The 221,675-nt window shown below is 50.8% G+C and overlaps 2 protein-coding genes and 1 pseudogene across 2 annotated transcripts; 2 read left to right on the forward strand and 1 right to left on the reverse strand.

Moving 5' to 3' along the window:
* The first annotated feature begins 21,796 nt into the window (after positions 1-21,796).
* Positions 21,797-152,609, forward strand: LOC137356798 (phospholipase A and acyltransferase 3-like). Its single transcript, XM_068022576.1, has 4 exons — positions 21,797-21,905; positions 24,409-24,508; positions 148,151-148,398; positions 152,299-152,609. The coding sequence occupies exons 1-4, from the start codon at positions 21,891-21,893 to the stop codon at positions 152,395-152,397; spliced, it is 462 nt and encodes a 153-aa protein (XP_067878677.1). The 5' UTR covers positions 21,797-21,890; the 3' UTR covers positions 152,398-152,609.
* A 17,642-nt stretch (positions 152,610-170,251) lies between these two features.
* Positions 170,252-212,651, reverse strand: ubqln4 (ubiquilin 4). Its single transcript, XM_068022701.1, has 12 exons — positions 212,562-212,651; positions 212,147-212,242; positions 211,566-211,717; positions 195,782-195,945; positions 194,921-195,183; positions 193,865-194,023; positions 188,814-189,030; positions 185,976-186,115; positions 183,317-183,400; positions 172,882-172,997; positions 172,041-172,272; positions 170,252-170,817 (listed from the first exon to the last, which is right to left on the reverse strand). Exons 1-12 carry the CDS (start codon positions 212,649-212,651, stop codon positions 170,665-170,667), a joined length of 1,866 nt encoding a protein of 621 aa, XP_067878802.1. The 3' UTR covers positions 170,252-170,664.
* Positions 212,652-220,608: 7,957 nt separating this feature from the next.
* LOC137356862 (zinc finger protein 135-like) overlaps positions 220,609-221,675 on the forward strand; it is an 8,569-nt pseudogene continuing 7,502 nt past the window's right edge.

Here is a 221,675-nt window from a genome sequence, read left to right on the forward strand (position 1 = left end):
TCTCACCCTGACTCCCCCTACCTTCCCCCCTCCCTCCTCTCCCCTCACCTACCCTCAAATCGGCACACTTACCTCCCCTCTTCCCCCTGTCTCATCCTTACCCCCTCACCTCCACCTGCCTCCCCTCTTCCCACTCCCCCCCCTTCTCTGCCCCCTTCTTCCTCCCCTGCCCTCCATCGTCCACTTCCCCCTCCTCGGATTCCTTCCTCCTCCTCCACCCTCTTCCTTCTCCCCTCCCTCCTTCCTTCTCCCCTCCCTCCTTCCTTCTCCGTCTCCCCTCCCCCTTTCCATTCCCCACCCTCCCCTCCTCTCTCTTCCCTCCCCTCCCCACCCCCCTCTCCCCTCCCCAACCCCCTCCCCTCCTCTCCCCCTCCCCAACCCCCTCCCCTCCTCCCCTCCCCAACCCCCCTCCCCTCCTCCTCGTCCCCCCTCCACCCCTCCCTCCACCACCCCTCACCCTTCCCCCCTCCCTTTCTCCTGACCCCTCCTCCTCCTCGTCCAGTGCCTGAATGGCCATCCGTTAGTATTGCCACGGCTGAGAATACGACAGGTTGGAGTCAGGAGGTATAATTTAACTGGGCAAGGCAGGTTTAAAATTGGAAGGGGCATTTCCAATTTTTGCTGTAGCCAAGTAGATTGCACGGTGAACTCCAAACACAGCGCCATCGAGAGTTCAGGATGAGTAATTACTTGCATGCACACACACATAAGGCGAATGGAACGCTGGCCTTTATATCTCTTGGGCTGGAACACAAGCGGGGAGAAGTCATGCTTCAACTATACAAAGCCCTGGTTAGAACACACCTGGAGTTACTGTGGGCAGTTCTGGGCCCCACACCTTAGGAAGGATCTATTGGCTTTGGAGGGAGTGCAGTGTAGATTCACTAGAATGATACCCGGACTCCAAGGGTTAAATTACAAGGAGAGATTACCCAAACTCGGGCTGCATTCCCTGGAATTTCGTAGATTAAGAGATGATTTGATTGAAGTTTCAAAATATAAAGGGGAACTGACAGGGTAGATTGAGAGAAACTATTTTTCACTGGTTGTGGGGAGTCTAGGACTAGGGGGAAGCAGAGTCTAAAAATTAGAGACAGACGTTTCAGGAGTGAAATTAGGAACGTTTCCACACACAAAGAGTGGGAGAAGTTTGGAACGCTCTCCCACAAACGGCAACTGATGCTGGATCAATTGTTAATATTAAATCTGAGATTGATAGATTTTTGTTAACCAAAGGCAAAGGATTATGGGGGCAAAGGTGGGAGAGCATAGGCGTGCAAAGGTGGGTAGATGGGGTAAGGTCACAGGTCAGCCCTGATCTCATTGAATGGTGGGGCAGGCTCGAGGGGCTGAATGGCCTCCATCTATTCTAGACTGGGGCAGTGGTACCTCCCTGCTCAACAGCAGGCTCCCTCTGGGGGCAGTGTTGGGGAGAGCATAGGCGTGCAAGGTTGGGGGAGGGGATGCAAAGTGCCCTCAGCCTCACTGATGACAATTAAACAGCAGAAGGACTGTCAGGAGATGCTGCTGCATTGTGCAAACAGGGAGCATCTCCCCATCATCATCCCTGTTCAGCTGCTGCAATGTGTTTGATGAATGAATGAATGCATGCATGGGAGTCTCCCCCTCCTGGAGCCCCCTCTGAGTCCAGGGGAGCAGGTTACCTGCCATTGTCTTGCAGCAGCTCCAATCCTCAGCCTGCCTCTCTCTGGGTCCCTGCAACCTCTGCCCACAATGCGCCACCTCACTTCCGGACATGCCCAGTGCTTCCCCTCTCACAGTCACTGGCTATAGAGGACTTTCCCCAGCGCTCGGACTTCTGGGTAATACCCGCCGCCATTGCTGATGCCCCCCTACAGGCCGACAGAATTGTTTCCCCTCATCTGAAGTCCAGTAGAAGTCAGCCATGTCGTTCAGGCAGGAGAAATTAATGTAAATAGAGTTAAATATTACTGTAGGCCACAATTTTATTGGCGTACCGTGGCATTGTTCAGATTGGGTCTGAACGGGGTGGGGGTGGGGGTGGGGGAAGGGATGGGGTCGCTTTTTCCCTTTGCGGGATTGTCACTGGGATTTCCCGATCAATGGCATCTGTCCTTACCCAGCCTGCTCCGCGACACAGGCCGTCCCCTAGTCAAGGCACCGAGCATGCGCGTTGAACGCCCCGGGTGTATTGTGCTAAGTCGCCGCTAGGGGCGGAATCTCCAACACTCTCAATTCGAAATCCCCACATTCACCCCAAACTCAACCCGAAATCCCCAAACTCAATCCTAAATCCAAACCTAAATCCCCAAACTCTACCCCAACCTCAACCCCAAATTCCCAAACTCAGACCTAAACTCAAGCCTAAATCCCCAAACTCTACCCCAAACTCATCCCAAAATCCCCAAACTTAGACCTAAACTCAAACCTAAATCCCCAAACACAACCCTAAACCCAACCCTAAATTGCCAAACTCAATGCCAAATTCAAACCTAAATTCACAAACCCAACCCTAACCCTAAATCCCCAAACTCAAACCTAAATCTCCAAACTCAACCCCAAACTCAAACCTAAATCCACAAACCCAACTCTAAACCCAACCCTAAATCCCCAAACACACCGCAAAACCCAAGCCAAAATTCCCAAATTCAACCCGAAATCCCCAAACCAAACCCTAAATCCACAAACTCAACCCAACCTCCAAACTCAACCCCAAGCTCAACTCTAAATCCCTAAACTCAACCCCAAGCCTTACCTCATTCTCAACATCAACGACAAAACCCAAACCTCAACACCCAGTCTCAAGCCCCCAACCTCAACTCAACTCCCAACCCCACATCCAACCCCACCATCCCCAAGCCTCTCACCCTCTTCCTTCCTCCAGGCCACACTGCCGGTGCCAGTACTGAGGGAGTGCTGCACTGTCAGAGGTGCCGTCTTTTGGATGAGATATTAAACTGAAGCCCCGTTTGCCCTCTCAGGTGGATGTAAAAGATGCCACGGCCACTATTGGAATAAGAGCGGGGGTGGGGGGGGGGGGGAGAGTTTTCCCTGGTGTCCTGGGGCAAATATTTATCCCTCAACCAACATCACTAAAAAACAGATGATCTGGTCAATTGCTGTTTGTGGGATCTTGCTGTGTGCAAATTGTCTACTGCATATCCTACAATACAACAGTAGTGACCATACTTCAAAAGTACTTCATTGGCTGTAAAGCATTTGGGTGACCTGAGGTCATGAAAGATGTATAGAAATGCAAATTCTTCCTTTTATCAAGTGCCTTTACGGTCATGCAGACTGTGTAATCACAAACAGGACTAGCTTCCACCCATTCAGTCAAGGAACCAAAAATCACAAAGAGATAGGCCTGACTGTCAATTCTCCAGTGGAGTTGATTTGTAACAACAACAATTTGCATTTTTATGGCACCTTTAATGTAGCAAAATATCCCAAGGTGCCTCACAGGAGCGTTATCAAACAAAATTTGACCCCGAGCCACATAAGGAGATATTAGGGACAGGCGACCAAAAGCTCGGTCAAAGAGGTCAGTTTTAGAGCATCTTAAAGTAGCAGAGAGAGAGAGAGAGAGATGTGGAGAGGTTTAGGGATGGAATTCCAGAGCTTAGGGCCCCAGGCAGCTGAAGACACGGCCGCCAATGGTTGAGCTACTTACCTGGCAGGGAGGAGCCATGATCAGTGCCTTTGATCCTGCCCTGGGTATGCTTTGAGTAAAATGGCTATAACAAATCTTCGAGCTTCAGGCCAGGGAGTGTGTAACACCGTTCGGGTGGTGGTGAAGGACAAGGAAGGAGATGCACCAGTTGATCGGAACTTCTTCATCAAGAAAATCCTCATCGATTGCTATGGATTCCAAGCTACGGACATCTTCTGCCTGCAGGATTTCCCCAGCAGTGGATATTTCGACGTGACGTTCCGGAACGTGGCGGGATGCATCAAGTTCCTGAAGGTGTTCAAGGAGAAAGGGGACCGGGTGCCACTGTCCATCCTCACAGTGGAGCCACTCTTCACGCTGTCGTGACAACGTGACCGGGTGATGACAATCCACCTCTACAACCCCCATGTTCCGGTGGTGGATGTACTCACCTTCCTCGCCAGGTACGTCGAGGTGGCCGGCAGCAGCACTGATGTCAAGGACCCATTTGGGATTTGGACCAGCAAGCGGCAGGTCAAGGTGACCCTGAAGGTCGATGCCAACGGAGCCATCGTCCGTCCTCCCTCCAGCTTCGCTATCGGGGGGGGGGGGGAAGTCGAGGCTTCTTGGTCTATGCGGGGCAGCCCAGAGTGTGTTGCACCTGTGGCAAATCTGGTCTCGTGGCAGCTAACTGCAGCACAGTCGTCCGCAAGAACTGCAAGAAGGAAGGCCATCAGACCAAGGACTGTAAACAGAGTAAGTGCTGCAACCTGTGCGGTGAGGCAGGCCACCTCTACAAAACCTGCCACAAACGCTGCCTCAGTTATGCTCAGGCGGCAAGGTCCAAGGAAAGGCCAGGAGAAGGAACAGTGAATGCGTCTGGTGCTGGGAAGGAGACAAGCAATCCTCTCCACAGCGAGGAAAGTCTACCTGAGAAGGAGAAGGAAGGGGAGGCAGCTGAAACCAGTGACCCAGCACCGACCCTGCGCCCGGAAACCCCTCCTCCACAGACGGAATCAATGGAGGAGGAGGCAGCAGATGGACAAACTGGTCAGTGGCAAGTGGTAAAAAGGAAAACCACAAAGAAAAAAACCTCCAAAAACGGAACAGGCCACCACCCAAACCAATGGCAAGAGGAGGCTACCGTCTGAGACTACAGCAGCTCCTCCTCACTGGACGAGGAAGGGCCGGAACGACGACACCTGCAAAAGAGGCGGCAGAACTCAAAGCAGCTGGAAGATAAAGCCCCCCAGCCCCCGGGCACTGGAAGCTGTGCTCCGAACACAAAGCGCCGAATCTAGCGACATGCCCAGCTCATCCCAGCTCCGGGACACCGAGAGCAACGACACGTCTGGCGCACTCCAGCTCCGGAAGCCGGGAGCAGTGATATTTTCGAGGAGGAGCAGAGGGGAACAGCAGAGGACAGCCCAATCCTTGCTGTCTACAAGACGCCCCCCCACCCCCCCCCGATGTCACGCCAGCAGAACAAACCCTGCATGAAAATCCAGGAGGGGTTTCTGAGCCCAACAAATGTGAAACAGCTTGCTACACTATGGGTATGCAGGAACATACTGAAGGACTGGGACTAGCAAGGACAAATGGTATGGGAAGCAACAACTAACTTAAAAAATGGGTGTAAGAATTGCTTCAATTAATGTGCGTAGCATTAAATCCACTACACGATGTGTTTCAATCTTGGATTATCTCGCCAAGGTCAAAGCTGACCTACTGTTTCTGCAGGAGTGTGGAATACCACACCTCAGCACCTACAGGCAGTGGTCGCGATGGTGGTCCCACGGGCCATCGATCTGGTCGGGGGGTAATGACTGCCGTTCCTCCGGCCTGGGTATTCTGCTGCGGGGAGGTAACTTCACCATCTCCTCGTAGCAGACAGAATGTACAACAACGCTCCGCTCCGGTTGATCAACGTGTACGCCCCGGTACAACGCAGCGAGCGGCTGACCGTCTTCCAGCAGCTCCCACTGCTGCTGGCGACGTCCAGGCCGGTCATCCTAGGCGGTGACTTCAACTGCATCATCGATGCGGCTGGACGATCCGGCAGAGACGACAGCAAACTGGACGCTACGTCCAGATTCCTAATAGAAACAGTTAAAGATGCCAAACTGCACGACGTCTTCAGCAAACCTGCAGACGGAGCGCAGCGAAGATACACATGGTCAAGATCGGACGGGTCTGCCCGTTCCAGGATTGACTTCCTGTTTGTGTCCCGTCCCGTCACGGTCGGATCCACCGACGTCAAGCCGGTGTTCTTCTCCGACCATTGCCTCTTACAGGACGACCAGCGGGTTGGCAGAGGGATGTGGAAGCTCAATGCGACACTGCTGACCCCAGAGAACGTTGAGGAACTCAACAGGGATTACAAAGGTTGGAGGACCGTGAAACCCCTCTTTGAGTCTCCAGTTCACTGGTGGGAGGTGATCAAGGAGAACATCAAGAGGTTCTTTATCTTCAAAGGTGTTCAGAGGGCGAGAGAGAGACAGGGAAATGTCCAGACTCCAGAAAAGTATACGAGAGTATGCTCCTGGCCGGCAACATGTCAGAATCCATGAGGAAAGGCATCATCACCCTCATTTACAAGCGGAAGGGGGAGAGGGCAGAAATCAGAAATTGGCGGCCCATCTCACTGCTTAATGTTGACTACAAGATTCTGTCCAAAGTCATAGCCAGTTGAGTCAAGTCTGATTCACCCTGACCAGACCTGTACTGTACCCGGCAGGAAGATCTCTGATAGTCTCGCGCTACTCAGGGATACGATCACCTATGTACGGGACAGGAGGGTGGACACCTGCCTCATCAGCCTGGACCAGGAGAAGACTTTTGACAGGATATCGCACACCTACATGATGGACGTGCTTTCCAAAATGGGGTTTGGGGAGGGAATCTGCAATTGGATCCAACTGCTCTGCACAAACATCAGTAGCGCAGTCTCAATCAACGGGTGGGAATCGGAAAGTTTCCCGATCCAATCTGGAGTCAGACAGGGCTGTCCTCTCTCCCCAGTCTTGTTTGTTTGCTGTATTGAACCCTTTGCTGAGTCTATTAGGAAGGATGCGAGCATAAGAGGGTTGACAATCCCAGGCAGTGGAGGCACTCAGGTTAAAACCTCCCTGTACATGGATGACGTCGCCGTCTTCTGCTCGGATCCGCTGTCCGTGCGCAGACTGATGAGCATCTGCGACCAGTTCGAACTGGCCTCGGGAGCCAAAGTTAACCACGGCAAGAGCGAGGCCATGTTCTTTGGGAACTGGGCTGACCGATCCTTTGTCCCCTTCACCGTCAGGTCAGATTACCTGAAGGTGCTGGGGATATGGTTCGGAAGGGCCGGGGCATGCACCAAAACGTGGGAGGAGCGAGTAGTCAAGGTACGACAAAAGTTGGGCATGTGGGGGCAGCGATCTCTCTCCATTGTGGGCAAGAACCTGGTCATCAGGTGCGAGGCGCTCACGTTGTTGCTCTACGTGGCGCAGGTCTGGCCCATACCCCACTCCTGCGCTGTGGCGGTCACCCGAGCCATTTTCCGCTTCATCTGGGGATCTAAAATGGACCGGGTCCGGAGGGACACGATGTTCAAATCTCTGGATAAGGGCGGGAAAAATGTACCCAACGTGGCCCTCATCCTGGTGACCACCTTCGTGTGCGGCTGCGTCAAGCTGTGTGTAGACCTCCAGTAGGCAAACTCCAAGTGTCACTACGTGCTGAGGTTCTATCTGTCCCCGGTGTTTATTTAGAGATACAGCACTGAAACAGGCCCTTCGGCCCACCGAGTCTGTGCCGATCAACAACCACCCATTTACTACTAACCCTGCAGTAATCCCATATTCCCTACCACCTACCTACACTAGGGGCAATTTACAATGGCCAATTTACCTATCAACCTGCAAGTCTTTGGCTGTGGGAGGAAACCGGAGCACCCGGCGGAAACCCATGCGGTCACAGGGAGTACTTGCAAATTCCGCACCGGCAGTACCCAGAATTGAACCTGGGTCCCTGGAGCTGTGAGGCTGCGGTGCTAACCACTGCGCCACTGAGCCGCCCCTTGCGAAGGATGGGCCTGGTCACATTGCCGCGGAATGCTCCATCCAGTCGAACCGTGCCGTACCACCTATCCTTCGTGGGAAAGTTTCTGCGGAAAAACACCTTTAACCACCGGTCCATCAGGCAGTGGTCTGCACGGAATGTCCTCAAGGCCCTACGGGAAAAGGAGACGGAGGATCCTGTCGGATGGTTCCCCGAGCAGACCGTCAAAGTCATTTGGCGGAATGCCTCATCACCAGAACTTTCAAACAAGCACCAAGACGTAGCTTGGCTGGTGGTGAGAAGGGCCCTCCCTGTCAGATCCTTCCTGCACCCCTGACGTCTCACCCCCTCCGCACACTGCCCTCGAGGTGACTGTGGTGGGGAAGAGACGGTTGCCCACCTCCTCCTGGAATGTGTCTTTACAAAGCAGGTGTGGAAAGAGATGCAGTGGTTTTTGTCGAGGTTCATCCTGAGCAGCTCTGTAACACAGGACTCTGTGCTCTACGGGCTGTTCCCAGGGACGCACGCCGAGACAAACATCAACTGCTGCTGGAGGACCATCAATTCGGTGAAAGACGCCCTTTGGTCTGCCCGAAACCTGCTGGTCTTCCAGCGCAAAGATGAACCGCGACAAAAACCACTGCATCTCTTTCCACACCTGCTTTGTAAAGATACATTCCAGGAGGAGGTGGGCAACCGTCTCCTCCCCACCACAGCCACCTCGAGGGCATTGTGCGGAGGGGGCGAGACTCCGGGCGTGCAGGAAGGATCTGACAGGGAGGGCTCTTCTCACCACCAGCCAAGCTACATCTTGGTGCTTGTTTGAAAGTTCTGGTGATCAGGCATTCCGCCAAATTACGTTGACCGTCTGCTCGGGGAACCATCCGACAGGATCCACCGTCTCCTTTTCCCGTAGGGCCTTGAGGACATTCCGTGCTTAAGAACCAGACAATGGAAGGAGAAGGGCTCAAGTACTGAGTAAATCTAAGGATTGAAGAGGTGGAAAAGACTGGCCTTCCTGAAATCGATTATCGGCAGGAAATAGGTGTGTCTTTTATAGAGGATTTTCTGTTAAAAAAAAACAGGAATATCAAGAATGAGGACATAAGTTGCCAATCAGAACTAAAGATTTTGAGCATTGCCAAATTTGGAGACGTGATGGCCCAGCCAGCAGTAAGAAATGTCTAAATATAGACGGAGATTGAAGTACGTTATTGTTCCTGCAGGCAGTCAAGAAAGATAGTACAGCTTGGTCAACTCCCTCCCAGTGACCTACAAAAACCATCGGCAGACCAGCCCAGTGATCATCACTCCCTCCCAGTCACCGACACTCTGTCCCAGTGACCGTCACTCACTCCCAGTCACCGTCACTCCCTCCCAGTCACCGACACATCCTCCCAGTGACCGACACTCCCTCCCAGTCACCGACACTCCCTCCCAGTGACCGACACTCTGTCCCAGTGACCGACACTCCCTCCCAGTCACCGACACATCCTCCCAGTGACCGTCACTCACTCCCAGTCACCGACACTTCCTCCCAGTGACCGACACTCCCTCCCAGTCACCGACACTTCCTCCCAGTGACCGACACTCCCTCCCAGTCACCGACACTCTGTCCCAGCGAGCGTCACTCACTCCCAGTCACCGACACTCTGTCCCAGTGACCATCACTCCCTCCCAGTCACCGACACTTCCTCCCAGTGACCGACACTCCCTCCCAGTGACCGACACTCTGTCCCAGCGAGCGTCACTCCCTCCCAGTGACCAACACTTCCTCCCAGTGACCGACACTCCCTCCCAGTGACCGACACTCTGTCCCAGCGAGCGTCACTCCCTCCCAGTGACCGACACTCTGTCCCAGCGAGCGTCACTCCCTCCCAGTCACCGACACTTCCTCCCAGTCACCGACACTTCCTCCCAGTGACCGACACTCCCTCCCAGTGACCGACACTCCCTCCCAGTGACCGACACTCTGTCCCAGCGAGCGTCACTCCCTCCCAGTGACCGACACTCTGTCCCAGCGAGCGTCACTCCCTCCCAGTCACCGACACTTCCTCCCAGTGACCGACACTCCCTCCCAGTCACCGACACTCCCTCCCAGTGACCGACACTCTGTCCCAGAGACCGTCACTCCCTCCCAGTCACCGACACTCCCTCCCAGTGACCGACACTCTGTCCCAGAGACCGTCACTCCCTCCCAGTCACCGACACTTCCTCCCAGTGACCGACACTCCCTCCCAGTGACCGACACTCTGTCCCAGCGAGCGTCACTCCCTCCCAGTCACCGACACTCCCTCCCAGTGACCGACACTCCCTCCCAGTCACCGACACTCCCTCCCAGTGACCGACACTCCCTCCCAGTCACCGACACTTCCTCCCAGTGACCGACACTCCCTCCCAGTGACCGACACTCCCTCCCAGTGACCGTCACTCCCTCCCAGTGACCGACACTCCCTCCCAGTGACTGACACTCTGTCCCGGCGACTGTCACTCCCTCCCAGTGACCGTCACTCCCTCCCAGTGACAGACTCTCCCTCCCAGTCACCAACACACCCTCCCAGTGACCGACACTCTGTCCCAGTGACCGTCACTCCCTCCCAGTGACCGACACTCCCTCCCAGTGACCGACACTCTGTCCCAGTGACAGACACTTCCTCCCAGTGACCGACACTCCCTCCCAGTGACCGACACTCTGTCCCAGTGACCGTCACTCCCTCCCAGTGACCGACACTCCCTCCCAGTGACTGACACTCTGTCCCGGCGACTGTCACTCCCTCCCAGTGACCGTCACTCCCTCCCAGTGACCGACACTCCCTCCCAGTGACAGACTCTCCCTCCCAGTCACCGACACTCCCTCCCAGTGACCGACACTCTGTCCCAGTGACCGTCACTCCCTCCCAGTGACCGACACTCCCTCCCAGTGACTGACACTCTGTCCCGGCGACTGTCACTCCCTCCCAGTGACCGTCACTCCCCCCCAGTGACAGACACTTCCTCCCAGTGACAGACTCTCCCTCCCAGTCACCGTCACTCCCTCCCAGTGACCGACACTCCCTCCCAGTGACCGACACTCTGTCCCAGTGACCGACACTGTGTCCCGGCGACTGTCACTCCCTCCCAGTGACAGACACTCCCTCCCAGTGACAGACTCTCCCTCCCAGTCACCGTCACTCCCTCCCAGTGACCGTCACTCCCTCCCAGTGACAGACACTCCCTCCCAGTGACAGACTCTCCCTCCCAGTCACCGACACACCCTCCCAGTGACCGACACTCTGTCCCAGTGACCGTCACTTCCTCCCAGTGAATGACTCTCCCTCCCAGTCACCGTCACTCCCTCCCAGTGACCGACACTCTGTCCCGGCGACTGTCACTCCCTCCCAGTGAGAGACACTCCCTCACAGTGACCGACACTCCCTCCCAGTGAGAGACACTCCCTCCCAGTGACAGACTCTCCCTCCCAGTGACAGACACTCCCTCCCAGTGAGAGACTCTCCCTCCCAGTGACAGACTCTCCCTCCCAGTCACCAACACTCCCTCCCAGTGACAGACACTCCCTCCCAGTGAGAGACACTCCCTCCCAGTCACCAACACTCCCTCCCAGTGACAGACACTCCCTCCCAGTGACAGACTCTCCCTCCCAGTCACCAACACTCCCTCCCAGTGAGAGACACTCCCTCCCAGTGACAGACTCTCCCTCCCACTGACCGACACTCTGTCCCGGCGACTGTCACTCCCTCCCAGTGACCGTCACTCCCTCCCAGTCACCGACACTCCCTCCCAGTGATCAACACTCCCTCCCAGTGACCGACACTCTGTCCCAGTGACCGTCACTCCCTCCCAGTGACCGACACTCCCTCCCAGTGACTGACACTCCCTCCCAGTGACCGTCACTCCCTCCCAGTGACCGACATTCCCTCCCAGTGACAGACTCTCCCTCCCAGTCACCGACACTCTGTCCCAGTGACCGACACTCCCTCCCAGTGACCGTCACTCCCTCCCAGTGACCGACACTCCCTCCCAGTGACCGACACTCTGTCCCAGTGACAGACTCTCCCTCCTAGTGACCGTCACTCCCTCCCAGTGACAGACTCTCCCTCAGAGCGACCGTCACTCCCTCCCAGTGACCGACACTCCCTCCCAGTGACCGTCATTCCTTCCCAGTGACCGACACTTCCTCCCAGTGACCGTCACTCCCTCCCAGTGACCGACGCTCCCTCCCAGTGACCGACATTCCCTCCCAGTGACCGACACTCTGTCCCAGTGACCGACACGTCCTCCCAGTGACCGTCACTCCCTCCCAGTGACCGACACTCCATCCCAGTGACCGACTCCCTCCCCCACCCCACTTCCCGGGCCATTAGGGAATGCCTAGGCTTGGCCTTGATCCAGACGTCTCTGGCCTCTTGCTCTGCTCTTGGGGTCTGTTCTCCAAACAGAAGAGAGGACTAGGAGGAGATTTGATAGAGGTGATCAAAATCATGATAGAGCAGATAGGGAGAAACTGTTCTCATTGGAGGATTTAAAGTGATTGACAGAAGGAGCGACAGTGACACGGGGGAAAATCTTTTTCACACAGCGAGTGGTTCGGATCTGGAATGCACTGCCTGAGAGTGCGGTGGAGGCACATTCAATCGAGGCCTTCAAAAAGGGAATCGGATAATTATCGGAAGAGAATAAATTTGCAGGACTGCGGGGAAAAGGCGGGGAAGTGGGTCAAAGTGAGTTGTTCTTGCAGAGAGCTGGCACGGATACGATGGGCCGAATGGCCTGCTTCTGCAATTACTGTTCCAATGAACTTGAGGGACGACTGTGCCAAGTTGCGCAACAAGATCTATTCCATGGAACAACACGCCTGTCAACTCGTCAAGTCCTGCCCAAGAAATGAATCTGCAGAAAATACTGAGATATGAAGGTGTTGAACTGATTTTGAAGAGGAGAACAGGGGAAGAAAGTGATGAAATGACTGCACATTCTTTCACAAGAATTAGCTCTATTTAACTCAAACTGTTTTTGAATGAATACATGTATTTTAGTGTCTAACATGCAGGCTGACATCGTTCAATATTCTGTCTATGTGATAAAGTAGGTACATTTCTGCAGTGCCTTTTCACGATCTCAGGAATTCCCTGAGTGCTTTACAGCCAATTAAATACTTTCTTTGAAGCGTGGTCACTGTTGCAATGTCGGAAATTCCCGCACAGCAAGATCCCACAAACAGCAATGTGATTATGATCGGGTAGTGTTGGTTTGAGGGATAAACATTGGCCCAAGGCACCTGGGAGAACCTCCCCCCGATCTCCTGTGCGATGCTATGTTGGGATCTCGTACGTCCATCTGAGACGGTGGGTCCGAGAACCTCCCAGAGGGTTGAGCCCACAATCCATGCCCAGTGCCAGTACAACAACAACTTATAGTTATATAGCGCCTTTAATGTAATAAAATGCCCCAAGGTGCTTTGCAGCAGCACTAGAAAACAAACGGATGACAGCGAGCCACAGGTTAGATAGGAAGAAACATTTTCCCTTAGCGGAGGGGTCAATAACCAGGGGGCATAGATTTAAGGTAAGGGGCAGTTGGTTTAGAGAGGATTTGAGGAAAAACATTTTCACCCAGAGAGTAGTTGGAATCTGGAATGCACTGTCTGAAGAGGTGGTGGAGGCAGGAACCCTCACAACATTTAAGAAGTATTTAGATTAACACTTGAAACACCATAGCATACAAGGCTACGGGCCAAGTGCAGGAATATGGGATTAGAATAGTTGGGTGCTTGATGGCCGGCACAGACACGATGGGCCGAAAGGCCTGCTTCTATGCTGTATAACTCTATGACTCTAAATAGTTTGGAGAAATTGGGGTCTATTCTCCTGAGAGAAGAATTTAAGAGGAAATTTGTTAGAGGTGTTCAAAATCATGATAGAGCAGGTAGGGAGAGACTGTTCTCATTGGAGGATTTATAGAGATTGACAGAAGGAGCGACAGTGACACGGGGGAAAACCTTTTTCACACAGCGAGTGGTTCGGATCTGGAATGCACTGCCTGAGAGTGCGGTGGAGGCAGATTCAATCGAGGCCTTCAAAAAGGGAATCGGATAATTATCGGAAGAGAATAAATTTGCAGAAATGTTTTTCCTCAAATCCTCTCTAAACCTCCTGCCCCTTACCTTAAATCTATGCCCCCTGGTTATTCACCCCTCCGCTAAGGGAAAATGTTTCTTCCTATCTAACCTGTGGCTCGCTGTCATCCCTTTGCAGGACTGCGGGGAAAAGGCGGGGAAGTGGGTCAAAGTGAGTTGTTCTTGCAGAGAGCTGGCACGGATACGATGGGCCGAATGGCCTGCTTCTGCAATTACTGTTCCAATGAACTTGAGGGACGACTGTGCCAAGTTGCGCAACAAGATCTATTCCATGGAACAACACGCCTGCCAACTCGTCAAGTCCTGCCCAAGAAATGAATCTGCAGAAAATACTGAGATATGAAGGTGTTGAACTGATTTTGAAGAGGAGAACAGGGGAAGAAAGTGATGAAATGACTGCCCATTCTTTCACAAGAATTAGCTCTATTTAACTCAAACTGTTTTTGAATGAATACATGTATTTTAGCGTCTAACATGCAGGCTGATATCGTTCAATAGTCTGTCTATGTGATAAAGTAGGTACATTTCTGCAGTGCCTTTTCACGATCTCAGGAATTCCCTGAGTGCTTTACAGCCAATTAAATACTTTCTTTGAAGCGTAGTCACTGTTGCAATGTCGGAAATTCCCGCACAGCAAGATCCCACAAACAGCAATGTGATTATGATCGGGTAGTGTTGGTTTGAGGGATAAACATTGGCCCAAGGCACCTGGGAGAAACTCCCCCCGATCTCCTGTGCGATGCTACGTTGGGATCTCGTACGTCCATCTGAGACGGTGGGTCCAACACTCTCCCAGAGGGTTGAGCCCATAATCCATGCCCAGTGCCAGTGCAACAACAACTTATAGTTATATAGCGCCTTTAATGTAATAAAATGCCCCAAGGTGCTTTGCAGCAGCACTAGAAAACAAAGGGATGACAGCGAGCCACGTAAGGAGATATTCGGGACAGGGGACCAAATGTCTGGTGAACAGGGTAGGTTTTAAAGAGTGTCTTAGTGGAGAAAAGTGAGAGGCAGAGAGGTTTAGGGAGGGTAATCCACAGCTTGGGGCCTGGGCAGCTGAAGGTGCGGCCACCAATGGTGGAGTGATTAAAATCTGGGCTGCTCAAGAGGCCAGATTTAGAGGAGTGCAGACATATCGGAGTGTTCTGGGGGCTAGAGGAGGTTACAGAGATAGGGAGGTATGACCTGAGGGATTTGAAAACAAGATGTTACCGGACCGGGAGCCAGTGTAGGTCAGCGAGCACGGGGGGGTGATGGGTGAACGGGACTCGGTGTGAGTTAGGACACGGGGGCAGCAGAGTTTCAAATGAGCTGAAGTTTACGGAGGGTAGAATGTGGGAGACCAGCCAGGAGTGTGTTGGAATAGTCAAGTCTAGAGGTAATGAAGACATGAATGAGGGTTTCAGCAGCAGATGAGCTGAGACAGGGGTGAAGTCGGACGATGTCACGGAGGTGAAAGTAGGCGGTCTTAGTGATGGTGCAGATATGAGGTCAGAAGCTCATCTCGGGGTCAAATGTGACACCGAGGTTGTGAACAGACTGGTTTAATCTCAGACTGTTGCCAGGGAGAGGGATGGAGTCGGTAGCTCGGGAACGGAGTTTGGAGCGGGGATGGAAAACAATGGCTTCAGTCTTCCCGATGTTTCATGGGAGGGAATTTCTGCTCATCCAGTCCTGGACGTGGGATAAACAGTCTGATAATTTAGAGACAGCGGAGGAGTGGAGAGAGGTGGTGGTGAGGTAGAGCTGGGTGTCGTCAGTGTACATGTGAAAACTAACACTGTGTTTTCGGATGATGTCGCCGAGGGGCAGCGTGTAGATGGGAAATCGGAGGAGGGAGGGGGCCAAGGATAGATCCTTGGGGGGACACCAGAGGTAACAGACCAGGAGCAGGAAGTGAAGCCATTGCAAGTGATTCTCTGTCTATGATTAGATAGATCAGAATGGAAGTGGGGGAGAGCAGTCCCACCCAGCTGGACGACAGTGGAGAGGTGTCGGAGAAAGCCAATCCGAATCTGTCTGGAAGCCAGATTTCCAAGGGCACAGATGTCATGGCCATTCGGCCCACCCAGTCCATGCTAGCATTTATCAACCTGCCCTGCCTCCCTCCCTAGAACCACCTGTCTAAAATATTCTCAAATAGACATGAAATTCCGGCATGTCCATTCCTGGGGGAGGGGGCATGAATTCCCTGTGCCCAAATGGTACAGTCCGAGGTCAATACGGGGTTGGAGGTCAGGGAGATTGTGAATGAGGGAAAAGAGTATTGGATGATCTTGGCCCAGAGGTCATTCTAATTAGGTTGGGATCTTGCTGTGCCTGAGAGGCTGGTCATGGCTGGCTGTCACGGTGCAAACCTGATGGATATTTTCTTTAATAACTTGGCTGCAAATCTGCAATTGATCACATGAGCTTTCGATCCAGTTCAATACTTAACAGCCCACTGCGCCATTTCTCCCCTTTCTCTGGTGTGCGTAACACACGGTGTAAAAGTAAGATCTTACATTTCTACAGCGCCTCGCCCATCCTCGGGACATCCCAAATTGCGTCACAGCCAATGAAGTATTTTGGAAACGTAGTCACTGTTGTAGTGTAGGAAACGGGGCAGCCAGTGTGCGCACAGCAAGATTCCACAAAGAGCCCTGTGTCAGGGTCATGCATTTCCCCCCCCCCCCCTCTCTCCTCCTGAAATATTGTGGTGCGCCTTTAAAACCATAAAAGAGCAGTGCACCTTTAAGATTTCTTCAGAAGCTCAGTGAGCCAGGTTGCATTCTGGTTGCTCGGCTGCAGCTACAGAGAGAGAGAGAGAGAGAGAGAGAACAGGCATTCAATGTATCAGTTTTGACTTTGAAACTAGCTGGCAAAAAGCTGTTTCGCAGAGACAGACGCAGCTGGTTCCAGCAATTGAAGGAAAAAGGAGGGCTCTCCGAGTCAAACTCTCTCTCTCAAAATTCTAAAAATCTTCAAGCCAGATTAATTCCTTAAAGAAATAAATATAAAAGGTTTTTATTCTTTCACAACAAATGTTTGATCTGCTGTGTTCTTCACTGGAAAAAAAGAAGGGTTTAATATTACAACTGCTGAACTGAACTGCTGAATTCCTATCTTTGGAAGGATCTTCAGATTCATCAACCTTGGAAGACTGCAAGTGAATTTTGGCTGTGTTGTATCAGACGACCATTCATCATAATCTACATAAGCATCATCATAAGCATAATCTGAAAAGACTTTATTGATTTTTTTCTATTTTTTCAGGCAGCTAATTAAAAACCAAACTACTGTTAGTTTGAGTATATGTATGCGAATGCAGGAGTTAGTTTTTTTAGATAAGGATTTATAGGGTCTTTAGATATTGGTTTATCTTAGTAGTGTTTAAGATTTTAGATTTTTTTAAATAAATAGTTAATTCGTTGATATCTAAAGATACTTGGTTTGGTTTGCGTCATTCGGTGGTTACTAGGTTATTTCAATTTGGCTGCTGACTTCTTCGATTTGTAAAGCTTAAAGAAATATGAGGTGACCTGTGGAGAGATGGGACTGAATTGACAGTGCCTTTCTCCCACCACAATCAGAATCAGATATTTTGATTGGGGGCCTTGTCCTGAGCAGTCGAAACACGTGACCAGATCATTTTTTTTTTTAGTGATGGGGGTTGAGGGATAAATATTGGACCCACGACACCGAGGAGAACCCCCCCCCCACCACCCCAACCCACTGATCTTCTTCCAATAGCGGCCGTGGGATCTCTTACATCCACCCGAGAGGGGCAGATAAGGGCCTCAGTTTAACATCTCATCCTGAAAGAAGGCACCTCCGACAGTGCAGCACACCCTCAGTACTGGCACTGGGAGTGTCAGCCTGGATTATGGGCTCAAAACTCTGGAGCGGGGACTCGAACCCACAACCTTCTGACTCAGAGTCTAACATTAGAAGATGCATTTCAAACATTTGATTTTGTTACGAGAGCATCCAAATATGGCTCCTGATGAATTTCCCCACTGATTTTGGGCTACACTAGTGAGCTGGCCATTGGCAACAGAACATGAGGAGAAAGCGGTTAATAAAGCATATGGGATCCTGGGCTTTATAAATAGAGGCACAGAGCACAAAAGCACAGAAGTTATGATAAACCTTTATAAACCACTGGTTCAGCCTCAACTGGAGTAGTGTGTCCAATTCTGGGCACCACACTTTGAGAAGAATGTGAAAGCATTAGAGAGGGTGCAGAACAGATTCACTAGAATAATTCCAGGCATGAGCAACTTCAGTTACGTAAATGATTTAGCAGTGAATGAAGGAGGTACAAGTAAGTTCGCAGATGACACGAAAATTGGTGGTGTCGTAAATAGTGAGGAGGAGAGCCTTAGATTACAGGACAATATAGATGGGCTGGTAAAATGGGCAGAGCAGTGACAAATGGAGTTTAATCCTGAGAAGTGTGAGGTGATGCACTTTGGGAGGACGAACAAGGCAAGGGTATATACAATGGATTGTAGGACCCTAGGAAGTACAGAGGGTCAGAGGGACCTTGGTGTACTTATCCAAAGACCACTGAAGGCAGCAGCACAGGTAGATAAGATGGTTAGGAAGGCATATGGGATACTTGCCTTTATGAGCCAAAGCATAGAATATAAGAGCAGGGAGGTTTTGATGGAGCTGCATAAAACACTAGTTAGGCCACAACTAGAGTACGGTGTACAGTTCTGGGCACCACACTATAGGAAGGATGTGATTACACTGGAGAGGGTGCAGAGGAGATTCACCAGGATGTTGCCTGGGCTGGAGCATTTCAGCTATGAAGAGAGACCGGAAAGGCTAGGGTTGTTTTCCTTAGAGCAGAGAAGGCTGAGGGGGGACCTGATTGAGGGAAACAAAATTATGAGGGGCATTGATAGGCTAGATAGAAAGAAACTTTTTCCCTTAGCGGACGGGTCAGTAACCAGGGGGCATAGATTTGAGGTAAGAGACAAGAGGTTTAGAGGGGATTTGAGGAAAACATTTTCACCAGGAGGGTGGTTGGAATGTGGAACGCACTGCCTGAAGGGGTGGTAGAGGCAGGAACCCTCACAACATTTAAGAAGTATTTAGAGGAGCACTTGAAACACCACAGCATACAAGGCTACGGGCCAAGTGCTGGAATATGGGATTAGTATAGTTGGGTGCTGGATGGCCGGCACAGACACGATGGGCCGAAGGGCCTGTTTCTGTGCTGTATAACTCTATGACTCTAAATAGTTTGGAGAAATTGGGGTCTATTCTCCTTAGAGAAGAATTTAAGAGGAAATTTGTTAGAGGTGTTCAAAATCATGATAAAGCAGGTAGGGAGAAACTGTTCTCATTGGAGGATTTATAGAGATTGACAGAAGGAGCGACAGTGACACGGGGGAAAACCTTTTTCACACAGCGAGTGGTTCGGATCTGGAATGCACTGCCTGAGAGTGCGGTGGAGGCAGATTCAATTGAGGCCTTCAAAAAGGGAATTGGATAATTATCGGAAGAGAAAAAATTTGCAGGGCTACCGCAGCATTTAAAGCAGCCAGAAGTACTGCACAAAGAACAGCTAGGCGTTGCGCAAACGACTACTGGCAACACCTATGCAGTCATATTCAGCTGGCCTCAGACACCGGAAACATCAGAGGAATGTATGATGGCATGAAGAGAGCTCTTGGGCCAACCATCAAGAAGATCGCCCCCCTCAAATCTAAATCGGGGGACATAATCACTGACCAACGCAAACAGATGGACCACTGGGTTGAGCACTACCTAGAACTGTACTCCAGGGAGAATGCTGTCACTGAGACCGCCCTCAATGCAGCCCAGCCTCTACCAGTCATGGAAGAGCTGGACATACAGCCAACCAAATCGGAACTCAGTGATGCCATTGATTCTCTAGCCAGTGGAAAAGCCCCTGGGAAGGACAGCATTACCCCTGAAATAATCAAGAATGCCAAGCCTGCTATACTCTCAGCACTACATGAACTGCTATGCCTGTGCTGGGACGAGGGAGCAGTACCACAGGACATGCGCGATGCCAATATCATCACCCAATATAAAAACAAAGGTGACCGCGGTGACTGCAACAACTACCGTGGAATCTCCCTGCTCAGCATAGTGGGGAAAGTCTTTGCTCGAGTCGCTCTGAACAGGCTCCAGAAGCTGGCCGAGCGCGTCTACCCTGAGGCACAGTGTGGCTTTCGTACAGAGAGATCGACCATTGACATGCTGTTCTCCCTTCGTCAGATACAGGAGAAATGCCGTGAACAACAGATGCCCCTCTACATTGCTTTCATTGATCTCACCAAAGCCTTTGACCTCGTCAGCAGACGTGGTCTCTTCAGACTACTAGAAAAGATCGGATGTCCACCAAAGCTACTAAGTATCATCACCTCATTCCATGACAATATGAAAGGCACAATTCAACATGGTGGCTCCTCATCAGAGCCCTTTCCTATCCTGAGTGGCGTGAAACAGGGCTGTGTTCTCGCACCCACACTTTTTGGGATTTTCTTCTCCTTGCTGCTTTCACATGCGTTCAAGTCCTCTGAAGAAGGAATTTTCCTCCACACAAGATCAGGGGACAGGTTGTTCAACCTTGCCCGTCTAAGAGCGAAGTCCAAAGTACGGAAAGTCCTCATCAGAGAACTCCTCTTTGCTGACGATGCTGCTTTAACATCTCACACTGAAGAGTGCCTGCAGAGTCTCATCGACAGGTTTGCGGCTGCCTGCAATGAATTTGGCCTAACCATCAGCCTCAAGAAAACGAACATCATGGGGCAGGACGTCAGAAATGCTCCATCCATCAATATTGGCGACCACGCTCTGGAAGTGGTTCAAGAGTTCACCTACCTAGGCTCAACTATCACCAGTAACCTGTCTCTAGATGCAGAAATCAACAAGCGCATGGGTAAGGCTTCCACTGCTATGTCCAGACTGGCCAAGAGAGTGTGGGAAAATGGCGTACTGACACGGAACACAAAAGTCCGAGTGTATCAGGCCTGTGTCCTCAGTACCTTGCTTTATGGCAGCGAGGCCTGGACAACGTATGCCAGCCAAGAGCGACGTCTCAATTCATTCCATCTTCGCTGCCTTCGGAGAATACTTGGCATCAGGTGGCAGGACTATATCTCCAACACAGAAGTCCTTGAAGCGGCCAACACCCCCAGCTTATACACACTACTGAGTCAGCGGCGCTTGAGATGGCTTGGCCATGTGAGCCGCATGGAAGATGGCAGGATCCCCAAAGACACATTGTACAGCGAGCTCGCCACTGGTATCAGACCCACCGGCCGTCCATGTCTCCGTTATAAAGACGTCTGCAAACGCGACATGAAATCGTGTGACATTGATCACAAGTCGTGGGAGTCAGTTGCCAGCGTTCGCCAGAGCTGGCGGACAGCCATAAAGACAGGGCTAAATTGTGGCGAGTCGAAGAGACTTAGTAGTTGGCAGGAAAAAAGACAGAGGCGCAAGGGGAGAGCCAACTGTGCAACAGCCCCAACAAACAAATTTCTCTGCAGCACCTGTGGAAGAGCCTGTCACTCCAGAATTGGCCTTTATAGCCACTCCAGGCGCTGCTTCACAAACCACTGACCACCTCCAGGCGCGTATCCATTGTCTCTCGAGATAAGGAGGCCCAAAAGAAAAGAAAAGAACAGGGAAAAGGCGGGGAAGTGGGTCAAAGTGAGTTGTTCTTGCGGAGAGCTGGCACGGATACGATGGGCCGAATGGCCTACTTCTGCAATTACTGTTCCAATGAACTTGAGGGATGACTGTGCCAAGTTGCACAACAAGATCTATTCCATGGAACAACACGCCTGTCAACTCATCAAGTCCTGCCCAAGAAATGAATCTGCAGAAAATACTGAGATACGAATGTGCCCAAATGCAGAACTGGTTTTGAAAAAGAGAACAGGGAAAGAAAGTTAGGAAATGACTGCACATTCTTTCACAAGAAATAGCTCTATCTACCTCGAACTCCTGGCCTGTGGGTGGTGGGAGGAGTGAAGCAGCGAGGTCATCTATAAATTACAGAGACTGTGCTGGCTGGTCAAACTCATTGACGTCTGCAACACTGGAAGACAGATGGCTCAAGGGAGTGTAAGTGTGCATATACTCCTAACTCATGCACTTGTGTGTCCATGTGTGTATATATAGAGTGCAGATTTGCTGTATACGCGTGTGTTTTTGTATGAGTACATGTATTTAAGCGTCTGACATGCCGGCTAATGTAGTTCAATAGTCTCTCTCTATATGATAAAGAAGATGCATTTCTCCAGTGCCTTTTCGCGATCTCAGGAATTCCCTACGTGCTTAACAGCCAATTAAATACTTTCTTTGAAGCGTAGTCACTGTTGCAATGTCGGAAATTCCCGCACAGCAAGATCCCACAAACAGCAATGTGATTATGATCAGGTAATATTTCGCAGTGCTGTTGGTTGATGTGCTGAGGGAGTGCTGCACTGTCGGAGGTGCAGTCTTTCTGACGAGATGGGTGTAAAGATCCCACTATTGCTAAGACCATCAAAACAGATACCTAGCAACTATCCAATTCATAAACCAAAAAAAAAATTTTGGAAATACTCAGCATTAATGGAGAGAGAAATAGCATTAAACTAGTGACCTTTGACAGAACTGGAACAAGCTATGGAGATGTAACAGGCTTTAAGCAAGTACAAAGGCAGGGAAAGGGGCAAGGGAAGTATAAGAACAAAAGAGAAGGTCTGTGAATGCTTGGAACACAAGTATGATGAATGAACAGCAATCATTACAAGCATTTACTGTCAGAAAAAAATGGGAGTTCTGTCTTTCATGTGATGTTGTTGAATTCAGTGTTGAATCCAGAAGGCTGTAAAATGCCCAATCGAAGGACGAGGTCTGGTCCCATTGAACACCATTGGATCAGTGTAGGAGACCGAGGGCAGAGTGGGAGTGGGACAGAGAATGAGATAGCTCAGGGTCCCGCTTGCGGACTGAATGGGGGCTGTCGTGGACAGCTGGACGATGGCGCGACTGGTCACTGTTCACCTCCCAACTGACCACAGACAGTGTTCCCCGAAACGTTTGCAACACCACTCATGCATGCATTCACTCTCACATGTTCTCTCAAGGGAAGATAGAGAGAGAGAGAGAGAGGAGTTTGCTGTTTGTGGGATCTTGCTCTGTGCACATTGCTTCCTGCATTACAACAGTGATGACCCTTCAAAAGTAATACATTGGTTCTGAAGCATTTCAGGGGGTCCTGATATTGTGAATAGTATGACGGAATTGAGAGTTCTGTTGGTTTCCATCACAGTTTGGCATTCTGCATCCTATCCTAAGAATTGGTCCCAGACATGATCTGTTTTAAGATGGTCAGCTGCTCCAGACAGTCACCGGGGGAGAGCACAGATAAGTCATTTTGAAGAACTCCCAAGCAATGCCCCCACTGTGGACATCAAGCAGATATCTCACAAAATAGTGTTGGAAAATACCATTGATCTCATCTCGTCTTTGAAGAGAATCTTCCTTAAAACAAAAGTCAATACGAGCCCCCAAAGTCAGTCAAGAAAGCAAGGAGCCATTGAGGGGAGAAACGTCATTTGGCCCAGTTACAAGTTGAGGTAACAGAGAGATGTTACATTACAAGATTCCCTGAAATAGTCTGACGGAATGTGTGTGTTTTTTTTGTATCCATACACAAACAGAAGTTGTACGAATTGTACCAAGTGACTTGCATCATTCTTGGTGTTTGCTAGGAGTGGTCTTATTGTTACAATCTTTAAATAGCATTAGGGTGCGCTCCAGATCGTAAGGGATACAAGTCCATTTACATAAGCAAGGCTGAACCCAAGAGAATATGTAGTACGGTATCTTTATTACCCTTTATGCATGTGTGTGTTGCCTATTAGAAGTGAGAGATCTCCAGCCTCTGCCAGAAGGAAATCAGCCTGATTTGACTCTGTAACCTCATCAGCCGAAGAGAGAGGCACGCCTGATGTGAAAAGGGCCTGTAGGTTACAGCCGCAGAGAGAAGCATAGTTGTGTTATGTGTTGGGAACTGTACACTGTTGAGAGCTTGGTCCCATGAGGGTCGCCAAATTTTGTTGGATGCATTCCCGGAGGATTCATCCCACGACTTCCAGCCTGCAAATGTGCCACCCCCACGCCCCCACAATTGGTCGCCCGACACGTCCATCCTCGCAGAGCCCCTCCTTCCTACAGGCAATTAGAATGCAATGAGAAAAACAGGAGGAGTTGTATAAAACTACTAGATAGAGTGGATCGGAAGGACATATTTCCCTTAGCAGAGAGGCCAAAAACCGAGAACATAGATTTAAATTAATTGGTGGAAGGATTGGAGGGGAGTTGAGGAGTAATTTGTTTTCACCCAGAGGGTGGTGGGAATCTGGAACTCACTGCCTGAAAGAACGATAGCAGCTGAAACCCGCAATGCATTTAAAAGAAAAACACTTTGATATTCACTTGAGGTGCTGTAAGCTACAGGGCTACGGACCAAGAACTGGAAAATGGGATTAGGCCGACACGCACACAATGGCGCGAATGGCCTTCTTCTCTGCTATAAATGGACACGTATCGCTAATCACCAAACCTTTGTTTCCAGGGCACCAGTCTCAAACCAGGAGAGCTCCTCAAGAGATTTGACGGCCTCATTAGCCACTGGGGTGTGTACACAGGAAAAACAGTGGTTCACTTTGTTCCAGGTAAGGGTTAAGATTTCAGTCCTCAACATCTTCAAGCTCCTACGCATTATTCAAAGGGGGGGGCCAATATTTATCCCTCTACCAGTATCACATAATATAAAAAACAAACAGGCTTCTCCACAGGACAGGCTAAGGAGCAGGGAGGTGCCAAAAACAAGTGCTACAGCGTGACATGTTTACATAGGCTGTTGCCATTATAAAAGTTGACATAGGAATTTATAATGGGAAAAATTGTCACAAGTGCATGAGATGTAAGATGTTAAACAGATTATACATAGATATAGGGCAGCATGATGAATCGCATAGATGGAGCACATACATTGCTCTGAGTGTTATATAAACACTGGGGAAAAGTACACTTTAGGATAAATAAATCACAAGGGTCCTGAGAGATATAACCCGCTCAACAGCACAGCACTAAGCTGGTGCTCATTTAACTGAAAGTATAGTTTTTGTGTATGTGAGAATCACAACATAATGTCAATATTTGAATTTCTATTAATTTATGTGCAAGCCTCCCATGGCATTTCTCATCATGCATCAGAAAGAAGATTCCTGAACAAACAGTAAGGTTTGAAGTCACATACAGCACCATGTAAAACAAGGCCCCTGATTTCGAAGGACTGAATATCTCAAAATCTGTTCTGTCCAGGTGACAAAATGTGACAGGAAATGTGTCACAGGAAGTGTCACACTCACTGGAAGTAGACATTACACACGAGATTCTGAATATATGACAAAGAGAATGGCTGAGACACCAGTCGGTGTACAGATATCACCCTGAGAGAGAGGGAGGGACAGAGAGAGAGAGAGACACCAGTCAGTGTACAGATATCACCCTGAGAGAGAGGGAGGGACAGAGAGAGAGAGAGACACCAGTCAGTGTACAGATATCACCCTGAGAGAGAGGGAGGGACAGAGAGAGAGAGAGACACCAGTCAGTGTACAGATATCACCCTGAGAGAGAGGGAGGGACAGAGAGAGAGAGAGACACCAGTCAGTGTACAGATATCACCCTGAGAGAGAGGGAGGGACAGAGAGAGAGAGAGACACCAGTCGGTGTACAGATATCACCCTGAGAGAGAGGGAGGGACAGAGAGAGAGAGAGACACCAGTCAGTGTACAGATATCACCCTGAGAGAGAGGGAGGGACAGAGAGAGAGAGAGACACCAGTCAGTGTACAGATATCACCCTGAGAGAGAGGGAGGGACAGAGAGAGAGAGAGACACCAGTCGGTGTACAGATATCACCCTGAGAGAGAGGGAGGGACAGAGAGAGAGAGACACCAGTCAGTGGACAGATATCACCCTGAGAGAGAGGGAGGGACAGAGAGAGAGAGACACCAGTCAGTGTACAGATATCACCCTGAGAGAGAGGGAGGGACAGAGAGAGAGAGAGAGAGACACCAGTCAGAGTACAGATATCACCCTGAGAGAGAGAGAGGACCGAAAGACACCAGTCAGTGTACAGATATCACCCTGAGAGAGAGGGACTGAGAGACACCAGTCAGTGTACAGATATCACCCTGAGAGAGGGACTGAGAGACACCAGTCAGTGTACAGATATCACCCTGAGAGAGAGGGACTGAGAGACACCAGTCAGTGTACAGATATCACCCTGAGACAGAGAGGGGACTGAGAGACACCAGTCAGTGTACAGATATCACCCTGAGAGAGAGGGGACTGAGAGACACCAGTCTTTGTACAGAAATCACCCTGAGAGAGAGGGACTGAGAGACACCAGTCTTTGTACAGAAATCACCCTGAGAGAGAGGGGACTGAGAGACACCAGTCAGTGTACAGATATCACCCTGAGAGAGAGGGACTGAGAGACACCAGTCAGTGTACAGATATCACCCTGAGAGAGAGGGGACTGAGAGACAGCAGTCAGTGTACAGATATCACCCTGAGAAAGAGGGGAGTGAGAGACACCAGTCAGTGTACAGATATCACCCTGAGAGAGAGGGGACTGAGAGTCACCAGTCAGTGTACAGATATCACCCTGAGAGAGAGGGGACTGAGAGACACCAGTCAGTGTACAGATATCACCCTGAGAGAGAGGGACTGAGAGATACAAGTCAGTGTACAGATATCACCCTGAGAGAGAGGGAACTGAGACACCAGTCAGTGTACAGATATCAACCTGAGAGAGCGGGATTGAGAGACACCAGTGAGTGTACAGGTATCATCCTGAGAGAGAGGGACTGAGAGACACCAGTCAGTGTACAGATATCACTCTGAGAGAGAGTGGGGCTGAGAGACACCAGTCAGTGTACAGATATCACTCTGAGAGAGAGTGGGGCTGAGAGACACCAGTCAGTGTACAGATATCACCCTGAGAGAGAGAGGGACTGAGAGACACCAGTCAGTGGACAGATATCTCCCTGAGAGAGAGGGGACTGAGAGACACCAGTCAGTGTACAGATATCACCCTGAGAGAGAGAGGACTGAGAGACACCAGTCAGCATACAGATATCACCCTGAGAGAGAGGGAACTGAGAGATACCAGTGTACAGATATCACCCTGAGAGAGAGGGACTGAGAGACACCAGTCAGTGTACAGATATCTCCCTCAGAGAGAGGGAACTGAGAGACACCAGTCAGTGTACAGATATCACCGTAAGAGAGAGGGACTGAGAGGCATCAGACAGTGTATAGATATCACCTTGAGAGAGGAACTGAGAGACACCAGTAAGTGTACAGATAACACCCTGAGAGAGGGAGGTAGAGAGAAAGAGAGACACCAAGACACCAGTCAGTGTACAGATATCGCAGAGAGGGACTGAGAGACTCCAGTCAGTGCACAGACACCACCCTGAGAGCGGGATTGAGAGACACCAGTCAGTGCACAGATATCACCCTGAGAGAGAGGGGACGGAGAGACACCAGTCAGCGTACACATATCACCCTGAGAGAGAGGGGACTGAGAGATACCAGTGTACAGATATCACCCTGAGAGAGAGATGGACTGAGAGACACCAGTCAGAGTACGGATATCACCCTGAGAGAGAGGGGACTGAGAGACACCAGTCAGTGTACAGATATCACCCTGAGAGAGAGAGAGGACCGAGAGACACCAGTCAGTGTACAGATATCACCCTGAGAGAGAGGGACTGAGAGACACCAGTCAGTGTACAGAAATCACCCTGAGAGAGAGGGACTGAGAGACACCAGTCAGTGTACAGATATCACCCTGAGAGAGAGGGACTGAGAGACACCAGTCAGTGTACAGATATCACCCTGAGACAGAGAGGGACTGAGAGACACCAGTCAGTGTGCAGATATCACCCTGAGAGACAGGGGACTGAGAGACAGCAGTCAGTGTACAGATATCACCCTGAGAGAGAGGGGACTGAGAGACACCAGTCAGTGTACAGATATCACCCTGAGAGAGAGGGGACTGAGAGACACCAGTCAGTGTACAGATATAACCCTGAGAGAGAGAAGGACTGAGAGACACCAGTCAGTGTACAGATATCACCATGAGAGAGAGGGACTGAGAGACACCAGTCAGTTTACAGATATCACCCTGAGAGAGAGAGGGACTGAGAGACATCAGTCAGTGTACAGATATCACCCTGAGAGAGAGGGGCCTGAGAGACACCAGTCAGTGTACAGATATCTCCCTGAGAGAGGGGGGACTGAGAGACACCAGTCAGTGTACAGATATCTCCCTGAGAGAGAGGGGACTGAGAGACACCAGTCTTAGTCCAGAAATCACCCTGAGAGAGAGGGGACTGAGAGACACCAGTCAGTGTACAGATATCACCCTGAGAGAGAGGGGACTGAGAGACACCAGTCTTTGTACAGAAATCACCCTGAGAGAGAGGGACTGAGAGACACCAGTCTTTGTACAGAAATCACCCTGAGAGAGAGGGGACTGAGAGACACCAGTCAGTGTACAGATATCACCCTGAGAGAGAGGGACTGAGAGACACCAGTCAGTGTACAGATATCACCCTGAGAGAGAGGGACTGAGAGACACCAGTCAGTGTACAGATATCACCCTGAGAGAGAGGGGACTGAGAGACACCAGTCAGTGTACAGATATCACCCTGAGAGAGAGAGACTGAGAGACAGCAGTCAGTGTACAGATATCACCCTGAGAAAGAGGGGAGTGAGAGACACCAGTCAGTGTACAGATATCACCCTGAGAGAGAGGGGACTGAGAGACACCAGTCAGTGTACAGATATCACCCTGAGAGAGAGGGGACTGAGAGACACCAGTCAGTGTACAGATATCACCCTGAGAGAGAGGGACTGAGAGATACAAGTCAGTGTACAGATATCACCCTGAGAGAGTGGAAACTGAGACACCAGTCAGTGTACAGATTTCAACCTGAGAGAGCGGGATTGAGAGACACCAGTGGGTGTACAGGTATCATCCTGAGAGAGAGGGACTGGGAGACACCAGTCAGTGTACAGATATCACTCTGAGAGAGAGTGGGGCTGAGAGACACCAGTCAGTGTACAGATATCACCCTGAGAGAGAGAGGACTGAGAGACACCAGTCAGCATACAGATATCACCCTGAGAGAGAGGGAACTGAGAGATACCAGTGTACAGATATCACCCTGAGAGAGAGGGACTGAGAGACACCAGTCAGTGTACAGATATCACCCTGAGAGAGAGGGGACTGAGAGACACCAGTCAGTGTACAGATATCACCCTGAGAGAGAGGGACTGAGAGGCATCATACAGTGTATAGATATCACCTTGAGAGAGAGGAACTGAGAGACACCAGTCAGTGTACAGATAACACCCTGAGAGAGGGAGGTAGAGAGAAAGAGAGACACCAAGACACCAGTCAGTGTACAGATATCGCAGAGAGGGACTGAGAGACTCCAGTCAGTGCACAGACACCACCCTGAGAGCGGGATTGAGAGACACCAGTCAGTGCACAGATATCACCCTGAGAGAGAGGGGACGGAGAGACACCAGTCAGCGTACACATATCACCCTGAGAGAGAGGGGACTGAGAGATACCAGTGTACAGATATCACCCTGAGAGAGAGATGGACTGAGAGACACCAGTCAGAGTACGGATATCACCCTGAGAGAGAGGGGACTGAGAGACACCAGTCAGTGTACAGATATCACCCTGAGAGAGATGGGACTGAGGGACACCAGTCAGTGTACAGATATCACCCTGAGAGAGAGGGGACTGAGAGATACCAGTGTACAGATATCACCCTGAGAGAGAGAGGGACTGAGAGACACCAGTCAGTGTACAGATATCTCCCTGAGAGAGAGGGCACTGAGAGACACCAGTCAGTGTACAGATATCACCCTGAGAGAGCGGGACTGAGAGACACCAGTCAGGGTATAGATATCTCCCTGAGAGAGAGGGACTGAGAGGCACCAGTCAGTGTACAGATATCACCCTGAGAGAGGGGGGACTGAGAGACACCAGTCAGTGTACAGATATCTCCCTGAGAGAGAGGGGACTGAGAGACACCAGTCAGTGTACAGGTATCACCCTGAGAGAGAGGGACTGAGAGACACCAGTCAGTGTACAGATATCACCCTGAGAGAGAGGGGATTGAGAGACACCAATCAGTGTACAAATATCACCCTGAGAGAGAGAGGACTGAGAGACACCAGTCAATGTACAGATATCACCCTGAGAGAGAGAGAGGACTGAGAGACACCAGTCAGTGTACAGATATCACCCTGAGAGAGATGGGACTGAGGGACACCAGTCAGTGTACAGATATCACCCTGAGAGAGAGAGGACTGAGAGACACCAGTCAGTTTACAGATATCACCCTGAGAGAGAGGGGACTAAGAGACACCAGTCAGTGTACAGATATCACCCTGAGAGAGAGGGAGGGACAGAGAGAGAGAGAGACACCAGTCAGTGTACAGATATCACCCTGAGAGAGAGGGAGGGACAGAGAGAGAGAGACACCAGTCAGTGTACAGATATCACCCTGAGAGAGAGGGAGGGACAGAGAGAGAGAGAGACACCAGTCAGTGTACAGATATCACCCTGAGATAGAGAGAGGACCGAGAGACACCAGTCAGTGTACAGATATCACCCTGAGAGAGAGGGACTGAGAGACACCAGTCAGTGTACAGAAATCACCCTGACAGAGAGGGACTGAGAGACACCAGTCAGTGTACAGATATCACCCTGAGAGAGGGACTGAGAGACACCAGTCAGTGTACAGATATCACCCTGAGAGAGAGAGGGACTGAGAGACACCAGTCAGTGTGCAGATATCACCCTGAGAGACAGGGGACTTAGAGACAGCAGTCAGTGTACAGATATCACCCTGAGAGAGACGGACTGAGAGACACCAGTCAGTTTACAGATATCACCCTGAGAGAGAGAAGGACTGAGAGACACCAGTCAGTGTACAGATATCACCCTGAGAGAGAGAAGGACTGAGAGACACCAGTCAGTGTACAGATATCACCCTGAGAGAGACGGACTGAGAGACACCAGTCAGTTTACAGATATCACCCTGAGAGAGAGAGGGACTGAGAGACATCAGTCAGTGTACAGATATCACCCTGAGAGAGAGGGGCCTGAGAGACAACAGTCTTTGTACAGAAATCACCCTGAGAGAGAGGGGACTGAGAGACACCAGTCAGTGTACAGATATCACCCTGAGAGAGAGGGGACTGAGAGACACCAGTCTTTGTACAGAAATCACCCTGAGAGAGAGGGACTGAGAGACACCAATCTTTGTACAGAAATCACCCTGAGAGAGAGGGGACTGAGAGACACCAGTCAGTGTACAGATATCACCCTGAGAGAGAGGGGACTGAGAGACACCAGTCAGTGTACAGATATCACCCTGAGAGAGATGGGACTGAGGGACACCAGTCAGTGTACAGATATCACCCTGAGAGAGAGGGGACTGAGAGATACCAGTGTACAGATATCACCCTGAGAGAGGGACTGAGGGACACCAGTCAGTGTACAGATATCTCCCTGAGAGAGAGGGGACTGAGAGACACCAGTCAGTGTACAGATATCACCCTGAGAGAGAGGGGACTGAGAGTCACCAGTCAATGTACAGATATAACCCTGAGTGAGAGGGAACTGAGAGACACCAGTCAGTGTACAGATATCACCCTGAGAGAGAGGGGACTGAGAGACACCAGTCAGTGTACTGATATCACCCTGAGAGAGAGGGGACTGAGAGACACCAGTCAGTGTACAGATATCTCCCTGAGAGAGAGGGACTGAGAGACACCAGTCAGTGTACAGATATCACCCTGAGAGAGAGGGGTCTGAGAGACACCAGTCAGTGTACAGATATCACCCTGAGAGAGAGGGACTGAGAGGCACCAGTCAGTGTATAGATATCTCCCTGAGAGAGAGGGACTAAGAGACACCAGTCAGTGTGCAGATATCACCCTGAGAGAGGGGGGACTGAGAGACACCAGTCAGTGTACAGATATCTCCCTGAGAGAGAGGGGACAGAGAGACACCAGTCAGTGTACAGGTATCACCCTGAGAAAGAGGGACTGAGAGACACCAGTCAGTGTACAGATATCACCCTGAGAGAGAGGGGATTGAGAGACACCAGTCAGTGTACAGATATCACCCTGAGAGAGAGGGAACTGAGAGACACCAGTCAGTTTACAAATATCACCCTGAGAGAGAGGGAACTGAGAGACACCAGTCAGTTTACAAATATGACCCTGAGAGAGAGGGGACTGAGAGACACCAGTCAATGTACAGATATCACCCTGAGAGAGAGAGGACTGAGAGACACCAGTCAGTTTACAAATATCACCCTGAGAGAGAGGGGACTAAGGGACACCAGTCAGTGTACAGATATCACCCTGAGAGAGAGGGACTGAGAGACACCAGTCAGTGTACAGATATCACCCTGAGAGAGAGGGAATGAGAGACACCACTCAGTGCACAGATATCACCCTGAGAGAAAGGGGACCGAGAGACACCCGTCAGTGTACAGATATCACCCTGAGAGAAAGGGTACTGAGAGACACCAGTCAGTGTACAGATATCACCCTGAGAGAAAGGGGACTGAGAGACACCAGTCAGTGTACAGATATCACCCTGAGAGAAAGGGGACTGAGAGACACCAGTCAAGGTACAAATATCACCCTGAGAGAGAGGACTGAGGGACACCAGTCAGTGTACAGATATCACCCTGAGAGAGAGAGGACTGAGGGACACCAGTCAGTGTACAGATATCACCCTGAGAGAGAGGGACTGAGAGACACCAGTCAGTGTACAGATATCACCCTGAGAGAGAGGGGATTGAGGGACACCAGTCAGTGTACAAATATCACCCTGAGAGAGAGAGGGACTAAGGGACACCAGTCAGTGTACAGATATCACCCTGAGAGAGAGAGAGGACTGAGAGACACCAGTCAGTGTACAGATATCACCCTGAGAGAGAGGGGACTGAGAGACACCAGTCAGTGTACAGATATCACCCTGAGAGAGAGGGGATTGAGGGACACCAGTCAGTGTACAAATATCACCCTGAGAGAGAGAGGGACTAAGGGACACCAGTCAGTGTACAGATATCACCCTGAGAGAGAGAGGGGACTAAGGGACACCAGTCAGTGTACAGATATCACCCTGAGAGAGAGGGGACTGAGAGACACCAGTCAGTGTACAGATATCACCCTGAGAGAGAGAGAGGACTGAGAGACACCAGTCAGTGTACAGATATCACCCTGAGAGAGATGGGACTGAGGGACACCAGTCAGTGTACAGATATCACCCTGAGAGAGAGAGGACTGAGAGACACCAGTCAGTTTACAGATATCACCCTGAGAGAGAGAGAGGACTGAGAGACACCAGTCAGTGTACAGATATCACCCTGAGAGAGATGGGACTGAGGGACACCAGTCAGTGTACAGATATCACCCTGAGAGAGAGAGGACTGAGAGACACCAGTCAGTGTACAGATATCACCCTGAGAGAGAGAGGACTGAGAGACACCAGTCAGTTTACAGATATCACCCTGAGAGAGAGGGGACTAAGAGACACCAGTCAGTGTACAGATATCACCCTGAGAGAGAGGGAGGGACAGAGAGAGAGAGACACCAGTCAGTGGACAGATATCACCCTGAGAGAGAGGGAGGGACAGAGAGAGAGAGACACCAGTCAGTGGACAGATATCACCCTGAGAGAGAGGGAGGGACAGAGAGAGAGAGAGACACCAGTCAGTGTACAGATATCACCCTGAGAGAGAGGGAGGGACAGAGAGAGAGAGACACCAGTCAGTGTACAGATATCACCCTGAGAGAGAGGGAGGGACAGAGAGAGGGAGGGACAGAGAGAGAGAGACACCAGTCAGTGTACAGATATCACCCTGAGAGAGAGGGAGGGACAGAGAGAGAGAGAGACACCAGTCAGTGTACAGATATCACCCTGAGAGAGAGAGAGGACCGAGAGACACCAGTCAGTGTACAGATATCACCCTGAGAGAGAGGGACTGAGAGACACCAGTCAGTGTACAGAAATCACCCTGAGAGAGAGGGACTGAGAGACACCAGTCAGTGTACAGATATCACCCTGAGAGAGAGGGACTGAGAGACACCAGTCAGTGTACAGATATCACCCTGAGAGAGAGAGGGGACTGAGAGACACCAGTCAGTGTACAGATATCACCCTGAGAAAGAGGGACTGAGAGACACCAGTCAGTGTACAGATATCACCCTGAGAGAGAGAGGGACTGAGAGACACCAGTCAGTGTGCAGATATCACCCTGAGAGACAGGGGACTGAGAGACACCAGTCAGTGGACAGATATCTCCCTGAGAGAGACGGACTGAGAGACACCAGTCAGTTTACAGATATCACCCTGAGAGAGAGAAGGACTGAGAGACACCAGTCAGTGTACAGATATCACCCTGAGAGAGAGAAGGACTGAGAGACACCAGTCAGTGTACAGATATCACCCTGAGAGAGACGGACTGAGAGACACCAGTCAGTTTACAGATATCACCCTGAGAGAGAGAGAGACTGAGAGACATCAGTCAGTGTACAGATATCACCCTGAGAGAGAGGGGCCTGAGAGACACCAGTCAGTGGACAGATATCTCCCTGAGAGAGGGGGGACTGAGAGACACCAGTCAGTGTACAGATATCTCCCTGAGAGAGAGGGGACTGAGAGACACCAGTCTTTGTACAGAAATCACCCTGAGAGAGAGGGGACTGAGAGACACCAGTCAGTGTACAGATATCACCCTGAGAGAGAGGGGACTGAGAGACACCAGTCTTTGTACAGAAATCACCCTGAGAGAGAGGGACTGAGAGACACCAGTCTTTGTACAGAAATCACCCTGAGAGAGAGGGGACTGAGAGACACCAGTCAGTGTACAGATATCACCCTGAGAGAGAGGGGACTGAGAGACACCAGTCAGTGTACAGATATCACCCTGAGAGAGATGGGACTGAGGGACACCAGTCAGTGTACAGATATCACCCTGAGAGAGAGAGGGACTGAGGGACACCAGTCAGTGTACAGATATCTCCCTGAGAGAGAGGGGACTGAGAGACACCAGTCAGTGTACAGATATCACCCTGAGAGAGAGGGGACTGAGAGTCACCAGTCAATGTACAGATATAACCCTGAGTGAGAGGGAACTGAGAGACACCAGTCAGTGTACAGATATCACCCTGAGAGAGAGGGGACTGAGAGACACCAGTCAGTGTACTGATATCACCCTGAGAGAGAGGGGACTGAGAGACACCAGTCAGTGTACAGATATCTCCCTGAGAGAGAGGGACTGAGAGACACCAGTCAGTGTACAGATATCACCCTGAGAGAGAGGGGTCTGAGAGACACCAGTCAGTGTACAGATATCACCCTGAGAGAGAGGGACTGAGAGGCACCAGTCAGTGTATAGATATCTCCCGGAGAGAGAGGGACTAAGAGACACCAGTCAGTGTGCAGATATCACCCTGAGAGAGGGGGGACTGAGAGACACCAGTCAGTGTACAGATATCTCCCTGAGAGAGAGGGGACTGAGAGAGACCAGTCAGTGTACAGGTATCACCCTGAGAAAGAGGGACTGAGAGACACCAGTCAGTGTACAGATATCACCCTGAGAGAGAGGGGATTGAGAGACACCAGTCAGTGTACAAATATGACCCTGAGAGAGAGAGGACTGAGAGACACCAGTCAATGTACAGATATCACCCTGAGAGAGAGAGGACTGAGAGACACCAGTCAGTTTACAAATATCACCCTGAGAGAGAGGGGACTAAGGGACACCAGTCAGTGTACAGATATCACCCTGAGAGAGAGGGACTGAGAGACACCAGTCAGTGTACAGATATCACCCTGAGAGAGAGGGACTGAGAGACACCACTCAGTGTACAGATATCACCCTGAGAGAAAGGGGACCGAGAGACACCCGTCAGTGTACAGATATCACCCTGAGAGAAAGGGGACTGAGAGACACCAGTCAGTGTACAGATATCACCCTGAGAGAAAGGGAACGGAGAGACACCAGTCAGTGTACAGATATCACCCTGAGAGAGAGAGGACTGAGGGACACCAGTCAGTGTACAGATATCACCCTGAGAGAAAGGGGACTGAGAGACACCAGTCAAGGTACAAATATCACCCTGAGAGAGAGGACTGAGGGACACCAGTCAGTGTACAGATATCACCCTGAGAGAGAGAGGACTGAGGGACACCAGTCAGTGTACAGATATCACCCTGAGAGAGAGGGACTGAGAGACACCAGTCAGTGTACAGATATCACCCTGAGAGAGAGGGGACTCAGAGACACCAGTCAGGGTACAGATATCACCCTGAGAAGACGGACTGAGAGACACCAGTCAGTGTACAAATATCACCCTGAGAGAGAGGACTGAGAGACACCAGTCAGTGTGCAGACATCACCCTCAGAGAGAGAACTGAGGGACACCAGTCAGTGTACAGATATCACCTTGAGAGAGTGAGGACTGAGGGACACCAGTCAGTGTACAGATATCACCCTGAGAGAGAGAGGGACTGAGAGACACCAGTCAGTGTACAGATATCACCCTGAGAGAGAGTGGGGCTGAGAGACACCAGTCAGTGTACAGATATCACCCTGAGAGAGAGAGGGACTGAGAGACACCAGTCAGTGTACAGATATCTCCCTGAGAGAGAGGGGACTGAGAGACACCAGTCAGTGTACAGATATCACCCTGAGAGAGAGGGGACTGAGAGACACCAGTCAGCATACAGATATCACCCTGAGAGAGAGGGAACTGAAAGACACCAGTCAGTGTACAGATATCTCCCTCAGAGAGAGGGAACTGAGAGACACCAGTCAGTGTACAGATATCACCCTGAGAGAGAGGGAACTGAGAGATACCAGTGTACAGATATCACCCTGAGAGAGAGGGAACTGAGAGATACCAGTGTACAGATATCACCCTGAGAGAGAGGGGACTGAGAGACACCAGTCAGTGTACAGATATCTCCCTCAGAGACAGGGAACTGAGAGACACCAGTCAGTGTACAGATATCACCCTGAGAGAGAGGGAACTGAGAGATACCAGTGTACAGATATCACCCTGAGAGAGAGGGAACTGAGAGATACCAGTGTACAGATATCACCCTGAGAGAGAGGGGACTGAGAGACACCAGTCAGTGTACAGATATCACCCTGAGAGAGAGGGACTGAGAGGCACCAGTCAGTGCATAGATATCTCCCTGAGAGAGAGGGGATTGAGAGACACCAGTCAGTGTACAGATATCACCCTGAGAGAGAGGGGACTGAGAGACACCAGTCAGTGTACAGATATCACCCAGAGAGAGAGGGGACTGAGAGACACCAGTCAGTCCACAGATATCACCCAGAGAGAGAGGGGAGTGAGAGACACCAGTCAGTGTACAGATATCACCCTGAGAAAGAGGGACTGAAAGACACCAGTCAGTGTACAGATATCACCCTGAGAGAGAGGGACTGAGAGGCACCAGTCAGTGCATAGATATCTCCCTGAGAGAGAGGGACTACGAGACACCAGTCAGTGTACAGATATCACCCTGAGAGGGGGGACTGAGAGACACCAGTCAGTGTACAGATATCTAAATGAGAGAGAGGGGACTGAGAGACACCAGTCAGTGTACAGGTATCACCCTGAGAAAGAGGGACTGAGAGACACCAGTCAGTGTACAGATATCACCCTGAGAGAGAGGGGATTGAGAGACACCAGTCAGTGTACAAATATCACCCTGAGAGAGAGAGGACTGAGAGACACCAGTCAACGTACAGATATCACCCTGAGAGAGAGAGGACAGAGAGACACCAGTCAGTGTACAGATATCACCCTGAGAGAGATGGGACTGAGGGACACCAGTCAGTGTACAGATATCACCCTGAGAGAGAGAGGACTGACAGACACCAGTCAGTTTACAAACATCACCCAGAGAGAGAGGGGACTAAGGGACACCAGTCAGTGTACAGATATCACCCTGAGAGAGAGGGACTGAGAGACACCAGTCAGTGTACAGATATCACCCTGAGAGAGAGGGACTGAGAGACACCAGTCAGTGTACAGATATCACCCTGAGAGAGAGGGACTGAGAGACACCAGTCAGTGTACAGATATCACCCTGAGAGAAAGGGGACTGAGAGACACCAGTCAGTGTCCAGATATCACCCTGAGAGAAAGGGGACTGAGAGACACCAGTCAGTGTACAGATATCACCCTGAGAGAAAGGGGACTGAGAGACACCAGTCAGTGTACAGATATCACCCAGAGAGAGAGAGGACTGAGGGACACCAGTCAGTGTACAGATATCACCCTGAGAGAGAGGGGACTGAGAGTCACCAGTCAGTGTACAGACATCACCCTGAGAGAGAGGGACTGAGGGACACCAGTCAGTGTACAGATATCACCCTGAGAGAGAGGACTGAGGGACATCAGTCAGTGTACAGATATCACCCTGAGAGAGAGAGGACTGAGGGACACCAGTCAGTGTACAGATATCACCCTGCGAGAGAGGGGACTGAGAGATCCCAGTGTACAGATATCACCCTGAGAGAGAGAGGGACTGAGAGACACCAGTCAAAGTACAGATATCACCCTGAGAGAGAGGGACTGAGAGACACCAGTCAGTGTACAGATATCACCCTGAGAGAGAGGGGACTGAGAGACACCAGTCAGTGTACAGATATCTACCTGAGAGGGATTGAGAGACACCAGTCAGTGTACAGATATCACCCTGAGAGAGAGGGGTCTGAGAGACACCAGTCAGTGTACAGATATCACCCTGAGAGAGAGGGACTGAGAGGCACCAGTCAGTGTATAGATATCTCCCTGAGAGAGAGGGACTAAGAGACACCAGTCAGTGTACAGATATCACCCTGAGAGAGAGGGGACTGAGAGACACCAGTCAGTGTACAGATATCTCCCTGAGAGAGAGGGGACTGAGAGACACCAGTCAGTGTACAGGTATCACCCTGAGAAAGAGGGACTGAGAGACACCAGTCAGTGTACAGATATCACCCTGAGAGAGAGGGGATTGAGAGACACCAGTCAGTGTACAAATATGACCCTGAGAGAGAGAGGACTGAGAGACACCAGTCAATGTACAGATATCACCCTGAGAGAGAGAGGACAGAGAGACACCAGTCAGTGTACAGATATCACCCTGAGAGAGATGGGACTGAGAGACACCAGTCAGTGTTCAGATATCACCCTGAGAGAGAGAGGACTGAGAGACACCAGTCAGTTTACAAATATCACCCTGAGAGAGAGGGGACTAAGGGACACCAGTCAGTGTACAGATATCACCCTGAGAGAGAGGGACTGAGAGACACCAGTCAGTGTACAGATATCACCCTGAGAGAGAGGGACTGAGAGACACCAGTCAGTGTACAGATATCACCCTGAGAGAGAGGGACTGAGAGACACCAGTCAGTGTACAGATATCACCCTGAGAGAAAGGGGACTGAGAGACACCAGTCAGTGTACAGATATCACCCTGAGAGAAAGGGGACTGAGAGACACCAGTCAGTGTACAGATATCACCCTGAGAGAGAGGGGACTGAGGGACACCAGTCAGTGTACAGATATCACCCTGAGAGAAAGGGGACTGAGAGACACCAGTCAAGGTACAAATATCACCCTGAGAGAGAGGACTGAGGGACACCAGTCAGTGTACAGATATCACCCTGAGAGAGAGAGGACTGAGGGACACCAGTCAGTGTACAGATATCACCCTGAGAGAGAGAGGAGACTGAGAGACACCAGTCTGTGTACAGATATCACCCTGAGAGAGAGGGGACTGAGAGTCACCAGTCAGTGTACAGATATCACCCTGAGAGAGAGGGACTGAGAGACACCAGTCAGTGTACAGATATCACCCTGAGAGAGAAGGGACTCAGAGACACCAGTCAGGGTACAGATATAACCCTGAGAGAGAGAGGGACTGAGAGACACCAGTCAGGGTACAGATATCACCCTGAGAAGACGGACTGAGAGACACCAGTCAGTGTACAGATATCACCCTGAAAGAGAGGGAACTGAGAGATGCCAGTGTACAGATATCACTCTGAGAGAGAGGGACTGAGAGACACCAGTCAGTGTACAGACACCACCCTGAGAGAGAGGGGACTGAGAGACACCAGTCAGCATACAGATATCACCCTGAGAGAGAGGGAACTGAGAGATACCAGTGTACAGATATCACCCTGAGAGAGAGGGGACTGAGAGACACCAGTCAGTGTACAGATATCACCCTGAGAGAGAGGGGACTGAGAGACACCAGTCAGCATACAGATATCACCCTGAGAGAGAGGGAACTGAGAGGTACCAGTGTACAGATATCACCCTGAGAGAGAGGGACTGAAAGACACCAGTCAGCGTACAGATATCTCCCTGAGAGAGAAGGGACTGAGAGACACCAGTCAGTGTACAGGTATCATCCTGAGAGAAAGGGGACTGAGAGACACCGGTCAGTGTACAGATATCACCCTGAGAGAGAGGGGACTGAGAGACACCAGTCAGTGTACAGATATCACCCTGAGAAAGAGAGACTGAGAGACACCAGTCAGTGTACAGATATCACCCTGAGAGAGAGGGGACTGAGAGATACCAGTGTACAGATATCACCCTGAGAGAGAGAGGGACTGAGAGACACCAGTCAGTGTACAGATATCACCCTGAGAGAGAGAGGGACTGAGAGACACCAGTCAGTGTACAGATATCACCCTGAGAGAGAGGGGACTGAGAGACACCAGTCAGTGTACAGATATCTCCCTGAGAGAGAGGGGTCTGAGAGACACCAGTCAGTGTACAGATATCACCCTGAGAGAGGGGGACTGAGAGACACCAGTGAGTGTATAGATATCTCCCTGAGAGAGAGGGACTGAGAGACACCAGTCAGTGTACAGATATCACCCTGAGAGAGGGGGGACTGAGAGACACCAGTCAATGTACAGATATCACCCTGAGAGAGAGAGCACTGAGAGACACCAGTCAGTGTACAGATATCACCCTGAGAGAGATGGGACTGAGGGACACCAGTCAGTGTACAGATATCACCCTGAGAGAGAGAGGACTGAGAGACACCAGTCAGTTTACAGATATCACCCTGAGAGAGAGGGGACTAAGAGACACCAGTCAGTGTACAGATATCACCCTGATAGAGAGGGACTGAGAGACACTAGTCAGTGTACAGATATCACCCTGAGAGAGAGGGACTGAGAGTCACCAGTCAGTGTACAGATATCACCCTGAGAGAGAGGACTGAGGGACACCAGTCAGTGTATAGATATCACCTTGAGAGAGAGGAACTGAGAGACACCAGTCAGTGTACAGATATCACCCTGAGAGAGGGAGGGAGAGAGAAAGAGAGACACCAGGACACCAGTCAGTGTACAGATATCGCAGAGAGGGACTGAGAGACTCCAGTCAGTGTACAGACACCACCCTGAGAGAGCGGGATTGAGAGACACCCGTCAGTGTACAGATATCACCCTGAGAGAGAGGGGACGGAGAGATACCAGTGTACAGATATCTCCCTGCGAGAGAAGGGACTGAGAGACACCAGTCAGTGTACAGATATCACCCTGAGAGAGAGGGGACTGAGAGACACCAGTCAGTTTACAAATATCACCCTGAGAGAGAGGGGACTAAGGGACACCAGTCAGTGTACAGATATCACCCTGAGAGAGAGGGACTGAGAGACACCAGTCAGTGTACAGATATCACCCTGAGAGAGAGGGACTGAGAGACACAAGTCAGTGTACAGATATCACCCTGAGAGAAAGGGGACTGAGAGACACCAGTCAGTGTCCAGATATCACCCTGAGAGAAAGGGGACTGAGAGACACCAGTCAGTGTACAGATATCACCCTGAGAGAGAGGGGACTGAGAGTCACCAGTCAGTGTACAGACATCACCCTGAGAGAGAGGGACTGAGGGACACCAGTCAGTGTACAGATATCACCCTGAGAGAGAGGACTGAGGGACATCAGTCAGTGTACAGATATCACCCTGAGAGAGAGAGGACTAAGGGACACCAGTCAGTGTACAGATATCACCCTGCGAGAGAGGGGACTGAGAGATCCCAGTGTACAGATATCACCCTGAGAGAGAGAGGGACTGAGAGACACCAGTCAAAGTACAGATATCACCCTGAGAGAGAGGGACTGAGAGACACCAGTCAGTGTACAGATATCACCCTGAGAGAGAGGGGACTGAGAGACACCAGTCAGTGTACAGATATCTACCTGAGAGGGATTGAGAGACACCAGTCAGTGTACAGATATCACCCTGAGAGAGAGGGGACTGAGAGACACCAGTCAGTGTACAGATATCTCCCTGAGAAAGAGGGACTGAGAGACACCAGTCAGTGTACAGATATCACCCTGAGAGAGAGGGGATTGAGAGACACCAGTCAGTGTACAAATATGACCCTGAGAGAGAGAGGACTGAGAGACACCAGTCAATGTACAGATATCACCCTGAGAGAGAGAGGACAGAGAGACACCAGTCAGTGTACAGATATCACCCTGAGAGAGATGGGACTGAGAGACACCAGTCAGTGTTCAGATATCACCCTGAGAGAGAGAGGACTGAGAGACACCAGTCAGTTTACAAATATCACCCTGAGAGAGAGGGGACTAAGGGACACCAGTCAGTGTACAGATATCACCCTGAGAGAGAGGGACTGAGAGACACCAGTCAGTGTACAGATATCACCCTGAGAGAGAGGGACTGAGAGACACCAGTCAGTGTACAGATATCACCCTGAGAGAGAGGGACTGAGAGACACCAGTCAGTGTACAGATATCACCCTGAGAGAAAGGGGACTGAGAGACACCAGTCAGTGTACAGATATCACCCTGAGAGAAAGGGGACTGAGAGACACCAGTCAGTGTACAGATATCACCCTGAGAGAGAGGGGACTGAGGGACACCAGTCAGTGTACAGATATCACCCTGAGAGAAAGGGGACTGAGAGACACCAGTCAAGGTACAAATATCACCCTGAGAGAGAGGACTGAGGGACACCAGTCAGTGTACAGATATCACCCTGAGAGAGAGAGGACTGAGGGACACCAGTCAGTGTACAGATATCACCCTGAGAGAGAGAGGAGACTGAGAGACACCAGTCTGTGTACAGATATCACCCTGAGAGAGAGGGGACTGAGAGTCACCAGTCAGTGTACAGATATCACCCTGAGAGAGAGGGACTGAGAGACACCAGTCAGTGTACAGATATCACCCTGAGAGAGAAGGGACTCAGAGACACCAGTCAGGGTACAGATATCACCCTGAGAGAGAGAGGGACTGAGAGACACCAGTCAGGGTACAGATATCACCCTGAGAAGACGGACTGAGAGACACCAGTCAGTGTACAGATATCACCCTGAAAGAGAGGGAACTGAGAGATGCCAGTGTACAGATATCACTCTGAGAGAGAGGGACTGAGAGACACCAGTCAGTGTACAGACACCACCCTGAGAGAGAGGGGACTGAGAGACACCAGTCAGCATACAGATATCACCCTGAGAGAGAGGGAACTGAGAGATACCAGTGTACAGATATCACCCTGAGAGAGAGGGGACTGAGAGACACCAGTCAGTGTACAGATATCACCCTGAGAGAGAGGGGACTGAGAGACACCAGTCAGCATACAGATATCACCCTGAGAGAGAGGGAACTGAGAGGTACCAGTGTACAGATATCACCCTGAGAGAGAGGGACTGAAAGACACCAGTCAGCGTACAGATATCTCCCTGAGAGAGAAGGGACTGAGAGACACCAGTCAGTGTACAGGTATCATCCTGAGAGAAAGGGGACTGAGAGACACCGGTCAGTGTACAGATATCACCCTGAGAGAGAGGGGACTGAGAGACACCAGTCAGTGTACAGATATCACCCTGAGAAAGAGAGACTGAGAGACACCAGTCAGTGTACAGATATCACCCTGAGAGAGAGGGGACTGAGAGATACCAGTGTACAGATATCACCCTGAGAGAGAGAGGGACTGAGAGACACCAGTCAGTGTACAGATATCACCCTGAGAGAGAGAGGGACTGAGAGACACCAGTCAGTGTACAGATATCACCCTGAGAGAGAGGGGACTGAGAGACACCAGTCAGTGTACAGATATCTCCCTGAGAGAGAGGGGTCTGAGAGACACCAGTCAGTGTACAGATATCACCCTGAGAGAGGGGGACTGAGAGACACCAGTGAGTGTATAGATATCTCCCTGAGAGAGAGGGACTGAGAGACACCAGTCAGTGTACAGATATCACCCTGAGAGAGGGGGGACTGAGAGACACCAGTCAATGTACAGATATCACCCTGAGAGAGAGAGCACTGAGAGACACCAGTCAGTGTACAGATATCACCCTGAGAGAGATGGGACTGAGGGACACCAGTCAGTGTACAGATATCACCCTTAGAGAGAGAGGACTGAGAGACACCAGTCAGTTTACAGATATCACCCTGAGAGAGAGGGGACTAAGAGACACCAGTCAGTGTACAGATATCACCCTGATAGAGAGGGACTGAGAGACACTAGTCAGTGTACAGATATCACCCTGAGAGAGAGGGACTGAGAGTCACCAGTCAGTGTACAGATATCACCCTGAGAGAGAGGACTGAGGGACACCAGTCAGTGTATAGATATCACCTTGAGAGAGAGGAACTGAGAGACACCAGTCAGTGTACAGATATCACCCTGAGAGAGGGAGGGAGAGAGAAAGAGAGACACCAGGACACCAGTCAGTGTACAGATATCGCAGAGAGGGACTGAGAGACTCCAGTCAGTGTACAGACACCACCCTGAGAGAGCGGGATTGAGAGACACCCGTCAGTGTACAGATATCACCCTGAGAGAGAGGGGACGGAGAGATACCAGTGTACAGATATCTCCCTGCGAGAGAAGGGACTGAGAGACACCAGTCAGTGTACAGATATCACCCTGAGAGAGAGGGGACTGAGAGACACCAGTCAGTTTACAAATATCACCCTGAGAGAGAGGGGACTAAGGGACACCAGTCAGTGTACAGATATCACCCTGAGAGAGAGGGACTGAGAGACACCAGTCAGTGTACAGATATCACCCTGAGAGAGAGGGACTGAGAGACACAAGTCAGTGTACAGATATCACCCTGAGAGAAAGGGGACTCTGAGACACCAGTCAGTGTACAGATATCACCCTGAGAGAAAGGGGACTGAGAGACACCAGTCAGTGTACAGATATCACCCTGAGAGAGAGGGAACTGAGAGATACCAGTGTACAGATATCACCCTGAGAGAGAGGGACTGAGAGACACCAGTCAGTGTACAGATATCACCCTGAGAGAGAGGGACTGAGAGGCATCAGACAGTGTATAGATATCACCTTGAGAGAGAGGAACTGAGAGACACCAGTCAGTGTACAGATATCACCCTGAGAGAGGGAGGGAGAAAGAAAGAGAGACACCAGGACACCAGTCAGTGTACAGATATCGCAGAGAGGGACTGAGAGACTCCAGTCAGTGTGCAGACACCACCCTGAGAGAGCGGGATTGAGAGACACCAGTCAGTGTACAGATATCACCCTGAGAGAGAGGGGACGGAGAGACACCAGTCAGCGTACAGATATCTCCCTGAGAGAGAAGGGACTGAGAGACACCAGTCAGTGTACAGGTATCATCCTGAGAGAAAGGGGACTGAGAGACACCGGTCAGTGTACAGATATCACCCTGAGAGAGAGGGGACTGAGAGACACCAGTCAGTGTACAGATATCACCCTGAGAAAGAGAGACTGAGAGACACCAGTCAGTGTACAGATATCACCCTGAGAGAGAGGGGACTGAGAGATACCAGTGTACAGATATCACCCTGCGAGAGAGAGGGACAGAGAGACACCAGTCAGTGTACAGATATCACCCTGAGAGAGAGGGGACTGAGAGACACCAGTCAGTGTACAGATATCTCCCTGAGAGAGAGGGGTCTGAGAGACACCAGTCAGTGTAAAGATATCACCCTGAGAGAGGGGGACTGAGAGACACCAGTGAGTGTATAGATATCTCCCTGAGAGAGAGGGACTGAGAGACACCAGTCAGTGTACAGATATCACCCTGAGAGAAAGGGGACTGAGAGACACCAGTCAGTGTACAGATATCACCCTGAGAGAGAGAGGACTGAGAGACACCAGTCAATGTACAGATATCACCCTGAGAGAGAGAGGACAGAGAGACACCAGTCAGTGTACAGATATCACCCTGAGAGAAAGGGGACTGAGAGACACCAGTCAGTGTACAGATATCACCCTGAGAGAGAGGGACTGAGGGACACCAGTCAGTGTACAGATATCACCCTGAGAGAAAGGGGACTGAGAGACACCAGTCAGTGTACAGATATCACCCTGAGAGAGAGAGGACTGAGAGACACCAGTCAATGTACAGATATCACCCTGAGAGAGAGAGGACAGAGAGACACCAGTCAGTGTACAGATATCACCCTGAGAGAAAGGGGACTGAGAGACACCAGTCAGTGTACAGATATCACCCTGAGAGAGAGGGACTGAGGGACACCAGTCAGTGTCCAGATATCACCCTGAGAGAGAGAGGACTGAGGGACACCAGTCAGTGTACAGATATCACCCTGAGAGAGAGGGACTGAGAGACACCAGTCAGTGTACAGATATCACCCTGAGAGAGAGAGGACTGAGAGACACCAGTCAATGTACAGATATCACCCTGAGAGAGAGAGGACAGAGAGACACCAGTCAGTGTACAGATATCACCCTGAGAGAAAGGGGACTGAGAGACACCAGTCAGTGTACAGATATCACCCTGAGAGAGAGGGACTGAGGGACACCAGTCAGTGTCCAGATATCACCCTGAGAGAGAGAGGACTGAGGGACACCAGTCAGTGTACAGATATCACCCTGAGAGCGAGAGGGACTGAGAGACACCAGTCAGTGTACAGATATCACCCTGAGAGAGAGGGGACTGAGAGACACCAGTCAGTGTACAGATATCACCCTGAGAGAGAGGGACTGAGAGGCATCAGACAGTGTATAGATATCACCTTGAGAGAGAGGAACTGAGAGACACCAGTCAGTGTACAGATATCACCCTGAGAGAGGGAGGGAGAGAGAAAGAGAGACACCAAGACACCAGTCAGTGTACAGATATCGCAGAGAGGGACTGAGAGACACCAGTCAGTGTACAGACACCACCCTGAGAGAGCGGGATTGAGAGACACCCGTCAGTGTACAGATATCACCCTGAGAGAGAGGGGACGGAGAGACACCAGTCAGCGTACAGATATCACCCTGAGAGAGAGGGGACTGAGAGATACCAGTGTACAGATATCTTTTTGAGAGAGAAGGGACTGAGAGACACAAGTCAGTGTACAGGTATCATCCTGAGAGAAAGGGGACTGAGAGACACCGGTCAGTGTACAGATATCACCCTGAGAGAGAGAGGGACTGAGAGACACCAGTCAGTGTACAGATATCACCCTGAGAAAGAGGGGACTGAGAGACACCAGTCAGTGTACAGATATCACCCTGAGAGAGATGGGACTGAGATACACCAGTCAGTATACAGATATCACCCTGAGAGAGAGGTGACTGAGAGATACCAGTGTACAGATATCACCCTGAGAGAGAGAGGGACTGAGGGACACCAGTCAGTGTACAGATATCTCCCTGAGAGAGAGGGGACTGAGAGACACCAGTCAGTGTACAGATATCAACCTGAGAGAGAGGAGACTGAGAGTCACCAGTCAATGTACAGATATAACCCTGAGTGAGAGGGAACTGAGAGACACCAGTCAGTGTACAGATATCACCCTGCGAGAGAGGGGACTGAGAGACACCAGTCAGTGTACAGATATCACCCTGCGAGAGAGGGGACTGATGGACACCAGTCAGTGTACAGATATCACCCTGCGAGAGAGGGGACTGAGAGACACCAGTCAGTGTACAGATATCTCCCTGAGAGAGAGGGACTGAGAGACACCAGTCAGTGTACAGATATCACCCTGAGAGAGGGGGAACTGAGAGACACCAGTAGGTGTACAGATATCTCCCTGAGAGAGATGGACTGAGAGACACCAGTCAGTGTACAGATATCACCCTGAGAGAGAGGGGACTGAGAGACACCGGTCAGTGTACAGATATCTCCCTGAGAGGGACTGAGAGACACCAGTCAGTGTACAGATATCACCCTGAGAGAGGGGGGACTGAGAGACACCAGTCAGTGTACAGATATCTCCCTGAGAGAGGGGACTGAGAGACACCAGTCAGTGTACAGGTATCACCCTGCGAGAGAGGGGACTGATGGACACCAGTCAGTGTACAGATATCACCCTGCGAGAGAGGGGACTGAGAGACACCAGTCACTGTACAGATATCACCCTGAGAGAGAGGGACTGAGAGGCACCAGTCAGTGTATAGATATCTCCCTGAGAGAGAGGGACTAAGAGACACCAGTCAGTGTACAGATATCACCCTGAGAGAGGGGGGACTGAGAGACACCAGTCAGTGTACAGATATCTCCCTGAGAGAGGGGACTGAGAGACACCAGTCAGTGTACAGGTATCACCCTGAGAAAGAGGGACTGAGAGACACCAGTCAGTGTACAGATATCACCCTGAGAGAGAGGGGATTGAGAGACACCAGTCAGTGTACAAATATCACCCTGAGAGAGAGAGGACTGAGAGACACCAGTCAATGTACAGATATCACCCTGAGAGAGAGAGGACAGAGAGACACCAGTCAGTGTACAGATATCACCCTGAGAAAGAGAGACTGAGAGACACCAGTCAGTGTACAGATATCACCCTGAGAGAGAGGGGACTGAGAGATACCAGTGTACAGATATCACCCTGAGAGAGAGAGGGACTGAGAGACACCAGTCAGTGTACAGATATCACCCTGAGAGAGAGGGGACTGAGAGACACCAGTCAGTGTACAGATATCTCCCTGAGAGAGAGGGGTCTGAGAGACACCAGTCAGTGTACAGATATCTCCCTGAGAGAGGGGGACTGAGAGACACCAGTGAGTGTACAGATATCACCCTGAGAGAGGGGGGACTGAGAGACACCAGTCAATGTACAGATATCACCCTGAGAGAGAGAGCACTGAGAGACACCAGTCAGTGTACAGATATCACCCTGAGAGAGATGGGACTGAGGGACACCAGTCAGTGTACAGATATCACCCTGAGAGAGAGAGCACTGAGAGACACCAGTCAGTGTACAGATATCACCCTGAGAGAGACGGGACTGAGAGACACCAGTCAATGTACAGATATCACCCTGAGAGAGAGAGCACTGAGAGACACCAGTCAGTGTACAGATATCACCCTGAGAGAGAGGGGACTAAGAGACACCAGTCAGTGTACAGATATCACCCTGAGAGAGAGGGACTGAGAGACACTAGTCAGTGTACAGATATCACCCTGAGAGAGAGGGACTGAGAGTCACCAGTCAGTGTACAGATATCACCCTGAGAGAGAGGACTGAGGGACACCAGTCAGTGTATAGATATCACCTTGAGAGAGAGGAACTGAGAGACACCAGTCAGTGTACAGATATCACCCTGAGAGAGGGAGGGAGAGAGAAAGAGAGACACCAGGACACCAGTCAGTGTACAGATATCGCAGAGAGGGACTGAGAGACTCCAGTCAGTGTACAGACACCACCCTGAGCGAGCGGGATTGAGAGACACCCGTCAGTGTACAGATATCACCCTGAGAGAGAGGGGACGGAGAGATACCAGTGTACAGATATCTCCCTGACAGAGAAGGGACTGAGAGACACCAGTCAGTGTACAGATATCTCCCTGAGAGAGAGGGACTGAGAGACACCAGTCAGTGTACAGATATCACCCTGCGAGAGAGGGGACTGAGAGACACCAGTCAGTGTACAGATATCACCCTGCGAGAGAGGGGACTGAGAGACACCAGTCAGTGTGCAGATATCACCCTGCGAGAGAGGGGACTGAGAGACACCAGTCAGTGTGCAGATATCTCCCTGAGAGAGAGGGACTGAGAGACACCTGTCAGTGTACAGATATCACCCTGAGAGAGGGGGAACTGAGAGACACCAGTAGGTGTACAGATATCTCCCTGAGAGAGATGGACTGAGAGACACCAGTCAGTGTACAGATATCACCCTGAGAGAGAGGGGACTGAGAGACACCAGTCAGTGTACAGATATCTCCCTGAGAGGGACTGAGAGACACCAGTCAGTGTACAGATATCACCCTGAGAGAGAGGGGTCTGAGAGACACCAGTCACTGTACAGATATCACCCTGAGAGAGAGGGACTGAGAGGCACCAGTCAGTGTATAGATATCTCCCTGAGAGAGAGGGACTAAGAGACACCAGTCAGTGTACAGATATCACCCTGAGAGAGGGGGGACTGAGAGACACCAGTCAGTGTACAGATATCTCCCTGAGAGAGAGGGGACTGAGAGACACCAGTGTACAGGTATCACCCTGAGAAAGAGGGACTGAGAGACACCAGTCAGTGTACAGATATCACCCTGAGAGAGAGGGGATTGAGAGACACCAGTCAGTGTACAAATATCACCCTGAGAGAGAGGGGACTGAGAGATACCAGTGTACAGATATCACCCTGAGAGAGAGAGGGACTGAGAGACACCAGTCAGTGTACAGATATCACCCTGAGAGAGAGGGGACTGAGAGACACCAGTCAGTGTACAGATATCTCCCTGAGAGAGAGGGGTCTGAGAGACACCAGTCAGTGTACAGATATCTCCCTGAGAGAGGGGGACTGAGAGACACCAGTGAGTGTACAGATATCACCCTGAGAGAAGGGGGACTGAGAGACACCAGTCAATGTACAGATATCACCCTGAGAGAGAGAGCACTGAGAGACACCAGTCAGTGTACAGATATCACCCTGAGAGAGATGGGACTGAGGGACACCAGTCAGTGTACAGATATCACCCTGAGAGAGAGAGCACTGAGAGACACCAGTCAGTGTACAGATATCACCCTGAGAGAGATGGGACTGAGAGACACCAGTCAATGTACAGATATCACCCTGAGAGAGAGAGCACTGAGAGACACCAGTCAGTGTACAGATATCACCCTGAGAGAGATGGGACTGAGGGACACCAGTCAGTGTACAGATATCACCCTGAGAGAGAGAGGACTGAGAGACACCAGTCAGTTTACAGATATCACCCTGAGAGAGAGGGGACTAAGAGACACCAGTCAGTGTACAGATATCACCCTGAGAGAGAGGGACTGAGAGACACTAGTCAGTGTACAGATATCACCCTGAGAGAGAGGGACTGAGAGTCACCAGTCAGTGTACAGATATCACCCTGAGAGAGAGGACTGAGGGACACCAGTCAGTGTATAGATATCACCTTGAGAGAGAGGAACTGAGAGACACCAGTCAGTGTACAGATATCACCCTGAGAGAAAGGGGACTGAGAGACACCAGTCAGTGTACAGATATCACCCTGAGAGAAAGGGGACTGAGAGACACCAGTCAGTGTACAGATATCACCCTGAGAGAGAGGGGACTGAGAGACACCAGTCAGTGTACAGATATCACCCTGAGAGAAAGGGGACTGAGAGACACCAGTCAGTGTACAGATATCACCCTGAGAGAAAGGTGACTGAGAGACACCAGTCAGTGTACAGATATCACCCTGAGAGAGAGGGAACTGAGAGATACCAGTGTACAGATATCACCCTGAGAGAGAGGGACTGAGAGACACCAGTCAGTGTACAGATATCACCCTGAGAGAGAGGGACTGAGAGGCATCAGACAGTGTATAGATATCACCTTGAGAGAGAGGAACTGAGAGACACCAGTCAGTGTACAGATATCACCCTGAGAGAGGGAGGGAGAAAGAAAGAGAGACACCAGGACACCAGTCAGTGTACAGATATCGCAGAGAGGGACTGAGAGACTCCAGTCAGTGTGCAGACACCACCCTGAGAGAGCGGGATTGAGAGACACCAGTCAGTGTACAGATATCACCCTGAGAGAGAGGGGACGGAGAGACACCAGTCAGCGTACAGATATCACCCTGAGAGAGAGGGGACTGAGAGACACCAGTCAGTGTACAGGTATCATCCTGAGAGAAAGGGGACTGAGAGACACCGGTCAGTGTACAGATATCACCCTGAGAGAGAGGGGACTGAGAGACACCAGTCAGTGTACAGATATCACCCTGAGAAAGAGAGACTGAGAGACACCAGTCAGTGTACAGGTATCACCCTGAGAGAGAGGGGACTGAGAGATACCAGTGTACAGATATCACCCTGCGAGAGAGAGGGACTGAGAGACACCAGTCAGTGTATAGATATCACCCTGAGAGAGAGGGGACTGAGAGACACCAGTCAGTGTAAAGATATCACCCTGAGAGAGGGGGACTGAGAGACACCAGTCAGTGTATAGATATCTCCCTGAGAGAGAGGGACTGAGAGACACCAGTCAGTGTACAGATATCACCCTGAGATAGGGGGGACTGAGAGACACCAGTCAGTGTACAGATATCTCCCTGAGAGAGAGGGGACTGAGAGACACCAGTCAGTGTACAGATATCACCCTGAGAGAAAGGGGACTGAGAGACACCAGTCAGTGTACAGATATCACCCTGAGAGAGAGAGGACTGAGAGACACCAGTCAATGTACAGATATCACCCTGAGAGAGAGAGGACAGAGAGACACCAGTCAGTGTACAGATATCACCCTGAGAGAAAGGGGACTGAGAGACACCAGTCAGTGTACAGATATCACCCTGAGAGAGAGGGACTGAGGGACACCAGTCAGTGTCCAGATATCACCCTGAGAGAGAGAGGACTGAGGGACACCAGTCAGTGTACAGATATCACCCTGAGAGAGAGGGGACTGAGAGATACCAGTTTACAGATATCACCCTGAGAGCGAGAGGGACTGAGAGACACCAGTCAGTGTACAGATATCACCCTGAGAGAGAGGGGACTGAGAGACACCCTCAGTGTACAGATATCACCCTGAGAGAGAGGGACTGAGAGGCATCAGACAGTGTATAGATATCACCTTGAGAGAGAGGAACTGAGAGACACCAGTCAGTGTACACATATCACCCTGAGAGAGGGAGGGAGAGAGAAAGAGAGACACCAAGACACCAGTCAGTGTACAGATATCGCAGAGAAGGACTGAGAGACACCAGTCAGTGTACAGACACCACCCTGAGAGAGCGGGATTGAGAGACACCCGTCAGTGTACAGATATCACCCTGAGAGAGAGGGGACGGAGAGACACCAGTCAGCGTACAAATATCACCCTGAGAGAGAGGGGACTGAGAGATACCAGTGTACAGATATCTTTTTGAGAGAGAAGGGACTGAGAGACACCAGTCAGTGTACAGGTATCATCCTGAGAGAAAGGGGACTGAGAGACACCGGTCAGTGAACAGATATCACCCTGAGAGAGAGAGGGACTGAGAGACACCAGTCAGTGTACAGATATCACCCTGAGAAAGAGGGGACTGAGGGACACCAGTCAGTATACAGATATCACCCTGAGAGAGAGGGGACTGAGAGACACCAGTCAGTGTACAGATATCACCCTGAGAGAGAGGTGACTGAGAGATACCAGTCAGTTTACAAATATCACCCTGAGAGAGAGGGGACTAAGGGACACCAGTCAGTGTACAGATATCACCCTGAGAGAAAGGGGACTGAGAGACACCAGTCAGTGTACAGATATCACCCTGAGAGAAAGGGGACTGAGAGACACCAGTCAGTGTACAGATATCACCCTGAGAGAGAGGGGACTGAGAGACACCAGTCAGTTTACAAATATCACACTGAGAGAGAGGGGACTAAGGGACACCAGTCAGTGTACAGATATCACCCTGAGAGAGAGGGACTGAGAGACACCAGTCAGTGTACAGATATCACCCTGAGAGAGAGGGACTGAGAGACACCAGTCAGTGTACAGATATCACCCTGAGAGAGAGGGACTGAGAGACACAAGTCAGTGTACAGATATCACCCTGAGAGAAAGAGGACTGAGAGACACCAGTCAGTGTACAGATATCACCCTGAGAGAAAGGGGACTGAGAGACACCAGTGAGTGTACAGATATCACCCTGAGAGAGGGGGGACTGAGAGACACCAGTCAATGTACAGATATCACCCTGAGAGAGAGAGCACTGAGAGACACCAGTCAGTGTACAGATATCACCCTGAGAGAGATGGGACTGAGGGACACCAGTCAGTGTACAGATATCACCCTGAGAGAGAGAGCACTGAGAGACACCAGTCAGTGTACAGATATCACCCTGAGAGAGATGGGACTGAGAGACACCAGTCAATGTACAGATATCACCCTGAGAGAGAGAGCACTGAGAGACACCAGTCAGTGTACAGATATCACCCTGAGAGAGATGGGACTGAGGGACACCAGTCAGTGTACAGATATCACCCTGAGAGAGAGAGGACTGAGAGACACCAGTCAGTTTACAGATATCACCCTGAGAGAGAGGGGACTAAGAGACACCAGTCAGTGTACAGATATCACCCTGAGAGAGAGGGACTGAGAGTCACCAGTCAGTGTACAGATATCACCCTGAGAGAGAGGACTGAGGGACACCAGTCAGTGTATAGATATCACCTTGAGAGAGAGGAACTGAGAGACACCAGTCAGTGTACAGATATCACCCTGAGAGAGGGAGGGAGAGAGAAAGAGAGACACCAGGACACCAGTCAGTGTACAGATATCGCAGAGAGGGACTGAGAGACTCCAGTCAGTGTACAGACACCACCCTGAGAGAGCGGGATTGAGAGACACCCGTCAGTGTACAGATATCACCCTGAGAGAGAGGGGACGGAGAGATACCAGTGTACAGATATCTCCCTGAGAGAGAAGGGACTGAGAGACACCAGTCAGTGTACAGATATCACCCTGAGAGAGAGGGGACTGAGAGACACCAGTCAGTTTACAAATATCACCCTGAGAGAGAGGGGACTAAGGGACACCAGTCAGTGTACAGATATCACCCTGAGAGAGAGGGACTGAGAGACACCAGTCAGTGTACAGATATCACCCTGAGAGAGAGGGGACTGAGAGACACCAGTCAGTGTACAGATATCACCCAGAGAGAGAGGGGTCTGAGAGACACCAATCAGTGTACAGATATCACCCTGAGAGAGGGGGACTGAGAGACACCAGTCAGTGTACAGATATCACCCTGAGAGAGAGGGACTGAGAGACACCAGTCAGTGTACAGATATCACCCTGAGAGAGAGGGACTGAGAGACACAAGTCAGTGTACAGATATCACCCTGAGAGAAAGGGGACTGAGAGACACCAGTCAGTGTACAGATATCACCCTGAGAGAGAGGGACTGAGAGATACCAGTGTACAGATATCACCCTGCGAGAGAGAGGGACTGAGAGACACCAGTCAGTGTATAGATATCACCCTGAGAGAGAGGGGACTGAGAGACACCAGTCAGTGTAAAGATATCACCCTGAGAGAGGGGGACTGAGAGACACCAGTGAGTGTATAGATATCTCCCTGAGAGAGAGGGACTGAGAGACACCAGTCAGTGTACAGATATCACCCTGAGATAGGGGGGACTGAGAGACACCAGTCAGTGTACAGATATCTCCCTGAGAGAGAGGGGACTGAGAGACACCAGTCAGTGTACAGATATCACCCTGAGAGAAAGGGGACTGAGAGACACCAGTCAGTGTACAGATATCACCCTGAGAGAGAGAGGACTGAGAGACACCAGTCAATGTACAGATATCACCCTGAGAGAGAGAGGACAGAGAGACACCAGTCAGTGTACAGATATCACCCTGAGAGAAAGGGGACTGAGAGACACCAGTCAGTGTACAGATATCACCCTGAGAGAGAGGGACTGAGGGACACCAGTCAGTGTCCAGATATCACCCTGAGAGAGAGAGGACTGAGGGACACCAGTCAGTGTACAGATATCACCCTGAGAGAGAGGGGACTGAGAGATACCAGTTTACAGATATCACCCTGAGAGCGAGAGGGACTGAGAGACACCAGTCAGTGTACAGATATCACCCTGAGAGAGAGGGGACTGAGAGACACCCTCAGTGTACAGATATCACCCTGAGAGAGAGGGACTGAGAGGCATCAGACAGTGTATAGATATCACCTTGAGAGAGAGGAACTGAGAGACACCAGTCAGTGTACACATATCACCCTGAGAGAGGGAGGGAGAGAGAAAGAGAGACACCAAGACACCAGTCAGTGTACAGATATCGCAGAGAAGGACTGAGAGACACCAGTCAGTGTACAGACACCACCCTGAGAGAGCGGGATTGAGAGACACCCGTCAGTGTACAGATATCACCCTGAGAGAGAGGGGACGGAGAGACACCAGTCAGCGTACAAATATCACCCTGAGAGAGAGGGGACTGAGAGATACCAGTGTACAGATATCTTTTTGAGAGAGAAGGGACTGAGAGACACCAGTCAGTGTACAGGTATCATCCTGAGAGAAAGGGGACTGAGAGACACCGGTCAGTGAACAGATATCACCCTGAGAGAGAGAGGGACTGAGAGACACCAGTCAGTGTACAGATATCACCCTGAGAAAGAGGGGACTGAGGGACACCAGTCAGTATACAGATATCACCCTGAGAGAGAGGGGACTGAGAGACACCAGTCAGTGTACAGATATCACCCTGAGAGAGAGGTGACTGAGAGATACCAGTCAGTTTACAAATATCACCCTGAGAGAGAGGGGACTAAGGGACACCAGTCAGTGTACAGATATCACCCTGAGAGAAAGGGGACTGAGAGACACCAGTCAGTGTACAGATATCACCCTGAGAGAAAGGGGACTGAGAGACACCAGTCAGTGTACAGATATCACCCTGAGAGAGAGGGGACTGAGAGACACCAGTCAGTTTACAAATATCACACTGAGAGAGAGGGGACTAAGGGACACCAGTCAGTGTACAGATATCACCCTGAGAGAGAGGGACTGAGAGACACCAGTCAGTGTACAGATATCACCCTGAGAGAGAGGGACTGAGAGACACCAGTCAGTGTACAGATATCACCCTGAGAGAGAGGGACTGAGAGACACAAGTCAGTGTACAGATATCACCCTGAGAGAAAGAGGACTGAGAGACACCAGTCAGTGTACAGATATCACCCTGAGAGAAAGGGGACTGAGAGACACCAGTGAGTGTACAGATATCACCCTGAGAGAGGGGGGACTGAGAGACACCAGTCAATGTACAGATATCACCCTGAGAGAGAGAGCACTGAGAGACACCAGTCAGTGTACAGATATCACCCTGAGAGAGATGGGACTGAGGGACACCAGTCAGTGTACAGATATCACCCTGAGAGAGAGAGCACTGAGAGACACCAGTCAGTGTACAGATATCACCCTGAGAGAGATGGGACTGAGAGACACCAGTCAATGTACAGATATCACCCTGAGAGAGAGAGCACTGAGAGACACCAGTCAGTGTACAGATATCACCCTGAGAGAGATGGGACTGAGGGACACCAGTCAGTGTACAGATATCACCCTGAGAGAGAGAGGACTGAGAGACACCAGTCAGTTTACAGATATCACCCTGAGAGAGAGGGGACTAAGAGACACCAGTCAGTGTACAGATATCACCCTGAGAGAGAGGGACTGAGAGTCACCAGTCAGTGTACAGATATCACCCTGAGAGAGAGGACTGAGGGACACCAGTCAGTGTATAGATATCACCTTGAGAGAGAGGAACTGAGAGACACCAGTCAGTGTACAGATATCACCCTGAGAGAGGGAGGGAGAGAGAAAGAGAGACACCAGGACACCAGTCAGTGTACAGATATCGCAGAGAGGGACTGAGAGACTCCAGTCAGTGTACAGACACCACCCTGAGAGAGCGGGATTGAGAGACACCCGTCAGTGTACAGATATCACCCTGAGAGAGAGGGGACGGAGAGATACCAGTGTACAGATATCTCCCTGAGAGAGAAGGGACTGAGAGACACCAGTCAGTGTACAGATATCACCCTGAGAGAGAGGGGACTGAGAGACACCAGTCAGTTTACAAATATCACCCTGAGAGAGAGGGGACTAAGGGACACCAGTCAGTGTACAGATATCACCCTGAGAGAGAGGGACTGAGAGACACCAGTCAGTGTACAGATATCACCCTGAGAGAGAGGGGACTGAGAGACACCAGTCAGTGTACAGATATCACCCAGAGAGAGAGGGGTCTGAGAGACACCAATCAGTGTACAGATATCACCCTGAGAGAGGGGGACTGAGAGACACCAGTCAGTGTACAGATATCACCCTGAGAGAGAGGGACTGAGAGACACCAGTCAGTGTACAGATATCACCCTGAGAGAGAGGGACTGAGAGACACAAGTCAGTGTACAGATATCACCCTGAGAGAAAGGGGACTGAGAGACACCAGTCAGTGTACAGATATCACCCTGAGAGAGAGGGACTGAGAGACACCAGTCAGTGTACAGATATCACCCTGAGAGAGAGGGACTGAGAGACACCAGTCAGTGTACAGATATCACCCTGAGAGAGAGGGACTGAGAGACACAAGTCAGTGTACAGATATCACCCTGAGAGAGAGGGACTGAGAGACACCAGTCAGTGTACAGATATCACCCTGAGAGAGAGGGACTGAGAGACACCAGTCAGTGTACAGATATCACCCTGAGAGAGAGGGACTGAGAGACACAAGTCAGTGTACAGATATCACCCTGAGAGAAAGGGGACTGAGAGACACCAGTCAGTGTACAGATATCACCCTGAGAGAAAGGGGACTGAGAGACACCAGTCAGTGTACAGATATCACCCTGAGAGAGAGGGGACTGAGAGACACCAGTCAGTGTACAGATATCACCCTGAGAGAAAGGGGACTGAGAGACACCAGTCAGTGTACAGATATCACCCTGAGAGAAAGGGGACTGAGAGACACCAGTCAGTGTACAGATATCACCCTGAGAGAGAGGGAACTGAGAGATACCGGTGTACAGATATCACCCTGAGAGAGAGGGACTGAGAGACACCAGTCAGTGTACAGATATCACCCTGAGAGAGAGGGACTGAGAGGCATCAGACAGTGTATAGATATCACCTTGAGAGAGAGGAACTGAGAGACACCAGTCAGTGTACAGATATCACCCTGAGAGAGGGAGGGAGAAAGAAAGAGAGACACCAGGACACCAGTCAGTGTACAGATATCGCAGAGAGGGACTGAGAGACTCCAGTCAGTGTGCAGACACCACCCTGAGAGAGCGGGATTGAGAGACACCAGTCAGTGTACAGATATCACCCTGAGAGAGAGGGGACGGAGAGACACCAGTCAGCATACAGATATCTCCCTGAGAGAGAAGGGACTGAGAGACACCAGTCAGTGTACAGGTATCATCCTGAGAGAAAGGGGACTGAGAGACACCGGTCAGTGTACAGATATCACCCTGAGAGAGAGGGGACTGAGAGACACCAGTCAGTGTACAGATATCACCCTGAGAAAGAGAGACTGAGAGACACCAGTCAGTGTACAGGTATCACCCTGAGAGAGAGGGGACTGAGAGATACCAGTGTACAGATATCACCCTGCGAGAGAGAGGGACTGAGAGACACCAGTCAGTGTACAGATATCACCCTGAGAGAGAGGGGACTGAGAGACACCAGTCAGTGTACAGATATCTCCCTGAGAGAGAGGGGTCTGAGAGACACCAGTCAGTGTAAAGATATCACCCTGAGAGAGGGGCACTGAGAGACACCAGTGAGTGTATAGATATCTCCCTGAGAGAGAGGGACTGAGAGACACCAGTCAGTGTACAGATATCACCCTGAGATAGGGGGGACTGAGAGACACCAGTCAGTGTACAGATATCTCCCTGAGAGAGAGGGGACTGAGAGACACCAGTCAGTGTACAGATATCACCCTGAGAGAAAGGGACTGAGGGACACCAGTCAGTGTCCAGATATCACCCTGAGAGAGAGAGAGGACTGAGGGACACCAGTCAGTGTACAGATATCACCCTGAGAGAGAGGGGACTGAGAGATACCAGTGTACAGATATCACCCTGAGAGCGAGAGGGACTGAGAGACACCAGTCAGTGTACAGATATCACCCTGAGAGAGAGGGGACTGAGAGACACCAGTCAGTGTACAGATATCACCCTGAGAGAGAGGGACTGAGAGGCATCAGACAGTGTATAGATATCACCTTGAGAGAGAGGAACTGAGAGACACCAGTCAGTGTACACATATCACCCTGAGAGAGGGAGGGAGGGAGAAAGAGAGACACCAAGACACCAGTCAGTGTACAGATATCGCAGAGAGGGACTGAGAGACACCAGTCAGTGTACAGACACCACCCTGAGAGAGCGTGATTGAGAGACACCCGTCAGTGTACAGATATCACCCTGAGAGAGAGGGGACGGAGAGACACCAGTCAGCGTACAAATATCACCCTGAGAGAGAGGGGACTGAAAGATACCAGTGTACAGATATCTTTTTGAGAGAGAAGGGACTGAGAGACACCAGTCAGTGTACAGGTATCATCCTGAGAGAAAGGGGACTGAGAGACACCGGTCAGTGAACAGATATCACCCTGAGAAAGAGGGGACTGAGGGACACCAGTCAGTATACAGATATCACCCTGAGAGAGAGGTGACTGAGAGATACCAGTCAGTTTACAAATATCACCCTGAGAGAGAGGGGACTAAGGGACACCAGTCAGTGTACAGATAGGACCCTGAGAGAAAGGGGACTGAGAGACACCAGTCAGTGTACAGATATCACCCTGAGAGAAAGGGGACTGAGAGACACCAGTCAGTGTACAGATATCACCCTGAGAGAGAGGGGACTGAGAGACACCAGTCAGTTTACAAATATCACCCTGAGAGAGAGGGGACTAAGGGACACCAGTCAGTGTACAGATATCACCCTGAGAGAGAGGGACTGAGAGACACCAGTCAGTGTACAGATATCACCCTGAGAGAGAGGGACTGAGAGACACCAGTCAGTGTACAGATATCACCCTGAGAGAGAGGGACTGAGAGACACAAGTCAGTGTACAGATATCACCCTGAGAGAAAGAGGACTGAGAGACACCAGTCAGTGTACAGATATCACCCTGAGAGAAAGGGGACTGAGAGACACCAGTCAGTGTACAGATATCACCCTGAGAGAAAGGGGACTGAGAGACACCAGTCAGTGTACAGATATCATCCTGAGAGAAAGGGGACTGAGAGACACCAGTCAGTGTACAGATATCACCCTGAGAGAAAGGGGACTGAGAGACACCAGTCAGTGTACAGATATCACCCTGAGAGAGAGGGAACTGAGAGACACCAGTGTACAGATATCACCCTGAGAGAGAGGGACTGAGAGACACCAGTCAGTGTACAGATTTCACCCTGAGAGAGAGGGACTGAGAGGCATCAGACAGTGTATAGATATCACCTTGAGAGAGAGGAACTGAGAGACACCAGTCAGTGTACAGATATCACCCTGAGAGAGGGAGGGAGAAAGAAAGAGAGACACCAGGACACCAGTCAGTGTACAGATATCGCAGAGAGGGACTGAGAGACTCCAGTCAGTGTGCAGACACCACCCTGAGAGAGCGGGATTGAGAGACACCAGTCAGTGTACAGATATCACCCTGAGAGAGAGGGGACGGAGAGACACCAGTCAGCGTACAGATATCTCCCTGAGAGAGAAGGGACTGAGAGACACCAGTCAGTGTACAGGTATCATCCTGAGAGAAAGGGGACTGAGAGACACCGGTCAGTGTACAGATATCACCCTGAGAGAGAGGGGACTGAGAGACACCAGTCAGTGTACAGATATCACCCTGAGAAAGAGAGACTGAGGGACACCAGTCAGTGTACAGGTATCACCCTGAGAGAGAGGGGACTGAGAGATACCAGTGTACAGATATCACCCTGCGAGAGAGAGGGACTGAGAGACACCAGTCAGTGTACAGATATCACCCTGAGATAGGGGGGACTGAGAGACACCAGTCAGTGTACAGATATCTCCCTGAGAGAGAGGGGACTGAGAGACACCAGTCAGTGTACAGATATCACCCTGAGAGAAAGGGGACTGAGAGACACCAGTCAGTGTACAGATATCACCCTGAGAGAGAGAGGACTGAGAGACACCAGTCAATGTACAGATATCACCCTGAGAGAGAGAGGACAGAGAGACACCAGTCAGTGTACAGATATCACCCTGAGAGAAAGGGGACTGAGAGACACCAGTCAGTGTACAGATATCACCCTGAGAGAGAGGGACTGAGGGACACCAGTCAGTGTCCAGATATCACCCTGAGAGAGAGAGGACTGAGGGACACCAGTCAGTGTACAGATATCACCCTGAGAGAGAGGGGACTGAGAGATACCAGTGTACAGATATCACCCTGAGAGCGAGAGGGACTGAGAGACACCAGTCAGTGTACAGATATCACCCTGAGAGAGAGGGGACTGAGAGACACCAGTCAGTGTACAGATATCACCCTGAGAGAGAGGGACTGAGAGGCATCAGACAGTGTATAGATATCACCTTGAGAGAGAGGAACTGAGAGACACCAGTCAGTGTACACATATCACCCTGAGAGAGGGATGGAGAGAGAAAGAGAGACACCAAGACACCAGTCAGTGTACAGATATCGCAGAGAGGGACTGAGAGACACCAGTCAGTGTACAGACACCACCCTGAGAGAGCGGGATTGAGAGACACCCGTCAGTGTACAGATATCACCCTGAGAGAGAGGGGACGGAGAGACACCAGTCAGCGTACAAATATCACCCTGAGAGAGAGGGGACTGAGAGATACCAGTGTACAGATATCTTTTTGAGAGAGAAGGGACTGAGAGACACCAGTCAGTGTACAGGTATCATCCTGAGAGAAAGGGGACTGAGAGACACCGGTCAGTGTACAGATATCACCCTGAGAGAGAGAGGGACTGAGAGACACCAGTCAGTGTACAGATATCACCCTGAGAAAGAGGGGACTGAGGGACACCAGTCAGTATACAGATATCACCCTGAGAGAGAGGTGACTGAGAGATACCAGTGTACAGATATCACCCTGAGAGAGAGAGGGACTGAGGGACACCAGTCAGTGTACAGATATCTCCCTGAGAGAGAGGGGACTGAGAGACACCAGTCAGTGTACAGATATCAACCTGAGAGAGAGGGGACTGAGAGTCACCAGTCAATGTACAGATATAACCCTGAGTGAGAGGGAACTGAGAGACACCAGTCAGTGTACAGATATCACCCTGCGAGAGAGGGGACTGAGAGACACCAGTCAGTGTACAGATATCACCCTGCGAGAGAGGGGACTGAGAGACACCAGTCAGTGTACAGATATCACCCTGCGAGAGAGGGGACTGAGAGACACCAGTCAGTGTACAGATATCTCCCTGAGAGAGAGGGACTGAGAGACACCAGTCAGTGTACAGATATCACCCTGAGAGAGGGGGAACTGAGAGACACCAGTAGGTGTACAGATATCTCCCTGAGAGAGATGGACTGAGAGACACCAGTCAGTGTACAGATATCACCCTGAGAGAGAGGGGACTGAGAGACACCAGTCAGTGTACAGATATCTCCCTGAGAGGGACTGAGAGACACCAGTCAGTGTACAGATATCACCCTGAGAGAGAGGGGTCTGAGAGACACCAGTCACTGTACAGATATCACCCTGAGAGAGAGGGACTGAGAGGCACCAGTCAGTGTATAGATATCTCCCTGAGAGAGAGGGACTAAGAGACACCAGTCAGTGTACAGATATCACCCTGAGAGAGGGGGGACTGAGACACACCAGTCAGTGTACAGGTATCACCCTGAGAGAGAGGGGATTGAGAGACACCAGTCAGTGTACAAATATCACCCTGAGAGAGAGAGGACTGAGAGACACCAGTCAATGTACAGATATCACCCTGAGAGAGAGAGGACAGAGAGACACCAGTCAGTGTACAGATATCACCCTGAGAGAGATGGGACTGAGGGACACCAGTCAGTGTACAGATATCACCCTGAGAGAGAGTGGACTGAGAGACACCAGTCAGTTTACAAATATCACCCTGAGAGAGAGGGGACTCAGGGACACCAGTCAGTGTACAGATATCACCCTGAGAGAGAGGGACTGAGAGACACCAGTCAGTGTACAGATATCACCCTGAGAGAGAGGGACTGAGAGACACCAGTCAGTGTACAGATATCACCCTGAGAGAAAGGGGACTGAGAGACACCAGTCAGTGTACAGATATCACCCTGAGAGAAAGGGGACTGAGAGACACCAGTCAGTGTACAGATATCACCCTGAGAGAAAGGGGACTGAGAGACACCAGTCAGTGTACAGATATCACCCTGAGAGAAAGGGGACTGAGAGACACCAGTCAGTGTACAGATATCACCCTGAGAGAGAGAGGACTGAGGGACACCAGTCAGTGTACAGATATCACCCTGAGAGAAAGGGGACTGAGAGACACCAGTCAGTGTACAAATATCACCCTGAGAGAGAGGACTGAGGGACACCAGTCAGTGTACAGATATCACCCTGAGAGAGAGAGGACTGAGGGACACCAGTCAGTGTACAGATATCACCCTGAGAGAGAGGAGACTGGGAGACAGCAGTCTGTGTACAGATATCACCCTGAGAGAGAGGGGACTGAGAGTCACCAGTCAATGTACAGATATCACCCTAAGAGAGAGGGGACTGAGAGACACCAGTCAGTGTACAGATATCACCCTGAGAGAGAGAGGACTGAGGGACACCAGTCAGTGTACAGATATCACCCTGAGAGAGAGGACTGAGGGACACCAGTCAGTGTACAGATATCACCCTGAGAGAAAGGGGACTGAGAGACACCAGTCAGTGTACAAATATCACCCTGAGAGAGAGGACTGAGGGACACCAGTCAGTCAACAGATATCACCCTGAGAGAGAGAGGACTGAGGGACACCAGTCAGTGTACAGATATCACCCTGAGAGAGAGGAGACTGGGAGACAGCAGTCTGTGTACAGATATCACCCTGAGAGAGAGGGGACTGAGAGTTACCAGTCAGTGTACAGATATCACCCTGAGAGAGAGGGACTGAGAGACACCAGTCAGTGTACAGATATCACCCTAAGAGAGAGGGGACTGAGAGACACCAGTCAGTGTACAGATATCACCCTGAGAGAGAGGGGACTCAGAGACACCAGTCAGGGTACAGATATCACCCTGAGAGAGAGAGGGACTGAGAGACACCAGTCAGGGTACAGATATCACCCTGAGAAGAGGGACTGAGAGACACCAGTCAGTGTACAAATATCACCCTGAGAGAGAGGACTGAGAGACACCAGTCAGTGTACAGACATCACCCTGAGAGAGAGGACTGAGGGACACCAGTCAGTGTACAGATATCACCCTGAGAGAGAGAGGACTGAGGGACACCAGTCAGTGTACAGATATCACCCTGAGAGAGAGGGGACTGAGAGATACCAGTGTACAGATATCACCCTGAGAGAGAGAGGGACTGAGAGACACCAGTCAGTGTACAGATATCACCCTGAGAGAGAGTGGGGCTGAGAGACACCAGTCAGTGTACAGATATCACCCTGAGAGAGAGAGGGACTGAGAGACACCAGTCAATGTACAGATATCTCCCTGAGAGAGAGGGGACTGAGAGACACCAGTCAGTGTACAGATATCACCCTGAGAGAGAGGGGACTGAGAGACACCAGTCAGCATACAGATATCACCCTGAGAGAGAGGGAACTGAGAGATACCAGTGTACAGATATCACCCTGAGAGAGAGAGGGACTGAGAGACACCAGTCAGTGTACAGATATCTCCCTGAGAGAGAGGGGACTGAGAGACACCAGTCAGTGTATAGAAATCTCCCTGAGAGAGAGGGACTGAGAGACACCAGTCAGTGTACAGATATCACCCTGAGAGAAAGGGGACTGAGAGACACCAGTCAGTGTACAGATATCACCCTGAGAGAGAGGGACTGAGAGGCATCAGACAATGTATAGATATCACCTTGAGAGAGAGGAACTGAGAAACACCAGTCAGTGTACAGATATCACCCTGAGAGAGGGATGGAGTGAGAAAGAGAGACACCAAGACACCAGTCAGTGTACAGATTTCGCAGAGAGGGACTGAGAGACTCCAGTCAGTGTACAGACACCACCCTGAGAGTGCGGGATTGAGAGACACCAGTCAGTGTACAGATATCACCCTGAGAGAGAGGGGACGGAGAGACACCAGTCAGCGTACAGATATCTCCCTGAGAGAGAAGCGACTGAGAGACACCAGTCAGTGTACAGGTATCATCCTGAGAGAAAGGGGACTGAGAGACACTGTTCAGTGTACAGATATCACCCTGAGAGAGAGGGGACTGAGAGACACCAGTCAGTGTACAGATATCACCCTGAGAGAGATGGGACTGAGAGATACCAGTGTACAGATATCACCCTGAGAGAGAGAGGGACTGAGAGACACCAGTCAGTGTACAGATATCACCCTGAGAGAGAGGGGACTGAGAGACACCAGTCAGTGTACAGATATCACCCTGAGAGAGATGGGACTGAGGGACACCAGTCAGTGTACAGATATCACCCTGAGAGAGAGGGGACTGAGAGACACCAGTCAGTGTACAGATATCACCCTGAGAGAGATGGGACTGAGGGAAACCAGTCAGTGTACAGATATCTCCCTGAGAGAGAGGGGACTGAGAGACACCAGTCAGTGTACAGATATCACCCTGAGAGAGAGGGGACTGAGAGTCCCCAGTCAATGTACAGATATAACCCTGAGTGAGAAGGAACTTCGAGACACCAGTCAGTGTACAATATCACCCTGAGAGAGAGGGACTGAGAGACACCAGTGAGTGTATAGAAATCTCCCTGAGAGAGAGGGACAGAGAGACACCAGTCAGTGTACAGATATCACCCTGAGAGAAAGGGGACTGAGAGACACCAGTCAGTGTACAGATATCACCCTGAGAGAGAGGGACTGAGGGACACCAGTCAGTGTCCAGATATCACCCTGAGAGAGAGAGGACTGAGGGACACCAGTCAGTGTACAGATATCACCCTGAGAGAGAGGGGACTGAGAGATACCAGTGTACAGATATCACCCTGAGAGCGAGAGGGACTGAGAGACACCAGTCAGTGTACAGATATCACCCTGAGAGAGAGGGGACTGAGAGACACCAGTCAGTGTACAGATATCACCCTGAGAGAGAGGAACTGAGAGACACCAGTCAGTGTACACATATCACCCTGAGAGAGGGATGGAGAGAGAAAGAGAGACACCAAGACACCAGTCAGTGTACAGATATCGCAGAGAGGGACTGAGAGACACCAGTCAGTGTACAGACACCACCCTGAGAGAGCGGGATTGAGAGACACCCGTCAGTGTACAGATATCACCCTGAGAGAGAGGGGACGGAGAGACACCAGTCAGCGTACAAATATCACCCTGAGAGAGAGGGGAATGAGAGATACCAGTGTACAGATATCTTTTTGAGAGAGAAGGGACTGAGAGACACCAGTCAGTGTACAGGTATCATCCTGAGAGAAAGGGGACTGAGAGACACCGGTCAGTGTACAGATATCACCCTGAGAGAGAGAGGGACTGAGAGACACCAGTCAGTGTACAGATATCACCCTGAGAAAGAGGGGACTGAGGGACACCAGTCAGTATACAGATATCACCCTGAGAGAGAGGTGACTGAGAGATACCAGTGTACAGATATCACCCTGAGAGAGAGAGGGACTGAGGGACACCAGTCAGTGTACAGATATCTCCCTGAGAGAGAGGGGACTGAGAGACACCAGTCAGTGTACAGATATCAACCTGAGAGAGAGGGGACTGAGAGTCACCAGTCAATGTACAGATATAACCCTGAGTGAGAGGGAACTGAGAGACACCAGTCAGTGTACAGATATCACCCTGCGAGAGAGGGGACTGAGAGACACCAGTCAGTGTACAGATATCACCCTGCGAGAGAGGGGACTGAGAGACACCAGTCAGTGTACAGATATCACCCTGCGAGAGAGGGGACTGAGAGACACCAGTCAGTGTACAGATATCTCCCTGAGAGAGAGGGACTGAGAGACACCAGTCAGTGTACAGATATCACCCTGAGAGAGGGGGAACTGAGAGACACCAGTAGGTGTACAGATATCTCCCTGAGAGAGATGGACTGAGAGACACCAGTCAGTGTACAGATATCACCCTGAGAGAGAGGGGACTGAGAGACACCAGTCAGTGTACAGATATCTCCCTGAGAGGGACTGAGAGACACCAGTCAGTGTACAGATATCACCCTGAGAGAGAGGGGTCTGAGAGACACCAGTCACTGTACAGATATCACCCTGAGAGAGAGGGACTGAGAGGCACCAGTCAGTGTATAGATATCTCCCTGAGAGAGAGGGACTAAGAGACACCAGTCAGTGTACAGATATCACCCTGAGAGAGGGGGGACTGAGACACACCAGTCAGTGTACAGGTATCACCCTGAGAGAGAGGGGATTGAGAGACACCAGTCAGTGTACAAATATCACCCTGAGAGAGAGAGGACTGAGAGACACCAGTCAATGTACAGATATCACCCTGAGAGAGAGAGGACAGAGAGACACCAGTCAGTGTACAGATATCACCCTGAGAGAGATGGGACTGAGGGACACCAGTCAGTGTACAGATATCACCCTGAGAGAGAGTGGACTGAGAGACACCAGTCAGTTTACAAATATCACCCTGAGAGAGAGGGGACTCAGGGACACCAGTCAGTGTACAGATATCACCCTGAGAGAGAGGGACTGAGAGACACCAGTCAGTGTACAGATATCACCCTGAGAGAGAGGGACTGAGAGACACCAGTCAGTGTACAGATATCACCCTGAGAGAAAGGGGACTGAGAGACACCAGTCAGTGTACAGATATCACCCTGAGAGAAAGGGGACTGAGAGACACCAGTCAGTGTACAGATATCACCCTGAGAGAAAGGGGACTGAGAGACACCAGTCAGTGTACAGATATCACCCTGAGAGAAAGGGGACTGAGAGACACCAGTCAGTGTACAGATATCACCCTGAGAGAGAGAGGACTGAGGGACACCAGTCAGTGTACAGATATCACCCTGAGAGAAAGGGGACTGAGAGACACCAGTCAGTGTACAAATATCACCCTGAGAGAGAGGACTGAGGGACACCAGTCAGTGTACAGATATCACCCTGAGAGAAAGGGGACTGAGAGACACCAGTCAGTGTACAAATATCACCCTGAGAGAGAGGACTGAGGGACACCAGTCAGTCAACAGATATCACCCTGAGAGAGAGAGGACTGAGGGACACCAGTCAGTGTACAGATATCACCCTGAGAGAGAGGAGACTGGGAGACAGCAGTCTGTGTACAGATATCACCCTGAGAGAGAGGGGACTGAGAGTCACCAGTCAGTGTACAGATATCACCCTGAGAGAGAGGGACTGAGAGACACCAGTCAGTGTACAGATATCACCCTAAGAGAGAGGGGACTGAGAGACACCAGTCAGTGTACAGATATCACCCTGAGAGAGAGGGGACTCAGAGACACCAGTCAGGGTACAGATATCACCCTGAGAGAGAGAGGGACTGAGAGACACCAGTCAGGGTACAGATATCACCCTGAGAAGAGGGACTGAGAGACACCAGTCAGTGTACAAATATCACCCTGAGAGAGAGGACTGAGAGACACCAGTCAGTGTACAGACATCACCCTGAGAGAGAGGACTGAGGGACACCAGTCAGTGTACAGATATCACCCTGAGAGAGAGAGGACTGAGGGACACCAGTCAGTGTACAGATATCACCCTGAGAGAGAGGGGACTGAGAGATACCAGTGTACAGATATCACCCTGAGAGAGAGAGGGACTGAGAGACACCAGTCAGTGTACAGATATCACCCTGAGAGAGAGTGGGGCTGAGAGACACCAGTCAGTGTACAGATATCACCCTGAGAGAGAGAGGGACTGAGAGACACCAGTCAATGTACAGATATCTCCCTGAGAGAGAGGGGACTGAGAGACACCAGTCAGTGTACAGATATCACCCTGAGAGAGAGGGGACTGAGAGACACCAGTCAGCATACAGATATCACCCTGAGAGAGAGGGAACTGAGAGATACCAGTGTACAGATATCACCCTGAGAGAGAGAGGGACTGAGAGACACCAGTCAGTGTACAGATATCTCCCTGAGAGAGAGGGGACTGAGAGACACCAGTCAGTGTATAGAAATCTCCCTGAGAGAGAGGGACTGAGAGACACCAGTCAGTGTACAGATATCACCCTGAGAGAAAGGGGACTGAGAGACACCAGTCAGTGTACAGATATCACCCTGAGAGAGAGGGACTGAGAGGCATCAGACAATGTATAGATATCACCTTGAGAGAGAGGAACTGAGAAACACCAGTCAGTGTACAGATATCACCCTGAGAGAGGGATGGAGTGAGAAAGAGAGACACCAAGACACCAGTCAGTGTACAGATTTCGCAGAGAGGGACTGAGAGACTCCAGTCAGTGTACAGACACCACCCTGAGAGTGCGGGATTGAGAGACACCAGTCAGTGTACAGATATCACCCTGAGAGAGAGGGGACGGAGAGACACCAGTCAGCGTACAGATATCTCCCTGAGAGAGAAGCGACTGAGAGACACCAGTCAGTGTACAGGTATCATCCTGAGAGAAAGGGGACTGAGAGACACTGTTCAGTGTACAGATATCACCCTGAGAGAGAGGGGACTGAGAGACACCAGTCAGTGTACAGATATCACCCTGAGAGAGATGGGACTGAGAGATACCAGTGTACAGATATCACCCTGAGAGAGAGAGGGACTGAGAGACACCAGTCAGTGTACAGATATCACCCTGAGAGAGAGGGGACTGAGAGACACCAGTCAGTGTACAGATATCACCCTGAGAGAGATGGGACTGAGGGACACCAGTCAGTGTACAGATATCACCCTGAGAGAGAGGGGACTGAGAGACACTAGTCAGTGTACAGATATCACCCTGAGAGAGATGGGACTGAGGGAAACCAGTCAGTGTACAGATATCTCCCTGAGAGAGAGGGGACTGAGAGACACCAGTCAGTGTACAGATATCACCCTGAGAGAGAGGGGACTGAGAGTCCCCAGTCAATGTACAGATATAACCCTGAGTGAGAAGGAACTTCGAGACACCAGTCAGTGTACAATATCACCCTGAGAGAGAGGGACTGAGAGACACCAGTGAGTGTATAGAAATCTCCCTGAGAGAGAGGGACAGAGAGACACCAGTCAGTGTACAGATATCACCCTGAGAGAAAGGGGACTGAGAGACACCAGTCAGTGTACAGATATCACCCTGAGAGAGAGGGACTGAGGGACACCAGTCAGTGTCCAGATATCACCCTGAGAGAGAGAGGACTGAGGGACACCAGTCAGTGTACAGATATCACCCTGAGAGAGAGGGGACTGAGAGATACCAGTGTACAGATATCACCCTGAGAGCGAGAGGGACTGAGAGACACCAGTCAGTGTACAGATATCACCCTGAGAGAGAGGGGACTGAGAGACACCAGTCAGTGTACAGATATCACCCTGAGAGAGAGGAACTGAGAGACACCAGTCAGTGTACACATATCACCCTGAGAGAGGGATGGAGAGAGAAAGAGAGACACCAAGACACCAGTCAGTGTACAGATATCGCAGAGAGGGACTGAGAGACACCAGTCAGTGTACAGACACCACCCTGAGAGAGCGGGATTGAGAGACACCCGTCAGTGTACAGATATCACCCTGAGAGAGAGGGGACGGAGAGACACCAGTCAGCGTACAAATATCACCCTGAGAGAGAGGGGAATGAGAGATACCAGTGTACAGATATCTTTTTGAGAGAGAAGGGACTGAGAGACACCAGTCAGTGTACAGGTATCATCCTGAGAGAAAGGGGACTGAGAGACACCGGTCAGTGTACAGATATCACCCTGAGAGAGAGAGGGACTGAGAGACACCAGTCAGTGTACAGATATCACCCTGAGAAAGAGGGGACTGAGGGACACCAGTCAGTATACAGATATCACCCTGAGAGAGAGGTGACTGAGAGATACCAGTGTACAGATATCACCCTGAGAGAGAGAGGGACTGAGGGACACCAGTCAGTGTACAGATATCTCCCTGAGAGAGAGGGGACTGAGAGACACCAGTCAGTGTACAGATATCAACCTGAGAGAGAGGGGACTGAGAGTCACCAGTCAATGTACAGATATAACCCTGAGTGAGAGGGAACTGAGAGACACCAGTCAGTGTACAGATATCACCCTGCGAGAGAGGGGACTGAGAGACACCAGTCAGTGTACAGATATCACCCTGCGAGAGAGGGGACTGAGAGACACCAGTCAGTGTACAGATATCACCCTGCGAGAGAGGGGACTGAGAGACACCAGTCAGTGTACAGATATCTCCCTGAGAGAGAGGGACTGAGAGACACCAGTCAGTGTACAGATATCACCCTGAGAGAGGGGGAACTGAGAGACACCAGTAGGTGTACAGATATCTCCCTGAGAGAGATGGACTGAGAGACACCAGTCAGTGTACAGATATCACCCTGAGAGAGAGGGGACTGAGAGACACCAGTCAGTGTACAGATATCTCCCTGAGAGGGACTGAGAGACACCAGTCAGTGTACAGATATCACCCTGAGAGAGAGGGGTCTGAGAGACACCAGTCACTGTACAGATATCACCCTGAGAGAGAGGGACTGAGAGGCACCAGTCAGTGTATAGATATCTCCCTGAGAGAGAGGGACTAAGAGACACCAGTCAGTGTACAGATATCACCCTGAGAGAGGGGGGACTGAGACACACCAGTCAGTGTACAGGTATCACCCTGAGAGAGAGGGGATTGAGAGACACCAGTCAGTGTACAAATATCACCCTGAGAGAGAGAGGACTGAGAGACACCAGTCAATGTACAGATATCACCCTGAGAGAGAGAGGACAGAGAGACACCAGTCAGTGTACAGATATCACCCTGAGAGAGATGGGACTGAGGGACACCAGTCAGTGTACAGATATCACCCTGAGAGAGAGTGGACTGAGAGACACCAGTCAGTTTACAAATATCACCCTGAGAGAGAGGGGACTCAGGGACACCAGTCAGTGTACAGATATCACCCTGAGAGAGAGGGACTGAGAGACACCAGTCAGTGTACAGATATCACCCTGAGAGAGAGGGACTGAGAGACACCAGTCAGTGTACAGATATCACCCTGAGAGAAAGGGGACTGAGAGACACCAGTCAGTGTACAGATATCACCCTGAGAGAAAGGGGACTGAGAGACACCAGTCAGTGTACAGATATCACCCTGAGAGAAAGGGGACTGAGAGACACCAGTCAGTGTACAGATATCACCCTGAGAGAAAGGGGACTGAGAGACACCAGTCAGTGTACAGATATCACCCTGAGAGAGAGAGGACTGAGGGACACCAGTCAGTGTACAGATATCACCCTGAGAGAAAGGGGACTGAGAGACACCAGTCAGTGTACAAATATCACCCTGAGAGAGAGGACTGAGGGACACCAGTCAGTGTACAGATATCACCCTGAGAGAGAGAGGGACTGAGAGACACCAGTCAGTGTACAGATATCACCCTGAGAAAGAGGGGACTGAGGGACACCAGTCAGTATACAGATATCACCCTGAGAGAGAGGTGACTGAGAGATACCAGTGTACAGATATCACCCTGAGAGAGAGAGGGACTGAGGGACACCAGTCAGTGTACAGATATCTCCCTGAGAGAGAGGGGACTGAGAGACACCAGTCAGTGTACAGATATCAACCTGAGAGAGAGGGGACTGAGAGTCACCAGTCAATGTACAGATATAACCCTGAGTGAGAGGGAACTGAGAGAAACCAGTCAGTGTACAGATATCACCCTGCGAGAGAGGGGACTGAGAGACACCAGTCAGTGTACAGATATCACCCTGCGAGAGAGGGGACTGAGAGACACCAGTCAGTGTACAGATATCACCCTGCGAGAGAGGGGACTGAGAGACACCAGTCAGTGTACAGATATCTCCCTGAGAGAGAGGGACTGAGAGACACCAGTCAGTGTACAGATATCACCCTGAGAGAGGGGGAACTGAGAGACACCAGTAGGTGTACAGATATCTCCCTGAGAGAGATGGACTGAGAGACACCAGTCAGTGTACAGATATCACCCTGAGAGAGAGGGGACTGAGAGACACCAGTCAGTGTACAGATATCTCCCTGAGAGGGACTGAGAGACACCAGTCAGTGTACAGATATCACCCTGAGAGAGAGGTCTGAGAGACACCAGTCACTGTACAGATATCACCCTGAGAGAGAGGGACTGAGAGGCACCAGTCAGTGTATAGATATCTCCCTGAGAGAGAGGGACTAAGAGACACCAGTCAGTGTACAGATATCACCCTGAGAGAGGGGGGACTGAGACACACCAGTCAGTGTACAGGTATCACCCTGAGAGAGAGGGGATTGAGAGACACCAGTCAGTGTACAAATATCACCCTGAGAGAGAGAGGACTGAGAGACACCAGTCAATGTACAGATATCACCCTGAGAGAGAGAGGACAGAGAGACACCAGTCAGTGTACAGATATCACCCTGAGAGAGATGGGACTGAGGGACACCAGTCAGTGTACAGATATCACCCTGAGAGAGAGTGGACTGAGAGACACCAGTCAGTTTACAAATATCACCCTGAGAGAGAGGGGACTCAGGGACACCAGTCAGTGTACAGATATCACCCTGAGAGAGAGGGACTGAGAGACACCAGTCAGTGTACAGATATCACCCTGAGAGAGAGGGACTGAGAGACACCAGTCAGTGTACAGATATCACCCTGAGAGAAAGGGGACTGAGAGACACCAGTCAGTGTACAGATATCACCCTGAGAGAAAGGGGACTGAGAGACACCAGTCAGTGTACAGATATCACCCTGAGAGAAAGGGGACTGAGAGACACCAGTCAGTGTACAGATATCACCCTGAGAGAAAGGGGACTGAGAGACACCAGTCAGTGTACAGATATCACCCTGAGAGAGAGAGGACTGAGGGACACCAGTCAGTGTACAGATATCACCCTGAGAGAAAGGGGACTGAGAGACACCAGTCAGTGTACAAATATCACCCTGAGAGAGAGGACTGAGGGACACCAGTCAGTGTACAGATATCACCCTGAGAGAGAGAGGACTGAGGGACACCAGTCAGTGTACAGATATCACCCTGAGAGAGAGGAGACTGGGAGACAGCAGTCTGTGTACAGATATCACCCTGAGAGAGAGGGGACTGAGAGTCACCAGTCAATGTACAGATATCACCCTAAGAGAGAGGGGACTGAGAGACACCAGTCAGTGTACAGATATCACCCTGAGAGAGAGAGGACTGAGGGACACCAGTCAGTGTACAGATATCACCCTGAGAGAGAGGACTGAGGGACACCAGTCAGTGTACAGATATCACCCTGAGAGAAAGGGGACTGAGAGACACCAGTCAGTGTACAAATATCACCCTGAGAGAGAGGACTGAGGGACACCAGTCAGTCAACAGATATCACCCTGAGAGAGAGAGGACTGAGGGACACCAGTCAGTGTACAGATATCACCCTGAGAGAGAGGAGACTGGGAGACAGCAGTCTGTGTACAGATATCACCCTGAGAGAGAGGGGACTGAGAGTCACCAGTCAGTGTACAGATATCACCCTGAGAGAGAGGGACTGAGAGACACCAGTCAGTGTACAGATATCACCCTAAGAGAGAGGGGACTGAGAGACACCAGTCAGTGTACAGATATCACCCTGAGAGAGAGGGGACTCAGAGACACCAGTCAGGGTACAGATATCACCCTGAGAGAGAGAGGGACTGAGAGACACCAGTCAGGGTACAGATATCACCCTGAGAAGAGGGACTGAGAGACACCAGTCAGTGTACAAATATCACCCTGAGAGAGAGGACTGAGAGACACCAGTCAGTGTACAGACATCACCCTGAGAGAGAGGACTGAGGGACACCAGTCAGTGTACAGATATCACCCTGAGAGAGAGAGGACTGAGGGACACCAGTCAGTGTACAGATATCACCCTGAGAGAGAGGGGACTGAGAGATACCAGTGTACAGATATCACCCTGAGAGAGAGAGGGACTGAGAGACACCAGTCAGTGTACAGATATCACCCTGAGAGAGAGTGGGGCTGAGAGACACCAGTCAGTGTACAGATATCACCCTGAGAGAGAGAGGGACTGAGAGACACCAGTCAATGTACAGATATCTCCCTGAGAGAGAGGGGACTGAGAGACACCAGTCAGTGTACAGATATCACCCTGAGAGAGAGGGGACTGAGAGACACCAGTCAGCATACAGATATCACCCTGAGAGAGAGGGAACTGAGAGATACCAGTGTACAGATATCACCCTGAGAGAGAGAGGGACTGAGAGACACCAGTCAGTGTACAGATATCTCCCTGAGAGAGAGGGGACTGAGAGACACCAGTCAGTGTATAGAAATCTCCCTGAGAGAGAGGGACTGAGAGACACCAGTCAGTGTACAGATATCACCCTGAGAGAAAGGGGACTGAGAGACACCAGTCAGTGTACAGATATCACCCTGAGAGAGAGGGACTGAGAGGCATCAGACAATGTATAGATATCACCTTGAGAGAGAGGAACTGAGAAACACCAGTCAGTGTACAGATATCACCCTGAGAGAGGGATGGAGTGAGAAAGAGAGACACCAAGACACCAGTCAGTGTACAGATTTCGCAGAGAGGGACTGAGAGACTCCAGTCAGTGTACAGACACCACCCTGAGAGTGCGGGATTGAGAGACACCAGTCAGTGTACAGATATCACCCTGAGAGAGAGGGGACGGAGAGACACCAGTCAGCGTACAGATATCTCCCTGAGAGAGAAGCGACTGAGAGACACCAGTCAGTGTACAGGTATCATCCTGAGAGAAAGGGGACTGAGAGACACTGTTCAGTGTACAGATATCACCCTGAGAGAGAGGGGACTGAGAGACACCAGTCAGTGTACAGATATCACCCTGAGAGAGATGGGACTGAGAGATACCAGTGTACAGATATCACCCTGAGAGAGAGAGGGACTGAGAGACACCAGTCAGTGTACAGATATCACCCTGAGAGAGAGGGGACTGAGAGACACCAGTCAGTGTACAGATATCACCCTGAGAGAGATGGGACTGAGGGACACCAGTCAGTGTACAGATATCACCCTGAGAGAGAGGGGACTGAGAGACACCAGTCAGTGTACAGATATCACCCTGAGAGAGATGGGACTGAGGGAAACCAGTCAGTGTACAGATATCTCCCTGAGAGAGAGGGGACTGAGAGACACCAGTCAGTGTACAGATATCACCCTGAGAGAGAGGGGACTGAGAGTCCCCAGTCAATGTACAGATATAACCCTGAGTGAGAAGGAACTTCGAGACACCAGTCAGTGTACAATATCACCCTGAGAGAGAGGGACTGAGAGACACCAGTGAGTGTATAGAAATCTCCCTGAGAGAGAGGGACAGAGAGACACCAGTCAGTGTACAGATATCACCCTGAGAGAAAGGGGACTGAGAGACACCAGTCAGTGTACAGATATCACCCTGAGAGAGAGGGACTGAGGGACACCAGTCAGTGTCCAGATATCACCCTGAGAGAGAGAGGACTGAGGGACACCAGTCAGTGTACAGATATCACCCTGAGAGAGAGGGGACTGAGAGATACCAGTGTACAGATATCACCCTGAGAGCGAGAGGGACTGAGAGACACCAGTCAGTGTACAGATATCACCCTGAGAGAGAGGGGACTGAGAGACACCAGTCAGTGTACAGATATCACCCTGAGAGAGAGGAACTGAGAGACACCAGTCAGTGTACACATATCACCCTGAGAGAGGGATGGAGAGAGAAAGAGAGACACCAAGACACCAGTCAGTGTACAGATATCGCAGAGAGGGACTGAGAGACACCAGTCAGTGTACAGACACCACCCTGAGAGAGCGGGATTGAGAGACACCCGTCAGTGTACAGATATCACCCTGAGAGAGAGGGGACGGAGAGACACCAGTCAGCGTACAAATATCACCCTGAGAGAGAGGGGAATGAGAGATACCAGTGTACAGATATCTTTTTGAGAGAAAGGGGACTGAGAGACACCGGTCAGTGTACAGATATCACCCTGAGAGAGAGAGGGACTGAGAGACACCAGTCAGTGTACAGATATCACCCTGAGAAAGAGGGGACTGAGGGACACCAGTCAGTATACAGATATCACCCTGAGAGAGAGGTGACTGAGAGATACCAGTGTACAGATATCACCCTGAGAGAGAGAGGGACTGAGGGACACCAGTCAGTGTACAGATATCTCCCTGAGAGAGAGGGGACTGAGAGACACCAGTCAGTGTACAGATATCAACCTGAGAGAGAGGGGACTGAGAGTCACCAGTCAATGTACAGATATAACCCTGAGTGAGAGGGAACTGAGAGACACCAGTCAGTGTACAGATATCACCCTGCGAGAGAGGGGACTGAGAGACACCAGTCAGTGTACAGATATCACCCTGCGAGAGAGGGGACTGAGAGACACCAGTCAGTGTACAGATATCACCCTGCGAGAGAGGGGACTGAGAGACACCAGTCAGTGTACAGATATCTCCCTGAGAGAGAGGGACTGAGAGACACCAGTCAGTGTACAGATATCACCCTGAGAGAGGGGGAACTGAGAGACACCAGTAGGTGTACAGATATCTCCCTGAGAGAGATGGACTGAGAGACACCAGTCAGTGTACAGATATCACCCTGAGAGAGAGGGGACTGAGAGACACCAGTCAGTGTACAGATATCTCCCTGAGAGGGACTGAGAGACACCAGTCAGTGTACAGATATCACCCTGAGAGAGAGGGGTCTGAGAGACACCAGTCACTGTACAGATATCACCCTGAGAGAGAGGGACTGAGAGGCACCAGTCAGTGTATAGATATCTCCCTGAGAGAGAGGGACTAAGAGACACCAGTCAGTGTACAGATATCACCCTGAGAGAGGGGGGACTGAGACACACCAGTCAGTGTACAGGTATCACCCTGAGAGAGAGGGGATTGAGAGACACCAGTCAGTGTACAAATATCACCCTGAGAGAGAGAGGACTGAGAGACACCAGTCAATGTACAGATATCACCCTGAGAGAGAGAGGACAGAGAGACACCAGTCAGTGTACAGATATCACCCTGAGAGAGATGGGACTGAGGGACACCAGTCAGTGTACAGATATCACCCTGAGAGAGAGTGGACTGAGAGACACCAGTCAGTTTACAAATATCACCCTGAGAGAGAGGGGACTCAGGGACACCAGTCAGTGTACAGATATCACCCTGAGAGAGAGGGACTGAGAGACACCAGTCAGTGTACAGATATCACCCTGAGAGAGAGGGACTGAGAGACACCAGTCAGTGTACAGATATCACCCTGAGAGAAAGGGGACTGAGAGACACCAGTCAGTGTACAGATATCACCCTGAGAGAAAGGGGACTGAGAGACACCAGTCAGTGTACAGATATCACCCTGAGAGAAAGGGGACTGAGAGACACCAGTCAGTGTACAGATATCACCCTGAGAGAAAGGGGACTGAGAGACACCAGTCAGTGTACAGATATCACCCTGAGAGAAAGGGGACTGAGAGACACCAGTCAGTGTACAGATATCACCCTGAGAGAGAGAGGACTGAGGGACACCAGTCAGTGTACAGATATCACCCTGAGAGAAAGGGGACTGAGAGACACCAGTCAGTGTACAAATATCACCCTGAGAGAGAGGACTGAGGGACACCAGTCAGTGTACAGATATCACCCTGAGAGAGAGAGGACTGAGGGACACCAGTCAGTGTACAGATATCACCCTGAGAGAGAGGAGACTGGGAGACAGCAGTCTGTGTACAGATATCACCCTGAGAGAGAGGGGACTGAGAGTCACCAGTCAATGTACAGATATCACCCTAAGAGAGAGGGGACTGAGAGACACCAGTCAGTGTACAGATATCACCCTGAGAGAGAGAGGACTGAGGGACACCAGTCAGTGTACAGATATCACCCTGAGAGAGAGGACTGAGGGACACCAGTCAGTGTACAGATATCACCCTGAGAGAAAGGGGACTGAGAGACACCAGTCAGTGTACAAATATCACCCTGAGAGAGAGGACTGAGGGACACCAGTCAGTCAACAGATATCACCCTGAGAGAGAGAGGACTGAGGGACACCAGTCAGTGTACAGATATCACCCTGAGAGAGAGGAGACTGGGAGACAGCAGTCTGTGTACAGATATCACCCTGAGAGAGAGGGGACTGAGAGTCACCAGTCAGTGTACAGATATCACCCTGAGAGAGAGGGACTGAGAGACACCAGTCAGTGTACAGATATCACCCTAAGAGAGAGGGGACTGAGAGACACCAGTCAGTGTACAGATATCACCCTGAGAGAGAGGGGACTCAGAGACACCAGTCAGGGTACAGATATCACCCTGAGAGAGAGAGGGACTGAGAGACACCAGTCAGGGTACAGATATCACCCTGAGAAGAGGGACTGAGAGACACCAGTCAGTGTACAAATATCACCCTGAGAGAGAGGACTGAGAGACACCAGTCAGTGTACAGACATCACCCTGAGAGAGAGGACTGAGGGACACCAGTCAGTGTACAGATATCACCCTGAGAGAGAGAGGACTGAGGGACACCAGTCAGTGTACAGATATCACCCTGAGAGAGAGGGGACTGAGAGATACCAGTGTACAGATATCACCCTGAGAGAGAGAGGGACTGAGAGACACCAGTCAGTGTACAGATATCACCCTGAGAGAGAGTGGGGCTGAGAGACACCAGTCAGTGTACAGATATCACCCTGAGAGAGAGAGGGACTGAGAGACACCAGTCAATGTACAGATATCTCCCTGAGAGAGAGGGGACTGAGAGACACCAGTCAGTGTACAGATATCACCCTGAGAGAGAGGGGACTGAGAGACACCAGTCAGCATACAGATATCACCCTGAGAGAGAGGGAACTGAGAGATACCAGTGTACAGATATCACCCTGAGAGAGAGAGGGACTGAGAGACACCAGTCAGTGTACAGATATCTCCCTGAGAGAGAGGGGACTGAGAGACACCAGTCAGTGTATAGAAATCTCCCTGAGAGAGAGGGACTGAGAAACACCAGTCAGTGTACAGATATCACCCTGAGAGAAAGGGGACTGAGAGACACCAGTCAGTGTACAGATATCACCCTGAGAGAGAGGGACTGAGAGGCATCAGACAATGTATAGATATCACCTTGAGAGAGAGGAACTGAGAAACACCAGTCAGTGTACAGATATCACCCTGAGAGAGGGATGGAGTGAGAAAGAGAGACACCAAGACACCAGTCAGTGTACAGATTTCGCAGAGAGGGACTGAGAGACTCCAGTCAGTGTACAGACACCACCCTGAGAGAGCGGGATTGAGAGACACCAGTCAGTGTACAGATATCACCCTGAGAGAGAGGGGACGGAGAGACACCAGTCAGCGTACAGATATCTCCCTGAGAGAGAAGCGACTGAGAGACACCAGTCAGTGTACAGGTATCATCCTGAGAGAAAGGGGACTGAGAGACACTGTTCAGTGTACAGATATCACCCTGAGAGAGAGGGGACTGAGAGACACCAGTCAGTGTACAGATATCACCCTGAGAGAGATGGGACTGAGAGATACCAGTGTACAGATATCACCCTGAGAGAGAGAGGGACTGAGAGACACCAGTCAGTGTACAGATATCACCCTGAGAGAGAGGGGACTGAGAGACACCAGTCAGTGTACAGATATCACCCTGAGAGAGATGGGACTGAGGGAAACCAGTCAGTGTACAGATATCTCCCTGAGAGAGAGGGGACTGAGAGACACCAGTCAGTGTACAGATATCACCCTGAGAGAGAGGGGACTGAGAGTCACCAGTCAATGTACAGATATAACCCTGAGTGAGAAGGAACTGAGAGACACCAGTCAGCGTACAATATCACCCTGAGAGAGAGGGACTGAGAGACACCAGTGAGTGTATAGAAATCTCCCTGAGAGAGAGGGACTGAGAGACACCAGTCAGTGTACAGATATCACCCTGAGAGAAAGGGGACTGAGAGACACCAGTCAGTGTACAGATATCACCCTGAGAGAAAGGGGACTGAGAGACACCAGTCAGTGTACAGATATCACCCTGAGAGAGAGGGAACTGAGAGATACCAGTGTACAGATATCACCCTGAGAGAGAGGGACTGCGAGACACCAGTCAGTGTACAGATATCACCCTGAGAGAGAGGGACTGAGAGGCATCAGACAGTGTATAGATATCACCTTGAGAGAGAGGAACTGAGAGACACCAGTCAGTGTACAGATATCACCCTGAGAGAGGGAGGGAGAAAGAAAGAGAGACACCAGGACACCAGTCAGTGTACAGATATCGCAGAGAGGGACTGAGAGACTCCAGTCAGTGTGCAGACACCACCCTGAGAGAGCGGGATTGAGAGACACCAGTCAGTGTACAGATATCACCCTGAGAGAGAGGGGACGGAGAGACACCAGTCAGCGTACAGATATCTCCCTGAGAGAGAAGGGATTGAGAGACACCAGTCAGTGTACAGGTATCATCCTGAGAGAAAGGGGACTGAGAGACACCGGTCAGTGTACAGATATCACCCTGAGAGAGAGGGGACTGAGAGACACCAGTCAGTGTACAGATATCACCCTGAGAAAGAGAGACTGAGAGACACCAGTCAGTGTACAGATATCACCCTGAGAGAGAGGGGACTGAGAGATACCAGTGTACAGATATCACCCTGCGAGAGAGAGGGACTGAGAGACACCAGTCAGTGTACAGATATCACCCTGAGAGAGAGGGGACTGAGAGACACCAGTCAGTGTACAGATATCTCCCTGAGAGAGAGGGGTCTGAGAGACACCAGTCAGTGTAAAGATATCACCCTGAGAGAGGGGGACTGAGAGACACCAGTGAGTGTATAGATATCTCCCTGAGAGAGAGGGACTGAGAGACACCAGTCAGTGTACAGATATCACCCTGAGATAGGGGGGACTGAGAGACACCAGTCAGTGTACAGATATCTCCCTGAGAGAGAGGGGACTGAGAGACACCAGTCAGTGTACAGATATCACCCTGAGAGAAAGGGGACTGAGAGACACCAGTCAGTGTACAGATATCACCCTGAGAGAGAGAGGACTGAGAGACACCAGTCAATGTACAGATATCACCCTGAGAGAGAGAGGACAGAGAGACACCAGTCAGTGTACAGATATCACCCTGAGAGAAAGGGGACTGAGAGACACCAGTCAGTGTACAGATATCACCCTGAGAGAGAGGGACTGAGGGACACCAGTCAGTGTCCAGATATCACCCTGAGAGAGAGAGGACTGAGGGACACCAGTCAGTGTACAGATATCACCCTGAGAGAGAGGGGACTGAGAGATACCAGTGTACAGATATCACCCTGAGAGCAAGAGGGACTGAGAGACACCAGTCAGTGTACAGATATCACCCTGAGAGAGAGGGGACTGAGAGACACCAGTCAGTGTACAGATATCACCCTGAGAGAGAGGGACTGAGAGGCATCAGACAGTGTATAGATATCACCTTGAGAGAGAGGAACTGAGAGACACCAGTCAGTGTACAGATATCACCCTGAGAGAGGGAGGGAGAGAGAAAGAGAGACACCAAGACACCAGTCAGTGTACAGATATCGCAGAGAGGGACTGAGAGACACCAGTCAGTGTACAGACACCACCCTGAGAGAGCAGGATTGAGAGACACCCGTCAGTGTACAGATATCACCCTGAGAGAGAGGGGACGGAGAGACACCAGTCAGCGTACAGATATCACCCTGAGAGAGAGGGGACTGAGAGATACCAGTGTACAGATATCTTTTTGAGAGAGAAGGGACTGAGAGACACCAGTCAGTGTACAGGTATCATCCTGAGAGAAAGGGGACTGAGAGACACCGGTCAGTGTACAGATATCACCCTGAGAGAGAGAGGGACTGAGAGACACCAGTCAGTGTACAGATATCACCCTGAGAAAGAGGGGACTGAGAGACACCAGTCAGTGTACAGATATCACCCTGAGAGAGATGGGACTGAGGGACACCAGTCAGTATACAGATATCACCCTGAGAGAGAGGTGACTGAGAGATACCAGTGTACAGATATCACCCTGAGAGAGAGAGGGACTGAGGGACACCAGTCAGTGTACAGATATCTCCCTGAGAGAGAGGGGACAGAGAGACACCAGTCAGTGTACAGATATCAACCTGAGAGAGAGGGGACTGAGAGTCACCAGTCAGTCAATGTACAGATATAACCCTGAGTGAGAGGGAACTGAGAGACACCAGTCAGTGTACAGATATCACCCTGCGAGAGAGGAGACTGAGAGACACCAGTCAGTGTACAGATATCACCCTGCGAGAGAGGGGACTGAGAGACACCAGTCAGTGTACAGATATCACCCTGCGAGAGAGGGGACTGAGAGACACCAGTCAGTGTACAGATATCTCCCTGAGAGAGAGGGACTGAGAGACACCAGTCAGTGTACAGATATCACCCTGAGAGAGGGGGAACTGAGAGACACCAGTAGGTGTACAGATATCTCCCTGAGAGAGATGGACTGAGAGACACCAGTCAGTGTACAGATATCACCCTGAGAGAGAGGGGACTGAGAGACACCAGTCAGTGTACAGATATCTCCCTGAGAGGGACTGAGAGACACCAGTCAGTGTACAGATATCACCCTGAGAGAGAGGGGTCTGAGAGACACCAGTCACTGTACAGATATCACCCTGAGAGAGAGGGACTGAGAGGCACCAGTCAGTGTATAGATATCTCCCTGAGAGAGAGGGACTAAGAGACACCAGTCAGTGTACCGATATCACCCTGAGAGAGGGGGGACTGAGAGACACCAGTCAGTGTACAGATATCTCCCTGAGAGAGAGGGGACAGAGAGACACCAGTCAGTGTAGAGGTATCACCCTGAGAAAGAGGGACTGAGAGACACCAGTCAGTGAACAGATATCACCCTGAGAGAGAGGGGATTGAGAGACACCAGTCAGTGTACAAATATCACCCTGAGAGAGAGAGGACTGAGAGACACCAGTCAGTGTACAGATATCACCCTGAGAAAGAGAGACTGAGAGACACCAGTCAATGTACAGATATCACCCTGAGAGAGAGAGGACAGAGAGACACCAGTCAGTGTACAGATATCACCCTGAGAAAGAGAGACTGAGAGACACCAGTCAGTGTACAGATATCACCCTGAGAGAGAGGGGACTGAGAGATACCAGTGTACAGATATCACCCTGAGAGAGAGAGGGACTGAGAGACACCAGTCAGTGTACAGATATCACCCTGAGAGAGAGGGGACTGAGAGACACCAGTCAGTGTACAAATATCTCCCTGAGAGAGAGGGGTCTGAGAGACACCAGTCAGTGTACAGATATCACCCTGAGAGAGAGAGGACTGAGAGACACCAGTCAGTGTACAGATATCACTCTGAGAGAGGGGGACTGAGAGACACCAGTGAGTGTATAGATATCTCCCTGAGAGAGAGGGACTGAGAGACACCAGTCAGTGTACAGATATCACCCTGAGAGAGGGGGGACTGAGAGACACCAGTCAATGTACAGATATCACCCTGAGAGAGAGAGCACTGAGAGACACCAGTCAGTGTACAGATATCACCCTGAGAGAGATGGGACTGAGGGACACCAGTCAGTGTACAGATATCACCCTGAGAGAGAGAGGACTGAGAGACACCAGTCAGTTTACAGATATCACCCTGAGAGAGAGGGGACTAAGAGACACCAGTCAGTGTACAGATATCACCCTGAGAGAGAGGGACTGAGAGACACTAGTCAGTGTACAGATATCACCCTGAGAGAGAGGGACTGAGAGTCACCAGTCAGTGTACAGATATCACCCTGAGAGAGAGGACTGAGGGACACCAGTCAGTGTATAGATATCACCTTGAGAGAGAGGAACTGAGAGACACCAGTCAGTGTACAGATATCACCCTGAGAGAGGGAGGGAGAGAGAAAGAGAGACACCAGGACACCAGTCAGTGTACAGATATCGCAGAGAGGGACTGAGAGACTCCAGTCAGTGTACAGACACCACCCTGAGAGAGCGGGATTGAGAGACACCCGTCAGTGTACAGATATCACCCTGAGAGAGAGGGGACGGAGAGATACCAGTGTACAGATATCTCCCTGAGAGAGAAGGGACTGAGAGACACCAGTCAGTGTACAGATATCACCCTGAGAGAGAGGGGACTGAGAGACACCAGTCAGTTTACAAATATCACCCTGAGAGAGAGGGGACTAAGGGACACCAGTCAGTGTACAGATATCACCCTGAGAGAGAGGGACTGAGAGACACCAGTCAGTGTACAGATATCACCCTGAGAGAGAGGGACTAAGAGACACCAGTCAGTGTACAGATATCACCCTGAGAGAGAGGGACTGAGAGACACAAGTCAGTGTACAGATATCACCCTGAGAGAGAGGGGACTGAGAGACACCAGTCAGTGTACAGATATCACCCTGAGAGAAAGGGGACTGAGAGACACCAGTCAGTGTACAGATATCACCCTGAGAGAAAGGGGACTGAGAGACACCAGTCAGTGTACAGATATCACCCTGAGAGAAAGGGGACTGAGAGACACCAGTCAGTGTACAGATATCACCCTGAGAGAAAGGGGACTGAGAGACACCAGTCAGTGTACAGATATCACCCTGAGAGAAAGGGGACTGAGAGACACCAGTCAGTGTACAGATATCACCCTGAGAGAAAGGGGACTGAGAGACACCAGTCAGTGTACAGATATCAACCTGAGAGAGAGGGAACTGAGAGATACCAGTGTACAGATATCACCCTGAGAGAGAGGGACTGAGAGACACCAGTCAGTGTACAGATATCACCCTGAGAGAGAGGGACTGAGAGGCATCAGACAGTGTATAGATATCACCTTGAGAGAGAGGAACTGAGAGACACCAGTCAGTGTACGGATATCACCCTGAGAGAGGGAGGGAGAAAGAAAGAGAGACACCAGGACACCAGTCAGTGTACAGATATCGCAGAGAGGGACTGAGAGACTCCAGTCAGTGTGCAGACACCACCCTGAGAGAGCGGGATTGAGAGACACCAGTCAGTGTACAGATATCACCCTGAGAGAGAGGGGACGGAGAGACACCAGTCAGCGTACAGATATCTCCCTGAGAGAGAAGGGACTGAGAGACACCAGTCAGTGTACAGGTATCATCCTGAGAGAAAGGGGACTGAGAGACACCGGTCAGTGTACAGATATCACCCTGAGAGAGAGGGGACTGAGAGACACCAGTCAGTGTACAGATATCACCCTGAGAAAGAGAGACTGAGAGACACCAGTCAGTGTACAGATATCACCCTGAGAGAGAGGGGACTGAGAGATACCAGTGTCCAGATATCACCCTGCGAGAGAGAGGGACTGAGAGACACCAGTCAGTGTACAGATATCACCCTGAGAGAGAGGGGACTGAGAGACACCAGTCAGTGTACAGATATCTCCCTGAGAGAGAGGGGTCTGAGAGACACCAGTCAGTGTAAAGATATCACCCTGAGAGAGGGGGACTGAGACACACCAGTGAGTGTATAGATATCTCCCTGAGAGAGAGGGACTGAGAGACACCAGTCAGTGTACAGATATCACCCTGAGATAGGGGGGACTGAGAGACACCAGTCAGTGTACAGATATCTCCCTGAGAGAGAGGGGACTGAGAGACACCAGTCAGTGTACAGATATCACCCTGAGAGAAAGGGGACTGAGAGACACCAGTCAGTGTACAGATATCACCCTGAGAGAGAGGGGACTGAGAGTCACCAGTCAATGTACAGATATAACCCTGAGTGAGAAGGAACTGAGAGACACCAGTCAGTGTACAATATCACCCTGAGAGAGAGGGACTGAGAGACACCAGTCAGTGTACAGATATCACCCTGAGAGAAAGGGGACTGAGAGACACCAGTCAGTGTACAGATATCACCCTGAGAGAAAGGGGACTGAGAGACACCAGTCAGTGTACAGATATCACCCTGAGAGAAAGGGGACTGAGAGACACCAGTCAGTGTACAGATATCAACCTGAGAGAGAGGGAACTGAGAGATACCAGTGTACAGATATCACCCTGAGAGAGAGGGACTGAGAGACACCAGTCAGTGTACAGATATCACCCTGAGAGAGAGGGACTGAGAGGCATCAGACAGTGTATAGATATCACCTTGAGAGAGAGGAACTGAGAGACACCAGTCAGTGTACGGATATCACCCTGAGAGAGGGAGGGAGAAAGAAAGAGAGACACCAGGACACCAGTCAGTGTACAGATATCGCAGAGAGGGACTGAGAGACTCCAGTCAGTGTGCAGACACCACCCTGAGAGAGCGGGATTGAGAGACACCAGTCAGTGTACAGATATCACCCTGAGAGAGAGGGGACGGAGAGACACCAGTCAGCGTACAGATATCTCCCTGAGAGAGAAGGGACTGAGAGACACCAGTCAGTGTACAGGTATCATCCTGAGAGAAAGGGGACTGAGAGACACCGGTCAGTGTACAGATATCACCCTGAGAGAGAGGGGACTGAGAGACACCAGTCAGTGTACAGATATCACCCTGAGAAAGAGAGACTGAGAGACACCAGTCAGTGTACAGATATCACCCTGAGAGAGAGGGGACTGAGAGATACCAGTGTCCAGATATCACCCTGCGAGAGAGAGGGACTGAGAGACACCAGTCAGTGTACAGATATCACCCTGAGAGAGAGGGGACTGAGAGACACCAGTCAGTGTACAGATATCTCCCTGAGAGAGAGGGGTCTGAGAGACACCAGTCAGTGTAAAGATATCACCCTGAGAGAGGGGGACTGAGACACACCAGTGAGTGTATAGATATCTCCCTGAGAGAGAGGGACTGAGAGACACCAGTCAGTGTACAGATATCACCCTGAGATAGGGGGGACTGAGAGACACCAGTCAGTGTACAGATATCTCCCTGAGAGAGAGGGGACTGAGAGACACCAGTCAGTGTACAGATATCACCCTGAGAGAAAGGGGACTGAGAGACACCAGTCAGTGTACAGATATCACCCTGAGAGAGAGAGGACTGAGAGACACCAGTCAATGTACAGATATCACCCTGAGAGAGAGAGGACAGAGAGACACCAGTCAGTGTACAGATATCACCCTGAGAGAAAGGGGACTGAGAGACACCAGTCAGTGTACAGATATCACCCTGAGAGAGAGAGGACTGAGGGACACCAGTCAGTGTACAGATATCACCCTGAGAGAGAGGGGACTGAGAGATACCAGTGTACAGATATCACCCTGAGAGCGAGAGGGACTGAGAGACACCAGTCAGTGTACAGATATCACCCTGAGAGAGAGGGGACTGAGAGACACCAGTCAGTGTACAGATATCACCCTGAGAGAGAGGGACTGAGAGGCTTCAGACAGTATATAGATATCACCTTGAGAGAGAGGAACTGAGAGACACCAGTCAGTGTACACATATCACCCTGAGAAAGGGAGGGAGAGAGAAAGAGAGACACCAAGACACCAGTCAGTGTACAGATATCGCAGAGAGGGACTGAGAGACACCAGTCAGTGTACAGACACCAGCCTGAGAGAGCGGGATTGAGAGACACCCGTCAGTGTACAGATATCACCCTGAGAGAGAGGGGACGGAGTGACACCAGTCAGCGTACAAATATCACCCTGAGAGAGAGGGGACTGAGAGATACCAGTGTACAGATATCTTTTTGAGAGAGAAGGGACTGAGAGACACCAGTCAGTGTACAGGTATCATCCTGAGAGAAAGGGGACTGAGAGACACCGGTCAGTGTACAGATATCACCCTGAGAGAGAGAGGGACTGAGAGACACCAGTCAGTGTACAGATATCACCCTGAGAAAGAGGGGACTGAGAGACACCAGTCAGTGTACAGATATCACCCTGAGAGAGAGGGACTGAGGGACACCAGTCAGTGTACAGATATCTCCCTGAGAGAGAGGGGACTGAGAGACACCAGTCAGTGTACAGATATCAACCTGAGAGAGAGGGGACTGAGAGTCACCAGTCAATGTACAGATATAACCCTGAGTGAGAGGGAACTGAGAGACACCAGTCAGTGTACAGATATCACCCTGCGAGAGAGGGGACTGAGAGACACCAGTCAGTGTCCAGATATCACCCTGCGAGAGAGAGGGACTGAGAGACACCAGTCAGTGTACAGATATCACCCTGAGAGAGAGGGGACTGAGAGACACCAGTCAGTGTACAGATATCTCCCTGAGAGAGAGGGGTCTGAGAGACACCAGTCAGTGTAAAGATATCACCCTGAGAGAGGGGGACTGAGACACACCAGTGAGTGTATAGATATCTCCCTGAGAGAGAGGGACTGAGAGACACCAGTCAGTGTACAGATATCACCCTGAGATAGGGGGGACTGAGAGACACCAGTCAGTGTACAGATATCTCCCTGAGAGAGAGGGGACTGAGAGACACCAGTCAGTGTACAGATATCACCCTGAGAGAAAGGGGACTGAGAGACACCAGTCAGTGTACAGATATCACCCTGAGAGAGAGAGGACTGAGAGACACCAGTCAATGTACAGATATCACCCTGAGAGAGAGAGGACAGAGAGACACCAGTCAGTGTACAGATATCACCCTGAGAGAAAGGGGACTGAGAGACACCAGTCAGTGTACAGATATCACCCTGAGAGAGAGGGACTGAGGGACACCAGTCAGTGTCCAGATATCACCCTGAGAGAGAGAGGACTGAGGGACACCAGTCAGTGTACAGATATCACCCTGAGAGAGAGGGGACTGAGAGATACCAGTGTACAGATATCACCCTGAGAGCGAGAAGGACTGAGAGACACCAGTCAGTGTACAGATATCACCCTGAGAGAGAGGGGACTGAGAGACACCAGTCAGTGTACAGATATCACCCTGAGAGAGAGGGACTGAGAGGCATCAGACAGTATATAGATATCACCTTGAGAGAGAGGAACTGAGAGACACCAGTCAGTGTACACATATCACCCTGAGAAAGGGAGGGAGAGAGAAAGAGAGACACCAAGACACCAGTCAGTGTACAGATATCGCAGAGAGGGACTGAGAGACACCAGTCAGTGTACAGACACCACCCTGAGAGAGCGGGATTGAGAGACACCCGTCAGTGTACAGATATCACCCTGAGAGAGAGGGGACAGAGTGACACCAGTCAGCGTACAAATATCACCCTGAGAGAGAGGGGACTGAGAGATACCAGTGTACAGATATCTTTTTGAGAGAGAAGGGACTGAGAGACACCAGTCAGTGTACAGGTATCATCCTGAGAGAAAGGGGACTGAGAGACACCGGTCAGTGTACAGATATCACCCTGAGAGAGAGAGGGACTGAGAGACACCAGTCAGTGTACAGATATCACCCTGAGAAAGAGGGGACTGAGAGACACCAGTCAGTGTACAGATATCACCCTGAGAGAGAGGGACTGAGGGACACCAGTCAGTGTACAGATATCTCCCTGAGAGAGAGGGGACTGAGAGACACCAGTCAGTGTACAGATATCAACCTGAGAGAGAGGGGACTGAGAGTCACCAGTCAATGTACAGATATAACCCTGAGTGAGAGGGAACTGAGAGACACCAGTCAGTGTACAGATATCACCCTGCGAGAGAGGGGACTGAGAGACACCAGTCAGTGTACAGATATCACCCTGCGAGAGAGGGGACTGAGAGACACCAGTCAGTGTACAGATATCACCCTGCGAGAGAGGGGACTGAGAGACACCTGTCAGTGTACAGATATCTCCCTGAGAGAGAGGGACTGAGAGACACCAGTCAGTGTACAGATATCACCCTGAGAGAGGGGGAACTGAGAGACACCAGTAGGTGTACAGATATCTCCCTGAGAGAGATGGACTGAGAGACACCAGTCAGTGTACAGATATCACCCTGAGAGAGAGGGGACTGAGAGACACCAGTCAGTGTACAGATATCTCCCTGAGAGGGACTGAGAGACACCAGTCAGTGTACAGATATCACCCTGAGAGAGAGGGACTGAGAGGCACCAGTCAGTGTATAGATATCTCCCTGAGAGAGAGGGACTAAGAGACACCAGTCAGTGTACAGATATCACCCTGAGAGAGAGGGGTCTGAGAGACACCAGTCACTGTACAGATATCACCCTGAGAGAGAGGGACTGAGAGGCACCAGTCAGTGTATAGATATCTCCCTGAGAGAGAGGGACTAAGAGACACCAGTCAGTGTACAGATATCACCCTGAGAGAGAGGGACTGAGGGACACCAGTCAGTGTACAGATATCTCCCTGAGAGAGAGGGGACTGAGAGACACCAGTCAGTGTACAGATATCAACCTGAGAGAGAGGGGACTGAGAGTCACCAGTCAATGTACAGATATAACCCTGAGTGAGAGGGAACTGAGAGACACCAGTCAGTGTACAGATATCACCCTGCGAGAGAGGGGACTGAGAGACACCAGTCAGTGTACAGATATCACCCTGCGAGAGAGGGGACTGAGAGACACCAGTCAGAGTACAGATATCACCCTGCGAGAGAGGGGACTGAGAGACACCAGTCAGTGTACAGATATCTCCCTGAGAGAGAGGGACTGAGAGACACCTGTCAGTGTACAGATATCACCCTGAGAGAGGGGGAACTGAGAGACACCAGTAGGTGTACAGATATCTCCCTGAGAGAGATGGACTGAGAGACACCAGTCAGTGTACAGATATCACCCTGAGAGAGAGGGGACTGAGAGACACCAGTCAGTGTACAGATATCTCCCTGAGAGGGACTGAGAGACACCAGTCAGTGTACAGATATCACCCTGAGAGAGAGGGACTGAGAGGCACCAGTCAGTGTATAGATATCTCCCTGAGAGAGAGGGACTAAGAGACACCAGTCAGTGTACAGATATCACCCTGAGAGAGAGGGGTCTGAGAGACACCAGTCACTGTACAGATATCACCCTGAGAGAGAGGGACTGAGAGGCACCAGTCAGTGTATAGATATCTCCCTGAGAGAGAGGGACTAAGAGACACCAGTCAGTGTACAGATATCACCCTGAGAGAGGGGGGACTGAGAGACACCAGTCAGTGTACAGATATCTCCCTGAGAGAGAGGGGACTGAGAGACACCAGTCAGTGTACAGGTATCACCCTGAGAAAGAGGGACTGAGAGACACCAGTCAGTGTACAGATATCACCCTGAGAGAGAGGGGATTGAGAGACACCAGTCAGTGTACAAATATCACCCTGAGAGAGAGAGGACTGAGAGACACCAGTCAATGTACAGATATCACCCTGAGAGAGAGAGGACAGAGAGACACCAGTCAGTGTACAGATATCACCCTGAGAGAGATGGGACTGAGGGACACCAGTCAGTGTACAGATATCACCCTGAGAGAGAGTGGACTGAGAGACACCAGTCAGTTTACAAATATCACCCTGAGAGAGAGGGGACTCAGGGACACCAGTCAGTGTACAGATATCACCCTGAGAGAGAGGGACTGAGAGACACCAGTCAGTGTACAGATATCACCCTGAGAGAGAGGGACTGAGAGACAACAGTCAGTGTACAGATATCACCCTGAGAGAGAGGGACTGAGAGACACCAGTCAGTGTACAGATATCACCCTGAGAGAAAGGGGACTGAGAGACACCAGTCAGTGTACAGATATCACCCTGAGAGAAAGGGGACTGAGAGACACCAGTCAGTGTACAGATATCACCCTGAGAGAAAGGGGACTGAGAGACACCAGTCAGTGTACAGATATCACCCTGAGAGAGAGAGGACTGAGGGACACCAGTCAGTGTACAGATATCACCCTGAGAGAAAGGGGACTGAGAGACACCAGTCAGTGTACAGATATCACCCTGAGAGAGAGAGGACTGAGGGACACCAGTCAGTGTACAGATATCACCCTGAGAGAGAGAGGACTGAGGGACACCAGTCAGTGTACAGATATCACCCTGAGAGAAAGGGGACTGAGAGACACCAGTCAGTGTACAAATATCACCCTGAGAGAGAGGACTGAGGGACACCAGTCAGTCAACAGATATCACCCTGAGAGAGAGAGGACTGAGGGACACCAGTCAGTGTACAGATATCACCCTGAGAGAGAGGAGACTGGGAGACAGCAGTCTGTGTACAGATATCACCCTGAGAGAGAGGGGACTGAGAGTCACCAGTCAGTGTACAGATATCACCCTGAGAGAGAGGGACTGAGAGACACCAGTCAGTGTACAGATATCACCCTAAGAGAGAGGGGACTGAGAGACACCAGTCAGGGTACAGATATCACCCTGAGAGAGAGAGGGACTGAGAGACACCAGTCAGGGTACAGATATCACCCTGAGAAGAGGGACTGAGAGACACCAGTCAGTGTACAAATATCACCCTGAGAGAGAGGACTGAGAGACACCAGTCAGTGTACAGACATCACCCTGAGAGAGAGGACTGAGGGACACCAGTCAGTGTACAGATATCACCCTGAGAGAGAGAGGACTGAGGGACACCAGTCAGTGTACAAATATCACCCTGAGAGAGAGGGGACTGAGAGATACCAGGGTACAGATATCACCCTGAGAGAGAGAGGGACTGAGAGACACCAGTCAGTGTACAGATATCACCCTGAGAGAGAGTGGGGCTGAGAGACACCAGTCAGTGTACAGATATCACCCTGAGAGAGAGAGGGACTGAGAGACACCAGTCAATGTACAGATATCTCCCTGAGAGAGAGGGGACTGAGAGACACCAGTCAGTGTACAGATATCACCCTGAGAGAGAGGGGACTGAGAGACACCAGTCAGCATACAGATATCACCCCGAGAAAGAGGGAACTGAGAGATACAGGTGTACAGATATCACCCTGAGAGAGAGAGGGACTGAGAGACACCAGTCAGTGTACAGATATCTCCCTGAGAGAGAGGGGACTGAGAGACACCAGTCAGTGTACAGATATCACCCTGAGAGAGAGGGGACTGAGAGACACCAGTCAGTGTACAGATATCACCCTGAGAGAGAGGGACTGAGAGGCATCAGACAGTGTATAGATATCACCTTGAGAGAGAGGAACTGAGAAACACCAGTCAGTGTACAGATATCACCCTGAGAGAGGGATGGAGAGAGAAAGAGAGACACCAAGACACCAGTCAGTGTACAGATTTCGCAGAGAGGGACTGAGAGACTCCAGTCACTGTACAGACACCACCCTGAGAGAGCGGGATTGAGAGACACCAGTCAGTGTACAGATATCACCCTGAGAGAGAGGGGACGGAGAGACACCAGTCAGCGTACAGATATCTCCCTGAGAGAGAAGGGACTGAGAGACACCAGTCAGTGTACAGGTATCATCCTGAGAGAAAGGGGACTGAGAGATACCAGTGTACAGATATCACCCTGAGAGAGAGAGGGACTGAGAGACACCAGTCAGTGTACAGATATCACCCTGAGAGAGAGGGGACTGAGAGACATCAGTCAGTGTACAGATATCACCCTGAGAGAGATGGGACTGAGGGACACCAGTCAGTGTACAGATATCACGCTGAGAGAGAGGGGACTGAGAGACACCAGGCAGTGTACAGATATCACCCTGAGAGAGATGGGACTGAGGGAAACCAGTCAGTGTACAGATATCTCCCTGAGAGAGAGGGGACTGAGAGACACAAGTCAGTGTACAGATATCACCCTGAGAGAGAGGGGACTGAGAGTCACCAGTCAATGTACAGATATAACCCTGAGTGAGAAGGAACTGAGAGACACCAGTCAGTGTACAATATCACCCTGAGAGAGAGGGACTGAGAGACACCAGACAGTGTACAGATATCTCCCTGAGAGAGAGGGACTGAGAGACACCATTCAGTGTACAGATATCACCCTGAGAGAGAGGGGACTGAGAGACACCAGTCAGTGAACAGATATCTCCCTGAGAGAGAGGGGTCTGAGAGACACCAATCAGTGTACAGATATCACCCTGAGAGAGGGGGACTGAGAGACACCAGTGAGTGTATAGATATCTCCCTGAGAGAGAGGGACTGAGAGACACCAGTCAGTGTACAGATATCACCCTAAAGAGAGGGGACTGAGAGACACCAGTCAGTGTACAGATATCACCCTGAGAGAGAGAGGACTGAGGGACACCAGTCAGTGTACAGATATCACCCTGAGAGAGAGGACTGAGGGACACCAGTCAGTGTACAGATATCACCCTGAGAGAAGGGGACTGAGAGACACCAGTCAGTGTACAAATATCACCCTGAGAGAGAGGACTGAGGGACACCAGTCAGTCAACAGATATCACCCTGAGAGAGAGAGGACTGAGGGACACCAGTCAGTGTACAGATATCACCCTGAGAGAGAGGAGACTGGGAGACAGCAGTCTGTGTACAGATATCACCCTGAGAGAGAGGGGACTGAGAGTCACCAGTCAGTGTACAGATATCACCCTGAGAGTGAGGGACTGAGAGACACCAGTCAGTGTACAGATATCACCCTGAGAGAGAGGACTGAGGGACACCAGTCAGTCAACAGATATCACCCTGAGAGAGAGAGGACTGAGGGACACCAGTCAGTGTACAGATATCACCCTCAGAGAGAGGAGACTGGGAGACAGCAGTCTGTGTACAAATATCACCCTGAGAGAGAGGACTGAGGGACACCAGTCAGTCAACAGATATCACCCTGAGAGAGAGAGGACTGAGGGACACCAGTCAGTGTACAGATATCACCCTCAGAGAGAGGAGACTGGGAGACAGCAGTCTGTGTACAGATATCACCCTGAGAGAGAGGACTGAGGGACACCAGTCAGTCAACAGATATCACCCTGAGAGAGAGAGGACTGAGGGACACCAGTCAGTGTACAGATATCACCCTCAGAGAGAGGAGACTGGGAGACAGCAGTCTGTGTACAGATATCACCCTGAGAGAGAGGGGACTCAGAGACACCAGTCAGGGTACAGATATCACCCTGAGAGAGAGAGGGACTGAGAGACACCAGTCAGTGTACAAATATCACCCTGAGAGAGAGGACTGAGAGACACCAGTCAGTGTACAGACATCACCCTGAGAGAGAGGACTGAGGGACACCAGTCAAGGTACAAATATCACCCTGAGAGAGAGGACTGAGGGACACCAGTCAGTGTACAGATATCACCCTGAGAGAGAGAGGACTGAGGGACACCAGTGTACAGATATCACCCTGAGAGAGAGGGACTGAGAGACACCAGTCAGTGTACAGATATCACCCTGAGAGAAAGGGGACTGAGAGACACCAGTCAGTGTACAAATATCACCCTGAGAGAGAGGACTGAGGGACACCAGTCAGTCAACAGATATCACCCTGAGAGAGAGAGGACTGAGGGACACCAGTCAGTGTACAGATATCACCCTCAGAGAGAGGAGACTGGGAGACAGCAGTCTGTGTACAGATATCACCCTGAGAGAGAGGGGACTCAGAGACACCAGTCAGGGTACAGATATCACCCTGAGAGAGAGAGGGACTGAGAGACACCAGTCAGTGTACAAATATCACCCTGAGAGAGAGGACTGAGAGACACCAGTCAGTGTACAGACATCACCCTGAGAGAGAGGACTGAGGGACACCAGTCAGTGTACAGATATCACCCTGAGAGAGAGAGGACTGAGGGACACCAGTCAGTGTACAGATATCACCCTGAGAGAGAGGGGACTGAGAGATACCAGTGTACAGATATCACCCTGAGAGAGAGAGGGACTGAGAGACACCAGTCAGTGTACAGATATCACCCTGAGAGAGAGTGGGGCTGAGAGACACCAGTCAGTGTACAGATATCACCCTGAGAGAGAGAGGGACTGAGAGACACCAGTCAATGTACAGATATCTCCCTGAGAGAGAGGGGACTGAGAGAAACCAGTCAGTGTACAGATATCACCCTGAGAGAGAGGGGACTGAGAGACACCAGTCAGCATACAGATATCACCCTGAGAGAGAGGAGACTGGGAGACAGCAGTCTGTGTACAGATATCACCCTGAGAGAGAGGGGACTGAGAGTCACCAGTCAGTGTACAGATATCACCCTGAGAGAGAGGGACTGAGAGACACCAGTCAGTGTACAGATATCACCCTAAGAGAGAGGGGACTGAGAGATACCAGTGTACAGATATCACCCTGAGAGAGAGAGGGACTGAGAGACACCAGTCAGTGTACAGATATCACCCTGAGAGAGAGGGGACTGAGAGACACCAGTCAGTGTACAGATATCACCCTGAGAGAGAGGGACTGAGAGGCATCAGACAGTGTATAGATATCACCTTGAGAGAGAGGAACTGAGAAACACCAGTCAGTGTACAGATATCACCCTGAGAGAGGGATGGAGAGAGAAAGAGAGACACCAAGACACCAGTCAGTGTACAGATTTCGCAGAGAGGGACTGAGAGACTCCAGTCACTGTACAGACACCACCCTGAGAGAGCGGGATTGAGAGACACCAGTCAGTGTACAGATATCACCCTGAGAGAGAGGGGACGGAGAGACACCAGTCAGCGTACAGATATCTCCCTGAGAGAGAAGGGACTGAGAGACACCAGTCAGTGTACAGGTATCATCCTGAGAGAAAGGGGACTGAGAGATACCAGTGTACAGATATCACCCTGAGAGAGAGAGGGACTGAGAGACACCAGTCAGTGTACAGATATCACCCTGAGAGAGAGGGGACTGAGAGACATCAGTCAGTGTACAGATATCACCCTGAGAGAGATGGGACTGAGGGACACCAGTCAGTGTACAGATATCACGCTGAGAGAGAGGGGACTGAGAGACACCAGGCAGTGTACAGATATCACCCTGAGAGAGATGGGACTGAGGGAAACCAGTCAGTGTACAGATATCTCCCTGAGAGAGAGGGGACTGAGAGACACAAGTCAGTGTACAGATATCACCCTGAGAGAGAGGGGACTGAGAGTCACCAGTCAATGTACAGATATAACCCTGAGTGAGAAGGAACTGAGAGACACCAGTCAGTGTACAATATCACCCTGAGAGAGAGGGACTGAGAGACACCAGACAGTGTACAGATATCTCCCTGAGAGAGAGGGACTGAGAGACACCATTCAGTGTACAGATATCACCCTGAGAGAGAGGGGACTGAGAGACACCAGTCAGTGAACAGATATCTCCCTGAGAGAGAGGGGTCTGAGAGACACCAATCAGTGTACAGATATCACCCTGAGAGAGGGGGACTGAGAGACACCAGTGAGTGTATAGATATCTCCCTGAGAGAGAGGGACTGAGAGACACCAGTCAGTGTACAGATATCACCCTAAAGAGAGGGGACTGAGAGACACCAGTCAGTGTACAGATATCACCCTGAGAGAGAGAGGACTGAGGGACACCAGTCAGTGTACAGATATCACCCTGAGAGAGAGGACTGAGGGACACCAGTCAGTGTACAGATATCACCCTGAGAGAAGGGGACTGAGAGACACCAGTCAGTGTACAAATATCACCCTGAGAGAGAGGACTGAGGGACACCAGTCAGTCAACAGATATCACCCTGAGAGAGAGAGGACTGAGGGACACCAGTCAGTGTACAGATATCACCCTGAGAGAGAGGAGACTGGGAGACAGCAGTCTGTGTACAGATATCACCCTGAGAGAGAGGGGACTGAGAGTCACCAGTCAGTGTACAGATATCACCCTGAGAGTGAGGGACTGAGAGACACCAGTCAGTGTACAGATATCACCCTGAGAGAGAGGACTGAGGGACACCAGTCAGTCAACAGATATCACCCTGAGAGAGAGAGGACTGAGGGACACCAGTCAGTGTACAGATATCACCCTCAGAGAGAGGAGACTGGGAGACAGCAGTCTGTGTACAAATATCACCCTGAGAGAGAGGACTGAGGGACACCAGTCAGTCAACAGATATCACCCTGAGAGAGAGAGGACTGAGGGACACCAGTCAGTGTACAGATATCACCCTCAGAGAGAGGAGACTGGGAGACAGCAGTCTGTGTACAGATATCACCCTGAGAGAGAGGACTGAGGGACACCAGTCAGTCAACAGATATCACCCTGAGAGAGAGAGGACTGAGGGACACCAGTCAGTGTACAGATATCACCCTCAGAGAGAGGAGACTGGGAGACAGCAGTCTGTGTACAGATATCACCCTGAGAGAGAGGGGACTCAGAGACACCAGTCAGGGTACAGATATCACCCTGAGAGAGAGAGGGACTGAGAGACACCAGTCAGTGTACAAATATCACCCTGAGAGAGAGGACTGAGAGACACCAGTCAGTGTACAGACATCACCCTGAGAGAGAGGACTGAGGGACACCAGTCAAGGTACAAATATCACCCTGAGAGAGAGGACTGAGGGACACCAGTCAGTGTACAGATATCACCCTGAGAGAGAGAGGACTGAGGGACACCAGTGTACAGATATCACCCTGAGAGAGAGGGACTGAGAGACACCAGTCAGTGTACAGATATCACCCTGAGAGAAAGGGGACTGAGAGACACCAGTCAGTGTACAAATATCACCCTGAGAGAGAGGACTGAGGGACACCAGTCAGTCAACAGATATCACCCTGAGAGAGAGAGGACTGAGGGACACCAGTCAGTGTACAGATATCACCCTCAGAGAGAGGAGACTGGGAGACAGCAGTCTGTGTACAGATATCACCCTGAGAGAGAGGGGACTCAGAGACACCAGTCAGGGTACAGATATCACCCTGAGAGAGAGAGGGACTGAGAGACACCAGTCAGTGTACAAATATCACCCTGAGAGAGAGGACTGAGAGACACCAGTCAGTGTACAGACATCACCCTGAGAGAGAGGACTGAGGGACACCAGTCAGTGTACAGATATCACCCTGAGAGAGAGAGGACTGAGGGACACCAGTCAGTGTACAGATATCACCCTGAGAGAGAGGGGACTGAGAGATACCAGTGTACAGATATCACCCTGAGAGAGAGAGGGACTGAGAGACACCAGTCAGTGTACAGATATCACCCTGAGAGAGAGTGGGGCTGAGAGACACCAGTCAGTGTACAGATATCACCCTGAGAGAGAGAGGGACTGAGAGACACCAGTCAATGTACAGATATCTCCCTGAGAGAGAGGGGACTGAGAGAAACCAGTCAGTGTACAGATATCACCCTGAGAGAGAGGGGACTGAGAGACACCAGTCAGCATACAGATATCACCCTGAGAGAGAGGAGACTGGGAGACAGCAGTCTGTGTACAGATATCACCCTGAGAGAGAGGGGACTGAGAGTCACCAGTCAGTGTACAGATATCACCCTGAGAGAGAGGGACTGAGAGACACCAGTCAGTGTACAGATATCACCCTAAGAGAGAGGGGACTGAGAGATACCAGTGTACAGATATCACCCTGAGAGAGAGAGGGACTGAGAGACACCAGTCAGTGTACAGATATCACCCTGAGAGAGAGGGGACTGAGAGACACCAGTCAGTGTACAGATATCACCCTGAGAGAGAGGGACTGAGAGGCATCAGACAGTGTATAGATATCACCTTGAGAGAGAGGAACTGAGAAACACCAGTCAGTGTACAGATATCACCCTGAGAGAGGGAGGGAGAGAGAAAGAGAGACACCAAGACACCAGTCAGTGTACAGATATCGCAGAGAGGGACTGAGAGACTCCAGTCAGTGTACAGACACCACCCTGAGAGAGCGGGATTGAGAGACACCAGTCAGTGTACAGATATCACCCTGAGAGAGAGGGGACGGAGAGACACCAGTCAGCGTACAGATATCTCCCTGAGAGAGAAGGGACTGAGAGACACCAGTCAGTGTACAGGTATCATCCTGAGAGAAAGGGGACTGAGAGATACCAGTGTACAGATATCACCCTGAGAGAGAGAGGGACTGAGAGACACCAGTCAGTGTACAGATATCACCCTGAGAGAGAGGGGACTGAGAGACATCAGTCAGTGTACAGATATCACCCTGAGAGAGATGGGACTGAGGGACACCAGTCAGTGTACAGATATCACGCTGAGAGAGAGGGGACTGAGAGACACCAGGCAGTGTACAGATATCACCCTGAGAGAGATGGGACTGAGGGAAACCAGTCAGTGTACAGATATCTCCCTGAGAGAGAGGGGACTGAGAGACACAAGTCAGTGTACAGATATCACCCTGAGAGAGAGGGGACTGAGAGTCACCAGTCAATGTACAGATATAACCCTGAGTGAGAAGGAACTGAGAGACACCAGTCAGTGTACAATATCACCCTGAGAGAGAGGGACTGAGAGACACCAGACAGTGTACAGATATCTCCCTGAGAGAGAGGGACTGAGAGACACCATTCAGTGTACAGATATCACCCTGAGAGAGAGGGGACTGAGAGACACCAGTCAGTGAACAGATATCTCCCTGAGAGAGAGGGGTCTGAGAGACACCAATCAGTGTACAGATATCACCCTGAGAGAGGGGGACTGAGAGACACCAGTGAGTGTATAGATATCTCCCTGAGAGAGAGGGACTGAGAGACACCAGTCAGTGTACAGATATCACCCTAAAGAGAGGGGACTGAGAGACACCAGTCAGTGTACAGATATCACCCTGAGAGAGAGAGGACTGAGGGACACCAGTCAGTGTACAGATATCACCCTGAGAGAGAGGACTGAGGGACACCAGTCAGTGTACAGATATCACCCTGAGAGAAGGGGACTGAGAGACACCAGTCAGTGTACAAATATCACCCTGAGAGAGAGGACTGAGGGACACCAGTCAGTCAACAGATATCACCCTGAGAGAGAGAGGACTGAGGGACACCAGTCAGTGTACAGATATCACCCTGAGAGAGGGGAGACTGGGAGACAGCAGTCTGTGTACAGATATCACCCTGAGAGAGAGGGGACTGAGAGTCACCAGTCAGTGTACAGATATCACCCTGAGAGTGAGGGACTGAGAGACACCAGTCAGTGTACAGATATCACCCTGAGAGAGAGGACTGAGGGACACCAGTCAGTCAACAGATATCACCCTGAGAGAGAGAGGACTGAGGGACACCAGTCAGTGTACAGATATCACCCTCAGAGAGAGGAGACTGGGAGACAGCAGTCTGTGTACAAATATCACCCTGAGAGAGAGGACTGAGGGACACCAGTCAGTCAACAGATATCACCCTGAGAGAGAGAGGACTGAGGGACACCAGTCAGTGTACAGATATCACCCTCAGAGAGAGGAGACTGGGAGACAGCAGTCTGTGTACAGATATCACCCTGAGAGAGAGGACTGAGGGACACCAGTCAGTCAACAGATATCACCCTGAGAGAGAGAGGACTGAGGGACACCAGTCAGTGTACAGATATCACCCTCAGAGAGAGGAGACTGGGAGACAGCAGTCTGTGTACAGATATCACCCTGAGAGAGAGGGGACTCAGAGACACCAGTCAGGGTACAGATATCACCCTGAGAGAGAGAGGGACTGAGAGACACCAGTCAGTGTACAAATATCACCCTGAGAGAGAGGACTGAGAGACACCAGTCAGTGTACAGACATCACCCTGAGAGAGAGGACTGAGGGACACCAGTCAAGGTACAAATATCACCCTGAGAGAGAGGACTGAGGGACACCAGTCAGTGTACAGATATCACCCTGAGAGAGAGAGGACTGAGGGACACCAGTGTACAGATATCACCCTGAGAGAGAGGGACTGAGAGACACCAGTCAGTGTACAGATATCACCCTGAGAGAGAGGGGACTGAGAGACATCAGTCAGTGTACAGATATCACCCTGAGAGAGATGGGACTGAGGGACACCAGTCAGTGTACAGATATCACGCTGAGAGAGAGGGGACTGAGAGACACCAGGCAGTGTACAGATATCACCCTGAGAGAGATGGGACTGAGGGAAACCAGTCAGTGTACAGATATCTCCCTGAGAGAGAGGGGACTGAGAGACACAAGTCAGTGTACAGATATCACCCTGAGAGAGAGGGGACTGAGAGTCACCAGTCAATGTACAGATATAACCCTGAGTGAGAAGGAACTGAGAGACACCAGTCAGTGTACAATATCACCCTGAGAGAGAGGGACTGAGAGACACCAGACAGTGTACAGATATCTCCCTGAGAGAGAGGGACTGAGAGACACCATTCAGTGTACAGATATCACCCTGAGAGAGAGGGGACTGAGAGACACCAGTCAGTGAACAGATATCTCCCTGAGAGAGAGGGGTCTGAGAGACACCAATCAGTGTACAGATATCACCCTGAGAGAGGGGGACTGAGAGACACCAGTGAGTGTATAGATATCTCCCTGAGAGAGAGGGACTGAGAGACACCAGTCAGTGTACAGATATCACCCTAAAGAGAGGGGACTGAGAGACACCAGTCAGTGTACAGATATCACCCTGAGAGAGAGAGGACTGAGGGACACCAGTCAGTGTACAGATATCACCCTGAGAGAGAGGACTGAGGGACACCAGTCAGTGTACAGATATCACCCTGAGAGAAGGGGACTGAGAGACACCAGTCAGTGTACAAATATCACCCTGAGAGAGAGGACTGAGGGACACCAGTCAGTCAACAGATATCACCCTGAGAGAGAGAGGACTGAGGGACACCAGTCAGTGTACAGATATCACCCTGAGAGAGGGGAGACTGGGAGACAGCAGTCTGTGTACAGATATCACCCTGAGAGAGAGGGGACTGAGAGTCACCAGTCAGTGTACAGATATCACCCTGAGAGTGAGGGACTGAGAGACACCAGTCAGTGTACAGATATCACCCTGAGAGAGAGGACTGAGGGACACCAGTCAGTCAACAGATATCACCCTGAGAGAGAGAGGACTGAGGGACACCAGTCAGTGTACAGATATCACCCTCAGAGAGAGGAGACTGGGAGACAGCAGTCTGTGTACAAATATCACCCTGAGAGAGAGGACTGAGGGACACCAGTCAGTCAACAGATATCACCCTGAGAGAGAGAGGACTGAGGGACACCAGTCAGTGTACAGATATCACCCTCAGAGAGAGGAGACTGGGAGACAGCAGTCTGTGTACAGATATCACCCTGAGAGAGAGGACTGAGGGACACCAGTCAGTCAACAGATATCACCCTGAGAGAGAGAGGACTGAGGGACACCAGTCAGTGTACAGATATCACCCTCAGAGAGAGGAGACTGGGAGACAGCAGTCTGTGTACAGATATCACCCTGAGAGAGAGGGGACTCAGAGACACCAGTCAGGGTACAGATATCACCCTGAGAGAGAGAGGGACTGAGAGACACCAGTCAGTGTACAAATATCACCCTGAGAGAGAGGACTGAGAGACACCAGTCAGTGTACAGACATCACCCTGAGAGAGAGGACTGAGGGACACCAGTCAAGGTACAAATATCACCCTGAGAGAGAGGACTGAGGGACACCAGTCAGTGTACAGATATCACCCTGAGAGAGAGAGGACTGAGGGACACCAGTGTACAGATATCACCCTGAGAGAGAGGGACTGAGAGACACCAGTCAGTGTACAGATATCACCCTGAGAGAAAGGGGACTGAGAGACACCAGTCAGTGTACAAATATCACCCTGAGAGAGAGGACTGAGGGACACCAGTCAGTCAACAGATATCACCCTGAGAGAGAGAGGACTGAGGGACACCAGTCAGTGTACAGATATCACCCTCAGAGAGAGGAGACTGGGAGACAGCAGTCTGTGTACAGATATCACCCTGAGAGAGAGGGGACTCAGAGACACCAGTCAGGGTACAGATATCACCCTGAGAGAGAGAGGGACTGAGAGACACCAGTCAGTGTACAAATATCACCCTGAGAGAGAGGACTGAGAGACACCAGTCAGTGTACAGACATCACCCTGAGAGAGAGGACTGAGGGACACCAGTCAGTGTACAGATATCACCCTGAGAGAGAGAGGACTGAGGGACACCAGTCAGTGTACAGATATCACCCTGAGAGAGAGGGGACTGAGAGATACCAGTGTACAGATATCACCCTGAGAGAGAGAGGGACTGAGAGACACCAGTCAGTGTACAGATATCACCCTGAGAGAGAGTGGGGCTGAGAGACACCAGTCAGTGTACAGATATCACCCTGAGAGAGAGAGGGACTGAGAGACACCAGTCAATGTACAGATATCTCCCTGAGAGAGAGGGGACTGAGAGAAACCAGTCAGTGTACAGATATCACCCTGAGAGAGAGGGGACTGAGAGACACCAGTCAGCATACAGATATCACCCTGAGAGAGAGGAGACTGGGAGACAGCAGTCTGTGTACAGATATCACCCTGAGAGAGAGGGGACTGAGAGTCACCAGTCAGTGTACAGATATCACCCTGAGAGAGAGGGACTGAGAGACACCAGTCAGTGTACAGATATCACCCTAAGAGAGAGGGGACTGAGAGATACCAGTGTACAGATATCACCCTGAGAGAGAGAGGGACTGAGAGACACCAGTCAGTGTACAGATATCACCCTGAGAGAGAGGGGACTGAGAGACACCAGTCAGTGTACAGATATCACCCTGAGAGAGAGGGACTGAGAGGCATCAGACAGTGTATAGATATCACCTTGAGAGAGAGGAACTGAGAAACACCAGTCAGTGTACAGATATCACCCTGAGAGAGGGAGGGAGAGAGAAAGAGAGACACCAAGACACCAGTCAGTGTACAGATATCGCAGAGAGGGACTGAGAGACTCCAGTCAGTGTACAGACACCACCCTGAGAGAGCGGGATTGAGAGACACCAGTCAGTGTACAGATATCACCCTGAGAGAGAGGGGACGGAGAGACACCAGTCAGCGTACAGATATCTCCCTGAGAGAGAAGGGACTGAGAGACACCAGTCAGTGTACAGGTATCATCCTGAGAGAAAGGGGACTGAGAGATACCAGTGTACAGATATCACCCTGAGAGAGAGAGGGACTGAGAGACACCAGTCAGTGTACAGATATCACCCTGAGAGAGAGGGGACTGAGAGACATCAGTCAGTGTACAGATATCACCCTGAGAGAGATGGGACTGAGGGACACCAGTCAGTGTACAGATATCACGCTGAGAGAGAGGGGACTGAGAGACACCAGGCAGTGTACAGATATCACCCTGAGAGAGATGGGACTGAGGGAAACCAGTCAGTGTACAGATATCTCCCTGAGAGAGAGGGGACTGAGAGACACAAGTCAGTGTACAGATATCACCCTGAGAGAGAGGGGACTGAGAGTCACCAGTCAATGTACAGATATAACCCTGAGTGAGAAGGAACTGAGAGACACCAGTCAGTGTACAATATCACCCTGAGAGAGAGGGACTGAGAGACACCAGACAGTGTACAGATATCTCCCTGAGAGAGAGGGACTGAGAGACACCATTCAGTGTACAGATATCACCCTGAGAGAGAGGGGACTGAGAGACACCAGTCAGTGAACAGATATCTCCCTGAGAGAGAGGGGTCTGAGAGACACCAATCAGTGTACAGATATCACCCTGAGAGAGGGGGACTGAGAGACACCAGTGAGTGTATAGATATCTCCCTGAGAGAGAGGGACTGAGAGACACCAGTCAGTGTACAGATATCACCCTAAAGAGAGGGGACTGAGAGACACCAGTCAGTGTACAGATATCACCCTGAGAGAGAGAGGACTGAGGGACACCAGTCAGTGTACAGATATCACCCTGAGAGAGAGGACTGAGGGACACCAGTCAGTGTACAGATATCACCCTGAGAGAAGGGGACTGAGAGACACCAGTCAGTGTACAAATATCACCCTGAGAGAGAGGACTGAGGGACACCAGTCAGTCAACAGATATCACCCTGAGAGAGAGAGGACTGAGGGACACCAGTCAGTGTACAGATATCACCCTGAGAGAGGGGAGACTGGGAGACAGCAGTCTGTGTACAGATATCACCCTGAGAGAGAGGGGACTGAGAGTCACCAGTCAGTGTACAGATATCACCCTGAGAGTGAGGGACTGAGAGACACCAGTCAGTGTACAGATATCACCCTGAGAGAGAGGACTGAGGGACACCAGTCAGTCAACAGATATCACCCTGAGAGAGAGAGGACTGAGGGACACCAGTCAGTGTACAGATATCACCCTCAGAGAGAGGAGACTGGGAGACAGCAGTCTGTGTACAAATATCACCCTGAGAGAGAGGACTGAGGGACACCAGTCAGTCAACAGATATCACCCTGAGAGAGAGAGGACTGAGGGACACCAGTCAGTGTACAGATATCACCCTCAGAGAGAGGAGACTGGGAGACAGCAGTCTGTGTACAGATATCACCCTGAGAGAGAGGACTGAGGGACACCAGTCAGTCAACAGATATCACCCTGAGAGAGAGAGGACTGAGGGACACCAGTCAGTGTACAGATATCACCCTCAGAGAGAGGAGACTGGGAGACAGCAGTCTGTGTACAGATATCACCCTGAGAGAGAGGGGACTCAGAGACACCAGTCAGGGTACAGATATCACCCTGAGAGAGAGAGGGACTGAGAGACACCAGTCAGTGTACAAATATCACCCTGAGAGAGAGGACTGAGAGACACCAGTCAGTGTACAGACATCACCCTGAGAGAGAGGACTGAGGGACACCAGTCAAGGTACAAATATCACCCTGAGAGAGAGGACTGAGGGACACCAGTCAGTGTACAGATATCACCCTGAGAGAGAGAGGACTGAGGGACACCAGTGTACAGATATCACCCTGAGAGAGAGGGACTGAGAGACACCAGTCAGTGTACAGATATCACCCTGAGAGAAAGGGGACTGAGAGACACCAGTCAGTGTACAAATATCACCCTGAGAGAGAGGACTGAGGGACACCAGTCAGTCAACAGATATCACCCTGAGAGAGAGAGGACTGAGGGACACCAGTCAGTGTACAGATATCACCCTCAGAGAGAGGAGACTGGGAGACAGCAGTCTGTGTACAGATATCACCCTGAGAGAGAGGGGACTCAGAGACACCAGTCAGGGTACAGATATCACCCTGAGAGAGAGAGGGACTGAGAGACACCAGTCAGTGTACAAATATCACCCTGAGAGAGAGGACTGAGAGACACCAGTCAGTGTACAGACATCACCCTGAGAGAGAGGACTGAGGGACACCAGTCAGTGTACAGATATCACCCTGAGAGAGAGAGGACTGAGGGACACCAGTCAGTGTACAGATATCACCCTGAGAGAGAGGGGACTGAGAGATACCAGTGTACAGATATCACCCTGAGAGAGAGAGGGACTGAGAGACACCAGTCAGTGTACAGATATCACCCTGAGAGAGAGTGGGGCTGAGAGACACCAGTCAGTGTACAGATATCACCCTGAGAGAGAGAGGGACTGAGAGACACCAGTCAATGTACAGATATCTCCCTGAGAGAGAGGGGACTGAGAGAAACCAGTCAGTGTACAGATATCACCCTGAGAGAGAGGGGACTGAGAGACACCAGTCAGCATACAGATATCACCCTGAGAGAGAGGAGACTGGGAGACAGCAGTCTGTGTACAGATATCACCCTGAGAGAGAGGGGACTGAGAGTCACCAGTCAGTGTACAGATATCACCCTGAGAGAGAGGGACTGAGAGACACCAGTCAGTGTACAGATATCACCCTAAGAGAGAGGGGACTGAGAGATACCAGTGTACAGATATCACCCTGAGAGAGAGAGGGACTGAGAGACACCAGTCAGTGTACAGATATCACCCTGAGAGAGAGGGGACTGAGAGACACCAGTCAGTGTACAGATATCACCCTGAGAGAGAGGGACTGAGAGGCATCAGACAGTGTATAGATATCACCTTGAGAGAGAGGAACTGAGAAACACCAGTCAGTGTACAGATATCACCCTGAGAGAGGGAGGGAGAGAGAAAGAGAGACACCAAGACACCAGTCAGTGTACAGATATCGCAGAGAGGGACTGAGAGACTCCAGTCAGTGTACAGACACCACCCTGAGAGAGCGGGATTGAGAGACACCAGTCAGTGTACAGATAACACCCTGAGAGAGAGGGGACGGAGAGACACCGTTCAGTGTACAGATATCACCCTGAGAGAGAGGGGACTGAGAGACACCAGTCAGTGTACAGATATCACCCTGAGAGAGATGGGACTGAGAGATACCAGTGTACAGATATCACCCTGAGAGAGAGAGGGACTGAGAGACACCAGTCAGTGTACAGATATCACCCTGAGAGAGAGGGGACTGAGAGACACCAGTCAGTGTACAGATATCACCCTGAGAGAGATGGGACTGAGGGACACCAGTCAGTGTACAGATATCACCCTGAGAGAGAGGGGACTGAGAGACACCAGTCAGTGTACAGATATCACCCTGAGAGAGATGGGACTGAGGGACACCAGTCAGTGTACAGATATCTCCCTGAGAGAGAGGGGACTGAGAGACACCAGTCAGTGTACAGATATCACCCTGAGAGAGAGGGGACTGAGAGTCACCAGTCAATGTACAGATATAACCCTGAGTGAGAAGGAACTGAGAGACACCAGTCAGTGTACAATATCACCCTGAGAGAGAGGGACTGAGAGACACCAGACAGTGTACAGATATCTCCCTGAGAGAGATGGACTGAGAGACACCAGTCAGTGTACAGATATCACCCTGAGAGAGAGGGAACTGAGAGACACCAGTCAGTGTACAGATATCACCCTGAGAGAGAGAGACTGAGAGACACCAGTCAGTGTACAGATATCACCCTGAGAGAGAGGGGACTGAGAGATACCAGTGTACAGATATCACCCTGAGAGAGAGAGACTGAGAGACACCAGTCAGTGTACAGATATCACCCTGAGAGAGAGGGGACTGAGAGATACCAGTGTACAGATATCACCCTGAGAGAGAGAGGGACTGAGAGACACCAGTCAGTGTACAGATATCACCCTGAGAGAGAGTGGGGCTGAGAGACACCAGTCAGTGTACAGATATCACCCTGAGAGAGAGAGGGACTGAGAGACACCAGTCAATGTAAAGATATCTCCCTGAGAGAGAGGGGACTGAGAGACACCAGTCAGTGTACAGATATCACCCTGAGAGAGAGGGGACTGAGAGACACCAGTCAGCATACAGATATCACCCTGAGAGAGAGGAGACTGGGAGACAGCAGTCTGTGTACAGATATCACCCTGAGAGGGGACTGAGAGTCACCAGTCAGTGTACAGATATCACCCTGAGAGAGAGGGACTGAGAGACACCAGTCAGTGTACAGATATCACCCTAAGAGAGAGGGGATTGAGAGATACCAGTGTACAGATATCACCTGGAGAGAGAGAGGGACTGAGAGACACCAGTCAGTGTACAGATATCTCCCTGAGAGAGAGGGGACTGAGAGACACCAGTCAGTGTACAGATATCACCCTGAGAGAGAGGGGACTGAGAGACACCAGTCAGTGTACAGATATCACCCTGAGAGAGAGGGACTGAGAGGCATCAGACAGTGTATAGATATCACCTTGAGAGAGAGGAACTGAGAAACACCAGTCAGTGTACAGATATCACCCTGAGAGAGGGAGGGAGAGAGAAAGAGAGACACCAAGACACCAGTCAGTGTACAGATATCGCAGAGAGGGACTGAGAGACTCCAGTCAGTGTACAGACACCACCCTGAGAGAGCGGGATTGAGAGACACCAAGTCAGTGTACAGATATCACCCTGAGAGAGAGGGGACTGAGAGACACCAGTCAGTGTCCAGGTATCATCCTGAGAGAAAGGGGACTTAGAGACACCGTTCAGTGTACAGATATCACCCTGAGAGAGAGGGGACTGAGAGACACCAGTCAGTGTACAGATATCACCCTGAGAGAGATGGGACTGAGAGATACCAGTGTACAGATATCACCCTGAGAGAGAGAGGGACTGAGAGACACCAGTCAGTGTACAGATATCACCCTGAGAGAGAGGGGACTGAGAGACACCAGTCAGTGTACAGATATCACCCTGAGAGAGATGGGACTGAGGGACACCAGTCAGTGTACAGATATCACCCTGAGAGAGAGGGGACTGAGAGACACCAGTCAGTGTACAGATATCACCCTGAGAGAGATGGGACTGAGGGACACCAGTCAGTGTACAGATATCTCCCTGAGAGAGAGGGGACTGAGAGACACCAGTCAGTGTACAGATATCACCCTGAGAGAGAGGGGACTGAGAGTCACCAGTCAATGTACAGATATAACCCTGAGTGAGAAGGAACTGAGAGACACCAGTCAGTGTACAATATCACCCTGAGAGAGAGGGACTGAGAGACACCAGACAGTGTACAGATATCTCCCTGAGAGAGAGGGACTGAGAGACACCAGTCAGTGTACAGATATCACCCTGAGAGAGAGAGACTGAGAGACACCAGTCAGTGTACAGATATCACCCTGAGAGAGAGGGGACTGAGAGATACCAGTGTACAGATATCACCCTGAGAGAGAGAGGGACTGAGAGACACCAGTCAGTGTACAGATATCACCCTGAGAGAGAGTGGGGCTGAGAGACACCAGTCAGTGTACAGATATCACCCTGAGAGAGAGAGGGACTGAGAGACACCAGTCAATGTACAGATATCTCCCTGAGAGAGAGGGGACTGAGAGACACCAGTCAGTGTACAGATATCACCCTGAGAGAGAGGGGACTGAGAGACACCAGTCAGCATACAGATATCACCCTGAGAGAGAGGAGACTGGGAGACAGCAGTCTGTGTACAGATATCACCCTGAGAGGGGACTGAGAGTCACCAGTCAGTGTACAGATATCACCCTGAGAGAGAGGGACTGAGAGACACCAGTCAGTGTACAGATATCACCCTAAGAGAGAGGGGATTGAGAGATACCAGTGTACAGATATCACCCTGAGAGAGAGAGGGACTGAGAGACACCAGTCAGTGTACAGATATCTCCCTGAGAGAGAGGGGACTGAGAGACACCAGTCAGTGTACAGATATCACCCTGAGAGAGAGGGGACTGAGAGACACCAGTCAGTGTACAGATATCACCCTGAGAGAGAGGGACTGAGAGGCATCAGACAGTGTATAGATATCACCTTGAGAGAGAGGAACTGAGAAACACCAGTCAGTGTACAGATATCACCCTGAGAGAGGGAGGGAGAGAGAAAGAGAGACACCAAGACACCAGTCAGTGTACAGATATCGCAGAGAGGGACTGAGAGACTCCAGTCAGTGTACAGACACCACCCTGAGAGAGCGGGATTGAGAGACACCAGTCAGTGTACAGATATCACCCTGAGAGAGAGGGGACTTAGAGACACCGTTCAGTGTACAGATATCACCCTGAGAGAGAGGGGACTGAGAGACACCAGTCAGTGTACAGATATCACCCTGAGAGAGATGGGACTGAGAGATACCAGTGTACAGATATCACCCTGAGAGAGAGAGGGACTGAGAGACACCAGTCAGTGTACAGATATCACCCTGAGAGAGAGGGGACTGAGAGACACCAGTCAGTGTACAGATATCACCCTGAGAGAGATGGGACTGAGGGACACCAGTCAGTGTACAGATATCACCCTGAGAGAGAGGGGACTGAGAGACACCAGTCAGTGTACAGATATCACCCTGAGAGAGATGGGACTGAGGGACACCAGTCAGTGTACAGATATCTCCCTGAGAGAGAGGGGACTGAGAGACACCAGTCAGTGTACAGATATCACCCTGAGAGAGAGGGGACTGAGAGTCACCAGTCAATGTACAGATATAACCCTGAGTGAGAAGGAACTGAGAGACACCAGTCAGAGTACAATATCACCCTGAGAGAGAGGGAGTGAGAGACACCAGACAGTGTACAGATATCTCCCTGAGAGAGAGGGACTGAGAGACACCAGTCAGTGTCCAGATATCACCCTGAGAGAGAGGGGACTGAGAGACACCAGTCAGTGTACAGATATCTCCCTGAGAGAGAGGGGTCTGAGAGACACCAATCAGTGTACAGATATCACCCTGAGAGGGGGGGACTGAGAGACACCAGTGAGTGTATAGATATCTCCCTGAGAGAGAGGGACTGAGAGACACCAGTCAGTGTACAGATATCACCCTAAGAGAGAGGGGACTGAGAGACACCAGTCAGTGTACAGATATCACCCTGAGAGAGAGAGGACTGAGGGACACCAGTCAGTGTACAGATATCACCCTGAGAGAGAGGACTGAGGGACACCAGTCAGTGTACAGATATCACCCTGAGAGAAAGGGGACTGAGAGACACCAGTCAGTGTACAAATATCACCCTGAGAGAGAGGACTGAGGGACACCAGTCAGTCAACAGAGATCACCCTGAGAGAGAGAGGACTGAGGGACACCAGTCAGTGTACAGATATCACCCTGAGAGAGAGGAGACTGGGAGACAGCAGTCTGTGTACAGATATCACCCTGAGAGAGAGGGGACTGATAGTCACCAGTCAGTGTACAGATATCACCCTGAGAGAGAGGGGACTGATAGTCACCAGTCAGTGTACAGATATCACCCTGAGAGAGAGGACTGAGGGACACCAGTCAGTGTACAGATATCACCCTGAGAGAGAGAGGACTGAGGGACACCAGTCAGTGTACAGATATCACCCTGAGAGAGAGAGGACTGAGGGACACCAGTCAGTGTACAGATATCACCCTGAGAGAGAGGGACTGAGAGACACCAGTCAGTGTACAGATATCACCCTGAGAGAGAGGACTGAGGGACACCAGTCAGTGTACAGATATCACCCTGAGAGAGAGAGGACTGAGGGACACCAGTCAGTGTACAGATATCACCCTGAGAGAGAGGGGACTGAGAGATACCAGTGTACAGATATCACCCTGAGAGAGAGAGGGACTGAGAGACACCAGTCAGTGTACAGATATCACCCTGAGAGAGAGTGGGGCTGAGAGACACCAGTCAGTGTTCAGATATCACCCTGAGAGAGAGAGGGACTGAGAGACACCAGTCAATGTACAGATATCTCCCTGAGAGAGAGGGGACTGAGAGACACCAGTCAGTGTACAGATATCACCCTGAGAGAGAGGGGACTGAGAGACACCAGTCAGCATACAGATATCACCCTGAGAGAGAGGAGACTGGGAGACAGCAGTCTGTGTACAGATATCACCCTGAGAGAGAGGGGACTGAGAGTCACCAGTCAGTGTACAGATATCACCCTGAGAGAGAGGGACTGAGAGACACCAGTCAGTGTACAGATATCACCCTAAGAGAGAGGGGACTGAGAGAAACCAGTGTACAGATATCACCCTGAGAGAGAGGGGACTGAGAGACACCAGTCAGTGTACAGATATCTCCCTGAGAGAGAGGGGACTGAGAGACACCAGTCAGTGTACAGATATCACCCTGAGAGAGAGGGGACTGAGAGACACCAGTCAGTGTACAGATATCACCCTGAGAGAGAGGGACTGAGAGGCATCAGACAGTGTATAGATATCACCTTTAGAGAGAGGAACTGAGAAACACCAGTCAGTGTACAGATATCACCCTGAGAGAGGGAGGGAGAGAGAAAGAGAGACACCAAGACACCAGTCAGTGTACAGATATCGCAGAGAGGGACTGACAGACTCCAGTCAGTGTACAGACACCACCCTGAGAGAGCGGGATTGAGAGACACCAGTCAGTGTACAGATATCACCCTGAGAGAGAGGGGACGGAGAGACACCAGTCAGCGTACAGATATCTCCCTGAGAGGGAAGGGACTGAGAGACACCAGTCAGTGTGCAGGTATCATCCTGAGAGAAAGGGGACTGAGAGACACCGTTCAGTGTACAGATATCACCCTGAGAGAGAGGGGACTGAGAGACACCAGTCAGTGTACAGATATCACCCTGAGAGAGATGGGACTGAGAGATACCAGTGTACAGATATCACCCTGAGAGAGAGAGGGACTGAGAGACACCAGTCAGTGTACAGATATCACCCTGAGAGAGAGGGGACTGAGAGACACCAGTCAGTGTACAGATATCACCCTGAGAGAGAGGGGACTGAGAGACACCAGTCAGTGGACAGATATCACCCTGAGAGAGAGGGGACTGAGAGGCATCAGACAGTGTATAGATATCACCTTGAGAGAGAGGAACTGAGAAACACCAGTCAGTGTACAGATGTCACCCTGAGAGAGGGAGGGAGAGAGAAAGAGAGACACCAAGACACCAGTCAGTGTACAGATATCGCAGAGAGGGACTGAGAGACTCCAGTCAGTGTACAGACACCACCCTGAGAGAGCGGGATTGAGAGACACCAGTCAGTGTACAGATATCACCCTGAGAGAGAGGGGACGGAGAGACACCAGTCAGCGTACAGATATCTCCCTGAGAGAGAAGGGACTGAGAGACACCAGTCAGTGTCCAGGTATCATCCTGAGAGAAAGGGGACTTAGAGACACCGTTCAGTGTACAGATATCACCCTGAGAGAGAGGGGACTGAGAGACACCAGTCACTGTACAGATATCACCCTGAGAGAGATGGGACTGAGAGATACCAGTGTACAGATATCACCCTGAGAGAGAGAGGGACTGAGAGACACCAGTCAGTGTACAGATATCACCCTGAGAGAGAGGGGACTGAGAGACACCAGTCAGTGTACAGATATCACCCTGAGAGAGATGGGACTGAGGGACACCAGTCAGTGTACAGATATCGCCCTGAGAGAGAGGGGACTGAGAGACACCAGTCAGTGTACAGATATCACCCTGAGAGAGATGGGACTGAGGGACACCAGTCAGTGTACAGATATCTCCCTGAGAGAGAGGGGACTGAGAGACACCAGTCAGTGTACAGATATCACCCTGAGAGAGAGGGGACTGAGAGTCACCAGTCAATGTACAGATATAACCCTGAGTGAGAAGGAACTGAGAGACACCAGTCAGAGTACAATATCACCCTGAGAGAGAGGGACTGAGAGACACCAGACAGTGTACAGATATCTCCCTGAGAGAGAGGGACTGAGAGACACCAGTCAGTGTCCAGATATCACCCTGAGAGAGAGGGGACTGAGAGACACCAGTCAGTGTACAGATATCACCCTGAGAGAGAGAGGACTGAGGGACACCAGTCAGTGTACAGATATCACCCTGAGAGAGAGGGGACTGAGAGATACCAGTGTACAGATATCACCCTGAGAGAGAGGGGACTGAGAGACACCAGTCAGTGTACAGATATCTCCCTGAGAGAGAGGGGACTGAGAGACACCAGTCAGTGTCCAGATATCACCCTGAGAGAGAGGGGACTGAGAGACACCAGTCAGCATACAGATATCACCCTGAGAGAGAGGAGACTGGGAGACAGCAGTCTGTGTACAGATATCACCCTGAGAGAGAGGGGACTGAGAGTCACCAGTCAGTGTACAGATATCACCCTGAGAGAGAGGGACTGAGAGACACCAGTCAGTGTACAGATATCACCCTAAGAGAGAGGGGACTGAGAGAAACCAGTGTACAGATATCACCCTGAGAGAGAGGGGACTGAGAGACACCAGTCAGTGTACAGATATCTCCCTGAGAGAGAGGGGACTGAGAGACACCAGTCAGTGTACAGATATCACCCTGAGAGAGAGGGGACTGAGAGACACCAGTCAGTGTACAGATATCACCCTGAGAGAGAGGGACTGAGAGGCATCAGACAGTGTATAGATATCACCTTGAGAGAGAGGAACTGAGAAACACCAGTCAGTGTACAGATATCACCCTGAGAGAGGGAGGGACAGAGAAAGAGAGACACCAAGACACCAGTCAGTGTACAGATATCGCAGAGAGGGACTGACAGACTCCAGTCAGTGTACAGACACCACCCTGAGAGAGCGGGATTGAGAGACACCAGTCAGTGTACAGATATCACCCTGAGAGAGAGGGGACGGAGAGACACCAGTCAGCGTACAGATATCTCCCTGAGAGGGAAGGGACTGAGAGACACCAGTCAGTGTGCAGGTATCATCCTGAGAGAAAGGGGACTGAGAGACACCGTTCAGTGTACAGATATCACCCTGAGAGAGAGGGGACTGAGAGACACCAGTCAGTGTACAGATATCACCCTGAGAGAGATGGGACTGAGAGATACCAGTGTACAGATATCACCCTGAGAGAGAGAGGGACCGAGAGACACCAGTCAGTGTACAGATATCACCCTGAGAGAGAGGGGACTGAGAGACACCAGTCAGTGTACAGATATCACCCTGAGAGAGAGGGGACTGAGAGACACCAGTCAGTGGACAGATATCACCCTGAGAGAGAGGGACTGAGAGGCATCAGACAGTGTATAGATATCACCTTGAGAGAGAGGAACTGAGAAACACCAGTCAGTGTACAGATGTCACCCTGAGAGAGGGAGGGAGAGAGAAAGAGAGACACCAAGACACCAGTCAGTGTACAGATATCGCAGAGAGGGACTGAGAGACTCCAGTCAGTGTACAGACACCACCCTGAGAGAGCGGGATTGAGAGACACCAGTCAGTGTACAGATATCACCCTGAGAGAGAGGGGACGGAGAGACACCAGTCAGCGTACAGATATCTCCCTGAGAGAGAAGGGACTGAGAGACACCAGTCAGTGTCCAGGTATCATCCTGAGAGAAAGGGGACTTAGAGACACCGTTCAGTGTACAGATATCACCCTGAGAGAGAGGGGACTGAGAGACACCAGTCAGTGTACAGATATCACCCTGAGAGAGATGGGACTGAGAGATACCAGTGTACAGATATCACCCTGAGAGAGAGAGGGACTGAGAGACACCAGTCAGTGTACAGATATCACCCTGAGAGAGAGGGGACTGAGAGACACCAGTCAGTGTACAGATATCACCCTGAGAGAGATGGGACTGAGGGACACCAGTCAGTGTACAGATATCACCCTGAGAGAGAGGGGACTGAGAGACACCAGTCAGTGTACAGATATCACCCTGAGAGAGATGGGACTGAGGGACACCAGTCAGTGTACAGATATCTCCCTGAGAGAGAGGGGACTGAGAGACACCAGTCAGTGTACAGATATCACCCTGAGAGAGAGGGGACTGAGAGTCACCAGTCAATGTACAGATATAACCCTGAGTGAGAAGGAACTGAGAGACACCAGTCAGAGTACAATATCACCCTGAGAGAGAGGGACTGAGAGACACCAGACAGTGTACAGATATCTCCCTGAGAGAGAGGGACTGAGAGACACCAGTCAGTGTCCAGATATCACCCTGAGAGAGAGGGGACTGAGAGACACCAGTCAGTGTACAGATATCTCCCTGAGAGAGAGGGGTCTGAGAGACACCAATCAGTGTACAGATATCACCCTGAGAGGGGGGGACTGAGAGACACCAGTGAGTGTATAGATATCTCCCTGAGAGAGAGGGACTGAGAGACACCAGTCAGTGTACAGATATCACCCTAAGAGAGAGGGGACTGAGAGACACCAGTCAGTGTACAGATATCACCCTGAGAGAGAGAGGACTGAGGGACACCAGTCAGTGTACAGATATCACCCTGAGAGAGAGGACTGAGGGACACCAGTCAGTGTACAGATATCACCCTGAGAGAAAGGGGACTGAGAGACACCAGTCAGTGTACAAATATCACCCTGAGAGAGAGGACTGAGGGACACCAGTCAGTCAACAGATATCACCCTGAGAGAGAGAGGACTGAGGGACACCAGTCAGTGTACAGATATCACCCTGAGAGAGAGGAGACTGGGAGACAGCAGTCTGTGTACAGATATCACCCTGAGAGAGAGGGGACTGATAGTCACCAGTCAGTGTACAGATATCACCCTGAGAGAGAGGGACTGAGAGACACCAGTCAGTGTACAGATATCACCCAAAGAGAGAGGGGACTGAGAGACACCAGTCAGTGTACAGATATCACCCTGAGAGAGAGGACTGAGGGACACCAGTCAGTGTACAGATATCACCCTGAGAGAGAGAGGACTGAGGGACACCAGTCAGTGTACAGATATCACCCTGAGAGAGAGGGGACTGAGAGATACCAGTGTACAGATATCACCCTGAGAGAGAGAGGGACTGAGAGACACCAGTCAGTGTACAGATATCACCCTGAGAGAGAGTGGGGCTGAGAGACACCAGTCAGTGTTCAGATATCACCCTGAGAGAGAGAGGGACTGAGAGACACCAGTCAATGTACAGATATCTCCCTGAGAGAGAGGGGACTGAGAGACACCAGTCAGTGTACAGATATCACCCTGAGAGAGAGGGGACTGAGAGACACCAGTCAGCATACAGATATCACCCTGAGAGAGAGGAGACTGGGAGACAGCAGTCTGTGTACAGATATCACCCTAAGAGAGAGGGGACTGAGAGAAACCAGTGTACAGATATCACCCTGAGAGAGAGGGGACTGAGAGACACCAGTCAGTGTACAGATATCTCCCTGAGAGAGAGGGGACTGAGAGACACCAGTCAGTGTACAGATATCACCCTGAGAGAGAGGGGACTGAGAGACACCAGTCAGTGTACAGATATCACCCTGAGAGAGAGGGACTGAGAGGCATCAGACAGTGTATAGATATCACCTTGAGAGAGAGGAACTGAGAAACACCAGTCAGTGTACAGATATCACCCTGAGAGAGGGAGGGAGAGAGAAAGAGAGACACCAAGACACCAGTCAGTGTACAGATATCGCAGAGAGGGACTGAGAGACTCCAGTCAGTGTACAGACACCACCCTGAGAGAGCGGGATTGAGAGACACCAGTCAGTGTACAGATATCACCCTGCGAGAGAGGGGACGGAGAGACACCAGTCAGCGTACAGATATCTCCCTGAGAGGGAAGGGACTGAGAGACACCAGTCAGTGTGCAGGTATCATCCTCAGAGAAAGGGGACTGAGAGACACCGTTCAGTGTACAGATATCACCCTGAGAGAGAGGGGACTGAGAGACACCAGTCAGTGTACAGATATCACCCTGAGAGAGATGGGACTGAGAGATACCAGTGTACAGATATCACCCTGAGAGAGAGAGGGACTGAGAGACACCAGTCAGTGTACAGATATCACCCTGAGAGAGAGGGGACTGAGAGACACCAGTCAGTGTACAGATATCACCCTGAGAGAGATGGGACTGAGGGACACCAGTCAGTGTACAGATATCACCCTGAGAGAGAGGGGACTGAGAGACACCAGTCAGTGTACAGATATCACCCTGAGAGAAAGGGGACTGAGAGACACCAGTCAGTGTACAAATATCACCCTGAGAGAGAGGGACTGAGAGACACCAGACAGTGTACAGATATCTCCCTGAGAGAGAGGGACTGAGAGACACCAGTCAGTGTACAGATATCACCCTGAGAGAGAGGGGACTGAGAGACACCAGTCAGTGTACAGATATCACCCTAAGAGAGAGGGGACTGAGAGACACCAGTCAGTGAACAGATATCACCCTGAGAGAGAGAGGACTGAGGGACACCAGTCAGTGTACAGATATCACCCTGAGAGAAAGGGGACTGAGAGACACCAGTCAGTGTACAAATATCACCCTGAGAGAGAGGACTGAGGGACACCAGTCAGTCAACAGATATCACCCTGAGAGAGAGAGGACTGAGGGACACCAGTCAGTGTACAGATATCACCCTGAGAGAGAGGGGACTGAGAGTCACCAGTCAGAGTACAGATATCACCCTGAGAGAGAGGTACTGAAAGACACCAGTCAGTGTACAGATATCACCCAAAGAGAGAGGGGACTGAGAGACACCAGTCAGTGTACAGATATCACCCTGAGCGAGAGAGGACTGAGGGACACCAGTCAGTGTACAGATATCACACTGAGAGAAAGGGGACTGAGAGACACCAGTCAGTGTACAAATATCACACTGAGAGAGAGGACTGAGGGACACCAGTCAGTCAACAGATATCACCCTGAGAGAGAGAGGACAGAGGGACACCAGTCAGTGTACAGATATCACCCTGAGAGAGAGGGGACTGAGAGTCACCAGTCAGTGTACAGATATCACCCTGAGAGAGAGGGACTGAGAGACACCAGTCAGTGTACAGATATCACCCTGAGAGAGAGAGGGACTGAGAGACACCAGTCAGTGTACAGATATCACCCTGAGAGAGAGTGGGGCTGAGAGACACCAGTCAGTGTACAGATATCACCCTGAGAGAGAGAGGGACTGAGAGACACCAGTCAATGTACAGATATCTCCCTGAGAGAGAGGGGACTGAGAGACACCAGTCAGTGTACAGATATCACCCTGAGAGAGAGGGGACTGAGAGACACCAGTCAGCATACAGATATCACCCTGAGAGAGAGGAGACTGGGAGACAGCAGTCTGTGTACAGATATCACCCTGAGAGAGAGGGGACTGAGAGTCAGCAGTCAGTGTACAGATATCACCCTGAGAGAGAGGGACTGAGAGACACCAGTCAATGTACAGATATCACCCTGAGAGAGAGGACTGAGAGACACCAGTCAGTGTACAAATATCACCCTGAGAGAGAGGACTGAGAGACACCAGTCAGTGTACAGACATCAACCTGAGAGAGAGGACTGAGGGACACCAGTCAGTGTACAGATATCACCCTGAGAGAGGGGACTGAGAGACACCAGTCAGTGTACAGATATCACCCTGAGAGAGAGAGAGGACTGAGGGACACCAGTCAGTGTACAGATATCACCCTGAGAGAGAGGGGACTGAGAGATACCAGTGTACAGATATCACCCTGAGAGAGAGAGGGACTGAGAGACACCAGTCAGTGTACAGATATCACCCTGAGAGAGAGAGGGACTGAGAGACACCAGTCAATGTACAGATATCTCCCTGAGAGAGAGGGGACTGAGAGACACCAGTCAGTGTACAGATATCACCCTGAGAGAGAGGGGACTGAGAGACACCAGTCAGCATACAGATATCACCCTGAGAGAGAGGGAACTGAGAGATACCAGTGTACAGATATCACCCTGAGAGAGAGAGGGACTGAGAGACACCAGTCAGTGTACAGATATCACCCTGAGAGAGAGGGACTGAGAGGCATCAGACAGTGTATAGATATCACCTTGAGAGAGAGGAACTGAGAAACACCAGTCAGTGTACAGATGTCACCCTGAGAGAGGGAGGGAGAGAGAAAGAGAGACACCAAGACACCAGTCAGTGTACAGATATCGCAGAGAGGGACTGAGAGACTCCAGTCAGTGTACAGACACCACCCTGAGAGAGCGGGATTGAGAGACACCAGTCAGTGTACAGATATCACCCTGAGAGAGAGGGGACGGAGAGACACCAGTCAGCGTACAGATATCTCCCTGAGAGAGAAGGGACTGAGAGACACCAGTCAGTGTCCAGGTATCATCCTGAGAGAAAGGGGACTTAGAGACACCGTTCAGTGTACAGATATCACCCTGAGAGAGAGGGGACTGAGAGACACCAGTCAGTGTACAGATATCACCCTGAGAGAGATGGGACTGAGAGATACCAGTGTACAGATATCACCCTGAGAGAGAGAGGGACTGAGAGACACCAGTCAGTGTACAGATATCACCCTGAGAGAGAGGGGACTGAGAGACACCAGTCAGTGTACAGATATCACCCTGAGAGAGATGGGACTGAGGGACACCAGTCAGTGTACAGATATCACCCTGAGAGAGAGGGGACTGAGAGACACCAGTCAGTGTACAGATATCACCCTGAGAGAGATGGGACTGAGGGACACCAGTCAGTGTACAGATATCTCCCTGAGAGAGAGGGGACTGAGAGACACCAGTCAGTGTACAGATATCACCCTGAGAGAGAGGGGACTGAGAGTCACCAGTCAATGTACAGATATAACCCTGAGTGAGAAGGAACTGAGAGACACCAGTCAGAGTACAATATCACCCTGAGAGAGAGGGACTGAGAGACACCAGACAGTGTACAGATATCTCCCTGAGAGAGAGGGACTGAGAGACACCAGTCAGTGTCCAGATATCACCCTGAGAGAGAGGGGACTGAGAGACACCAGTCAGTGTACAGATATCTCCCTGAGAGAGAGGGGTCTGAGAGACACCAATCAGTGTACAGATATCACCCTGAGAGGGGGGGACTGAGAGACACCAGTGAGTGTATAGATATCTCCCTGAGAGAGAGGGACTGAGAGACACCAGTCAGTGTACAGATATCACCCTAAGAGAGAGGGGACTGAGAGACACCAGTCAGTGTACAGATATCACCCTGAGAGAGAGAGGACTGAGGGACACCAGTCAGTGTACAGATATCACCCTGAGAGAGAGGACTGAGGGACACCAGTCAGTGTACAGATATCACCCTGAGAGAAAGGGGACTGAGAGACACCAGTCAGTGTACAAATATCACCCTGAGAGAGAGGACTGAGGGACACCAGTCAGTCAACAGATATCACCCTGAGAGAGAGAGGACTGAGGGACACCAGTCAGTGTACAGATATCACCCTGAGAGAGAGGAGACTGGGAGACAGCAGTCTGTGTACAGATATCACCCTGAGAGAGAGGGGACTGATAGTCACCAGTCAGTGTACAGATATCACCCTGAGAGAGAGGGACTGAGAGACACCAGTCAGTGTACAGATATCACCCAAAGAGAGAGGGGACTGAGAGACACCAGTCAGTGTACAGATATCACCCTGAGAGAGAGGACTGAGGGACACCAGTCAGTGTACAGATATCACCCTGAGAGAGAGAGGACTGAGGGACACCAGTCAGTGTACAGATATCACCCTGAGAGAGAGAGGGACTGAGAGACACCAGTCAATGTACAGATATCTCCCTGAGAGAGAGGGGACTGAGAGACACCAGTCAGTGTACAGATATCACCCTGAGAGAGAGGGACTGAGAGACACCAGTCAGTGTACAGATATCACCCAAAGAGAGAGGGGACTGAGAGATACCAGTGTACAGATATCACCCTGAGAGAGAGAGGGACTGAGAGACACCAGTCAGTGTACAGATATCACCCTGAGAGAGAGTGGGGCTGAGAGACACCAGTCAGTGTTCAGATATCACCCTGAGAGAGAGAGGGACTGAGAGACACCAGTCAATGTACAGATATCTCCCTGAGAGAGAGGGGACTGAGAGACACCAGTCAGTGTACAGATATCACCCTGAGAGAGAGGGGACTGAGAGACACCAGTCAGCATACAGATATCACCCTGAGAGAGAGGAGACTGGGAGACAGCAGTCTGTGTACAGATATCACCCTAAGAGAGAGGGGACTGAGAGAAACCAGTGTACAGATATCACCCTGAGAGAGAGGGGACTGAGAGACACCAGTCAGTGTACAGATATCTCCCTGAGAGAGAGGGGACTGAGAGACACCAGTCAGTGTACAGATATCACCCTGAGAGAGAGGGGACTGAGAGACACCAGTCAGTGTACAGATATCACCCTGAGAGAGAGGGACTGAGAGGCATCAGACAGTGTATAGATATCACCTTGAGAGAGAGGAACTGAGAAACACCAGTCAGTGTACAGATATCACCCTGAGAGAGGGAGGAAGAGAGAAAGAGAGACACCAAGACACCAGTCAGTGTACAGATATCGCAGAGAGGGACTGAGAGACTCCAGTCAGTGTACAGACACCACCCTGAGAGAGCGGGATTGAGAGACACCAGTCAGTGTACAGATATCACCCTGCGAGAGAGGGGACGGAGAGACACCAGTCAGCGTACAGATATCTCCCTGAGGGAAGGGACTGAGAGACACCAGTCAGTGTGCAGGTATCATCCTGAGAGAAAGGGGACTGAGAGACACCGTTCAGTGTACAGATATCACCCTGAGAGAGAGGGGACTGAGAGACACCAGTCAGTGTACAGATATCACCCTGAGAGAGATGGGACTGAGAGATACCAGTGTACAGATATCACCCTGAGAGAGAGAGGGACTGAGAGACACCAGTCAGTGTACAGATATCACCCTGAGAGAGAGGGGACTGAGAGACACCAGTCAGTGTACAGATATCACCATGAGAGAGAGGGGACTGAGAGTCACCAGTCAATGTACAGATATAACCCTGAGTGAGAAGGAACTGAGAGACACCAGTCAGTGTACAATATCACCCTGAGAGAGAGGGACTGAGAGACACCAGACAGTGTACAGATATCTCCCTGAGAGAGAGGGGACTGAGAGACACCAGTCAGTGTACAGATATCACCATGAGAGAGAGGGGACTGAGAGACACCAGTCAGTGTACAGATATCACCCTGAGAGAGATGGGACTGAGGGACACCAGTCAGTGTACAGATATCTCCCTGAGAGAGAGGGGACTGAGAGACACCAGTCAGTGTACAGATATCACCATGAGAGAGAGGGGACTGAGAGTCACCAGTCAATGTACAGATATAACCCTGAGTGAGAAGGAACTGAGAGACACCAGTCAGTGTACAATATCACCCTGAGAGAGAGGGACTGAGAGACACCAGACAGTGTACAGATATCTCCCTGAGAGAGAGGGACTGAGAGACACCAGTCAGTGTACAGATATCACCCTGAGAGAGAGGGGACTGAGAGACACCAGTCAGTGTACAGATATCACCCTAAGAGAGAGGGGACTGAGAGACACCAGTCAGTGAACAGATATCACCCTGAGAGAGAGAGGACTGAGGGACACCAGTCAGTGTACAGATATCACCCTGAGAGAAAGGGGACTGAGAGACACCAGTCAGTGTACAAATATCACCCTGAGAGAGAGGACTGAGGGACACCAGTCAGTCAACAGATATCACCCTGAGAGAGAGAGGACTGAGGGACACCAGTCAGTGTACAGATATCACCCTGAGAGAGAGGAGACTGGGAGACAGCAGTCTGTGTACAGATATCACCCTGAGAGAGAGGGGACTGAGAGTCACCAGTCAGAGTACAGATATCACCCTGAGAGAGAGGGACTGAAAGACACCAGTCAGTGTACAGATATCACCTAAAGAGAGAGGGGACTGAGAGACACCAGTCAGTGTACAGATATCACCCTGAGCGAGAGAGGACTGAGGGACACCAGTCAGTGTACAGATATCACCCTGAGAGAGAGGACTGAGGGACACCAGTCAGTGTACAGATATCACACTGAGAGAAAGGGGACTGAGAGACACCAGTCAGTGTACAAATATCACACTGAGAGAGAGGACTGAGGGACACCAGTCAGTCAACAGATATCACCCTGAGAGAGAGAGGACAGAGGGACACCAGTCAGTGTACAGATATCACCCTGAGAGAGAGGGGACTGAGAGTCACCAGTCAGTGTACAGATATCACCCTGAGAGAGAGGGACTGAGAGACACCAGTCAGTGTACAGATATCACCCTGAGAGAGAGAGGGACTGAGAGACACCAGTCAGTGTACAGATATCACCCTGAGAGAGAGTGGGGCTGAGAGACACCAGTCAGTGTACAGATATCACCCTGAGAGAGAGAGGGACTGAGAGACACCAGTCAATGTACAGATATCTCCCTGAGAGAGAGGGGACTGAGAGACACCAGCCAGTGTACAGATATCACCCTGAGAGAGAGGGGACTGAGAGACACCAGTCAGCATACAGATATCACCCTGAGAGAGAGGAGACTGGGAGACAGCAGTCTGTGTACAGATATCACCCTGAGAGAGAGGGGACTGATAGTCACCAGTCAGTGTACAGATATCACCCTGAGAGAGAGGGACTGAGAGACACCAGTCAGTGTACAGATATCACCCAAAGAGAGAGGGGACTGAGAGACACCAGTCAGTGTACAGATATCACCCTGAGAGAGAGGACTGAGGGACACCAGTCAGTGTACAGATATCACCCTGAGAGAGAGAGGACTGAGGGACACCAGTCAGTGTACAGATATCACCCTGAGAGAGAGAGGGACTGAGAGACACCAGTCAATGTACAGATATCTCCCTGAGAGAGAGGGGACTGAGAGACACCAGTCAGTGTACAGATATCACCCTGAGAGAGAGGGACTGAGAGACACCAGTCAGTGTACAGATATCACCCAAAGAGAGAGGGGACTGAGAGATACCAGTGTACAGATATCACCCTGAGAGAGAGAGGGACTGAGAGACACCAGTCAGTGTACAGATATCACCCTGAGAGAGAGTGGGGCTGAGAGACACCAGTCAGTGTTCAGATATCACCCTGAGAGAGAGAGGGACTGAGAGACACCAGTCAATGTACAGATATCTCCCTGAGAGAGAGGGGACTGAGAGACACCAGTCAGTGTACAGATATCACCCTGAGAGAGAGGGGACTGAGAGACACCAGTCAGCATACAGATATCACCCTGAGAGAGAGGAGACTGGGAGACAGCAGTCTGTGTACAGATATCACCCTAAGAGAGAGGGGACTGAGAGAAACCAGTGTACAGATATCACCCTGAGAGAGAGGGGACTGAGAGACACCAGTCAGTGTACAGATATCTCCCTGAGAGAGAGGGGACTGAGAGACACCAGTCAGTGTACAGATATCACCCTGAGAGAGAGGGGACTGAGAGACACCAGTCAGTGTACAGATATCACCCTGAGAGAGAGGGACTGAGAGGCATCAGACAGTGTATAGATATCACCTTGAGAGAGAGGAACTGAGAAACACCAGTCAGTGTACAGATATCACCCTGAGAGAGGGAGGAAGAGAGAAAGAGAGACACCAAGACACCAGTCAGTGTACAGATATCGCAGAGAGGGACTGAGAGACTCCAGTCAGTGTACAGACACCACCCTGAGAGAGCGGGATTGAGAGACACCAGTCAGTGTACAGATATCACCCTGCGAGAGAGGGGACGGAGAGACACCAGTCAGCGTACAGATATCTCCCTGAGGGAAGGGACTGAGAGACACCAGTCAGTGTGCAGGTATCATCCTGAGAGAAAGGGGACTGAGAGACACCGTTCAGTGTACAGATATCACCCTGAGAGAGAGGGGACTGAGAGACACCAGTCAGTGTACAGATATCACCCTGAGAGAGATGGGACTGAGAGATACCAGTGTACAGATATCACCCTGAGAGAGAGAGGGACTGAGAGACACCAGTCAGTGTACAGATATCACCCTGAGAGAGAGGGGACTGAGAGACACCAGTCAGTGTACAGATATCACCATGAGAGAGAGGGGACTGAGAGTCACCAGTCAATGTACAGATATAACCCTGAGTGAGAAGGAACTGAGAGACACCAGTCAGTGTACAATATCACCCTGAGAGAGAGGGACTGAGAGACACCAGACAGTGTACAGATATCTCCCTGAGAGAGAGGGGACTGAGAGACACCAGTCAGTGTACAGATATCACCATGAGAGAGAGGGGACTGAGAGACACCAGTCAGTGTACAGATATCACCCTGAGAGAGATGGGACTGAGGGACACCAGTCAGTGTACAGATATCTCCCTGAGAGAGAGGGGACTGAGAGACACCAGTCAGTGTACAGATATCACCATGAGAGAGAGGGGACTGAGAGTCACCAGTCAATGTACAGATATAACCCTGAGTGAGAAGGAACTGAGAGACACCAGTCAGTGTACAATATCACCCTGAGAGAGAGGGACTGAGAGACACCAGACAGTGTACAGATATCTCCCTGAGAGAGAGGGACTGAGAGACACCAGTCAGTGTACAGATATCACCCTGAGAGAGAGGGGACTGAGAGACACCAGTCAGTGTACAGATATCACCCTAAGAGAGAGGGGACTGAGAGACACCAGTCAGTGAACAGATATCACCCTGAGAGAGAGAGGACTGAGGGACACCAGTCAGTGTACAGATATCACCCTGAGAGAAAGGGGACTGAGAGACACCAGTCAGTGTACAAATATCACCCTGAGAGAGAGGACTGAGGGACACCAGTCAGTCAACAGATATCACCCTGAGAGAGAGAGGACTGAGGGACACCAGTCAGTGTACAGATATCACCCTGAGAGAGAGGAGACTGGGAGACAGCAGTCTGTGTACAGATATCACCCTGAGAGAGAGGGGACTGAGAGTCACCAGTCAGAGTACAGATATCACCCTGAGAGAGAGGGACTGAAAGACACCAGTCAGTGTACAGATATCACCTAAAGAGAGAGGGGACTGAGAGACACCAGTCAGTGTACAGATATCACCCTGAGCGAGAGAGGACTGAGGGACACCAGTCAGTGTACAGATATCACCCTGAGAGAGAGGACTGAGGGACACCAGTCAGTGTACAGATATCACACTGAGAGAAAGGGGACTGAGAGACACCAGTCAGTGTACAAATATCACACTGAGAGAGAGGACTGAGGGACACCAGTCAGTCAACAGATATCACCCTGAGAGAGAGAGGACAGAGGGACACCAGTCAGTGTACAGATATCACCCTGAGAGAGAGGGGACTGAGAGTCACCAGTCAGTGTACAGATATCACCCTGAGAGAGAGGGACTGAGAGACACCAGTCAGTGTACAGATATCACCCTGAGAGAGAGAGGGACTGAGAGACACCAGTCAGTGTACAGATATCACCCTGAGAGAGAGTGGGGCTGAGAGACACCAGTCAGTGTACAGATATCACCCTGAGAGAGAGAGGGACTGAGAGACACCAGTCAATGTACAGATATCTCCCTGAGAGAGAGGGGACTGAGAGACACCAGCCAGTGTACAGATATCACCCTGAGAGAGAGGGGACTGAGAGACACCAGTCAGCATACAGATATCACCCTGAGAGAGAGGAGACTGGGAGACAGCAGTCTGTGTACAGATATCACCCTGAGAGAGAGGGGACTGAGAGTCAGCAGTCAGTGTACAGATATCACCCTGAGAGAGAGGGACTGAGAGACACCAGTCAATGTACAGATATCACCCTGAGAGAGAGGACTGAGAGACACCAGTCAGTGTACAAATATCACCCTGAGAGAGAGGACTGAGAGACACCAGTCAGTGTACAGACATCAACCTGAGAGAGAGGACTGAGGGACACCAGTCAGTGTACAGATATCACCCTGAGAGAGGGGACTGAGAGACACCAGTCAGTGTACAGATATCACCCTGAGAGAGAGGGGACTGAGAGATACCAGTGTACAGATATCACCCTGAGAGAGAGAGGGACTGAGAGACACCAGTCAGTGTACAGATATCACCCTGAGAGAGAGAGGGACTGAGAGACACCAGTCAGTGTACAGATATCTCCCTGAGAGAGAGGGGACTGAGAGACACCAGTCAGTGTACAGATATCACCCTGAGAGAGAGGGGACTGAGAGACACCAGTCAGTGTACAGATATCACCCTGAGAGAGAGGGACTGAGAGGCATCAGACAGTGTATAGATATCACCTTGAGAGAGAGGAACTGAGAAACACCAGTCAGTGTACAGATATCACCCTGAGAGAGGGAGGGAGAGAGAAAGAGAGACACCAAGACACCAGTCAGTGTACAGATATCGCAGAGAGGGACTGAGAGACTCCAGTCAGTGTACAGACACCACCCTGAGAGAGCGGGATTGAGACACACCAGTCAGTGTACAGATATCACCCTGAGAGAGAGGGGACGGAGAGACACCAGTCAGCGTACTGGTTTCATCCTGAGAGAAAGGGGACTGAGAGACACCGTTCAGTGTACAGATATCACCCTGAGAGAGAGGGGACTGAGAGACACCAGTCAGTGTACAGATATCACCCTGAGAGAGATGGGACTGAGAGATACCAGTGTACAGATATCACCCTGAGAGAGAGGGGGACTGAGAGACACCAGTCAGTGTACAGATATCACCCTGAGAGAGAGGGGACTGAGAGACACCAGTCAGTGTACAGATATCACCCTGAGAGAGATGGGACTGAGGGACACCAGTCAGTGTACAGATATCACCCTGAGAGAGAGGGGACTGAGAGACACCAGTCAGTGTACAGATATCACCCTGAGAGAGAGGGGACTGAGAGACACCAGTCAGTGTACAGATATCTCCCTGAGAGAGAGGGGTCTGAGAGACACCAATCAGTGTACAGATATCACCCTGAGAGAGGGGGACTGAGAGACACCAGTCAGTGTACAGATATCACCCTGAGAGAGATGGGACTGAGGGACACCAGTCAGTGTACAGATATCACCCTGAGAGAGAGGGGACTGAGAGACACCAGTCAGTGTACAGATATCTCCCTGAGAGAGATGGGACTGAGAGACACCAGTCAGTGTACAGATATCACCCTGAGAGAGGGGGGACTGAGAGACACCAGTCAGTGTACAGATATCTCCCTGAGAGAGATGGGACTGAGAGACACCAGTCAGTGTACAGGTATCACCCTGAGAGAGAGGGACTGAGAGACACCAGTCTGTGTACAGATATCACCCTGAGAGAGAGGGGATTGAGAGACACCAGTCAGTGTACAAATATCACCCTGAGAGAGAGAGGACTGAGAGACACCAGTCAATGTACAGATATCACCCTGAGAGAGAGGACTGAGAGACACCAGTCAGTGTACAAATATCACCCTGAGAGAGAGGACTGAGAGACACCAGTCAGTGTACAGACATCAACCTGAGAGAGAGGACTGAGGGACACCAGTCAGTGTACAGATATCACCCTGAGAGAGGGGACTGAGAGACACCAGTCAGTGTACAGATATCACCCTGAGAGAGAGAGAGGACTGAGGGACACCAGTCAGTGTACAGATATCACCCTGAGAGAGAGGGGACTGAGAGATACCAGTGGACAGATATCACCCTGAGAGAGAGAGGGACTGAGAGACACCAGTCAGTGTACAGATATCACCCTGAGAGAGAGAGGGACTGAGAGACACCAGTCAGTGTACAGATATCTCCCTGAGAGAGAGGGGACTGAGAGACACCAGTCAGTGTACAGATATCACCCTGAGAGAGAGGGGACTGAGAGACACCAGTCAGTGTACAGATATCACCCTGAGAGAGAGGGACTGAGAGGCATCAGACAGTGTATAGATATCACCTTGAGAGAGAGGAACTGAGAAACACCAGTCAGTGTACAGATATCACCCTGAGAGAGGGAGGGAGAGAGAAAGAGAGACACCAAGACACCAGTCAGTGTACAGATATCGCAGAGAGGGACTGAGAGACTCCAGTCAGTGTACAGACACCACCCTGAGAGAGCGGGATTGAGACACACCAGTCAGTGTACAGATATCACCCTGAGAGAGAGGGGACGGAGAGACACCAGTCAGCGTACTGGTTTCATCCTGAGAGAAAGGGGACTGAGAGACACCGTTCAGTGTACAGATATCACCCTGAGAGAGAGGGGACTGAGAGACACCAGTCAGTGTACAGATATCACCCTGAGAGAGATGGGACTGAGAGATACCAGTGTACAGATATCACCCTGAGAGAGAGGGGGACTGAGAGACACCAGTCAGTGTACAGATATCACCCTGAGAGAGAGGGGACTGAGAGACACCAGTCAGTGTACAGATATCACCCTGAGAGAGATGGGACTGAGGGACACCAGTCAGTGTACAGATATCACCCTGAGAGAGAGGGGACTGAGAGACACCAGTCAGTGTACAGATATCACCCTGAGAGAGAGGGGACTGAGAGACACCAGTCAGTGTACAGATATCTCCCTGAGAGAGAGGGGTCTGAGAGACACCAATCAGTGTACAGATATCACCCTGAGAGAGGGGGACTGAGAGACACCAGTCAGTGTACAGATATCACCCTGAGAGAGATGGGACTGAGGGACACCAGTCAGTGTACAGATATCACCCTGAGAGAGAGGGGACTGAGAGACACCAGTCAGTGTACAGATATCTCCCTGAGAGAGATGGGACTGAGAGACACCAGTCAGTGTACAGATATCACCCTGAGAGAGGGGGGACTGAGAGACACCAGTCAGTGTACAGATATCTCCCTGAGAGAGATGGGACTGAGAGACACCAGTCAGTGTACAGGTATCACCCTGAGAGAGAGGGACTGAGAGACACCAGTCTGTGTACAGATATCACCCTGAGAGAGAGGGGATTGAGAGACACCAGTCAGTGTACAAATATCACCCTGAGAGAGAGAGGACTGAGAGACACCAGTCAATGTACAGATATCACCCTGAGAGAGAGAGGACTGAGAGACACCAGTCAGTGTACAGATATCACCCTGAGAGAGATGGGACTGAGGGACACCCGTCAGTGTACAGATATCACCCTGAGAGAGAGAGGACTGAGAGACACCAGTCAGTTTACAGATATCACCCTGAGAGAGAGGGGACTAAGAGACACCAGTCAGTGTACAGATATCACCCTGAGAGAGAGGGACTGAGAGACACCAGTCAGTGTACAGATATCACCCTGAGAGAGAGGGACTGAGAGACACCAGTCAGTGTACAGATATCACCCTGAGAGAGAGGGACTGAGAGACACCAGTCAGTGTGCAAATATCACCCTGAGAGAGAAGACTGAGAGACACCAGTCAGTGCACAGATATCACCCTGACAGAGAGGACTGAGGGACACCAGTCAGTGTACAGATATCACCCTGCGAGAGAGAGGACTGAGGGACACCAGTCAGTGTACAGATATCACCCTGAGAGAGAGGGGACTGAGAGATACCAGTGTACAGATATCACCCTGAGAGAGAGGGGACTGAGAGACACCAGCCAGTGTACAGATATCACACTGAGAGAAAGGGGACTGAGAGACACCAGTCAGTGTACAAATATCACACTGAGAGAGAGGACTGAGGGACACCAGTCAGTCAACAGATATCACCCTGAGAGAGAGAGGACAGAGGGACACCAGTCAGTGTACAGATATCACCCTGAGAGAGAGGGGACTGAGAGTCACCAGTCAGTGTACAGATATCACCCTGAGAGAGAGGGACTGAGAGACACCAGTCAGTGTACAGATATCACCCTGAGAGAGAGAGGGACTGAGAGACACCAGTCAGTGTACAGATATCACCCTGAGAGAGAGTGGGGCTGAGAGACACCAGTCAGTGTACAGATATCACCCTGAGAGAGAGAGGGACTGAGAGACACCAGTCAATGTACAGATATCTCCCTGAGAGAGAGGGGACTGAGAGACACCAGCCAGTGTACAGATATCACCCTGAGAGAGAGGGGACTGAGAGACACCAGTCAGCATACAGATATCACCCTGAGAGAGAGGAGACTGGGAGACAGCAGTCTGTGTACAGATATCACCCTGAGAGAGAGGGGACTGATAGTCACCAGTCAGTGTACAGATATCACCCTGAGAGAGAGGGACTGAGAGACACCAGTCAGTGTACAGATATCACCCAAAGAGAGAGGGGACTGAGAGACACCAGTCAGTGTACAGATATCACCCTGAGAGAGAGGACTGAGGGACACCAGTCAGTGTACAGATATCACCCTGAGAGAGAGAGGACTGAGGGACACCAGTCAGTGTACAGATATCACCCTGAGAGAGAGAGGGACTGAGAGACACCAGTCAATGTACAGATATCTCCCTGAGAGAGAGGGGACTGAGAGACACCAGTCAGTGTACAGATATCACCCTGAGAGAGAGGGACTGAGAGACACCAGTCAGTGTACAGATATCACCCAAAGAGAGAGGGGACTGAGAGATACCAGTGTACAGATATCACCCTGAGAGAGAGAGGGACTGAGAGACACCAGTCAGTGTACAGATATCACCCTGAGAGAGAGTGGGGCTGAGAGACACCAGTCAGTGTTCAGATATCACCCTGAGAGAGAGAGGGACTGAGAGACACCAGTCAATGTACAGATATCTCCCTGAGAGAGAGGGGACTGAGAGACACCAGTCAGTGTACAGATATCACCCTGAGAGAGAGGGGACTGAGAGACACCAGTCAGCATACAGATATCACCCTGAGAGAGAGGAGACTGGGAGACAGCAGTCTGTGTACAGATATCACCCTAAGAGAGAGGGGACTGAGAGAAACCAGTGTACAGATATCACCCTGAGAGAGAGGGGACTGAGAGACACCAGTCAGTGTACAGATATCTCCCTGAGAGAGAGGGGACTGAGAGACACCAGTCAGTGTACAGATATCACCCTGAGAGAGAGGGGACTGAGAGACACCAGTCAGTGTACAGATATCACCCTGAGAGAGAGGGACTGAGAGGCATCAGACAGTGTATAGATATCACCTTGAGAGAGAGGAACTGAGAAACACCAGTCAGTGTACAGATATCACCCTGAGAGAGGGAGGAAGAGAGAAAGAGAGACACCAAGACACCAGTCAGTGTACAGATATCGCAGAGAGGGACTGAGAGACTCCAGTCAGTGTACAGACACCACCCTGAGAGAGCGGGATTGAGAGACACCAGTCAGTGTACAGATATCACCCTGCGAGAGAGGGGACGGAGAGACACCAGTCAGCGTACAGATATCTCCCTGAGGGAAGGGACTGAGAGACACCAGTCAGTGTGCAGGTATCATCCTGAGAGAAAGGGGACTGAGAGACACCGTTCAGTGTACAGATATCACCCTGAGAGAGAGGGGACTGAGAGACACCAGTCAGTGTACAGATATCACCCTGAGAGAGATGGGACTGAGAGATACCAGTGTACAGATATCACCCTGAGAGAGAGAGGGACTGAGAGACACCAGTCAGTGTACAGATATCACCCTGAGAGAGAGGGGACTGAGAGACACCAGTCAGTGTACAGATATCACCATGAGAGAGAGGGGACTGAGAGTCACCAGTCAATGTACAGATATAACCCTGAGTGAGAAGGAACTGAGAGACACCAGTCAGTGTACAATATCACCCTGAGAGAGAGGGACTGAGAGACACCAGACAGTGTACAGATATCTCCCTGAGAGAGAGGGGACTGAGAGACACCAGTCAGTGTACAGATATCACCATGAGAGAGAGGGGACTGAGAGACACCAGTCAGTGTACAGATATCACCCTGAGAGAGATGGGACTGAGGGACACCAGTCAGTGTACAGATATCTCCCTGAGAGAGAGGGGACTGAGAGACACCAGTCAGTGTACAGATATCACCATGAGAGAGAGGGGACTGAGAGTCACCAGTCAATGTACAGATATAACCCTGAGTGAGAAGGAACTGAGAGACACCAGTCAGTGTACAATATCACCCTGAGAGAGAGGGACTGAGAGACACCAGACAGTGTACAGATATCTCCCTGAGAGAGAGGGACTGAGAGACACCAGTCAGTGTACAGATATCACCCTGAGAGAGAGGGGACTGAGAGACACCAGTCAGTGTACAGATATCACCCTAAGAGAGAGGGGACTGAGAGACACCAGTCAGTGAACAGATATCACCCTGAGAGAGAGAGGACTGAGGGACACCAGTCAGTGTACAGATATCACCCTGAGAGAAAGGGGACTGAGAGACACCAGTCAGTGTACAAATATCACCCTGAGAGAGAGGACTGAGGGACACCAGTCAGTCAACAGATATCACCCTGAGAGAGAGAGGACTGAGGGACACCAGTCAGTGTACAGATATCACCCTGAGAGAGAGGAGACTGGGAGACAGCAGTCTGTGTACAGATATCACCCTGAGAGAGAGGGGACTGAGAGTCACCAGTCAGAGTACAGATATCACCCTGAGAGAGAGGGACTGAAAGACACCAGTCAGTGTACAGATATCACCTAAAGAGAGAGGGGACTGAGAGACACCAGTCAGTGTACAGATATCACCCTGAGCGAGAGAGGACTGAGGGACACCAGTCAGTGTACAGATATCACCCTGAGAGAGAGGACTGAGGGACACCAGTCAGTGTACAGATATCACACTGAGAGAAAGGGGACTGAGAGACACCAGTCAGTGTACAAATATCACACTGAGAGAGAGGACTGAGGGACACCAGTCAGTCAACAGATATCACCCTGAGAGAGAGAGGACAGAGGGACACCAGTCAGTGTACAGATATCACCCTGAGAGAGAGGGGACTGAGAGTCACCAGTCAGTGTACAGATATCACCCTGAGAGAGAGGGACTGAGAGACACCAGTCAGTGTACAGATATCACCCTGAGAGAGAGAGGGACTGAGAGACACCAGTCAGTGTACAGATATCACCCTGAGAGAGAGTGGGGCTGAGAGACACCAGTCAGTGTACAGATATCACCCTGAGAGAGAGAGGGACTGAGAGACACCAGTCAATGTACAGATATCTCCCTGAGAGAGAGGGGACTGAGAGACACCAGCCAGTGTACAGATATCACCCTGAGAGAGAGGGGACTGAGAGACACCAGTCAGCATACAGATATCACCCTGAGAGAGAGGAGACTGGGAGACAGCAGTCTGTGTACAGATATCACCCTGAGAGAGAGGGGACTGAGAGTCAGCAGTCAGTGTACAGATATCACCCTGAGAGAGAGGGACTGAGAGACACCAGTCAATGTACAGATATCACCCTGAGAGAGAGGACTGAGAGACACCAGTCAGTGTACAAATATCACCCTGAGAGAGAGGACTGAGAGACACCAGTCAGTGTACAGACATCAACCTGAGAGAGAGGACTGAGGGACACCAGTCAGTGTACAGATATCACCCTGAGAGAGGGGACTGAGAGACACCAGTCAGTGTACAGATATCACCCTGAGAGAGAGGGGACTGAGAGATACCAGTGTACAGATATCACCCTGAGAGAGAGAGGGACTGAGAGACACCAGTCAGTGTACAGATATCACCCTGAGAGAGAGAGGGACTGAGAGACACCAGTCAGTGTACAGATATCTCCCTGAGAGAGAGGGGACTGAGAGACACCAGTCAGTGTACAGATATCACCCTGAGAGAGAGGGGACTGAGAGACACCAGTCAGTGTACAGATATCACCCTGAGAGAGAGGGACTGAGAGGCATCAGACAGTGTATAGATATCACCTTGAGAGAGAGGAACTGAGAAACACCAGTCAGTGTACAGATATCACCCTGAGAGAGGGAGGGAGAGAGAAAGAGAGACACCAAGACACCAGTCAGTGTACAGATATCGCAGAGAGGGACTGAGAGACTCCAGTCAGTGTACAGACACCACCCTGAGAGAGCGGGATTGAGACACACCAGTCAGTGTACAGATATCACCCTGAGAGAGAGGGGACGGAGAGACACCAGTCAGCGTACTGGTTTCATCCTGAGAGAAAGGGGACTGAGAGACACCGTTCAGTGTACAGATATCACCCTGAGAGAGAGGGGACTGAGAGACACCAGTCAGTGTACAGATATCACCCTGAGAGAGATGGGACTGAGAGATACCAGTGTACAGATATCACCCTGAGAGAGAGGGGGACTGAGAGACACCAGTCAGTGTACAGATATCACCCTGAGAGAGAGGGGACTGAGAGACACCAGTCAGTGTACAGATATCACCCTGAGAGAGATGGGACTGAGGGACACCAGTCAGTGTACAGATATCACCCTGAGAGAGAGGGGACTGAGAGACACCAGTCAGTGTACAGATATCACCCTGAGAGAGAGGGGACTGAGAGACACCAGTCAGTGTACAGATATCTCCCTGAGAGAGAGGGGTCTGAGAGACACCAATCAGTGTACAGATATCACCCTGAGAGAGGGGGACTGAGAGACACCAGTCAGTGTACAGATATCACCCTGAGAGAGATGGGACTGAGGGACACCAGTCAGTGTACAGATATCACCCTGAGAGAGAGGGGACTGAGAGACACCAGTCAGTGTACAGATATCTCCCTGAGAGAGATGGGACTGAGAGACACCAGTCAGTGTACAGATATCACCCTGAGAGAGGGGGGACTGAGAGACACCAGTCAGTGTACAGATATCTCCCTGAGAGAGATGGGACTGAGAGACACCAGTCAGTGTACAGGTATCACCCTGAGAGAGAGGGACTGAGAGACACCAGTCTGTGTACAGATATCACCCTGAGAGAGAGGGGATTGAGAGACACCAGTCAGTGTACAAATATCACCCTGAGAGAGAGAGGACTGAGAGACACCAGTCAATGTACAGATATCACCCTGAGAGAGAGGACTGAGAGACACCAGTCAGTGTACAAATATCACCCTGAGAGAGAGGACTGAGAGACACCAGTCAGTGTACAGACATCAACCTGAGAGAGAGGACTGAGGGACACCAGTCAGTGTACAGATATCACCCTGAGAGAGGGGACTGAGAGACACCAGTCAGTGTACAGATATCACCCTGAGAGAGAGAGAGGACTGAGGGACACCAGTCAGTGTACAGATATCACCCTGAGAGAGAGGGGACTGAGAGATACCAGTGGACAGATATCACCCTGAGAGAGAGAGGGACTGAGAGACACCAGTCAGTGTACAGATATCACCCTGAGAGAGAGAGGGACTGAGAGACACCAGTCAGTGTACAGATATCTCCCTGAGAGAGAGGGGACTGAGAGACACCAGTCAGTGTACAGATATCACCCTGAGAGAGAGGGGACTGAGAGACACCAGTCAGTGTACAGATATCACCCTGAGAGAGAGGGACTGAGAGGCATCAGACAGTGTATAGATATCACCTTGAGAGAGAGGAACTGAGAAACACCAGTCAGTGTACAGATATCACCCTGAGAGAGGGAGGGAGAGAGAAAGAGAGACACCAAGACACCAGTCAGTGTACAGATATCGCAGAGAGGGACTGAGAGACTCCAGTCAGTGTACAGACACCACCCTGAGAGAGCGGGATTGAGACACACCAGTCAGTGTACAGATATCACCCTGAGAGAGAGGGGACGGAGAGACACCAGTCAGCGTACTGGTTTCATCCTGAGAGAAAGGGGACTGAGAGACACCGTTCAGTGTACAGATATCACCCTGAGAGAGAGGGGACTGAGAGACACCAGTCAGTGTACAGATATCACCCTGAGAGAGATGGGACTGAGAGATACCAGTGTACAGATATCACCCTGAGAGAGAGGGGGACTGAGAGACACCAGTCAGTGTACAGATATCACCCTGAGAGAGAGGGGACTGAGAGACACCAGTCAGTGTACAGATATCACCCTGAGAGAGATGGGACTGAGGGACACCAGTCAGTGTACAGATATCACCCTGAGAGAGAGGGGACTGAGAGACACCAGTCAGTGTACAGATATCACCCTGAGAGAGAGGGGACTGAGAGACACCAGTCAGTGTACAGATATCTCCCTGAGAGAGAGGGGTCTGAGAGACACCAATCAGTGTACAGATATCACCCTGAGAGAGGGGGACTGAGAGACACCAGTCAGTGTACAGATATCACCCTGAGAGAGATGGGACTGAGGGACACCAGTCAGTGTACAGATATCACCCTGAGAGAGAGGGGACTGAGAGACACCAGTCAGTGTACAGATATCTCCCTGAGAGAGATGGGACTGAGAGACACCAGTCAGTGTACAGATATCACCCTGAGAGAGGGGGGACTGAGAGACACCAGTCAGTGTACAGATATCTCCCTGAGAGAGATGGGACTGAGAGACACCAGTCAGTGTACAGGTATCACCCTGAGAGAGAGGGACTGAGAGACACCAGTCTGTGTACAGATATCACCCTGAGAGAGAGGGGATTGAGAGACACCAGTCAGTGTACAAATATCACCCTGAGAGAGAGAGGACTGAGAGACACCAGTCAATGTACAGATATCACCCTGAGAGAGAGAGGACTGAGAGACACCAGTCAGTGTACAGATATCACCCTGAGAGAGATGGGACTGAGGGACACCCGTCAGTGTACAGATATCACCCTGAGAGAGAGAGGACTGAGAGACACCAGTCAGTTTACAGATATCACCCTGAGAGAGAGGGGACTAAGAGACACCAGTCAGTGTACAGATATCACCCTGAGAGAGAGGGACTGAGAGACACCAGTCAGTGTACAGATATCACCCTGAGAGAGAGGGACTGAGAGACACCAGTCAGTGTACAGATATCACCCTGAGAGAGAGGGACTGAGAGACACCAGTCAGTGTGCAAATATCACCCTGAGAGAGAAGACTGAGAGACACCAGTCAGTGCACAGATATCACCCTGACAGAGAGGACTGAGGGACACCAGTCAGTGTACAGATATCACCCTGCGAGAGAGAGGACTGAGGGACACCAGTCAGTGTACAGATATCACCCTGAGAGAGAGGGGACTGAGAGATACCAGTGTACAGATATCACCCTGAGAGAGAGAGGGACTGAGAGACACCAGTCAGTGTACAGATATCACCCTGAGAGAGAGGGGACTGAGAGACACCAGCCAGTGTACAGATATCACCCTGAGAGAGAGGGACTGAGAGGTATCAGACAGTGTATAGATATCACCTTGAGAGAGCGGGATTGAGAGACACCCGTCAGTGTACAGATATCACCCTGAGAGAGAGGGGACGGAGAGACACCAGTCAGCGTACAGATATCTCCCTGAGAGAGAAGGGACTGAGAGACACCAGTCAGTGTACAGATATCAGCCTGAAAGAGAGGGGACTGAGAGACACCAGTCAGTGTACAGATATCACCCTGAGAAAGAGGGACTGAGAGACACCAGTCAGTGTACAGATATCTCCCTGAGAGAGAGGGGACAGAGAGATACCAGTGTACAGATATCACCCTGAGAGAGAGAGGGACTGAGAGACACCAGTCAGTGTACAGATATCACCCTGAGAGAGAGGGGACTGAGAGACACCAGTCAGTGTACAGATATCACCCTGAGAGAGAGGGGACTGAGAGATACCAGTGTACAGATATCACCCTGAGAGAGAGAGGGACTGAGGGACACCAGTCAATGTCCAGATATCTCCCTGAGAGAGAGGGGACTGAGAGACACCAGTCAGTGTACAGATATCACCCTGAGAGAGAGGGGACTGAGAGACACCAGTCAGCAGACAGATATCACCCTGAGAGAGAGGGGACTGAGAGACACCAGTCAGTGTACAGATATCACCCTGAGAGAGAGGGGACTGAGAGACACCAGTCAGTGTACAGATATCACCCTGAGAGAGAGGGGACTGAGAGACACCAGTCAGCAGACAGATATCACCCTGAGAGAGAGGGGACTGAGAGACACCAGTCAGCAGACAGATATCACCCTGAGAGAGAGGAGACTGGGAGACAGCAGTCTGTGTACAGATATCACCCTGAGAGAGAGGGGACTGAGAGTCACCAGTCAGTGTACAGATATCACCCTGAGAGAGAGGGACTGAGAGACACCAGTCAGTGTACAGATATCACCCTAAGAGAGAGGGGACTGAGAGACACCAGTCAGTGTACAGATATCACCCTGAGAGAGAGAGGACTGAGGGACACCAGTCAGTGTACAGATATCACCCTGAGAGAGAGGACTGAGGGACACCAGTCAGTGTACAGATATCACCCTGAGAGAAAGGGGACTGAGAGACACCAGTCAGTGTACAAATATCACCCTGAGAGAGAGGACTGAGGGACACCAGTCAGTCAACAGATATCACCCTGAGAGAGAGAGGACTGAGGGACACCAGTCAGTGTACAGATATCACCCTGAGAGAGAGGGGACTGAGAGTCACCAGTCAGTGTACAGATATCACCCTGAGAGAGAGGGACTGAGAGACACCAGTCAGTGTACAGATATCACCCTGAGAGAGAGGGGATTGAGAGACACCAGTCAGTGTACAAATATCACCCTGAGAGAGAGGGGACTAAGAGACACCAGTCAATGTACAGATATCACCCTGAGAGAGAGAGGACTGAGAGACACCAGTCAGTGTACAGATATCACCCTGAGAGATGGGACTGAGGGACACCAGTCAGTGTGCAGATATCACCCTGAGAGAGAGAGGACTGAGAGACACCAGTCAGTTTACAGATATCACCCTGAGAGAGAGGGGACTAAGAGACACCAGTCAGTGTACAGATATCACCCTGAGAGAGAGGGGACGGAGAGACACCAGTCAGCGTACAGATATCTCCCTGAGAGAGAAGGGACTGAGAGACACCAGTCAGTGTACAGATATCACCCTGAAAGAGAGGGGACTGAGAGACACCAGTCAGTGTACAGATATCACCCTGAGAAAGAGGGACTGCGAGACACCAGTCAGTGTACAGATATCTCCCTGAGAGAGAGGGGACAGAGAGATACCAGTGTACAGATATCACCCTGAGAGAGAGAGGGACTGAGAGACACCAGTCAGTGTACAGATATCACCCTGAGAGAGAGGGGACTGAGAGACACCAGTCAGTGTACAGATATCACCCTGAGAGAGATGGGACTGAGGGACACCAGTCAGTGTACAGATATCACCCTGAGAGAGAGGGGACTGAGAGATACCAGTGTACAGATATCACCCTGAGAGAGAGAGGGACACCAGTCAATGTACAGATATCTCCCTGAGAGAGAGGGGACTGAGAGACACCAGTCAGTGTATAGATATCACCCTGAGAGAGAGGGGACTGAGAGTCACCAGTCAATGTACAGATATAACCCTGAGTGAGAGGGAACTGAGAGACACCAGTCAGTGTACTGATATCACCCTGAGAGAGAGGGGACAGAGAGACACCAGTCAGTGTACAGATATCTCCCTGAGAGGGACTGAGAGACACCAGTCAGTGTATAGATATCTCCCTGAGAGAAAGGGGACTGAGAGACACCAGTCAGTGTATAGATATCTCCCTGAGAGAGAGGGACTGAGAGACACCAGTCAGTGTATAGATATCTCCCTGAGAGAAAGGGGACTGAGAAACACCAGTCAGTGTACAGATATCACCCTGAGAGAGAGAGGACTGAGAGACACCAGTCAGGGTACAGATATCACCCTGAGAGAGAGGGAACTGAGAGACACCAGTCAGTGTCCAGATATCACCCTGAGAGAGAGGGGACTGAGAGACACCAGTCAGTGTCCAGATATCACCCTGAGAGAGAGGGGACTGAGAGACACCAGTCAGTGTACAGATATCACCCTGAGAGAGGGGGGACTGAGAGACACCAGTCAGTGTACAGATATCTCCCTGAGAGAGAGGGACTGAGAGACACCAGTCAGTGTACAGATATCACCCTGAGAGAGGGACTGAGAGACACCAGTCAGTGTACAAATATCACCCTGAGAGAGGGGACTGAGAGACACCAGTCAGTGTCCAGATATCACCCTGAGAGAGAGGGGACTGAGAGACACCAGTCAGTGTCCAGATATCACCCTGAGAGAGAGGGGACTGAGAGACACCAGTCAGGGTACAGATATCACCCTGAGAGAGAGGGGACTGACAGACACCAGTCAGTGTACAGATATCTCCCTGAGAGAGAGAGTGACTGAGTGACACCAGTCAGTGGACAGGTATCACCCTGAGAGAGAGGGGACTGACAGACACCAGTCAGTGTACAGATATCTCCCTGAGAGAGAGAGGGACTGAGGGACACCAGTCAGTGTACAGATATCTCCCTGAGAGAGAGAGGGACTGAGTGACACCAGTCAGTGGACAGATATCACCCTGAGAGAGAGAGGGACTGAGTGACACCAGTCAGTGTACAGATATCACCCTGAGAGAGAGAGGGACTGAGTGACACCAGTCAGTGTACAGATATCACCCTGAGAGAGAGGGACTGAGAGACACCAGTCAGTGTACAGATATCACCCTGAGAGAGAGGGACTGAGAGACACCAATCAGTGCACAGATATCACCCTGAGAGAAAGGGGACTGAGAGACACCAGTCAGTGTACAGATATCACCCTGAGAGAGAGAGGACTGAGGGACACCAGTCAGTGTACAGATATCACCCTGAGAGAAAGGGGACTGAGAGACACCAGTCAGTGTACATATATCACCCTGAGAGAGAGGGACTGAGAGACACCAGTCAGTGTATAGATATCTCCCTGAGAGAAAGGGGACTGAGAAACACCAGTCAGTGTACAGATATCACCCTGAGAGAAAGGGGACTGAGAGACACCAGTCAGTGTACAGATATCACCCTGAGAGAGAGAGGACTCAGAGACACCAGTCAGTGTACAGATATCACCCTGAGAGAGAGTGGACTCAGAGACACCAGTCAGTGTACAGGTATCACCCAGAGAGAGAGAGGACTGAGAGACACCAGTCAGGGTACAGATATCACCCTGAGAGAGAGGGAACTGAGAGACACCAGTCAGTGTCCAGATATCACCCTGAGAGAGAGGGGACTCAGAGACACCAGTCAGTGTACAGATATCACCCTGAGAGAGAGGGACTGAGACACACCAGTCAGTGTACAGATATCACCCTGAGAGAGAGGGACTGAGAGACACCAGTCAGGGTACAGATATCACCCTGAGAGAGGGGGAACTGAGAGACACCAGTCAGTGTGCAGATATCACCCTGAGAGAGAGGGACTGAGAGACACCAGTCAGGGTACAGATATCACCCTGAGAGAGAGGGGACTCAGAGACACCAGTCAGTGTACAGGTATCACCCTGAGAGAGAGAGGACTGAGAGACGCCAGTCAGGGTACAGATATCACCCTGAGAGAGAGGGAACTGACAGACACCAGTCAGTGTCCAGATATCACCCTGAGAGAGAGGGGACTGAGAGACACCAGTCAGTGTACAGATATCACCCTGAGAGAGAGGGGACTCAGAGACACCAGTCAGTGTACAGATATCACCCTGAGAGAGAGAGGGACTGAGTGACACCAGTCAGTGTACAGATATCACCCTGAGAGAGAGGGACTGAGAGACACCAGTCAGTGTACAGATATCACCCTGAGAGAGAGGGACTGAGAGACACCAATCAGTGCACAGATATCACCCTGAGAGAAAGGGGACTGAGAGACACCAGTCAGTGTACAGATATCACCCTGAGAGAGAGAGGACTGAGGGACACCAGTCAGTGTACAGATATCACCCTGAGAGAAAGGGGACTGAGAGACACCAGTCAGTGTACATATATCACCCTGAGAGAGAGGGACTGAGAGACACCAGTCAGTGTATAGATATCTCCCTGAGAGAAAGGGGACTGAGAAACACCAGTCAGTGTACAGATATCACCCTGAGAGAAAGGGGACTGAGAGACACCAGTCAGTGTACAGATATCACCCTGAGAGAGAGAGGACTCAGAGACACCAGTCAGTGTACAGATATCACCCTGAGAGAGAGTGGACTCAGAGACACCAGTCAGTGTACAGGTATCACCCAGAGAGAGAGAGGACTGAGAGACACCAGTCAGGGTACAGATATCACCCTGAGAGAGAGGGAACTGAGAGACACCAGTCAGTGTCCAGATATCACCCTGAGAGAGAGGGGACTCAGAGACACCAGTCAGTGTACAGATATCACCCTGAGAGAGAGGGACTGAGACACACCAGTCAGTGTACAGATATCACCCTGAGAGAGAGGGACTGAGAGACACCAGTCAGGGTACAGATATCACCCTGAGAGAGGGGGAACTGAGAGACACCAGTCAGTGTGCAGATATCACCCTGAGAGAGAGGGACTGAGAGACACCAGTCAGGGTACAGATATCACCCTGAGAGAGAGGGGACTCAGAGACACCAGTCAGTGTACAGGTATCACCCTGAGAGAGAGAGGACTGAGAGACGCCAGTCAGGGTACAGATATCACCCTGAGAGAGAGGGACTGAGAGACACCAGTCAGTGTCCAGATATCACCCTGAGAGAGAGGGGACTCAGAGACACCAGTCAGTGTACAGATATCACCCTGAGAGAGAGGGACTGAGAGACACCAGTCAGTGTACAGATATCACCCTGAGAGAGAGGGGACTCAGAGACACCAGTCAGTGTACAGATATCACCCTGAGAGAGAGGGAACTGACAGACACCAGTCAGTGTCCAGATATCACCCTGAGAGAGAGGGGACTCAGAGACACCAGTCAGTGTACAGATATCACCCTGAGAGAGAGGGACTGAGAGACACCAGTCAGTGTACAGATATCACCCTGAGAGAGAGGGGACTCAGAGACACCAGTCAGTGTACAGATATCACCCTGAGAGAGAGGGGGGACTGAGAGACACCAGTCAGTTTACAGATATCACCATGAGAGAGAGGGACTGAGAGACACCAGTCAGTGTACAGATATCACCCTGAGAGAGAGGGACTGAGTGACACCAGTCAGTGCACAGATATCACCCTGAGAGAGAGGGACTGAGTGACACAGGCCATTTTGCTGCGTGTGGGATCTTGCTGTGCACAACCTGACTGCCGCCTTTCCCACATTGCAACAGCGACCACACCTCAAAATGGTCGCTTCTTGGATGTGAAATGCTTTGCGTTGCCCCGAGGTCGTGAAAGGCGTCCCAGAAATCGAGCTGCTATTTTGATCGGAGTCTAATTCCCTCGCTCCATCTCTCGAATAACCAAATTGCACTCAATTCTCCAGATGGTGGCTCATTTGGGACTGGATCAAAAGTCATGTTGGACAGGCCGGTGCCTGGCACCGTCAGGGAGGATGACCTCGAGATTTTCCGTAAAGGACATAAAATCGAGCCATATAACATCAGCTCCTTCACGCCGGAGGAAACAATAAAACGAGCAAGAAACCTGTTGGGGCAGAGAACGTACCAACTCTCAGTCAGCAATTGCGAACACTTTGCCACCTCAGTTGCTGGCGATTGCAGGTCCCTTCAAGTAAGTGGGGCTTATTCACTTCGATCTGAATCTCGATGGGGGCCAGCATGGAGCGTGTCTCAGGGTCAGCTCCTGTACGTGTGCAGGACACCCGCCCCATTCCTTCTCCCTGTCTCACCCTCCAACTCAACTCCTCCTGCTTTCTCTCTCCTCTGAGTTCACTGGCTTAACCCTTCATCGCCAGATGTGGCTCAACCACTGGGCTCTACTCTTCCCTCACTAACATTGCCTACTATTCAAATGGCAGCAAGGAAGGCAAAGATTACACCCAGCTTCTCTTCTCCACTTTAACTGCCCTCTGGAACGGCCCGAGCAAGCCACTTAGTTGTCAAGCATGGGCAATAAATACTGGCCTTCCCAGTGATGCCCGCATGCTATGAAAGATTAAAATGTGCATTTTTCTCCAGTTTCTATGCCATCTCCCCACAAGCTCGTCTTGTCCATGAGACCCAAACTTTTCCCCTTTAGACCCCCATTTCCACTAAACTGCTGACCATTCAACACCACCCCCCCCCTTCCCGGTCTCCATGTTTGTTAACGGTTCTCTCTCCACAGGTAATGTCTCTCTCCACCCATCACCCCCCCACCAATCTTAAAACCTGCCCTCATTGCCCCTCTCCTCATACCTTGAAGACATTTTCCTCCCCTTCAACGTGTTGTCGAATCTCCAATCCGTGCCCATCTTTCTTCTCATCTCCTCGTTTGAATGTCTCCGATCAGGCTTCCTCTCCTGTCATAATACTGATACGGTTCTTACCAACATCACAAACTGTGTCCCAGTTGACTGCGACAAAATATATGTGGCAAAAACAGAAAGGCAGATTATTATCTGAACGGCGATAGATTGGGAAAGGGGGAGGTGCGAGACCTGGGTGCCCTTGTGCACCAGTCACTGAAAGTAAGCATTCAGGTGCGGCAGGCAGTTAAGAAGGCAAATGGTATGTTGGCCTTCATAGCGAGAGGATTCGAGTACAGGAGCGATTATACAAGGCCTTGGTGAGATCACATCTGGAATATTGTGTGCAGTTTTGGTCTCCTTATCTGAGGAAGGATGTTCTTGCTATGGAGGGAGTGCAGCGAAGGTTCACCAGACTGATTCCTGGGATGGCAGGACTGACGTATGAAGAGAGATTGGGTCGATTAAGCTTGTGTTCACTAGAGTTCAGAAGAATGAGAGGGGATCTCATAGAAACCTACAAAATTCTAACAGGACTGGACAGACTAGATGCAGGAAGGATGTTCCCGATGGCGGGGGAGTCCGGGACCGGGGGTCACAGTCTAAGGATAAGGGGGAAGCCATTTGGGACTGAGATAAGGAGGGATTTCTTCACCCAGAGTGTGGTGAACCTGTGGAATTCTCTACCACAGAAAGCAGCTGAGGGCAAATCATTAAATATATTCAAGAAAGAGTTAGATATAGTTCTTGGGGCTAAAGGGATCAAGGGATATGGGGAGAAAGCGGGAACAGGGGACTGAGTTTGGACGGTCAGCCATGATCATATTGAATGGCAGTGCAGGCTCGAAGGGCCGAATGGCCTACTCCTGCTCCTATTTTTTTCTAATCATAGCCCATGGATCTATCCTTAGCCCCCTCCTTTTTCCTATCTACATGCTACCGTTCAACGACATTGCTTGAAAGCATGATGGCCACTTCCGTATGCACTCTGACCCCTCCTTCACCTCTCTCGACCCCTCCTGTGTCTCTAATTTGGCAGATAGCCAGTACTGGATGAGCAGAAATTTCCTCCAACTAAATATTGGACGTCATCCACTTCAGTCCCCGTCAACAACTCAATTCCCTCGCTGCTACCTCCATCCCTCTCCGTCATCCATCTTGAGGCTGAACCAGTCTGTTCACAAACTTGGTGTGGCATTTGACCCCCGAGACAAGCTTCCCACCACACATTTGCACCATCACTAAGACCACCTACTTCCACCTCTGCAACATCGCCCAACTTTGTCCCCTGTCTCATCTGCTGCTGAAACCCTCATCCATGTCTTCGTTACCTTTAGAATTGACTGTACCAACACACCCCTGGTAGTTCTCTCACATCCTACCTTCTGCAAACTCGAGGTTGTCCAAAACTCTGCTGCCCATGTCTTAACTCACACCGTCTTGCTCACCCATCACCCCCTCCTGTGCTCACTGCCCTACACTGGCCCCCGGTCCGGCAACACCTCCATTTTAAAATTCTCATCCTTGTTTTCAAATCCCTCCATGGCCTCCTCACCCCCCTCCCTATCTCTCTCACCTCCTCCAGCCCCTACAACCCTCCAAGATCTCTGCGCTACTCCAATTCCGGCCTCTTGCCCATCCCCCCGATTCCCATTGCTCCACCATTGGCGGCCGGGCCTTCAGCTGCCTGGGGGCCCGAAGCTCTGGAATTCCCTCCCTAAACCTCTCCGCCTCTCTCTCTCCTCCTTTAAGACGCTCCTTAAAACCGACCTCTTTGACCGAGCTTTTGGTCACCTGGTCGAATATCTCATGCGGCTCGGGGTCAGATTTTCTCCACAACGTTCCTGTGAAGCATCTTGCAATGTTTTATTACATTAATACACCATTTATTGCCCCATCCCTAATTGCCCCTTGAGAACGTGGTGGCGAGCTACCTTCTTGAACCTCTGCAGTCCGTGTGGGGTAGGTACACCCACAGTGCGGTTAGGAAGGGAGTTCCAAGATCCTGTCCAAGCTATGATGCAAGAACAGTGATATATTTCTAAGTCAGAACGGTGTGCCACTTGGAGGGAACTGTCGGGTGTGCCCCAGGGATCAGCTTTTCACTATCTTTATAAATGACGTGGATGAAGGAATTGGGAGGCATATATCAAAGTTTGCAGACAATTTCATGTTAGGTGGCACAATAAATCATGTGGATGGGAGCCGGAAGTTGCAAAAGGACTTCGATAGATTCAATGAGCGAGCAAACGTGGAGTTCAATATGGGAAAACGTGGGATCATCCACTTTGAGACCCGAAGACAGTTAGAGCAGAATATTTTCTGAATCCTGAGAAGTACAGAAATCACAAAGCTAGTGGAGAGGTACAAGGAATATTTAAAAGGGCTAAAAGGAATGTTGGCCTTTATCTCAAAATGGTTGGAATACAAAGAGGAGGAAGTGATGTTACAGTTATATAGAGCTCTGCTCAGACCCCCATCTGGAGTAACTGGAGTCAGTTCCTGGCCCCGCACCTCAGGAAGGAGATATTGTCCTTGGAGAGGGTGCAGAGCAGAATGATCCCGGGGATAAAAGGGTTAAATCATGAGGACGTGTCACACAGACTAGGCTTGTATTCCCTCGAGTGTAGAAGATTAAGGGGGTGATCTAATCGAGGGGGTTTAAGATGATTAAAGGATTCGATCGGGTCGATAGAGAGAAACTATTTCCTCTGGTGGGGGGGAGGGGGAGTCCAGAACAAGGGGGCAGAACCTTAAAATTGGAGCCAGGCCGTTCAGGGGGTGATGTCAGGAAGCACTTCTTCACACAAAGGGGGAGTGGGAAATCTGGAACTCTCTCCCCCCAAAAAACTGTTGAGACTGGGGGGGGGGGGGAATTTCCAAACGGAGATGGATAGATTTTTGTTGGGTCAAGGGGATTAAGGGTTACAGAACCAAGGCGAGAGATGGGGTTAAGACACAGATCAGCCATGGTCTGATTGAATGGCGGAACAGGCGCGAGGGGCTGAACGGCCTTCACCCGTTTCCATGACAGCGAGACTCTCTGTGCTGCTGTCATGCAGAAACGATGGGCCAAATGGACTCTGTCTGCACTACAAATCTTGATGGGTCTCTCTCTCTCCTCAGACACCAAGGCAATGAGAACTTGCAGTGTCGGGCAATGTGGTCTAAACCGCACCAAGCACTGAAGCAAGATCCTTGATCTCAATCTCTTCTACTTGCAGGTGGAATCTGCCAAACTTGCGGCAAACACGTTCCTAGGCAACTTGTTTCGTAGCCAAGATTTCTCAGGGATGGGCAGTGGCATAGAGGCCATCAAATAAACTTGGAAGCAATCTAACTCTACGCTGAAGCTTCGAAAAGGTTGAGCTCAAGGCACCGACATATCGGATGGAGGTTCCCCTCCCCGCATCTTCCAACCTCCCCCACTCCCCCGGCGCTATTTACACTTCAGTCGTGGCTGCTTCGCTCTTCTTTACACGTTAAAAGATTTCTGTAACTTTTTCTCAAAGCCCAATAAATCAAAGCCAGATTACCAGTGTCTCTCCAGTCTGTTATATCTACGTGCCTCAGCATCAGCCTCAGGAGAAACTCAAGTGCGTGATTCAGGTGCCGTGCCAGTGCTGAGGGAGTGCTGCACTGTTGGGGCTGCTGAATTTACGATGGGAACTTAAACGGACGACAAAGGGGGGGGGGTGGGTGCAAGATCCCAGCCACGATTTGAAGAGGGGCAAGGTGGGGAGGGGGATGGGGAAAGTTCTCCCTGGGTGTCCCAGGGTCAATATTTATCCCTCAACCATGTGGGATGGAGCCTCTACTGGAGTTGCAATCAGCAAAATGCACTGGACCACTGCACAGATTGGTATAAGCCGGAATGTCAAATATGCATAAATCAGTGTAAAGAATCTGCGACTGGAAGGGAGCCATCTCCTGACGTCACCAGGAGGAGCAGGATTCCAGGAAATCAGCCATTCCTCAACCGATTGATTAATGCTCCTGGCTTTTACTTTCACACGAGTTCCACCGACAAGATGGGATTCAGCCGCAAGGCATCCTCCCTCCCCTCCACGCACCAACAGCACTTATCCTCCCCAAGGTGAACGTATGGAATAAACTCAATGCCATTGAGGGCTACTGGCACAGACACAGAGGGGGGGGGGGGGGGGGGGGGGAGAGAACAACAGTGGGGAAAGCCCTGCTAGTAACATTTCATTTTTGTGTTCATCAAAGAGTCTCTTCCCAGGACAGGTACAGCACGGGGGTTAGATACAGAGTAAAGCTCCCTCTACACTGTCCCCATCAAACACTCCCAGGACAGGTACAGCACGGGGGGAATCCCCGATGGAGGTCTCTCTACGCGGGAGTCTTCCCCATTTACATCGGGGACCTGGGCTGGAGGGTGCTGCACAGGGCAGTCCCGTGCAATAGACTTTTAAGTAGGTTCACGGACTCCCAGGCCACCTGTACTTTCTGCGGCCTGGACGAGTCCGTGTTCCACGTTGATACGGAGTGTGCGAGGTTGCAGCCCCTATTTGAGTATCCGAAGGGGCTGCTCCTCAAATTCTGGCTGCACTTCAGTCCCACGCTCCTGATCTTTGGGCACCCGGTGCGGAGGGGCTTGGGCCGGGAGGAGGATCTCCTCGTCGGTCTGCTCCTGGGCCTGGCCAAGGTGGCAATTCACAGGTCCAGGTTGCGGGCCGTCGGGGGGTCCGTCCTCCCCGATTGCCTGCCCCTCTTCCGCGGTTACGTTCGCGCCCGGGTGTCCCTGGAAAAGGAGCATGCGGTGTCCGCCGGTACGCTTGAGGCCTTCCGCGACCGGTGGGCACCGCAGGGACTGGAGTGCATCGTCGACGCCGAGAATGGCATTTTAATTTGAGTTTTTTTTGCTGCACCTGCATGTTAGCTTTCAGTGACTTATTAACAAAAATACCCAGGTCCCTTTGTGCATCTACACTTTCTAATCTCTTACCATTTAAGAAATACTATTCCTCCTACCAAAGTGGATAACCTCACATTTTTCCACATTATATTCCATCTGCCACGTTCTTGCCCACGCACTAAATCTTTCCAAATCCCCTAGAATCTGCTTCGCATCTTCCTCACAACACACATTCCCACCTAGTTTTGTGTCATCTTGCGAACTTGGAAATACTACATTTGGTTTCCCACATCCAAATCATTGATGTATATTGTGAACAGCTGGGGCCCAAGCACTGATCCTTGTGGTACCCCACTAGTCACAGCCTGCCAATGCGAGAATGACCCATTTATTTCTGCTCTGTTTTCTGCCTGTTGACCAATCCTTAATCCATGCCAGTATATTACCTCCTATCCCATGTGCTTTAATTTTGCTAACCAACCTCCTGTAGGGGGACTTTATCAAAGGCTTTTTGAAAATCCAAGTCTACCGAATCCCCTTTACCAATTCTGTTAGTAACATCCTCAAAAAGCTCCGACAGGTTCGTCAAACATGATTTCCCATTCATAAATCCATGTTGACTACGCCCAATCAGATCATTATAATCCAAGTGTCCATTTATCACATCCTTTAGAATAGATTCTAGAATTTTCCCAACGACTGATGTAAGACTAACAGGTCTGTAATTCCCTGTTTTCTCTCTCCCTCCCTTCTTAAATAGTGAGGTGACATTTGCGACCTTCCAATCTGCAGGACCTGTTCCAGAATCTATAGAATTTTGGAAGATGATCACCAATGCATCCACAATCTCCATAGCTACCTCTTTCAACACTCTGGGATGTAGAATATCAGATCCTGGGGACTCATCAACCTTCAGCCCCATTAATTTCTCCAATACAACCTTCTTACTAATTTCCTTCAATTCCTCATTTCTCCTAATCCCTTGGATCTCTAATTCTGGGAGATTTATTGTATCAGTGAAGACAGACAGAAAGTAATCATTTAGCTTCTCTGCCATTTCTCTATTCTCCATTATAAACTCTCCGGACTGCCTGTAATGGACCCACATTTGTCTTAGCCAAATGTTTCCTTTTTACGTACCTGTAGAAGCTTTTAGAGTCTGTTTTTATATTTTTTGCGAGCTTACATTCATATTCTATTCTCCCTTTCTTTATCAGTTTCTTGGTCCTCCTTCGCTGTATTCTAAAATCCTCCCAATTCTCAGGTTTACTACTATTTCCGGCAACTTTATGGCCTTTTCTTTTAATCTTATACAATCCTTAACTTCCTTTGTTATACATGGTCGATTTCCTTCACTTTTGGGGGTTTTGTGCCTTGAAGGAATATACAGTTGCAGTAAACTATGTAATATTTCTTTAAAGACTATCCATTGCCTATATACTGTCATACCTTTTAATGTATTTTCCCGATTCACCTCAGCCAATTTGCTCCTCATACCTTCATAACTTCCTTTGTTCAAATTTAACACCCTAGCTTCAGATTGAACTACCTCAGTTTCAAACACAATGTAAAATTCTATCATATTATGGTCACTCATCCCTAAAGGTTCTTTTACAACAAGATTATTAATTAGTCCTTTCTCATTACATATTAGATCTGAAATAGCCTGTTCTCTAGTCAGTTCCTCACCACACTGCTCTAGAAAACCATCTCCAACACATTCCAGGAATTCATCCTCCACAGCATTAGTGCTCATTAGGTTTACCCAGTCTATATGCAGATTGAAGTCACCCATGATTACTGTATTATCCATGCTGTTTCTCTAATCTCTTGATTAATACCATGCCGCACACTACCACTACTGTTTGGTGGCCTATAAACAACTCCTACCAATGTTTGCTGCCCCTTGCTGTTTCTTAGCTCCACCCAAACAGATTCCACATTTTGTTCTTCCGATCTCAGATCCTCCCTTACTAATGTACTGATCCCATCCCTTATCAGCACAACACCACCTCCTTTTCCTTTTTGCCTGACCTTCCAAAATGTCAAATTTCCTTGAATATTCAGTTCCCAGTCTTGGTCAGCCTGTAGCCACATTTCTGTTATGGCAATTAGATCATACCCATTTACCTCTATTTGGGCCTTTAAGTCATCTACCTTGTTGCGAATGCTGCGTGAATTCAGGTAGAGTGCCCGAACCTCGTCGTCTTGACATTCTATGCCTAGTTGGTTTATTTATTTATTTGATACAGCACTGAAACAGGCCCTTCAGCCCACTGAGTCTGTGCCGACCAACAACCACCCATTTATACTAATCCTACATTAATCCCATATTCCCTACCACATCCCCACCATTCTCCTACCACCTACCTACACTAGGGCTAATTTACAATGGCCAATTTACCTATCAACCTGCAAGTCTTTGGCGGTGGGAGGAAACCGGAGCACCCGGTGGAAATCCACACGGTCACAGGGAGAACTTGCAAACTCTACACAGGCAGTACCCAGAATGGAACCCGGATCGCTGGCTGTGGTGCTAACCACTGCGCCACCTTTGCTCGCCTGCCTTCTAATGTCACTTGCTACTTTTCTACCGCCTATTACCAACTTTACTTCCTTCCAATTTGAGCTACCCCTCAGATTCCCATCCCCCTGATAAGCTAGTTTAAACCTTCCCCAACAGCACTAGCAAATCTCCCTGCGAGGATATTACTTCCGGTCCTGTTAAGGTGTAGCCCGTCCATCTTGTGCAGGTCCCACCTGCCCCAGAACCAGTCCCAATGCCTCAGAAATCAGATGCCTGCCCTCCTACACCAATTCTCCTATTCCTATGCTCACTAGCACGTGGCACTGGGAGTAATCCTGAGATTACTGCTCTAGAGGTCCTGCTTTTTAATTTCCTTCCTAACTCCCTAAATGGTTTGAGGGTGCAATATTAGCCTGGAGAACATGGAAGACTCCTCTGACCGGCTTTGGAATAGTAGCCCTGGGATCTTTTACATCCACCTAAGGGGAAAAACAGGGCCTGTTAATGTCTCATCTGAAAAACGGCACCTCCAACAGTGCAGCACTCCCTCAGTACTGGCACTGGAGGTCTCTGGAGCAGCTGTGCCATAGAACAGCAAAGCCCCAGCATCCATACCCAATCTGGGACACTAGCCCATCTCAACTGCCTTTATCAATCGAGGCATAGATTACAAAAGCAGGGAGGTCATGTTGGAGTTGTACAGAACTTTGGTAAGGCCACAGCTGGAGTACTGTGTGCAATTCTGGTCGCCACATTATAGGAAGGATGTGATTGCATTGGAGGGGGTGCAGAGGCGATTCACCAGGATGTTGCCTGGGATGGAACATTTAAGCTATGAAGAGAGGTTGGATAGGCTTGGGTTGTTTTCGCTGGAGCAGAGAAGACTGAGGGGCGACCTGATCGAGGTGTACAAGATTATGAGGAGTATGGACAGGGTGGATAGGGAGTAGCTGTTCCCCTTAGTTGAAGGGTCAATTACGAGGGGACACAAATTTAAGTTGAGGGGCAGGAGGTTTAAGGGGGATTTGAGGAAGAACTTTTTTACCCAGAGGGTGGTGATGGTCTGGAATGCCCTGCCTGGGAGGGTGGTAGAGGCAGGTTGCCTCACATCCTTTAAAAAGTACCTGGATGAGCATTTGGCACGTCACAACATTCAAGGCTATGGGCCAAGTGCTGACAAATGGGATTAGGTAGACAGGACAGATGTTTTAATGCAGACTTGATGGGCCGAAGGGCCTCTTCTGCAGTGTATTAGAACATAGAACAGTACAGCACAGTACAGGCCCTTCGGCCTACGATGTTGTGCCGACCCTTTAACCTACTCTAAGATCAAACTACCTACATACCCTTTATTCTACCATCATCCATGTACCTATCCAAAAGTCGCTTAAATGTCCCTAATGTATCTGCTTCTGCTACCACCGCTGGCAGTGCATTCCACGCACCCACCACTCTGTGTAAAGAACCTACCTCTGACATCTCCCTTAAACCTTCCTCCAATCACCTTAAAATTATGCCCCCTGGTGATAGCCCTTTCCGCCTTGGGAAAAAGTCTCTGGCTATCCACTCTATGCCTCTCATCATCTTGTACACCTCTATCAAGTCACCTCTCATCCTTCTTCGCTCCAATGAGAAAAGCCCTAGCTCCCTCAACCTTTCTTCATAAGACATGCCCTCCAGTCCAGGCAGCATCCTGGTAAATCTCCTCTGCATCCTCTCTAAAGCTTCCACATCCTTCCTATAATGAGGCGACCAGAACTGAACACAATATTCCAAGTGTGGTCTAACCAGGGCTTTATAGAGCTGCAGCATAACCTCGTGGCTCTTAAACTCAATCCCCGTTAATGAAAGCCAACACCCCATACGCCTTCTTAACAACCCTATCAACTTGGGTGGCAACTTTGAGGGATCTATGCACATGGACCCCAAGATCCCCCTGTTCCTCCACACTGCCAAGAATCCTGTATTTAAGCCTGTATTCTGCATTCGACCTTCCAAAATGAATCACTTCACACTTTTCCAGGTTGAACTCCATCTGCCACTTCTCAGCCTAGCTCTGCATCCTGTCAATATCCCGTTGCAACCTACAACAGCCCTCCACACTATCCACAACTCCAGCAACCTTCGTGTCATCGGCAAACTTACTAACCCAGCCTTCCACTTCCTCATCCAAGTCATTTATAAAAATCACAAAGAGCAGAGGTCCCAGAACAGATCCCTGCGGAACACCACTGGTCACCGAGCTCCAGGCTGAATACTTTCCATCTACTACCACCCTCTGTCTTCTATGGGACAGCCAATTTTGTATCCAGACAGCCAACTTCCCCTGTATCCCATGCCTCCTTACTTTCTGAATGAGCCTACCATGGGGAACCTTATCAAACTCCTTGCTGAAATCCATATGCACCACATCCACTGCTCTTCCTTCATCAATGTGTTTTGTCACATCCTCAAAGAATTCAATAAGGCTTGTGAGGCATGACAAAGCCATGCTATCTCTAATCAAACTATGCTTTTCCAAATAATCATAAATCCTGTCTCTCAGAATCCTCTCCAATAATTTGCCCACCACCGACGTAAAACTGGTCTGTAATTCCCAGGGTTATCCCTATTCCCTTTCTTGAACAAGGGAATAACATTTGCCACCCTCCAATCATCCGGTACTACTCCAGTGGACAGTGAGGACGCAAAGATCATCGCCAAAGGCGTGGCAATCTCTTCCCTCGCTTCCCGTAATAACCTTGGGTATATCCCGTCTGACCCCGGGGACTTATCTATCCTCATGTCTTTTAAAATTTCCAGCACATCCTCCTTGACATCAACCTGTTCGAGCATATCAGCCTGTTTCACGCTGTCCTCACAAACGTCCAGGTCCCTCTCACTAGTGAATACTGAAGCAAAGTATTCATTAAGGACCTCCCCTACCTCCTCCGACTCCAGGCACAAGTTCCCTCCACTATCCCTGATCGGCCCTACCCTCACTCTGGCCATCCTCTTGTTCCTCACATAAGTGTAGAACGCCTTGGGATTTTCCTTAATCCTACCCACCAAGACTTTTTCATGTCCCCTTCTAGCTCTCCTAAGTCCATTCTTCAGTTCCTTCCTGGCTACCTTGTAACCCTCTAGAGCCCTGTCTGATCCTTGCTTCCTCAACCTTAAGTAAGCTTCCTTCTTCCTCTTGACTAGCTGTTCCACATCTCTTGTCGTCCAAGGTTCCTTCACCCTACCATCCCTTCCTTGCCTCATCGGGACAAACCTATCCAGCAGTCGCAGCAAGTGCTCCCTAAACAACCTCCACATTTCTGTCGTGCATTTCCCCGAGAACATCTGTTCCCAATTTAAGCTCCCCAGTTCCTGCCTAATAGCATTGTAATTCCCCCTCCCCCAATTAAATATTTTCCCATCCCGTCTGCTCCTGTCCCTCTCCATGACTATAGTAAAGGTCAGGGAGTTGTGATCACTATCACAGAAATGCTCTCCCACCGAGAGATCTGCCACCTGGCCTGGTTCGTTGCCAAGCACCAAATCCAACATAGCCTCCCCTCTAGTCAGCCTATCTACATATTGAGTCAGAAAACCTTCCTGGACACACCTGACAAAATCTGCTCCATCCAAACTATTTGCACTAAGGAAGTTCCAATCAATATTCGGGAAGTTGAAGTCACCCATGACAATAACCCTGTTACTTCTGCACCTTTCCAAAATCTGCCTCCCAATCTGTTCCTCCGTGTCTCTGCTGCTATTGGGGGGTCTATAAAAAACTCCCAACAAAGTGACTACTCCTTTCCTGTTTCTGACTTCCACCCATAATGACTCAGTAGACAAACCCTCCTCGACGACCTCCCTTTCTGCAACTGTGATACTATCCCTGATTAACAATGCCACTCCCCCACCTCTTTTACCTCCCTCCCTATTCCTTTTGAAACATCTAAACCCCGGAACATCCAACATCCATTCCTGCCCTTGTGATATCCACGTCTCCGTAATGGCCACAACATCATAGCTCCAAGTACTGATCCATGCTCTAAGTTCTTCACCCTTATTCCTGACACTTCTTGCGTTAAAATAGACACACTTCAACCCATCATACTGGCTGCAACTTTGCCCTGTCAACTGTCTAACCTTCCTCACAGACTCTCTGCACTCTGTATCTGCCTGTTCAACAGCTACCCCATCCACTGATCCGTAGCTCCGGTTCCCATCCCCCTGCCAAACTAGTTTAAACCCTCCCGAAGAGCTCTAGCAAACCTCCCGCCCAGGATATTGGTGCCCCTCCAGTTCAGATGCAACCCGTCCTTCTTGTACAGGTCCCACCTTCCCCAGAAGGTATCCCAATGATCCACATATCTGAAGCCCTCCCTCCTACACCAGTTCTGTAGCCACGTGTTCAGCTGCACTCGCTCTCTGTTTCTAGCCTCACTAGCAGGTGGCACCGGTATCAATCCTGAGATTACAACTCTGCTCGTCCTGCCTTTTAGCTTCCAACCTAACTTCCTATATTTGCTTTTCAGGTCCTCATCTCTTTTCCTAGCTATGTCATTGGCACTGATGTGTACCACGACTTCTGGCTGCTCCCCCTCCCCTTAAGAATCCCGTAGACTCGATCCGAGACATCACTGACCCTGGCACCCGGGAGGCAACATACCATCCGGGAGCCTTGTTCGCGACCACAGAATCTCCTGTCTGTTCCTCTAACCATTGAATCTCCTGTCACTATCGCTCTCCTATTCTCCCCCCTTCCCTTCTGAGCCACAGAGCCAGGGTCAGTGCCAGAGACCCAACCGCTGTGGCTTTCCCCGGGTAGGTCTCCCCACCCCACCCCGCAACAGTATCCAGAACGGTATACTTATTATTGAGGGGAACGGCCACCGGAGATCCCTGCACTGTGCGCCTGTTCCCTTTCCCTCCCGACGGTCACCCAGCTTACCTATATCCTGTAACTTAGGTGTCACTATTACCCTATAACTGCTCTCTATCACCCCCTCAGCCTCCTGAATGATCCAAAGTTCAGCCAGCTCCAGCTCCCTAACACGGTATTATTCTGTGATTCTGTGAACTGAGATGAGAGTTTCAGACATCAATGTTGTTTCCCCCCTAGCCAAGCCAGGGTCAGATGCACTGTCATAGTTCAGTTACAAAGTTCTTCTCACTCATGGGAGCAGCATTTCACCTTGAATTCTAAAACTCTGCTGCCCCCGTTTCCTAACTCGCACCGAGTCCCGTTCACCCATCAACCCCTGCACTCACTGACTCCCGGTCCGGCAACACCTCCATTTTAAAATTCTTATCGTCATTTTCAAATCACTCCACGGCCCTCGTCCCTCCCATCTCTAACCTCCTGCAGCCCTACAACCCTCTGAGATCTCTGCGCTCCTCCAATTCTGGTCTCGAGCATCCCCCGATTTCCAGCTCTCTGTTGGCGACCGTGCCTTCTCTGGAATTCCCTCGGTAAACCTCTCCCCCCTCCCCCACTCTCTCTCGCCTCCTTTAAGATGCTCCTTCAAACCTACCTCATTGACCACGCTTTTGATCACCTGTCCTATGTGGCTCGGTGTCAAATTTGTATGATAACACTCCTGTGAAAGCAACTTGGAATGTTTTGCTCTATTGAAGATACTATATAAATAGACACACCACCCCCCCCCCCCCCCCCCCCCCCACATCCCCAGTCTATCACCATTTGCAAACTTTGCTTTTGGGGGAACAGGTGGAATGATGTACAATGAATGATGTCCTGGTTTTCACAGGAATATTGCGTGCGCTGGCGACTGCCGTTAATGCTCCCTACACTTACTTGTGCAGTTGTCTTCATAGGCGACCCGATGAGGAAGCCAGCGAGAAGAGGCGAGCTCAGGGTACCCCCCCTTACCTGCATGTGCGCTGAGGGAGGGAAACAGAGCCTGATGTTTAAATCAAAAGCAGGAATTCCCTGACTGGGACAAGGCCATGCACAGCCACAATCAAGCTCCAACCGGCGTGATGTTAGCTGACCTCAGCCCACCAGCATCTGACAACCTAGGGGCTCCTGGCATGAGGAAGAGGGACAAAAGGCTAACAAGCTGCCACGGTGGTGCTCCTTGCAATCACAGCCTGGGGTGGCGTGTGAAGAAAAATTCTTTTAGGCAAGGAACACGCATGGGTGGGAAAATGAGAGGGGACAGACAAAAAAAAAAAGAGGGACAGATAGCACCTCCCAGGAGTTGGAGGGGGTAAAATTATGAGGACAGGTTACATAATTACATATTACTTTTTTTTTCATTTATTTGTGGAATGTGGGCGTCACTGGCTAGGCCAGCATTCATTGCCCATCCCTAATTGCCCTTGAACTGAGTGGCTTGCTAGGCCATTTCAGAGGGGCATTTCAGAGTAATCCACATTGCTGTGGGTCTGGAGTCACACGTAGGCCAGACCGGGTAAGGACGACAGATTTCCCTTCCCTAAAGGACATTAGTGAACCAGATGGGGTTTTTACAACAATCGACAATGGGTTCATGGTCAACATTAGACTAGCTTACACCAGAGAAACAGGTCATTCAGCCCAACTGGTCCATACGACATATCCTTCTATTCCTTTCTCCCTCGTGTGTTTATCCAGCTTCCCCTTAAAATATATCCCTGCTATTTCACCTCAACTACTCCCTGTGGTAGACAGTTCCACATTCTCACCACTCTCTGGGGAAAGAAGTTTCTCCTGAATTCCCCATTGGATTTATTAATGAATATCTTTTATCGATGGTCTCCTAGTTCCGGTCTCCCCCTACAAGTGGAAACATCTTCTCTACGTCTACCCTATCGAGCCCTTTCATCATTTTAAAGACCTCGATCAGGTCACCCCTCAGCCTTCTCTACTCTAGAGAAAAGAGCCCCCAGCCCGTTCAATCTTTCCTGACAGTTACAACTTCTCAGATCTGCTATCATTCTTGTTAATCTGTCTTTGCACTTTCTCCAGTGCCCTCCAGATCCGTTGGAAGCCAGAACTGTTCACAATACTACAAGTGTAGTGCAACCAAGATTCAATACAAGTTTAATGTAACCTCGCTGCTTTTCAATTCTATCCCTCTGGAAATGAACCCCAGTGCTTTAAGCTTTTTTATTAACCTGCGCTGCTGCTTTTAGTCATTTGTGTATCAGTACTCCCAGATGGCTCTGTGCCTCTATCCTACTTAGAATCTTATTTTTCAAGGAGTATGCTGCCTCCTTATTCTTCCTACCAAAGTGTACCACCTCACACTTATCTATGCTGAAATTCATTTGCTGATTCCATACCCACTCTGAAAATTTATTAATGTCCCCCCTGTATATTGTCCCAATCCTCCTCTTTAACCACATCCCATTTGCAGTCATCTGCAAATTTTGGAATGGTGTAAATCATGAACACTGATTCATGAAGGAGCTGTTTGGTACGTACCTGGTAAGCTATTCTACTTAGAATAAATAGTCGATTAAGTTAAGGTACAGCAGGGCAGCTCGCCGAGTGCAATGTGGGAAGTCATGGACGCACCATGTGTCTTGGACAAAAACATCTGCAGGAAGCGTCACTGGCTGCAGAAGCTTGAGCTTCGGGTTTCAAAATTCGAGTGGCTGCTGGAGTCACTGTTGTGCATCAGAGAGGCAGAGGACTACATAGCCAGCACATTTAGGAAGGTGGTCACACAGCAGGTTGGGAGCATGCAGGCAGATAGGGAACGGGTGACACCAGGCAGTTTAAGAGAACCAGGCAGATAGTGCAGGAGTCCCCTGATATGATTTCACTCGCTAATCAGTTTTCCATTTTGGATACTGGTGAGGGTGAAGGTTCCTCAGAGGAGTGCAGTCAGAGCCAAGTTTGTGGCACCACAGGTGGCTCAGCCGCACAAGAGGGGAGGAAGAGAAGTGGAAGAGCAGTAGTGATAGGGGACTCATTAGTTAGGGGAACAGATAGACGTTTCTGCCGCAGTAAACGTGACTCCAGGATGGGTGTGGCCTCCCTGGTGCCAAGGTCAAGGATGTCACGGAGCAGCTGCAGGACATTCCTCTGGGCGAGGGTGAACAGCCAGAGGTCGTGGTCCACATTGGTACCAATGACATAGGTAAAAAGTGGGATACGGTCCTGAAAGCAGATTTCAAGGAGCTAGGAAGATGATTCAGAAGCAGGACCTCAAAAGCAGTAATCTCAGGATTACTCCCAGTCCCACGTGCAAGTGAGGAGGAGCAGGAATAGGAGAACTGAGCAATTGAACAAGTGGCTGGAGAACTGGTGTAGGAGAGAGGGCATCAGATTTCGAAGACATTGGGACCAGTTCTGGGGCAGGTGGCAAGATGGACGGGTTGCATCTTAGCAGAACGAATATTCTTGCAGGGAGATTTGCTAGTACTGTTGGGGAGGGTTAAACTAAATCAGGGGGATGGGAACCTGAGAGGGAGCTCAGATTGGAGGGAAGCAAAACTGGTAATTTGTCAGGGGTGTGGGAACCAGGAGTAAGTACCAGAGAGGAATACGCACAGAATACTGGGGGAGATAGATAGCACGAGAGTAGGGAATAGTAAGTTATTAGGTGGGGTCAGAGTAAGGGAGAAAGTAATAACGTTTTTTCAGGGTTAATGTGCATGTATGTGAATGCACGGAGTGTGGTTAATAAGGCTGGTGAGGTACAGGCGCAGATTGCCATGTGGAAATATGATGTTGTGGCTATAACAGAGACCTGGCTCAAAGGAGGGCAGGACTGGGCGTTAAATATTCCTGGATACAAGGTGTTCAGGAAAGATAGGAAAGGGAAAAAAGGGGAAGGGGTGGCAGTATTTATTAAGGAAAGCATTGCAGTGCTGGAGAAAAAGGATGTCCCAGAGGGGTCGAGGACAGAATCACTTTGGCTAGAGCTAAGGGACAAAAAATGGACGTGGAAGAACAAATTTGCAAGGAAATTACAGAGAGGTGCAAAAATTAAAGGATAGTTAAAATGGGGGACTTTAATTATCCAAACATAGACTGGGATAATAGCGGTGTAAAGGGCAGTGAGGGGCAAGAGTTCCTGGAGTGTGTTCAGGAAATTCTTTTACAACAGTATGTTGCTAGTCCAACGAGAAAGGAGGCACTGCTAGACCTGGTTCTTGGGAATGAGGTGGGCCAAGTGGATCAAGTGTCAGTAGGAGAGCATTTCGGGGATCGTGATCCATGAGGTTTAGGCTGACTATGGAAAAGGACAAAGAGCAGTCCAGAGTAAGAATAATTAATTGGGAGAAGGCCAACTTCAATGGGGTAAGAATGGAGCTGGGGCAAATAAATTGGAGTCAAAAGCTGGCAGGAAAAGCAGATGAAGAAATGGGCTACCTTCAAAGAGGAGATAGTTCCGACACAGTCAATGTATGTTCCCTCGAAGGGAAAAAGTAGGGCAAACAAATCCAGAGCTCCCTGGATGACAAAAGAGGTAGAGATTAAGATAAAGAAGAAAAAGTGTGTTTATGACAGATGTCAGGCAGAATATAGAAGATCCAGAGGGGAAGTGAAAAGGCAAAGAGAGAACATGAAAAGAGACTGGCAGCTAGCATTAAAGGAAATCCCAAAGTTTTCTGTAGGCATATAAATAGTAAAAGGGTGGTAAAAGGAAGAGTGGGGCCGATTAGGGACCAGAAAGGGGATTTACACATGGAGGCAGAGGGCAAAGCTGAGGTATTAAATGAATACTTTGCATCTGTCTTTACCAAAGAAGATGCAGCAACCCAGGCAATGTTGAAAGGGGAGTTAAGTCAGACACCAGAGGGGTTTAAAATTGATAAAGAGGAAGTATTAGATAGGCTGTCTGCAAGTGGATAAAGAACCAGGACCAGATTAGTTGCATCCAGGGATACTGAAGGAAATGAGGGTGGAAATCAGAGGGGCACTGACCATAATTTTCCACGTTCCTTAGACTCGGGGGTGGTGCCAGAGGACTGGAGAATTGCAAACATTACACCCTTGTTCAAAAAAGGGTGTAAAGATAAAACCAGCAACTACTAGCCAGTCAGTTTAACTTCGGTGGTGGGAAAACTTCTAGAAATACTAATTCGGGACAAAGTCAATAGTCAAATGATCAAATATGAGTTAATTAAGGAAAGCCAGCATAGATTTCTTAAGGGAAAATCATGTTTAATTTAGAATTTTTTTGAGGAGGTAACAGAGAGTTGATGAGGGCAATGCTGTTGATGTGGTGTACATGGACTTTCAAAAGGCGTTTGATACAGTGACACACAACAGACTTGTGAACAAACTTGTAGCTCATGGAATAAAAGGGATGGTAGCAACATGGATACGGATTGACTGGGTGACAGGAAACAAAGAGCAGTGGTTAATGAATGTTTTTTCTGGCTGGAGGAAGGTTTGTAGTGGAGTTCCCCAGGGATGAGTGTTGGGACTCTTGCTTTTCCTGATATATATTAATGACCCAGACCTTGGTGTACAGGGCACAATTTCCAAGTTTGCAGATGATACGAAACTTGGAAGCATTGCGAACTGTGAGGAGGATAGTGTAGAACTTCAAAAGGACATAGACAAGTTGGTGGAATGGGCAGACAAGTGGCAGATGAAGTTCAATGCAGAGAAATGTGAAGGGATTCATTTTGGTAGGAAGAATATGGAGAGATAATATAAAATAAAGGGTACAATTCTAAAGGGGGTGCAAGAAGAGGGACCTGGGTGTATATGTACATAATTCATTGATGGTGGCAGGACAGGTTGAGAGTGGTTAATAAAGAATACAGTGTCCTGGGCTTTATTAATAGGGGCATAGAGTACAAGAGCAAGGAAGTTATGTTGAACTTGTATAAGACACTAGTTCAGCCTCAGCTGGAGTATTGTGTCCAGTTCTGGGCACCGCACTTTAGGAAAGACGTGAGGGTATTGGAGGGAGTACAGAAAAGATTCAGGAGAATGGTTCCAGGGATGAGGAATTTCAGTTATGAAGATAGATTGGAGAAGTTAAGACTGTTTTCCTTGAAGAGAAGGTTGAGAGGTGATTTGATAGAGGTGTTCAAAATCATGAGGAGTCTGGACAGAGTAGATAGAGAGAAACAGTTCCCATTCGTGAAAGATCGAGAACGAGAGGGCACAGATTTAAAGTAAAAGCAAAATACTGCAGATACTGGAAATCTGAAATAAAAACAAAGTGCTGGAAATAGCATCTGTGGAGAGAGAAGCAGAGATAATGTTTCAGGTCAGTGACCTTTCATCAAAACAGAGACAGATTTCAAGTATTTGGTAAGAGAAGCAAAAGTGACATGAGGAAAAACTTTTTCATGCAGCGAGTGGTTAAGGTCTGGAATGCGCTGCCCGAGAACGTGGTGGAGGCAGGTTCAACTGAAGCATTCGAAAAGGGAATTAGACAGTTATATGAAAAGGAAGAATGTGCAGGGTTATGGGGAGTAGGCGGGGGAATGGAACTGAAGGAATTGCTCTTTGAGAGCCGGTGTGGACACGATGGGCCTCCTTCTGCACTGTAACGATTCTGATTCTGTGAACATGCGTCCCAAGACCAATCCTTGTGGAACACCACTTTCCACCTTTCGCTAGTCTAACCCACTCTCTCTCATTTCCTGCTTTGGAGAGTTTGCTCCCTGACTCCACACGCTCCGACCTGAGTCGTGACTCTACCTTATGGAAGACCTTTTGAAATGTAAATATTTTGCATCTACATTACCCTCAACTATCCAACTTGATTGTCCCTTTTGAAATCCCCGCTCACTAAACTATATTCGCACTCAAATATAGAAGATTAAGGGGGTGATCTAATCGAGGGGGTTTAAGATGATTAAAGGATTCGATCGGGTCGATAGAGAGAAACTATTTCCTCTGGTGGGGGGGAGGGGGAGTCCAGAACAAGGGGGCAGAACCTTAAAATTGGAGTTAGGCCGTTCAGGGGTGATGTCAGGAAGCACTTCTTCACACAAAGGGGAGTGGAAATCTGGAACTCTCTCCCCCCGAAAAGCTGTCGAGGCTCGGGGCAGGGGGGGGTCAGGGATTAAGGGTTATGGAACCAAGGCAGTTAAATGGAGTTAAGGTACAGATCATCCATAATCTAGTTCAGCAGCCTCTGCCTGTCCCTATGTTTTTAAAAATTCTATCATGGGATGTGGGCGTCGCTGGCAAGGCCAGCATTTATTGCTCATCCCTAATTGCCCCTTGAGAAGGTGGTGGTGAGCTGCCTTCTTGAACCGCTGCAGTCCGTGTGGGGTAGGTAGACCCACAGTGCTGTTAGGGAGGGAGTTCCAGGATTTTGACCCAGCGACAGTGAAGAAACGGCCGATATAGTTCCAAGTCAGAATGGCGTGCGGCTCGGAGGGGAACTTGCAGGTGGTGGTGTTCCCATGCGTCTGCTGCCCTTGTCCGTCTAGTTGGTAGAGGTCACAGGTTTGGAAGGTGCTGTGTAAGGAGCCTTGGTGAGTGGCTGCAGTGCATCTTGTAGATGGTACACACTGTGTGTCGGTGGTGGAGGGAGTGAATGTTTAAGGTGGCGGATGGGGTGCAGATCATGTGGGCTGCTTTGTCCTAGATGGTGTCCAGCTTCTCCACAGAAATTTGAGCAAGACAGAAAATATACAACGATCAAATTATAAACAAGAGCCCTTTTTTTGATAAATAGGGAAAGTTAACCCCACCGCAAACGAGGGGTTGAAAACCCTGCATTCACAGTGGCGCAGTGGTTAGCACCGCACCCTCACAGCTCCAGCGACCCGGGTTCAATTCTGGGTACTGCCTGTGTGGAGTTTGCAAGTTCTCCCTGTGTCTACGTGGGTTTCCGCCGGGTGCTCCGGTTTCCTCCCACATGCCAAAGACTTGCAGGTTGATAGGTAAATTGGCCATTATAAATTGCCCCTAGTGTAGGTAGGTGGTAGGGAAACATAGGGACAGGTGAGGATGTGGTAGGAATGTGGAATTAGTGTAGGATTAGTAAAAATGGGTGGTTGATGGTCGGCACAGACTCGGTGAGCCGAAGGGCCTGTTTCAGTGCTGTATCTCTAAAACTAAAAAACTAAATCTAAAAACCACAGACCAAGCCCACCACCACCACCCATATAACAGCAAAAAAGATATCAATTGTCGATACGTGGCCGAAACTCAGAGCTCCGCAGATGGAGAACACACAGAAAATCACACCATCTACAAGGCACAAGTCAGGAGTGTGATGGAATACTCTCCACTTGCCTGGATGGGTGCAGCTCCAACAACACTCAAGAAGCTCGACACCATCCAGGACAAAGCAGCCCGCTTGATTGGCACCCCATCTACAAACATTCACTCCCTCCACCACCGACGCACAGTGGCAGCAGTGTGTACCATCTACAAGATGCACTGCAGCAATGCACCAAGGCTCCTCCGACGCACCTTCCAAACCCGTGACCTCTACCACCTAGAAGGACAAGGGCAGCAGACGCATGGGATCACCACCTGCAAGTTCCCCTCCAAGTCACACACCATCCTGACTTGGAACTATTATCGCCGTTCCTTCACTGTCGCTGGGTCAAAATCCTGGAACTCCCTCCCTAACAGCACTGTGGGTGTACTTACCCCACACGGACTGCAGCGGTTCAAGAAGGCAGCTCACCACAACCTTCTCAAGGACAATGAGGGATGAGCAATAAATGCTGGCCTGGCCAGCGACGCCCACATCCCATGAACGAATAAAAAATAAATGACCCGACTATGGAGCACGAGCGGCCTGCCCTGAGAGTATCACAGCTGGTAAAATGCAAGGGGAGGAGGGACCAAGGAGGAGCTGGTGGAGGGGGAACCACTTTAAAATGAGGAGAGTGACTCAAGCCATTAGCAAGGTTACTTTTTTATGCTATGTTCACATTCTTTTCTTAAACCACTGGATCCAGGCTCTGGTAGCAAATACAGAACACAGAAGCAAAGTGGGAGGCGGCTGGGTTCGGGGGGGGGATAAAAAGGGCCAACGAATGCTGTACAGCAAGTGTGTTTGCTTTTTCCATCTTTACAATTCAACAGGACAATTGTGTTTTGTTTTTCAATTAAGCACTGGACAATACGTACTGGAAAAGGTGGAGATGAGTTCAAAACAAGCTGTTTTGCGTCTGTGTGTGTGTGTTTTAAATCATTTTGACTTAAAATGTCAGTTACTATCCTCCTGAGGAGCCTGCTCTCCTGCTGCAGAATAAAATAAATGGTGAGAACACCAGAGGTGGGGTGTTTCCTCCCCCCCGCATTTCTCGTGTTTAAGAGGGCTGGGAGCCCAGGAGTCTCTCGATAGCAGCGTTTATGTCCCCTCCGGTGGCTATGAGCGCCTGAAGGTTGGCCTCTCGGTTGATGAAACCCATCGCGCTGAGCTGTTCCAGTTGCTGCTGAAATCGCACTTCGGGGTTCTGTACCTGCAAAGGGGAGGTGAGACAGATGGAGAGGGAGAGAGAGAGTCAGTCAGTAACGGGCTTTGCCTTACTGGGAGATTAAACAAGCAAGATTATTCTTGTGCATTAGACCCCTGTTGAACCAGCTCAGCCATTAATACGAGGGGAGGGGGGGTCCCAGGTTTGATCCTGATTTGAATTTGCTCATCACTGTTTGGTAGGGCACGATACAGCTGGCTGCATCAAGCAGTGACAACTGGTAGAGTCATCAAGATCAAAGCTGCTGGTTGCTGCGGCTGAAGAGCTCCCTTTATCTCAGGCCGAGCCAGCTGGACTTACTCCCGAATTTGTCCCGTATTAATTGCCAGACTTTGCAGGCTTTAGGCCTTCCCCTAAACCCCTTGAAGTGTCAGCTGCAGCTCCGAGCTTCAACTCGCTCACGTCAAGAGTCAGGGCGTCGTGGGTTCAAACCCCAGTTCAGAAACTGGAGTACAAAATATCGGCTGGCGGTCCATCGTGAAAGGGGACGTAAAGACATGGGAGTGGACAGCAGGGCTGACTGTAGTCAGAGAAAATCAATCTGTCTAGATTGGGTGAAATATTTACTTCCCCAAATCGACAACTTGACTGAGTGGGTGCCACCGTCCGCTTGGAGTCAGTGGGTCACAGATTCAAGCCAAACTCCAGGCCAACACTCCCAGTGCCAGTACTGAGGGAGTGCTGCAGTGCCGGAGGTGCCTGCCTTTCAGACGAGACGTTTAGACCGAGGCCCCCGTCTGCCCCTCTCAGGTGGACGTAAAAGATCCCGCGGCCACTATTGGAAGAGGGGTGGGGGTTGGGGCGGGGGAGAAAACTCTCCCCGGTGTCCTGGGGCCAATATTTATCCCTCAACCAACTTCACGCAAATAAAAAAGACAAACAGGCCACCCGGTCGGTATCTTACTGCGGGATCCTGCTGTGCGCAAATTAGCCGCTGCTATTACCAGAAACTACACTTCAAAAGGTGACTTACTGGTTGTAAAGCACTTTGGGACATCCTGAGCCCATGGAAGACTATGTAAATGCACGGTCTGTTAAGCGGTCTGGGGTTACATACTGACTGCAGTATGCAGTGCATGCAGTCTGGTTTAGTTTATTCAAATACAATCTGAAACACAACCACTACCCCGTTGTACTGGCCACTGCAGGGAGAATCGCGCCCATTTTAAGACAACAAGGACTGAAAAAACGTCTCACTGGCTCCTTACTTGAGTATTAGCCCCAGCTAACATCTGTAACATCTGCTGCATCAGCTGTTGCTGTGGGTTGCTGCCCCCGGCCCCTGGGGTCGTGGGCGCCGGGCTCTCCGAATTCACGTTGACGCTCCCGGTGTTGGCCGTGGTGGGTGCCGTCGTCGTGGGCGTCGACCCGCTGCCCAGGCCTCCGAGACCGCTGAGACCCCCGACAGAACTGGGGGCACCGGGGGTGGCAGGGCTGAACCTGAGCACAAAAAAAACAGAAAAGGTTCACCGTTTACAGGAAGCTTTCCAATCGCCTGCACCCAGGTAACGCGGGCACCAGGTCTGTGGGCCACTCCCCTCCCCCATCAGAACCACCCATTCTTCTCCCAACACCCCTTTCACTCTCCCCTCCCCCTACAACCCCCCACCCCAACCCCACCAGGTTCTCCCTGGACCAGAGCAAGGTAAAAAAAAAAAACCTGGGATGAGTTCTTGCCACTCTCCAGTGAAGCTGACCACCCAGGGGTGGGCGAGGTGGGGACATGGGGGGTCTCGTAGTTCCCTTTGGATGAGTGTGGTAGGGAATTAAACAGCATCGATGCAACACTGGGGGGGGGGGGGGGGGGGGGGGGCAGGAAGCTGGCTGTGCATTGTCTACATGTCCCATCACATGAGCTCCAGAAGCTCATTTGGGGAGAGTCGGAGATTCTACAACTGATGCTGGGGTAGCCTGGAACTGCGTCCTCTCACCCCCCCCCCTCCACCCGACCCCCAACCCCAGAGCGTGCCTTAGGAGCACGAGGGCAGGAAGCGGAGGCCTGATTTTGAGACAGGTTAGGACCCACGGTCTCTGTGCAGAGTGCTTTACCCTGGCAGGAGTCCCGGTGCTTCGTTCTGCAGCGTTTGCAGCCCCTGTTGAATCTGGAGCAGAGCCTGCATCGCCCGGGGGTTGGCCATGACCGACAGCACATCAGGATTCTGCATCTGCAAGAGAACAAACCACTTGATACACAGGTGCTGCATCACAGAATCTGACAGCACAACAGGCGGCCATTCGGCCCATCGCGCCTGTGCTGGCTGTTTGAAAGAGCTCTCCAATTAGTCCCACTCCCCTCCCCCTTGCTCTTTCCCCCCATATCCCTGCACATTTCTCCCCTTCAAGTATTTATCCAATTGCTCTTTTGAAAGTTACTATTGAATCTGCTTTTCAGGGAGCGTGTTCCAGATCACAACTCACTGTGTTAAAAAAATTCTCATCTCCCCCTCTGGTTCTTTCACCAATTATCTTCAATCTGTGTCGCTCTGGTTACCGACCCTCCTGCCACTGGAAACAGTTTCTCCTTATTTACTCCAACAAAACCCTTCCTGATTTTGACCGCCCCGATTAAATCTCCCCCCCTTGACCTTCGTACTGATGCCGATGGATTCTGAAGCCTCGCCTTCCTCAGCAGGTGTGGAAGAGCTCACATGAAAAGGGCCTGTACTTCCCTGTGCCCTGAGCTTCTGGATGTTCCTCTCGAATCTCTACCACAGTGAATGAGCCACAGCTGCTACCCAGAGGATTACGTGCAGGTTACCTGGAGGCAGCTACAGCAGTCCAGACCCTTTGGGGTTCGGGCACAGCAGCCAGTACAACATTCTGCCGTGAAAAAAACAATCTCAACCTGGACAGCAGCAGCAGAATCACTGAGTTACGTCAACCCCCCCCCCCCCCCCCCCCCCCTCCCAGGGAAAGCCCCATCACTTGACACTGGCCTATAACGTTAATCCCAACAAATGGATAAGCCCCAATCTCACTGACAAGCTTCTCGGGTGCTCAGGTTGCCCTTAGCCAATAGGCCCCTCTTGAATTCTTTCCTAGCCAGACCCCAAATAACAAATCCCACACAAATCTCACTCAAACCCTATTAACACTGTGCAGTGCTGAGCTGGGGTGGAAAGCAAGGGGATGTGTGACTCAAATATGGTCTGATGGACTCTGTACTCATTTCTCACAAAATCAAACACCCCTTTAGAGGGAGTATTACACCAGCATCAAGTACTCAGTATTCCCAGCACAGAAACAGGCCATTCGGCCTATCTGCTCCGTGTTGGTGTCTATGCTCCACACGAGCCCCCTCCCACCCCCTCTTCATCTCACCCTATCCCCATATCCTTCTGTTCCTTTCTCTCTCATATGTTTATCCAGCTTCCCCCTTAAATGTATCTCTGCTATTTCCCCTCAACCACTCCCTGTGGCAGCGAGTTCCACATTCTCACCACTCTCCGGGGAAAGGGGTTTCTCCTGAATTCCCCATTGGATTTATTAGTGACTGTCTGATATTGATGGCCCCCCCTAGTTCGGGTCTGGCCCACAAAGGGAAACAGCTTTTCTACATCTACCCTATCAAACCCTTTAATAATTTTAAAGGCCTCGATCAGGTCAGCCCTCAGCCTTCTCTTTTCATGAGAAGATGGACCCAACCTCATCTTAAAAGTCTGCAGTTCTGGTATCATCCTTGTACATCTTTTGTGTACCCTGTCCAGTGCCTCAACATCTTCTCATAAAATGACGACCAGAACTGTACACAGTACTCCAAGTGTGGTCTAACCCTGGGGGTTCGCGACCAGGGTCTGCGAGGTTTCACTGGATCTAACAAAAAAAAAGGCTTGGGCAAGCCAAACCTTCTATTTAGTACCAGTGATCAGCCAGAGACTGATGCTACCACCCAGTGGCTCCCCTGGAAACTGCAGCGATAAAGATCTGACAACGAGCATAGTTTCTTTCAGTCTCCGATTTATTCACTTCAACAGAGTTTCCAAGTGTTCCTCCTGCTGAGCGGCACAGGGCTAGAGACAATCCAAGGACAAGTCCCCTACATTTGGCAGCCTGCAACGACTGGATCTGGTGAACAAGCAGCTGTCGGCTCAGGTTCATCCATTTATATTGTGTTTCTCAATGCCACACCTGCTCCGTACCGCTTCTGAACCACAACTGCCCACAACTGAACACTGGGGTTTTAACACTAATGGGCCGATGAACAAATGCTCAATAAAAGGAAAGCACAACATACCCAGTGGCCCCTTTGAATTAGTTTCAAATGCAACGGGATGCCTCAGGATAGCTCCATACCAAAAAAAAAAGGGAACGGGTTGAGTAAAGCAAGAATTCAAACTCCTCAGATCCTTCTCGGAATTGGGACAATTGTAAATACCAACAAACGTTTCGAGCTGGATATTGCAGTGGCGGAGCAAGGTGGGGAGGTTGAGGGGGGAGAAGAGGCAACTGAGACATCAGTGCCAAGCAACAAATACGCAGTTCAGGTACAGACTGCAAAATTAAAAAGGAACCCCAGTGATTTCGGTAGCTCCAATCCCAGTTTCCCTTGCTGCCCTGCCACATTTTGTTTCAGGGCCCTCCCAAAAATAATAAGTGAATGAAATTGAACTGCCTCTTCGTTGCCATTTACCTCACCCAACACAGGGCCCTCCTTTTAGAAATTCATGCTAACTATTTACTGTATTCTGTGTCTCTGGACAGATCAGATTTTTTAGCAAAGATTCTAGTATATACGCTGCCGCTGACATTAAACTAACAGTCCTCCAGCCCTGCTCCCTTTTCCTACTGGATGTTGATGTGTGGACACCAGAGTCTTGGCCATCTCATTGCCAGATTGAGACAGATTTTCGCTAGGCAAGGGTCTAAAAGGATATGGAGCCAGGACTGGTGGATACAGTTAGGATACAGATCAGCCACGGTCCTGCTGAATGACAGGAGAGGCTGAGTAACCTCCTCCTTTCCCTATGTATCTATCTACCTGTGGCATCCATTAGGATTGGGGCTCAGTTCTCCTTAAATTGGTCTCTTAGTCTCCTTGCTTTCTATCACAACTGTTGAATATCCCACTGTTGACATTTCCCTGGAGTGAAAACAGAGGGAGTTACCGACCTATAATAAAAGCAAAATACTGCGGATGCTGGAAATCTGAAATAAAAACAAGAAATGCTGGAACCACTCAGCAGGTCTGGCAGCATCTGTGAAAAGAGAAGCAGAGTTAACGTTTCGGGTCAGTGACCCTTCATCGGGACTCACGAAGAAGGGTCACTGACCTGAAACGTTAACTCTGCTTCTCTTTTCACAGATGCTGCCAGACCTGCTGAGTGGTTCCAGCATTTCTTGTTTTTATTTTAGCTATCTACCTAATTTCCCAGCGATTTCAGCATCATCTCCTCTGGCTTTATCATGCTCATCCTTCAACTTTACAATTATTTTTTAATTTGTGTGTTCCAACAGTGCTCAGCACTGGAGAATCAAACACCTTCCAATTCAGCGTCTGCACTGAACTCTGCTCCATCTCACCAAGGAGCGTTTGGTACAAGCGAGGCAAGTACAGCACGGGGGTTAGATACAGAGTAAAGCTCCCTCTACACTGTCCCCATCAAACACTCCCAGGACAGGTACAGCACGGGGGTTAGATACAGAGTAAAGCTCCCTCTACACTGTCTCCATCAAACACTCCCAGGACAGGTACAGCACGGGGATTAGATACAGAGTAAAGCTCCCTCTACACTGTCCCCATCAAACACTCCCAGGACAGGTACAGCACGGGGATTAGATACAGAGTAAAGCTCCCTCTACACTGTCCCCATCAAACACTCCTAGGACAGGTACAGCACTGGGGTTGGCTGCTTCCTAATTGGGACTCCAGAGTGCATCAACGAGGTGCAGCTGACAGTGCTACACTCAGTTGCTGGAGGTGCTGCTGGAGAGGGAGTGCTGAGGACAGACTGCAAAACTCTGAACAACTTTTGCTGCAGAGGAGGAAAGACTTTGACAAAAAGGCTGTATTTCAAGGTGGGTGTCGAGCACCAAACTTTCATTTCATTTGGACTGTTGTGGGAGGTGGAAGAGGCCGGAACAACAAGGGGTGGGGGCTATACAATTCTATAGGGAGCTGTGCAATTGCACTGAATACACAAGGAAGCTCCCTCCCCACCCTAATTGCCCAGCCTGAGTCAGCTGAAGCTACCTGGCTAATAGAGACATAAGGATCGAACTAGAGCCTGGGCAGCTTTCGGCTGACCCAAGAGAAGACCCCTCCCACAACCAGAAGACCAGGAGTGTTTACAGTGCTCTGAGTACCACACTTTGAGAAAAAAAAAAGCAAAGTCATCGCTTGCAGCCTGTCTTTCCCCTTTCCTGTATACCCTCAGCCTCTCCCCAAACCTCCTAGTTGGTTTGTTTGTTTGCTTGCCTGTAAATTGGGGGTGGGTGTGGCTCTTGAACCATGGCAAGCCCATCACTGGTGGCGGGGCCCTCTCATACCGATGCGGCTGCAGTCTCTGTGGTCGCCTGTGTGACCCCGTCACCTTTTAAGTTAATTACTTCGAGCCATGGGGTAAAGAGCTATCCCCACTCCAATATGTCCACAGAGCCCTGTGTAAAGGCAATGGCCGAGGTTGTCGGCCCCCCCGGCAGCCTCAAAAATGTACAGGAAGGCTGTGTTCTTCCTGAAGACTGAGCGGGCAGTGTCCCTGGCCCGGAATAAAGGGCTCACTGTGGGTGGGGCTTTGCGGTCGGTGGACCCTCCAGGGGCCACTGCGCAGCGGATAATGTTATCAAACGTCCCGCCCTTTATTCCCAGTGAGCTCCTCCTTCCCCACCTGCACCACATGGGGGAGGTGACCTCGGGGATCACCCCAGTCCGGCTTGGTCTTCGGTAGTACAGCCTCCAACATGTCTACTCCTTCCACCGCCAGCTATTTATGCAGCTGGCGTGGGAGGAGGACTCGGAAGGCCAATTTAATGTGGAGTTCCAGGGGACGGCCTACCGCGTCTTTTGGACCTCGGACGGGGCGCAGTGCTACGTCTGCAGTTCTCAAGAACATGCCCCATCCTCCCGGCCGCCAGCTCCACCTCGGCGGCCCAGGGTGGTTCCACAGCACCTCCTCCCACTCCCCCCACACATCCAACAGACACCGCTCAGTCGGTTCCGGAGGCTGTGGTTTTCAGCGGGGAGGGGAGTGCCCGTCCGAGTGGAAGGAAGACGCGGAGGAAAAAGAAACATCAAGAGGCGCGTCCCCTGGACACATTGAAACAACCCGAGCCTGAGCTCAGCCCCAACCCCGTTCTCAGGGAATCCACCTGTCCCAGGGCTGGGCTCAGGCCCAGGGTGACTAAAAAAAAGGAGGGTGCGGAGGCCTCTGAGCCCTAGGGGGGAAAAGAGGAGAAGGCACCCCTCCACAGAGGTAACAAGGGGCCCTGAGGCGCAGGGTCCAGCTGTTGGAGGGGAGCTGTCTCCTGTTTCGGGTCCCCAGGTTTCCCCTACCGACACCACCAAGGCTACAAAGTCTGGGCAGGAGCTCCCTATTCCTCAGGCTGGAGGGGAGGGCCCCGGTACATGAGGCCCCTCCTGAAGGAGTAAGTGGGGCCCTGCTTGTGGGGGGGGGAGCCTGAGGACGCCGCCCATTCTGCCACTGCCACTGGGTCGGGTGCCCTGCGTAGAGGGCAGGGCGAGGCCCCAGAGGGCCGGCCCTCCCAGCCGGAGTCCACCACCAACCAGGAGGCACCCGACCCGGTTATAACCAAGAATGCTGCCCCATCTGCTGGGCCTGTGGGTGCTGGCGGAGCGGGAGATGGCCTCCTCTCTCCGCCTCTGGTCTCGGCTCCGGCTGGATTTCCGGAGTCGGGAACTTCTGTCTCCCCTGGACCACTCATTGGCCTGGGGACGGAGGTGGAGGGGGGTCCTGAACTGCTGGCGCCCACAGGCTCCAGTTTCACAGTAGAACCCAGAGAGGACTCCTCCGCCATCGATCCTGGGGGTGGGATCGTGACAGAGGCAGGACCAGCTGGCGCGGCCGGGACGTCCGCCCCACCGTGTGTGGTGGATGTGTCGGCCGCTGGCGGTGACGACCCGGAGGAGGATGGGGATTCGGTGTGGGGCACGGAGGATGACCTTGATTCCATCACCAGTGAGGTGGTGGAGTCCCTTGTGCCTCCCACCGCCACGGCGGAACTCCGGGATTTCCTCGTGGCTTGCAGGAGCTGCCGCAATAAAGTTCAGCTGGCCCTCGGTCAAATCTGGCGCTGATCATACAGTCCATCCGTGCCGCCCTTAAAGCGGGCAAGCGTGCTGACGCGAAACTGGTTGAGAGGCGCCGTTTTAATGTGTTCCTCAATGGGTTGCTCGGGGAGTGGAAGGCCAGGTGCACTTCCACTCCCTCCTCACAGTGAGGTGTTGGTGACGGGTTTTAAGTACCTTTGACATGAAGATAACCATAGGCAGCCTCAACATCAACGGCAGCAGGGGGTCTCACCGCAGATTTCACAATCTCTCAGTCCTTAGGGAAGGGAGATACGCGGTGAGCTTTCTGCAGGAAACTCACACCGTTCCGGGAGACGAAGCCACCTGGCTCCTGGAGTGGCAGGGTGGGGTCTACATGAGTCACCTCACCCCTATTTCTAGTGGGGTGGCTATCTTGTTGGCCCCGACTTTTCAGCCGGAGATCTTGGGGGTCAAGGAGCTAGTGCCGGGCCGCTTGCTCCACCTCACCGTTCGCCTGGGTAGCGTGCCGCTCCACTTTGTGAACGTGTACGCGCCCAGGCCCGGCACGTTGCAAACGCGCTTCTTTGAAGAAGTGTCCGCTCGCTTGAGCTCCATCGATAGCGGCGAGTGCATCATCCTCGGGGGGGATTTTAACTGCACCCTCGAGGTGGGGGATCGTTCCGGTCCCCAGTGCAGCCAAGCGTCGGTGGAGAAGTTGAGGGGATTGATCAGCTCCCTTAACTTGGTGGACGTCTGGCGGAATCTCCATCCCGACTCCAGCGCCTTCGCGTGGAGGTCTGAAGGAGGAGGGTCGCGAATCGACCGCCTCTACTTTTCGCAGGCGTACGTCTCCCGCGTCTCGGTGGCCTCCATGCGGCTGGTGCCGTGCTCGGACCACCGCCTGGTGTGGGCGGAGTTCACTCTGCTCCGCACGCGGGCAGGGTCCGCGTACTGGCACTTCAACAACCGGCTGCTGGAGGACGTGCGATTTCGGGACTCGTTCTGTCGATTCTGGGCCGACTGGAGAAGGAAGCAGGGGGGTTTCCCCTCCTTGAGGCTATGGTGGGATGTGGGCAAGACTCACATCTGCGTCTTCTGTCAGGAGTACGCGAAGCGGTCCACCAAGAGGCGGGAAGCCGAGATCGGGCGCCTTGAGAGGGAGGTGCTCGACTTGGAGTCCCACCTCGGTCATGCTGTCGTGGACCCGGCCCTGTGGCAGGCAGGCTTACAAAGAGAAGGGCGCGCTGAGGGACCTGCAGCTCATAGGGTCCCGAGGTGCGTACGTGAGGTCGCGGATCCAGATCCAGGAAGATTTGGACCGCGCCTCACCCTTCTTCTACTCGCTGGAAAAATGGCGGGGGGTCCGTAAGCAGCTTGTTGAGCTGCTGGCCGACGACGGATCCTCCATCACGGATCCGGAGGGAATGGGCCTCCTGGTCAGTACTTATTACAGTGCATTGTTCTCTCCGGATCCGTCCAGCGAGGATGCGCGCAGAGTTTTGTGGGAGGACCTGCTGCAGGTCAGCCCGGAGAGGGCCGAAGGATTGGAGGCTCCGCTCACGTTGGCGGAGCTGACTGGCGCCCTCCACCAGCTCTCGAGGGGCAAATCCCCAGGGCTGGATGGGTTGACCGTGAAGTTCCTCAGCGCGTTCTGGGACGCCCTGGGGGACGATTACGCGCGGGTCCTGGGGGAAAGCCTGGCGACCGGGGAGATGCCCCTCTCGTGGCGCAGGGCGGTCATCGTCCTGCTGCCGTAGAGGGGCGATCTCCGCCTGCTTAAAAACTAGCGTCCGGTCTCCATCCTCAGCACGGATTATAAGATCTTTGCCCGGGCTATGTCTACCCGCCTGGGCTCCGTGCTGGCCCACATGATCCACCCCGACCAGTCCTACACGGTCCCGGGCCGGTCCATCCAGGACAACATCCACCTGGTCCGGGACCTGATCCATCTTTCGACAGGGTGGATGACGAATACCTTTTCGGGACTCTGCGCGCTTTCGGACTCGGGCCGCATTTCATGGCCCGGGTCCGACTTTTATACGCCGCCGCAGAGTGTCTAGTCAAAGTTAACGGGTCCTTGACGACGTCCCTTCACTTTGGGAGAGGAGTGCGTCAGGGATGCCCCATGTCCGGCCAATTGTATACCATCTGCGTGGAGCCCTTCCTGTGCCTGCTTCGCAGGAGGTTGAGGGGATTGGCTCTGCGCGAGCCGCCCATGCGGGTTGTCCACTCGGCTTACGCCGACGACGTGCTCCTCGCGGTCACAGATCCCGTTGACTTGCGGAGGATGCACGACTGCCAGCAGACCTTTTCTGCCGCATCCTCCGCGAGGATCAAATTGGGAGAAATGTTCCGGACTCCTGGTGAGTCAGTGGCGGGTGGACTCCCTGCCGGAGGAGTTGACACCTTTTGCGTGGAGCACCACGCACCTCCTCTATCTGGCAGTCCACCTTAGCCCCGCTGAGGAAGCCTGGCCGGCAAACTGGCAGGAGTTGCAGGCAAATATCACCACTCGGTTGGGGCACTGGACAGGACTGCTCAGAGTGCTTTCCGACAGGGGCCGAGCGCTGGTCATAAACCAACTGGTGGCCTTGATGCTGTTGTACCGGTTGGTCACTCTGGCCCTGCCCCCTGCATTTGCCACCATGATCCAGAAGAGGCTCGTCGATTTCTTCTGGGGCAAGAGGAAACACTGGGTCTCTGCCGCGGTCCTTAGTCTCCCGATTGAGGAGGGCGGCCAGTCGCTGGTGTGCGTCCGCACCCAGGCTGCGACTCTCCGCCTTTGGAACCCTGCAGTGATACCTGCACGTCGAGAGTCTTCCCAGATGGTGTGCACTGGCGACGTATTTTTTCCACCAGGGGCACTGCCTTCAAGACGACACGCAGCTCCCGGCAGGGAACGTTAGCTGCACCTCTCTAAGGGAGTTGCCTGTCTTTTACCGGGATCTATTCAGAGTCGGCGGAGGAGCGTGCCTCGGCTGTCTGGGCGACTGGCGCCGGGGACAGACCAATGGGCGCAGGAGCAGCCGAAGGCCCCTGGACACCGCTCACTGCGGGTGACGAGGGGGCTCGGGAGCGCAGAGTTCTCCCGGCCAAGCTGACCCCCACTCAGCCGGAAACGCTCATCGGACCCAGGCCCCCGAAACCCTCCTTGGGAACTGGTTCCTCACAACTTAAGCTGCCTATTGGAAACGGCCTCTGTGCCATTCCAATCGGTGCGGAGGGGTTTTCTGTACGGGCTGCTCCTGCACACTCTCCACTTGCTCGCCCTCGTCAGCTGGCCGGACACGCCCTGGCGGTCCGTGTTACTATCTGGCGCGAGGGGAAACCCCGATGGAGGTCTCTCTATGCGGGAGCCCTCCCCCTTTACATCGGGTCCTAGGGTGGAGGGCGTTGCACAGGGCAGTCCCGTGCAATAGACTTTTAAGTAGGTTCACGGACTCCCAGACCGCCTGCAATTTCTGCGGCCTTGACGAGTCCATGTTCCACGTATATACGTATATATGAGGTTGCAGTTCCCATTTGCATATTTAAAGGGGCTGCTCCCCAAGTTCTGGCTGCACTTCAGCCCCATGCTCCTGATCTTTGGGCACCTGCTGCAGAGGGGCGTGAGTTGGGAGGAGGATCTCCTCGTTGGTCTGCTCCTGCTCCAAGGTGGCAATTCACAGGTCCAGGCTGCAGGCCAACTGGAGGGGGGTGGGGGGTGGCCGTCCTCCCTGATTGCCTTCTGTCTTCCGCGGTTACGTTCGCACCCGGGTATCCCTGGGGAAGGAGCATGCGGTGTCCGCCGGTACGCTTGAGGCCTTCCGCAACCAGTGGGCTGGAGTGCATCATCGATGCAGAGAATGGCATTTTAATTTGGGTTTTTGGTTTATTTATCTGTTTTTTAATAAAGTTATTTTAAAATACATATAAAGGGGGCCTGGGGAATAAAGGCCCCCTCAACAAAAAACTATAAAAGGGGCCTGGGATATAAAGGCCACCAAAAAGAAAAAAACGGGGTTAGATACAGAGTAAAGCTCCCTCGACACGGAGCCATGTACACCAATCCTAGGTCAGGATAACATTTCCCCCTCACCCCCAGTAATCCTGCCCCCTCTGAGCAAATCCTGGTTTTGAGCCTGCACTCTTTTAGGACGGAGACTGTCCAAACCGCCTTCACCCAGGACTCTTCGTCAGCTGACAGCAGAACCGCAGAAGCTGGAACTCCCTCTTCGAAGAACCAACTGGAGCGAGCGAACAAGTACCTACTGAACATTTGGTGACAATTAGCTTTACCTGCTGCAAGAAGATGGGCATCTGGAGTCTGAGCTGATCCTGCAGCTGTGTATTGCCAGCGAACAAGGGGTTATTCATCAAAATCTACAGACAGGAAAGGGGTGGAGGAATGGAACAAGGGGAGAATCATTAGGGAACAGACTCACAGCAGCCGAATGCGCGCACAATGCACAAGAGGACTCGCGAGAACACCAGGGTGGGAACTTGAAAGACGAGTCTGTCGAGCTTCTGGAGGTGGGCAAGTTAAGATAGGTTGAATGACATTCCGCGTCTTGGAAAAATGTCTCGACCATCTTTAGATTTAGATTGTTTGCTTGCGAGATACACTCTGCCCCTCCCAATTTAAGGCAGTCTCTCAGCTTCGGCCCATGCTCCAGTGAAGGGGCTGAACACGCTGTCGAGCTGCCCCCGTGCCACGACTACACAGCTGTTAACGGAAGTCGGGAGTTGAGATAAAGCAATTTCCAGATCGCGGGAGCAGAACTTGCCCCCGAGGGCATCACCACACACCCATGTACCTGCAGCGAACCGTTGTTCCTCGGAATCATTTGACTTTAAGGCAGGGGCTCCCGGTCCACAGGGAGAATGTGAGCGCCTATTTTGTACAGTTCTCAGCTGCTGCTGCTGGAAGCAGTAACCAACTGCGATAAGGCAGCTGGCTACCGCTCAGGCCAATATGAACACGGAGCCCAGTGCTCAGCAAGCGTTGCTGGTCCCTGAGGCATCTCCAAAGAATGAAGGGGGGGGGGGGGAAACAAATGGAGAACACAGGCACATGCCCCCAGCAGAACCCAGCTCTTAACGGAGACAAGGGACAGTTCTTCACATCCGCCACACAGGCTGTTAGAAGCACACAGTTCAGTTGGCATCCAAACAGGGAGACAGGTTAACATTTCTAGTTGCTCAAGTGCCATGGTCAGGCCGGTCACATCAGCTTGCGGCTGAGAACAGAAGAAAGAGCAGCATTGAGGCGACACTCAGACGGGGGTGGGGGGGGGGGGGGGGCGGTGGGAGAGAAAGAGTGGGACAGATTGGATGACTCTTTCAAAGAGCCGGCACAGGCCCCATGGGCCGAATGCCCTCCTTCAGCGCTGGATAACTCCATGGTCACAGAGGTGGCGTTGACTAGGTGACCTATGAAGGCTCTGTCGTCGGCCCGTGCCAGCTCCAGTGAAGGGCGGTGCCCTGACCTCGCAGTGTTCATCAATTCTCTCAGGTGCTCACTAACCTGCAGGGCACCTCCCAGTTTGATGGGGAAACCAGCGGGTACATTTGGTCATCCGAAATTGGAGGGAGCATGGGTCACAGACGGACTTCAAACAGATCAAGCAACTCAAAACTTGGCATCCATGAAGTGCTGTGGGCCATCAGTAGAATTGTACTCAACCACAATCTATAACCTCATGGCCCGGCATATCCCCCACTCTACCATTACCATCAAACCGGGGGATCAACCCTGGTTCAATGAAGAGTGCAGGAAGGCATGCCAGGAGCAGCACCAGGCAGCACCATAGTCAATCGTCTCAACTCCAGGACATCACTGCAGGAGTTCCCCAGGGTGGTGTCCTCGGCCCAACCATCTTCAGCTACTACATCAATGACCTTTCTTCAATCATAAGGTCAGAAGTGGGGATGTTCGCTGATGATTGCACAATGTTCAGCACCATTCGCAACTCCTCAGATACTGAATGCATGTAAATGTAGAAATGCAACAAGACCTGGACAATATCCAGGCTTGGGCTGAAAAGTGGCAAATAACATTCGCGCCACACAAGTGATAGGCAATGACCATCTCAAACAAGAGAGAATCTAACCATCTTCCCGTGATATTTAATGGCATTACCATCGCTGAATCCCCCACTATCAACATCCTGGCCATTGACCAGAAACTGAACTGGAGGAGCCATATAAATACTGTGGCTACAAGAGCAGGTCAGAGGCTAGGAATCCTGCGGCGAGTAACTCACCTCCTGACTCCCCAAAGCCTGTCTACCATCTACAAGGCACAAGTCAGGAGTGTGATGGAATACTCTCCACTTGCCTGGTTGAATGCAACTCCATCAACACTCAAGAAGCTCAACACCATCCAGGACAAAGCAGTCCGCTTGATTGGCACCCCATCCACAAACATTCACTCCCTCCACCACTGATGCACAGTGGCAGCAGTGTGTACCATCTACAATATGCACTGCAGCAACGCAACAAGGCTCCTTAGACAGCACCTTCCAAACCCGTGACCTCTACCACCCAGAAGGACAAGGACAGCAGATGCATGGGAACACCACCACCTGCAAGTTCCCCTCCAAGTCACACACCATCCTGACTTGGAACTGTATCGGCCGTTCCTTCACTGTCGCTGGGTCAAAATCCTGGAACTCCCTTCCTAACAGCACTGTGGGTGTACCTACCCCACATGGACTGCAGAAGTTCAAGGCGGCGGCTCACCACCACCTTCTCAAGGGGCAATTCGGGATGGGGCAACAAATGCTGGCCTGGCCAGCGATGCCCACATCCCATGAACAAATAAAAAAAGACTGTGCCAATCCCTCTGCCCACGCTCTTGCTGAGGGAGGCTTGACCAAATTTACTCTGGACAGTAAGGGAGCGCAGTGGCGGCGGTTGGGGGTTGCGGTGTTTGACTGGCTGAATAATCCGGTACCTGTGAAGCGAGGTCAGGGTTCTGGGACAGAGACTGCATCATGCTCCTCATGTACGGCGCAGACAGCATGTTCTGTATTAGCTGCGGGTTTTCCGAGATCTGCTGCATTAGGCTCTGCATCCCCGGACTGTTGAACATTCCTGCAGAGAACAGACATTAAAAAGATAATTAAAACCACTGGAGGGGTTATGGGGGCAGGGTGGGGGCTCAAAGCACTGACGGGCATTCTGATTAATTTGCACCGCACCCCGGCCGAGGCCTGGAGCAGTGCTCAGAACTGAACGCAGTTCCCCCAGATGGAAGAAAAAGTTTCCCCCAGACCCCTTGTACTAAGGACACAAACCCCTGCCCACATTCAGTTCCACAGGTACCAGCCACTTTCCACTGACCGTACGAGTCCAGTCGACAGTGCCGGCAAGTCAAGGCCTTCCTGCCTGCCAGGCCTGGTTCCATTCAGGACAGCACATGCACCAAATGAGCTACACAGCTGGGTTACCTTAACTATCTTCAAGTCACCCCCACCCTATTATTTTCCTTTCCCCGTTTACCACTCGCCCATCCCATCCCTGGAGGTGTCGACTCCATGCTGGGAGGACAGTTGTGTGCGGGCAGCAGGTGCCCGTGCTTACCCATGCTGCCACTCTTCCCTGCACTCATTCAGGGCTGTTCTTCTGGGGTTAAGATTAAAGTATCATTGACAGCGTAGACTGAGCTTTACTCTGTATCTAACCCCGTGCTGTACCTGCCCTGGGAGTGTTTGATGGGGGACAGTGTAGAGGGAGATTTACTCTGTATCTAACCCAGTGTTGTACCTGTCCTGGGAGTGTTTGATGGGGACAGTGTAGAGGGAGCTTTACTCTGTATCTAACCCAGTGTTGTACCTGCCCTGGGAGTGTTTGATGGGGACAGTGTTCTTTCTTTTGGGCCTCCTTATCTCGAGAGACAATGGATACGCGCCTGGAGGTGGTCAGTGGTTTGTGAAGCAGCGCCTGGAGTGGCTATAAAGGCCAATTCTGGAGTGACAGGCTCTTCCACAGGTGCTGCAGAGAAATTTGTTTGTTGGGGCTGTTGCACAGTTGGCTCTCCCCTTGCGCCTCTGTCTTTTTTCCTGCCAACTACTAAGTCTCTTCGACTCGCCACAATTTAGCCCTGTCTTTATGGCTGCCCGCCAGCTCTGGCGAATGCTGGCAACTGACTCCCACGACTTGTGATCAATGTCACACGATTTCATGTCGCGTTTGCAGACGTCTTTATAACGGAGACATGGACGGCCGGTGGGTCTGATACCAGTGGCGAGCTCGCTGTACAATGTGTCTTTGGGGATCCTGCCATCTTCCATGCGGCTCACATGGCCAAGCCATCTCAAGCGCCGCTGACTCAGTAGTGTGTATAAGCTGGGGGTGTTGGCCGCTTCAAGGACTTCTGTGTTGGAGATATAGTCCTGCCACCTGATGCCAAGTATTCTCCGAAGGCAGCGAAGATGGAATGAATTGAGACGTCGCTCTTGGCTGGCATACGTTGTCCAGGCCTCGCTGCCGTAGAGCAAGGTACTGAGGACACAGGCCTGATACACTCGGACTTTTGTGTTCCGTGTCAGTGCGCCATTTTCCCACACTCTCTTGGCCAGTCTGGACATAGCAGTGGAAGCCTTACCCATGCGCTTGTTGATTTCTGCATCTAGAGACAGGTTACTGGTGATAGTTGAGCCTAGGTAGGTGAACTCTTGAACCACTTCCAGAGCGTGGTCGCCAATATTGATGGATGGAGCATTTCTGACATCCTGCCCCATGATGTTCGTTTTCTTGAGGCTGATGGTTAGGCCAAATTCATTGCAGGCAGACGCAAACCTGTCGATGAGACTCTGCAGGCATTCTTCAGTGTGAGATGTTAAAGCAGCATCGTCAGCAAAGAGGAGTTCTCTGATGAGGACTTTCCGTACTTTGGACTTCGCTCTTAGACGGGCAAGGTTGAACAACCTGCCCACTGATCTTGTGTGGAGGAAAATTGTGTTTGATGGGGACAGTGTAGAGGGAGCTTTACTCTGTATCTAACCCCGTGCTGTACCTGCCCTGGGAGCGTTTGATGGGGACAGTGTAGAGGGAGCTTTACTCTGTATCTAACCCAGTGTTGTACCTGCCCTGGGAGTGTTTGATGGGGACAGTGTAGAGGGAGCTTTACTCTGTATCTAACCCAGTGCTGTACCTGCCCTGGGAGTGTTTGATGGGGCTTTACTCTGTATCTAACCCAGTGCTGTACCTGCCCTGGGAGTGTTTGATGGGGACAGTGTAGAGGGGGATTTACTCTATCTAACCCCGCGCTGTACCTGCCCTGGGAGTGTTTGATGGGGGACAGTGTAGAGGGAGATTTACTCTGTATCTAACCCAGTGTTGTACCTGTCCTGGGAGTGTTTGATGGGGACAGTGTAGAGGGAGCTTTACTCTGTATCTAACCCAGTGTTGTACCTGCCCTGGGAGTGTTTGATGGGGCTTTACTCTGTATCTAACCCAGTGCTGTACCTGCCCTGGGAGTGTTTGATGGGGATAGTGTAGAGGGAGCTTTACTCTGTATATAACCCCCGTTTTTTTTTTTCTAACCCCGTGCTGTACCTGTCCTGGGAGTGTTTGATGAGAGTGTAGAGGGAGCTTTACTCTGTATCTAACCCAGTGTTGTACCTACTCTGGGAGTGTTCAATGCTGGCGTTGGGTGCCTGAACAGGTCAACTTTCGATAACCCAGTAGCTTAACGACCACACGTTGATTAAAAAAGATTAAGGGAGGGCAGACAATTGCCCGACTCTCTTTTGCTGCATCACATAGGGCCCATCGGTGAGTTACGTACCGCTCCCGAGATTCCCTGCGTTGATGCCGAAGGGGTTTGATACAGGTGGCGTTGTTTGGTTAGTGCCGTTCCCTCCCTCGCTGCCAGTGCCGGTAGCCGGCGAGGCCGGTGACGTTGGGACCCAGGGATTCGGCAAGGGCTCTCTGTTCTCGGTCCGGGACGGCGGGGCGTTGCTGTCCGAGCCACCACCCAGGGCTGTGAAGGGGTTGCCGCCAAACTGGAAAACAGCGAAACAGAAAATGTTAAAGATTAATAGATGGCTAGGTCCGGCTTGTGCATAGGAGTGGGTCAGGACAGACAGACACCTCAATGCAATCCACCAGCACCACCAAACTACAGGACACATAGCACATAGTGACCTTTCTTGATTCACTTAGTAAGGATTGATACAAGGTTAAGGACTATAAAAATACTACTTCTTTAAGGTTCACTGATGACAACACATTGAGGTCACGAAAGAGTTGTAATACCATGTAAAATAGCTAAAGTAAGCCACTTTATTAATACTGACGTAGTCTTGTTGTTGAGTAAACCTTCAATGACAAAGGCACAAATGGAACTTGACACGGAGCATGACAAGGCAATAATTTTTGGGAAGTCAGTGGATTTGCAGCCTACCCAATCAGGACATTATCATATCCCCTAACAAAATGTGATGTTTCTTGTCAGAGTGTTGGACAAGTATTAATGGCATCAGGTGATAAGAGGCAGAGAGGTTAAAAAAAGCAAATTGTCTTAAAAGTTGCACAGATAATTTGCTGACTCTACTTGTCAAAGATTTAAAACCATACTAAATGTTGCAGGTGTGGTTGAAGGGTATACAAGGCTAATAAAAGAGTTTCACGAGGAGCGAGAAGTCTGTAAAAAGTAGCGGAGGACGCCACAACATCCTATTGTACGCCTTCCATCGGCACGTGACTTTAATGAGCTAGTTGCCATGGATCTGAAGTTATGGGACAAAGACAAACATTTTCATTCCACATTTTATGAACCTAGCAATCAGATTTAGTCTTTCCACATTAATACGGAGCAAGGACAAATGTAGACAAAATCATGGAGAAACGTATAGGGACTGGACTTTGGGTACATGTTAAATTTCTGACTAATAATGGAGGGGAATTTGCCAATGACAAGCTCAGAGACATGTGAAAAGATGATTATGGTCATGAATACTGAAGCTGAAAATGCTTTCAGCAGTATACTCTGTGAAGGGAATCATGCAGTGATCAATGAAATGCTGCAGAAAATCTTACGATCAACCAGAGCACAAGTTGACAACTGCCCGGACATGGGCGGTTCATGTGAAGAATTCACTTCAGATAGTTGGAAGGTCTCGTCCCTATCAATTTGGCTCTGGGTGAAGTCCTAAATTGCCACCTTTACTGTGCAATTGTCCTGCTCCAGAAGGGACTACAACTGCTTCCAATTTTTCTGCACATTGAATGCTTTACATGCAGGGAGACAGTCTTTCATGAAGGCGGAGGTCTTGGAGAAAATTCGGAGTGGTCTAGAACCATACAGCCATAGGAAGGTTACAGCACAAAAGGAGGCCATCCAGCCCATCGTGTCTGCGCCGGCTAACTAGCCGCCCAATCGAACCCCACCTTCCAGCACCTGGTCCGTAGCCTTGCAGGTTACAGCACTTCAGGTGCTTGTCCGGGTGCAAGGCATTATATAAAACCATCTGAGGCAGAATTTAATTCAGGAGATTTGGCTCATTATAAAAGAAAGGGTCAAAGGGAATGGAAAGGACCTGGTAAAGTAACAGGTCGTGGTGGTAAGATAGTACTGATCAAACAAGGCAATCACACGGTTAAGGTTCATTCCTCACGATTAATTGGGATTAATTATAAAATCTCAGACTTTGAGCAGCTGATAGAAGTAAATGAGGCACATTTACCTCAAATGCTCTTATGTTTTGTGATGCAGTAGATCAAGGGCTGGTTAGTGGTAATGCGAGTGATCATTACACAGAGGACAGAGCTATCACATCCGAAGGCCGATTGCCCAGGCTGGGTATTCAGGTGACACACATTCCAGAAGGGTCTAATGAATGGAGGGATGCGGCAATTGTGGTACATGCAAGAAAAACTACTGGCAAGTTTAAATATCGGTTGACTATTCAGGATGATGGCCAAAGCGGCAAGGTCCATGGACTGGGAGAATGGGATGAAAGTGTGGAGAGTAAGAAAGCGCAGTGCAAGTACTGATAGTGGGTCCGGAATTGACTCGTGTCAAAATAAAAAATCATGTTCTGGAGGAAGTGTCTCCGACAGTTCGAACAGATCTCTCAGTAGTAGTCCCAACAGACATCGAAGTGCCATAGCTTGAATAGATTACACAACGAAATAAAGGCCACAGAACAGAACTAGAAGCAGAAGTCCTCATGACCACGAGGTTTTGGTGGCTGTCGATAAACTGGAGGATAAAACTAATGAGAGGCGCAAAGCAAAAGGAATTAGAGAGTTGGAGAGAGTTTGGTGTTTATTCTGAGGTACCAGAGCAGAGGCCCAAAGAGGCAGTACATGTACAAGATAAAGATAAACTATGGAAATTAAACAATTGCGTCTATGGCGTTAATGATGCTTCCAGGTTCTGGTATTACTCAGGGAGATCTGTTTTGCTGAAAATAGATTGAGTTTTAAAATATATTGGTTTAGATATTCAGCAGAGTATGTCTGGAATATCTTTAAACCAACAATATTGGTGTCTTCTGCAGTGAAGACAGACACAAAGTAATATCCCAGATGAAAGGGAGGAAGGTGGGCCGAAGGGCCTGTTTCAGTGCTGTATCTCTATAACAATCACCAGCGAAAGGGTACTGAGAAAACTATTGGATCTAAAGGCGGACAAGTCCCCTGGAACCGATGGCCTGCATTCCAGTCTTAAAAGTGGTTGCTGAGACAGTGGATGCACTGGTTGTATTTTCCAACATTCTTTAGATTCTGGAAAGGTCACATCAGATTGGAAAAGAGCAAATGTAACTCCTCTATTCGAGAGAGGAGGGAGACAGAAAGCAGGAAACTACAGGCCAGTTAGCCTAACCTCTGGCAGGGGAAAATGCTAGAATCTATTAAGGATTTACAGCAGGGCACTTAAACTCTCAATGCAACCAGGCAGAATAAACATGGTTTTGTGAAGAGGAAATTATGTTTGACTAATTTATTACAGTTCTTGGAGGAAGTAACAAGCGACGTGGATAAAGGGGAACCTGCAGATGTGGTGTACTTGGATTTCCCAAAGGCATTTGATAAAGGTGCCACATAAAATAAGAGTTCATGGTGTGGGGTGATGGTGGGGTCAACATCTTAGCACTGGTAGAGAACTGGTTAGCTAACAGGAAGCAGAGAGCAGGGATAAATGAGTCATTTTCGGGTTGGCAAGCTGTATCTAGTGGAGTACCATAGGGATCAGTGCTGGGGCCTCCACTATTTACACTCTATATCAATGACTTGGAGGAAGGGACAGAATGTATGGCTGCTAAATTTGCCGATGACACAAAGATAAATAGGGGAGCAAGTTGTGAAGAGAACATAAAGAGTCTGCAAAGGGATTTTTGCCCACGTGGCAGATGGAGTACAATGTGGTGAAAATGTGACCTTGTCCACTTTGGCAAAAAGAATAGAAAAGCAGCATATTATTTAAAATGGAGAGAGATTGCAGAACTCTGCGGTACAGAGGGATCTGGGTGTCCTGGTACATGAATCACAAAAAGTTAGTATGCAGGTACACAAGTGATTAAGGCGGCAAATGGAATGCTGTCGTTTATTGCAAGGGGAATGGAATATAAAAGTCGGGAAGTTTCGCTACAGTTGTACAGGGTGTTGGGTGAGACCACATCTGGAGTAGTGCGTACAGTTTTGGTCTCCTTAAGAAAGGCTATAATTGCATTAGAAGCAGTTCAGAGAAGGTTCACTTGACTGATTCCTGGGATGAGGGGGTTACCTTATGAGGAAAGGTTGGACAAGTTGGGTCTGTATCCATAGCAGTTTAGAAGAACAAGAGGTGATCGTATTAAAACATACAAGATCCTGAGGGGATGTTTCCCCTTATGGAAGAGACTACAACTACAGGACACAGTTTAAAAATTAGAGATGTCCCACTTAAGACAGAGATGAGGAGAAATTTTTTCTCTCAAAGGGCCGTTAGCTGCAAGTTCACTTCCTTGGGTGACCCAAAGAACGGGAGACTAGTTATTTTTAGTGACGCCTCACATGCTAATCTCCCTGATGAGTATTCACATACAGATGGTTTCATAATATTTCTGATAGATGAAAATGGGAAATGTTGTCCTTTATTTTCTTAGTTTCCCAACTAAAGAGTTGTTAAAAGTACTTTAGCTGCTGAAACACTGGCTCTTGTGGAGGCAGTGGACGAGTTTCTATTTAAGTGAGATTCTTTACAAGGGGTGTAAGGACGATCCCATTGATTATTATGTAGATAATCATTCCTTATGAGATAATGTCACTCTTCAAAAAAAAAGTGAGAAAAGGTTACAGATTAACCTTGCTGCCCTGAGACAAATGGAGAGAAAAGAAATCTCTAAATTTAAATTGGTGGAAGCAAGTCATCAACTGTGTGATTGTTTTACAAGAAACGCTTTAATGAAGAAATTATTAGGGGTCCTAGAGGAGGGACATCTTGCAATGTAATGTTTTGTACAGAATATGGAAGTTTTTATGTTTTTAAATGTCATTTGTGCATATTAACTCCAAGTTTTATTTGAAGAGAAATGGAATCTGTTAATTGTATATCAATTGTTTTTAATTATATGCAGGTGGAGGACATTAATTGGGGTTTCACTTCAGCAGATATAAAACAATTAGAGGTACTTATCGAAACTGGTGTGACCGAGTTAGGAGGTTTATGCTTGTAAACGTTTCACTCTGTAAATAAATGCAGGGCCGAGTAAAGATTGGCTCCAGTATCATCTTTCACCAAATGGCTTTCTGGACTATAACAGCAGACCTGTACCCCCTAGTGTTACAAGGACAGCCCCAGCCCCTTCCTACCGCGCTGCATCTCTGCAATTGCCAGTTAGCTACAGCTACCTGTTCCCTGGCTGCGCTGAACATGGGCTCCTGAATATCAGTGTACATGCGCCGCAGAGCGTTGTAGCCTCCGGGGATGCTTTCGAGGTTGCTGAGCGCCCGGTCCTGATTCCTCATCATTTCCTGCATCATGGCTGGGTTCCGAGCAAGTTCCATTGTCTACAGAGAGACACACAGAGAAACACACCTGGTGAGAGAGTGTTACTGCAATTGGATACTCCAAACACACACGATGAACAGAGCAGACTGATCCTCAGACGAGAGCTGAGGAAATGATCCAGCACTGTATAAATGCGTGTTGTTTCTGATTCAGACGGCAGGTTCCTGTCCCCATAAACCAGCTGAAAGTGTTCCTCCCACCGCCTGCATTAGTAACAGCAAGCTAACCTTTATTTTTAATATAAACAAAGCACCACTCAAGATCTGAACCTATGAGTACAGCAGAAAAGTAACTGAAGAATCACTATAATACCTTCCCCAAGCAATAGTGTTCAGTCAGAGACAGCCGGAGTTTTAACCACAGGCATTGTGGTTTCAATAAGGAAGTTATCTCCTGACTCTGGGTTTTGCTAGCTTGCAGTACTGCACTATCTGTGCAGTCAGCAGTTTCTGAGCTGCATCCCGCACGCTTGTCAGAGAGAATACGGGCACAGAGCCCAGGCCGGGCAGAATGGCCCCCTGCTGTTATGCACTTTCAAACAACCACTGATCCTGCGAAAGAACTTGGATCCGCAAAGGGAAGTCACACCAAGAATTTTTTTTCTTTTCTTTTTAATTTAAAAAAAAGGCTGAAATTGCTGAATTAGAAACTAACAGCCTGCCCGGGCCTTGGGGGAGGGGGAAGAGAGGGGAGGGGAAGGGTAGGGAGGTGTTCCCAGGGACAGGAAACTACCCTCCCTGGTATCACAACTTGTACTACATCACCCCCCCCCCCCCACGCAGCATCTCAGGCACACAGAGCCAGGGTCAGACGTTCATCCCACTGAGTGCCAAAGGTCGGACACTACTCGTGGTCACCGGGATCCAGCCAGGAAGGAGGCCGAAGGGGCTCTTCACCTGTCTCATTAACTCGGGGTTGTTTAGCATGTGGCTGATCTCGGGGTTCCTCTCCATCAGCTGCTGCATCTGAGGGTTCGCCATGATCATCTGCCTCATCAGGTCTGGGTTCGACATCATGTTTTGTACAAAGGGATTCTCCATGATTTGGGCCAGCATGTCCGGGTTGGACATCAGCTGCCGCTGCATCTGCTGCTGTAGTTCCATGAAGTTTGCCGAGCCCATGCCCAGGCTCCCGAGTCCAGGGATGCCACCAAATCCAGCTGCAAAAAAAAAACACATATAGGACAAGAGATATTACATATTTACAGCCTTTAGAGCCATCGGCTCCACGCCTTCTCCTTTCTAGAAGAGCCCCCACAGCCTGTTCAGTCTTTCCGATGGTTGTAATTAGACTGTGCATCTTCACTCAGGACATAACCACACAGAAACCAGAAGACACTCATCCTGCTCACCTCTCTCCAATTCCCTCCCCTCAACAACTGACTATCTCATCCAAGTGATTGCTATTCACAGACGTAGGCAGGAGATCTGAACAGGCCAGACAACCTTGGAGGGCCTCATTGCCATGTTCACTCCTACCCTCAATGCCTACATGTGTGTGGAGTTCAGCACAGCCATCAGGAGAAGGAAGCCTGGCTTATTCCCACCACCCTACCTTCTTTCAAAGGCATGTGACCTGTTGTAACCATTGCTCCAGAAACTGGCACAAAATCCCTTCAGCGACTCCTCACTTCTGTACATCTCCCACCCTGCATCTTTCTTACCTTTCCCTTATTCCCTCTGCTCTTCACACCTTTCCCTTCCTCTCTATCCCTTGCAAATCAAACCAGCGGCACTACATATAACCACAAGTCTTACATAATACAGAAGGGGAGGAAGTGGCTGTTCCTGTTGGAGGTGCTGGGTTGGCCCCACTGCTCGTGCTGGTGACCATGCCCGTGGGGGGTTCGGGCCTCGTGTTGGTCTCCTCAGCGCTGGGGGCGCTTGAGGACGTTGACGGCTGCGTGGCTGAGTCCTGAAGCCTGGCGAAACAAAGTGAAAACAACAGTCAGCGTGCCTTGGACGGCGAGGAGCTTCCCCGTCAGTCACAGCAAACAAGGCCCCTGCAATTCGGAGAGGGACCACCCAGTCCCCCAAGAGCAACAGAAATATATCCTGGCTTGCCTTCACGCCCCATGGGCTACATTATGAGCAACGTGAGAGACCAGGCAGTAGAATTTAATGCCCTGTCTCATATATGAGGCAAAAAGAAGAATGAAAAAGTGGAACCAGCCAAAAAACCGTTCACTAAAACCTGGGACTGCCGAAGTTCCAGTCCCAATTGAATTCCATTGCAGAAAAGCATGTTCCCCATTTCAGGCACTCGAACAACCTCACAGTCCCAGGACAGGTACAGCACGGGGGTTAGATACAGAGTAAAGCTCCCTCTACACTGTCCCCATCCAACACTCCCTGGGCGGGTACAGCACGGGATTGGCTGAGAGTTTGGAGCACTTCCTGTGTGCAATTAGGCAAAACAGCGATGCCTGAGCAGGCTGTGTGAGCTGCGACTGGAGAGGAGAGAGCAGCAACTGACAGCTTCAACTGTGGAACTTTTCCTATTTTGTAAGAACAGAGAAGACCTAAAAGTTATTCTGGATAGGTGGGTGTTGGAGCACCGGAGAACTGTTTTTTGTTTGACCTGTTGGGGGAGGAAGGAGGCGCCAGAAGATCCAGGAGTGGGGCAGCCAAATTCTATGGGGAGCCCCCGTACTTGCTCATGTTTTTCTTCCATCCTGCACAAAAGGGGCTCCCTCCCCACCCCCAACTGCGTGGCTCGGGACGGCTGGAGCCGCCCAGCTGAAGAAAGTCTTTAGACAACAGCAGGAAACGGAGAGTACCCCTGACTGGAAGACTGGACTTTGGACTCTGCAGTAAGGTTCTCTAACCACTGATCGTAGAGCAACATCCTCGCAGCCTTTCTCTCCCTTCCACCACTCGGCCACCAATCCTCTCCTTTTCCTTTCCACCTCGACTCCCAATCCCCATCATATTGCTTAAGTTTAAAAAAAAACTGTTATTTGCTTTGTTTCTGAGGGGTGAGCGTGGCTCTTCGATCCCATGGTAAGCCACTCTTCGCCAGTGGCGGGGCCTTTCGCATTCAAGCTGCTGCGGCTGCACCTGTTGCCCTGACACTGTATGCACTGATATCAAAGCATGGGGTCAAGAGCTACATCCACCCCAACATGTCAATAGAGGCATGCATGAAAGCGATGGCTGAGGCTGTCGGCCCCTCAGCCATTGTTGCTGCCTCTAAAATGTACGGGAAGTCTGTGGAGGTCTCTGAGTCTCCGCGCCCCTCCCGGAATAAGAGGCGGTGGCGCCCCTCCTCTGAAGGCGGCCCTGAATTACGGGATCCAATTCCTGGCACGGTTCCTCGGGCTCCCCCCGCCACCAGCACCATGAGGGCCTTGAGCCCTAGGCAGGAACCCTCCATCCCTCAGAACTGGTGGTGGGAGGAGGGGGCGAGGGTTGGTGGGGAGATGGGAGATGCCCCTGTATTCTTCACAACTGCCGAGGTGGGGGCCCGCCCGTGGTGGGGGAGCCTGCGGACCCACCAGGAGAAAACATCTGCCACTGGGTCAGGTGTCCTAGGTGGGGGCGACACCGTGAGGGTCCACCCTCCCAGCAGCCTGACGCTACCCGACTCTGAGCCCAATTTATGTAATTCCCCGTCTGCTGGGTGTGGGGGTGCTGGTGAAGCAAGAGATGGCCTCCTCCCTCCACCAGTCCCAGCTCCAGCTGGATTTCCAGAGTCGGGAACTACCATCTCCCCTAGGCCGCTCATTGGCCTGGGGAAGGAGGTGGAGGGAGGGGTCCTGAACTGCTGCCCATACGCTCTAGCCCAATAGTAGAACCCAGAGAGGACTCGTGCACCATCGATCCTGGGGGTGGGCTGGTGATGGAGGCGGGACCAGCTGGCGCAGCCAGGACATCCACCCCACAGTGTGGGGTGGATGTGTCGGCCACTGGCAATGATGACCCAGAGGAGGATGGGGATTTGATGTGGGGCACGGAGGACAACCTTGAATCCATCGCCAGTGAGGCGGTGGACTCCCTCCTGCCTCCCGCCGAGTCTCCTCTCAGCCCCACGGCGGAACTCCGGGACTTCCTTGCGGCATGCAGGGGTTGCCGCAATAAAGTTCAGCTGGCCCTGGGCCAGTGCCCGATTTTAGTGCTGATCATCCAGTCTGTCCGTGCCGCCCTCATGAAGGAAGAGAAGGGTGCAGGTGTGAAACTGCTCAGAGGCACCGGTTTAAAACGTTCCTCAATGGGTTGCTCGGGGAGTGGAACGCGAGGTGCACTTCCACTCCCCCCCACACAGAAAGGTGTCGGTGAAGGGGTCAAAGTATTTTTGACATGAAGATAACCATAGGCAGCCTCAACATCAACGACAGCAGGGGGTCTCAACGCAGATTTCACAATCTCTCAGTCCTCAGGGAAGGGAGATACGCGGTGAGCTTTCTGCAGGAAACCCACACCGTTCCAGTAGATGAAGTTACCTGGCTCCCTGAGTGGCAGGGTGGGGTCTACACGAGTCACCTCACCCCTATTTCTAGTGGGGTGGCTATCTTGTTGGCCCCGACTTTTCAGCCGGAGATCTTGGAGATCAAGGAGCTAGTGCCGGGCCGCTTGCTCCACCTCGCCGTTCGCCTGGGTAGCGTGCCGCTCCACTTTGTGGACATGTACGCGCCCAGGCCCGGCGCGTTGCAAGCGCGCTTCTTTGAAGAAGTGTCCGCTCTCTTGAGCTCCATCGATAGCGGCGAGTGCATCATCCTCCAGGGGGGGGGGGGGGGGGCGATTTTAACTGTACCCTCGAGGTGGGGGAATCGCTCCGGTCCCATGCGCGGCCAAGCTTCGGTGGAGAAGTTGAGGGAACTGATCAGCTCCCTCGACTTGGTGGATATTTGGCGGAATCTCCATCCCGACTCCAGCACATTCACATGGAGGTCTGTAGGAAGAGGGTCCCGAATCGACCGCCACTACGTTTCGCAGGTGTACGTCTCCCGCATCTCGGCGGCTTCCACGCAGCTGGTGCCGTGCTCAGACCACCACCTGGTGTGAGTGGAGGTCACTCCGCTCCGCTTGCAGGCATGGTCTGCGTACTGGCACTTTAACAACCAGCTGCTGAAGGACGAGCGTTTCTGGGACTTGTTCCATCAATGCTGGGCCAACTGGAGAAGGATGCGGGGATGGGGGGGGGGGGTTCCCTTCCTTGAAGCTATGGTGGGATGTGGGCAAGACTCACATTGGTGTCTTCTGTCAGGAGTACGTGAAGGTGTCGACCAAGAGGCGGGAAGCCGAGATCGGGCGTCTAGAGATGGAGGTCACGGACCCGGCCCTGTGGCAGGCATACAAAGAGAAGGGCGCGCTGAGGGACCTGCAGCTCATAGAGACCCGAGGCGCATATGTAAGGTCACAGATCCAGATCCTAAAAGATTTGGACCGCGCCTCACCCTTCTTCCACTCGCTGGGAAAATGGTAGGGGGTCAGTAAGCAGCTCGTTGAGCTGTTGGCTAATGACGGTTCCTCCATCATGGATCTGGAGGGAATGGGCCTCCTGGTCCGTACCTATTACGGTGCGTTGTTCTCTTCAGATCCATCCAGCAAGGATGCAAGCAGAGTTTTGTGGGAGAACCTGCCGAAGGTCAGCCCAGAGGACGTCCGAGGATTGGAGGCTCCCACTCACGTTGGAGGAGCTGACCGACGTCCTCCACCAGCTCTCGAGGGGGCAAATCCCCGGGGCTGGACAGGCTGACTTTGGAGTTCCTCAGGGCGTTCTGGAACATCCTGGGGGACGATTACGTGCGGGTCTTGGGGGGAAAAGACTGGCAACCAGGGAGATGCCCCTCGTGGCTCAGGGCGGTCAACGCCCTGCTGCCGAGGAGGGGCGATCTCCGCCTGCTTAAGAAGTGGCGTCAGGTCTCCCTCCTCAGCACGGATTATGAGATCTTTGCCCAGGCTATGTCTACCTGCCTGTCCCCGAAACCCTCCTCGGGAGCCGGTCCCGCACAACCGGAGCCGCCTCTCGGAAATGCCCTTGGTGCCGTTCCACACCGCACGGAGGGGTTTCCTGTACGGGCTGCTCCTGCACACTCTCCACTTCCTCGCCCTTGTCTTCCGCCCGGAGACACCCTGGACACACCGTGTTGCCATCTGGCGGCGAGGGGAAACCCAGGTGGAGGTCTCTCTACGTGGGAATCCTCCCCCTTTACATCTGGGGCCTGGGGTGGAGGATGCTGCACAAGGCAGTCCTGTGCAATAGACTTTTAAGTAGGCTCACGGATTCCCAGGCTGCCCGTAATTTCTGCGGCCTGGACGAGTCAGTGTTCCATGTATATACGTGTGCGAGGTTGCAGCCCCTCTTGAGTATTTGAAGGGGCAGCTCCTCTTGTTTTGATTGCACTGCAGCCCCACGTTCCTGATTTTTGGGCACCTGGTGCAGAGGGGCATAGGCCGGGAGGAGGACCTCCTCATCGGTCTGCTCCTGGGCCCAGCCAAGGTGGCAATTCATGGTCCAGGCTGCGGGCTGTTGGGGGAGCTGTCTGCCCTGATTGCCTGCCCCTCTTCCGTGGTTACATTCGTGCCCGGGTATCCCTGGACAGGGAGCATGCAGCGTCCGCCGGTACGTTTGACGCCTTCCGCGACCGGTGAGCACCACAGGGTCTGGAGTGCATCATTGATGCCAAGAATGGCATTTTAATTTGAGTTTTGTTTTATTTATTCGATTTTAATAAAGTTACTTTTTAAAATGTATATAAGGGGGGGGGCGCCTCAGGAATAAAGGCCCCCTTGACAAAAATATGTAAAAGGGGCCTGGTGTATAAAGGCCACCTTGATAAACAAAAAAATGGGGTTAGATACAGAGTAAAGCTCCCTCTACACTGTCCCCATCAAACACTCCCAGGACAGGTACAGCACGGGGGTTAGATACAGAGTAAAGCTCCCTCTACACCGTCCCCATCAAACACTCCCAGGACAGGTACAGCACGGGGGTTAGATACAGAGTAAAGCTCCCTCTACACCGTCCCCATCAAACACTCCCATGACAGGTACAGCACGGGGTTAGATACAGAGTAAAGCTCCCTCTACACCGTCCCCATCAAACACTCCCAGGACTGGTACAGCACAAGGTTGGCTGTTCTCTGATTGGGAAGACTGAGCGTTGAGAGCCTCAACGAGGTGCAGCTGAGAGTGCTGGTGGCAGTTGGAGGTTGCAGAGGTGGAGAGAGGAGCTACACTGAGCAAGGGAGAGCTTCTACAAACAAGCAGAGGAAAACTCCAACAACAATCACCTTTAAAAGAGAAGAAAGTGACATTCTTTTTTTGTTGGAAACAAGGCTTTGTCTGGAGGTGGGTGCTGAACACCAGTAATTTACTTTGGACTGTTGGGGGAGGAACAAGTGGCTGGAACAACAAGGGGTGGGGCTGCCAATTCAACAGGAATCTGTGCTGCTGCAAAAGCACACAGGAAAGCTCCCTCCCCACCCCAATTGCCAAGCCTGGGACAGCTGAAGCTGCCCAGCTAAACAGACGGAAGGGGATAGATAGTGCCTGGGCGGCTTCAGCTGACCCAGGTGAAGACGACTCCCCCAACCAGAAGACCGGAAGACCAACTTCAAAGACTGTTTTAAGTGTACTGTGAGCACCACCTCCAGAAAGCAAGTCATCCCTTCCAGCCTGCCTTTGCCTCTCCTCTATTACCTCAGCCTCTCCACTAATCTGTTGTTTGTTTGTTTGTCTTTACTACACATTCAATATTTTCAGTTAAATCGCTGATATTTGGTGTGCAAGTCCACAATTTGGGGTGGGTTTAGCTCTTGGACCCATGGCAAGCCCTTCATCACCGGTGGCGGGGCCCTCTACTACCTACGCAGCTGCAGCTTCTGTGGCTGCCCACGTGGCCCCGTCACCCTTTAAATTATTGACATGCAGCCATGGGGTGAAGAGCTATCCCCACCCCAACATGTCTATTGAGGCCTGCGTTAAGGCAATGGCCGTGGTTGTCGGCCCCTCGGCCATTGTTGCGGCCTCAAAGATGTATGGGAAGGCTGTGCTCTTTTTGAAGACCGAGCGGGCGGTGTCCCTGGCCCTGAGTAAAGGGCTCACTGTGGGGGGGACCTTCCTGCCAGTGGACCCTCTGGGGGCCACTGCGCATCGGATAATGTTGTCCAACGTCCCACCCTTCATTCCCAGTGAGCTCCTCCTCCCCCACCAGCACCATCTGGGGGAGGTGAGGTCGGGGATCACCCCAGTCCGGCTTGGTCTTCGGGAGCACAGCCTCCAACATGTCTACTCCTTCCGCCGCCAGTTATTTATGCAGCTGGCGCGGGAGGAGGACACGGAGGGCCAATTTAATGTGGAGTTCCAGGGGACGGCCTACCGCGTCTTTTGGACCTCGGACGGGGCGCGGTGCCACGTCTGCAAGGGGGTGGGGCATGTTCGGAAGAACTGCCCCAACCTCCCGGCCGCCAGCTCCACCTCGGCGGCCCAGAGTGGTTCCACAGCACCTCCTCCCACTCCCCCCGCACATCCAACAGACACCGCTCAGTCGGTTCCGGAGGCTGTGGTTTTCACAGCCTCTGGCGGGGAGGGGAGCGTCCATCCGAGCGGAAGGAAGACGCGGGGAAAAAAGAAACATCGTGAGGCGCGTCCCCTGGACACTTTGACTCAACCCGAGCCTGAGCTCAGCCCAAAGCCCATTCCCATGGAATCCACCTGTCCCAGGGCTGGGCTCAGGCCCAGGGTGACTAAAAAAGGAAAAAAGGGTGCGGAGGCGGAGGCCTCTGATGACATGGAGGTCTCTGAGTCTCCGCGCCCAAGTGCGAAAAAGAGGAGAAGGCACCCCTCCACAGAAATAACACAGGGCCCTGAGGTGCAGGGCCCATCTGTTGGAGGGGAGCTGCCTCCTGTTTCTGGTCCTCAGGTGCCCCCTACCGCCACCACTAAGGCTGCAAAGTCCGGGCAGGTGCTCCCTATTCCTCAGGATGGAGGGGAGGGGATGGCCCCGGTACGTGAGGCCCCTCCTGAAGGAGTAAGTGGGGCCCTGCTTGTGGTGGGGGAGCCTGGGGAAACCGCCCATTCCGCCACTGCTACTGGGTCGGGTGTCCTGAATGAAGGGGAGGGCGAGGCCCCAGAGGGTCGGGCCTCCCAGCCGGAGTCCACCACCAACCAGGAGACACCCGACCCAGTTATAACTGAGAATGCTGCCCCATCTGCTGGGCCTGTGGGTGCTGGCGGAGCGGGAGATGGCCTCCTCTCGCCGCCTCCAGTCTCGGCTCCGGCTGGTTTCCCGGAGTCCGGAACTTCTGTCTCCCCTGGACCAGTCATTGGCCTGGGGATGGAGGTGGAGGGGGTTCCTGAACCGCTGGTGCCTACAGGCTCCAGTTTCACAATAGAACCCAGAGAGGACTCCTCCGCCATCGATCCTGGGGGTGGGATCGTGACGGAGGCGGGACCAGCAGGCGCGGCCGGGACGTCCGCCCCACAGTGTGTGGTGGATGTGTCGGCCGCTGGCGGTGACGACCCGGAGGAGGATGGGGATTCGGTGCGGGGCACGGAGGATGATCTTGATTCCATCGCCAGTGAGGTGGTGGAGTCCCTCGTGCCTCCCACCGAATCTCCTCTCATCCCCACGGCGGAACTCCGGGATTTCCTCGCGGCTTGCAGAGGTTGCCGCAATAAAGTTCAGCTGGCCCTCGACCGTTGGTCGAATCTGGCGCTGATCATCCAGTCCGTCCGTGCCGCCCTTAAGATAGCGGGCAAGCGCGCGGACGTGAAACTGGTTGAGAGGCGCCGTTTTAATGTGTTCCTCAATGGGTTGCTGGGGGAGTGGAGGGCCAGGTGCACTTCCACTCCCTCCTCACAGTGAGCTGTTGGTGACGGGTTTTACGTACCTTTGACATGAAGATAACCATAGCCAGCCTCAACATCAACGGCAGCAGAGGGGCTCACCGCAGATTTCACAATCTCTCAGTCCTCAGGGAAGGGAGATACGCGGTGAGCTTTCTGCAGGAAACCCACACCGTTCCGGGAGACGAAGCCACCTGGCTCCTGGAGTGGCAGGGTGGGGTCTACATGAGTCACCTCACCCCTATTTCTAGTGGGGTGGCTATCTTGTTGGCCCCGACTTTTCAGCCGGAGATCTTGGGGGTCAAGGAGCTAGTGCCGGGCCGCTTGCTCCACCTCGCCGTTCGCCTGGGTAGCGTGCCGCTCCACTTTGTGAACGTGTACGCGCCCAGGCCCGGCGCTTTGCAAGCGCGCTTCTTTGAAGAAGTGTCCGCTCTCTTGAGCTCCATCGATAGCGGCGAGTGCATCATCCTCGGGGGGGATTTTAACTGCACCCTCGAGGTGGGGGATCGCTCCGGTCCCCAGCGCGGCCAAGCGTCGGTGGAGAAGTTGAGGGGACTGATCAGCTCCCTTAACTTGGTGGACGTCTGGCGGAATCTCCATCCCGACTCCAGCGCCTTCACGTGGAGGTCTGGAGGAGGGGGGTCGCGAATCGACTGCCTCTACATTTCGCAGGCGTACGTCTCCCACGTCTCGGCGGCCTCCATGTGGCTGGTGCCGTGCTCGGACCACCGCCTGGTGTGGGCGGAGTTCACTCCGCTCCGCACCCAGGCGGGGTCTGCGTACTGGCACTTTAACAACCGGCTGCTGGAGGACGTGCGATTTCGGGACTCGTTCTGTCGATTCTGGGCCGACTGGAGAAGGAAGCAGGGGGGCTTCCCCTCCTTGAGGCTATGGTGGGATGTGGGCAAGACTCACATCCGCGTCTTCTGTCAGGAGTACGCGAAGGGGTCGACCAAGAGGCGGGAAGCCGAGATCGGGCGCCTTGAGAGGGAGGTGCTCGACTTGGAATCCCGCCTCGGTCATGCCGTCGCGGACCCGGCCCTGTGGCAGGCGTACAAAGAGAAGAAGGGCGCGCTGAGGAACCTGCAGCTCATAGGGTCCCGAGGCGCGTACGTGAGGTCGCGGATCCAGATCCAGGAAGATTTGGACCGCGCCTCACCCTTCTTCTACTCGCTGGAAAAATGGCGGGGGGTCCGTAAGCAGCTCGTCGAGCTGCTGGCCGACGACGGATCCTCCATCACGGATCCGGAGGGAATGGGCCTCCTGGTCCGGACGTATTACAGTGCGTTGTTCTCTCCGGATCCGTCCAGCGAGGATGCGCGCAGAGTTTTGTGGGAGGACCTGCCGCAGGTCAGCCCGGAGGGCGCCGAAGGATTGGAGGCTCCGCTCACGTTGGCGGAGCCGACTGGCGCCCTCCACCAGCTCTCGTGGGGCAAATCCCCAGGGCTGGATGGGTTGACCGTGGAGTTCCTCAGGGCGTTCTGGGACGTCCTGGGGGACGATTACGCGCGGGTCCTGGGGGAAAGCCTGGCGACCGGGGAGATGCCCCTCTCGTGGCGCAGGGCGGTCATCGTCCTGCTGCCGAAGAGGGGCGATCTCCGCCTGCTTAAAAACTGGCGTCCGGTCTCCCTCCTCAGCACGGATTATAAGATCTTTGCCTGGGCTATGTCTACCCGCCTGGGCTCCGTGCTGGCCCACATGATCCACCCCGACCAGTCCTACACGGTCCCGGGCCGGTCCATCCAGGACAACATCCACCTGGTCCGGGACCTGATCCATCTTTCCCAGAGGACTGGTCAGTCGGTCGCCTTTCTCTCCCTCGATCAGGAGAAGGCGTTCGACAGGGTGGATCACGATTACCTTTTCGGGACTCTGCGCGCTTTCGGACTCGGGCCGCATTTCGTGGCCCGGGTCCGACTTTTATACGCCGCCGCAGAGTGTCTAGTCAAAGTTAACGGGTCCTTGACGGCGCCCCTTCGATTTGGGAGAGGAGTGCGTCAGGGGTGCCCCATGTCCGGCCAATTGTATACCATCTGCGTGGAGCCCTTCCTGTGCCTGCTTCGCAGGAGGTTGACGGGATTGGCTCTGCGCGAGCCGGCCATGCGGGTCGTCCTCTCGGCTTACGCCGACGACGTGCTCCTCGCAATCACAGATCCCGTTGACTTGCGGAGGATGCGCGACTGCCAGCAGACCTTTTCTGCCGCGTCCTCCGCGAGGATCAATTGGGAGAAATGTTCCGGACTCCTGGTTGGTCAGTGGCGGGTGGACTCCCTGCCGGAGGAGATGACACCTTTTGCGTGGAGCACCACGCACCTCCTCTATCTGGGAGTCCACCTTAGCCCCGCTGAGGAAGCCTGGCCGGCAAACTGGCAGGAGTTGGAGGCGAAAGTCACCGCTCGGCTGGGGCGCTGGACAGGACTGCTCCGAGTTCTTTCCTACAGGGGCCGAGCGTTGGTCATAAACCAACTGGTGGCCTCCATGCTGTGGTACCGGTTGGTCACTTTGGCCCCGCCCCCTGTATTTGCCACCAAGATCCAGAAGAAACTCGTCGATTTCTTCTGGGGCAAGAGGAAACACTGGGTCTCTGCCGCGGTCCTGAGTCTCCCGATCGAGGAGGGCGGTCAGTCGCTGGTGTGCGTCCGCACCCAGGCTGCGACTCTCCGCCTTCGGACCCTGCAGAGATACCTGTACGTCGAGCGTCCTCCCAGATGGTGTGCGCTGGCGACGTATTTTTTCCGCCAGTGTCACTGCCTTCAAGACGACACGCAGCTCCCGGTGGAGTCCGTTAGCCGCGCCTCTCTGAGGGAGTTGCCTGTCTTTTACCGGGATCTTTTCCGAGTCTGGAACATGGTCGCCTCCAGTCAGGGCGCTCCCCCGCCGGCGGAGGAGAGCGCCTCGGCTGTCCGGGCGGCCGACTCCGGGGACGGTCTGGCGGGCGGAGGAGTAGCCGGAACCCCCGGGACGCCCCTCACTGCGGGTGGCGAGGGGGCTCGGGAGTGCGGAGCGATCCCGGCCGAGCTGACCCCCGCTCGGCCGGAACTGCTCATCGGACCCAGGCCCCGAAACCCTCCTCGGGAGCCGGTCCCGCACAACCCGAGCCGCCTCTCGGAAATGCCCTCCGTGCCATTCCAATCGGCGCGGAGGGGTTTCCTGTACGGGCTGCTCCTGCACACTCTCCACTTCCTCGCCCTCGTCAGCCGGCCGGACACGCCCTGGCGGTCCGCGTTGCCATCTGGCGGCGAGGGGAAACCCCGATGGAGGTCTCTCTAGACGGGAGTCTTCCCCCTTTACATCGGGGACCTGGGGTGGAGGGTGCTGCACAGAGCAGTCCCGTGCAATAGGCTTTTAAGTAGGTTCACGGACTCCCAGGCCACCTGTACTTTCTGCGGCCTGGACGAGTCCGTGTTCCACATTTATACGGAGTGTGCGAGGTTGCAGCCCCTATTTGAGTATCTGAAGGGGCTGCTCCTCAAATTCTGGCTGCACTTCAGTCCCACGCTCCTGATCTTTGGGCACCCGGTGCGGAGGGGCTTGGGCCGGGAGGAGGATCTCCTCGTCGGTCTGCTCCTGGGCCTGGCCAAGGTGGCAATTCACAGGTCCAGGTTGCGGGCCGTCGGGGGTTCCGTCCTCCCCGATTGCCTGCCCCTCTTCCGCGGTTACGTTCGCGCCCGGGTGTCCCTGGAAAAGGAGCATGCGGTGTCCGCCGGTACGCTTGAGGCCTTCCGCGACCGGTGGGCACCGCAGGGACTGGAGTGCATCGTCGACGCCGAGAATGGCATTTTAATTTGAGTTTTTTGTTTATTTATCTGTTTTAATAAAGTTATTTTAAAACTGTAAATATGTACATAAAGGGGGCCTAAGGGATAAAGGCCCCCTCGATGTGAAAAATATAAAAGGGGCCTGGGGTATAAAGGTCACCTTGTGAAAAAAAAAAAAAAAACGGGGTTAGATGCAGAGTAAAGCTCCCTCTAAAAAAAAACGGGGTTAGATACAGAGTAAAGCTCCCTCTAAAAAAAAAAAACGGGGTTAGAAAAAAAAAAAAAACGGGGTTATATACAGAGTAAAGCTCCCTCTACACTGTCCCCATCAAACACTCCCAGGACAGGTACAGCACGGGGGTTAGATACAGAGTAAAGCTCCCTCTACACTGTCCCCATCAAACACTCCCAGGACAGGCACAGCACGGGGTTAGATACAGATAAAGCTCCCTCTACACTGTCCCCATCAAACACTCCCAGGACAGGCACAGCACGGGGTTAGATACAGATAAAGCTCCCTCTACACTGTCCCCCATCAAACACTCCCAGAAAAAAAAAACGGGGGTTAGATACAGAGTAAAGCTCCCTCTACACAGTCCCCATCAAACACTCCCAGGACAGGTACAGCACGGGGTTATATACAGAGTAAAGCTCCCTCTACACTGTCCAACAAACACTCCCAGGACAGGTACTAGTGGTGGGACAATTTGATGTGATGAGCTAACGGTACTGTCTTTCTGATAAAATATTGAAGCAAAGCCCTTTCTTGCCCTCTCGGGTGGATGTAACTGGCCCCCATGGCACTATTCCAAAGAGCAGAGGAGTTCCCTCGGTGCCCTGGGCCAATATTTATCACTCAGCCAGTATCATGAAGAGCAGATGATCTGGTCATCATTAAGTTACTGTTTGTGGGAGATTGCTGCATATAAACTGTGGTAATGTAGGAATAGCAGCAGTCAGCGATGACACTTCTAAAATACCTCACTGGCCATAAAACACTTTGCTTCTGAAGTTCTGAAATGCAAGTCTTTCTTTCCAAGTTCAGTGGTTTCAGTGCTACTTAACCTGTTTGCCCTGGTGACAACACCATAAAGAACCTTTACAACAGGGATAAAATTTGTTGCTGCACCTGGTCTCCTGCAGTGATAATGTCACTGGACTAGTCATCCAGAGGCGCAGGCTGATGGGGACACGGGTTCAAATCTCACCACGGCAGCTAGTGGAATTTAAGTTCAAATGAATTAAATAAATTTGGAATTGAAAGCTGGTCTCAGTAATGGTGCCATGAAACCACCATCGATTGCCGTCAAAACCCATCTGGTTCACTGATGTCCTTTTGGCTTAGAGTTCATTTCATCAGATTTCAGGGGAGCTCCCAGATGCTACTTGTTCTACTTTGTGATGGAGAAGGTCTAAAAAAAAAAGTTCACTTGCAAATATCCAGGTCACTTTTTTTTATAAATAAAAAAGTGTATGTATGTAATATATATATATGTATATGTATGTAACTATCTAAAGACAAAAAAAGTTTCCCAATGGAAAGGAGAAAAACACCTCTAGATGTCACAGATCACTTTATATTTTGAAGTGTAGTCGCTGTTGTAATATAGAAAATGTGGCGTGAAATTTGCGCACAGCAAGATCCCACAAACAGCAATGAGATAAATGACCAACTAATCTGTTTTTTGTGACATTGGTTTAGGAATAAGCATTGACCAGGACACTGGGGACAACGCTTCTTCGAATCGTGCCGTGGGATCTTTTGCGTCGACCCAGGAGAGCAGACAGGCTCTCAGTTATACACCTCTTCCAGAAGGCATCTCACAATACTGCACTGGATTGCCAAGCCTGGAACCTGCACTCAAGTCTCCGGACTGGGACTTGAGCCCAGGACTTTCTGACGCTGAGGCAAACATGCTACCCAGTGAGCCATGGCTGACCCCTGGAAAAATACCCTGAAATGGCTGAGCAGCAGGCAGAATTGGTACATTATACTGTACATGGTATAATGCTCCTGTCCCAATAAAATATGCCTGCTGAACTATCAAAGCCAGAGCAGTGTCACAAGTACAGCCAACTTTATTAGGGGAAGATTTAGTTTTGGATACATTTTCTGTCGGAGGTTTGAGCTATGTATCATTTAAGTGGGGGGGTGCAGGAGTGTAGTGTTATTGTCACTGGACAATAAACGCTGGCCTTGCCAGTGACGCCCGCATCCCACAAATGAATTTTTAAAAAGCGCAGCTTGAACACGTGGCTTGTTTGCTGCAAGGTTCAGAAACTGTCGAGGGAATTACTGTAAGGGTAAACACCAATTAAAAACAGTCCAGAGGGAGATAGAAGGAACAAAACAAACATTCAAAAAAAGGATGAGGTACCTTGTTTTCAGGAAAAGGGTTGCAGGAAGGGTTTAAAACACTATGCACAAAAATGTAACAGCCAGTGAAAAGTGGGGCTATACACTTAAATACCCTAAAGACTCACTGCTTCCATTTTCCTTAAATGACGGCGATGTCACGCCTTGCAGCTAGGTTCCTTTTACAGAAAGGAATATGGGTTGGGATTCCCACAATCAAAAACAGGGTGGAAAAGTATTCATTTCCAGTTGGGAATGGCACCGCAGCATTAAATTGCAGTCTCACTCAGAGGCCATTGGATCGTGTGTTTTGGGAAATGGAAATTGGTACACTGGGGAAGCAAAGTGGGCTCCATGGGTGGCTGCAGAACAATCAATGTTGGCACAGACCAGAGAGCCTTAACCCGTGCTGTACCTGTCCTGGGAGTGTTTGATGGGGACAGTGTAGAGGGAGCTTTACTCTGTATCTAACCCCCGTGCTGTACCTGTCCTGGGAGTGTTTGATGGGGACAGTGTAGAGGGAGCTTTACTCTGTATCTAACCCCGTGCTGTACCTGTCCTGGGAGTGTTTGATGGGGACAGTGTAGAGGGAGCTTTACTCTGTATCTAACCCCCGTGCTGTACCTGTCCTGGGAGTGTTTGATGGGGACAGTGTAGAGGGAACTTTACTCTGTATCTAACCCCATGCTGTACCTGTCCTGGGAGTGTTTGATGGGGACAGTGTAGAGGACTGAACATTTCTGGCAGTCTCAATGTTGCGATTTCCTACATTTGCAGTTTAGTTTTACTTTAATTCTTTATCTGTAGGGTTCACTCACAGGCTTTTGGGTTGGACAATGACCTTATTATGTGCAACAATACCACGTATCACAGGACACCAGAGTGCTACACACAGAGCAGCACAGAGCTGAATGAGTCAAATAACAGCCACTCTCAGGGAGGCAAACTCGATCTGGCTGGAACGTTTGGGAGGGTGGGGGAGGGGTGGTCAGTCGTGGGGGCGTGCTTGCTATTTTGTACTGCAGGACAAATAGCACAGGCGAGTTAGCAGCCTCACACCCCAGAGTGTTTCAAGTCAGCCTCAGTGTGTGGAGATAAAATACTTTGCCACAGATGGGGTGGGGAGATTTGGGGTGGGAGGGCAGAAGAGGTCAGAGATAGTGAGAGAGGGAGGGAGGGCGGGAAAGGACACACTTGGCTGCAGTTTACTGGAAGCAAGCTCACACAACCCACCAGAGCTCCCCACAACTCTTTTGTTGAGGGCGAGGGAAAGCAGAGAAGGAGGAAAGTGCAAGAAAACTTAATTAAAGCTCTTAACAGGGCATACATTCCCTGTTCACAAACCAAACCCCGTCAACTTTTTTCTTTACACATTTCCATGACAACTTCACCATTGCCAACACTTCATTCATTTTTGCTGCGTCAACCGTCACAGCAGGCTCTTTCCACTGCCAGTGAGGCTTTATGGAGCAAATTCCGTGAGCACCTCCGGCCTCCATCATCATCTCATGCAATAAAGGAACCTACAGCTCATCAAGTGACAGTGGAAGCACACGCCTGCACACGCACGTATTGCTACCTCTGTCATCACGGACAAGGGACCCCACAAGTACTTCTGGGAGCTGGACATTCTTACCTTTGTGCCGTCTTTATTACCAGATGCACAGTGAGGCCATCCTTAATGCCATGCTGGCTGAGCGTATCACTATCCTTCAGTATCTTTCCAGCAAAAATGAGTACCAGCTGCTCCTGCTTGGCTTTGAACCGTTTGGAGATTTCATTTTTAAACTAAAATAAAAAAAGAATACGGAAATTACAACAGTGGCAGTTCTCCCCAAAAGGCAAATTTCTACCGTACCGACTATCAGCCTTGGCTTGACTGACTGATTCCAGACCAGGATAGTGGTTAGCACAGCTGGCCTGTGGATCCCTGGGTTAGGAAAGGGGAGAAAAACCCTCACTCACAACCACTATCCAGTGAGCTGGTGGAAAATGACTGGCATTTATAAAGCACTGAGAGAAGATAGAAGCAGTGTGGCCATGATGTTTGCAAGTTTAAAATGGATGGCAAGCACTCGTCGTTCTGATGAAAGGTCACAGACCTGAAACATTAACTCTGTTTCTCTCTCCACAGATGCTGCCAGACCTGCTGAGTAATTCCAGCACTTTGTTTTCATTTCAGATTTCCAGCATCCACAGTATTTTGCTTTTATTTACTCGTTGACAAGGATCACACGTAAAGCATGACCACTTGAGCGGGGTGACAAAGGGTGCATGGCACCCGTTCAACTGTCCTCCAGTAAGGAGCTGATTCTGTTGGGAGAAAGAAAAAAAAAAGAGAAAACTGACAACTAAATACACATTCAAGGTGCTGAATTACTTGGGGGTCACTCTAGGTGTTTGAAATCCTCTCCTGTTTTGCCTAAGGGGACATTCACGTTGCGAGCCTTGATGGTGCTGGCAGGCTATTCAACTGTGGAAGGCATGACAGCCGAGACATACACTTAACACCACAGATTAGTGGAAAGCAAATGGGGTTAGATCTGGATTTTGTTTTCGCCCCTCCAGGTTAAGATCACTGAACTCCATGCCAGACTGAATGGTGAATTTACCACCCTCTTCCCCCACCCACCAGGGGTATAGTGGCATGCTTTACTCCAACACCAGGCTGGGACATTGGAGCTCCTCCTTCCCCCGGCCTCGGGTCACCCGAGAACATCATGTAGCCCCGTTCTATGTTCACATAAAGCACTTCAGCAAATTGACCAAGTTTAGTTAATCATTGCCAGGAGGTCGAACGGTTCAAATTCAGGAGTGACGCTCTGTGAAAAGAGAGCGGGAGAGGGACGAGAGACGGGACACTGAACTGAGCACACTCAAATTTAAATCCCCGGACTACTAAACTGATCTTGAAAAAGAAACAACTTTTGAATTTTGAGAATTGCAAGTCAAACCAGGATCCCAGGAGAAAATAAGTTTGGTTCACAAGATAACTTAGAAAATTAAGATCCAGTCAAACAGGGGAGAGAAAACATTTATGCGCAGTCAGAAGGGAGTGAGGTGAAAGCACAGTTACATGATGAGTGTAATCATTTGAACAGAAGGACACGGCCATTCAGCCCCTCAGGCCTGTTCCACCATTCAATCAGATTATGGCCGATCTGTAACTTAACACCATCTATCCTGCCTTGGGTCAGAGAGCGGGAGATCAGCAGAGTTCCCTGGATGAAGGCACAGTTCCCACTCACTAGGAAGGAAGTCTGACTCGCGTGCACGCCCTTGTCAGTTGAGGATAGCTGCGATGCTGCTCCTACTTGTTCTCCAGGAATCAGCGTACTACCTCAGAGACAGTCCCCTAAAGTCACCAAGCTACATGCTCCAGCTTTTTATAGAGGAACTTGATCAAAGCATGGACTTGTTTGCTGCCTCCACTCTTAGCTCAGGCAGGAGGAGTAGAGAAAGCGAGAGGCAATGCATGGAAAGGCGACAGTGGAAAGGCTCCTGGGACTGTATCCTAACACAAGACTGTAGGGGAAACTGGCTGTAAGGCTGAATAGCCACACCCAATGTCAGGCAGATCTAGAAAAGTAATAGGGCAACCGAGCTTTAGGGTCAACGACGTGTATAGGTGATACAAGAAGCAGAAACTATCCTGCTTGGTTGGGCTCAGCTGCTGATGCTGTTACACGTTACACAGTTCCAAGCTTCAGTCCTCCAACACAACTAGGTCCAAACAATGTCATCTTCTTGCACCTCCACCTTCCCTCCTTAGTGGCCAACACAAGATGTCGCAGCACTACCAGCCAGCCGGAATGAACTTGCAACCAATTCCCGCAGTCTTACTGAGACAGGCAAAGCACATTTCTGCTAAACGCATGTACGGCGGGACAGCCAGACATTCAATGAACATTGCATGACAGCATTTTGGAAGTCAGGCCTGTGGATTCACACAATTGTTACATATAGCATTTTATAAACTTTCTGTGATGGTATACAATAAATGCATCCTATATTAAGGGAGGAGCCATCAGCAGTGAGTGGTACATTAGTTCTATATCACCATGGCGTGATTAACAGATTCTACACCACTAAAGGAATCAACAGCGTGTAGTATCCAGTTTCTGCATTTGATCATTCCCCACCCCCCCCCCCCCAAATCCTCCGACACCTCTACTCTGTGAAGTACCTTGGGAGGTTTGCTGTGGTTTATAAAATGAAAGCGTGCTGCACGGTAGACGTGCTATTGTTGCCGGTTGGGGAAAGTGACTCCTTCACCCGCAGGTGTAATGTACAATCCGCTCTGTGACTGATGAAAATGGCTTTTATTCAGGATTCACCCTCCGCCACACAGGCCCGGTACCGTCCTTTAGACGGGTATAGGTTGCAAGCCAGAGACATGAATCCAGATGAAATATACAGGAAGTCAAATGAAATGTCAACTCTGTTTCTCTCTCCACAGATACTGCCTGACCTGCCAAGTACTTCCAGCATTTTCAGTTTGGATCTCTCATTTCCATCAGCTGCAGTATTGTACAAGAGTGTGTTGTAACCCCCTCTCACAGCCTGGTAGGCCTTCCCCAAAGCACTTTACAGCCAAAGTACCTTTAAAGTGCAGCAGCCAATTTGCACACAGCAAGATCCCAAAAATAACAATGTGATAATGACCCAGATCATGTGTTTTAGGTGATGTTGAGAGATGAATATTGGCCCCAGGACACGAGAACTCCCCTGCTCTTTTGCACGCAAGTCTCTAGAGTGGGACTTGAACACACAACCTTCTGACTTAAGAGGCGAGTGCACTACCCACTGAGCCACGGCTCATATACGCCAATACGAGCACTCTCACGCAGCACTCCTGGCTGTTCTCGGTGCATTTGGTTGACCAATTACTCAAGAGCATTCGTTCACTTTCATTTCCCGGCCGGTCAGAGGGCACGTCAGCACCAAACTGCTGATGCTGCGGGTTCACTCGAGAATGCAAGCCAGCAAAGCGGACAAAATACTAATGGGCCAAAATACAGCAAAATAAAAACACTCCGAGCCCTACTGATCGTGCCAGACTTGTGACATCCATTCATGCAGCATTTGTGCACAGCTCAGGCTGAACGCAGAAGAGGATGTCATGGCTGTGATCATGCTATGGGGGATGTGACTCAAACAAGGGCCTCAGACAGCATGAAAAGTATGAGATAAGTGATAAACCTCAGCACTCAAGGAGATACAGCTTTCTAATGAGCCCAATGTTTTGGGCTCATGACTTTGAGGAGATAAAGGCTGCAGATTCAAGGCACAGATTTGCTAAGAGGATAATTTTGAGGACACACTGGGACACTTCACTAGTGCAAAAATGGTTACGCGGAGACCTGCGGACAAATGGTCAAAAATATAAAGAGCTTTGACGAATTTAAAAAAATAAAAAAAATCGGGAGAAACTAGTTGCACTGGACAATGAGTTGGTAACAAGCAGGTAGAAATGTAAAATCAGCACCAAGGAAAGGAGGGGACAGGATTGTTAGGAAGTGAAACCCATGATTGAAGCAGAGTCCATCATTATTTTTGAAAGAGAAGTGAATAAAAACATGCGAAATTTGTTTAAGGAAACAAAGAGTGGGCAAGGGAAATGTGACTGTGGGGAGAGCTCTCAGTGAGATGGGCCGAATGGGGAGGGGGGGGGGGTTAAGGACAGGGAACTGGGATTGAGGGAGTGTACATGCACAGAGGCTGAATAGCATCCTCCTGTGCTGTATAATAAGCTGAAGTTACTCACTGATGTCCTGACTCCTTCCCTATGTGCATAATCTGCTATTCGATCAGCACACAACAGTAAAGAGACAAACTATGCAAAGGCACTCAGTTTGTGCAACAGAAAATCAGTATTTGGATATCTGCAGTATTTCCAACGCACTCAAAATTTTTCATGCACCCAGCAAGAAATTTCAGGTAAAGAATTTATTACCAGGCTATCTCAAAATTAGAGAATCGTACAGTACAGGAGGAGGCCATTCGGCCCATGCTGGCTCTTTGAAAGAGCTGTCTAGTTAGCCCCACTACCCCTTCTGCTCTTTCCCCCATATCCCAACAAGTATTTATCCAATTCCCTTTTGAAAGTTACTACTGAATCTGCTTCCACCGCCCTTTCAGGCAGCTCGTTCCAGATCACAACTTGCCGTGTAAAATAAAAAAACTCTCCTCTTTCCCCCTCTGGCTCTTTCACCAATTATCTTAAATCTGTACCTCTCTGGTTACCGACCCTCCTGCCACTGGAAACAGTTTCACCTATTTACTCTATCAAATCCCTTCATGATTTTGAACGCCCCAATTAAATCTCCCCCTTGACTGATTCTCAATTCTAAAGGAGAACAATCCCAGCTTCTCCACATTAACTGAAGTCCCTCATTCCTGGTCCCATTCTGGTAAATCTCCTCTGCACCCTCTCCAATGCCTTTCCATCCTTCCTAAAGTGCGGTGCCCAGAATTGGGCACAATACTCAAGTTAGTGCCTAACTAGTGATCTATGAAAGTTTGACATAACTTCACTGTGTCTGCCAAGGATCTCTGTTTTTTTTAAAAAAAAGCAACTTTCTTAATTTGCCCTGTCGCCTTCAAAGATTTGTGTACGTACAGCCCTAGATCGCTCTGTTCTTGGCGGGGTTGGGGGGGGGGGGGGGGGTGACACAGGAATCTCAACTTTTACACAGATTACATGCAGCAGGCTGCTGACCAGAGCTGTGTTTTGTAACAAAAACTAGGCCCTAAGGGCAGTGCAGCCAGTGCTGAAGCAGCATGGCACATCTTGAGAAACGAAAGGAGCATAAGGTGAATGAGCGCAACACTTATGAAATGCACATTAAACCATGCTGATTTGTAGGGCTTTTTCCCCGCTTAATTTGGTGCATTTGTACCAGTGTTTGATAAAATCTTGCTAGGGGCACAGACCTCCCGTCCACAAACATCTTCTGTCACAACGTTTGGTCAATATTACCCACAGTAAATTGCTATGGTAACATTTTCCATTCCACTTCGCTATGTCAAGCGTCAGAGTGGAGTTGCAGGCGCTGAGCCCTTGGTGGCTTTGAACAAGTTTCCAAAGTCTCTCTCGACGCATCATCTTGTATCTCAAAATACCGTCTGTTTACCATTTGACTGCCATGGGGAATTCGCTAACTGCGCAAAGGACAAGCACACAGTATGGCGCCCTTCATCCTCTCGTAACAGCTACTCCCATCACCACGACTAATCCACACCCACCAACACTTCATCTTAGTGCCAACTCATTCAAAATACTCTCCAGGGACACAAGCCAAGTCTGGAAGGGCAAGACTCTCGGATTGTAAAACGCGGGCGTTACAGCGCCACTGTGTAAATTACAGACTTTCCACCAGCCAACTTTACTGAACCCAGAGCATTTTAGTTCAGTGTTACAGTGAGTCTGTAGCACAGAAAACAGACCATGCCGGTGTTTCTGCTCCACACGAGCCTCCTTCCACCCCCCTCTTCATCTCCCCCGTCCCCATATTCTTCTATTCCTTTCTCCCTCATGTGTTTAGCCAGCTTCCTCCTTAAATGTATCTCTGCTATTCCCCTCAACCACTCCTTGTGGTAGTGAGTTCCACATTCTCACCACTCTCCAGGGAAAGGGGTCTCTCCTGAATTCCCCATTGGATTTATTAGTGACTGTCTTATATAGGTGGCCCTTGATTTCAGTCTCCTGCACACACGTGGATACATCTTGTCAATGTCTACCCTATCAAATCTTTTTGCAATTTTATTGACCTCTATCAGGTCACCCCTCCTTTCCGGAGAAGACAGCCCAGCCTGTTCAATGTTTCCTCTCAGTGTGCAAGGTAACTAATATTCACTAGTAGGAAATCCTGTACTAGAATGCAACCTTTGTAACTGTAAAGGTAACAAGTTTTCCCTGTAGCGCTTTGATGGACCGAATGGCCCCCTTCTGTGCCGTAATGACTCAATGACGCTTTCTGTTATTGCAGTTTTACTCCATGAAAATTATCCAATCCCACTCTTCCCCCCCCCCCCCCCCCATAGCAGTTGCACTCTGGCCTGCAACTCCCAGTATATTTTGGGCAATACACATTACTTATCTCAACCAGTCGTATTCCAGCCTGCAACATTTTATTCTGCGTGTTTATACATTTATACAAGCCATCCAATCCCCCCCCCACCCCATCCTCGTTATGTTCCAGCTCGTAACTTGCTTATCTCAAACAGTGAAATAGGCAAACTACTCGTCTACAGAAGGCATTGATGAACAACTCAAACTGTTATGATCCAAAATTCACATTCACTTTCCAGCAGAAAACACTAAATGGTGACTGGGTTGGGAGCTCTGGTTGATTTTACCACACAAATTATCAGGGAGGGATGAGGCTGACTGTAAGATCATAAGAAATAGGATCAGGAGTAGGCCATTCGGCCCCTCCAGCCTGTTCCGCCATTCAATAAGATCATGGCTGATCTGATTGTGGTCTCAATGCCACTTGCCTGTCCCCCCATATCCCTCGACTCCCCTGTGGATCAAAAATCTTTTTAACACAGCCGTGAATATATTGAATGACCCAGCCTTCACTGTTGTCAGGGGAAGAGAATTCCAAAGATTACTGACCCTCAGAAAGAGAAAATTCCTCCTCATCTCCATCTTAAAAAGGAGACCCCTTATTCTGAAACTGTGCCCCCAATTCTAGACCCCCCCCACGAGGGGAAACATCCTCTCAGCATATACCCTGCCAAGCGCTCATAAGAACCTTATATGCTTCAACAAGATCACCTCTCATTCTGTTAAACTCTAATGAGTTCAACCATTCCTCATAATGCAACCCCTTCAACTCAGGATTCAGCCTAGTAATTTTCTCTGAACTGCTTCCAATACAAATATACCCCTCCTTAAATGAGACCAAAAGTGTTCACAGTACTCTAGGTGTGGTCTCACCGAGGCCCTGTACAGCTGTAGCAAGACTTCCCTACTTTCATACTCCATCCCCCCTTGCAATAAAGGCCAACATTCCATTCGCCTTCCTAATTACTTGCTGTACTTGCATGCTAACTTTTTGTGATTCATGTACAAGGACACTCAGATCCCTCTGTCCTGCAGCATCCTGTAGCAGCCCAACACCTGCCTCAGCAGACAATTAACTCAGCAAAGTGAATATAGAATAACGGATCCCTGGGCGTGAGTGAGGGAATCTAATCAAGGGGTTCGGGTGAAACGCGTCAAACCGGAGAACCCAGCAGTTTGTAACCAATGTAAAATCAGAGCCACTGCTGCGGTATTCAACCTGTAGCCCAAAGATAAATGTGTGGGCCTGAGCCCTCCCTAGTCCAAACAACTTTGTCTTGTATTCCTGACTCGCTGGCTTGTACCAGATTAGATTAGATTAGATTAGAGATACAGCACTGAAACAGGCCCTTCGGCCCACCGAGTCTGTGCCGACCATCAACCACCCATTTATACTAATCCTACACCAATCCCATATTCCGACCAAACATCCCCCCCTGTCCCTATATTTCCCTACCACCTACCTGTACTAGTAACAATTTATAATGGCCAATTTACCTATCAACCTGCAAGTCTTTTGGCTTGTGGGAGGAAACCGGAGCACCCGGAGAAAACCCACGCAGACACAGGGAGAACTTGCAAACTCCACACAGGCAGTACCCAGAATCGAACCCGGGTCCCTGGAGCTGTGAGGCTGCAGTGCTAACCACTGTGCCACTGTACCGCGATGGATTTTATGGTCTTTGCATCAGCAGTGGATGAATCCTGAAGCAGAACACCGTGGCCTGCTGGTGACAGCAACTTGAGGTATTTGGGAACTAACGGGAAGAGGACTGCACACTGATGGCCATCACGAAGCCTCGACGATATGAACTCACGACGCAACATGCACACTTCTCTACTATAGCACCTTTTTAAAAAAAAATGAGAACGCTTATTAGGATAATTCTACCATTTTGGTTCTAGAGAATGCTTTTGGACTAGGTGTAAACTCTGTGTGCTGCCCTGACACAGGACAGGCACTGATTGACCTAATCAAATGCAATCTCCGCTAGCTTTGGGATCACCCTGGAATGGATTGCAACCAGCCACGCAATTTGAGTGATTCAGATAGCATCATACACAAGGGTTTTAGAAGTGCCATTGGCAGTGCTTACATGCACCCGTTGTTTGCAGATCTCACCGAGTGCAGGCTCACAACAGCAAGTACACCCCATCATTCCTTCCACCTCCAGCACTGCAAACTTATTACCGCCACTGAGATTTCAGTAAAGCACGGTCGACGGTGCACAAAATATTTATACTGCGCCCACTCAAACCGTGAAAAACACCCCAGCACAGTTTTTTTTTAAAAAAAAAAGACTTTTTTCTTGGGTTGCGTCTAGAGAGAGTATTTTGAACTGAACAACAGGATGGAGTACTGGTGGATGTCAGCTGTAGTGGGAGCTGTTTGAGGCAAAGAATAAAGAGCACGTTGCACAACATGACAGAGGGTTGAGTTGTTTTTCCTTTTTCACATGCCAGTAACAGCATGCGGTAGTGGTATATGAACGAGAGCTATGTTGCAAACTGAGAGCCATTCAGGAGTGAAATCAAGATGCACTTTTCCACGTAAGGGGTACGGCAAACTGGAACTCTCTCTGGGTCATTTGCAATTCCAGACCCGATGGATTTTGTTGATAAAGGTAAGAAGAGATAAGGAGCAAAGACGGGTAAATGATTAGCAACGTTCTCACAGAATAACGGAATAGGCACAAGGATGAAGGGGGCAGCGAGCGGGGTTGTGGGGGGGGGGGGGGGGGGGGGTGGGGGCGCTGTGTGGTCCACAATGAGGAGAGAACATCACTGATGGCTGAAAGCAGGTTGGCGAGTAAATCAATGGATGAGATTCCAGCCAGTGAATGATGAGCAGTCCTTTCAAGAATATCTCATAATCCCAGACATTTATATGTTTGCTCTAAAGCATATATATCCAATTAAAATCCACATTCGTAAAGCTAGTTCACAGCTCAATAAGTTGCAGGGAGGTGGTGGGGGGTGTTGAATATAAGAACTAGGAGGAGTAGGCAGTAAGGCTCCTCGAGCCTGCTCCGCCATTCAATACGATCTTAACTGAGTTTCTACCTCAACACCCTCTCCCTTTGTTCCACAGAATGACGACTGACAGCGCACTATTTATTAAAGTGGACAGGCTGTATCCTGTCGATAAGGTGCACTTCATTCCTGTCCCCAGAAGGAGGCTCCATCCCACAACTTTGGTCCCGCGTCAACATGATTAAACCCCTGGGGAGGAAAAGTAACAAGAATTGGGCCGCTCAATGAATTCTTCAGGCCTGGAGCCTTTGACCTCGTCAGCAGACGTGGTCTCTTCAGACTACTAGAAAAGATTGGATGCCCACCAAAGCTACTAAGTATCATCACCTCATTCCATGACAATATGAAAGGCACAATTCAACATGGTGGCTCCTCATCACAGCCCTTTCCTATCCTGAGTGGCGTGAAACAGGGCTGTGTTCTCGCACCCACACTTTTTGGGATTTTCTTCTCCCTGCTGCTTTCACATGCGTTCAAGTCCTCTGAAGGAATTTTCCTTCACACAAGATCAGGGGACAGGTTGTTCAACCTTGCCCATCTAAGAGCGAAGTCCAAAGTACGGAAAGTCCTCATCAGAGAACTCCTCTTTGCTGACGATGCTGCTTTAACATCTCACACTGAAGAGTGCCTGCAGAGTCT

Source organism: Heterodontus francisci, chromosome 46 (assembly GCF_036365525.1).
Source record: "Heterodontus francisci isolate sHetFra1 chromosome 46, sHetFra1.hap1, whole genome shotgun sequence".
NCBI classification, from domain to species: domain Eukaryota; kingdom Metazoa; phylum Chordata; class Chondrichthyes; order Heterodontiformes; family Heterodontidae; genus Heterodontus; species Heterodontus francisci.

What these genes read in the sequence shown, in the direction of transcription:
- ubqln4 (XM_068022701.1), bottom strand. Translation starts at nt 212,651, where the DNA reads ATGATGTTCTCGGGTGACCCGAGGCCGGGGGAAGGAGGAGCTCCAATG. An exon ending in AGCATGCCACTATACCCCTG is followed by an intron (nt 212,243 to 212,561) that starts GTGGGTGGGGGA and finishes TTCTCCCAACAG; the next exon opens with AATCAGCTCCTTACTGGAGG. An exon ending in GCACCGGGACTCCTGCCAGG is followed by an intron (nt 172,273 to 172,881) that starts GTAAAGCACTCT and finishes TTTTGTGCTCAG; the next exon opens with GTTCAGCCCTGCCACCCCCG.
- LOC137356798 (XM_068022576.1), top strand. An exon ending in AGTGGTTCACTTTGTTCCAG is followed by an intron (nt 24,509 to 148,150) that starts GTAAGGGTTAAG and finishes TCAATTCTCCAG; the next exon opens with ATGGTGGCTCATTTGGGACT. An exon ending in GCGATTGCAGGTCCCTTCAA is followed by an intron (nt 148,399 to 152,298) that starts GTAAGTGGGGCT and finishes TTCTACTTGCAG; the next exon opens with GTGGAATCTGCCAAACTTGC.